General features: G+C 41.7%; 3 protein-coding genes across 6 annotated transcripts; 2 read left to right on the top strand and 1 right to left on the bottom strand.

Annotated features, from left to right (window-relative positions):
- The first annotated feature begins 5,058 nt into the window (after positions 1-5,058).
- On the top strand, positions 5,059-46,299 carry ASZ1 (ankyrin repeat, SAM and basic leucine zipper domain containing 1). Its single transcript, XM_009817201.2, has 13 exons — positions 5,059-5,169; positions 6,772-6,868; positions 12,175-12,297; positions 15,747-15,858; positions 25,267-25,378; positions 25,644-25,778; positions 28,214-28,326; positions 31,992-32,067; positions 32,433-32,489; positions 38,132-38,244; positions 43,781-43,886; positions 44,304-44,417; positions 46,153-46,299. Exons 1-13 carry the CDS (start codon positions 5,059-5,061, stop codon positions 46,297-46,299), a joined length of 1,416 nt encoding a protein of 471 aa, XP_009815503.2.
- Positions 46,300-54,637: 8,338 nt separating this feature from the next.
- On the top strand, positions 54,638-72,135 carry WNT2 (Wnt family member 2). Its single transcript, XM_059816292.1, has 5 exons — positions 54,638-54,762; positions 56,188-56,411; positions 59,509-59,786; positions 62,778-63,042; positions 71,906-72,135. Exons 1-5 carry the CDS (start codon positions 54,683-54,685, stop codon positions 72,133-72,135), a joined length of 1,077 nt encoding a protein of 358 aa, XP_059672275.1. The 5' UTR covers positions 54,638-54,682.
- Positions 72,136-79,361: 7,226 nt separating this feature from the next.
- Positions 79,362-236,029, bottom strand: ST7 (suppression of tumorigenicity 7). Of its 4 annotated transcripts, none has more exons than XM_059817023.1 (15): positions 235,879-236,029; positions 149,965-150,047; positions 140,341-140,500; positions 135,609-135,663; positions 134,931-135,046; positions 133,693-133,768; positions 131,186-131,340; positions 127,815-127,912; positions 112,796-112,910; positions 102,753-102,825; positions 101,109-101,211; positions 91,076-91,226; positions 86,433-86,525; positions 83,268-83,407; positions 79,362-79,647 (listed from the first exon to the last, which is right to left on the bottom strand). In XM_059817023.1, the coding sequence occupies exons 1-15, from the start codon at positions 236,027-236,029 to the stop codon at positions 79,552-79,554; spliced, it is 1,665 nt and encodes a 554-aa protein (XP_059673006.1). In that variant the 3' UTR covers positions 79,362-79,551. The 4 variants fall into 4 exon arrangements, with proteins under 4 accessions (XP_059673006.1, XP_059673009.1, XP_059673008.1 ...); XM_059817026.1 differs by lacking the exon at positions 235,879-236,029 and adding an exon at positions 199,580-199,607; XM_059817025.1 differs by lacking the exon at positions 235,879-236,029 and adding an exon at positions 191,376-191,719.
- Between the last annotated feature and the right edge of the window lie 11,490 nt (positions 236,030-247,519).

Consider the following 247,519-nt stretch of genomic DNA (forward strand, 5'->3'; position numbering starts at 1 on the left):
TGTCATATTAGTCCTTCTTTATACTTGAAATACCTTAAAAATAAGAGATGCTACAGGTATATGCAAGTCAGCTGAATTCATCCAGGACAACCTAAACTACTATGAAGTACTTAGCAATTTCACAGGTCACATTGAGGAAACAAACGGGAAACAATCACCTGTGTTACTTTATGGAACCTTTTGCAAATTATGCAAATTCCTGTATGATGTCCTGCGCTTAACCATGGAACTGGTACCTCACCATCCCCCAGCTGAAAATGTACTGGTAATTTGTCAATTCAGTAGACCCAGAGCTACTAAACCTCTCTGGGAATAAGAATCTCTTACAATTACTAACTCTCTTCTTTCTGGAGCACCCATTGCTTGCACAAGGACTTCTTTACTCCTCTGCACAAATAAATTAGGAGAACATGAAAGGAATGGGTTCAAGACCTTTTATCAGTTGTCCCACAGTTCAGTTAAGTTTTGTCAAAGTAATATCTAGCTAACATTAACATAAAGAATCACTGAGTTTTTACTCTAAGTAATGTTACCACAGATGAAAATTACGTAAGAATAATACCGAAAGGGCATAGACTGTTACTCAGACTAGGAGCTGTGATAGAGAACTATCTAGAATTCCACTAAAATGCTATTGCTGTTAAACCTCTAAAATATTAGCCACTGTGTTGTTAGTAAAATGTTGTTGCAGTAGTTAGGGTTTACAGAGTCTTTCTCTTTAAATATTTACCAATTCCGATTCTCCTCTCAAGAACATTACTTTCCCAAGGTCAAAGCCCTTAAATATTTGCTGATTCAGCCTTTTGGTCTGAAACAGCAGAAACTGAACCAGCTAAAATATTCTGGAATATTCTGGCAACCGTCTTCGAATAAAAATTTTTAGCTATACACATATCAGTCCCATACGAGACAAAACATGAGGTATAGATAAAAATACAGCAGGCATTCAGACAACTAATGAAATCTATTTAATATCAGAAGTAATGAGATAAGATTAAAAGTCAGCTAATGAATAAAAACAAGCTGAAGTCTGAATACAAGTATGGCCAGCAAAGAGGGTGGCTGACGACAGACGGAAAGTATATTAAGGAAGTTGTATTATTCAGAGCAAAAATAGATTCTTATAAGAATACTGTTATATACTGTATCCAGTGATTGTTATCCTTACTATTCACTGTATTTTTAACAGGTATGTTTAGTATAAGCTGACATGCAAGTACACAGAGCTAGGCTTCACACATATTAGGTGTTTATTTTAGAGCTGGCTTTTAGTGCTTGTTCTGATACCCCTTGTGATACAGGAAATTATTCTGAGATGTCTTCCCAGCTTGAGCCATTCTATAATTGCCTCCTGCATGTAAAATGAGTACTGCATAGCAATGAGGAAAAGATGTTGGGAACTGCTCCTACCAGAGTAAGTAAAAAGACATTGATATTTGGCAAATATGGATGACAGCCAGGACTTACCATACTGTCAACCCACATGAAGAGTCTGCTTAGCTGAAAAATGAAGACAGACTTCAAGGTCACAAATGAACTGGAGCAAGAATGTGAAAAAGAAGAGGGAGAGTCCACATCAACAATAACATCTGATTTAAAGTTCCAAGCAGACACACAAGGAGACATCACCTGCCATCAACTTCTACACAACCAGCATGTTCGCATTTGAAACAGCTATCAGGTACACTGGCTGCAAGGCTCTTCTATACTGCGAGGTTTCAAAAAGGTTTTTTTTGTAGTACTAGGGACTATCAGGCCTGTTACTGAAGGTGACCTTTTTAAAGAGAGTTGGCCTTTGAACAAAGCAGCAGCATGCAGGTTGCATTTGAAGTGTCCATTGTGACATTTTACATTATGCACAAGATGGTGCAGAGAAAAGGGAAGAAAAAAAAAACAATCAAGCAATGTCCAACTTTGAAACCTGAACCAGGACAAATAAATAACAGTTGTCAAATACTAAGTAATCAGTAGTGTATTAAAAGTAAGGAATCTATAGACAGTAGCATCACCAGTTAGAAACAACTCTCTTGCACTGCATCAGGTCAACTGTAAAAAGGCTGGACACCAGGTGCCCACCAAAGCCGCTCTACCACTCCCCTTCCTAGCTGCACAAGGGCACAAAAAATGTTATGAGAGGCTCATGGGTCGACATACAAACAGGGAAAAATGACTCATCAATTACCATCACGGGCAAAACAAACTCAACTTGCGGGAAAAAAAAATAATTTAATTTATTACCAATCAAATCAGAGTAGGATAATGAGAAATAAAACCAAATCTTAAAAACACCTTAACCCCATCCCTCCCTTCTTCCCAGGCTTAACTTCACTCGTGATTTTCTCTACCTCCTCCCCACCAGTAGCAGAGGGGGACAGCAAATGGGGGTTGCAGTCAGTTCATCACACGTTGTTTCTGCCACTCCTTCCTTCTCAGGGGGAGGACTCCTCACACTCTTCCCCTGATCCAGTGTGGGGTCCCTCCCACAGGAGACAGTTCTCCATGAATTTCTCCAGTGGGAGTCCTTCCCATGGGCTACATACAGTTCTTCATGAACTGCTCCAGCGTGGGTCCCTTCCACAGGGTGCAGTCCTTCAGGAACAGACTGCGCCAGCATGGGTCCCCCACGGAGTTACAAGTCCTGTCAGCAAACCTGCTCCAGCATGGGCTCCTCTCTCCGTGGGTCCACAGGTCCTGCCAGGAACTTGCTCCAGTGCAGGCTTCCTTCGGGATCACAGCCTCCTTCGGGCACATCCACCTGCTCCAGCGTGGGGTCCTCCACAGGCTGCAGGTGGATATCTGGTGCACCATGGACCTCCATGGGCTGCAGGGGGACAGCCTGTCTCACCATGGTCTTCACCACGGGCTGCAGGGGAATCTCTGCTCCAGCACCTCCCCCTCCTTCTTCACTGACCTTGGTGTCTACAGAGTTGTTTCCCTCACATGTTCTCACTCCTCTCTCCAGCTACAATTGCGCAGGGGTTTTTTTTTCCCCCTTCTTAAATATGTTATCACAGAGGTGCTACCACCATCACTGATGGGCTCAGCCTTGGCCAGCAGCGGGTCTGTCTTGGAGCCGGCTGGCATTGGCTCTATCGGACATAGGGGAAGCTTCTAGCAGCTTCTCACAGAAGCCAACCCTGTAGCCCCCCCACTACCAAAACCTTGCCATGCAAACCTAATACGCACGCTCAGTTGTCTTTAGAGTTCAGCAGCTAGGGATATAAACTCCACTAGCAAGCCTGCATTCTGTAACACGGCTGAGCCAAAAAAGCTTCCATTATGGAAGCTTGATCCTGGATATGGAGACTATGATGTTGAGAACTGGTAGACCCATATAGATATAAAGAAGTTAGATGACAATGCCATAAATTCTACTTTTCCTCTGCAGGCAGAAAGTGACATGAGAAATCTTCAGGTCAGTGATCAAAACTGAAAACTCTTGAGAATAAAAGCTACAATATTGTAAGAACTGACATGGCTACAAAAATATTTAATTACTACATTCAGTAAATGTTATATCTTCATCAAATTAAACAGACATTTAGCATGGGCAGGTAAAACCAAAATAAGCACATAGAGCTAAGCCTTTATATAGAGGTTTATATTACAGTTGACTCAATTTTAGCATCTTTTGTTCTAGGGAGGCTGTGTGAAAGGAAAGATTTTTGCATTCTATCAAGTTTCCAGAACTGGAAGTTTCTTTCATGGGAGTTCATTTTAAATGTTCAGCTAGCTCTATACCAGAGTTCCTCATTGTTAATAACCTGACTTTCATAATACTTTTATGCAAACAGGTTGTCATATTTTACAGACAAGCAACTAAAATCCAGAAAAAACAGCTGTTAAAAATGTCAGGAGTGCATAATTGAAATATGTAGACCATGTTTGTTTTTTTTTTAATAAGTGCAATTTTTATAGCACTTAATATTTTCTATGCACAGCTTTAGCTAACCTGCAAGTTCTCAATATGGTAAAAGTTGCCTCATGCATTGCATTGCACCAAAAGAAAGAAAGAAAAAGAAAGAAATGCTTCAATCACCTTCTGATTAAATGAGTGAATTTTTGTTAAAATGAACTTCCCAAAAATAACACTTTTATGCTGTCATGGGCGCAAGGACTACACTCACCATTCCGTACTAGCACCTGCCTCTTCTCCAAGACCAGACTTTTTCCCTTCTGTTCTCTTTCATTCAGTGGAAGACCAAATTCATTTCAGACTGGGGCAAAGTCTGCACTAAGCTCAAAGAGCAGTTTTGCCTGTGGATGAAAAATAGAATGTTGTTCCTCATCTATTCTTCAAAAAGTTTCATGCGAACCTTGTGATGGATGAGACATTATCCATGAAATCCAACCACAGTTCCAAAATTGAAAGTAATGCCTGTATATACCCAGGTGGGAGGGAGCAGGGTTAAAGTTTACCTCATTGTGGATGGCTTCTGTTCAACCTTCCCCACATAACTGCCACCACCATAGGCTTTGGCTATGTAACAGTGCATGTACATACACATAAGTAACGTGACTGCTATTAGATCAGGTGTGTTAATGATGACAGAAAACCTTATTTTTTAACCTTGGATTTAAACACATTTACCAGTCACGGATCTAGAGAAACAACTTCATACATAGCCCTGCTGCATTACCTAGCACCCCTACCAGCAGCTGAGCCACTAGTAAGCCGTGTTACACTCCCATATACTTATAAACAAAAGTTTCATCTGCTTCTTTTACCTGACGCTGTCACCTTATCACCAGCGCGGACTGGGCTACCCCCTTCACCTCACAGGCTACAGCTGCCTAGCCCAGAAACGGATACCCAAACACAGGTCACTTACAGCGCTGTGGGGAGCGCTGTGGGGAGCCCTGCCGCCCCCGCCGCCCCGCCGCTCCGAGGGGCACGGGCAGCGGGGCACCACACGCCCTTCACGCGACGGGCCGTTACAGCCCCCGCGAGAGCCGCGCGCGCAGCGCCGCCGGGCCCTCATACGCGGGAAAGCGGCACGGCCGCCGCGGGCCACGTGACCTGCCGGCGTCGAGGCTACGCGCGCGGAGCGGGGCGCCATGGCCGCCGTGCCGTGGGGATCCCGCGTCGTGGCGGGGGGCGACGAGGACGGCGACAGCGACAGCGACGAGGACGGCTGGGATATTGGCGTCGTGCGGCATGAGCCGCAGGTGGGGCTAAGCCCCTCGGCTTCCTCAAGCTGGGGCCTGCGGCCGGGCGTTCTCGGGGCGGGGTAACGTGAGGGAGGTGGCCTCGGCCTGAAACCACCATGAGGGGAGTGGGGCTCGGTGGGTCTCACTGAGGAGGGCGGCGGCCTTGGGAGGGGCTGCGGCTGGCGCCTGCTCTGTGGTTGTTTCCTAGCAGGGTAATGGTGGTGTACCCTCAATCCGGGAGTAAACAGCACTTAAATTTTGGGTGTTTGTCTTCTTACATAAAACCTTAACTTTTATTTAAAACATTTCTCTCCCCCTTAATAACAGGCCCTAGTTCTTATTTCAACATGAGAATAAATTTGAAAGTGACTGGAGGCCTATAAAGCTGTTTTAGATCTTAAATCTCTGAGACTGTTTCTTACTAACATGAAGATTTAAGTGATTTTATTGCATCTAATAGGTGTGAGGCATGTGGTAGTGTGAGGTAGAGGGAGATTCTGCAGGGCTTTTTAGCCGTTGGTTTGTCTCATGACTGGAATTGGAAAATGGAAGTAACTGAATACTTGCAGTACTCTTGCTAAAGGTTATAGTCAGTTTTTCAGGGGCCTTGATCTTTAAATTGAGGTTCCTATCCAAAGATATGCATTATTTGGAAATTGTTGGCTGAGTAAAACAAAAATAGGGCTAAATTAGTATATTGGCGGTTTCTCATCTTTGGTTTTCTAGACACTAAGCACTTACTAAAGATAGACTACAGCATGCTGGGGAAATTGTATAGTTATGAGTTCCCACATTATGACTTCAAAACTTATCATGAAATACGACTTCTCTTCTTTCCATACCCACTTCTGTCTGCAAAGAAACTAGCGATTAGTCCCCAACTTATTGGTGTATGTAAGTGTTTTGTATAATGGAGATAATGCCAGCAGCAATCTTCAGCTGGATCTGCAGCTTTAATAGAGAACAAATCTGTGATGCTTTTGAAAGGAACTTGAATCAGGCAACTGTCTGATGTATAAACTAGTCTTTTGATCAGGGCATTTTTCAGCCAAATCATTTATGATGCAGCAATACAAATACCTCTGCCACCACAGGAGTAGGAGGAAAGAGGAACGGTAACCCTTTCCAGCAGTGAATTCATGCTGTATTAAGCCAGACAGCTAGTCATTGAGCTACGTTGCCCCAAACTCTTAACTTTTATGTCTGATAGATATATTTTTTAATGCTGTGCTTCGCAACATGTGACAGAAAAAAAGGTACAGAAATGTGTTGCAACGTTTTTCTACTGCGAAAAGATGAAAAGGAATCTTAATTGAAATCAAATACCATTAAAAAAACCTGAGAGCAGCATAGAAGGATAGCAGATCTGTTGAGAAAGAAGATATTTACATTTTCAGAGAATGGAACCTTTCTGAAAAGTTAATTTAAAACTTATGTTTTACAGTAGACCCTAAGCAGGTCTACAGAGATGGAAGAAGGAAAGTCTTAGCTTGCTCCTTCCCCCACCTTCTCCACTTTGTTCTTACAGAGTTCATTAGTGCTTTCGTACTGAAATCAAGCTGTAGTTTTTACCTTGAAACAGTTACTAGGCTTTGACTTAACTTTTCTTTGCTTATCTAGCAGTTGGATCAAATTTTGCAGGCGGACAAGAATGAAACATTAAAGAAGGCTCTGTTTCGTGGTGATGTGTCATTAATTGAAGAACTCTTAAACTCCGGTGAGGAAAGTCGGTTATGAAGTTGAATGTTTTTAATTGAATGTGGCAAGAATTCTAAAGCTTCGAAGTTTCTCATTTCAAAATAATGTGTTGAGTGCATGTAGGAATATGTGAATGTTTCAAATACAGGATATAAACTCTTTATTTTAAAGATGAAATTACTTTTTCAGTGACTCAGCATGTGGTATTCCATCAAATTCCTTTTAATTTATATTTATTTTGTCATTCAGGAGCCCTGAAAATTGAGAAAACGATAATGTGTGAACTATGAAATAAGGTGTTTCTTTGTTTTCAGATGCATCTTTATCCTGAAAATATCAATTACAAATACTGAAGTTGAGGTGGTTTAAATTGAGAGTGAGAATTCAGTGGGTGGTCATACTTTGGTGTTGAAGGTTACTGGGGGTGGGGCAGGAAGGGGAGGCTGGCTTTTTTGTTTTAATGCTCCCCCAATTTGGAAATTCCATTTTTTTTTCCTCACTCACAGCACTGTTAAGTGTCTGGTATGTGCACTGTCTCATACTGCTGTCCTGGCAACATCAGCTGGACAAACATTTTGTGATTCTGAAAGGTCTAATAGGGTTTATGTGGCATTTGTCACTAAAAAGTAGTTTGTCTTAACACTAAAAACCTTTCTCCCTCTTCTGTTACTCAGTATTTGTCTGTAATGTGTTTCTGTTATTGAGTGTTAGGAGGATTGGATCACTTATTGAAGCATTCAGGGCAATCAAAAACTGCATAGCTGAGTTGACCTGCCTGGTGATAATTGTCAGGAAGTTCTGCTTCAGCAAGCAAGCAGAATATACTAGCCAAGAGCTTGTTCTCTGAGGAAAATCTATCTTAGGGCTGGAAGAAAGTAGTTTCCTAGTTAGCAATGGGTTTTTCTGAGTTTTAAAACAATGACATTACTTGCCCTTTTAGAAGACTGTTTCTCACCGCAGTGGGGGAATGGTTTGCTTTTTAAATTAAGTGAAAACTTGCACAGGCTGAAACACAGAGGAGTACTACTGAGTGAAATACATCTTCTGTCTTGCTTTGAGAAAATATGTTCTTATTTATAGGTAGAGTTTTTAGTGATGTCTGTGCATCAGGTTGCTTAATTGTTTTGTTATATCCATTCATTTTTATTGTATTTCTTGTATTTCAGTCAAACAGCAGTAGTTCACTTTCTGTGTTGATGCCTGCTACATAATGAGCACTTCTATGCAGTTGTAAGATGATGATAGGTATCTGTAAGAGCATAAGGTCAGGCCAAAGATTCCTGTAGTCTAGTGTCATGTCCCCTGAAATGCACAAGGCAGTATCACAAAAGAATCTACCATTTCCTGAAAATACAATTAATAGTAAATTTGGACCCATCCAGTACTGTCCGGCAGAGCAGTAGAACACAATGCCTTTCTAACAGGGACATGTTTCTGAAGAAAGGTAATGTTGTCCTTCAGAGGAATCATGCTCAGTCAGATTAAATCTTTGCCTCCAAAGTTGCCTTTAGTGTATGTTCAGTAGAGCTTGTAGGAGGCTCGCTAACAGTGCTCAACCAAACTCAAGGTTTGTGTTGGAAGTGGATTTCCTAGCAACAGTTGGGGCCATTCTTTCAGGTAGAGTGAGAACATATTGTCTTCTGGCTTGCTTAGCCATTGCTTTAAGAATCTTTGGTGCTGAGGCAGTTTTACAGAGCTCTTTGAGGAGATGGATAAGCACAATGTCTTCCCTTACCCCTCCTATAAAATGGCAACATACTAAGAACAAATTTCTGAAGTACGCGTCACAAAAAGTAATGCAAGCTTCAAAGATGACTTTGGCATTTTGGCCTGCTTTGGGAGTAAAATACTTAACACCACATAATTCATATGTTCATTTTCCTCAAACGGAATTAAAAGTTACGACCTCATGACAGTTTAGGCTGATCAAAGATACAGCTACAGTCAAATCCTCTTTCCTGTTTTCATTCAGCAGTCTGTTCCACTCCTATCTTTGCATGAGTGCTCGAGCTCATCTGATCTTTTGTGAGCCTGTGCAGGGAATTAAAGTAGTAGTAAACTATGGGAGTGTGGGGGGTGTGTGAATAATTTTTCAGCCAGTTTAGGACTCTGAACCCTCAGTCAGATGAGAACCGTAGCTGGCCCAGCAGTGGGAGACATCAGCAGCTCTGATTTAACTCAGCTTTAAGGTATTGTGGAACCACAGCACAAAGTGCTGACAGACTTAAAAGAAATCGATACTTCTATTAGAGAGGAGTCTTCTAGAATCAAGAATTTTAGAACTTTTTCCTCAGATAAATTTGGTCTGAATGTGAATGTGTTGTAATACTAAGAGCTGTTCTTAAACTAAATTAAAGTCTTTCAAGACCTCATTTTTTTGTGTCAAACATGGAATTATTTAGCATTAAAAGCTGTATGTAGCAGTTGATTGTAGCTCTTCAGGCATTACCTTGTTAACCTTTTTAACTTTGAGGTTACATTTTTCTGTAAAAAAACAGCCTTTCTACTGTAACTGTTAGTCCTAGTCAAGAAAATAGCTGAAAGAGGTACCAGAGAAACTATAGTAAACACAGAAAGAACATCATTCTTCTTTTGCTGTTATTTTGTTTTGCCATTATCCACATGCTTCATATAGTTTGTGCTGTAGAGCACGTCTGGGGCCAGAACGTATTTCTCCCTATTCCTGGTTAAAGAGGAGGATAGTTGTCTGTAACTCGGATTGTAAGAAAGAATGTTGTATCTGCTTTGCCTCCTAGACATAATTCGTGAGGTTATGTGACTGAAAAGCTCCTCTGCTTATGCCCACAAAGGAACACAGAGGGACAATGGCAGGTGGGGGACCCCAAAGAATACCATGGCCCAGCTCCTACCAGGCCTGTCATGGAAGCCATTAGCCCATCACAGGCCCACCTTCACAAGCGCAGAGGAGCAGAGAGGCCCAAGGGTGGGCCGGAACTCAAGTTACGGACTCAGAGGAAGGGACTCCCAGGGCTGTCATAGGGCCCTTGTGCCTGGGTGCCAGCGACTGTAGAGACTGGAGTGAGTGAAAGGATGTGCCAGCCACAGGAGTGGGACCAGGGTCAGAGGCCTGTGTGTCTGTGATGCCGGCAGCTGGAGGAGATATATCTACCGCAAAGGGGAGCAGGATGAGACTCTCTGTGTTCACGAGTGCTCTGTCTGTCTGCGTTGATTGGTGTGGCTGTTGGTGTATGTGTGTGCCTGCTGGGAATACACACTCAATATCAATACTGGTTGGACCTGGGGGCGTGGAGCTGCAGCAGCCTCCCCTCTCTCTGGCTGTTAGATGTGGCCTGATTTTTTACTAAAAATTTTTTTTGGGCTTCACTGTTGCCTTGTAGGACTTCTTAGTGCTAAACTAGTGCTGTTTACTTCAAGAACAGCTCATCTAATGAGAGAGTCTGAGTAGTAACAAAGGGGAGACATTTCTGGTTCAGTCAACAGCTCCTATAACCATGCAGTCAAGAAGCAACATGACTGTTACTGTTCAGTTGTCCTTTCTTTGCCTTCCTCTGAGATTCTAGCTGGTTTGCATTGTGACTTTCATGCAGCGTGGTACTTCAAGACAGTCACTTCAAGGATGGCAAGAGACCATGCAGGGCAAACAAGCTGTAATACAGCTTTGACATTCTGTTGCTAAAAAGACCATTCTACTTCTAGAACTTAGAAAAAGCACCATCAGCATGGCAGATACTGTCTGCTATATGTGTAAAGAAAGCAACGAGGAAAATACCTTCTCAAGAGTTTTAATAAGTCTCTATGTGCCTGCCAAGTAGCTCTTTTGTCACTATTACTCAGATATGTATTAAAATAAAAAGCTGTAGATGGGAGCTCTAGTTACGTGGACTGCTTTTCTTCTTAAGAGGAAAAGGGACTTAAGGCTGACAGAGTGCCAGCTTTCTGATATTCCTTTCCTGCTAATGTTACGTCAGTGGGCTGTTGGATATCAGACGTTCTAAATTCTTGAAGAGACTGTTCTACAAGGAAGTTCAGATATCACTGCTAAGGGATCCATAGTGGCTTCCTTTGTAGAACTTGGCTGTGGGCTTTGATGAAATGTTTTGTATGCTGCAGACAAACTGGCGTGCTGTGACATAAAGGACTGCAGATAGTATGTACACATTACTAAGAAGATCTGATGATAACTTCTGTGGCTTGCAGGTGTTAGAGGTGTTAGAGTGCTTCCAACACCTGGCTTTCATTGAATGTTACCTCTTTACTGATTGCATCTACAACTCCAGTGATCATACAGTTGAAAAATCAATCCCAGAGCAGTGACCTGTTACTCCCTCAGCCTTAATGACTTTATGTTGCTACGCTGAGCACATCTTTGACAGACTGTGAAGGCAGGGAAAATAAATACACATTTTGCATTAAAAGGTATGCATGTAGCTCATCTGTCAAAAATTTCTTAGGACAGTTTTGTTTTTTTCAGAGCTGTCTTTTGTAAAGAAGTATTTTTGATTATCCGTAATCACTGTTGGACTAATATGGAACCAGCTGATGGAAACTGTTATAGGGAAAGTAATATCTGAGGAGGGATTGAAGGAAAGATGATTCCTCTTACTGCAAAAATGTATAGAGATTTTTATTTGAAAGTTGTCAGTTGAGTATCTCGGTCTGGTACTTGGTTCTTGGTGAATTTGGGAGGGCTGTCTGGCAAGCTTACTTCTAGATACAAAGGAAGATATGGCTATTATAAAGAGTAACACACAGGTCTGGTGATTGTGACTGAATCTTGCGTAATCTATTTCTTCTTTCTATTGAGATAATATTTTGTTAGTACTGAATGCAAAACTGCTATCTGCTAGTTAACTGCCTTGCAAGACAGTGAATAAAAGGAGCTGTGAAGCAGGAAAACCTTGGTCAGTATGATCTTAATAGCCTGACAAGCAGGTTGCTGCCACAGCAGTCCGCTTGGCTTGGCAAGAATGGAAATTTTTCATTTTGATTGAGGAAAGCTATTGCGCATAAGTGGAGAAAGCAGAGATTCTGTGCACTTCTCTGAAATTATTTTTTGCAGCTAAATTTAATTACTTACATGTTTTTTTAAATGTAGTCTTTCTGTGGCACTTAACTTCTTTGATTGAGAACTGAGCTTCTTTGGTGTCAGTTCTAAAAGTTGTTTTCTGGTATTCTAGGTAAAGGTGTATTAAAAAAATGAAAATGGTATAGGAGACTTCTCTCCCTAGGACTAAAGGCAAACAGGGCATAACCTTTGTAACGATGCATATTGAGAGTAAGGTTTATAAAATGCATGTTTATTGTGGTTCAGTTTTATGATTTTAGTATCTTAAATTTTGACAGGTATAAGCATAGAGTCTAGCTTTCAGTTTGGATGGACTCCCCTGATGTGTGCTGCCAGTGTGGCTGATTTTGCAGTAGTGCGTCTTCTTCTGGACAGAGGTGCTAATGCATGTTTTGAAATAGGTAAGATGTGAATGAAAAATACTGGCCAGTAATGCTCAGTACCAGACATTGTCCTATCCTTATTCTCTTTTTACATATATAGGGAAAAAATCAAAGTTCACAGTGCAACTGGGACCTAGTCTAGCTTTCACAGTTTTGAAGTAACAGTAGTAAAAAGTTTTCACAGTTTTAAAGTAAACAGTAGTTTCACAGTTTTAAAGTAAAAATGGTGTTCTTGGAACTGATCTGGATTCAGCTGACGGGTTTTCTTGTTCTTTCACTCTCATTCTGTCTTTCCCTCCTACCTTGCAATCCCCAAGTACTCTTTTTAAAAGGGTGTTTGGAAATACTTATTCAAGAATTCTGGATAAAGTTGTAGAGTTAAAACTTCCTTTGATCCTGTTACAAAGTATGTACATGCAGCTAGAATCCCAAACAACAGGATTAGCTTTCCAGTTCATGGGAAACTAATGTGGATTTCTCTCAAACTAGAGCACAATTTTTCTATTAAGTGAAAACTGTTCTTCAGTGTGTTGCTAGATCACCTTTTCCTGCAAGAGTTCAGTGGAGCTTCTAAGTAATATCAGTTCCTCTGTCAATTTTTATGGCTTAATAGTAACTTTTTCCTACTGAAACCTTGGTTATTTTCCTTCTCTTTCATTGTGGTGGAAGATTTATCCAAGTTCAAGAAAACACATTGCAATACAGAAGAAACTGATGCGACATACAATACTGCCAAGTACATAAAACCAGTGATCTTATTTTCCAGTAACTTGCCGATATTTGTAATAGTAGTAGACTGAAATGCAGATGGTACAAATCTGGCTCTGAAAATTTTCTTGAACTTCTTAGCAGCTGATCAAATTATGAGATTAGCATAGATTGCCTGCACCAAAAGCAATCATGCCTTTGAATTATTGTCCTTGTAGCCAATTTCAGAGAACTTCCATGTGGCTGCCTACAACTGTGGCTGCCTACAACTCATACCTGTTCCTTGTTTATGGCTGTAGAGAGCTATAAATGGGGCAGAAACTGCTATGGGCAGCAGTTTCAGCTGATCAGTTAACCAACATGCATGGCATTTTTTCAGTGTGTGACCAACTGTGTTTGCCCTAAGTGGCACCTTGCTAGGATCAGGTTTCTCAGCTTGTTTCCCTGTTAGTCTGTGTAGGGAAACAGTAGCTAGGGCATATGCACAGGAGAGTACTGTCTAGCCAGGAACAGTCTTGCAAGTCATTGATTCACGTCAGGCCACATGTGTTCAGTAAAGATATGCCATCCTTAAAGTAGTACTAGATGTCAGCAGTCCTGCTGGGTTTTTTTGTATCAGCAGGCAATCACGTAAGTGATCCTATATGAATTATCCTATAATGCTTATAATCCTAATAATAGCTATACTGTTAATCACCTTTTGTCACGTTTCAGTCATTCTTTGTAAGTGGTTACTTAATTTTACCCTTTTTGGTAGCTGCAAAGAACAAGGAACTAATGTAGCATTCACTGTGTGATGGGATCAGAATGCAGCATCTTTGAGGAGTAAATTCACTGGCTTTTCTGGGTTTTTCAGTTAGGCTGAACATAAACTAACCTTTTTTGCAGTCTCTTACCAGTTTTTCTTTGCAAAAGAGAAACCTGAGAATTCTAAGGTGTTTCTTCCCCTTCTTCTCTTGCTCACATGTATGAACTACAGGTAGGATAACAGAAACGAATTTCTCACTCTTTATCACTACCTGAAATACTGAATACAAATATAACTACAGGTTCCTCCTAAATATCATTCCCAGATTAACGGTGCTTATCACAACCTTTGTTCAAAGTCCAGCCATCTTTCCATTCATCTTGTTACTGATAACCAGGTTAAACATTTTGAGTAAAAATCCGTCAGTGTGTCAAGTAATTTACTGAAATGTTACTTGCTTACTGTTCAGGAGTTTAAGTGACTCTTTGAAACTTGATTTTTCATTTAACATACTGATTTATGTGTGTTAGAACTTCTACATGAGGTAGGTGAAAATTAAAAGATTGTATATAATAAAAAACAAATTAATTTAAATGCAAAACTAAGGTCTGTGGTTGGAGGGGTGGGGGACAAGAATTGGTGAGAAATGAAGTAGAGCAGATGGGGTAAAGTATATAACAAACTTCTCATGTTTAAATATAATAAAATCTGACCTCAGTTGAAGAATAAAGGTGTTAATACATACATGGTCTTAAAATTTCTGCAAGAAAGTTAGAAAATATGTTGTAACACTTCATGGTATGGTCTGAAAGTGTGAAGTAGGTACAGCCAAAATTATACTTGTTAAAACAAATTGTTAAAGGCATGTTTGAACTTGTGAACAAGTTTGTGCAATAAGCAAAATGGGCAGTTATTCAAATGGCAATCTTCTATTTGACTCTAGGGCCAACTAGATCTCTGAGGTCCTTGAGGTGTGATGCTTCCCACGTGTCTGTAGGAGAACCATGGGGATGGAAATGTCCCCTGTTCTGTGGACAAACAGCAGTGCTGTACAATTCTGATTTGTGAGCATGTAACACCCAGCTGGCTTCAGAGCTGGAGCAAATACGCTGATTCTTCCTGATGAATCTTTATGGACTGTATAGATGTTCTTTAAATCCACATCTAAAAACATACGTTTAATCATCCTCCTGCCACTACTGTGCCATAGTAGTTTAGTTTAGTAAATTTACTTCCTTCTCCTTAAGCCCTATAAAAAAGCCTTGTTACTTCAACTGTCCTTTGTATGGGCCTCTTCTCCCTAAAATTGATGTTATTAGGTGTTTATAGTACATTTCATGCACTTTTTTTTAATCCATTGCAGTTAAATTCCTGTAAGCTGTTTGTTCCCTTGACTGTATTTTGGGGCGAAGTGGGGAGGAACAGGGAGTTAATCTACTGGTGTGGAACAAGATTTGAGAAACAAGCATCTATAGTTAAGCTCCTACTGTTTTTTTTGGGTACCCCAGTAGCATCCTAAACTTCAGTAGGAATAGATGCTTTACTACTGCCATTCACTCCCATCTTTCTGCGTATCTTTTTTTAGATGCCTTTATCTTTCCTGATAATTTTAGTGACTTTCACTGGAAGGAAAAAGCAAGTTTCTGACATTTTTCTAAATATCTTTAGATACAATGAGAGGAAATGGCCTCAAGTTGCACCAGGGGAGGTTTAGACTGGGTATTAGGAAAAATTTCATTACTGAGAGTGTGGGCAAACATTGGAACAGGCTGCCCAGGGAGGTGGTGGACGAGGCATTGCGGGACATGGTTTAGTGGGCATGGTGGTGTTGGGTTGATGGTTGGACTTAATGATCTTAAAGGTCTTTTCCAACCTTAGTGATTATGTGATCTTAGAGTATCAGAACCCTATTAACAACTTTAACAAACGTCAAGGCTTTTAAAGGAACTTCTGGATTAGCATGGTATTTACATTTACATATGTAATTTTCTAACTGTAAGTTTCAAAACAGATAAGTACACTGTGCTGATGGCAGCATGTACTGCGCATGCTTCAGAGGAAAACATCTTGAAGACTGTAGAACTGCTTCTGTCAAGGAATGCTGACCCTAACCTGACTTGCAGGTACCAAAAAACCCCATGTCTATGAATACAGCATAAAATTTAATATTAATATACAGACACATCTTTATAAACACAACTGTTGCTGGTTAAGATGACATGTACTTTGTTAGCTTTTTGTAACTTCACTATACAGACAAATTTTGTAAATTCGTCTCTATAAGGAGAGATTAGTGTCCAGATATTTATTTCTCCTGGTACAGTCATTCATCTGAGTAAATAACACTATGATCAGTTTTATCAAATTTAAGTATGTTCCTCAGCTGAACAACATATGAATTTAAAACAAAAACTTATCTTAATACATTTGTAGACTGCAGTGTAAAGGCAAGAAATATGTCCTCTGCCTTTCCCAAATCATATTGCCTCTTCTGTATAAGGATGTAAGTTAAATCAGTTAATTCTTTATTTGAATTCATGTCCTCCTTTTGAGCTTTTTGTGGGTATCTAGCTATATTCCTTTCACAGACATCCTTCTGTGGAAAAAGAAAACTTCTCTGTATATAAAATACATTTATTCCAATGCTATCGGGAATAATCCAGATTAAACGGAGATTTTATCTCCTTTTAAAAACAAATAACAGCTTGTTTCTTGAATTACCACTTTGTGTCTCAGCAGTCTGAAGCAGTGCATTGTGAGATGTCTGTAGTTGCATAGTCTGATGCAATGTTTCATTTTGCATCAAAAAGAAAGAAATTCTGGGCTGACCCAGGATAAACTGTCCTCCCTTTGCTGAAAAAAAAATATTGTTTGAAACTGCTTGTTTTTCAGCTAACTGAAATTAATTTTTTATACCACAGCTCTTTCACCCCATTACCTGAGATATGTGTAGCCCTCTAAAAAGAACAGAATTGGAGGCCTGTTGATTCTCATTAGTAGAATTCAATTACCCTGGGCCCTGAACCTCACTGTGAGCATAGTACTGATAGACAAGGAGGAAACATAGTTGCACTGAAGTGCCACTGATGTCTGGTACCAAATTTAAATGCCATTCATCTGTTCTTAACAGAGAGGCTAAAAATTCTTCATGAAAGAAGAGAAAGCTGCAGACTCTGAAATAATTACATATTGTTGCTGTCAGATAACTGGGTGTTAGGATAAACATCCTGCTTTAAAAAATGGGGGAAGTATTTGCATTATAAAATTTTGTCCTGGGTGTTTGAAAATGTAAGTCAGAGTGCAAAGCTGCAGGTTTACATTTGGAAAGGCCTTTGGCTAAACTTTGGAAAAAAAAAAAAAGTTTGGATTCTGACACAAGAGATGGGAATTTTAAGGCCAAAACTTTATTTATAAACTTAGAATATGTTATGCATAGTTGGCCTTTATATACAAATATTTATTTGCTATCTCTTTGTTTCCTAAGACCTTGTGCTAACATATGAGTTATGCTTGCACACATCAGATACAGTGTGCAGTTGTGTTTTTTTCACTTTTGCAATAATAGTCTTTCTCAAATGGAAAGATAAATTAAGTGACAATCAGAAATGTCATATTTGTACCAAACAAAAGTAGAAGTTAGATGACAAGGTCTGGATTTTTCAAAAATCTTTGTACTGCCTTTTTTCCTTTCCAGTATTTGACATCGGTGCATACCACTCCATTAGAACTGCGCGGGCAGCAGCTGCTGCTTCTCGTGGGCTTCTTCCACTGTGTTCTGAAACAGGGGGATGAAACACATCAAACCAGATTCTGTGAAGATAAGGGGTAAAACCAGACCCTCTATATGGCACTGCAGTCCCACTTCACCCATTTCATTAGAGCAAGCAGGATGTTCTGTGGGAGTACATCAGAACTCTCAGTGAGTTGAGATTATTGTGAGGGTACTTCCTGTGTGATCAGCTTATTACAGGTGTTAAGAACTAAGCTTCACATTATTTGGCTGTCTCAGCACTTAAGAACCGGAATGATTTTAGGAAGCTTCTCCTTTGTCTGCCAACAACTGGAATTTGTGTGAAGGCAAAGCAGAATACTTAATTCTGATGTAAGGTAGAGTTTGGTATTTATCCTTCCTCTGTTAGGCTGTTAGGGCAGCCATAGGCTTTTTTATTCCATGTCATCTGGAGGTGATACAAAGAAACCTGCAAATTTTTTTGGTCTTAATTCGTGAAGTGTGCATGGAGCAGGGAAGGACTAGTGAGAAATAAAAAGTCTAAGAAAGAAGACAGATTTAGGAGTGGTTTAGGAGTAGGTAGATGGTTTCTTTGCAATAGGATAGAGTATTGAGGAGAAAGGATTCACTAGAGTAACTGCCAATATTTTGGTAAATCAAAATTGGGAACTGAATACTGGTGGCTGTAAAAACAGTTTTGTTAATGAGAATGTAGCGTGTCAAAGCATAAGTGCTAACCGAAGAGTTTTGAAAGACGAACAAGAAGTAAGGTAATGGCTAGGTGAAACAAGAAGGCGTTGTAAGATCTGCTCCGTCTTTGTAGAGCTACTATAGCCTGAGTGCTTCATTTAAGTGAATGCTACCTTGAGAAATTTGTTCTGCTTATCTTGTATCATTCACCTCCCTTTTGTTGCAAAATGTAAATTATATACTTTATCCTTTTGTAAGGCCTGGAAATATTTAAGCAGTCTTTTTTTTAAAACCTCTTTTAACCTGCAGTACTTTCTTGAAGTTACACTGTTTTTATTAATGTTAAGCTGTGATTTCTTTATAGGCAGAAGGAAAAGGCATGACCAACTGATAACTAAATTACTGCTGCTAGGATTACATGTCATAGGTTGTTTAGTAAATATGGATTTTAGTGATGACATCCTCCAAGTTCTTGTTTACATAAAGTAGAGTAAAAAAAAAAAAAGGTAATGGCTTTGCCAGTAAGGAGAGTGTTTTGAGTTGATGTTTCATGCCAAAAGCTCTTTGTTAGAAGAAGGTACAAGTAGGTGAATGACTGAAATCTCCTTTATTTTGACATAAACTCTTTGTCTTTTGTTCTGTATGGGATATGTGTGGGTTTGATTTGTTTGTGTGGCTTTTTTTCCTTCACTCTTAAAATTTCTAGCACAGTTGAGTCCTGGTCAGTGACCAAGTCTTCAGTGTTTCTGCTCTAAAATGGTTATGAATTTTGTATATGTTTAAAGAAAAGTCTTCAGAAAGTATTTGATTTTTTTTTTTTTTTAGGGTGAGTATTATAAGAACTAGACCTTTGTCTGTCTTTTGTCATTGAGCAGATTAAAAGTTGAGATTGAAGCATACTGTTGTGTACATGAATGCATATACATGAAAATATGATCACTGCTCAAGTCTGCTATTAAGTTGCCTACATATGTTCACTTATGCTTACATTCAGAGCAGTTTTGAGGAATATCAAAAATGGTTTCATGATGAAAGTTTTGATCTATTTTGCCCTCTTGAGAAGATGATAGTGGAAGGGGAAATTTTCATCGCAGTGTTGCCCAGTTCACAAGGTAGGTCTCTCTTCAGGTTGCATAGTCAGAATAAAGCAATTGTGTAACACCTCAATTTTAGCAAGATATTTATTGCTACTGATAAGATAGTAAGTCTGCACTGCCACATAATAATTTCAAAGACCTTGACATTATCGTTGTGTGATAGTTAACCATGCCAAATGACAAACAGTACATTTCAATAAAGGTAAATAGCCTGGGAAAAGTTAATGCAGTACAGTGCATTTTATGGCTGGGGCAAGAAAATCAGGGAATTTAATACTGGATGAGTCAAGATCTTTGATCCACTTCAGAGCAAAAAATACCTTATGATGTTACACTGTATTATACTTCATGCCTATCAAAGAGGTTTTTTATTCTATTGCTGTGAACTCAGGACAGAAAGACTTATTTTATTATGTTGATCAAACATCAGAACAGTGGGACTACATATAAAAAATCAGATGCAAAATTACATTTACCAAAGTACTGTGTTCATTTGGGCTGTGTCCATATATCTCTTCCCTCCTCTTATCTGAGTTAGGGAGCATGGTAAATGTGTGAGTTTTTGAGTTTGGAAGAATGGCTTTTGAATGTAAGTGTTGAGGCTTGCTCATCGGATCTTTCGGTAGGGAGAAGGAGTCTAGACACTGAAGTAGACGATTGTACTTTTCCCAGCTAGTATTGACTGTACAGTTTCTGGGTAGAGGTATAAAATACTCAGGGACAGTAGCAACATCAGACGCTATTTTTAACAGAGGCATTCTGACAACATACCGTGGTGTCTTGGAATGTCACCTGAGCAGCCTTTGTGTAAAACAGAAACAAAACCTGCACTGAAATCCATTAGCATTATATCAGCAACATTCTATCACAAGTATATTAAACTTACTATCATTGCCACTAGCTTACCCTGATCATGGGTTATTTGCATAGAATTGGTTTGGTTTTTTTACATGACAGAGAATTGCCCCCTTCATTAGAAAGGCGGAGTAGATTCCACGTGTATGTACTGAATTTCTTGATTGGATACTTTAGCCCCACTTTGAAAGCAAAATTGAAAATGGTCTGAGAAGTTTCTGATTGTGTGGATAACTCATTTGTTTTTCTACATTAGGTCAAAGTGTGCATGTCTTCAGCTAAACCAGCTTGCTTGTAAAAATGTGATGGAGTGAGGATGAAGGAGGACAGGGCAGGATAATTGGGAATGTCACAGCATAGAGTTCTGCCATCACCATTGTTAATTTTTATGCTAATCCCTTTTATAATCACATCCTTTGTATTTTTCTAGCCATATGAAGATAACTTTGTAGGTGCCTACCTCCCCACCTCTGTGTGCTGTAGAACTTACACAGATGCCTTTTTTTTAATTTTAAAACAATCATGTAAACAGAGTTCAGAAGCAGAAAGGTACAAGAACTGGCAATCTGAAATGAAGCTTAAAATGAGGGAACCTGCAACTAAGCTGTCGCCTTTTCCAGCCCAACCTTCTTACTAGAGCTGTATGTTCCATTATCCTAACAAGTTCTGCTTCAGGAAGGTAGGGGGCTCTCCTACCTTGCTCCCGCAGGCAATGCCTGGAAGAAGTATCTTGCAGCTCACAGTACACTGAAGTATGTTCTTCCAATACTCCTTGTTGTATAGGATTTCCCACCCCAGTAAGCCAGAAAAGGGGCAAATAGCTTTCCTTGTGTTGCAGTGGTCACACTGTTACTGCTTTGTTTCTCAGTTGCAAGCTTAATGTACAGCACTGGAGTGGTGAAACTGGCTTCAAAAGCTTCTGAAGATTCTTCCTGGTTATCTGAAGCAGTGTTCACTTTGGAGATCAATAGACCAAAATATTAGTGTCTTGTAGCATCATTTCCTTGCTTTGGGATCTCAATAAGAAAAGATTGAGACTAAACTCCTAAGGTTAAATTGTTTTCTACCTGCTGTATTTTTTTCTAGTGTTAATGATACACTGGTCTAGTTAGTAAACATATATCCAGTTATGAGACTTTGCATACAGCTTATACTTCTCAAGATCACCAACCTGAAATACTGAATTTTCTATAGATATCTCTCCAATGCAAGGCAACCTGCTGCTAGATGGAAGACATCTTCTCTTCCTCTCCTCCCTTTCTGAAATTTTCCAGCAAGATGAACTTTGTCTTGCTTGAGAGCGTGATCTCAAACATAAGAATGTGTGTTTGTCGGGTGTGGTGAATTCTGCACCACAGATTCAGCTTAATGGTAATAGACAGGTACTTGGGATATTTTTCAGGGACATAGCTAGCTATCACTGTATCATCTGGTTTTATCGTGGCACATGGTTATCCAGGGTAGGAGGCTCCAAGTGGTAGCTTTTAGGGCTGTTCCACTCAGCTTGCTCTCTTATGATTATGCTTTGCCCCATTTTTTTTGACACGATGAAGTGCGCGTATAAGAACCTCCTGTTGTATCTTTGTGTAGATTACACATACAAAGTTTTGGATGGCCCTGAAAAGTGAAAAACCTTCTGGTTTTGTCTTTTTCTCCAGCCTTAACATAAAAGTAGGGAGACCTGAAGATAAAAACAAACAAAAACCACCTAATTTGCATCATACCAGTGAAGAATTCCTTGCTTTTTATTTAAGTGTTGCATAGCTGGAAGCAAACATAGTTGGAACAGACATTGTGCTTAATTGATAAATTGCTTATATGCCTTTTAAGATTTTTACTTATTTATTGACTATCACTTCAGTATCATGTTCAATATGGGCAGATGTCATGTGGCAAATTGTGCAATACAAAAGGACTTAACAGGTGTTTGGACAAGCAGGTCACCTGCAAGCCAGATACCTGAAACGCGAATGTCTGCACAGATCCTCAAAGTGACGAAAGGATTCTTCAGATCTTTTATCTGGATGGTTATCGCTATGCTTTCTATGTGCATTTTTAGATTGCAGTAGGATCACAGAATCACTACGGTTGGAAAAGACCTGTAAGATCATCAAGTCCAGCCATCAACCAACACCACCATGCCCATTAAACCATGTCCCACAATGCCTCGTCCACACGTTCCTTGAACACCTCCAGTGAGGGTGACTCCACCACTTCCCTGGTGTACCAATACATTTAATTTCTCTTCAACTAAAGCAAGAAACAGTGGATTTGGCATCTTAAAGCTTGCTGTTTGTTGTCTTTGCCGGGGTTCTTTGCAGGGTTAGGGAGACAAGATTTGTTTTCCCTAATGCTCTAGTCTCCCTCTTGTGGACCTACATGTAAATGGACCTTGCTTTCTGAGGTGTGGTGCCTATGCAGCATGTGTCTGAGACGTTAAACGGTACCCCCTCATATATAGTGGTGCATAAACGCAATTGCAAATTTATGCATCCCTGTATATGTTTCTACCCTGAAACAGCTTGTAGCCTTTGAAATTAAAACTCGAACATTAAAATTGAGTGCTTGAAGTACTAATGGCTATTCATGTTGGTGGATCTTTTAAATGTCATGTTTATTGGGTTTTACTTAAAAATGGAGAAACTTTTTCAGTGGCTTTGATGTCTTTGAGTTGTTGCCTTGATTTCAGATACCATGTCTGCAGTACTGTGCAGCTGTAACGACTACATGATGTTCTTTGGAGAAAAGACTGTACTGTAGCCTCTGGAATTTTGTTCAGTATTTTTCCTGTGAAAAAGCAGAAGGTAATTGCGAGGTAGCAGTACAAGTTCAAAGAAAAAAAAAAAGGAAAAAAAAAAAAGTGAGAGCAGAAAAAAATGAAAACAGGCATGAATGGACTGTTTTTGCAGTCAAAGTTGATAGCATGGGAAGTCTGTCAAAGGCTACCTGCCACTGAATAGAAATAAGTGTGGGAGTGAGTGTCCACATTAGGCAAGCAAGTTTGATTTCTGTTGCTACAAATGATTAGGTTGTAATCAACTTCTAGTCATTCTTCGAAATACAGATACCTATGTATGTCTATGTATAGACATTTATATCTCACTATCTCATCAGATAGTTGTTAAGTTACAGGGGCAGAGTCTTTTTCTCTGTTTTTATAGTAATCTTCATAGAATCACAGGGTAATTCAGGTCAGAAGGGACTTCAGAAGGTCTCTAGTCCAACTTCTTCCTTAAAGCCATGTCCACTATGACATTGGGTCTTGAAACCCACCAAAGATGGGAGACTACAAAACTTCTCTGAGCAATCAGTTCCACTGATTAACTGTGCCCCATGGCAAAAATATCTCCTTATATTCAGTCAAAACTTCTACTTTTGCAATGTTGATGGACTAAATCAAATTAGTTATAGACTGATGCAAGTCTTTTCATTTCATTACCAAGTTCCTTTCTTTTATTGACTGTATGTCTTGAAGGCCTGGTTACCTTTCATTTTGCTTATCTCCAAGTAATTGACTCTTTTTCCCTATCATAAGGCTCTTTCAAATTTGTAATATGAATGGATTTTTTTTCAGTGTACATTTAGCTGTGTTTGCATAAGACAAAATACTATCTTTTTGTGAATGAGCAACAACAAGGAAAGATGAGCAAAGCCTTAGTTCTAGCAATGCTCCGGAAGGAGGCAGACAGTTTGTATTTTAAGACAGCTGCTTTGGTTTACATATGCTTTTTGGCATCCCTCTAGTGGTCGGTATTGAACTTATCATTAAGAAACACAATACTGGAAAGAGCGATCTTCCCCTCAAGTATATTCTGACAAGATAGAATAATCTTTTGACAGCAGATTTTTGACACAGAGCTGTACGTTAAAAGCAATACGTGATAGTCTTTCAGGAAAAAATACTGCATTTTAAGATACAATAAATTTTAATTGAACGTCACTAGTAAAATATTTTAGCTTAAATCTGATTGCTTCATAGCAACCAGAAACTCTACATCTTTGTCCTCCAATACTCCATTTTTTTTTTTAATTCTGCAATCTTACTCCACCAAAGAATAAGTGTCAGTCATCTGGAAAGATACTTTTCTAACAGAAGCTTTTGAGCAATATTTTTTTCTTTCAAAACTTCAGAGCAATTCACAATGGCTTCATCTTATAAGGATCTCAGTAGAAGCATAAGATCAATAGACTGTTGTTATAGTAGTTTTGGGATATAAAAAAAAAGAAACAGAATAATGGGAAAGGTGATGTCTGTAAGTACTCACTTATTCAGCAATTGTAAGAAATGGTTATATATATAGGAGAGAAGGCATCAAGACATACACTTCTGGAAACAGAAAACAAAAAGGGGATAAAGGACAAATATTTTGATGTGCATTTAGTTTTAGTACTTGAAAAGTTAAGATTTTCGGTATGGCATTTGTCTGTAATTCTCTGAAGACTCCTCTCAGGCATATTTGGGGCGGGGTCTGAATGTTGATAACAGGTGTGCATCCTGCAATATTGCACTGCACACCGAGCAAGAGTTGTGTGACCTGTGATTCTTTTGCTTACATTTTTACCAGAGAGGGTTTTGCAAGTATGTACATAGTTGTTGTTCTTAATATTCTTCATCTTAAATACTCAGTTGTGATTTACAACTTGCCCTCCACAAAACTGCATATTTCTTTTCAGATCTTTAGATTTAAACTGTATATAGAATTCGTCACTTCAGCTGTGTCTTTTAAAAATAATTTTTGAAGTAAAAAATTAAAAGCTGACACTTTTTTTTCTTTTTTATTGAGAGGGAAAAATGGGTGATTTGCTGATATTCTCTGCTTTTAGTAGGGTGAAAACTGTGATCTACAGTTATGCCCATTCCCTTCTTATTAAGCTGGTTCATGTGCTAAATGAGAGACCTGCTGCTGGGTCTGTGGTAGCAGCAGGAGGGATGGTCTTTAAACACTGGTTTCGTGCAGCGAAACCAGAAACGGTTTAGTCACCAAGCTACTGTGTTTCATAGCTGGGATGTGTTAAGGTTATTTGTGTTTTAATGTGCTAATTGAATTTGGAGGTGATAAAAGATTGATATATTTTTTAACTTTTTCTCCCAGAAGTATTATAAGTCTATATTCTAAACTCCTGGAAGAGACATGTTTAGTTTCCTGCTTTTCTTTCAGGAGACGAATGACTCCACTGATGTATGCAGCTAGAAAAGGCTGTCCTCAGGTTGTTGCTCTTCTTGTCGCTCATGGATCACACATAAACGCCCAAGATGAAAATGGGTATTCAGTAAGTGATTTATTTCTCTGTGTTGTAATTAATGATAAAAATTTTAAAAAGCAAGAACCCACAAATTTGTTTCTAAGTACAACTTCCTCAGAAATACTCACTGGTATATTGGTGGCTTTAACACCCCTTTCAGATTGTTTTGCATTACTTGTCTTTGTCTCCAGATTCTGCCATGTAAGAATTTGTGAAGGTTGCGTTATTGATTGAACCTCTGTTCTTTTTTGCTCTATTTGTAAACTTGGTAAAACGAAGTTGTTCTTTGCAGGCATTAATATGGGCAGCACAGCATGGCCATAAAAGTGTAATTTTTAAGTTGCTTGAGCTGGGAGCTGACAAAAATCTACAGACTAAGGATGAGAAAACAGCAGCAGAGCTAGCAAAAATCAATAAACATTCAGAGGTATTTAATTTCATTTCTCTTTGAAATGCAAATTCTGTAGTTTGCCTCAAAAATCTGTTCATTAATTGTATAGTTTTCTGTAGGAGTGTTACTTTAATAATTAAATTATAGCAGCTAGTTGAATACTTGTGCCATTACATCTATATAGATGTATTTTCTGTTATATTCCAACTTTTCACAGGGCTTTAAACGCTATAATGTTTTGGGAACTTTTTTTTTCCCAGAATCCTTGACTTCAGATTTAGAATGCAGAACAAGGGATTATTCTTGTTAGTAATGTTGATATGAGAAGTAGAAAAATAATGTGTTGGTTTTTTTCCTGTCTGCCAAAGTGTGTGAGAGAATGCGGGTAGCAAACTAATTTGCAGTGTATAGTTTGTGATTGAATTTGGAACTGAAAAAGCAAAAGCTAAAATGGGGGGAAGTTGGTCCTGGCCATCTTCAAAATCCATTCTTGGGAGGAAATAAGGTGTAAAATAATGTGAATTGGTCATCAGACTATTGGAAGAGCAGCCACTAACTATCAATGTAAAGAGACAGCTGCTGAAGTCAACATATATTCTCCTAAAATAAATCTGTTTACTGCTGTTACCAAATGATGCATGGTGGATCAATCAGACCAGATTTCCCTGTATTTTGCTTTGAGTTGCTCTTACCAATGATGTGGCTTTTTGCAGTGGCTCTTCAAAAATACGTGTGGATTGTAATTCACTTTACAGCTTCTTTTTCTTTCTTTCTTTTTTTTTTCCTGCCAGACTCCAGGTCTAGGCAGGAGCAAAAATGATAACTATGCACAAAGCTGTCAGTGTAGGCTAGCAACATCAGTGTCTGAGGCTCAGTGATCTGTTAGCTCAGGTTACTGAAAGCGGCTACAAATGCTTTCTGCCTTTGATAAATGACTTGTTCAGCAGGCTACGGCCATATAATCTCATAACCCAACTGTCTGACATGGAGGGAATACAGGCTTCTCACACTTGAGAGGTGGGTCTTGCCTCTTGACCTGTGAAGCGCTAACTTTCACACAGTTACTGCAACGTCTTGCAGATGGCATTGAGATATTTAATGGTCATGAGCTGCTTCTAGCTTGGGGGTCTGCTCTTCAGGCACTTGACATCCCCTTGGGTTGTCATATAGACTTTGTCTGCAGAAACTATATCTGAGAGGGGAGATATTTTTCTTACATATTGTACTGGGTTTGTCTGGGATGGAGTTATTTTTCTTCCTAACACCATATATGGTGCTGTGGTTTAGGTCTGTGACCAAAACAGTGTTGATAACACACCAGTATTTTAGCTATTGATGAGCAGTGCTTGTGCAGCATCAAGGCCTTCTCTGTTTCTCACTCTGCCCCCGACCACCAGCAAATAGGTTGGGGGTGAGCAAGAGGTTGGGAGGGGACACAGCCAGGACAGCTGACCCCAACTGACCCAAGGGATACGCCATACCATATAACATCATGCTCAGCAATAAAATTGGGGGAGTTTTTCCAAAGTAGCCATTGCTTAGAGACTGGCTGAGCATTGGTCTGCTGGTGGGAAGTGGTGAGTGATTGCCTTTGCATCACTTAGGTTTTTTGGGGTTTTTTTCCCTTCATTTATTGAGCTGTATGTATCTCAACCCATTATTTTTTTCTTACTTTTACCCTTCTGATTCTCCCCCATCCTGCTGCTGGAGAGTGAGTGAGTGACTGGGCAAGGGCTTATTTGCCAGCCAGGATCAACCCACCACACATACATATACGTGTATGCGTATATGTATATAAAACTGGCTAAGTCACCTGAATTTCAGGGAAGTGGTTTCACCATTCCTTTAGGTTTATTGAGGTTCTACTTGTTTTGCTGAATTTTCTAGTAACTATCTCAAAACTCACACAGGGGCAATTCAGTTTCTGGAATCCATCACTGATGCATAGTGATGTCTGGCAGAAGGCTTGCTTCTTTAATCAGTTGAAAGAATCCCTGTCTGTCAGATATAGTTAACTTAGATTGTCAGCTGTAAATTGCTAAATGTTGGGTCCATGTATGCACTGGAAATGGAGACATTAAAATAGTCATATGCCTTGTGCTCTTTAGACAACTTATTCCCTTGAGTATGTAGAACCCTTGCCTACAAACCACAGAAATTAGTATGTTGGTGTATTGCTGCTTCTGTAGTGACAGATGCTAATTTTTTTAGACTACGTTATATGTACTGTTTTGCACTGTGACAGTACACCATTGTGCTGGAATTTGGTTAATTCAGAAATGCTCTTGATAAACTCTGTGGGCTTAGTCTTAAGTCCTTGTAGTTGTATGCTTTAGAGAAGAAGAGGAGACAGATGTTTCATGTTCCCTGTAAGTAGTAATGCATGCTAGAACTCTTTGTAGTCTTACTCCTGTGTATTTCTTTATGCATTCTGAGTTTGAATAATAATTAATTCAAATTGGCTCTTCCAGATTTATAGTTTACTCTCTTTGGCTGCAAATCACTTGCAAGGGAGATACCATGAAACGATTAAGCAAGAGGCTATCTACAAATTTCTGACAGCTGTCCCTGACCACAGAGTTGGGTAAATACAGTCATAGTGTAATTTGAGCTTATAAACATTCCTAAGAGATTGTATTTGTTCATATCAGTGATTAAGTTGTACTGATATATATTGTGTATCATTTGGAACACTACCAAGAGTCCACAGTAAGTATATTAATGTACTATTAATTTTTCAAGATTGCGAAGTTCCTTTGCATTATAAACAAAGAGCATGCTCTAGATCTTTCCTTCCTCTCGCTTGGCGTAAAGTATAGTAGAGCCAGGGTCCAGTGTCACTTCAGTTCATTTCAGCTCTGTTAAATTTGTATGCTCCCCTGTTGGATACTCCTTGTTGTGTGATTGCCTTCATTTGATGTTAAATTTTTGATGCTTTCACTGAATGCCTGTTTTCAGCTTCATGCCACCAGGAAGAACTATGCCCTTTTCTTTTTTTTCTGCATATATGAGAGTCAAAATTAAGTATGAACACAAGTTAAGCTCTAGAATTTTTTGCATAGCATGCCCCTGACCCTGAAGCTTGCGGTCATAGGAAGGTGTCCTGTGACTGAAATCAGCGCCTGCTTCAGCAACTTCAAAGATCTCTGATATGGTTTAGTCGCAGAACATGTTGGCTAACAAGTCCTCAACAAACCATCCACTTGCCTCCTTGAGCTTGAGCTGCATGGTCTTAAGAAGACATCTTCCAGTGCCCATAGTCTGTTCTGGTTGGTCAGATTGATTCTTTATGTCCCCGCTCAGACAGGTCATGCTGAATTTGAAATGCCCTAGTTTTTTATCATTAGGCTGATGGCTTTTCACTAGGTAGCAGTTCACACTGAGGTAGTCTCAGTCTCAGAGAGAGTACCTCAGCACGGACAAAGCCTCACCAAGTTCTGTTGCTAGATGAATGTATATGTCAATCAGATTTTTATTCTCTGGTACTTCAACTACAGTCATCTTAGAGGTACTTCTTGGAGCAGAGGAGTGAAGGCTTTGCATGGTAGAATCAGTTATCTATGCTGTCCTCTTTGTTCTTGCATCTTCCTACTCACAGATTCCTGAAGGTGTTCCCCATCTATGAACTAGGTCTCTGTGGGATCTGTCTGCTCCTTGGAGATCATCTTTTGAGTCCCTGTATACTTGCCATGAAGGTGACATTCTTTTAAATAGATTAGTCTTCCAGTACTCTTCACAAAGACTCGTACTTCTAGATAGAGTCTGTACTTAATGACCTCAGTGTTAGAACAGATCTCTCTCCTTTTTTAATAGGTTTAGGTTATTTAGGAAGTTTCCTAGGCTTTTTCTGGTATAAGGAAATAAACTAAGACTATGCAGCAGTTATCCAAATGGATTTAGTGCTGTTGAAACCTGACGGTGGCTAGAGGACATTCTACCAGTGTTTGGGTAATCTTGATAAGCTTTTAAAATAAGACATTGAAATCCTGAAGCCCACTTAAAATACTTTGTGGCAGCCAGATGTCTAGCTATGCTAATGTAATTCTGTATTTGGCAATTCTTAGATTTCCAGGATTTCACAATGTTTCAGTAGTCTTTTTCTAAGCTCTGCTGGTTTTCTCTGCATCAGATGACCAACTTGTTTGTATGAACAGACATTTCTGACAAGCTCAAGGATTTTTATATTAACAATAGCTAGTTCTGATGTTCCATAACTTTGAGCATTTCTGGTAATTAGTAAAACTCTTGGTTTCAGGAAACAGTCCCCTGGAGTATACCAGATGTCTGGCTGTTAAACGCCTGTTCTTACAAATAGAGCTTATCCGTTTCCACACACACATACCCACCCCCTAGTGAGTTGGGTTTTTTTCATCTGCTGATAGTTAAGAGGTACACTGATACCTGTGTTTACTTCATCATAGTTCCTTGAGCTGGATGTCTCCTTCCTGTCATTTGCCTGCATAATTTTCATCAGAGGTATTGCCAGTTGTCTTCTCAAGTCCCTATTCTCTCGGTTGCTCCTAGTGCATCATCTGGTACTGGATATCAATTGTGCCCCACCATGCAGGGTCAGTGAGTATAACTTGTCATCCTTGCTGTTGTCATCCTTTCGTCATCCTTAGGTAGTGAGTCGTTGTTGTCTGACATCCTAATTGGAATATTGTCCTGGCTCCAGAGCCCTGGACTACACAAGGAAATGCACATACCTGTCAGGAATTTGCTTTCTTCAGCTCCTGGATTAGGTCCTTTTCTGGTTCAGGGGCTTTCAAGTTATTGTCTGGATGCTGAATAGCCCTTTCTTTGATCCTGGGAAAAAATGTCCTTTCCTTGCACCTTTAGCAGAACCAAAAGTCTTGAGTTACCCAAGGACTCCCAAAACCTTTGCAAACTGGGCACTTTGGATACCTAAATAACAACATTTAATCACTGCAGGTCATTCATACACTGTCTCCTCTTGCCAGTTGAAGGGCATTGGCTGTACATACAATGTTTGGATGTATATGTGAATTGCTTACTTCAAAGCTGGTTGTTGCTGTCTGTATGTTCAGCGGGGAGGAATCAGGCAGAGGGTAGCACAGTTCTACACAACTTCATGGTAGCGGTGATGGCTTTAAAGTCTGTTAAAATTATTTTAAACTCTTTTTATATTTTGCCTGCTGACAGAAGGCATGCTCACAGAATTATTGACTTGTTACAGTGTGGAAGTTGCATTAACTCCTTCATATGTGATTTAGGGTGTCCGTCCTCATATACTTAAATACCAGAAATCCTGGAATGTAAGATTCTCAATGTGCAAACCTGAAATACTAAGTATTCAGAATAATTTTCAGAGAGGTTTGTTTGGGTTTTGGGGTATTTTTGGGAGGGGGGAGGCGTTGCTTGCTGGGGTTTTTTTTTTACACAAATTTTAATAGGAGCTGTTCAAGCCTTTTATGTGAAAAGGGGGCAAACCTTCATTTCAGGGCCTACAATAAGATGGCACAAACTGTCTCTTAACTTGGGGTTTTGGCAAAGGATTCATTGTAGCAATCGCAGTAGCACTTTCTGCATTTTGTATGATTTACTCTTTGGTTTAATTCTGTGCGTTACAGTTGCTCACCTGATTGTTAAAAGCTGTTTAGATATTTTTTTCCCTTACATTTTTGTATCTTTTGGTAGGGCAGGGAATCAAAACTGATATTTTACCTTTGTTTATAAATGTTAAACTCTGAACCTACAGTGGGTTATACTACTTCCTCAGTGTACCTTCTGAACAGTAGTCTTCTGAGAACAAATTTCTTACCGGACTAATTTCCACTATCTTTAATTATAGACATTACTGTTTTCTTCATAACCTTTCTTGGTTTAAATGGAACCAGAAGGGTAACAGTTGTGGGCTGAATCCAATTTATATGAATGTTATCTGATAAGAATACATAGTTATCTTCCTTAACCCCACTTGCAAATTTTTCAGGCTTTTGCAATCCAACTTTAAGGTTCAGTTGGAACATTTTACTACTTAAAATGATACTTATGAAAATCATTCCCTTTAGGCTTTATTTAACTTACTAGACAGAAAAGCCATTTATGGAATTTTGATGGATTAAATTGTACCCCTTGATGCTTATGAGATACTAATGTCATCAGTAGGTGTGTACAACTTTAGGTTGCTCCCCAGTGCTTTGTCTGGGGAACTTTTCTGTATTATTTTTGTATTATTTTTTTAATTTCCACTGTTTTAATGTCGAATCTTATTAATTATGTTTACAGTTCCTATTCAACTTTTGATGACATGGAAGTTTTTTTACATGGTCTTGGTCTAGAACACATAATAGGATTATTGAAGGTAAGTTTGTTGTATATCTGCTATCTGTAAAGTAATCCATGAAAGCAAAATGTACCTACAGCATAAAAAAACGTTCTATCACTATTAGTATATTAATTCAAATAAATTTATTAAACAGAAGTTTATATATAAGTGTTAAGTTAAACAACAGTGGACTGGATTGGATTGCTTAATTTTGGTTATGTGTGTTAGTCACAACATGTGATGTTTCTAAACAGAGGGAACTCTTTCATTACTTTGATAATGGTGTTGTAGCTGGGTTTTTTTCTGAAAACTGAAGTAAAATGTAAGTGAAAAAAAATTAAGTCAAAACTGTTTTCTTCTGAAATTCTTTTTGATGGCAGAAACCCCTTTGTTTTATACAGGAAAGAGATATAGCTTTAAGACAACTTCTAATCATGCAAAAAGATGAGTTAATACAGGTCAGTTTACTACTTTAGAACTTAATTTAGTTTTCTTTTCTTTCTTAAATGTTTTTAATGTCTTAACTTCTCTTTAAAATGTCTAACCTTGTAAGAATTCTTTTTTTAAGATCTGTTTTCAGAATCTTCTGCAACTTCTTGAATTTTAATGTGAATATAGACAGACCTTTTCTAAAGTATGTAATCCCACAGATAAGTCTTGAATTCTGTGAGTTGAATTCTTGCATCTTCTCTGCCTAGACCTGACTATGAAGTGCAAGTCCCCAGCATTTCTTTGCTGCAATGATGTGGGAGTTGGGGTGAGCAGGAAATAGTTCTATTTTAAATTTTAGTTGTTACTGTTTTTAGTATTTAAGTTTGTTTTCCCTGAAATGAAATCAGTGCTAGGATTAGCAGTAGATAATCCTAAACAACTAGTTTAATTGCAGTCCTTCTTTATGAGGTGGTAATTTCTGTTGGTAAAATGAGAGCTCTTTTACATGGTGGAATCTCATATACCACACAGGTTTGTAAAACCTTACCAAAAAAAAAAAAAGAAGGAGAGAAGATTCGGTTTCTTACAGTTTACTGCAGCTAGGCAGGTTGGTATTTCACTGTTATCCAAGACTAAGTGATGCATTATTACAAGGTTTCAGTTTCCAGTGAGATAGGGTGGTTGCTTTTCCTTAGTCTTTGCTGGAATTATTCCTGTGGGAAATGAAAGACTTCCTGTGCTTACAGGAGGATGCCATAATAAAATCCAATTACAGAAGTCTCCTTGGAACAACGTAAGTACTTCAGGCCGCAGGATCCTGAGCACTTTGTACCTGGTCTGGGATACCAAAGGCACCTCATTAAAATAGCTGCTTCAAGCCTGCTACTGATGCTAGCCATGTCCTCAGTGTCAGCTTTTTCCCCCCTCTATTCTGGTACCAAGGAGACATGTGTTCTATCAGTTGGAACCAGTGTTTGTGTACAGATGTTAATACTCTCAGAGTTGATGTCACAAGGATGTTTTGCATGAAGTTTTGTCTTGTAACTGAGTAGAGTTTCAGTGTTTTGACAGAGCTCAGAAGTAATTCTGTATCCTCAGAGGGTGCAGCTTTGTCGATGAAGAGATTTTTAAGAGTTCACTTAGACCTAAATACTATAAGACATGTCAGCGTGTTCTGATGTTACTGCTTTTCTGAAGCCTCAGGATGTGCCCATTGGACAGCATTCAGGTGCGGACTTTATATGAATCCTAAAGACCCCGTTGACAGGAATTCTGCTCTTAAAGGAGATTTTTGTGGCTTTCTTCTCATCACTGTGTGAGCTGCTGTCTTGGTCGTGATTGCATTAAACTGCAAATCTGACTGACTATATGTTCATATTGATTGACTGTTTTGATGTTGTATACGTTACTTGGGTTTGTCCAGGGGACACTGAGGGAAGGGGAGGGAATTCTGGGCTTTAGCGAATGGCTAAGCTTTACAGTTCCTTCACTGAAGAGGCATAATTTTACACAAGCTGATAACTTCTGTTTCAGTGTTCTAACATGTTTGAGGCTCCCTATTATAAAGATGGCTTTTTTGGACAAACTGAAATAAATACCTGGATCAGCTGCTCTTCCACAGGAAGATAATAGCTATAGGAACAGAATTGTTTTGCCTCTTAGCTCTGCAACAGCAGGAAACAGTTCCTGGTAAATAAGTTGTGCTTTGTGCATGAACATGAATTAATTGGTGAGTCTTCAACTGAGAATTTTAAAAAAATGACATAACACTCTTGGCTTATTAGAACTTTGTAAGTTATCCTAAATTCTTGATGCAGTCTAGTTTTAGAGCTCTGCTAACAGTTTCTCCCCACACTGCTGATAGAACAAATCTAATCTATTTCCTTGTAACTCCAGAGTTGAAAGTGTTTAGTGTGATGGCAGATCTTCAACTAACAGCCAGCTATTTTAAAGAGCCTGGATCTTATTACTACAAAGATTAATGATGACTTCTGATGGATGCCTCTGAACCAAGCTGCTTTGTATCCGGGGAACTGGGGAGAAATCCTGTCACTAACATGATACACTTTCCTCCATCAAACAATATCAGAAAGATATTTTCTCTGTAAATATCTTTATCTGTATTCTACAACAGAGCCTAAACAATGACTCTTTCAAGCTGAAATCCTTGCATTCCTTAAGCTTATAAACTGTTCCATACTGAGACAAGTCTGTTCAATATACTGAGACATGTCTATTCAACATTTGGAGGTTGTTGTCTGATTCTGTGCTACTCATAACACTCGGATATTTTTTGTCTGGTTTTTTTGAGCACAAGATAGCAACAGAAGTAATTTTACTTCTGGATGCATTTAGGAGTAAGAAGGTTCCTTTCTCACATGTTTATTAGTGTAGAGAAATTGGCATCCTGTTCTGGATTTGAGAATGCATAATGAAAGGCTGACACATCAAAATTCAAAATACAACCCAGAAGTTTAACTTCATCACTAGAGAATTATCTGGTCTGTGTGCTTCCGTATCATAGTTCCAGGACTTTCCTTCCTCTATCCCCCTCCCCACAAAAAAGCATTTAATATTTGGGAGAAATTTGTAAGATTATTAAAAATAGTGGCCACTTAGGCAAGATGGAAAGGATGTAAGAGTCATGCATAACTTCACAGGTTTTATCTGAGAAGTATGTCATCTTTGATATGTTGAGGCAATCTGTTATTTGTCTTTTCTTTCTTTTCCCTCTAAAGGATGACAGAAAAGTCATGTTGATGCTGGAGCATGAGTTTGGGGCATGGATTTTCAGGGGTTGGGGGGGGTATTTATTTGTTTGTTTAAGTAAAGAATAAAATAGATGTTGTTAGAGTGGTTGTGCCTAAAATCTAGACTGTGCATAGTCTGTTTTAAAGATCTAAGCAAGTTCTTGTACAGCACTTGTACATTCTTAAACAAACGGCCACTTCACAATAATATTTGCATTATTTGGACTGCAGAGTGTAATTGAACCAACACCAACTTAAAAGCTTTCTTAGCCATATGGAAGAAGGGCTTCTTGCACTGTGCTTGTTCCATGCATTCATCATTGCATAAATAGTCAGGTTCTGGGTAACCCCCATGTTCAGCAGAGATAGTCTAGAAAGGGAAAATATGTCTGCTTTGGGAAGTAGTTTGGACTGGTCTATTTACTTTCTATCTCTTAAGTTCTGCACCAACTACCTCTGAATTCAGAATTACTATGGTGGTGGAAGGTTTTATCTATGATTTACTTTTATCACACTCTTTACTTCCTAAACCATATCTTCAAGATGCAGTGGTGCTCAGCCACTGATCCATTTGCAGAAGGATAAAATTATGGTTTATTTATTGGGAAACAAAGTACAACGTCTTCTTGATACGCTGGTCAGAAAGTTGTATCCTGATTTGCTTGTTCCAGGAATGAGAAGATGGAGTCAAAAGCAAACCAAATCTTTACAGTAGTCCCTGCTTTTAAGCAAGATAGTTTTAATATTCAGGAATAACTGCCATTCCATCCTTGGAAGAGCTCATTTCATTTGTTAATTATAATTAAAAGTAAACTTGCTGCTCTTCTATAAATCAGCTTACTTCCGCATCATGAAATGACTGCTGTACTGCTTTGTAAGCATTAAGAAAACATTATTTCATACCAGATAGAGCTCCACAAGGCAAACCTGAGAACTAATAAATGGAGCAAACTTACAAAATTATTTCTAGGAAACCCAGGTCTTTCTCTTTTAAGGCTGCTAGTGATATTTACCAAAAAGACTTGAGTACAATTTGTTCAGGTACCCATGGCAACCTATTGGAAACTCAAAAGCTCTTGACACCTGTGGTTAAACTCCCAATTAATCTTGTTGGGATTTTACATTACTGATGAACTTATTTGTCTATGGACTTACATACAACATGGTTTTGAAATGTTCAAAGACATGCTTGTGAGCCCATAGTTCCCCTTTACCTGTGATTTCTGAACACCTCGTGTTGAACCTGGAGGACCGTTTTATGGAGCCACAATGAACACTGGCCATCAGAAATTATAGTCTCACGCAAAGCAAACATTTCTCTAGGCACCTTCTCTTCCCTAGAATTGCTGCTCAGCAGCATCCGAGGAAGTGAGACTGCCTGGCATTTTGATCTGATGTGTACTGTCAGCTGTTCACTCAAAATTCTTTCTGCAATAATAACAGAAATCTGGGAGACTGCAGACACTAACATCTTACAGATTTCTGAGGCTCCAGCAGGGAACTTCAGGTCCTCAGAACATCAGTGAGAGCCCCATATGTTCTAGCTTTGGATACTGTGGGATCCTTGCGGTCTCAGATTCCAGAGTGGTCCACTCCTGCTGAGTCCAGGTACTCAGCTGGAGAGTTAGGAACAAATTCTTACTTGGAGCTGGCATTACGAGGTTTTTCACTTGTGCAGAGAAGCATCCTTAGGGCTGCTAACATCAGAAGTCCTGTGTTGCACAGCAACCTGTCAGATGAGCAAGGAAAAGTATTGAATGTGCCACAGAAGCACTTCCCTTTTAACAAATGGACTATTTTTTTTTTCCTTATTTAAGTGTTCTACAAGAAAACTCTCAGCTTATGATTTAAATATGAGTTAAATTTTAATCTGAGATAGTTGATGCATAACACAGCTGACAATGTTTTCTGTCCCAGGCATCACTTGGAGAATCTTGGTTACATAGTGTGTATCTTCTGAAGAAAATTGTGCTTTTCTTCAACTAAAAAAGGCAAAAAGCCTTGAACACTTCAGAACTTTTCTGTTGTTTGCAGCATTAGCCAAGAGTATAGAAGATGAACTGATTTGAGCTTAGGGACTGTGTGAGCTAACGTCGGGTAGTATTTAGGCTTGGTCTTAATTTGAGGCAAGAGATCTCTTCTGAGTTTATAAGTATGCTGTCCTTCAGATATATAAAAAGGCTGCTTTTGCAGGCTATTTCATGGTAGAAACATCCAGCTGAATGTCTTTTTAACAGATCATATTATCTCTCTCTCTTGACTAGTTTCTGGTCATTTGAGTTTTTGGAGGTAGTGTGAACCAACTAGATTTCTTTGTAGACGTAACTTATTTTTTAAATGAAATTCTATAAAAAAAATAAGGTTTTAAAAGGAGGTATTGTATCTTATGAGACCAGTTTCTCTAACTGGAAGAAAATACACACCCAAAAGCTTGTAAAAGCCCTTCTTAAAATCTGGCCTCTTTCTGTAAAATTCTCCATTTGATGCTGATTGGATAGTTTCCATTCTTTCTTTCTGAGTTAATGCTGTATCACCATCATGATGATTGGTTATTTTGCTGTAAGAGATGACTGAGATGATTCTGAAGTAGATGAGCATAACATCCTAACAACACAGGGGTACTTATAAAAACTGCTATTTATTTTTTTAATAAACCTTAAAAAGATTTTCTGAGTATCCTGTGCAATTTCAGTTTGGCTCTTCCTCAGCTCTTGTAGTTTTGTTTTGCATAATTGAATAATTTCTGTGGTTTTATTTTTTCCTTTGGCAGTTACATACATTGTAGTTGGTTGCAATAACTTAAAAGCAACTTCTTTTGACCCTTGATAATTAGAAGCTCACACAATAAATGGTACTGTACTGTTACGTCTAATAAGTACTAAAATTAAATCATATTTGAAATTACTCTTTAAATTTAGATTGGCATTACAAATCCTGGAGATCAACAGAAACTCCTGGATGCTATTAACGAGCTACAAGTGGAAGAAATAAGAATTGGAGACCTCCCTGAAGTGATGAAGCTGGAATTGAGGTATTAACTATATATCTAAGGAAATGGATGTGAAATATGAACTATTTAAGGTGACTGCATTGTTTTCTGTAACTCAAAGTTAAAATTCTCTCACACCTTATCCCATGCATAACATTCATGAGAGTATGCCAGTTAGCAGATTATGAGGGCTGGTGGTAAGTGTGTTTTGTAAAAAGAAAGTTGGAAGCATAGATTCACAGAATCACTAAGGTTGGAAAAGACCTGTAAGATCATCAAGTCCAACCTAAAAAAAAAAAAAACAAAAACAAAAAAAAACACCACAAAAAACAAACCACAACACACCAAAAACCAACCCACCCAACACCACACAGCACCATGCCCATCAAGCCACATCCCACAATGCCACATCCACACGCTCCTTGAATACCTCCAGGGAGGGTGACTCTACCACCTCCCTGGGCAGCCTATTCCAATGTTTCACTACTCTCTCAGTAAAGAACTTCTTCCTAATATCTATCCTGAACCTCCCCTGGCGCAACTTGAGGCCATTTTCTCTAGTCCTGTCACTAGTCACTTGGGAGAAGAGACCAACACCCACCTCTCTGCAACCTCCTTTCAGGTAGTTGTAGAGAGCGATGAGGTCTCCTCTCAGCCTCCTCTTCTCCAGGCTAAACAACGCCAGCTCCCTCAGCCGCTCCTCATAAGACTTCTGCTCCAGACCCCTCACCAGCTTCGTCGCCCTTCTCTGGACACACTCCAGCACCTCAGTGTCTTTCTTGTACATTCCCGTTGTAGGAATCTGTTTACGGGTTATATTGCCATTATATGCCATTACTTTGGCCATCTTTTTAGGTGGTCAATTCTTTCTTTGTACCTCAGACAGGGTTTCGTGGCCTTGCTGTGCAGGGTTCTCACTACCTTGTGTTCATATCATAAACTCTGAAACTGGCTTCTTGGGCTCCAGTATTAACTCGTACTTTAATTTCTCTGATAGGCTTCAGGGAGCAGATTTTGATATTTCTCCGTGGAAATGGGGTCTTTCCTTCCTTGCTTCCCCATGCTTCAAGAGCATCAAGAACCCTTATAAACCCCACATGATGTGGTCTCTGTAATTGTCCATTGTGTCTGTAGACAAGGCAGGCTCTGTTAGCCTTGCAGTCAAATTTGTCTGATTGTAAGATGCAATAGGAAGATGTGTGGGAGGGAGAGACGCGTATAATTTCTGCATAGGGCTTTAATTTTCAACTGATAAATTAATTACTTGTCCATGTCTATCTTAAATCATAAATGTGACTTCTGTATAGATTTGGGATTTCTTCCTTGTTTTTCTCTTCCACTGGAAGCAGTTTTAATTGGCTTCTGAAAGACCTCATTTTTTTATATTACGAATTAAGAACTTCATAAGACATTTTCCTTATCATAGATTATATGTATCAGTATAAATAGGTTTGTAAGGAAACTGTTTTTTAAGAAAGTGTTACTCCTTCAATCTTCCATTCCAACTTGATATTTTTCCCATTATTGGCCCTTTCTTACAGCATTACACATCAGCTCTGCACTCCTCTCATACTTCTAGTATAGTCTTGTGCAGTCCCATGAAAGCCAGGCCTGAGCTGTGAGGAACATCCCTCAGCAACCTTATTAAACTTTGTCAGTCCCCTGAGCACTGGTAGAGCACTTCACACATCCCAGCACAAAAAGAAGAATGAAGGCTATAGTAAGTGCAAAGGTGTCTTAAGATTTTCTTAAACCTCTTATCCTCTATTTTGTTGTGCAAGTGTCATTTTTCCAGAAGAGACCTAGATTTGAATTTAGATTCTGTGCTCATATCTTTCCTCTTTTTACTTCCCACAACTATAGAAGAATTGCTCCTGAAAATAGGATTAGTTTGATATTTTAAATTGCAAAAGTTTTAGAAGGGGACTCGGGCAGAAAACTGTGGCTTGCCTTTCAGAGGATTTAGTCAGTTGTTTAACTTGGAGAAGACTGGTTTGGAGATGCTGCTCTTTCCTTGTACCGTAGCTGCATCACTAGTAAGTTAGGTTCTCTGTGCTTGTTTCTTTCTTCCCAGTCCCACCACCATTTGCATAGCATTGTGTTGCCTTATTTGCACTGGCCTGGCTGGAAAAAAACTCCTTGCATCCAGTCTACTCATTAAATAACTTTCTACTGTCTATAAAAGTAAGGGTTTAGTTCCTCTTTAAAGTGTGTACATCTCCCTCTTGACTAGTGACCTGACAGCTGTGCTGCTACTCTGTTAGATATTTCTTCCCTCTCCAAAACACTGAGAGAGCTGCCTGCATTATTTGGGTACTATAAGGCTAGACTCTTGGTTAGCCATGTTGTTCACTGGACTGAAGAATGTGCTTGGGTTCAAGTTCATTCTGTACGTCCTTTGGAGGCATCTGAATTACATTGACACTGTGTATTAGCAGTCATGTCATGATGTGGTCCTGCCACAGTGTTGTCTTTTGTGCCTTGGTTACGTGAGTCTGTCTAGTATGTACTCCACTCCTGTCTGGTCATTCTTACATACACTGATTGCTCCTGATGCTGGCACTGTGCCCATATCTGTATCCATTACTGTGTTTATACAAAAGAGTCTTTGGAGCCTGCTTGAGGTACGTTTTTTCAGCATGATGCCAAATTTGAGCTGTGGGATGTAGGAGGACATGCAAGGCATTTGGGGAAGCTGTAGAAAGACTGAGGTGGGCTGGGAGAGCAGAGTGTTTGTGTCCTAATACAGGACCTTGATGCAGCTTCTAGTCTGTGAGAAGATTTCTCCATCAAAGCAAGTACCTGTGTACTTCCAGAAGAGAGTCCAGGTGCAAACTAGTACGTGTGCTGTAAGACTGAAGAACTAAAGTTCCAGCATACGGTTAAAATAGAGGCTTTGCTGCTGATTTGAGGTAGGACAGCCATCTGGGTGTCTAGCTGTCCAAGTTAGGCACTTTTAGAAAAGGATGTTGACTCTTCAGTAAGGGATAATTAGCTGCAGTTTAAGAGGACTTTGCCCAGTTTAAGCTTCATGCAATTTTATGCTAGAAATATGTGCTTTTTTCAGATTGGTCCATGGTGGTGTTTAGTATATACATTCAAGCAAAAAGCTTAAAAATTTGAACAGGGGAATAAGTGGAGAAATACAAAAAGTTAACAGTTCACTGTACATATGGCCAAATACAATAAAAAACCCACATGATGTCTGGTAGTCTCACATGCCAGTGACATATGGAATTCCTAGTACAGTATTGTTTTAGATCATATGTAGTTCTGAAAACCAGAAAATGATTGATTGATAAAAGATTGAAGTACACAAAATATGACAGCATTTCAGTTATGGCAAGTGCTGCATAGTTTTCTAGAAAATGGCTTGACATGTATTCTAGGAATCTGACCTTGAGACTAAAATCGTAGGTTATGTTTACATGCTATTACATAAAGATTTTACTTCGCACTTGTTCAAAGTCATTCTGTGAGAAAGAAAATCAGTCATTAAGTCATGGAAAAACTAACATAGTAGAAAATGTTGAACTGATTGATTATAAACTTGCAGAGTGTCTAGCACCGTTTAGCCACTGGTGTTTTGACAGCCATTAATTCTTTTAAAAAGTGATTATTTTTTGAAAACATTATTTCCATTTGCAAATACAAGAACATGTCACTGCAACAGATATAAAATTATATGAAAATGGTTTTTAGAACTATTATTGGTATAATAAAGAAGTATGAGAAGTATAAATGTTTTGCTTTTCCTTTTTTTTCTACCCATTTCATGCCCATGACATACTTTATTTTTGCTGAGAATCCTTCCAGAATTCCTAAAAATAATTTCATTTATGACAAAACACAGAAGGTGCCATAACTGATCCTAGCCAGCTAAAAAATTATTTTTCTAAGTAGAAGGAAATTTTCACGAGCATGGCTTGACTGTAGTAACATGGGAGAAACTGTCAGACTATCTCCAGATGTGATTATTTTGTTTAGTGTTTGGTGTTTTACCCTAAATATTCAGTTCAGTTATACTGTTCTGAAACAAATAATAATTCATTTTATAAAAACAAGCTAATAAGCTTTCTTACTTCCCTGTCTTCATAAAACCCATGAACAGGCTTGGGTTTTAACCTCTGGCATCCCTACTGATGCTTTTATGTTTCTGGTTTAAGTGTTAAAGTCTTAACAGTTCAGTATTGTTGCATATCACAGATGTCCTGAGCAGTGGTGGAAACTTTGCTCATTAACGATCTTGTGCCAAAGTTGAAGGAAAACACTCTATGGGCTAAATTCAGTCTCTGTTTAGATACTTGCACCACACTGGCATGTGGCTTAGTTTAGCTGTTTGGCAAGTTTCATGTATACCTTTTTGCCACCAGAAGCAGCAGCAAGTGAGGTGACATGAGTATGTTGCATTTAGGTTTAGTAGCAGATTGCGCTAGTGGAAAGAAGAACGTTGGGGATTGAATTAATTTATTCAGATCCTTCTGTAAATACAGCGGGAGGTCCTGCAATAGGAACTTAAAATTGTCTTTGGCCCTGCTTGTTACTCACCTGAATGTCTTACAGCTAATGGAAACTTTTCTACTGGAGATACAGGCACTGCTCAGGAGTTTCAGGGTTTGAGAGCTCACTCTGTGAAAACAAAGGGATGATCTTCTTCCTTGCCCCCCTTTCCTCTGCCTGGTCAATGGCCAAGAACTTTCTGGCCAGCACCATGACTTATAACTAGCATTCTCGGAAGCTTACAGTAAAATAAGTCGACTGAGTGTCATGTGGAAGCTCTAGAAAATTAGCATTGAAATTAGTCTGTTAAATTTTTCTATCTTTTTCTCCAGTCCTTGGCAATACTGATCGAACTAATTTTCAGAGTTATCTTCCTGCTTGCATTTGACCAGTAAGTATAAAATTTCTTCAAAGTAGGTAACATCAGATATTTTAGGCTCTGAGGAGTGTAATTCTGGATCCAGGGGCCAAGTCAGTATTATTGGATTCTTCTTTCTTCCACTGTGCTGGAGACTAAATGACTCTAAACTAGTCATTTCAGTCCTAGCTCCAAAGTACAAACGAGATTTTTTTTTTTCCCCCACATCTTCCTCAAAAATGCAAGTTGCAGGTCAGGAATATTGATATGTCAGCATAAAATTGAGTATAAAAGAGAGTGTTGCAGTTGTTATGCATAGTGTGTTACAAAATTACTCATGCAGCAGGTAATGAAATGTTTTCATTGATAATACAGGATTGATGAGAGTTAGAAACAGAAGTGGAGGCTAACAGAAAGTTTCCGAAAAGCTTTTGGGTGACACTTTTTTAGCTTTCAGTGTGTCTTACTAGCTAAATATTCCAGATAACTTAATGATTTGTTGTCCTTCCAAAAGCAGGGGGGGACGACACCAAACTTGCTAAGATGTTAAATGTGATGTTTAACTACCCTGTGTTAAAATGGCACAATTTCTTTTTTTTATGCAATGAAACTGCATGTCTGATTTACTCACTAGCCAATGTTGGAAATGCATAGATAATATTTAGCTTGCAAAAAGTTACAGCCTTTAACAAATAACGGAATATCGTTTTATTTCTGTAGTGGAGATGAATTCCTCAAGTTTCTTCAGAAGTTGAATAAAGAGTGTAGTAAGCTGACCGTTGCTGTGCAGACTGTGAATAAGCATTTCCTCAAAAATTCTCACAAGGTATTCAACCAAAGAAAGAAAGATTGATTTAGAGTATATTATTCTTCCTTGTAAAATGAAAAATATGAATATTTATCAACCATCTTGATTATTGTATAGTTATATAGAGCTGTCCAATGTTCTCTCTCTAAAGGACACTTTTTTTTTTGTAACTTATTTCAAAGAGTTAAGCCACCCAATTAAAGGAGATAGATCTCTTTCTTCCTGTTTCTGCTGATAGGGGAGTTAAGGTGACAAAAGGTTCCCACAAAGGCTGATAGAGAGTAGTAGATCATGTTGTGCATAAATTGTACAATAAAAACTCAGCATAAATGCAGTTATAATTTTTTTCTGACGCTGTCTTTTATGATACATTAGCTAATGAATATTAAAGTATAATCTACAGTAATTCTGGCAAATAACTGTAACTACTAACAGATAGTACTGCAGTGGGCACCAACTGAGAGTTTCGTTGAAGTCTGCAAAGACTTGGTTTGCAGTGTTGAAAAGCTGGGAGAAGAAGTTACCAAACTGAAGGACCTGGTGGAGAAGGTATGTGCAAGTGAGGCTATTAAATACTGCGTACATGTTTCTGCGTGCAACCTCAAATGTGACATCCATCAGTGAAATGTTTTGTACCTTGATCTGGCACAGGCTCTTTAGCTGGAGCTTGGACATTGCATCTACCTCTCCCTCTTCTGCCTTTCCATGGTGGAATGAGAAATGACCTGGAGTATTCCACAGCAACGTGGACAGTCTCCAAAGGAATGTATCCTTGTGCTCTTGGACAACCATTGTGGCATAAATGCCACTCTGAATACTTACACTCTTACTTCTTAATTAAGGAATCTTTTGTTTGGAATTACTGACTCACAAGGAAGATACTAAAGTTTTATGGATTGAATGGGAGGCATCCCAGATAACTCTGCAGAGTGACAAAAGAAGAGGGTGGGAGAGGTCAAGGCTAGATGTTAGCACCACATCAGTCATTCTCAAACCAACACAATGACACGATCTTGTCAGATGGGGTTGTTTTAAGTAATAGGCTAGTAAAAGGAATGGCTGCTGGGATAGAGTAAATGGAGCATCAGTGTCAGAAAGGAATCTGTTGCTGAATGAAGCCATGTGGAACTCGGACCTTGAGTATAATGCTACTAATGCAATTTCCTGTAGTTTAAGTAAATTTAATGTATTATAACAGCCTTCTCCCAATAAATCACTTGACACCAAATATATTTAAGAGGTAGACTGAGGTTGTGGCAAAGAACTTTTTAGCTATTTTTGTTCCTTTCTTTGCATATGCAGAAATCAATTGTATGTATATATTTGCCTCCTGTATGTGCAGGCCAGTTATAAGGGCTTGGGGGGATCTGAGTGAGGTGCCACTGGACTTTGCTGTCATCTGTACTTAAGGTTTTATAGCTGTCAGGATGAAGCACGGTGGCTCTGTACCCAGTGTTAAACAGAGGTGTTAAACATTAGCCTTCTAATTACTTCAAAAATGTAATTCCTGATCTATTAAAATACTGTAGTGTTTTATGAATTTCACTGATGAAGACTTTATTAAAAAACATTTTTGTGCTACTTAATTTATGGTGGGGCTCTCTTGAATGAGTAGAGCACTGAAACATGTATTACAAAAAGTGCCAATTTAAGTGAAACAGTTAGACCTCTTAGATTATAAGTTTGTATAAATTCCCTTAAAATCTTCAGTACTGTTTGCTAAGCTTAGTCATTACAAGACTTTGCCAGCAGTACTTGTTATGTCTGTAGCATGTAATTTTTGAAAGCACGGTAAATGAGATGGCCTTCCAAACGTTACAAACTAAGGTAGGGAATTGGGACCTAGCACTGCTGCAGTTCATGACAAGGCTCCACTCAGCTTCAACATGTATTTGAGCAGGCACTTGTAAGGTACTTTCCATTCTCCTTTTAATTTCAAGGAAGTCTAATCTGTTACATATTTAACTTGCTGTTTTAATGTTTTGTAATTAGATTTTTGTAGCATCTATTAGCAGTGTGTTTTAATCCTGAGAAACTAAGTTTGTAAACAGACAGTTTGGTTTTCTAATATGTATTACAGAATGATTGAGTATCAGATAAGATAAAGGTTTGCATGCATTTATTTCAATTGAAGTAGGGCACAGACAGACAGTGAGAAAGAAGTAATATCGGTCCTAGATGCATGTACCCTAGGACTGGGTACTTTATCACATATTTCAGAAGCTTTCACACTAACTTTTTTTTCTTTGTTGCACTTTTTACATGAACTTAACATCTGCCTCAGCATGAACAGAAGAATGACCCCAGCCGAGTGAAACTTCCAGAAGAAGCACCCACCTTGGAAAAAAGATTAGTAAAAATGGGAGCAGTGACATTGCTTGGAGTTGGTTTTTTCTTCTTTATGACTAAGTTAGTGGTAAAGAAAACCTGACTTTAAGTTTAGTGCTATGAATAATTTTGGGGAACTCGGTCACATTATGCTTCTGTTCAGTATATGCAACTGAGCTGAAGTCGTGTGAAAATTTGTGTAGTTTCTCATCATATCTGTACTATTTGCATTCACTAAGTACTTTGATCTAGAAATAAAAGTTACTAAAAATTAAAACTGCTACTTAAATGTATCTTAAGGTTTTATTTTAAAAATTATTCTTGATATAGACTGTAGGTCTAAAATCTTGTCAAAGCTGCTTATTTTGGCATAAAGCTGTAATTACTGACTACTAATTACTAGTTTCATTTTTACCTTTAGCTGTTGTTCAGAGGTGAACGTAAGCAAATAATTCTGATTACATCACGTTTGCATGTTTGTATTTAAAATTATGATGCAGGTGTGTTTTGGGGGTTGGGAGAGTTTAAAATATTTTAAGTATCACATTAAATTTTATGTTGATAAAGATCTTTTCTCATGCAGTTTTTCATACAAATCTATTGAATGAAAAACTTCCTGGTGAGGTATACTTTTCTTTCTTTGTCACAATCACAGGACTGTGGAGATCTTGTTACACATTGCCTGAAAAGTCATTTCCCACTGAACTATGATATTCAAATTATGCCTGAATTCTGTTTCCTCAGGGATACTTACTTCTATTAAGAGTTTCATCACATCTATTAAAAGGATTATAGCAGTCTTTTGCCATAAGAATGCAAGCAACTTAGAAGGCATAGCGGCGTATTTTTTCTTGGTGTGGTTTTCCACTACAGCAGTGTCATCTTTAGAGTAATTTTTTTCTTAATATTTTCTCCACTTAAAAAGGTGTTTGTAATTCTGCAGTGAAACATTAATATCTGTTTTTTCATCTGGTTACCAAACCAGCTATGTTGGAAAAAAGGGAATTGGTATAAGTAATTCAAATCACAGTTATGTTTTGGCAGACTTCAATAAACATCTGTAAACATGTTGAATGTTTCTGAAAGGACATTCTTCTATCAAAATAAAACAGAAGCAGTCTAGAAAAACGTAAGCCTCAATGGGTGTGTCATGCTTTAGCTCTCCTCTGTTTTCAGAGACGTTGTGTGGAGTCTTAATCTTTGATGTTCCCTCCAGAGACTAGCAATGAGAAGATAAAAACATGAGTGCCACTCCAATTGCTGTCACAGTTGTTCTCTGCTTTTTGTTTTAGAAAACTGTTTTTTGTTTTAGAGAACTGCGTTAGGTGTTAGTATATTTCCTTGTTACTGCAATTTTTTTACCTCCTTTCCTCCCATGTTTCTCCTTCAATGCAGGGAACATCCTACAGAGTGATGAGGCCAGAGGCAAATACAACATAAGTTGGTTTTTTTTCTATTCTGTTCCCAACTTTGTGTCAGAGGGGATAAGTCCACCACCACCATTTACCAGCAGAAGTGTACATACTATCAGCGTGCTGACTTGAACCAGAAAAGTATAGAAAAGGACATATTTTAAAAATAGTTCTCTGTTTCTTGATATTACCTTATAATTAATCTTGAACTAACAAGACTCATATCATAAAAGGAAGAATCCATGGAAATACAAAAATCTGTAAAGTGCAGTTTTAACTGCTTATCATACACATGGAACCTTATGTATATGCCGAACTCCTCCTCTAATTAGCTCAAAATACAGTTCAAATGCAGTTCCGTGTGATGGGATGGCTCACCGGTATTACTAGAACTTTGACACATAACATCTTTCGGGTTTTTCTGTTGGATGAGGGGTGTTTTTTCCTTTTTTTTTTTTTTTTTTTCTTTTTTTGGGAGGAGTGGGAAGGTGAGCAGGCATTTTTTTCATACTATGTTTCCAACATGTACTTTCACTTCAGTTAAGTGGAATTATTTTAACTGCTAGTAAGATTTCTGTGATACTGCCCTTGAAAAGGTTCTGTTACTTAGCCTCACTATTCCTTACTTCTCCACTTCAGTGAGAATTTGCATTAATGAAGTGACTTCAAAGGACACTGAAAGTAGCTTCCATTTCAAGAGATGCGTTTCCTACCACTAGTAGATCTTGTCATTTGAGATAGTAACTAAAACTTAAATTATCTTTTTCCGCAAATTTGAAGAAAAAAAGATCCACTTGTGTGGAGGCCTTTTAAGCTAACCTTGAAGGTCTTGCCGTTGAATAGGAAATCTGCTCCAGAAAATAGTTTTATCAGTGTTTACCTAAATTATAGGTATAACAATGTGAATGATGCCATCAGTGTAAAATACCTACGAGGGAAAAAATAATGCATGATACTTGCTGATAAATGTTTTCTAGTTTGAGAGTTACAATAAAACATTCTTTGCAGAAATGAGTCAGAAGTCCAAACACTTGGAGCTGACCTCCAAAATGCATTTGGGAGAAGCTGGTCCTCTTAAGTTATCTTATGGATCACTTATTTCAGGTGCTTATAATTATGATTGCAAACAGACATGAACAGCATTTGGGTTAAACATAGGCTTTCTGCCAGCAGCATCCTTAGCATGGTGTTGAAGAATAGTGTTCAAAATGGCATAAACTACCCAGGAGAAGCAAGGGTCTTGGAATAACCATTTTGAGCTGTCCCATTAATCCATGTCATGAACTCTGTTGCGTGAGTAGGATATGTTAAGAACCAAATAAACAAAGATTTTTAACCTACCATATGATAAAAAAACGTGTATTTTCCTCTTCAGATTCCAAACTTGGGCTTAAACGATGAATTTCAAGGTCCTTTATTCACTTTCATGTTGTTCCAGTGCCTCTTTCAAATTCTGTTTGAGAAGGTATCACAATATGGTTGTGATAGGGCAGGAGGCAAAGAAAAGAGATTCCTTCAACATCTGTCCCCTGAGCTACCCTGCCAAAATTCTTACCCCCACCAGCACCTGGTAAGGGAGCCTTCAGATGAAAATGTCCCTGCTGAGAGGCCTCCTCTGTAAATCATCAAATTAAAGTCATTATTTCAGAACAGTAAGAATACAATGATTTGCACATCTATGAGGGGATTGGAGGAGAATGCTAAAGAGCTTTGCATGCATTAAGCAGGTAAGCTGCACAGCTCTGTGAGGTATTGTTCTGCTCTTACAGTAGTGCAAATGAAGATGCGGGAGGATTGAGTGGATTGGACCTGGGGCCAAATCCTGCAGATACATCGTTGCTTAAAGGTGCAGCGAGGTTCCTACTTGCAATACCATTGGATACCTAACTTCTCTTGATACGGATGAATATTCATGCAGTGGCCTTTTCTGAATCTTTAGACTGTTGCGTAAAATTACAACCTTGGGTCATCCTGTGGAGATCTGAAAGCACCTAGAGTTTTTAATTTGTCCTGCCTCAGATAGGGGCAGGTGGTATGTGTTGTGTCTCTCTTCCTGTGCTTTGGGATTTGCCCCACTCTTTAAAATTGTCTTGCAAAGTACCTGGTCTGTCATAACGCATTGCCCAGTTATTCCTGTTGAGTACCAGCTGCAAATAGTAGACAGTAATTTTGGGGTGTGTGCATTCTTAAATTGAGAAAGAGTGAGCTTTTTTATTACATTCGCCATCTACTTAGAGTAGTGCTGCGTTTGGTTTTTCTTCTTCATCCAACTGCTTTGTTGTGACCAAGACTTAAGCTTGAGCTGTGCAGTTTATTCTTTTTCCTCTTGCCATCTATGAACCCCTTCAAGTGTTCCCCAAAGCTGTAAGTTGCTCCTATGTGTAAATAGGTGTTTGCTTGCATTTGCCTTCTCTGTTCCAGTACTTCTGCAAAAGTCACAGGTCGTCTTTCCCAAATAAAGCTTCTGTGTTACTGGTAAAGTACTACAAATGTTGCTTTGGGCCTTACGTGGTGGAAGATTTTGAGTCTTCAGCCTTGTTAAACAAGTCTTTTTCAGAATAAATTGAATAAATCCACCTTACCCTGTGTCATGAAAGGGCAACTAAGTGATCCATAGCTTGTCTGTTAGTTGTCCACTTCCTGGAGGTCTGTTTTGGTATTCATACGGGAGGTAATCTTTCTGCATAGATAAAGAGCCTTGAAGGTCTAGCAGGCATCATAACAGCAGGTTTCTGCTTTTAAAGACTTTCACTGTCATTTCTTTGTTCTGGAGGCACGGGAGAAACGTATATTTCAAAATTTATATTTCCCTGTTCTAGAAATAGCAATTTCCAGGTAACGGGGCTCTGTATTTTACAGACCAGAAATGATAAGCGGTGAGGTATGAAATGGGGTATTAGCAGCATTAAATGAATAATGTGATGTGTATCCTTAACAGCTTTAATAGCTGTTAAATTACTTTTAGTTTTTATCCTGATTCAAATGGTGTAGTTTCATGTCATACAGAGCCATGGTCTCTCTAAGTGGGACTCTCAGGGGTCCCTCTGGGAAGGACTTTTGGTTCTTTCTTGTAAGCTGCGCTGCTGACTGTGATATATATGGGAAGATGCCTTATAGTTAAGGGTTTGGTGGGAGTTTTTTCTTACCAATTATTCTCAGATGAGCCTTCCATGCCTTCTGCTTTTCTGAAAACAGTCTTCATTTGAATGTAGAAATACAGGTTTAACTACATTATTTTCACTTTTGTATTGAAAAACCTCAACTCGATTTCATAAGGTAAGTATGCAAAGAATTGGGCTTTCAGTGTTCCTGGCTACTCTGCTGTCATCTGTATTGCACATGGCACGATTTCTTGACCGGATGAGAAACTGTGTGCATAATACTCGTTGAAGGCACATACAGCTTTGTAAGTCCAGTGTGCTTTTGAGGCAAGGGAGGCCAACAGCCTCTCCCAGGCTGCATCAGGAACGGCACTGCATCACCTGCAGGTCAAGGGTGTGATCCTTCCCCTCTTCTCAGCACTGGGGAGGCCACAGTGGACTGCTGGGTCCAGGCCTGGGCTCCCCAGTACCCGAGGGACATGGACATACTGGAGTGAGTCCAGTGAAGAGCCATGAAGATGCTGTGAAGGGCCTGGAGCGTGTGAGCTACGTGGAGAGGCTGAGAGAGCTGGCATTGTTCAGCCTGGAAAAGAGAAGGCTCTGGGGTGTTTTATCCATGTGTATAAATACCTGGGGGGAGAGTAAAGATGGAGCCAGGATCTTCTCAGTGGTGCCCGGGGCAGGCCAAGAGGCAATGGGCACAAACTGAAGTGCAGGAAATTCCATTTAAACATAAGGGAAAAAAATTCATCCCAGGTCGGACACTGGAGCAGGTTGCTCAGAGAGGCTGTGGTGTCTCCGTCCTTGGAGGTCCTCAAAACTGGACACATTCCTGAGCAACCTGCTGGCTGACCCTGCTCTGAGCAGGGGGTTGGACTGGAGGAGGTCCACAGGGCCCCTTCCAACCTCCTCTGTTCTGTCATTCTGTATAACAAGAGAGAGTGGTTAATAGAAATAATGTATCCAAGGTCAGCATAGAGTGTGGCGCTTGGAGAAGGAATCTGAACAGCAGTAAAGCTGGAATGCAGACGTGGTAAATGACTCTTCTGGAGGGGAAGGGGACAACATGCATGAGGTGCTGCTCCGGTTGCCACAGGTAAAGGACCTCCTGCTAACACAGAAGGGTATCTCAGAAAAACCAAACTGGTCAGCTTTTTACTGCACACCTGAGAAGGCTGGTAGCAGGGAGAACTGTAGCCTCTGCTCAGAGGGCTCTAAAATGTTGCTGGAATTTGCTGTCCTCTCCCTGGCATTTCTCTTTCTATCCCCTGCTAATTGATTCAGGGTGTATCTCTTAAACTTCAGAAACTGAAGTTGGCCAGCAGCTGAAAATTAAGAGTGTTATCACGCTTATAATACTTCATCAAATAGATGTTGAATAGATGTTGAATAGATGTTGAATGCTCATCTGTTGCTTTTAAGAGCTGCTGGAGTTAGTAACTGGAACTGTATGTAGTTCCTCCTGCACAAGTAGTACTGCAGGAGGAGCAGTACTGTGCTCCAAGCTTCCATGGCCCTTAACCCAAACTCTTTGCAGCCAAAAGCTTTTCTGATGTCGGGGGTGTGGTTGGGTTTTGGGGGTTTTTTAAAGTTAAATTGAGAAGTGGGTGAATGTTACCACCTCAAAAGTTGGTACAACTCTACCTTTTGCATTTTCTTTCTGAAACACTACATGCTTACATCTGGTTGTATGTCTGTGATCTCAAGAAGACATACTGAGCAACAGCCTGGAAGACTGATGTCTTCTCTGCACACAGTCAGGCTGCCATTTGCTGCCTGAAGAACACATCTCAACGGGTGCTTCCTAGCTCACTTTTCCAGGATTTTCACCTGGGGTTGACAACTGAAGGCATCTTTTAGGAACAAGAACTGTGCAGTCCCTAAGTTTTCAACAACCTTCAGGGTTAGTCTTTGTTATGGATGGCAAGGGCTGACTTTGAACTGGGGCATCTCCATCTTGTTAATGGTGGTTCATTGTTTGGAATATCTGTTATCCTGTATTTGCCCGATACAGATGACGCTGAGTAAAAAAGTTGCTGAATTCCTTGTTCTTGAATTTGCTTATTTGGCAACCATCGGCCACGGATTGCTTCACCTGGAAGCCAATGCCTCTGTGCACTCGGTGTGCGGGCTGGTGCTGGAATAGTGCCAACATGAAAGGACAAGACAAGTCCCCTTATGGCTTGTCGTTCAAGGACAGCTGCTCTCTTCTGTGGCACTAGCCTGACCGCATTTGTTGTGCGTGAGATGTGGCTGATAAAATTGACTTAATGGAGCTGTTCTGCTGGTGTGCTCTGGCCGTGTCTTGTGACGGTTAAAGAATCTGTCGTTAACAGCAGTGGGAAGAGCGGAGGGGGAGTTGAAGAGCAGAATGGTTCTTCAGTGGACTTCTTGGGGTCTCGAGGTGGAGAAGTTCTCATTGCACTGGGGGGACGGGGAGAAAGGAGACCTACGCCGTGAAGAGCTGGTTTAAGGTAAGGGCGAGATGAGGGGAGCGAATGCTGCATGGGTGAAGAAAGGATGGATTAAGAGCATGCAAGAAGGACAGGAGGGGAAAGAGGGGATGCGATGGGGTGAGGCCTGCCCCGCCGCGGGCCGGCAGGCAGCAGGGCGCTTCACCCGGGTGTTTGGCAGCGAGAGAGCGCGTTTTCCCCACGCGTGGGTACAAGGGCAGGGCATCGGGTCTGGGCGAGGGTCGGGGCCAAGGCCTGGCCCGCAAGCGGTGGGGCCGGGCAGGGCAGCTGCTGCCGCTCCGGTTGCGGCGGGGCCGGGAGCCGGCGTCGCCGCTTCTGCTACTCGCGCTTGGGGCGCCGGGCGGACGCGCTCCCGGGAAGGAGCCGGTCCCGCGGACGGGGGGTGGCGGGGCGGCAGCTACAGCCGTCCCCGGCGGTATCCGCAGCCCCGGAGGCATCGCCCCGCTCCCCGGCCCTGACCGGCCCGCCGCTCCCGGCCGCCTCCCCCCCCCCCCCCCCGCCGCTGCCCCGGGCGGGGGCCGCCGGGTCGCCGCTGGAGGCGGGGAGGCGGTCCGGCGGCAGCGGGTCCCCCCGCCCCGGGCTTTAAGCGCCGCGATGGGGCGCGTAGCCCGTCCCCGCCGCCGGAGCCCATCGGCCGGGGGGTCCCGGCGGTGCGCGGGTGGGCAGGGAGGCTCGGGGCAGAGCTGCTCCGGCGCTGGTGCCCGCGGAGGGGCCGCAGAGGGGGTGGATGTAGGGGGTGCCCGGGGCGAAGGGGGGCGGCAGGGCGGTGTCGCAGCGCTGCCCCGGGGCTGCCCTTGCTCTCGGCTTCTCCTCTCGACACCCAGTCGGCGTTTCGTTCAGTGCTCGGTGGTGGCGGGCGCGCATACGGAGTGACAGGGCGGCGGCGTGTCGAGCCCCGAGAGGTGCCAAGTGCTGCCGGCTGTTCGTAGTCGGGGTGGTCGCCGCTGGAGGCTCCGCAGCAGGTCGCGTAGCATCTGCTGGCGTGTTTGAACTGTCTGCTTGTAGGGTTATTGGAAAGCGACTGGCTCCTCGGGATCCCTTGCCTAATCAGAGGTGTTACCTCCTCCTCTTCCCCCAGTGTCTCTTGACATCATTTCATCCATCAGAGTTTCAGAGGAAAAAAAAAAAAAAAGCACCAAGCCAAAGCAGAACCCACCCAGTCTGTGAGCAGCCCACACCAGCCCCTCAGTTTTGCCGTGACTGCAGGGAAGAGCTGGATCAGGCCGAAGATGAAGGATGGGAGCGGGGCTGAGCTCCTTGTCCTGACGGATTTGTTGCGGGGCGAATCGAGAGGAATCCGGAGCGATGCACCGATCGGCACCCCCCGTACCCCGGGAGGGGATCAATAAACCCTGCGGCCGCGCGTGGGGACGCGGAGGGGCTTGACCCACGGAAGAAAGAAGCCCTCAAGGTGCGTTTGCTCCTGCCGGTCATTGTTGCTCCATGGGATTTCTTCTGCGCCCCGCGACTGACCTGATGTGGACCGAAGCGTTTCTAACATGACCTTTCTCTCTGGGATCTGGTGGTCTCTTCCCCTGGTCTTGGTCTGGGCGACCCCACCAGTCGCCTCCTCATGGTGGTAAGTTGTGCAATTCCAGGAATTTTTATTTGCTCTTGGGGAAGGTGGGGTTGGATTAATTGTAAATTAGGGAGGGGGGGAAGCCTCTCCCTCGCAGGCTCGCACAAGCGGAGCTCGCTGCTGCCAGCTGCTCCGGTCCAGAAAGCCCGGCCTTGAAGCAAGCGGGATTAGAGGGGCTCGGCATCTCCTTCCCCGCCCCGTCCCGGCTCCCCGGCCTCCTCCTTGGCTGAGCACGGAGCAGGGCTGAGCGGGGCTGGGGGCGCGGGGGGACCCGGCCCGGCCCGGCCCGGCGGGGGCAGCGGGGCACCTCCCGGCCGGCGCTGCCGGTCCTGGCCGCTGCCCCGGCGCAGCGGGGCCGCCGGCGGGAGTGGGAGGAGGGCAGGCTTGCCGGGAACACGCCCGAGGTGCGCGGATGAAGCGCTGCTGCTGGCAGCCAGCCCTCCGCGCCCCGGCGGCTCTGGGAATTGGCTGCAGCAGGGATTTTTTAAATATTATTAATTTTTTTTCCTTCTTCCTCGCCCTCCCCGTCCGCTCCCTCCTTCAGAGTTTCTCCTCGCTGAACTGCGCACTGCAAGTGCAAAGGGCGGAAAGCCCTGCGGGCAGCGCAGGACCCCACTCCAGCAGCGGTACCTGAGCTCAGTGCGGGGCGTCTAGGGGAGCTGCAGAACACGGCTCCGTGTAGCGGGTTAGAATGGAAACAGAAACCTGCCCCTCAGGCTGGGGACCCCAGCCAAGCCCGGACTGAAAAGTCTTGGGGTAGAAGAGGAGTTAGACCGCTTCTTGCAAACCCGGGGAACACATTTAACCGTGACACTGGCTGACGCGGGATCAAAGCCTGATTTATCAGACCGAGCGTATTTCAATAAAACGACTATCTGTGTCCATAGCTGTATAAACGTTATTTATTGCGATGGCTTTTTGTCATGGTGTCTTTTAACTGCCACTTAAATATATATTTTTTTGGAAGCCACGGCTTTAACGATTTTATGGTGGTATGAAGTAATGAAAATACAAGAAAAGGACATTCTCTTCCGCTTGATGCCTTCAAAAGACACCTATAGTAGTTTGGGCTCTATAAAAGGTACCTTTCGAAACATTTCGGGACTAATAGAGACCATCTGGATACAGATGATGATGTAATTTAATTTTTGTCAAGGCTTTTTTTTTTTTTTCTTTCAAGTACTGCACGGAGCTGTAATAGCGGGGCTTGGGGTTCTCCTAACTGTTTCACGTTACTCAAAAGCGCAGCATCGGAGACTAATTTTAAAGGCTTTCCTCCAAAAAGGCAGAGGCAGCTGCAGCTCCCGACCCGCCAGAGGAAGGCTCCTGCCCGCAGGCCGGGCGCTGAGGACCCTCTTCCCCCGGAGCCGGTGCCCGGGGCTGGCGGCGGGCCCCCGGCGCTGCCCTGCCCCTTCCCTCCCGCAGGTACATGGGGGCCGTGGGCTCGTCGCGGGTGATGTGCGACAACGTGCCGGGCCTGGTGAGCCGGCAGCGGCAGCTGTGCCGGCGGCACCCCGAGGCGATGCTCTCCATCGGCCGCGGCGTGGCCGCCTGGACGGCCGAGTGCCAGCACCAGTTCCGCCGGCACCGCTGGGACTGCAACGCCCTGGAGCGGGGGCAGCGCCTCCTCGGCCGCGTCCTGCTGCGCAGTGAGTCCCGCGGGGCGTGGCGGGGCGCGGCGCGGCGTGGGAGGGGCCTTCCCGGGGGCTCGGGCGGGGCGCGCGGCGGGGCGCGCAGCCTCCGCGCCCCCGCGCAGCTCCTGCCGCGGACCCGCCCCCCCGGCGCCTTCGGGCTGCGGGTGCGAGGGGTTGTACAGGGGCGGCGTAAGGGCTGAAGGGGTTTCGGGGACGGTCAGCGCCGGGGCAGCCGGCGGTGACACCGGAGAGCAACGGCGGGCGGCGGCCCTCCTCCTGCTCCCCCTGCTCCTAGCAAGGGTGAAGCTTCGTTTTACATTTCAGAGGAAGGGAAGGGGAAACGCAGAATTATCCTAGGGCCTCACAGTCAGCAGGACAGCACATGTGATAACGAGAAGTGCTGCTTTGCTTAAAAACCTGCATCACAGCAGAAAGACATGGGCAAGGTTTAGGAAGGGGGTGCGGGCGTATTAGGGGCTGGCCCTGCAGTTCCCAACTTTTCGTTTTTTCGCTGCATAATGGACCCCAAAATCACAACTTAAGGTCTACAGAGATACCAAGACGCCAGAATGCAGCAGTTGGGCAGAGGGCTTTCCAGCACAGCCCACCCCACCCCACCTAGGGACGCCGGTACTCTGGGGAGGCTGAAAGGGGCAGCCGGTGACCGAACAGGACCCCAGCACGTTGGGATGGCAGATGACAGCCCCTTCTGCAGGCCGGTTCCTCTGGACATTTTCTCCAGGATAGCACAGCAGCAGGGTGCAGTCCCACCATCTGCAAGGTGTGGGGCGAGCTGTGGGGTCTACGCCCGTGCCGGGCAGCGCTGCCCTCCAGGCCCTCCGACCTCTGTGGAAGGTGCGACAGCCGGTCTCAGATCAGGCTCCGGGCGAGAGATAGGGGTGAGCCAGGCTTGAGCAGACCCTGAGCAGCTGAGGGCTGCAATGTGCTTCCCACCCTGGGCAGAGGACAGTTAAGCAGGGTGTTGTTGCCATCTAAATGTTGGACTAAGGCATCTAGTGAGCGTTCAGACAGCTTATATGGTCCTTTTGACTCAAAGAAATGGCTGAGCTCTGTTACCATGCCAGGATGTCCCTATCCAAATGATAAATGGGCTGAGATTCCTCTAAACTGCAGCTCTTTTCACCAAATGCCACACCTGGGCGCACAGCCGAGGTGCACAGCTGGTGGGGCTGGCCCTGCCCGGACACTTGTGTCCCCGGGGATGTTCCGGGTACCATTCGAGACAGCCTCTCCAGGCTGTGAACAGTGGGGCATCTGCAAGGAGAGGAGGAGGAGAGGAAGAGGAAAGTACCCCAGCGCCGTTGTCCAGTGGTGGGGATGGGGAGGATGGGAGACACTGGGCACGCTGCCCTGAGCAGTGGGATTTCATCCTCAGAGCATCATTAGGAGCCAGGCTCTGCTGCTGGTAAGCGGTTCATTCCTGTAACCATCTTCATGTTCCCTTAGCAATTACTTGTGAGTAACCAGTAACGTCACCCATCAGCTGAAGTTTTCGATGAGGTTTGTCTGACATTCAGGAAAACACGTCTGGCAGAACATGGCCTGATTCTGATGAGGCTATTTCATAAAAAAAGTAAAAATGCAGTTTTTCCAAAAGTGAAGTTTTCACTGTTGGCTCATGGGAGGGAATGAAGGCATCAGGCTTCTGAGCTCTACACTGAGCCTGATCTGGCAGTGATTGCGATGGGAAATGTAGCTTGATATTGCTCTAATTGGAAATGAAGTGTTTTTGATTGGTTTAATAAACTCAAATGAAACATTTCTCTTCCAACGACATCAAGTGTTTCTTCATAATTAACGCTGTAAAAAGTTTTGCTGTTTCTGAATACATTTTCTCAGAAATCAGCCTTCAAAAGAGCATGATTTGCAACAAGCCACAATATCTCCCACCTGATTTTGAAGGCAGTGCAGGGAAGGCAGGGTTTGCCTGGTCCTTTTGCAAGCTTTTAGTTGCCATTTGCCAAAGGTTTGCGCAGCATATGGAAGTCTAGGGCCCATTTCTATTTGAAACATCTAGATGCTACTGGAATATAAACCCCAAATAATAAGTTATATGGTGTAACGCTGCCCCTACAATAAAATCACAGATAACATTCTCTCTTTAGGGTCCTACTTTACTGTGCTAACATTACTTAAGGCTTACAAGTCCTCTGAATGGGTCTCTCTCACTGCTAGTGGCCTTAGATACTGCACAAAAATCTACTTCTCACTCTTTCCATGATAAAAACTTTAAAAATATTTAAATATGCCATTAACATAAATAGAGTTGTGCCAATGTATGACAGCTCTGGATTGTAAATTACTACCTCTTAAAATAAACTTAAGCAATTACTGCATTGAAATACATAGCTGATAGCTTAAGAGTAGGCATAGTCTAGAAATGCGGAGAATCTTTGGTATAATACAGTATCTCTGTTAGGAGAAGGGAAAACTGCCTGCACAGCTGGCGTGTAGAAGTCACAGCTGCCAGGCCAAATCCTGCCTGAAGCATGACACAAGCAGTGCCATTGATTTAATGGAACTTATTTGTGTGAATTACTGTTACCGGGCTTGGTTCTAGGCAGAAAACCTAAATTTAACTTATTTTCAGAAAATAACACCCAAGATTTCTCCCTACTGCCTTTTAAGCAGGAAAGTTTATTCCGAGTGCTTCAGAAGAGGAAAAGCTAGTTTCTAGAGCTATTTGCAGTATTTTGCAATGTACATGTTGTTCCAGTGTCCCTATTTAATAATTTCTTAAACTTATCTCTGAGGTAGCACTTAATATATTTTCCTAAATTGATGAAACACGGTAGAAATACCAGCTGTCCTATTCACGTATCTGTACAGAACAACTGATCCGTGAAAGTATATTAATCAATATCAGAAGCACACGTTTAATGTTTTCCAACTCTAACACTATATTGATGAGCTTTTACCAGGGAGGGGTCCAAGTTTAAGCCATGACTAATTCTGGCTCCAGGGAATGTGTGATTTCAGCCCAGTTTTATCTTTCGCTCAGCAAAAAAGGTCCATGCTAACTGGCTGGAGTTAGGATAGCCACTCAAACTAACTACCCCCATGCCTTTTAAAGTGACTTTTTTTCTTTCAGGTAGTCGGGAATCTGCTTTTGTACATGCCATCTCCTCCGCTGGGGTTGTTTTTGCCATCACCAGGGCATGTAGCCAAGGGGAGCTGAAATCCTGCTCCTGCGATCCCAAGAAGAAAGGCTCTGCCAAGGACAGCAAGGGCCATTTTGACTGGGGTGGCTGCAGCGACAACATCGACTACGGCATCAAATTTGCTAGAGCCTTTGTAGATGCCAAAGAACGGAAAGGAAAAGACGCAAGAGCACTGATGAACCTTCACAACAACAGAGCTGGAAGGAAGGTGGGTGTCCATCCAACAGATGCCTGGGGATGCTCTCAGCGAGCTCTCACGGGTCTGGGGCAGGTAACGGTTGGCCCTTGCTGACTGGTCTCAGCAGTTAGGGAGAAGAATGGGGTGAGTGGGAGCCTGAGATGCTATTTCTGTCTCCCTTGGAGGTTCAGTGTGGCAGAGATCTCCAAACAGAACGAGTGCAACTGCTTGACAGTGCTCCGCTCTGAGGTGGTTCAGTGGCTCCTTGTGTGGGAAGTCAAGCCTGAGCCCAAGTCGTTGCAGGATCATTTTGGATGGAGGTGTTTGAAGCCTAATCCTTATATATGGAGGAGTTTTACTTTCGGTTAATATAGACTAGAAATTTCTAAGGGAGGCTGAAGACTACACTGAAGATATTAAAGAGGAAATTCAAAATAGCATTGGAGAAAAAAAAAATCTTGTCCCTTCCTGTATGTATACAGTAAACCTAAACACAAAATGAGCAGAGATAAAATACAATTACTTCACTTTTTAAGAAAATAAATCCGAAGTACATGTCCCTCCAAAAGGCGATGGCCTTGGGACATGCTTTGCTCTAAAAAACCCCCTTTTCTAAACATTGTATGCAAATACCATTACCGAATTTCAGCAGAAAGTGTCTTTACTTTTTTTTTGTGGGTGAGTAGAGGAGTCAGGCGTATTGCCCGCTGCTGGTGCAAGTGCTGAGGAATACACGCACTAACATTTTGTGGTGGTAGCTATAAATAGTAAGAATAGTGTATGAAACTGGAATACACTGTTTCATTATTCAAAACATACACAAAATTTTCTGCATCCATGACATCTGAAATAATACAGAAAAAATATTTTATAGTATTAGAACAAGCGCTTCTAAAATGATTCATAGAGACTTCTTGTTTCTTGTCTTTGGTTTTCCTTAACGTATATTCAGCAGGAAGTAAATTGTTCATATTCTGATCTTTTTGTATTAAAAAGTTCCCTTTATAAACTGTAAAATTGGTCTGTATTAACTAGCCCTTATTAGAAGAAAAGATCCAGTTTTAATGAATCTAATGAATTGTGCTGCAAGTAGATTATTTTTCTGATAAATATTTCCCCTTCAACATCTTTCCTCCATCTGTTTATCACTAGCAGGTGTAATTAATATGTAATATAGGCAGATGAGGCTATTCAGATCAGTGATATGCATATGCAATACTATGGCTGTATTTATGTTACCGTCCAAAAGAGACTTCAGTCTATAACACAAGCAAAGATACTATAGGAGTGAATTAGCTCCATGCTGGGAAGTACTTTCTGAAATAGTTGAGTATCTTAGTAAGTTTAAAAAACCATATATGCCAAATAATAAGACAGTATTGGTAAGCAGGTAGTTTGTTGTTGTTGGTTTGGTTTTTTTTTTTTTTAGAAAAAAGATAAAGATACTTTAATAAATGTATTTGTTTAAAAATAATCAACACATTCTCATATGCTTTAGGAGCTGCTTTATAGAACAGGATGCTGTTTTGTACCCACAGTGCAATAGTGTAGGTTTAGTTCTGCAGGGACCTCACTACCTCAGCCCACCCACAAGCCTGACATTTGGCTCTGGGTAAGACCAGCTGTGCCCTTGGCTTTTTATCACCCCCAAAAGGGGAAGCCTGTGTTGATAGGTTTCTTTTAAAACTAGACTATTAAGATTTTACTAATTTATAAGATACATTGAATAAATGTTTATAATAATCCCATATGAATCATACAAAATAATACGCTGCGTATCAGCATAGGAACATCACTGCAAAAAACCCAAAAATGTCCTGCATCCCTGTGCGCTGCTTCTGCTATTCCACGCCTCAGTCCAGCAAGTTGTTTCAAACATACAAGTAGTTTAATTTTTTTCTACTCAGATAATTAAAAGCAAGCATCCGCTTAAATCCCTTTCTGAGCAGAATCCCAGTTTTGCAATAGTACCATTGGCAAGGAAGTGGGGCCGTGGGAATGTCAGTGACTTCTTTGAAGTAGTCAAATCTTTTCCAAGTTGGAAAGAAAGAAAATGAGAAGTACTTTGGTTTTACAATACATTGTCACTTTATTACTAAAATTGCTTGACTGAAAAATGCGCCCTACTGTGCATCAGTCTCACTCCTAGTCATGGAGCTTTCCTCTCTCTTACCTTCCTTCCGTGATGCTGTTCCTCTTGCACAAACTCTAAAATGTTCATATTTCATGAATCCTTAAAGCATAATGTTTATAGATCAAATATCCGTATCTTCAGAATTAGGAATTAATTATTTATTGTATATGAACACATCTGTTGTTCTCCAACATCATACAGATAGCTTAAATGTCTGAGATGAAGCTGAAATGGCTTTAATGCTATCCAGACATTAAATTAATGATGAAGATGGTCTCTCCAGTGCAAGGTGATGAAGGTCTTATTCTAAAATGTTTGTTAAATGGTTTATAAATGTTTTAAAAATACCGTATTTTAAAATTTTGCATAGATCTGATGCGTAGCCCAGGTACGATGCTTTGCACAGTCTCTGCAAAATCAATTTAAAATGAAATGCCTGTGAATTTCTAGGCAATATTTGAAACAGTATTCGGGGCAAAGGGCAACTTCATGAAGGTGAGCTAGAGAAGATCAGCACGGCGATGCTGGAACGATGGCGAAACGGGGTACTTTGCGTGCCAAGGGGCTGAGTCATCCTGTCCATTTCCCAGATCGTTTCCTACTGTCCAGTTTGTGTCCTAGCGTTATGGACCATCTCGATCCTTGGGATGACTGGCAGGAGCAGGGAAGGTAAGCCCACCAGCCAGAGGATCGTGTGTACGGTTGAGTCAAGCAACCAGAGCAGACCAACCATGTGGGGATGACTTGATGCTACCAGTGGGTGTCACTGCAGACCGTGATTTGGAGACCCATTGCGAGCCTGGCATTGCAGGATGACTGGAAAAGGGCTGAGAAGCATAAATTACAGTTTGTTTTACCTGTGTATATTTTACTGCGTTTCTAAACAGGCCGTGAAGCGGTTTTTGAAACAGGAGTGCAAATGTCACGGTGTGAGTGGATCATGCACTCTAAGGACCTGTTGGCTGGCCATGGCAGACTTTAGGAAAACAGGAGATTATCTGTGGAAGAAATACAATGGAGCGATTCAGGTGGTCATGAATCAAGATGGCACGGGTTTCACTGTGGCTAATAAGAGATTTAAGAAGCCAACTAAGAATGACCTGGTATACTTTGAAAGCTCTCCAGACTACTGTATCAGGGACAGGGATGTAGGTAAGCCTCTATCATTACACATGAATGGTTTTATTTGAGACATTTGTACTTTGAAGGTCAAAAGTCGTCATTTTTATTGAGTGTGTGCATATATATACATATATATATATATAAAAATCCATGCATGTAAAACAGCAGGAAACAGGCAGGAAGATGTTTTGGAAGGACAGCTCTGTACAAGAACAATAGTTCCTTGATGTCCCTAGACGTTCTAAAATAATTCAGCAGTTTCTTCCAGATGTTATGGAGCCCTGGAGACTCTGCAAGGCAAAAGCTGCTTTTAGGACAAGTTTGAGTTTCGGTCTGGAGGCAGGTCCATACTGTACACTGCCACATACACACAGCTCACTCCACAGCTGACAGATGTAACTACAGCGGCCCCAAGACCCGTGATGTCCCTATGATAGCACCTCCTGTCGCATTGCTTCTCTTCCATATTGTTAAGCTACTGCTGCAGACTCCCAAGAGACCAGCGTCCTCCTTTATCTGCACATTCCCCACAGCTCACTGTGGACCGTGGACCCCCTAGTTGTAGACACACCCCTCCCCATCAGTAATGTATGAGGTACGGCAGCTTGGTGCAAACCGTGCCTGCGCCAGTCAATGCAGCTGTCTGTAACGTGGTGCAAGGCAGCTGGAGGACGTGCAGGTGGGTGAAAGAATAGAGGTCGGTGGGGCACAGCACACTGCATCGAGTGACACAGTTGTTTACTCCTCTTTGCGAGACAGTGTTGGCGCCGTCAGTGATAACCATCATATTTTCTGCAGAGTTGTGCCAGCCCCAGTGGGAAGAGGTAAAGTTTCAGGGCTGCTGTTAATACTGAATTTTTCTGCTTTCAGAGATTTCAATAGCAACACGGTTAACAGTGTTACAGGATTCAAGGCATTGCCAGGCAAGAGGAATCCTGCTAATGGTTCTTGACCCGTGTACAGTATTTCCTGATGTGGCAATTAAAAACTAGCAACTAGAAAAACAGAAATTTGGAAAAGAGGGCCAGACTGAGTAACATGTGAAAGATGTTGTGGAACTAATTAATAGGTTGTATAACGTACCAGATTGCACCCAGTATGACATATCCGTAAGAATCTGGATAGCAATGCAGCTCAACTCTTTTTGGCACTGCTGCATATTTACAATCCAAGTTTACTTGGAATAAGCATTGCAAAACAACTGTGCTTAAATAAGAACAATATGTGAAATCCTGGTCATGTACTATTGACTTCAGTGAACCCAGAATTTCATCCAGTATGCTTATATTGTATAGTGTTTCTGGTTAGTTGAGTAGTCAAGGTAATTTTAAATGTTATGTATGGCTTTTGCAGGTGATGCTTATGACCTGCACAAGTGCATATTGTTCCTTGAATAGTGACTGATACTATAAAGTGTAATATTTTACTCCAAGTGAATAAATGGGCATATTGTGGCATTGTGCAGAGACTGACTTTGCAGACTAGGTTTATTCAAAACTTTATTTCTTGAAGCTGCCTTGTTCATTGTAAAATCTGTGATTTCTTTCCCCCAAAAAAGAGCCCGTACGCGACTCACTTCTACATCAAAAAGCTGTTTAATAATCTCTTTGTACTAAGCCTAATCTCGTCTGTCAGTCTTGTTTCCGTGGAGGACAGTGGGCATTTTTCAGTGCAGTATATTGTGCGTGCTTGCCTGACGCTGTCAAGCCTGCCCAGAGATGGCAGAGTCTGACATGTGCTTTGGCTCAGCTCAAGATAAGGCTGCGGATGAGGCGGTGGTTTTCTGCTGCCCAGAATTCAGAGAATGTGGCTGTTTGGAAGAGCACATTTTTGGCAAGCTGCAGTAAACCTCTAACGGGATGCGGGATGCTCTGCTGCTTGCGTGAAGCAAAGAAAGAATCAGATGAACAAAAACTGATCTGGCTTTGAGAGAGGTGATTTCAGCAGTGTTATTTCTTTATTACCTTCGGTTTGCCCTGTTGAGCTGTCTAGAGTGTCAGCCCTGTTAAATGACTGGAAATGCAATGAGATTATGGAAGTCTGCGTTTGGAAATAGGTGGGGAGCATCTCTGCGTCAGCTAAATGTAATACCACAGCTCTTTAGTATGTCCTTGAATACAGTTCTGTCTTTCATTCTTTGGGGAATTCAAGCAATTTAGTGCTTCAGGGAAAAAAAAAAAAAGTATTATCTGGAGGTTGGTGAGTATTGGGACTGAATGAAGGGTTCTGAGAGCAAATCTTATGAAGCATCCTGACTTGACCAGGAGACAGCTTCACAAATGTAAAATGACCAAGCCAGTGTCCTCTGTGGCTTGGGTGTGCTAACACATATGAACGAGTAAACTAAAGGTGCTGAGGGGTTGCATCACCAGCGGCCTACCCAAAAAACCACATACCTGCCATCAGACCTTTTAGTGCTGGCTCTTCTCTCTGGAGGCGGGCAGCCACCCGAGGCTGCTGGGACTGAATATACCCCACTGGGTCTGGCAGTCTGTCTGGGAGAGGCAGCTGGACATATATACATGGATCACCCCTACAACGGGAAAAATGTAGTATTATTATTTCTTTTTGCTAGAAGGAAAAGAGGAGTAATTGCTTTTGGTAGAGATATAGTATGTGGAAATCACTAATAGCAAGTCAATAGCATGAGAACATAATAACCCGACCACCTCTTGTCTAGCATTAAGATTTCATGACTTTTAGAACAGGACCAAAGGAACATTTTCAGAAGCGTTCAGAATTCACTTAAATCTGCTCACATGCGTGCTGAAATAATTTTACTCACAATTTTGTACTCATAATTTGATAGAAACAGAGGTAGGACATCCCAGAGGGCTTTTGAAAATCTTGTCGTGAACTTACAAATTTTGCCACATTTTGCATGGTCTTCCCTTATATTACCATAAATTTCCAGCTCCCAAAACCAATGCAAGCATACCCAGGACTGCACAGGGAGAGACCTAATAGAAATTATAAAGCTGCGAAGGGAACTAAAGTGACGGCTACACAACTGGCGGTCCTGCTGTCGCACGTACTATCTTATCCTGAATGGGTAACTTCACCTCTGAAATGCTCTAAAAAACCCTCTTGCTTGTCTTCTTGTAAGCTTCTGTTAGAAGCATTTTAAGTTTTAAAAGATTGCTATTTGACCATGCATGCAGGCTAGGTTGATTGAAAGCTGTTGCAAGTTTATCGTGTTCTGAACGTACTGATGGAGAAGCAGAGACTGCTTTAGGAATAAACGTATGAGCAGCTGTAGCGTGGGCATCATTGTTGTTAATAGAGACTACTAAAGCAGTGCAACATCTTCCTGCAAAAGAAAACATTTTAGAGCAGATTTATTAAAAATTAGTTTTACAGCGCAACCAAGAAACTCTAGGCAGTGTTTGAGTGAAGCCCCCCACCAGTGTGTAGAGCAAGCTGAGCTCAGCTATGTGTGTTGAGGAGGTGCATATGAGTGGGGAGGTTACGTCCCCAGGTGTGGATACCAAGGCGGAGGTGGTGGGTGAGTGGCAGGATGGCGTTGGTGAGCGCGTGTTGACTGTTCACAGCTGTTCTGGTAGTAACGAGGCTTCAGCCATGTGGAGGTGGTGGTGGAGCAGAGGCAGGTCATGTCTACGTGTAGATGATCTTGAGCTGTTGCAGCAGTTCCCCAGGACCTGCTGCAAATCCATGTGCTTCAAGTCATCTGTACGTTTCTCCCGACACTCACATGGCCCCGGTTTGGGCACCGTCAGAGCCAGCGTTGCTGCCTCTGCCTGCACATAGGGTGTGGGTTGCATACCTGGATTGCGGTGGCCCTCTCTTGAGTCCCCAACAGGCAGACGGGGTGCTGCAGCTGTGTTTGAGGACCCTCCACACCTGGTGTCCTGGTGGAAAGCACTGCAGAAATGCACGTGCAGTGCTACAGGCAGCCCCATGGAGCTGCGCGTTGGGTGACAAACCACATGCCCAGGGTGACCTGCTTGGGGTCCTTCACGGGATTATTTTTGTGTTAATTTATTTCCCTTGCTGCCCCACATAAGCCATTTGCTGCATTTTTGAGATGAATGGGGCCAAGTCCGGAGTGAAAGAAAAACGTGAAGCTAAAGCATAGCCTGCGAAGTATTGGTGTTGGGTGAGCTGCGTTAGTACTTGAGGTATGTAACCCATGGAGGGAAACCAATCCTGATCTATGTCAAAAACTTCTCACTGAGGTTAGCTGCATACAGGCTGTCCCTGTGCAACTTCTTGGCCCGTATCTCCCAATTTACACATTGCAAACGTGTTGGGTGCAGTCCCAGCCCCATGCAAACTGACGGTGGAGCTTGCGATGACTTCCATCAGGGCAGCTCTCCTCCAAGCACCGGCCTGCAAGGGAACAGCGCAATCGCCCCGAGAGCCTCTGGGAGCTGAGAGGTTATGACAGCTGTCAGTGGTTATGGAAATTAGAGCAAGACACATGTTTGCTCTAAACTGAATCTGAATAAGCTGCTTTTATCAGCCTGTTGCTGTTTCTTCGTTGCTGGCCTGGGAAATCCCAGCCCCTCCAGACAAGGCTGCCTCCGGCGTGCGCTGCCTGTCCTCTCCAGCCCTGCTGTGCTCGGGTGTTGTACAAAGGTTCCACGTGAATCTTCCTTGGTTCAAAAAGTAGCTTCAGAGCTACTTTTACGTGAATATTTCTCCCCCCCCGCCCCCCCCGCCCCACAACACTTGTGTGGAAACTAGTTTATTGTTGTTGGGGATTTCATTGCTTTTTTTTTTTTAGGTGAAAGTCAAATAATGAACATTTTATTGCTTGAAGCCAGATTTTTAATTAATAGAAATAGACAGGGAATTCTCATGTTATAAAGGAATAAATTCATTTTAGTGCTTTAGGAATAGGAAAAAATATTTTTCAACTTACCATATGTTTGCTTAAAAAAAGCCCTGTGCAAACCAAGAAGAAAGGGTTTGATGTACAGGCCGTGAAGTTGGCGGTATTAAAAGCTGTGGATGTTTTGGCAGGTATAATGTTGTGTGTCGGCATGGCAATTCCAAAACTTGAACTAAAAACAAAGAGGTTGCACGAAAACTTGTTACAACATACTCCTGCCTCTTAAGTGATGAGGAGGTGCATTACAGGTAGCACGCAAAGATCAGAAAACTCTGCCATATTTTGTTTAGTGTCTTCTGTTGTCTTCGTCACCTGGGTCTGTGAGTGCTCGCCAAGGAGTGCAGTAACTTGCCTGGCTGCTCGCTGTCAGTTATTGCTCGTTTTCTTTCTCACGAGAGAAGCCGCAGAGATGCTGAAAATTCTGTTTGAAATTTTCAAAAACATTGATTTTGCTCAGAAACTAAGCCTTCATATGAGCCTGTTTTCTCTTTCGTCATGTTCTGTGGATAATTTAGTCTCCTCTCTAGTGGCATAGCAAATGCTGGTGTTGTATTGTGGGCAGTATCAGATGATACCAGCTTCTGACTAGCTGTTAGGGGATGAAATAATTTTGGTTTTGAAGTCAGTGGCAAAACTCCCATTGAAACGAGCGGGCGTATCCCGCTCAGGTTCTCCTTCGCTGCTGTGCGGTTTCCCCAAACATCTGGAAATGAGAACTTTGGAGTTGGAAACTAACCTGTGCCTTGGCTGAGGAATGTGGTCAGACCTTCCCGGGGCAGCTCCTGCACCTCATCACAGCTGAACGTAATGCCCTGCACCTGGCCTCATGTGGAGGGGGACGTGGGGTCTTCCTTCCACCCCAGGAGCCCCGCAGCACGGCCCCGCTCTGCTCCCGGTCAGGAGGCGTGCGGAGGTGGAGATGGCTTTGCTTTGCCTCCGCTGGAGAGTGACACCTGGCCGGCCACCACGCAACCGTGGCACAGCAAAGGCTATCGAGTGTCCAGCTCGTTTCACACAAACACAGAAAGCACGTAGAAAGCAAAGCACCAAGCGGTTTGAAATCTAACCCAAACCATGGCTGTTGGAGATTATTGACCTAGGCGTGCTGTGTTACACAGCCCAGGCACTCCGGGACTTTGGGGCTGGGCCCTGTCAGCGGGGTAGAGCAGCACACAGAGCAAGGGAGGTAAGCAGGAATTCACACCAAATTCCTAACACAGGACATATTAATCATACAAGTCACAAGTTTGGCCTTTGTACTTTTTTCTTCATCTGAGCAGAGAGGGCAGGACAAGCCCCTACAAACGTGGTTATTGAATTGTATTTTGCACAGTCTGGGATACAATGGATATTGCTGTGGGCTGACACAAGCACCAGCATTTACGTTCAGATGTCCCAGCTGTTTGCACAGCATTGTGGATGGAGGAGAACACGGTAGCCAGGGAAGCAGGTTTTGGTTTGCTTTCTGCCACAGGCTTCCTATGGGACCACAGGTAGATCACGCTCTGCATCCTCTTGACTCCTCAGCCCTGCCTAGATCAGGGGCACCAGGGGCCACTGGAAGTTTCTCTCCCTCAGTGTGGAGCAATTCCTGGAAAAAGGATCTGGGAAAGGCCTTTTGGCATCACTGCTTTGCCCATTGTGCAGGTTGCCCCGGTGCAGCTGGCCTTGCAGGGAGAGCTGTGTGGCAGAGCGCTTGCTAGGGGTGGTGTGTGCCCGTGTAGGTCATTGCTTGCAGTACCTCTCCTCCTCCTCCTCGGGACCCCTGCACGGGATTCAGGTGCCATCACTGGCTGCAGGGACAGGAGACCAGGAGCTGCCGCTGGTTCCTGGTGCAGGGCATGCCCGATGCACAGGTCACTGGTTTTTACATCAGTGTGAGGTGCTCTGCAAGTAGCAGAGACTTACTTTAAAGTGCTGTTCAGCTGCTTCCCCAAGGATGCTACAGGGAGTGCTTGTCCATGGGCAGTGGCGTGAGCAGGCTCAGACCCCTAGGAGATATGGGATTGATCAGGCTGCAGGAACCCGTCTCTGGCTCAGAGTCTTCTCCTTTCCTCTGCCTTTCCTCTCTCGGGTGGCTCAGCAGGTCTCCACCTGGTCGGCACTGCAGCACCTCTGAGGCTCAGGACCTCTGAGCCGGGGCCGGCATCTCTGCCGTCAGCAGGCAGCCAGGGCGGCTGTGGGCATCTGCTGAGCCTGGGGTGTAGGTGGCCACACAACACCCTTCTGCTCTGCCCACAGCAGATCAGAACTTGATATTGCAGCTTTCCAGGTGTATATTTCTACCCAATGAACATTTAAATATTTTAAGAAATACCGGAATATAGGCTATGGGAGAGAAGGCTGAGATGCCTTCTAGGGACAGAAACACTCCTCCGGGGCAGCAGTTGAAGCCTGTCCTGACTTAGATGCAAAAAGAGCAAAACATCCCCCACCGTGGCTAAGAGGCTAAATCACGTATTGGTCCCATGAAAAACCACAGTCTGAGAAGGTGACTTCACTCAAGTGCCTGAGGCCACTTGTTGCCTCAGTGTCTGGGCCCAGGCCTGAACAGACATGAAGTCTCCCTGGTGCTGGGGACAGTAGGGGATGGAGGAACAAGAACACTTGTACGTTGTGAAGTGCTTCAATACAGCAGTGGTGATATGTACGACTATATGCACACCATAGGGAAAAAAAAAAAGAAATTGGAATTTATGCAGCTTAGATGTTTTAATAATTACAGGCTAATACAGCTTAATTTTTATTAATTAATATTGGTTTGTTATCCTAGCTCATGCAAATTTGAATTAATGTCTACGTGTATTTTTTTTCTTTAAGAAGGTAAATTGTTCATGTTTGCTGTACAGCTGTGAATACACTTTGTAAAATGTTTCCAGTTACTTTCGTGACGGCAGTCAATATTTAAGGAATCCCATTTTGGCCAAGAACAGAAGAATAGAGCTATAATAGGGTCTAGGGAAAATGTCAGAACAATGTTCATCTCATGGATACACCTGAAATTGATTTATAATAGCAATATATAAGAAATCAGGTGAAGCAATGAGTATTCATAAGTTTTCAGATGGATAATAATAATCGGTCAACAGCTGTGGTATAGATCCTAAAGTGTACCCTGAGATAAGTTTGTATTAGACGAGCAGCAGCTCCTATATGGTACAGTAACTGTTTGGGCTAAGACATGCCTCAAAGAGCCATTTTGTGCCACATGGAGATGGGCAGAGGCACTTCAGCCATTCCAGAGAGGTTTTAGGAATGTGAAGAGGTGGGGTATGCTTCCTTACCCCTCCTTCCATCCACAGCAGGCTGTGATTTAGTTTCTTCTAATCTCTATCAAGAAAGAGGAGAAGAGCCCTTGGTGCTTACCCCGCAGAGATGAGAGGTGGCACAGAGCAGCTGCCACCTGAGCTGGTGGACATGGGGGCCGTGGGTGGACAACACAGTGGCGATGCCAAGTGGTTGGGGTGCTTCCGCGCTCCCTTCTGCAAAGACTTTAACCACCGGCGGCGTGGTTACTCTGCCCATTGTGTCCCTTGCAGCTACCAAATTTAGCGGTCTCCTCTTTCCCAGCCCTTCCCTGCCCACCCCGAGCTCCCCTGCAGAGCCCATGAACTCCTGAGCACCACGGGGGTGCTCCTCCGGGGCACCCCATTTCACACAGCTCTGGGGGACTGGACACAGGGGGAGGAGGGGGCTGCACGGCTGCCTCGGGGAGGGAATCTGCTCGCTGGGGAGGAAAGAGGTGCTACAGAAAGATGAAGCAAAGCACGATGACACTAACGGAATCGAGCACAGCCTTGAAGTATTTGGTCCATTTTACTTCTTCTCATCTCCAAAGCTGATTTCCAGGACAAATTTGAGAATTTGAGAGCAATTTTACCTTATTATAGGCATTTTTCTGGCTTGATATTGAATCCCAGGTGATGTAATGTTGAAGGATCAAATACACTGCAAATTATGTCTCATGTACTTATTTTCATACGCTTTCTGTCCTTCCTTAAAATCCATCTCCTGACCTCTCCTGCGTTTCCTTTGTAGGGTCCCTCGGGACAGCTGGTCGGGTTTGTAATCAAACCTCCCGCGGCATGGATAGCTGTGAAGTGATGTGCTGCGGGAGAGGCTACGACACCTCCCGCGTCAGCAGAATGACAAAATGCGAGTGCAAATTCCACTGGTGTTGTGCTGTGCGCTGCCAGGACTGCCTAGAAGTGGTAGATATTCACACCTGCAAAGCACCAAAGAGTGCTGGCTGGATCTCCCAGACATGATGCATAGGCTACTGATGCTTGAGGACCACAGCCTTTGCCCTTCCTGGTCCATGCAGGGAATGTATCCGAGGTCTCCTCTACTTTTACGCCAGTTTTGCCTTTGTCTTTCTTTGCACAGAAGCTGCTGAATAATTAATACAAACTCTGCAGCATTTACTTCCCATTTCTGCATGACAGTGTCACTGCAGAGTTGTCTGCATGTATTGTTTTCTTTAAGAAGGTAAACTGGTGCAGCTCTGGAAGGACATACTTCTGCCGGGACTCTTCCAACCAACACGCAACTCTCCTCCGGACTCCTTGTGGCAATTCATTCCTGCCGTCAGGAACGCAGCAAGACGCAAAGATGGGGCATTTCGTACAAGACCACCACCACCAACTGCATGGGCTGAGCTTGCTCAAGCATCTTCCAAAGGATCTTGTGCTGGCCACAGTCGTGCCCTGGATACTGAAGTGCTCGGGAGTTTGAGCACAGGTTGGTCATTCCTCCATGAGAGAAAATTTGGGGCCAGGCTGGGTGAAATGCTTTACCAGAGGGGCATTTGTCCGTCCCCGGTGGACTGGAGTTTGCGGTGAGGAGGCCACCTGAGGCCGCTCCGGCCACCATTAGCACGCTGTGTCTTCCCATGGGGCAGAAACTGGCCCACAGTGAAACGCAAAGGAAACTGCAGGAGATGTATTCAACCACAACATTTTCATAAACTATTAAGGAGTCAAAGCAAATGTCTTAGTTATATATTTGTGAAAACTTGCCTTGAAAGCTTTTAAAAGGTCATTCATATTAACTGCTGAGTTTTTTGTGTTCTGAAGGATTGAAGTGAAGAGATTTGTTTCTCAGCCTAGTCAGAGCTGGGTATAGGACACTCAACTACCTGAGGATAGGTTTCCTATTTTTCATTTACTGAATAAGCAGAAAAACATTTGCAGAAAGCTGATGGAGAAGGAAATACCTTGTCTCAGTAATGATTGGGTTTCTAAAGAATCTATCAACTTCTATGTTCTTTTATATTTAATAAATCTATTAAATGTGTTCAGAATGATACTTTCTATTCAGGTGGGGGCTTCCAAATGAGACTTTTCACTGAATACTTTCTGCAAAAACTTACGCCTATGATTAAGGGTGCATTGGCCTCTGATGGAGGCAGTTACGGGTTGTGCCGGGTCCATATCCTGGGCTGGGATCAGCACAAAACAACAATGTGCTGGGAGGATGTGGAGGCTCACGAGGCCCAGAAATCACAGCCTCACGGGTGAGGAGCTGGGTCAGAGAGGGACCAGCAGCCTCTTCTCCGAGCAGAGACCAGCAAACGAGCCAAGATGAAAGATGGGGCCTCTGCCGATAAGTCTAATAAGGCTCTGGAAAAGCACCCATGAAGTGCAGAGACAGGCAAGGTAATGAAAAAATAATGTAGGAAAAGGAGGTTGAACAGGTTATAGAACGTATTGTAGATGCGGGTAGAATTTTCATATGAGAATGAAAAAGACTGGAGGAACCTTAGCGGGTACAAACAGTGCATGAAAAAATAATATACAAGTAGCATACTGTGGCAATAAAGTGAGTACTCTGGTTATGTTTTTTTTTTAAAAAGAATATTTTAAAAGTTTTTTTTTTTTTGCGTTCAATGATCTTGAGAGAGCAGCCATTTACATCTGAAAGGCTTTGGAAAAAGTTTCTATCATTGAAATGGGCAAGTCATCTCCAGAAGGCACAGCTGGCATTAAAAGACTAGGAGGATCCAGAAAGATATTTATTTGGACAATAAGATAATGTTTCAGTTACTGTACATGACATTAATGTAATGTTCATGGCTAGAATTAAGAATAATCACGCTTCTGTGTATAAACCAACTGTTGGTGGGAATAGCCCTGTCAGCGTGTTAGTGTACAGTGTGCGCATTACACACACACGCACAGGCAGTCCGTATATATGTGTACACATTCAGTTCAGTGGTTATGCTGTTGGCCTCATTACTGCTGGCAATTCTGGCTCTGGGCTGGATAAGGAAAATTTCACACCTAATTGTACTTAAAGGTGAGCTCCAAGGAGAATTTTTATTAGGATTTCATTGTGAAATTAAATCCGCAGGTAGTTCACAGCCTGAGCAGCACCACATTTTAAGCCTTAAACTTGAAGAACTTCAAAGCAGTATAATACTTTTTAAAATTTTTTGTACCAGGTGTTTTGAAAGATTCAGGGACCCTTTGAATAGTCTACAAATTCACCATGTAATAATGCAGAAAATATTTCAATGATGTTCTGGAAAAAAGGAAGCCTCATTCTTATGAGGGAACTTGTTCTAGGAAGTTGAATAAAAGGTATTGAAATCAGATTGCTTCTTAACTCCATCATTTGGTTAATACATCAGAAAACAAACCCACCTGAATTCTGCAGTCCTAGGTAAAGTTTTTTGGGGTCATTGTCTTAAAGGTGGAACTTTTATTCCCCAACCTGGTCCTCCTCCACCAAGGTACATCATCTTGCTCCAGACTTCCCCCTGGTCTCAGGGACCTGTGGTTCCTGAAGGGTGGTCTTACCAGTACGACAAGGAAGATGGTGGCATTGAGTACCTCGGCCTTTTTCGTGTCCTTTGTCCCCAGATCCCCTGCCCCATTTAGCAGTGGGCCCACCAAAGGTGCAGAGCAGGCTGAATTTTATATTCCACATAAGTGCCACATCAATAAGGTGTAAGGCAAGTCCCCCACCAAACCTGCTTCACCAGAGGAAAACCAGAATATTTTGCAGCACAGCAAATGTGTTAACAGCTGAGCTGGCCAATTATCTGATTAATTTTTTTTTGCTGTATCTATGAATTTTTGAAAAGAAAAGAGCTCAAGGTAGGCTGCTTACAGCTGTAAGCATTTCTGCTGCCTCTTCCATGAAGAAAGGACTCCTGGGAGCTTTTGCTATTTATTAGTGGGAAAAGATGCTCAGAGATTTAAATATTGCTAGCAAAGGCACCTCCTTGACCTTCGGCTCATCAAATCAAGAAAAAATACGGGGGGGAAAAAAGAAGAAACAGAAATCAGGCAAGGCAAATGAAATAATCCTGTATTTTGTTCTATGGAATAAATTTATTCATGTATTTAGTCATGAAGAGGAAACAGCTGTCCCTAGGTAGACACTTTAGTGTCAGAATAATGTTAGCTGAGGCAAAAGGTTGTAGGATTTATTTTTTTTTAAATATGCAGTCCAATTTTTCTTGAGGGAGTTCCCTTTAGTTTTGCTGCATGAAATCAGAATCTAGCAGTGCTCTGAAATGCTGTTAGCCTGCCAAGCTTTTTGGGATTGCTCCCTCCCCACTATTTTCTTTTTTAACAAACTTAACCTTAAAAATTGTGTTGAGCTGTTTTCTCATGAAAAAAGTATAGTTTTCTTTTACCTCATGGAAAATGGGGAATGACTTTTAGGAATGGTGGTGTATGTTAGGGCATGTGGGCATTGTAGCCTGAAAGATTGTTGTAGCTGCTGCTTTTTTCACCTGCAAAACTATCTAAACCCTATTTGTGCATCTCACCCTCACCTACCACCACTGTGTAACCTTCTTTGCAGAGGTGAATTAGAAATAAAATACCACATTTCTGGTACTGTGCTGCACAGCTGCTGAACAGCATCCAGCCTGGATGCGCAAATCACAGCTGCATTCAGCAGGCAGGCAGGCAGCCAGCAGTCCCTGCCCGCAGGCTTCGTGCCAGCCTCTCCCAGGACTTGGTCTATGGTGGCAAAGGGGAAATGAGCGTTTTACTGGGGATTAGTGAAGGTGACGCAGCTTTTCGGCTGGGGAGGGTGCTTTCACCAGGAAAAAAATTAGCTCTTAACCCAGTGTGGCAGCACAAAGCGTACCGACACTTGCTCACCGCTGTGGGTTTTGCCCCACGCTCTTAGGAAGGGCTACAGCCGTCACGTGCAGGTGACGGCCACCTCTGAGGGCAAAGGCGGTTTTGTGGCCACAGGTAAGAGCCTGCAGGTTTCTCCTGCTCCTTCAAACAACACAAGTGAACTTGAATTATTATCTGAAAGACAGCAGCAGTTCATGGGCTGTGATCACAAACATGGGTGGGTTTTTTTGTATAACAGATCATTTGCTTGATTAAATGGATGCGACTTCATAATGTAACATCTTCTCCAGTGTGAAAGAAGCAAGCATATACGAATCAAGATATTGACTGCTCCTCCTTCATTGTTCCAGGGGTGCCTCTCTGCTCTCTCGGTGGTGGGAACCAGGCAGGAGCCTGGCTGGAAGCCAGATGGCACACAGGGCCGGGGGCTGCCTTGCATACTGTGCCTTAACTAGAGCCGCTGAGGTTTTCAAGCCCTCCATGCGGTGACAGCCACACCGAGTGTGAAGGGGACCATGCGGTGTGTGCGAGGGGTGCAGCTTCCTCTGGATGTTTACCTTCTGTAGGCTTCTGCAACACAGGAAAACTCCTGATGTTCTTCCTCCTTTCTACTAGGGTAAGGATGCTTATGCTATCCCGCTGAAAAAAATCGGAGTCTGTGTATTTGGCATTCACACCAAATCACAGCAAATGATTACCAACCAGAGAAAACAACAGCCTTCCCCTAGGTGCAGCACCCACCTCTCCGAGTGTGGCTCTTGCCTCGGAGCAGCTGTAAAGCTACCCGGTGGGAGGGCCAGAAGGTGGTCAGCTTGACTTACCTGACACTCCTGGGCTTCTCGCCTTTTTTGTTCTATGCAGGTTACAGTGTAAAGAGAGAGCGTGCATCCAAACTGTACTAGGTTATCTTTAAAGAAAAAAACAGGAACTATGAACATTTGGAGTTTAAAAGCGCCTCCCCTCCAATAAATCTGCAAATTGAAGATTTGGATGAGTTATTGTCTGAACCATATTTCCAGAAGTCTCATCTCTGCACTAAGCCAGAGGCTTTCCACCATTATAATTACGGGCTGTGTTCGCCTTTTGATCTAAGCTGTGCTGAACTTCACAGGAAACATGTCAGAGGCAGAAAAGCCTGAGGCGACAAACTCTGCCCGATGAAAACGAAAATGCTTTTGTCTGACTTGCCTCGTCTCCCAGATGCCTAGAATTATAATTAAAGCTAAAGAGATATTTTCTAGATAAAATCCATGGCTCCTTACTGCTAATAAGGCAGATGGCTACTAGAAATAGTAGAAATAGAACTGTATAAAGGTATTTTTGAGTTTCTAAAAGTTCCCCATAGTTCAAGGGAAGGATCTGATTCTTCCAGGAGTTAAGCACTCCTTTTTATCAGATTATTACAGATAGATAGTAATTCCCACACAGATCATAATTCACATCATTACCTCTTCTTCTAACAGAAGGCCAAACTAGTACCTTAGTTGCTGACAAACATGGACATTTGTATACAGCTAGATATACACTGATATGCAAACACATTTACGTATTAGGACTGTTAATCACAGCAATTTGTGCTTTTGAAATGTGGGGTATACATAAATGAACTTTGAAAGGTTTTTGAGGTGGCTGGGAATAAGTGACACAAAACAGCACAGGACAGCAAGAGCTGGCTATACCTGAACATTCTAATTTTCACCATCCTTAAATAATTCTGACAATGCCGTGGTGAGGCAAATGAATGAATGGAATGATCCCTAGTTTTACAGCTAGAGCTACACAGGAGTGCCTGCTGTAAAGGTGTTCACTGTGGCTGTTCTAGCAATTCAGATGCAAAGCTGAGAACACAAATATTGTCCCATTTCTCACTTCCACATGCTGTCCACTAGCAATCTGCTACCTCTAATCTTATGCCACATCCCACATTAAATGTAAGCCACACTAATTTCAACATTACAGTGAATTGTTTGGCAAGAATAATAGCCAGAGATGAAAAACCTGGATGGAAATCCCCAACAGTGACACACCTCACCAGTTTTAACACTTAGCCACAGGGCTCTCTGATCTTGTGTGTCCTCCCCCAGGTGTCATTCTTCTGGTGTGGGGGCTGGCTTTTTTTCTCGTAGCATACCAGTGTTCGCTTTAATGCAGTACCATTGCTCACCTGGACAAAAATCTTTCTTCTATGCAGACTAGCATATCTGTGATCAAGAGGGCAAAAAATAATGTAATGCATCTCCTGCGGTTAAGAAACACTTTTCTTTTATACCAACTCCAATAATGGGAGTTTTGTCTTTGCTCACTCCTTTCCTCATTGATAAACAAACTTATCTGCTGGCGATCACAGTCCTTCAAGCTGCTCAGCATTTTTAGAACGGCAAAGTTGAACTGGCAAAGTGGCATTTTTGATCTGCTGCATCAGGTTTAGGCTTCCTTATTTGGGAGAGGAGTTGAAAAACAAATCCTTGAGGCATCTCTAAGGATGCACTTTCAATTTTTGACAGACAGGACTATTTGCTTCAACCTCCAGATCAAATTCTTGATCTTAGAGCTGGCCTCGTACATTAACAGAGGTGTCTACGGGAAGTTTCCATCTACAGTGGCTAAGTTATAAATGAATACTTTGTCTAAACTTCTCACAGCACAAGGATAAGATTTCCTGAGGTAAGCACTAATGACGAAACATCAGCCTCTCTATTAATTGTGCATGAACTAGCACCAGTTTTGCAGATGAGATTCTGGTTTCAAGCAACAGTTTATAATGCTGATGTTTAATCTGTACAGGGAAAAGTACCTGCTTTTTCATACTTGAAAAGTACTAGTAATGCAATAAAAAGTCAGTGAGAAATACATAAGAGCACAAATGCAGTGATCACTCACCACAGGTAAATTTGTCTTCAATTCTCTGCCATTACTTACGCTTTGTTCTGTAGACAGAGAACGAAGCATGGAGCTTCTGGAGGTACTTGAATTAACGGTGTGAAGAAAAATCTGTGAAGTATGTGGACTTTTTGAAAATTCAAATGAGGATAAAACTGACCTCTGTGCAGGGATGGGAATCAGAAGCCCAATGTACCATCCAAACTGCCTGGAGAGCTAAAGCTGCTTTAAGCAAGAGCTTTAACTGTCTAGAAGCCGCATCTAGACAGTCTCTAGTCTAGTGGTAAGGGCTTCACCCTAATTGAACTCTGTAAGAAAAGGCAGTGACACCATTGTTTAATTGTAAATTTTTGGTGTTTTTTCATTAACTGAACGGAAAGCCAAGAGCGAGCTATGGTGAAGCAGATAGATACACACATGTTTAAGAACACAAAGTACAATCTGAGCTTTGAAGAAGAAGCCAAAAGACAGCAATGCTGCAATACACAAAAGTTTATTTTTTTTTTCTTTTCTGAAGGCAAAATATAATAGAACCTAACATCAATGTATTTTGTACAACAAAACAGTTTTTATATGAGAACAGACAATCCATAAAGAGTTTTTATGTCTTAGAACTGCTTCCCTTTTTTATCATGCTTTCTTGTGGTCAACAAAAAGTTGGCACAAAAGATGTCATGGCAGTCAGTCAGCGAGCGTGCTCCCTCAGATCCTCGTCAGCTGATGCCACAGACTGGAGGGCAGGATACTTTCTACTTTTTCCATCACAAAATTTAAAGGGGCAAAGAGGGTGCTGAGAAACTGCAAAGAAATCAGATATACATTCAGATCAAAATCCAGGAGATAATACACCTCAGGAGAAAGCTGTCCAACAAGACAAGAAACTCCTGCTGCATTCCTCTCTGAAATTCTCCAGTATGATAAAAATTAAATAATTCACACATGAAGCCTTTCTGCCATATTCTGAGCCTTGTATATATACAGATTTCTGGATTTTGCAGAAAAGGAAGAAAGAGCCCCATTTTTACAGAGAACAAAGTAATGAACTACAAAAGTTTTCACACATCTCATATCCTAGATTCAGGCTCGCACTGAAGCCACTAAAACTCAAACCAAAACATACTGAAGGGAAAGAGAGGCTTTTTCATAATGGCAGAATCTGTCAGACCACCTCTCAGGGAGAAAAAGCATGTCTTCAGTTTCAGGTTTAAAATGGTTCTGGGTTATCTACAGATCTGCTATATATACTGAAGCAGCATTAACTGGAATTTATCTTGACCTCCTCCCTCTATTACAGAACAGAGCCAGTAATGTTGTAAGAGGTTTCGATACATTAATGTTAGGACAGGTGTATGTGACATCATAATCAAGTGACTTTATGCATTTTATCACAGGAAAAAGGCACTGCCAGCCACACACCTCAGAACTGATACACTCAAAGCACTCCCAACATTTTTGGGCAATACATATTAATTGTGCTTTACATTAATTGTAATTCAACCATATATATTACATACAGCTGTGTTGAGGCCCTATATGTGTATGAGAGAGTACAATAATACGCAAAGCCACACACCTCGACACTGTGAACCCTGTTACTTCTAACCATTTAAGCTGATGTGACTTCACTAAAAATAAACAGTTCTGTTTGGAACTGATCAGCAGAGAAGTGCAAGAGGTTTGTGTTTCAGTTTACTGCTCTGCAGTCAGCACAAAGCATATGATCTCCACTTATTGCACTTAAGAGTATATGAAGTTCTGCTTGGTAGGTAGTATTAAAGCACATCTGGTGCTGGATGTGTTCTCTTTTTGCCCAAAAGAACTCTCTCTCCTCACAAAAGGGAGCATCAGACAATATATATAAACATGCTTGCATCCCTTTTCATGTTCTTAATTTGTCCCATGTATCTTTAGGCACTTAAAGGATGCAAACGTGGGGGTCTGGTGCCCCTGTAGTCACTGAAGAGAACTAAGCACTTCCAGAGAGTAATTCTATCCACCCCAGGACCAGAACAGCCCTTTGAAATCCTCTCCTCCCTCTCTGCCCCAAGCCGCAGAGGGAGCAGGGGTGGCTGGGCTTTGTCTTCACCCGTAAAGCAAGGAGGACTGCGTCCCAGTGCAGGGACACAGTCCTGAACCCGGCCACACTCCTGAACTGCTAGCACAGCTCCTGACACAGTTCTGGCCTGTGCCAGTTAGTCTCTCCCCAACAAAGTCCATGCAGAGTTTGGGGATAGCACTGGGCAGGGACAGTTCCCAGCAGCCAGTGAGGATGGGGCCATCCTGCCTTTGAAGGGATAAAACTGAAAGGGAAAAGCCAGGGCTGGCCAACCTCTTCTGTTCTGTTCCGATACAGCTGCATTTCAAAGAGATGTCTGCAATGATTTTCTTCAATCTCATACACCTGGGCTACTTTTCCCAGAGGAGACAACAAAATGAGCCTTCTGAATCAAAGCCTTTCTATGAGCTACTAAATGAATGTCACAGGCTTAAATTCTGCCCTGCCCATGTACAACGAAAACTCAGCTGCTGCATGGTGTGGTTTATGAAGATTAAGATACAGCTAAAACAAGTCACAATACATGTTAACTGACATACTAACTGCATCCATACAGGTTCAGAGATCTTGAGTAATCTTGCCAAGTTTATGCACATAATGCAGCCCACATTTCAATTCTATTTGTCTGTACTTATTTTACTAACTAGGAGCTTTACCTGCTCTGATATGCAGAACTTAACAACCACATACAGAGTCTTGCGGTATCTACTCTATTAACAACAATGGCAGCTGCGCTTACACATCAGGGAAATAGACCCTTCTGGTCTGACTCTACTGCCCAAATGGCTTTGGAACCTGCAAGCTCCAAACCATGGAGAAACAATTACTAACTCACCACCAACGTAACTTCTGATATCTCCATTTGATTGCACTCAGCAACCAAAGCCAGGTGAGTTAAACCTGTGCAAACATGCTACCAATTTTCTCCAATTCCAGTAGCTCACTGCCTGTAGAAGGAGCCCTAAGTACAAAATTTCATCATGCTGCCAGCTTGAGATATATTCTTTGTTCAGGACACAAGGCTGACAAGCACAGGAACAAGGCTAACAGGGACAGATTTGGGGTCATTAGCCGTTACAGAATGGGCAAACCGCAGATTACATTGAAGAGCCCGCAAACAAGGGTCATGCATTTCAACGACTTAAGGAAAAAAACACAAAAAAAGCTTTACAAAGAAGTTTAAGATCATATGCCCGAGTTACACACTTACTGTCCACCAAATGCCTACTACACACTCAAGAAACAAGGGAAAGTAATAATATTTCAGGTAAGTTTCAGCACTTTTTGCTGATAGAAGTGGTAACTTTTGCTACAGCTAATTTTATTTTCTGTCTTCCAGAGCTAATGAAAGAAAATTCTTGATGCAAGAACTGTTGCTATACCAGACCTCTGTCACGCACGAGCCTGGGTGGTAGAAGACCTGGTTCACCTGCAAAGAGAGTCTCTCGCCATTTGCAAAGGAGTTTGAGACAGTACTTACAATCTGGAATTTGCCAAAGCCTTTCAGCCTTGCCTCCTCCACCCCGCCCCCTATGCCCCCCCAAATCAAAAGCACCAAAGACATCAAAAACCAGGCTGGGAGGCTATTTTGGAAACACAAGACCTACAAGAGATACAAATATATTTGAGAAAATATATTACAACAAAGGATATTCAGTATTTCTTGGAGAAGGAGACAGCTTTTTTTATTATCCTAGAACTTCCCTGTAAGTGGATTTTTCATATCTTAGCACACTGGAGCAGTGATGTTCTTGGTTTTGCAAAGAAAAAAGCATGTTTTAGCATAATTCATGGCTCTTCCCCCTCATCCCCCAAAATTTATTAATCCTTGGTGGATTAAAAAAGCAGAATTAGCACATTACCCTGGATGTAGTTAAACAAGTTATGAGGGAAATACTGAGACTACTTCCTTCATGGCAGTTTTTTCGAAAAACCGCAGAAATTTGCCCTGGTACACTCTATTTCTGCTCATACTAATAGTTTCTATCGCACTAGAAAGCATGGCACAATCGTTATGGCTCCACACAAAATAGAGGGGTTCTGCAAACCGTTATTAGTTTATTTTATTGGATTATATATGAAAACACAGATATTCCCTTCTCCCACCAAGCCTTTTTTGGGAGAATCACAAGAGATCTAGCCTAACAAAAGAGCCATATAAACCAGAGAAGACAGTCAGTAGTGTGTTTTACTGATTAGCTCCCTTAACAGTTGTTCAAATGTCCCCCTGCTCAGACATCTCTTGATGTTTTATTTATACTACTGAATATGCAGATATTTAATACCCAGCAATATTTAGCTTAGCTCTTCCTGCATCTGTGTCTTTATTTACTGGAAGAGAGCAGCAGCAGAGAATACTCACAGCTTTTGCGAAGACCCCCATAAGCTCTGGGAACTGATGTGTCAGGAGGGCTAGCATGGCTGTGAAAGAACATAGTCCAGCAGTGAAGAGGATGAAGAAGGGAAGCTCTTTCTTGGGGTAAACTGAAACTTCATGAAATGCTGTAGAAAAAACAATGGGAAGGGGAATGCATTATACATGAAAAAAACCAAACCCCAACCAAAACCAAACCAACATTCTTACGTGGTTTAAACAGCCAGAGACACCTAAAGATGCTTTTGAAGGAAGAAACACATAGAAGGTCTGAAACATCTAAGGTCAACATTATTGTTGTGTCAGTCATCTCACTGCCAAGTAATTCTCATCTAAAGATGATACTTCTGGCTTACTCTGGTCCTATGTATATGTTACTTTTGCCTTCCTTGTGTCAGCACTAACTATAATGCAACTGTGCAAGAACTAACCCCATAAAACTAACCTACAAATAAAACATCAAATTTTTTTTATGCAGGTCACTGACTAGCCACATGGTTGCATGTGTGCTAATGTTGATACACAGAGAGTGCAGAAACATGCACCCAGGACCAGCAGTGAGACCAACCTTGCAGAAGCATGGTTGTAGACTGGTTTAAGAAGGCTGTAAAACTACAGCCTTTGTAAGAGTAAATTCTGAGGGTTTAATCTGCAGGACCAAGAAAAGTTATCCTAAAATACTTTAAATTCAGATTTTCATAATTCTCTGTATACTTGTAACAATACAACAACTTGTTAAAGTGTTAAAACCTGAAATTTAAATTAATAGTGAATTTTTAAGGTGATTGTTAGTATACACTAAAAGGAATGCAGAAATTTCCTCGACTGTGGTATGAAAAATTGCTCACTGGGCTTTGAAGAACGCAGCACTGAGAAGGCTAAAAGGGATTTTAGTGAAAGAATATATGCCTTAAACTTTTATGGTGACTCAGATTCAAGGTCAAAATTTGGCTGGGTTGGCAAGAGGTCCGGTGGACTCTTATCCCTCTGCTTCACTCATTCAGTCCATATAGTCATGATAAATGCAAACTTTGAAACATTTTTTTCTCACAGAAGACCAACCTCAAGGCTTCCCATATACTCAAATCCTATGACTATTTATACACACAAAACATTACTCTTCCATTTTGCCTACTTTCTTTGCTTCAGTGACCAGCTCTCATTTCATTGTACTTGCAGACAACATAAACACAGGGTAATCCAGCAACAAGACAGGACAATATCCTTGACTGCATTCATCCAGAGTGGAGCGGTTTCAAAAACCAACAGCAGGAATTCATAAGAGTTTAAATTAAAATATTATAAACTAAAAATATATATGACTTTTGGGTCTGCTAATTAATTCGGTTTAAAAAGAAAAACACAGATAATTTGCAACTTCTCTTTAATTTAAATTAAATTTAGAGATTGGGAAATACCAGATCATGGACTTCATAAGTCTAAGACTTCTTGTGCTCAGTTTTTTGCACTTGTTTTTGACACAGGCTCAAACCTGTTGTTTCGGTCAGTATCCAGTCATGGCAAAAGTTTTGTGATTGATATTTTTAATTCAGATAGCCTATCAGATCTTAGTGTTCCGATATAATTCCAGCTGACTCTCCTTTAAAACACACACAATTAAAGGGTGTGGACAGGTACACAAAACCCCTTTAACCGACCTGTGTCTGTCACGCTATGTTAAACCCTTCCCTACTCAAACCCAAGAGATTTTGCAGTGAAAGGCATTTCCCATAACTGCCAGAGCAGAACAGGACTGTCTGCATATGCTGTTAAAGAGTCCCTTGCTTCTAACATTTGACAGGAACGATTAGTTTTGCATCTAAAAAGAGAATGCTGAGCTATTCTCCATGACTTGGTCATTCCTAAATCTCCTGACACTCCACCCTCCCTAGCTCAGCATCCCTCTGAGTAAAGCAAGGAGAGCACTCTAAGAGGTGGTGTTATAATTAGGGTGATTATAATGGGGTGGGGAGATACTGTCATTTGCCAAGGATTTCTGTGTAACATCAGTGAGAATGTACTGTGAAGGAGAGACTCACAATGAGTGGATTTTCACTGTATTATTCTCACCTAATGTTTACTCACATAGGCTTATAAAAAGCGACAATGCATTTTTCAGCCCAAACCAGAGAGGTTCTGAATGAAAGACTACAAAGGGTGCAAATGCCCTGAAAACCAGCTTTCACAGCAGAAGCAGGCTATGTTTTACTTTTTCCAGAACAGATTTCTCTTTATTCCTTCTTCAGGATAGAGAAGGTGAGAGAGGAATCTCCTTCCTTGGATCAACTTATATTTGCCTCCCCTGCCCTGACCCTGCAAACTCCTCCGCGCTTGTGTGTGTTCCACTTGTGCTCACACAAAGTACCACTGACTTCAGTGAGAAAACATGTGTAAATGAAGCGTAACTGTTTGCAAGATTGGCTGCTTCGGCTCTTCCTCTGCATTCTTGTGCTTCACTGCAGGCACTGCAAGAAGTCCCATTAGCTTGGACTGTAACACTTCCAGAGGGCTGGACCTGTCTTTATATCTGTATCTTGCAGAGCACTGGGAACACTGTTGGCATTTTGCTAATACATGCCATAAACATATATAATAAATGACTGAGGTAATTTCACAGCAATCTCTCCATAATAGCACACACACCATTACATGAAGAAACCCCTTTCTTGATATTTAAGACTGCTTTTCAGAAAACGACAGCATAACCTGTCAGAATAACAGCTGTGTTAATGATCCAGCCACCCTCAAGCAGGTTTCATCTTGCCTTGGAATTTAAGTAGATAGTGTGTCTACAAAAGACTAAGGCTGTGCCACTGTGCTTTTGGTTTGATGGGGTGTTACCCTAGATGAAAGATCAGACACATTTTCCAGTGTCTTGGCAGAAGAGAATAGCAAGATCTAACTGATTTATATCTCTTCAGTAATCTCTCTCCCTGTCCCTACACTGTCAACAACAATACTGATAGCTAATCATAGGAACTATGGCTAGGAGCTGCCTCTTAAACCATCAAGGGAGCTCCAGAGACTCACTGTCAACCCAATTATTCTAATTCAGTGTATTCAATTTAAAAGGCATCAATGCAGAGAAGTGCTGCAAGGCTCAGGTAAATGATTCTTTGATGTCAATGGTAAGAAGACAAAAGTTGAACGTACATGGTAGTAGTTCTCTATCTGCAGTTTCTGTACAAATAGGGTAAGGGTAGAAAAGATGTCCTTTTTCCAGTGGATAGGGGATCATTCTGAAAGCTGAAAAGAAAACAACACCGTGCACAAGTTACTGTGAGTATGGCAGTCACTGGACATACTTAACTATATTTACAATTTTGAAAAACAAACATAGACAAAACATTACATTTATATTTGGTTGCAAATAGCATATAAATTGATTAATGAAATGCCAAAATATAAATCTACACTTAGCTTTTAATCCTGAAAAAAATTATGTTTATTTTTATTCTTGGGAGAAGGTTCATGAGCGTACACACAAGTACACACATAAATGCATGACCAGATCCCATTGTACTTACAATTCCATAGACATATTTACAAATTTTGTCTTAGGCTTTTAAGCTGCAGAATTTTTAAATTTCAGGGGAAAGAAGTGTATCTGGTATAACAGGTATAGCCTACAAAAATGACCAGCCAAGCTTGTGAATTCAGATCAATACTCACCATCTCTGTGCATTAAGCATAATAGAAGTTTTGCATGAAAAAAGTACACTACTTTTTTCCCTATCACACTCCAGCAAACCAGGTAACGCTGATGACTCAAGCCCAGAGAACCAGTTTTCCAACACAGTGATGTTTTCATTTTATATTTGGCAATCAAAGATTAATACTGAATTATTAAAACCAGGTTCCTCATACGCATTCTTTTTAAATGTAGCAGATCAAGTCAGGTTTCCAATATAAATCTTCAGGTCATGGATTAAATAATACTTAATCTTATGCATCTTTAAAATTGAAAATAGTAACAGAGAGGGAGGGAAATGGATTACTAAATCTGGACAGTGATGATGTCATAGGCCATCTGAGTGTGGTTTATGGAACATCAGAATACTTGACTGAATTATAGCTTTGCAATCAAGACATCCTTTTCCATTATCCGATATATTATTCTCACTGTTAAAATGTCATCAACTTGTTATTCTCACTACTCCTATGAACATCAGTCACTGAAGCAATATTTTCCTCAACAGATGTCCTAGAAGCACTGTGTATTTTAGATGTTAGGTACAGCCCACCACCATATGATAACACTCCATTATCTCTTGCTCACAAGGCAACTGAAGAATTTGTTTAAAATACACAATACCCCAATATTTTCAGTTGTGCACGCTGCATTTGAAATAATGTTAGCTGTGTTTTTTGTGCAATTATATGAGTGTATTTATTTTTGGTTACTATGTTTAAAGCACAGCAAAGAAGGCAGAAATCCTCAAACGTTGTAAACCAACCTGGGCTGTAATGCTCTTCCAACACTAAAACCCCCCTCTCCATAGCACCCCAAAAAGCCAAGTACAAATACAATAATCCAAGCCTTGTATGATCTTCACATGCAGCAAACTTGAGTGTCTGTACAAAAACATATATGGAGGGATGTTCAATGCTTATTACTTCAACATCACTAACACAAATTTTTCCTTCAGATTTGGCTTAATATTTAAAAAAAAAATCAAGCCTCTTCTGCCCTACCCTAAATCACGGTAGTATTAAGATTATGATCAAAATAAAAAGGGACAGTAAAGATTTTTTTTTTTACAAAACAAGCAAAAAGTGTCTGAATAGATTTCACTGAATTTGAACAGTCATCTTTGACATGAGACCAAATATGGAGTATTTACAGCAAAACAGTTTATTTAGCAATGTTATCAGCCATGGAAGAAAGTGCTTTGGTTCATCTGTATCAGTTTGTGCTTACGTAGGTACTTCTCTGCCTGACTCTCACAGTATTATCTGATCCTGTTTTACATTAATCAATTCAGGTAGCACAGAGGCAGTCTGCCATTCAACTGTGTGCTCGTTGTAAAAGCTACCGTAGCATTTGAGAACCCCTAGGTTTTTCTTCTTCATGCAAACAACAGGAAACGTGACACAAGTTTAGAAACTGACAGTGACAAAGAAGCACCTCAGACTCTTGAAATCTGGTTACACTTGAAATTACAGACCTTCTGCACAGAGCACCTGGACCAAACCCAGAGCAACGTTCCACGTGGTGTTACTTGGGCTTTTTTAGTTGTTCTATGAATAAAACTGTACTTCGACTGATCGAATGAAGGCAGAGCAGGAAACAACCAACGTTCCAGTTCGATGATGATCATTTTTATAACCTCACTTTTCTCAATTGTTGAATGCAATTTGGGAAAAACACTCTGTGAGAATTTCGGAGTTTAAAATATCACAAAGACACTTCTGCAGAAATTTTGTAAAAGGCTATCTTAATTAGGACTAACCTCATTCTCCTCAGAAGCACTCAAAATGTACCCCCCAAGTGACTGACTTAATGTACTTAATTCTGCCCAGTTCCCACAAGGTCAGAACTGAATAGTGTATATATATGGGCATTAAATTCCTACATACAAGCTACTAAAGTGAGACTTGTGGTTATTTAAGCACACTGATGGAAGAGTACACTTTAAAGACATGGCAAGTACATAAATACCTAGAAAGAAAGCAAGAGCAACTGACCATGTACTGTATGTAGACTGTTGGTTAGAACTAGTATTTAATTAAATATAATTTCTCTGTCACGTTTCCACTGGTTTTAACTTACAGTTGTGCAGAGATGCCAAGGAAACTTTTTGCAAGTAAAGGACGTAAGAGTGACGTACATAGTTCACTACATCCTTAAAGAACATTACCTAGACTAAGATGTGGACCAAAAGTTATGATTACTGGACTAGATGTTGGTGAAACCATTAAAACCCATGGGAGTCTTTATGTGTGAGCAAAATCAGAACAAAATTCTTGAGGATTGGTGCATCATTCATCTCCCTCTGAACTCACTGCACAAAATGAATTATGGATTTTTCTTTAGAGGCTATGCAACAATAAACATTTACATCTTTACAGGCTACTATATAAATATTAGCTAATAAAGTACACAAATTGCTGTGGAGGTGGTAAGGACAGGAATCAGTTGATACAGTTGGATAGGAATGCCCTACACTGCTTTCAGGCACAGATGACTAGATTCCCCACATGGTAGCAGGACTGCAGGGCAGCCAGCCTCCTGTGCCAAAAGCTGGTCCTTGTAAACAGCCCCTTAGGGACTCCCTAGCCTGACAAAGAAAAACAAGATCTATTCAGGATTCCCTGCAAAATACTGATCCACAATGATGGGATAATGAGCCTTGGGCTAGAAGGACTTCTGCAAGCATCTGGAAGAGAAGAAACACTATGTAAAAGCAAACCACCGAAAATAAGCCACTGGGAAGGAAGCTATGATAGAGAAAATAACAGACTGGGAGAAATGTCAGGAAAAGAGCAAGCAGGTAGGACAGAGAACAATGCAGCAGAGCAAACCTCAGGCAGCAATGGTATGGATTACTGAGCAAGGTGCTCTATACACCTAGAAATAAAGCCATTGCTTCCGCAGGGAGCCTACATTGCAAATTAGGCAAGTTCAGGCCATTTAATACAGTGACTGAGACAGTAAGTCACTTTTGCAATGGAGGTATTAGGTGCATTTCTGTAGGAATTATCATGCTGACAAACTGTATCTTTTATAACAAACCTAAATGAGAACAGCAAATGGAGGAAGGAAAAAAATGGTGGTATATTAACAAAAAGAGGTGCTAAAAGAGAACAGAAGAAAGCAGAGCAGAAAAGGGGAACTAGATTACAGAAAGAAAAATCTGCATTAAAAAAGCCCACAGAGGCTGATTCTAAATAGCAGTTTTTCATTCCCTGGAACCTGAAAAGAGCACATCTCAAAGTCAGGATAAGATAATTTAGGTTAGAAGGTTAGTATATGACTCCAACCTCCTACTCAAAGCAGGGTCATTTTCAAAGTTAGGTCTGGTTGCTCAGGGCCATGTCCAGTTGAGCTCTGAGTATCTCTGGGGATGAAGATCCCACAACCTACCAGCAACCTGTTCCAGGGCATCACCACTCTCACTCTGAAAATATTTTCCTTATGTCTAAATGAAATTTCCCTTGCTGCAGCTTGTGTCTATTGCCTCTTGTCTTTCTGCTGTGTCCTTCTGAGAAGGCTTTGACTCTGTCTTCCATATTATCTCTTCATTGGGTGGTGGAAGACAGCAACCGTATCTCTCCTTCACCTACAAGAAGTCTTTTCCAGGTTGAATAAAAACAGCTCGCTCAGCGTCTTTTCCTACTTCACATGTTCCAGACCCCCATACATCCTAGCGGTCCTCCACTGGACTCACTCCAATTTGTCAATTAAATATTAATGAATAGTATAAAACAAAACAGTATTTTTTTTTGTTGTTGTTGTTGTATTTTTTTCTGCTTATAAGGCACTTTTGTAATTTCCCAATATCAAAGCATTCAAATAATGACAAACAAACCTCTACAACTCTGGAATGAGGAAGGTAAATTATTATCCCTTTATCCATGAGTAAGAAAATATGTCACAAAGAAGATTGGAAATTTTGTTCAGTGGTACACAGAAAACACAATCCAAGAATCCAGAACCCTTTTTCTCATTTAAATGAAGTTTGTATTTTCAGTTTTAATTTCAAGTATTTCAATACTGGTGAAAGCTATTATTTTCTCATGACATGCAATAAAAATATTTTATTAGCTCCTTTGTAAGAAAGAGAATTACTTACTGCCTTCCCATGTACAGTGTAAGAGATTCAATGCCCCCTCTACTCTTTTCCAGTGTTGAAGATGAAAGAAAGCATATGCTATTGCTTCACTGTCCCCTCTCTTCAGAATATGTTCAGGGGGCAGAATTAAGCTTTTCATTTCTAGTAGATACTGCAATAAAAAAGCAGAGCAGAATTATTTCAGAGGTAATAAAAACCAGAAAAAGCTGCCTGCAATTCTACAATGCACACTGAAAGGTCTATTTCCCTAAAGTACTTTCCCTTGTAACTGTTTCATCAAATGTGTAACATCACCAACTGCTCTTGAAAATAATTATTTAATTATTCCCAAAGACACGTATTCTGACAGATGGTTAATGGCCTGCTCTTCAGCTGTAGTAGGGGGACTACAGAGAATTTCAAAATGAGATGTCTCTCTTATCAAAGGAGATGGAAAAAAGGGCTCAAAGCAGAGAAGAGAATATAATTACAAGAGCTTTTTCATTAAAATTGTTTATAATAAAATGAAGAAGACATTAAGCAGTTTGATTCACATAGTCTTTTGATAAGGAAACACACAGTACTCATAGTTTGTACACGGGTTGCTTTAGTGCATTGCCATCAACTAGTTGCTAGGCCTATGAATATGAAAGGTTGGCAGCAACCTAAGCAGCTACCAAGAAGTTACAAAGTAAAAAAAGTTACAAAATGTAACAAATACCCGATTTCCAGGAAAAAAGTATTGGCTGTTTAAGCTTGCTACTTGAAATAGTTATTGAAAATGGTATGAAAATGAAAAGCACCACTGACTAAACCCACAAGCAATTCTCCCTGTTACTGGATCCCCCTAACAGAAGCGGATGAAACACACAGAGGGTTCATGCCACAGGAGAGACAAAGGTCCTGGACGCTATTCAAGCAGGTGATTTTGCCTCCTTCCCCAGCACATGAACTAGACCACTACCAGTTCAGCAGACAGTATCTCATCACTGGTGTTACTACATTCCAGTTAGTGTAGGGGAGAGATACAGCAGAGGGGAAAGACACACCCCTTGTTGGCATGCTTTACAGTGAAAGGAGTAACAGAAATCACAGGCTGCCGAATCGACTCCTCTTTGTCAGTTCTCTGAGAAGTGTAACATTTCCCAGCTGTGCGCTGACTGCTCTTCAACATCATAAGGAAACTGTTGCTCTCTCCAAGGATGCCCAAGAGCAAATGTTCTCCCCACCAGACTATTTAAGTTCACACAAGAGGCAGCAGGTGAGTCAGGCAGTAGACTGTCAGGCCCTAACACAAGGTTTGGAAAGGAAAGTTATGGTTAATCACTGGCAAAAAGAGAGTGAGTGTGCAGCCCCTCCACTCCACTGAGGCCTCTGTGCCTCCACACTGTTCTCTGCTTTGGTCTGGAAGGAGGAGGACTGCAGGACCTAAGGACTGACAACAACCCAGTGCAGGCACCTTGACATCAGAGGTGAAACAGGCATGGGTGGTGTTAACCTTCCACAGCTCCTATTAAATGCAGACTTTTGTGAACAGGAGACTACAGGGCATGCTTACTCAGTGTGTGAGCTGGTGCAGAAAAGAGAAGAAAAGAGGGCAAAAGAAATAAATGAGAATTGAAAATCAGCCTTGGGGACAGGAAGAGGAAAGGCCAGAGGGAAATGAGCACCAATAGCATGATGTCATGGAGGGCACCCTAGAGCTAGTCATCCCTTTGCCTGAAGAAGCCTGGAAGGAGCTAGCAAACAGGTAAAGCATTGGAAAAGACCGTGATCAAAGCAGAGAACTGACAACCCTGGGAAATAGATAAATATTTCAAAGAGTAAAGAGGAATCATGCATGTTTCTGATGCAGGTAACAGTATTAAAGGAGAAGAAACCGAATTAGCAGTGGGAGTAATATGTGTGATACCTGGATTTTCTCTAAAGCCTTTCAGAAAAATTTGAGAGAGCTGCAGAGCAGGTGGATGAATGGAGGAAGCTGCAATTCAGTAGGGCAGGACAGAGGATTAAGAGTGGCAGAGAGAACAGAATAAAGAGCTGACAAGAGGGAGGGAGCTGCCAGGCTTACAGAGATACAGGATTCTTATTCACTGCCTTAATGAATTTGCCACCCTTTTAAAAACATGCATTATACCTGTTGAGCAGAACGGAAAATGGCTGTAAGAGCTGCAGGTTCCTATCTGTTTTGTTAGTTTAGACCGTAACTCTAATTTCCATATTTTTTTTGCAAAAGCAAATGAGAAAGTAAGTTCTCAATATTTAAATATTTCAATCAAAGGAAAAAAACCCACAAAAGCCATGTCCCTATTTGTAAGAAAAGAAAAACCAGGAAGAAACGTCCTATTCCTAGGAGTGTTGAGATGAAAACGTGTTACTTTGATTCTTATGTATGGCTTGTTATCAGCAATTAAAAACAAATCAAGTGGAAATACCAGATGGAAGCATATATCTTGACACTTGCAAATCATTCTTAGTCCTCACTCAGTTGTGTTGACTTTTCAGTCTGCATTTTTCTCAGTTTCAGAAAGAAAAAGCTATTTTTAAAAGTTCCTCAGATCAAAAATGTGAAACAGTCCTCCCTCATTACTCTATCACAGCTACTTGCCCAAACAAAAAGTCCATAATCTAGTTTGGTGATACTCAAGAAGACCCATACATAAAGTTGATGGATGGCTCAAGTCTCATTTGGGCCTCATAATAGTTTTTGTTTTATGCATAAAGGTCAGCCACACCTTTTGGGCAAACAAGCTGCCAATTAATTTATTCTGGAGGCATTTCCAGCAGGAATGCTAATTGTACACAGGCCCAGAGAGACCTCATCTGGAACACTCTGTACAGTTCTCATCAGGCATGTTGAGAAACGTAAAGATCAAATTCTACAAGTATAGAATAGAGCTAATCAAAGAAATGGCAAGTCTGCTTTGCGAGAGGGCACTTGAAGGCCTCCATCTGTTTAACTTCTTTAGATAGGAGTAACAGGTACCAAAAAGGTACCTAGCTGTAGGTAGGGCTTGATTATTATGGAAGGAGAGATATGACTGTCCATGAAAATTAGTATGGTCTTGATGTCCTAGAATATTATATCTCTTCTTGCATTGCTGTATTTTCAAGGAGAGTTCAAGAGCCTGGAGGGCATTAAGGTTCCTGGAGGTCTGGCAGCCCCCTTTTTTGGTAACTGCAGGCTCCTGGCACCCAGAAACTTGACAGGCAGGACTGAGTCCCAATAATCCGCTGGGTTGCTAGCAGATTGGCCATGAAATCAACACAGTCCTCCTGAAATATCCTGAACTGGACAAACAGACAAATTCCAGTGAAATGAAATTCAATGAAAAAAATCTTTCTTCAAAGACTATCCAATAAGCTACAGTCCTCATGCTGGCCATATAATGTGTGAAACACAGTCTTGATGGACTTCTGCATGCAATAAGTATCTCCAGCTCTTGGGAAAAATCAGCCAAAGACATCTGATTGTAGTTTCCAAGAGGCTGCTACTGCACTTAATCAAAGATACTCCACTAGACAGGTAGAGTCTTCTCTTCAGCCACCAGAGACTTCACGGTGGGAATCTGACTATTTATATCTCAACATTTCCAAAGGCCTCAGTCCAGAGCACAGCCGTTGCTGTTGCAGGACTAATATGGACACAAGATCCTACCATACCACTAAATTTCCTATCAGAATGAACTCCATCTGGCTTTACAAGAAAACAACCTACACCTCTTGACAGACTCCCTATTAACTCTAACTCCTGATACACTGGCATCCTCTCAGACTCAGCCACAACCTTTACAAGTTAAGTAATAAAACTTCACCACCTTTTCAATACTTTGAATACACAGGGAAGACAGGAGCCCTCTGTCATCCTGACAGGGCTCTGAAACCAAGCATGGTTCCACTTCAGAGGGGTAGTCAAGTAACAGGCTAAATAAGAAACTCAACAAAGAGCTAGCCATTATGGAGGAAATAGAGATGGCAAGCCCAGCACATCTCCAACTCCATTTGTTTTTCAATGACGAAAGAAGTTGTTTAACTAGAATGAGAAATAGCATGTCACCACCATCTGGGGTTATCATGTTCCTTTAAAAAAGGTATAATCTCAGAAAAGACAGTCTAGAAAATTTCAGCCAGAATGACCTGGTCTTAATCAAGTTATGAGTGCATACTAAAGTTGCGCAATGATTTCTGTCATCAACAGATGGCTCAAGCAGCCCTTCTCCACTGCATTGTTTTGGCTTGGATTTTTTTGGTTGTCTTTTTTGTTTTTCTGGTCTCTCTCTTCTCTCACCCCAAACTTTTTTCTGCCAAAAACCTATCTTTTAGGAATTACAAGGGTAACAGTATTTTTCATATGCTTCCACAGAGGGCTTCTGGGCCAGTTACACGACACTGTAATAGATATTGCTCAGCTATAGCCATTCTGTACACACATGGGAATATGCCTTTTAATGAGCATTTGGAGGATGACAATGGACCTTGTACACATGAAGTGCAACATGGTGGAGTTTATATTTCTCCTTCTTGAATTGACTGAATATACATTATTTATTGCATAATATTGACAGCACTCTGGCTACTAATTCTCCTCTGCTGGGAGTGCTTTTAATATTCCACATTAACAAGCTACTTCAGTGCCCTTTTATAAAATAAACCAATTTATCTCGGGCAGTTTTCCTTCTTTTCCTCAATTGTAGAATTTGCCTCCGAAATTACAGCTCAGGCCACAAATAGGCAATAGTCACTCCTGCACCTGTGATAGCATCCCTCCAGGCCAGAATATGAGAATTTAACATTTTTGAATAGGAACTCTCCTCCTCCCAGCAGGATGAATAGCATAAGCCTAAAACAGTTCCAAAATACTGGTTTCTACATGCCCAGAGAAACCACTTTTAGGTCACCTTACAAGTTCTCATTGGATTGATGGTAATTAAGAAGTTTGGCCTTTTTGCTGGAGATATACAAAACCAAATCACTGTCTCACTGAACAGTTAAAAACTCTCTTAAACATGTCTGGAATAGTTTCTCTGTAATATCATGGGGTGTGCGGAACAGATTTATTTCCCATCTGGTATACGAATTTGTTTGCATTATTTGTTTCTGTTAGCAACTAACTACAACTTACTAGAAACCACACAAGCATACAAACAGACACAGTTCTTATTGAAAAAAATTAAAATAAATAAGAAAGGAGAAGGGATGAAATGGAGAACAAATAAAGCTTTAAAATTGTTTATGTCAATGGTTTGTTAAATCCTTTTAAGAAACAGTTTACACATAAAATTGGCATTTTTTAAAGTAATAGAAAATATTTAAGTTGTCCGATTCAAATGCAGCAAACTTCAGCAGGTACTCTCTAATCAACTCAGCTCCTGGCTTACATAGCAAACCCATACAACTGTGTGCAGAGCACACTTTTGACTCACTTTTAACAATCAGATATATGGACCATCATCTGTTTCCTCTTTCCTTTGACTTTACTGGATAGCTTGTGTCTCATAGATCACAGAAAAGTTGGGGGGCTTTTCAGGAGGAGTTTGAATGCAGGGAGGGAGCCTTGCAAATCAGAAAGGGTGTTCCACAACTGAGGAATGCCCCAGAAACAGCTGTGGTACTTTATCAGCATTAGCTTGGGACAGTTGCATTACATTTAAGTGGGGAAGCTCCAAACACAACATATAAATAATACTGATGAAGTCGTGTGTGTGTATACACATATACTTTTTTCACCACTCACTCCACAGATTATGTACTGTCCATGACATAGGATGTACTACTCTCTTTTCCATACAAAACCCTCTGGAATTTCAGTGATACCCCAGCGTTTAACTCTTAAACAAAAGGATACTAGTCCATAGAATCTCATTTAAGACAAAGATGGTTGAAAAAAATTTCAGACAGATCTTCACAAACAAGTGATACAATTTGTTGTGATTCTTCTCATAGTGAAATTCACAGCTCTCTGCTTTGTTCTCTTTCCTGCTGTACTGCTGACTTCAATCTGCTACTGGTTATGTTTTTCTCCTAATAAAAAGAACCCTGAAAACACTGTCTGGTGAATTGCTTTATTTTTCAATAGGCAATCTCTGCCAAAGTATAAAGCTGCAATTTGCTGTAGCTGAGTTGTTTCAGTAGCAGAAACAAGACCAACTGGAGACAGATGTAATAACTTTTATCAGGTATTTTTCTAGTACAGCTTAAAAAATTAAGCCACTTTCAAGCACAGAAACCTTTTTACAGGTAAGATGTCTTCAGAATGAGAAGTCTTGATCAGTTTGACAATGGTTCCATTTTTGCTGCAGTCAAGAAGGAGATCATAGTTGACAAAACTGAGCTGGCCTTACCCTGCACAGCTCAACTTCCAGAAACAGCACAGCCAGGTCAACTGCCCAGTGTCCTGGAGATCTGGCAGGCTGCACTGAGCTCTGTATTGCCTTTGTTCACTTAAACCAAATTCTGGTACCTCCACGTGTCACATCTTGACTCTACTGTATTCCAAAAACAATGAGAATTTATAACCTATGGCTGAGACTTAGTGGACTGATCTCTGGGAATTAAATTGTCACTGAAATATACTCAAAAATTGAAGGAGACCTGTGTCAAAAGAAAGTTATTTGCTAGAAGGGTGGCTGCCTGAAGAAAGATTCTCAGCCCTATTAGGTCTCTATAAAAGGTATTTTTGTGCAGACAGAAAATAAAAACCAAGGTGATGCATAGTCATCTAGAATCAATGAAAGCGGGTGCCAATGTCTTCATGACATACATACTGAGAAGACTCCCCGAACCATGCATACACACTGGTTTCCATGTGGAAGGTGGGTGTTTTTGCAGGGTTTCTCACCTCTGTGTAAAGATGGAAATCTGGGACTTTTAAACTGCTTCTTCTTAAAGAGTTCTTACATCTTTAGATTGCATTCAAAAGAAAGGGTAAGAAGCGTATCTGACCTCTGCAACGTCACTGGACTGCAGTCTGGCCATAATCTCCTAGGGGAATGTCAGCACCACTGTAAGAATTCCATGTTTGTTTTACACAAACCTGCAACAGGTCACAATGGGAGACTCAGTCTCCCTTTCTTGCTAAATCCAGCTCAGCAGCATCTCTCAGTGTGTTCAGAGTGTGTTCCCTGCATTCCCTTGGTCTCAGAATCTCATTATCAAAAATCTGCTATTTCCAGTCAAATGTCTTGAAAATCCATATCCAGTAATAATCTTTTTATGTGCTAATTCTAAATTTTACTGATTTGCACTGAAATTGGTAACATTTCCTTTGAGACAAACCAGAAACATATCAAACCATTTTTTTTCTCTTTAATAGTGCAGTTCCCTGCTTTCAAGGCTTCTGCTGGGAACTTTGCAATTGCTTTAAATAATTTGCCACCTTCGTAATTTATTTCTTCCTCAGTCTGAACAAGAGACTCATTAGTGTTTAAATCCTAAAGAAGCTTTGAAGACATATTAGTTTTGTGGCACTGTTAGATTTCTTGTGATGCTGCTTACTAAAACTTATCTCCATTTCATTAAGAACAAATTGGATAGGACTTCAATCATAATTGAGTGGAAATTGAGGTGTAATATCCATACAGTGCATAAAATTACAACCAAAAATATATTTTTGCCACCTTAATATCCTTTAGCTAATAGCAGAAAGAATGAGTGTGAAATCAGCAGTGCTGCATATTAATCTGTATTAGGCTACACTTTTTTAATATTAAAATATGAACTAAAAAAACCTTAGTCTGCTCCCATTACTACCTTGTTATCCTGATAATTTATATGTTTCACAAAGGTTTTCAATTTCAAAATGACAGACTTTGAAAAACTGAGGGAATCAATTAACAATGCGAATTGACTGAAAAGCTCAGGAACTTAAGTGAGGAAGAGGACTGGAATTTCTTTAAATCAAAAGTACCGAAAGTAACACGCAATCTGCATTTCATACATGGGGATACTAGTCAGAAAGGAGGTTCAGCCTTGTATTGAACAGCCACCTATACAGAAGCTGGCTAGTGATAAGGAGGTCACAAGCCATGAATGAAAGTACTGATCTACAAGAAACGCAGGATCTTGGAGGTCTGGTAGTGCAGAGGTTATGGACCAAGTCCCACAACTTACAGTAAGGTAGATTTTGCAAAGGAAGTCAAACCAAAGAAGAGCAAGCTCTTAAGTATAAACAGAAAAAGAACAAGCAAAAAGGTAGTAAATGAAGACTTAGCCTCAGTTTCATGGTAGTGCAGAGCGTGGAGACAATAGCAGGATGGACATCATTAGGAGCATGTACAGAAGTGGAGGCCACTGCAGCCAATGATCGCTGTCCCTGAACAGTGAATGAACTAGACCCAGAAATGGCCAGACTAGCGTAACTGACTTAAAACAAAAAGACCCCCACTCAGAATCAAGTGATCCAGTGATGAGAGAAGTAAATGCAATGCCATTCATTTAAAGAGGAGGGAAACAATATGTGTTAATATGGAATCATTAGTATGCAAACTGTTAAAAAAGATTTTGATGGAAAGAATTACCAAAAGCATGGAGGTGAGGAAAACGGAACAGGGTCCCAAGGATTGCTCATGACAGGCTAAAGTGATACCTTTGCTTGGCAAGATAGCTATTATTTTAGACAGCAAGGATAGAATACACTAAACAGGCTTCAGTAAAACATTCAGAAAGGTTAACCCAGAACAAGACTGGAATAGAGAGTTAAACAGGCAACCAGGCAGAAGAGAAATATCAATGGTTGTGTTGGTTCAAGAACCATCGGGATGGAAGAAAGTAAACAGCATTCCACAGAAGCAGTCCTGGAACCAAACTTAATTTAATATTTTCATTTTATAGCTTGGCACAAAAATAGAAGATCAGCTAATAATACAAAGGGACTCATCTCACCTAAATCTTGTTGTCTAAAAATCAGGCTTTTACTGGAAAATAGTTGCTCCTTTCATAGTCAATGTAGAAACAGGCACCTCGGAGGGAAAGTGTGTCTAGAGATGTCTAAGATAGTTCCTTCTTTCCACTGCCTGTAGAAGAAGTCTAGATGATTTTATTAAACAAACAGCCTAACTTTCAGATAGCTAAACCATGCTATTTAGTGGTTGGCATAACAGATACAGCTCACAGAGAAAATATTTAATTCCTGCAATGCATGAGAATGAACTTTCTGCAATCCATGTGTACATATAGGAGAGGTTTTGGGTTTATCTTGACCAGACTTGGTGTTCAGCTGTACTTAATGAATAGGCTCCCTACATGAACACACACCAGTCTTCTGCTCTCCAGTGGAGGCTGCTTACTTTCAAAGGCGATACTGGTCCAAAGGTTTGTGGGGTGAGGTTCAGAGGCAGATCTCCAAGGGCCAAAAAGCATCTGCCTCTAGTTTGCCTTTACAATGAACTTACGGACTGCAATACTGAGTATCAGGTGATGAAATAATAAAATACATTGGCCTTTAGTAGCCCCTGGGCAAGATTCTTACTGCTGAGATACATATCTAGAGAGGGGATTAGGGAATTAGAACATAAATCCCTTTTCTTCCTTTGTAGTTCTCAGCAATTTTTCATCTCTGAGCTTTGTATTCTCAGAACTTAATGACAGGGTGCTGCATAAGGAATTATTAATGCAACTTATATGAAGCATACCATGAACTCCAAGCATGTTCCTTTGTATAGCATGCCAAAAACATATTCCTACATGTAATCATCAAAACAAATAAAACATGCTATTTTGAACTAGAAGATCTTTAATGGCTATTTTGTAAATAATAATCTGTCTTTATGTATGGTTCTGCCCTGCAGTGTAGCATTTGGTGGTGTCTCCTACCACAGTCCACCATGTAATTGCTGTTCACATAGATGACTCACTTCAGCTAAAATTTCAAGTTGCATGGTCCAGAGTAGAAAACACTGAATGTGAAATACCAAACGAAAAAACTGTACATACTATCAGCTTCTTTCCCTTCCCATTGTTTGCTCCCCTTTCCACATCACTCGTTAATCTAACACAGAAACCAGGAGTTAGGTCCTCAACAGTGTTAAAGCTACAACAATGCTTTCTCTGTACTCACTTTTGGCACATGTGGATTAAATTCTACTGCTCTGTGAATAGCTTCTACTGCATTCATCTCTGCAGTACTCAGCCCTCGCCTTGAGGCAGCCTCTGGAGAAAATCTACAAAAGCAAAGAAACAAACACATTAGGTCAGAAATGCTAGTAAGAAAAAGCCAGAAAAGGAATCTAGAACATGGGCCCATGTAACCAAACTGAGTCAATTTCCCATGCTCTCCAAACTTCCATACCAAGCGGAAACTCTGAGTGATCTATCACATCAAGGCCAATGAAAATCCCAGCAGAAGTGGAAAGCATGTTTGCATCTAATCATGGCAGAAAGTCAGTTCAAACAGTCCTTTCTCTGTCACTAATCTAAATTTGCCCTAGGTACCTTGCTACGGGGCATATTCAAGGCTGAAGTTGCAGAAAAAAGAAAAGCAAAAAAAAAAAAACAAACCCTGCCAAATTATTGTTGGAGGGTTTCTATTAAAAACAGGTTTGGGGAGGTTCTAGGGAGGTTCCCAACCCAATGCCCCTGGGTCAGGTTGGGATGGAACCACGATGCAGCAGCAGTAGCGGGTGGTCTACTGGCCGCAGCACCATTGAGGGTAGCATGCCCAAACTGTGGGCAAATCATCTGCCCCAGTGAATGAAAAACCAGACCATGCAATCTCTTTCTCACCTCACACCCCACGGCTAACTCCAGAGCTGTACTTGGCAGGCAGACACCACAGGGAAAGCTGTGACAACCTTAGCCCTGCCCTCCCAAGCTGGAGTCGCTGTGTAGGGAGGAAAGATGTTGCAGTAGGTACTGGCGATCTACAGGATAAAAAGAATGAAAGAAAATTACTTAGATCTTGATGTGTACATACACTTTAAAAGCAAAAACTGTCAGGATGTCAGTCAAGAAAATGGCTTTCCACTACTTGCTTTCCAACTTTAGGGAGGCATTCGACCCTCAGGTGCACAGACACAACTCTGCCTGGGATTTGTGTGAAGGCATCTGAGAGCAGAATCGGGATTTTTGAGCTCCATCTCACAAGGACCTGAGCACCCTTTCAGAGCGAGCCAGTGCTCTCAAGTCCACAGGCATCAAGTAGGTGTCCTCAGCACCTTGGAAGGTTGAGACCCAAGAGAAAACCATAACAGGAATGAGCAGATATTTGTGTCTCTAAAAATATGAACGTCATCTACCTCTCCGAATCCCTGACATAGTAATGCTAAATCCACCTGCCGCTATTTAAGTAGGTGAGCAGTCTTCTGACAGCACTTATAAAATGACATTGCTATTAATGCATCCACATTTATTTATTACCTTTTTGTGGTCAGGTTTATACAAAGTTGAAGATGTTCAGCCACACAACACCTTTTAGTTGCATCTTCATTATACTATCTAGGAAGCTAAAGCTCACCCAGACAGTATGCATAAAACTGAAACAAGAATTGAATTTACGCTATTTCTCTTCTTTTCTTCTTCTGTAATATTTGAAGTGCAATGTTTGATCACTGCAAATTTTTCTTATGTATAAAGTCATTTTATGAATTTACTGCAGGACTGAATTCTCCTGCTAACCCAGCAGATTGTTAGGGTGTGGGCTCAGCTAAGAGAAATCTCGAGTTAAATCAGGAATTTTGCTTGACAGTGGTTCTTATGCACTTACTTGTCAGAGACAGCTCTGGCTTTGAGCAATGCAGCTGTGTAACATATTGTTGCTGATTTTGGTAAGCTTATATCTGTTGAAAAGAAAGAAAAAAGTAAACATCTGAAAATTTAAAAGTCTGCAGAAAGAAAAGTGTTTGATTGATACTTCAGAGTATGCATGGCATACGCAAAATTATTACGTGAATTCAGAATACTTTCTGATCCTGGGACTCCCATGCAACATGGATTTTTAAATTTCCACCCAATATACAGGCTTTAAAACCCGTGTTAATGACCACTAGAACTGCTATTTAAGCAGCAGCTGAGTTCATTAGAGAACTAATTCAAAGACTGACGTGACAGAGACATAATAAAAGAATTCATTACTCCTTAAATAAATGTATAGGTAACCTGGAATACATGAATTTTTCTACAGTTCACAAAACATCTAAGTAATAGCTGAGGTCTATCTTATTCACTTCTCTTGTTTTCACTCAGAAGCAGTTGTCTAATATGAGTATGTGGCAGCTATACAAGTTAAGACAGCTACTTAAGTAATAATGGATTTGACTTGCAAGCAAACAACCATTAGATTCATTGCAGTTGAAGAGCAACAGTAAAATAAGGTGTTTTGCCTCTTAAGGAAATCTTGGACCAAAATGTTCAGCAGATAGTCTCTGGCTATTTTATGCTGTTTCAGAGCACACAGGAGCCATAAACCTGACTTAACCCATTAGTTCAACTTAATTTATACCTGTTCTCTACCAGTAGATTGGCACAAAGCATCCAAAAGGTAGAGAGAAATGCTGCTTAGGAGACTTGAGTTATAGATTTGTTCCCATTGCTACAGAGAAGAATTGACTTCCACACTAGTAATCTACCCAGCAGACACATATTACCTAGTGACTGAAATATTCCAGCATTAAAAAGTTAAAGAGTACAGCTAAATGAAAAAAAACCCAACCAACAACCCCCACTAAAGGCTGGATTCTGCAAACACTTCTGCACACTGCAATATTATAGCTTCCTATAGTAAACAGCAAATACACAGTGTAGTAAACACAAGGCACTAGAGTAAGCCCACTGTAAAAGTGAAGAGCAGCTAATCTGACTATTGTTCTAAGAAACTACCTATCCCTCAATTTGTCATGGAAGTTGACTAGAAAGACAAAATTACTATAGAGCTTGGTAACTTCTGGGTTAAGAAAAACTTGTGATTTCCTGAACCCCAGTGCCTTGCAAGACAGGGTTCCAGAAAAGAGTTAAAGAGGACAAGCAAGTCATGTCTCAGCAGCCACCATCCTTCACTTATTAACAACCAAGCAACCAAGCAGAACATTGTTCTGTTAAACAGAAAACGTTGCCAGAATGACTGAGGCACTTTGAAAATGCTACTTGTTAAATTTTCTCTATTGTCTTTTTAAGCACTTGCACTTCAAGTATGAGATGTAAAGATCTTGTTGGAGACTCCCCTATAATATAGTCCAACTACAGTTTCACTGGAGTATGTAATTGTAGTGACTAAAGTAATTAAAATCAACAGCATGCAAAGCAGTCTGGGTGATAGATGTGTTAATTACTCCACTAATAGAAGCTAGCTACAGACACAGATGTGAGCACATCTTCAATGACAGGAGGAGAAAATATTAATAAGCACCTTCAATAACCCTGCTTATACCAGGTTTCCCTTAACATCAGGAGTTAAAAGTTATTTCCAGTAAAAGGAAATGACCTTTTTCAGAACATACTGGTCTCTCTCTTTCAGTATGAACCTTATTCATCAAATCATAAATACAGTGAAAGGTAGAGGAATGGAAAAGAAAAAAAAACAAACAAGAAAACCAACGATGTGCTGTCGTTTATAAAGTAAGCTCTCACTTGGTCAACAGAATACCTTATCTTCCCCTTACCTGTAAGTATTTCTCTGGGCCATCAAGCCACCATTACCTCACAGGAAATATTTTCCCCTGCATCAGTTCAAACCTAGTAACACTGATTCAGGATCTGACCTTTACAAAATTTTGCATGAATGACACAGAACAAGAGGTCTACCTAGAAGTCCCTGGCAATACATTTTCCCAGGCAAGAGGCAAACTCCACATAGAAAAAAAAGGACCAAGAAGAGAATGTTTGCCCAGACTTCTTCAAATAATGCAGCAAGAGCACAGCTTCACTTTTCTATCTGTTTGAAGGAGCTGAAAACTAGGAGGAATCAAGAGGTCTGGAGTATATAACTGACAGCAAAAGGAAGACAGTTGTTATGCCAATGAAAGCTGCTGGCTCAATTTCATCAAACAAAGCAGGTATGCCAGCAAAAGCCAGAATGACAGCAAAAAAATGGCAATTCAGCCATTAATACACAATCCATGAGGTTAAACACTGTGACCACTCAACACACAAAAAACCTCTAACCACATGTATAAAGGCTAGTTTCTGCATCAGATCATTGATAATTGAATGGAGAATGTTCAGTGGAAGTTGCATGGACCAAGTTGTGAGAATTATTACAATTCTTGACTAAGAGATTAAGATATCATACAGTAGGAACGAAGCTTGATAATGGGTTAAATGTACTAAAACAAAACACCATATCACAAAACAATATCTCCTAGTAGGTAGTAAGTGCTCCTGAATTGGAAACATCTGTGCATATAGATTGCAGGATGATCCACAATGAACTGAGTCATCCCTGTAAAAGAAATGGGATTTCTCAAGGAATGCTGTGCTCAAATCTGATCACCCATGGTCAAGAACAACAAAATCAAACAGAAAGACTGGATTGTTTTTGTAACAATCCAAAAGAAATAAAGTCTGAGAGAAGATACAACTGTTTCCTAAGCATACCCACAAGGAACACCAGGAAAGAAGGTACAGAATGCTGTTGGCACACGAATAACCAGTTCAGAATGAAATTTAGGCTGGAGATTAAATGAAGGTTTCTGGGAAGTTAATTTTTGAGGCAGATTTCCAGATAGAATAGGGGGGTCAAACAAAATAGCTAATTCTAGGATGGAGCTTGCTCATCTCATGGAAGGGGTAATATCATGTGGTGAATGCAACAGCAGGGGACGTGGCTCACCCAGGAGACCTCTTCCAGTACTATGCTCCTAATGAGCAAGCAGCACTTATTTGAGGATAATACCTACAGTCCCCTGGCAATGGAATAAATACATATAAATGTTCGTGTTTACGTTGCTGTGGAGATAGCCCTCAGTAGGTCCATGCCTGCTTCCCTCCAAAAGCATTTTGCTTTTTGTTTGCTCCATATTAAACCGTAAGTATTTGGTTTTGCTATATTCTGGTCTGATCACTACAATACTTCAAAATCCTCATATAATTTAGACTTCATCTCCAAAACTGGACCCTTGTATTTTAGAGAAATGCATAAAACAACTATGTCTGCTTACAACTTGATTTTAGCAAGGGAATCAAGTACAAACTAGCCCTAGGAGATACGTCATCTGTCAGGAACCAATGTGAAGTTTTTCATGACTGTGTCCAGCTCTGTGAGCCATCTGGCAAAATATCCTCACATATACTGTTTCCCACCCTCCTGTGATTACTTGTGGAGATCCCACAATGTGTCGAAAGATGTGACTGCTATTCTGTTGTCAAAACCATCAGGACATTTTTGCCTTATAAGAACCGATGTGTCAATCTAAAAAAGGCTCTCCTTCTTCCTTATTGCTTGTATCTTTAAACAGAATACAAAATAGTCTAGACTTTATTTATGAGCATTTTCTTCCGATTAGCCCCAGTCAGCTATGGGGAGGGTTGGGAAAGTAAATTCTTACTGGTCATTTGCTTCATAAGCAGTTGTTTGTGAGAGTGAACTAATGGAAAGATGCTACGGATAGAGACTTGCAACCATAGTATCACTACTTCTCTGATTCAAGGTATCCAGCATATGCTATATATAATCTAAATAGGTCATGGGATCTATTGTTTTTATAAAATAGCAAATAAACCAAGAAATTATGAACCTGGATACGGACTGGTGCAACATTCCCTATCCAAGTCATCAGAAGACCTTAAATGTGAAGAGACAGGCATGCTGCAATTGCTTTAGTCATTAATAAATGTAAAATCTAAGTCACTAATCAGAAATTATTCCCTATTTTGACTCCAAAGCATATGTTATTCCCAAGTCAACAACACAGATTCCTGGGGGTTTAATTTCAGATAGTTGAATAGTCTTATCAACACTAATGGGACTTAAATATTTGCTGAAATAAGCTGTAGATCTGGGGCCATAATTTGCACAGTAAGATCCTTCCAGTCAAACTGCTAGTTCTTCTTCATATAGCACTGGAGAGAGACTACATTAAGTTGCTGGAATCATTCACATATTTCCAAATATGTAATTGAAAGTCTATCACAAACTGGTAGAAGTTATACGAAGAGGTAAAATAAAAAATGGTGGAATACAGGACATGTATTGTGCTATGGCTTGGGGGTGAACCCCAGCTCTGATTTTCTGTCCCTCAGCCTGTCTGTAGACTCTAGTGTTTAAGTGATAGGCCAACACTTGCCCTGTCAGCAGGCTAGATTGTCAGCTCTTACACAGGTGGTAGGAAAAATTGCTAATGGGAAAAATTGAGAGTGCTCTAGCAAATAAATATGTGCAGGCTGGATCAGTGATGACAGAAGAGAGATGCAGTCATCTATAAAGACACAAACATTAAGGAAGAAAGTGAATTAAGCTGATACAAATGGTTAAAAGCAAGACCAATGGGATGGAATTCAATAAAGGAAAGTACACACTGAACATCAGGGGAAAAATAGTTTCTCAAAAAGATCTAATATCCTGTAGTATTATCTCCTATGAGAATAGTTACTGCATTTTTCCACAAAACGTGGTAGAAAACATGCTGGAGGGAGCAAAACTATGAATACAATGATCTAACGCTTACTTTGTGTTTGCAAAACAAAGCAGTTCCGATTCTCTGTAGTTTTGATATTCTTCCTCAGTGGTGGGAAACACCCCAGTCAAACACACACGCATAGCCACTGTGTGTGTTAAGGCCTGGGTTTTGGTCCCCTGATAGGATAGGAAAAACATTTCAGCACAAACAAAAGGTGTTTATTTTGGCATGACCACCACTAAAACTTAAACTGTTCAGTTATGGAAAGTTTTTGAGGGTCACTGCTGGTTGTAACCACTTCATATGCAACTCTTGCTGAGATGAGTCTCTCAGTGACCAGGCAGGTGTCAGCCCCTCTGATTTGACCAAGTTCAATCCTAAATGCATGTAGAGGGGAAGGAATAATTTCTCCTATAGGAGATCAGAAAGAGCAAGATTAGTATAATTAGTTTAGATTTTTTGTGCTTTTGCATAAGCAGGAGAAACAAAAAAACCCCACAGAATCATATGGCAAAAAGAGACCAGATGGTATGAACAGATACAAAACTGATGCAGAGACCTAGCTGAAGTGACAAGTGATTTTGACATGGAGGAAAGAAACTAGTTCTTAGAAGCAGAAGCTGAAAAAAATGTAATGGGAAAAAAGACAAACTATTCTCTTGATACTGCTGTTATGCAAACTGGACGTCTCACCTGATTCACATCTCTCGGAGAAGGTAGACGAGGCTTTGGTATGACCTTAACTAAAAGGAACTTTCTCTTAAGGTCTCTCTTTCAAAGAAACAAAAGGATTATAAAATAGCGAGCATGAGGTAATGGTTGCTTTCATACTACCACTTGCTACATCTTTTAACTCAGAAGAAACCCCTTTCTAGAACATCTACCCAGTTAGCTCCACCAGGGAGAACATCATCTCAAAAACACCAAACATAATCATGACAAGTAATGAAACTGATGGAATGGAGCTGTGATCTCATATATATACATATACACAAAAACCCTGGAGACCATAGCTAATTTAACTGAAGACTCCATGCAATTGGTTCATCAATCTGCAACTCTCTACAGAAGGAATGCCTTCAAATTCAACGTAAATACAATTTACCCATTTCGTAATTCTGTAAGGACAAGAAGAAATTGGACAGAGGGGGACTGGAGAAAGGAGAGTAGCCCGGAATAGGCTACATTTTAGACAACTAATTTCTCTGCATTAACTATTTGGATTTCACTAAGTTGAAAGTATTCCAGGACAAAGAAGACTCTGTTTCTTGAAGTGTTTCTTCAAAGGCCTGCATTTTCATTTGACACTAATTTAAAGTAGGATTCTTCGAAGTAAGCCATTACCAAATAAAAAAGTGTCATAGCCTAGAGCAGAATGAGACTTTTTGTATTTAAAAATCACTTTCTTCCTATATATCCTTTGGTCTAAATTATCTTCTCAAGTGAACTCTGAATTTGGGACTCTGTCTACAGTGTGACACGGTCTTTCTCCTTCTTTGCAAGGGGGTAAGTGAAAAGGGAATCTGTATAAGGTGTTCCTCCTGCAAACCAGAAGGCTTATAGTCTCACTGGAAAACATTGTCATTTAAAAACAGGAAAGCAAGGACAGGTTTAGGGAGGAACCACTGCATCACTATTACTAAATACATAGGCATCCATTCTTTTTAAATCTGACTTTTGATTGCCAGAAAGGTCTGAGTTTTCATACAATGCCCAGGTTACCAGACAATAACAAACAAAGCAACTGGCTGCCCAGGGAAGTTAGTAAGTCATTTGCTCTAAGCATCACAACAAACAGACCTACTCCACTGGAAAACATTCTGTTTAAAAAGCAAGGAAAGAGGAGCAGAGAAACATTATCTACTATGAATACCAGAAGCTTATTCCTTCAAGAACAGTCTCTTTAGAAGCCATAACTATTTCTGCTGCAAATAACATGGATATGTGTTAAATCAGAGCCAAAAATCCTTTCAGAATTCAACAGTGTTTAGGTCATCTGCACTCTATTGACAGGCACTGAACTCTGAAACCGTAATGATGTAGCTCAGCAACAGCGCATGCCTTCCCACTAATGAGGCCCTTTTTCCATGAATAATGAGTACGGACATCAGCTCTGTTGCCAGGTACATAACATAAACACAATTTAACACATGGCTTTTGGTAAAGCAGTGTATCTGCTTGCAGAGGCTGAGGTTTCGCATAATCTGATCCAACTTTTTAGCCCAGGGTGGGGGCAGACTGCTCAAGGAAATAATTTGTTCATATGTTATCAAAATACAATAAATCAGGTTTGGTCTTCGTCAAAAAAAGGCAATGGAGTGGGACCAACAGAAACTGCAGATAGGAAAGTATATATGAGTTCATTGTTTCATATTCCAATAAATCTTACAACACATGAAGCTGATGAGTTCTAAAATGAGCTGAGACTCCCTCAGATGGGCCTTCTGAGACTCATGAACTGTAAGGGTTATACTGGTTAAGCCTGTGTTTGCTGAGTCCTTGTACATACCTAGTGTATACACACACCTTTGTTTATATATGGCAAAGTATGAGTTGAAACTGCATGGGTTTAAACAGACAAAGTAAGAAGAGATTTATTTTGAAAAACCTCATTTGTTACAACCTCAGTTTTGACTCTATCAGATGCTTTTGAGAAAACAAAATGCAACTTCAAGTTTTATCACCTTCCATGACACAAAGTGCCACCATGGTATTGTTTAAAACTAGGGATTGGTGCTTTAGTATGCAAAAGTAGAGCTGGCACAGGAGCTGAGGCTTAGATTTGGGAGGGCATGGCTTAATTCCCTGTTCTGTCGCAGTTCTGCTATCTCCCAGGGCTATTATCTCCTAACTACATTAAAGACTAGAAGGTGCCAACGTCCTGTGGTGCCTGGAGCATAAAAATGGGCACTTCTATTTACTTGCTTCTTCATGTGCCAAAATAAAGTCCATGGGAATCTACACCTGTGTCACAGGAATTACTGAAATACAAGGAGCTGCAAGAAAGACTCTGATGTTATTACTTTAACTGCAGATTTCTTCAACCAGATTAAGCACAACCAAGATCTCTCCCAGAGTCATTACTGCTACTGGATGGCAGTACCCAAGGGCCTGGGTGACATTTTGATCTCTGCTTAGAATGATTTGACTCCAGAAAGAGCTGAAAACATTCCAGGCTGGACTGGTAGCAGTAACTATCACTAACGTTGTCTGTACTCAGCTGCTTATTTATCTTCCGTTAAATAACCTCAGCTCTGCCACAGTCTACTGCAGGGGTCTGAAATTTGGCAGGGTGATTGTGTTAGTATCAAGCCAATGGTCTATTGCTAGCCTCATTAAAATTTATCTTAATTTCCTAAGTTGTAAGATGTTAGAAAAAAGCAGTTAGCACATATTCAGTGGAAGCTTCTGCAATTTTATTGGTCATACCCTCCAAAGATTCTTTGCTCATCAAGTACACACATCTCAGTACTTCAATAAACTTATGCATTATCCTGTTGCCACTGTTCCATGTGATGATATGGGGCCAAGTACTGGGGCTGACAGCAAGAAGCCTCTGTCTGTGTGAGCTCTTACTGTTTTGCTTTTTGGCATCCAGGCAATGCAGCAGAGAATGTCAAATGAAGAGGAGGCAGAAGCCACAGAGAAAAGGGTAGATGGAAAAGATGTCTGGAAAGACAGGAGTTGGAAAGTGGTTGAGGAGATGTATCATGACCACCACTGCCCTGAAGAGAAGATTGGGATAGGTAGTTAGGAGAGGCAGAAGAATGGAATTGGGAATGAATGGTACTGGCAGAACAAGGAGCCTCTGGTAGGAATTGGGACCAATAGAAAGCTCAAACTGACCATGCAAAAGAGAAGTAGAAGACAATTCAGTATACAAATGGTACAGGAGATCAACTAAGGGCAGGCTGGAAAAGATGCTAATTCCTTCAAAGAATCAAACAGAAAGAGTGGCCAAAGGACTGTGGATATAGGCTCCAGAGCCTGTACTGGTATCCGTTTATACAACAGTATCTCAAATGATGTTCATCTTCCTTTTCAAAAACTTTGGAAGTTACAAGCCTTAAAATCTCTGTTTAAATAACACTCGAAAGGCTGTAAGAGCTAGTAATTGAGAATATTTTAAAGGTTATAAGATCAACCTAGAGAGTTAAGAAACATCAAAATTAAGGCTACCTCTTCCATATAATTCAGGTATTTGATTAATTCATGTTATCATTTCACTTCTAGTTATATGATTACATAATATTCCTTTCATAAACTCCCTTGCCATACTCTGGTGCATAGAATGAGACTGTTCTGAGGATGGCTGAGGACTGTGTAGTAACACAACAGGAAACTGATGGCTGTAGGATTTCTGACTCACTTGTTGCAGGACTTGGAATGTGGATACTGAGTAAGCCAGGGACTGCAGGAAGAGGATGAAGAGTGGCACTGTGAAGGTTGATGAATGCTGCTCAAGAGAACTGGACTGTATTCGTTTCTGTCACAAAGTTTCTACACAATACAAGGAAAACCCATTTAAATTAAACTAACAAAGTATGCCAGTTGGTGCTTCTTATTCTGTTCTTTTTCTGTTTGAGACCCTGGAGCCTGAATTCAAGTTCAAAGGGCTAGAGCTGAAGTCAGCAGGAGCTGTGATTTGAACATAAAAAGTGATGTAATGCTCCATAAACCAATGCTTACTGAAAAATACTGAAAATTAATGCCAAAAGTTCACCTAGTCTTCTGAGCTTTCCAAGTTTTCCTCATAAGACATGAAGTCTGCTACTCACTAGATTGCTGTGAAGTTAAATCAATTAATGTTTGTAAAGCACTTGTATGCTACTAAGTCAACATTCATAGAAAAGTCCACAAGGGAACTGATAATCCTTTCTTCAGACAAGGTTTGAATAGCATGCAATAAAAAGTCTGCAGAACCTAAACAGTCGTTCTTTAAACACCAACAGAAAGCAAAGAAAGCACTGAAGAGCTGCTAGTAAGTGAGTTCCATTACCCTGTACAATGAATTAAGCATGAGTTGGCAGAAAAAATGCACAATGTTTAATCTTTGGATTAAGGACTGTGTAAGGGGATCTATGAAGCTTGTGCCAATCACCTTAATTACAGTGTTTCCTAAATTTTAAGACTTTGACTTAGAAACATTGCTTCTGTGTCTATCATACAGAGAAAATATAAATATGTATGAACTTACCATCATACTTTGCTAAGACTGCCTGGACATCTGCATACGCTTGCAGTTCCAACAAAGCCTCTAGCAGGTTTTCATGGATGTTGAACATGCTGAGCAGAGGAAACTCCTTCATCAACTGAAATCAACAGCATATGAAAGGGTTAGATTATTAACACAGAAAAGGGTTTCTTGTTCAAAATATATTGAAATAACAAACAGCGAGTTAAAACCCCTCAGTTCCCCTTGCTCTTGGCTCTTTCCCAGGGTTCACTATTATCTCAGAAACTTCTGAGCTCTTAATGGACACTGGGTCAGGTTTCTTGACAAGACATGCTTTGCATAGGATGTAATTAGTCAAATCCAAGAACACAGCTGCCTGAATACATAACTCTCCTTCAATTCACAGTCTTCTTCAAAGTGAAGAAGAGTTATCTTATTGTACTGGAAAAGAACCTCCAACAATGTAGTTCCTGTGTATCAGTAGTAAGTAATCCAGCACCTGTCTGGTATATTAGTAGAAAAAGCAGAAAATACATTGAAAAAAATCAGAATAAAATAAAATGAGAGAAGCTTACATACATGCAACTATATTATCAAGTATGTGATACTAGGATTTGTAATCATGGATGCTTTAGAACACAACTGCAATTGTGGCCAATATTTAAAAAAAAAAAAGAAAGAAAAGGCAGCAACAATAGAAAAGGTAAAGTTTATACAAATCTAACACTATAACTAAAGAATCAATCTTGTATGACAAACTGAATGAAATGTGCAGTTAAAAATAATCTAATAATTGTACGTGTAAGTGCCTTTACTTTATGATTTAACCCTTTTGGAGATACCAGGAATTTGTTCTAAGACATCCTCAGTTTCAGTGTCTGCATAGATTCAAATGACTGAAGCTGATATTCTATTGCATCTCCTTTTTGAAGTCACACTTACTAGAAGCATCCATGTTTTTTACTGCAGAATTGATTAAATAATATTTTTTATTGTCCGAGTGATTCTCTAAAGAACTGAAGTGTTAAAAGATCCTTGCTTCCTTGTGTCCTCTTTATGGCTGTTACACCTTAACTGCCTACACAATGTACATTCAGCACAAAAAAGTCCCACAGTGTAGAACTAGGAGAGCTGATATTACTGCTGCTCTTCAGGAACTTGCAGGGGAACACTATCATTTACAATCTCTCTGAGATGTTTTATGAGAACAGAAATACTATAACAAGCCAAGTAAAGAAAATGATTCAACGTCAGCCTTGCTCAATTTGAAAATAGTAAGCTGGACCTGAAACCTCTGCCACTTAATAAACCTAGCTTTGAAGATATAAATAGAGAAACTGATGAGAACCAGCAAATCTTAATCTCACAAACAGGTAACATAAACAAAAATAAGCCAGGATTGAAACAAGAGGGGTGGAGATTTACCAAGAACTTTAGAAAAAGAGAAACAGGTAATGCACTAGAGTTTCTTCACCCTGTTAAGGAAGAGACCTAACAGGTAAACAGAGATGTAAAGTGCAGAGAATTTCCTCTTTGTGTTAATGGTCTGGCATAAGCTAATGTAAGAACTATTCTGACCTTAATGGATAAGTCTGTCTAAATTTAGCTATCTGGATAGTACTGACTTTGCTGCAGTTTGAGGATTACTAAAATATGAAAGGCAAGGACAGCAGTGTTTTGTTTAACTGATTATATAAATTTCTGGTGAGAATCATGATCACTGAGACAGCAGCTGAAAGAGCTCACTGAATTTTTGATGCTAGTGGCATGGGGATGGCCATAAAGCTCCTAGTTTCAATGGTAGGAGCTGAATCTCTGAAAAAGAACACAAACAAAACTGCATAGTTTGTAGGCTTCTCTCCTTCTCCAGTTTTCCAAAAAATGGACCACACGCCTTGGTGCTCATCTACGTAAGGGGAAGGATTTGACAATAAAATAAAAATTTTAAGTCATTGCTCATGAAGAAAAATAACTGCACGTGAAAATTCACATAGCTGGATTCATCAGTTAAGGATCCAGCATAAAGCCTACTTCTCTTCATTCTTGTCTTTACTTGCTATTGCGTTTTTAACAGAGGAAGCTACTATTTGGCAGGAAAAAGCATGACAGAATCTGGCCCTATGTAAATAGTGATTTAAAGTTCAGAATGAACATATTGCAAAGAAACCCCTCCAAGGGATTAAGAAAGATTATCCCTGCTCATTGAGAATGAATAATGGCTGGCAGAATAACATTCCCTCCATCAGTGAAGAAAAGGGAAGAGCTGCAGCTAGTTATAGAGGTACTGTGGCCAGTAAAAGCTCTTACTCTGGTTCTCTGTTTCTCACTGACATCACTCACTGACTATTTTTTTCTGTTTTAATTTGGTTCTGTCAGAGTGATAAACCCTGCCTAAGACAGCAGCAGAATAAAGGTCACTGTCTGGACTGCCAGGCCTCCAAACTGACAAGTGTTAATAAAGGTTTCATCTGGGAAAGGTCGAACGTTAAGAAGTCCAACCCAGTTATAATGAACTCAGTTGATACTGTAGCTACAAAAATAAAACACCTCTAAGTAGCCACTCAGCTATTCAAACATTGTGAACAAATGACAGCACATTTGCTATTAAAGAAAGAAAAGAAAAAGAAGAGAGGACATGAACTCATTTCTCTGTCATCCCAGGATATATCTCATTTTCATTGCAAATAATTTTCAGTCACAGTAAAAATTTGGTTTTTGAGAAACTTCCCAGAAAGCAAAGCCACTTAGATGGAAGAATATTATGGCAGGTCATCTTTTAGGCCTCACAGTGAAAGCAAACACAGGGGAAGAATAAAAACGCCACAAAGATTGCAATATAGGCCTGCTGGATGGTCAGGGCAGGCACAATACTGCATCATGCTGAGGAGCAATGGAGAGAGCGGATCGTGAGCCTGCTCCTCTCCCCTCCCTAGCAGATGGAGAGAGAGGTTGGCTCATACTCCACACAGGGATGTAAAGATAGGCACGTTATCCCTGAACACAAGATGAAGAATGCACCCCCAAGTTCCCCAGACCTGTACAGCATCGAGCTCTAATCTGGATTCTAGTTTAAGAGACACAGACCTCCCTTTGCACCCAAAGATTTATTTTCTGTGAAGCTACAGACTAGTATTTGCCAAATTGTTTGGCTTATCAATTTTAATTCTCTTTACCTCTTTACTGTAACCTGACAAATGCTTCCATTTGAGTGGCAAGCACTGCACTTAAATAAAGGCTCTGTTTTCGTCTTTCTCCACACGGTAAGATCTCAAGTGACAGTCATCAAATTCAGCACTCAAGATTTCTCACCAAAGCCAGTACAGCTCTTTACATAAACACTAGTTAGGCCTAACAGTTTAATTGTAAAATTCCATTTAGTTGGCTTCTCAGCTAGTGTGAAAGAGCTGTGCTCCACTGAGCAATCCTTATTTTCATAGCATATGAAAACAGACACCACACAGCTATGAATGTATTCCCTTACAATATAAGGATGTTCAAACAGCTATTGAACATATTATACCAAATCTATATTCACAAGGATTTTACTTTGAACTTGGCATTGGTCAAAATACTTCCTAGTGATGAAATTCAGACCTGGGGCTGGGTTAGCTCAAATTCTGTTCCAATTGCTCTACACGTTTGGGAGGAAATAGAAACATGTAGAAAGTGGAATTGCTTTTTGTTGAAAGATTCATTAGGTATACTGCAAATATACAGAAGTGGTAGCTTTTGCAGATAATGAATAATTTTTAATTTTTTAGATAAATATTTTGGAAGTGTAAGTTTGCAGAAAAATTCTGGAAATAAGTCTGACACAACTGGATCTCTTATCACTAGTCTTGGGAGGGCCATACTTCCAGGAACACCCCAATCCATATTGCAGGGTGTAGGTTCAATGATTTTGTGATGGATATGAAAACGTGATGATCACAAAAAACGCTTTATGGTACAAGGAAATCCATATCTGATTTATTGGATGAGGAACAAGTTTTATCTCCCCGAACAGTTTAATGAAGAGGACTCCCTTCCCTGAGAATATTTCAGTCATCAGCATTTTCTCATTTAGATCTAATTTTTGAAACATTTTCAAGGAATGTAGCTTTAACTGTTGCATCCATTATTGTCCCTGTGATGACATTAATGTCATGCATCAATTGGCAATGATACATTATTTGTGTAGAAAACAGCTTTAAGTTACAGTTGATGCCTAAAACTAGACCATGGGACTCAAGGGAATACAGAGGTGGATAAAGGAATGATCTTATATATAACCTGGTGTTGACACATTCATTCTCCATTTGCGTTATGGCTGTATGCATGGTCACACATTTTACAGGCAGTGCATGCAACCATACATTGCTGCTTATACTCATATCTTCTCAACAAACAAATAAAAACATTTTTAGATCAATGTATTCAACTCAATGCATTCATAAATATGAAACCTGAATTCATCTTAAAATGAAGAAACAACAACAACAAGCAAACAAGTGAAATTCAATGCAAACAGTGAAACTGTTACAATCTTAATTCCTAGTGTATCTGTTCCTGCAGTGGATATCTGAAATGGTAAAATCTGTCTCCTAAAAGAGGAATGACTGAGGCTGCCATCTTCCAGGTGCAACTGTCCACCATCATTGAAGAATCAAGCACACAGTATGGGTAACACTGTTATTTTCACAAGCACTTTGCATAAGCTGCTTTCTGTTATATGACTTGTAATTGGTAAGAACTGTTAACTGAACAAGGTATAAAAGGCAGAACTCCAAGCCCTTTCTGAGTAGAAAAACAGAAACCTCCATTTCTGTGGGCTTCATTGCCTACAGCTGAGCTTTCAGATGTCTGTGCTCTGACTGAAGCTTACACTGGGCTTGAGGCATTTGCAACGCATCACTCCACACTGACTTTCTGATGTCTAATAAGATACACTAATGCTTAAGTTTTTCTTCTGGCCAGCTCACCTGTCAAGGATAGAAGGGAAGAAACATTGTCAGCAGAACAAGGCTAGCACATAAAAAGGCTGTTAACAATGTCAGATGCTTAAAAATTAGGGTAACTCCTGGTCCTAAAAGTGCAACTCATTCCAGCGCGATCTCATTGTGAGTGGGATTCGTGTCATGTAAACAGACACTCTCATAGCTTTCGGAGTTGGAAAATGATCTGAAATACACTGGACCTACCTGAATTAAAGTTCTGCTTAATTACAGCAAAAGAAGGATTCTGTCATTTAATGCACTTCTCTAGGTGCTGCATTCCTTTTGGCAAATAATCACTGTTTTGTTTGGAAGCAACTCCGCAGTTACTCTTTCACAGCTCAGAGAGGATAGAAGCTAAGAAGCCAAATCTGCCAGATCCTGTTCTTTTGGAGCTTGGAAATGACTAGCAGTAGGATCAGAATCACAGAATCACAGAATCACTAAGGTTGGAAAAGACCTGTAAGATCATCAGTTCCAACCATTAACAAAAAAAACCCAAAACAAACCCCAACAAAAAAAAAAACACAAACAAAAAACCACACCACACACCACCATGCCCATCAAGCCACGTCCCACAATGCCACGTCCACATGTTCGTTGAATACCTCCAGGGAGGGTGACTCCATCACTTCCCTGGGCCGTCTATTCCAGTGTGTAACCACTCTCTCAGTAAAGAAATTTTTCCTAATATCCAGTCTGAATCTCCCCTGGCGAAACTTGAGGCCATTTCCAATTGTCCTGTCACTCGTCACTTGGGAGAAGAGGCCAACACCCATCTCTCTGCAACCCCCTTTCAGGTAATTATAGAGAGTGATAAGGTCTCCCCTCAGCCTCCTCTTCTCCAGACTGAACAACCCCAGTTCCCTCAGCAGCTCCTCATAAGACTTGTGCTCCAGACCCCTCACCAGCTTCGTCGCCCTTCTCTGGACACACTCCAGCACCTCAATGTCCTTCTTGGAGTGAGGGGCCCAAAACTGAACACAGTATTTGAGGTGCGGCCTCACCACTTTAGAGTGTCAGAAAAGAGACCCAGATCCAGTTTACACTAACTGTGGGATGGCACAGGTATAAAATTTGCTGACATTCCATTTTTAATTTGGCAAATGTGAGTTTAGTTCTAGTGCTCCATAATATTCACAGATAATATGACTTCTCTTCAATGTAGGATTAACAATGAGTCAGTAAAGTGAAAAATATCTTATTGAATATGTAAACTCTAAGGAAATACGCTACAACATGCAGCCTTTATGTTCTTTCTTAATCAGAAGATTAAAGCCTTCAGAGTATGACTTGAGTTCTTTAAGGAACATAATTATGAAAATGCTGTTATTTGGACTGTGTTGTAAAAATGCACAAATTTCAGGAATAAAGAGAATTTTAAAGGCAGATGTGGCATGAAACCAGAAGAGTGCAAGTTGTTCCAGATGTACATTTACTACTAAATAATCACAACACATAAAAGTAGTAACAGTGATAAACTATAATAATGTTTGTTACATCAAAGATTAGTAACTTTTTTTTCATAAAACATGAAAATAAAACCATTACTCATAGCCCTCTTCAAAAGCATTCCTTTATTTACATCATCCCAAAGTACGTTTTGCAGAAACTTTGCCATATTTTTAGAAGTAGATTTTAAAATGAAAATACAGCAAAGAAATGATGTAGTAGCTCAAAAATGGGCTAGGAGATTCCAGAGAGATGGGAGAGCATAACTGAAGGACAATACAAAGCCCCTGAACATGGAGTGATGCAAGAGGGCAGACAAAAAGGAGTCCAAGTTAGCAGGGCTCCTACCAAGGCTATGTGACTATGTTCTAAGACTGCATTCTATCTTAATAGAATCACAGTGCTGGAAACCCATAATTTATATGAGAAACATTATTATCAGGTTTGGGTAGTGGTCACCAAATTCTTAGTTTTTGAGAGTTTTGCACAGGATCACAGTCATGACAAAAAGTGAGGGGTCTGAGTCATGTGCAGGTAAAGGGAAGGGATAAACACCACCAGGGGAATCACAGGAGTCTCCATTAAAACTTAAACTCCAATGGGTTTAAGAGCCCATTCAAATGAGCGATGTTTCAACCCGCCCCTCCCACTTACTCGTAACATGTGAATCTGTGACAAAACAAACCGCATTTGAATATACAGACATATTGAAATGTTAAAATCAGCATTTATCACTTGCTATTATTGCAGTGCTTGTGTGTCAGAACAAAAATTAGCTGAAAATACTACTCTGTGGTGGAGACTGGCAAATGTCACCGTTTACGAAGAGTAGCACTCTTCTAAAATTTATGAGGTAAGTCTTTGTCTCGTTTAACTAAGAACTACTTTTCCTTCAAATTTTAATAAATGGTACTTTAAATAACTGCTACAGATGTTAATAAAACTAGAATCCCACTCAAGGCAGAGTAGCCTGCTTAACCTGACCTATGTAACACAAGCCAAAGAATGTGACTCACTAATCCTTGCCTCAAGCACAGAAGTATTTGGGAGAGACAGTAGCTGCTGATGCAAGTAGCTGCAGAAGTTGTGTTAAGTTGCTAGGGATCATAACATCTTTATTAGCAATTAGTACTCTCTTTCTTTCCCACAGCTTGATAATTCAAGGTGCAGAACACTGTCCCAGCTATGTACTCCCATTACCCAAGAGCAAATCAGCAAGGCATACAAGAATACAGAATTCAAGAGAATATTGAACAGAAAACCTAATTCAAAGCCCAGTAAAAGAGGTTGCCAGGAAAGGACGCTAGATTTGCAGAACCATCATACCAGCAAAAAATCACTAATAGAAAGATTAAAACCCAACCTACCCCTATCACTAAAATTTATTTTGTATGGTTGAGTACCCTTATGAAGCCTTCAAGTGACGTAACCTCTTAAATAATTTTAAATGCTCAGGGTAGCCTGAGTGCTTAAAGAACTTATCATGCAGCCCACTGATAAGCATGCAGTACTCTAACAATACCAGCTGCTTAGGTACTGATAATTCCTTAGTGTCTCCTTGACATAAAATACGCATTTAGAGACTGCAGGTGGGCACCGAGATGAACACATAAACACATCCCACTGAAAAATCTTCAGCAATGTTCTCAGAGCTAGGTACATAGAAGTAGACTTCTAGGTCCTTTACTGTGATCTGAAGAGTAATTTCTCAGCAGATATGACTGATCCCAGAAATAAAATGTACTTCTGACCCTTAAAAAGTGTTTTGGTTTCCATCCTTCTCCAGAGCTGAGGAAAGACCTGGAGAGCCTCTTTTCTCCCTAAACCTCACTCGTTTCTAAACAAAGCTGCAAAGCATGGGGCAAGTTGCAATTCAACCATGTCTCAGAAACATATACTTGTTAAGACTACAAAGCAGTCTTCAGGGGAGTGCAGTGCCATGAGGTAGGAGATCAAGACACTTTAGAATGAGTTTCTTTCATCTTCTCTCTGAAAAAGGAAGCGATTAAGAACTTCTGTTCACTTTGTCCACTAGCACGCCTTCTGCCTACCACCCTTTTCCTTCCTAAACATACATCACCCTTCAATTAAAGCTTGCTCCACACTCCAAATGTTCTCCAGAACAATCCCAAGAAGCTTGAATTAATTTGAAAATTCAACTTCTTGCATGGTACATTTTCACCTGGATACTCCAGTGACCCAGTCAAGGGAAATACTGTGTCAGACTGCTCCCGAATTCAGTAGCACAGTCACTGATCCAGTCGCCCGCAAAGTACAGAGGGAAGTGCCTTTGCATACCTTCCACATCCTCTCCATTTTTAATCAATGAAAAACATGAAACACAAACCCAGCACAAACACACAAAACACAAACCCAGTTTTCTTCCATTGTAATGGTGAGGGAATCAGCGAAGAGCCAACAGTGAGCAGCTGGTACAAAAGGCTACTCTAGCTCATCAGCATGTAGCTACCCAGCTTGCAACATTGTCCACAATAAAGATTCAACATGAAGGGATACTGAAGATTTCCCACAGCCACTATTAAGGCCTTTCACCTCTGCACAGACCAAATTTTCCAATATAATTTAGAACACCCTAGTCTAAATACTCCTAACATAATCAGCACAACAAATAAAACAACCAGCACTGTAGACTTTCTCCTCAGGGACAGTAAAAGAGATCTAGTTCCCTCACACACCATATCATGCTCTGTATAAACAGGAATAAAACTGGAATAACTCTGTTGACTAGACTGGAATTATTCCAACAATACACTAATCAAAATGAGATCATAAGTTAACTCAATATGTATAGATAGCGATAGCTGCTGGTTTCTATAGCAAAATATAGTAAATAATTATAATCAGAAACACAAGCAAAAGCAACAGCTATGTATGATTTAAATACATGCTTCCATGAAAATTACAGGTTCATAATTCTCATTAATTCAGCTGAGCTAAATGAATGACACACAAGCAGCAAATCCAGAAACAAAATACTATCTCAAAATCAATCACAGAAGAAAAAGAAATTCCTACACAGTTTTTTAAAACTAAAAAAAAAGTTTTCAAAGTTTTTTAAACAGTTTTAAAAAAAGCTGGTTTGAAATATCTTCAATGTAATATTAAACAATATGATTTTCCTATCAGCAGTGTATATAACCATAAAATCAAAATCTTATTTAAGTCACCAACAGCTCATTTTCTTCCCATTAAGGTGTTTTAAGCAGGATCTCCGTCTTTTCTTACATAAAATTCTAGTAAGGCGATCTAATCCATCAGTAATGTCCTCAAGATGGCCTCATATATGCAATGAATTAAACACTCTCAAATATTTCATTTTTTCAAAGTGGAAAAGACTCACTACATCCCAACCATATTTCCCAGATGGTGTCATGAACCTCTTAACACTTCATTTCCATCATGTTCCATGTCTTGAGAAATCTGTTTTCAATCTTCCAAACACAAACAGGGCCTCCGCCCTCTGTCCCCTGATGCTAGCTTCAGCAGTCCCCAGCCAACATATTCTTCATATTCTTTTTAGGGTGAATAAATTCATCCCCTCCCTCATCAATCACATCGAAACCTTCAATGACACATTCGTGTTCTTCAAACTTCTTCGTAAGTATATTATTTATGCCTTCTATGAAGAAATGGAGGATATACATTCATGAGAAATAAGTAGCTTCAAGTCAGTCAAGAAAAGCATCTGCAAAGTTGACTTGACCCTACTTTTGCTCCCAGTGTGCTGGAGTTGTGACCCACAGACACTGCTGCTTTTATATTTCATCTAGGGACCTGCTAATTCTCAACTCTGCTCACTCACAACAAAGAGCTCTAGATGCATCTAAATTCAGTTCTGAGGATTTGGCTCAGTGTCTGTGGAAAAATACAGAATGCGTTGATCTGAGTTGAAGCTCTAGAAGCTGAAATTCTATCTTTATACCTCCTTTATCTTGCATCTAGTCCTTTCATTTTAGCAAAATGATCCTATTCAGGAGAGTGTTTTCCATCCTTCAAGTGTCTGACGAACGATGACTTTGGGTCTCCCTGTCATTGTTGCCTTTTGAGATCCACATTGTACTTAACTTCAACAACACACAATTTTCTCTCTACTGACAGAATAAGCCATTCGTTATAATCAAAGCATTCTGGGTCTCACTTTGCATTAGAAACCTAGAACTAGATGGACCACCCAAGTCCCTGAATCCAGTGCTCTGCATACACAATTAACCATACATACTGACATCAGAGAAGGTGGCTTCACAGAGTATCTGTTCCACATAGCCCTATCTACAAATCACAAAACATATTCAGCAGGCTACAGTAAGCTCCAGAAGTTGTCATAATTATGATGTGTGACATTAGAATGTGAAAGTAAAAATTTTACCTTTCTTGTACATTAATGCCATAAATTAGAATTCCAATGTTTGTCCCCAAACATTTCAGTATTTGTCCCAGAGTGCCTGCATTACAAATTTCATGAAGAATCAGTGGAGCTGACTGGACTGAAAACAACGTTTTTGAAATCAACACTCTCCCAGCTGACTACAAGACTGCAAAACCAGGTCTTTCTTCCTCGTCCCTCTTTCTCACACTCCCAGCTGTACAATGGCTGGGGTTTTGACAAGTTCTCTTTCAACACCTCTGTCTGGAAGTCTAGTGATTCTGTGGAGTGAGAGTTCTGTGTCTGAAAAAACCCAGCTACAGACAGGAAGCAAAGTTACTCACCACTTGCCATGTGGTAAATTATTTAGGACGAGGACCTGCATTGAACTCCTCTCAATGTTTTCAAAAAATATCCATGAGTGCCCCAGTTCCAGGAGAAAAGGCTGGGTGCTGGATTCCAAGCTGGCAGACATACTTGCCCTACTGCCATTGATGCAAGTGCCTAAGCTCCAGAGAAAGTCACTTGCCGTTTTACATTAGAATTCCCACTGACTTGTAGCGAGAATTTCCCTTTTCCTAGGCAGATTTTGGGACCATTCATCTGAGCTGCCTAAAGCACACTTTAAAGGTGCTTCATTCTGGTCTGGGATTCCATTCTGCACATTTAAAATTTAGGTCTTTCAGCTCAACTTGCAGAAATCTCTATCTTGCCGGATTCATGTCTACCTTACCCTTGTGGGAGCTGGAAAATGAAGTGTTAGAAAGGACAACACAGGAAAACAGTAAGCAGTTTTACAATCATCCGCCCACAGCTCTAGAGCTCCATTCCTCCTCCTGTCACAGACTTGCTACCTCACGTGAGGCAAGTCACCTCCTCAAAGAATTGTGTTCCTAATCTGCATCCAGGGGATGCCACTTAAAGAAATGCTGGGCATTTGCAGCTATCTCTAAACTTGAGCATTTCACATATGTGCTGGTTTTGTCTGGGATAGAGTTAATTTTCTTCATAGTAGCTAGTATGGGTCTGTGTTTTGGATTTGTGCTGGAAACAGTGTTGGTAATACAGGGATGCTTTAGCTACTGCTGAGCAGTGTTCACACAGAGTCAAGGCCTTTTCTGCTTCTCACACGACCCCACCAGCAAGTAGGCTGGGGGTGCACAAAAAGCTGGGAGGGGACACAGCTGGGACAGCTGACCCCAACTGACCAAAGGGATATTCCATACCATATGACATCATGCTCAGCATATAAAGTTGAGGGAAGAAGAAGGAAGGGGGAACATTTGGAGTAATGGCATTTGTCTTCCCAAGTAACTGTCACGCGTGATGGAGCCCTGCTTTCCTGGAGATGGCTGAACACCTGCCTGCCGATGCGAAGTAGTGAATGAATTCCTTGTTTTGCTTTGCTTGCATGTGCGGCTTTTGCTTTACCTATTAAACTGTCTTTATCTCAACCCACGAGTTTTCTCACTTCTACTCTTCCGATTCTCTCCCCCATCCCACCTGGGGGGAAGTGAGCGATCGGCTCTGTGGTGCTTAGTTGCCAGCTGGGACTAAACCACGACAGTCCTTTTTGGCACCCAACGTGGGGCTCTAAGGGTTCAAGATAATGACAGGTTTGATTGGAATGTGCTAGATCAAATTTATAGCTGTTATTGCTGTTTAGCTATTAATCATCAGGCTCCTGTACTTGCCATGGGGCTTGCTTGCCTTACTGTATATTAAAGTGTAGTGCTCGTTAGTGCGTGCTTTTTGCTTTCGCTGCTTGCTGTACTGCTGTACTGCTTATTATCTGACTCTGCTGTGCCTGGGAACATTTTGATAACAGCAAGGGCCATGTGCCTGGGCTGGCAGATGGCCAGGGTATCACTGCTGTTTCTGTGCTGCTGTACTGGACAGGCTGGAACTCCAGTGTGAACTCGAGTCAAAGGGACTGTGACCTGTGGAGAAGTCACCGCGGGAGCAGGACACCCCAAAGCATCTGTGGCCATGAATAAGTCCACATCAGAGCAGGTACATCTCGAAGCATCTGTGGCCATGGTGATGTCTGTGCCGCAGCAGGTGTATCTCTGAAGGGATTGTGGCCCAAGGATAAGCCCACACAGGAGAAGGTACACCTCGAAGCATCTGTGGCTGTAGATAAGTCCATGCTGCAGCAGGTACACCTGGAAGCATCAGCGGCTGTGCATGAGGTCATGCTGGAGCACCTCAAAGCATGTGGCCATGGATAAGCCCACGACAGAGCAGGTACACCCCTGGAGAGACTGCAGCCGTGGGAAAGGCCATGTCGGAGCAGGTTTACTTCTGAAGGGACTGTGGCTGTGGGTAAGGCCACGCTGGAGCAGGTATATCTCAGAAGGCATTGTGACCCATGGATAAGGCCACGCTGGAAAGGGTGGACCTCAAAGCGATTGTGGCTGTGGATAACTCTATGCCGCAGCAGGTATACCCCTGAAGAGACTGTGGCACACAGATAAGGCTCCACTTGGAGCAGGTACAACCCTAAGGGACTGCAGTCTGTGGACAAGTCCAAGCCGGAGCAGGGGCAAGGGGAGGAGTACATTGCAATGTTAAACCCTACGGTCTGGTCCAAAGGGACCGGGGGTGGAGGTTGTAATGGAAACACCTTTAAATGGTTGTAACCCAGGATTTGAGTTGCATGTTATGGGAATTACTATAGCAAGAACCTCTTATTGCTAGCCAGGCTAGGAGCAAGGGGAGGAGTTCATTGCAATGTTAAACCCTATAACATGGCCCAAAGGGACCAGGGGAGGAGATTGTAATGGAAATACCTTTAAATTGTTGTAACCCATGATTGGAGTTGCATGTTACAGGAATTACTATAGGAGAAACTGCCTGAACCAATGGAAGACAAGCCTTACAAGAAGCAGTGCAAATGCAGCAGTGACCCGACCTGAGCTGGCTGTGGTGCCCAATAACTCCATGCAATACACCACCTCTCCTGTCCTGAGTGACCACCATAACAGATGGAGCCCAAAGTCATGGACTAAATGAACTTAGTGGACATTTTGTGGACATTTATGGTCATTTTAGAGACATTTCACAGGTGTGGCCCATAGACTAAGGGAATGGTATCTGTGTACTATATCAAAGGATGGGAAGGGTGATGGTAGGTAATGAGAATGTATTGGATAGTGTGAGACCTGAGCATGACGTAAATGGTATGGAATAAGGGGTGGAGAATGTGCTGGTTTTGTCTGGGATAGAGTTAATTTTCTTCATAGTAGCTAGTATGGGGCTGTGGTTTGGATTTGTGTTGGAAACAGTGTTGATAATACAGGGATGTTTTAGTTACTGCTGAGCAGGGCTTCCACAGAGTCAAGGCTTTTTCTGCTTCTCACACCACCCCACCAGCGAGTAGGCTGGGGGTGCACAAAAAGTTGGGAGGGGACACAGCCGGGACAGCTGACCCCAACTGACCAAAGGGATATTCCATACCATATGATGTCATGCTCAGCATATAAAGCTGGGGGAAGAAGAAGGAAGGGGGAACATTTGGAGTAATGGCGTTTGTCTCCGCAAGTACCCGTTACGTGTGATGGAGCCCTGCTTTCCTGGAGATGGCCTTATGTGAACAGCTGCCCCTCCTGCCATCCCCAAAATAGCTACTGTTTGGTGTTTCAAATTTGTAGCTTTGTAGCTTACTGACTTATGACTACCATTGGTAGCTCCCCTGCCTACAAAACAGGGATATAATCATCCCCCATCTCAGAGGGAAATCAGTTCATTATAGATTAATTACTTGGTTTTGACTTCTCAGTAATAGGTTTTGCATGAATAAGTAACACTGTCTTCAGGTCTGAATAGTGTGATGTAAACAATGGACAAAGTCAAACTGCAGCTTTGCAAGGAGGAAACAGAATACTTGAGACCTGTTTACTAAGTTAGTGGCATTCATTACATGCTTCAGAAAAAATGTTATATAACTTTATGATCAAATAATTAAAGACTGCACTCCATTGCACATGTACCAGGATGGGAAATTCAGTCTGTATGGGCAACCGTCCATCTGGTATTTTATGACTTCATAGCATGGCTTTTGCAACCTTGTAAATGATCTTTTAACTTAGTCATTTTGTATGTGTAATGTACATAAAGGTTATCAGCAGTGCTGTATGCAGCAGGAATGGATGCTAATTTGTAAGCAATTGTGTATCATTTGTATGCTACTATTATCTAAGTATCACATGCGAAACAAATCCAAACTCACATCTCTCATCATTTTCACTGCTTCCCTGGTCCTTCCCAGCTTTCTTGCACACATTGCCAGCCTCCTCTTAATATAAACTAACACATTGGTGTCCCTTCCTGTATAAGAGGAAAAAGAAACAGCATTAAGATAAAAAAGATAAAACAAAGGTTCATTTAATAATCCAACACAAAAGGAAACATAGTTTTCTTGCCACTTTTTGTTTTTCGTTATCATCAATGCTTTCACAATAATTTTAATAGAAAACCACCAAATTCTGCTGGTTTACATACGGCATAACATCACTGAAATCAGTGGAATTACTCCAGATACACAGTGGTATAAATAAGGACCCATGGGCTGGCCTTACACCTATGAAATATAAGCAGATCTGAAGGTACAGAGAACACTATAGGGTATAGACCATCAAGTAATCAAGTGAGGCAAGGAGAACCCCTATGAAGTTAACATTGGCACAAAACTCTGTGGTCACACACACAGCATTAAATTATTTACCAATTCACATACGTGATCAATACATGAGCATCCATGACAATGCACATCATATCCAGCTTTTTTTTCTGACATCCATGCTTGTTAATAGGAGATGTAGCAAAACAAATCCTCATCCTCTAATAGTCTTTTTCCTTAATGATTAGAAGAAAATAAGTATACCCTGAACTTTCAGTTTACAGAGGGCCTTTACTTGTTACCCAGTTATCATCTTCAAATTCCTCACACTGCTAATTATGGATGGCAAAGTAACATGTGCTGGAAGATGCCCTAACAGCAAAAATGACAGAAACTAAATAACAGAAAATAAACAGCTGCAATAATTGTTCTCTTGGAGAATTCTTACTCATTTCATTTCTCATTCTCTTCCCTATAATTCCAAAGTGAACTCTTAACATGTTTCTGGACCAACAGGAAATGAGCGGACAGCTAATCATCTATAAAATTACCATATCGTGAAAATATAAGACACCTGCTACAAATTAACTTTGTGTACAGTATGCAAGCTGTAAAGATTTTAGTCTGTTCCTAACATTTTCAAGTCTTGCATAATAAGAACAAGATGTGCACTGAAAAAATTCCAGGTACCTACAAATTGTTTTAAAGCTGTGATTACAATTTTCAGATAGGTTAAGCAGCAGGTTGAAAGGTCTGACTTTAGAAGAAGAAATAAATAAGGGAGGGAAAGAATTTCTTTAGCTGTATTTTATATTATGTAATTCCTTATCTCTGTATTGATTCCTATATATTTCATAAACAATTTATTAGTTACACCTGTTTCAACACGTTTATTTATGTAGTGTAACTAAGAGGTATACATTTCAGGCCAAGCTTCTTTTTAGAAGGAATGGTCAAAAAGCATTTACTTACTATGAAATCAAGATAACCTTTCAGGCCAAAATTTTCTGAGGTGACTAATGATTTGGGGTGACTAACATGACCCACCTTAAAAAGAAGATTGTCCATGCTTTCTATAAGCCAGCACCTTTTGAAAGAGGATAAGTTGGGTACTCAAAGTCATTATTTACTTTAAAAATTCATGGTCTAACATAAAACACAGTATGAAGGAAATGGAACACATGAATAAACAGAAATATAGAGCAATAAGCTGTTGTTCAAGAAATTACATAGTGTTTTTCACCTGTAGAAGATGAAATGCCCATTTTTCATCCTGAAGTCAACTTCAAGGACCAGAAATGGAATGACAGACATCTCAGAACCATGAAGTAACTGCAACACATCTGTCCATGGTCCTTCCTCTCTAAAGAGATCTGAGCTCTCCACCTTTGTGAACCATGCAGAAGTCCAGTATATAATGAAGAGAATCCTACTTGGAGCCCCTGTGTCCAAGGCACCGTCTGAGGCTGCAACTTCTCTAACTTCTGTGGGTGCACACTGACATTATCAAGGGCAGGCTGGGTAGTATAGAGCAGTGAGATGATCTAGCCCCTCCTGAAGACACAGTCAGAGCCGGCAGTCGCTTTTCAGCCCCTCCTGCTCTGTGGCAATGCACTCAATTTTGTGATTCAACTGGCTGTTTCCTCTACTGTAATACTAAAGGTTCAGGGTGACAAATTTGATGATGACAGTAGCCATCTAGCACACACAGGTTACAAAAATACCATACTTATATTTGCTTGCACAAACTTAACCAGGTTGTCTTGGACATAATCATCGTGACAGTGTTTAATTACGCTTATTGTGTATTTTTCATAAAATCGCTGTAATTTTCTGTGCTCAGGATGGATTGAGTGCACAAATTAAGGTTTCACAGACAACCATAAGCCTGCTAGAGCCTGAAAATTGCTTCAAGGGCTCAGCTGCTCTATATTTTTATTTTCTCCAAAAATAAGTAAACCATCCTAAATATCATTTTATAACCAACAAATATTTAAAATACTACCCCCTAGCTTTATAAAACCTCAGATTTTCAGGTATGGACTTGTGTACACTTTTGAAACTGGAGATCACAGACAATTTCACTATGTACAATTTTTATCAGCAATCTTCAAATTATGTGAGATAGCCAGAGGCTGTGAATTCAGGGCCTGATAAACCCAAAGATGCCCAAAGTATGTTAGTGCATGTACTTACGTAATTAATTTGTATTATTTTTGCCTGAGGTATCCATTGTAGACTAGAAATAACCTAGACTGTTTGCTTTATTTATCTTTTTGTTCATTCACTGGCAGTGAACCCTCATGTATTTTATTAGGTTTAAGAAGCATCTAATAAATATCAGCACAGCAGCTAAATCTGCTTATTCAAAATTAAAAAAAAATATAAAAAATCTAGACTTTCAATTAGAGCACTGTATTATTCCAGTTGTTAATTTTTATGTTTCTGTGACCTTTCTTAACGTATGCAACTAACTTTTCAAATGTCACATTGGTTAATGGGTCTCATTAACTTTTACACAGAACAATGTACATATTTACCCTCACAGCTGATGGAAAAAAGCTGGCAAAGCATCACTTCACTCCTGTTTCCATCATTCTTTGCTGCCTTTTCACAACATGAGCTGATGTTATCAAAATGGCTAAAGGCACTTCAGTGCAGCTTCCTAAAACAGTGTCCAGCATTTTCTGAATATCAGATCTCTTTTGGCTCTGCTACCTTTCCTTTTCTGTTAAGTACATGCTACAATATTTTCTGCCATGACAAAGAAAAGGTGCACCTGTAATCTGAGCATTTCTAGCTCACAAACAGAATCAAGCAAAAACACTGAAACAGAATAGTCCAGCTCTAGGGCCACATTCCAGCCAAAGTTAAATACTGAGTACATAGTTCTGAGAGGGAAAAAAAAACCCACAAAAACCAAGGAACTCCCCCGAACTTCTCTCACTTTAAAAACGGCTATTCCCTCCAAAGAAACTTACTGTGTTGGGCTTCATACTGGGCACCATGGTGCTGTAACTGCTGACTGCGCCTGTAACAGCCCTCTCCAGCTTTCAGAGCTTGCTTGAACAGCTTCTCTGCTTCTACAATTGTTGTCGCTTCCTCTTCGGCCAAGAGAATATAGGCAGTAGCACACCTGCAAAAATATCAGAGGAAAAACCATCAGAAAGTTGCATGAAATAAAAGCTATACAAAGACACACAGACTGGCAAGGATATACCAAATACAGAGGCAATGGAGTTTTGCTCATATGCCTTTCTGATGAACTATTCTGATGAATAAATATTCTGGCAACCAGATCATGACTCTCATTTGTAGGTACTGTATCACTCAGCCACTTGAGCAAACCTACTGACAACTGCCCCAGAAAGTAAAGCACTGTCTCACTAAGCAGTCATGGCCTACATCACTAAAACTCCTTCTGGAAACCGAGCCTAGTTTTATGCATTATTGTTTTAACACAAAACGTCTCCCTTACTGTAATGGTATGAAAAGAATCAATAGACCTATAACACTTGCCATATGCGAAGAAAAGATTATGAATGTAATTGTAGAGATCAAAAAACAAACAAAAAAAACTCCAAAAAGACTCAAAACAGGAGAGCCGCTTTAGGAATACACAGAAAGGTGAAATGCATGGTGGGAGTCACCTCACTCAGCTTTTAGCTGTCTAATTTAGACCTCTTAACTATCTGTGTCCCTCTGCCTCCATCAAGGAGCATCTTCATAAAGCCATTCATTTCACATGTTTAAACATCTGTCTAAGAACAGTGTGAATTGCTGAATGGAGGGCCCTCTCTCATTGACTATAGGAGCCCGGGAACTACTTTAAACTCAACGGCCACATTTTTAGCAGCTAAAGTTAGCTGGGACACAGCCTGTTGACTTCTTTCTGATACAAAGCACACTGCTAAGATTCTTCTTTATACAGAAATAGAATTGGGCTGCACATGTCTATAGTTGCATTTCACGAAGAGTCATCCATCAGCTGAGGAACAGGAAACAACAGGTCCCGGTGAAAACAAGGTTCCAGGCACCAGCACTCGCTGTGGGCCACCCAGGTGGAAAGCAGCTTGGCAGAAAAGGACTTGGGGGTCCTGGTGGACACCAAGTTCAACATGACCCAGCAATGTGCCCTTGCAGCAAAGGTGGTGAATGGCATCCTGAGCTCCATTAGGAGCGTTGCCAGCAGGTCAAGGGAGGTGATCCTTCCCCTCTACTCAGCAGTGGTGAGGCCACACCTGGAGTGCTGGGCTCCCCGGTACAAGAGGGACATGGACATACTGGAGAGAGTCCAGCGAAGGGCCATGAAGATGATTAAGGGACTGGAGCATCTTACATATGAGGAAAGGCTGAGAGAGCTGGGACTGTTCAGCTTGGAGAACAGAAAGCTCAGGGTGGATCTCATCAATGTTTTTGTAAATACCTGAAGGGAGGGCGCAAAGAGGATGGAACCAGGCTCTTTTTAGTGGTGCCCAGGGACAAGACCAGAGGCAACAGGCACAAACTAAAACATGGGAGGCTCCATTTGAACATCAGGAAACACTTTTTTACTGTGCGGGTGATGGAGCACTGGCACAGGTTGTCCAGGGAGGTTGTGGAGTCTCCCTCCTTGGAGATACTGAAAAGCCATCTGGACATGGTCCTGTGCAACATGCTGTAGGTGGCCCTGCTTGAGCAGGGGGGTTGAACCAGATGACCTCCAGAGTCCCTGCCAACCTCAGCCATTCTGTGATTCTGTGACATGGATAGAACAGGATAGGCTTATAGCTCACTCCAAAAGCCTTTTATGCTACATGCTCTCTCAGTTAAACTGCCGTCCAGGAAAAAACAATTCTTTTTCTCCTTCTGATGAAACATGTAAAGGACAATCAATAAGACACCAGTTTATGGAATTCTAGAATGCAGTAATCTCTGACAGCAACCTAAGGGACTCTCTCCACTTTATGCACTTTGGCAATATTTATACAGTTTGCCATGCCAGTAAAGCATCACAGCACTAAGTTTATTGTGGGATCTCAGTATACTACAACTCTCACTGAGAAAATAAATAATGGACTCAAAGACTGAAAGTCCCAGAAAATTACATCATATTCTCTCACACTATGAAATGACTATTTCAGAAGTTGTTTATGAATCCCTTCTTTCTTGCCTCTGTTCAGGACGACTGAGAAATCCAAAAGGGAACTCTCCATCCCATAAACACGTATTTCATATGCTCATCAGGAGGCAACTTAATTAACACTTCGCTATGCTGATCCAAAGCCCACTGACATCAATGGTAAGACTCCCATTATCATCACTGCCCTAAGGATCTTCTGGGTGGCTAGCACAACATGCAGCTGTGATTTTTCCTCCCACTGTAGGCCTTCCTGTGACAGGCCTGTAATCATGGTTAAAAATAACTGTAGCAAACCCCCTGCCTTAAGCTATCATCAAATGGATTTTTAAATGACAAGAAATAAATGTTAATGTTGTTGTCACTCACTCATTCAATTCCAAAGCCTCATGTGCTGCAGAAATTCGGGCTTGGGGATTTCTCTCTCTCCAGGCTTTTTGCATTACTATTCAATAAAAAAAGCAGAACAGGGGCATATCAGTCATTACAGTGTTAACAAGGGGACTCTACTGCATTATAACAACAGAATTTATTGCTCTCAGCCTGACTCACTCCAGAGCGTTTCAAAGAGCTCGGTGATCACTCAAAAGATACATAATCAACAGAAGCTTTTTTCCCAAATACTCAGCTTTATTCTTTCATTTAATTAAACTTTTTTCCATGGGAAAATCTGTCTGAGAGATCATGCCTTCTGCACTGTCACATACAGAGATGATAAGCAGCTTTTTCCTCTTGGGGAAGTAGATTGCACAGGGCACAAAAGAATAGAAGGATAGTTGGGATTCTTATTCTAGTTCCTTGCTGTGCTGTTGCTTTAGGTGAATGTTAAATGGAAACAACATCCAGGCTAATCAGACCACCTCATAATTAGCCCACTGAGTTCAGAAAATACGATTCATGTTTATTGCATGTCAAAAAAGCCACAGTATGTTCTCCTTTGTAATCATGCCCTCAGAATGGAACGCCCAACTGTCAGTATCTCTCCTTTCCCAAGAAACAAAGAAGATTTGTCTTTTCAGAGGCAAATTCTGATGATCAAAATCATTGTTGTACATTTTTAGCAGAACCAAAGTCTGCACGTGGACTTAACTGTAAAGGCTTAATACAACTAAAGCTGCTTACATCAAATTCATTTGTAAATGTGTTGTTCCCATTTTTTTACAGAGCTTCTAACTACATCAGGGTATGAAACAGAGGACTCAAGTTTTACATAAGTTCTCTCTCTTCTGTTAGTGTAGACTAAATGGGACCTGAACAATGTAATTAACATACTACACTGCAGCTGGAGGGAAACTAAGCTATACATATTTGAAGCCACTGCAAGAAAAAGGAGGAAAAAACAAGTCTCGACACTTGCAAATGGTACCTTGAGTGACTTCAGTAAGAAAGTAGAACAAAATAGTGACACAAATTAGATAGTTTATACCTATATAGATACTTGTTCAGATCTAGAACACTACAAATCCAACAGCAACAGCTTTCCAGGCATGATCAAACTTTTGCCTTTCCTTACCTACCCAAGGTGATGTCTGACCGCATTTTTCTTGCATCAGTTTAAAACAATCATTAACCTATTAGCAAAAACAGTTGTTCACAAGGTCTCTTACTAGCGTCTGCAGGCCGTAAATGATCCGTGTCACATGTAAAGAATGTCTGATGGTCCTGTGCTGAAAGATTCATATCATAGTAAGTCAAAGGTTCTCTCCCTGTTACCCATGTATACCTGCAAACATGCCAACAGAGAGACATTTTAGTTAATGAGGTCACATTTGGCAAAAAATAATCTAGAAAAGAATGTTAGAGATGGGCATAGCCTACTAAGCTCACCCATCCAATCTCCTAACCAATATACACCGCATTTCACTGTACTGTGATGGAGCGACAATAATTGAACCTAAGTAATGAGGATGTTGGAAAGTACACACTGGAAATCAGTTAACACACATATTCCAACATTAAGACTACGTGAAAGCTAGATATAATTCATTAGGTTGTTTGCTACAACTGATTTGAACAGAATTATTGTATTAACAGCACCAGGTACAGTGCACTTAGATTTTCCATTTTTTATAGGAACACCAAAAATTGCAGAAATAACAAGTGCATGAGCATGAATTTAAATTCCTTTTCATTCAGAAACATTTTACAAATGACAGAAAAACCTAGCATGAGCACATGTGTCCACAGTTGTTTTTGGTTTTCCATCTCCGAGTTAGATTAATGGAAAAGTACAATTAAGGTCCTTAACCCAGTACTATGCCCAAAACTAACATCGTAGCACTTACCGATTATATTCAGCTCCTCTGAACAGATTTAAAGGATTTCGCCAGACCTTGCATTCTGTCATAAACAGAAACACACAATAATGAATCTCTCCCAAATTACAATGGTACTTGAGGTTTATCAGAAACATCAGTTACCTAATAAGCCTTATCAAATAACTTTTATTTTTTATAGGTGCGAATGGAAAGAAACCCCAAGAGCATAGAGATGCAGGTAACCAGACTTTTCTTCCCTTTTTAAATAATAATTTCATTATAAATTAGTGTCAACAAATGTTATTATTCCAGACAAATAACCACTAACAGAGCTCGAAATGCCAGATGAAAAGATAACAGTGATTAGTGCCAGGACTCACATTTACCATAATGCAGAATTGAAGAGGGATCACACTGTGTTATTGCGCTGAAAAACAGCAATTAACTCAGTCCCTATGGACTTGTTATTTCTACAGAAAAACTTCACTGTCTAGTTAATGCTGTAAATCACTGAGAATCTCAGTTAGAGTTGCCAAATTTAATTCCTCCTTAGCTTGTGAAGTAAAAAATCCATGGCAACATCTGTTGACCTTACTTCATTACAGGCATCCCAGGGTTGACAAAGGATGCTGAAGTTGATTGGCAGAGAAAAGTTCATTGCATTGCAAAGGTTTGGGAACACTAAAGGCATTTCATACATTTCTCTCAGCAGGGAAAGAAATTCAAATTCTTCACACTACAGGTAGTAAGAGATAAGAAAATCCACAACAATGTAATTTAGAACGGAGCTCAAAAAAAAAAAAACCAACCCCCAAATCAATTTCTATAGCTTTTGAAAATTCTGGGTTTTCTTCCTTTAATTTAACACCAGATTTGTTCTCTTCGTTTCAACAAAGACAATTCAGTCCAGTGAAGGTGAGACCAGAATCAAACCCAGTATTTGCAACAAAGACCCACTGAGAGGCACCACAAGTCTGCTACTGAATGACCCCTCACATAGTGCTCTGCAAAAACTCATCAGTAGCATTTCACCAGCTGCTTTCCACCACTAAAAGTCAACCAGCACATTTTTCCTTATGAAATTCTGTGACATCGTTTCTAAAGAGATCACAGCAACAGTTTTCTGGTGGGATATTGAGTCAGTAGGGTATCTACCCTACTTTATACAACACCAGTAAGTATATGCCTGTTCCCTTTATGCCTGTTCCATTAAAGAAAGAGACAGAAATACAGAATGGCAAGTCAAGCCCTTCTCTTTTCCCATGGACCTAGTTCCCACTTCTGAGTATGAGGCTAAAGGGGCATGGAGAGAAAGCATTTTACATAAATGTGCAATAAATATGCATTTTACATAAATACGCAATATCATAATGGCAGCTGCAGCTACACAAAAACTAGTCAAATGGCATAGGAGGTGGGCCCTCAGTTTGATGCCTACATCACCTAACACCTGCATGAAACAGAAACACAGGAAAGGGAAGATGTTTGGGAAGAGAGAATTGATAATACATCTGCATCTTCCAACTAACCACCTCAGCAGGTACCTAATATTAGAAAGCTCCACTGGTTTACTCAGCAGAAGTACTTGATGGACATTCAGCCATTCTGTTGAGCAGCCAGAGGGTATGGCTGTTTGACAAGCTTCAATCTGACAGTTTTTACATGATATGACTTTCAAACCATAGTAAATATTAAATAAACATCAGCCTTCTCAGTTCCAGAGGTACAATTCAATGGCTTACTCTATTTGCAACCAACAAGATTAGGCAACAACTATTTGATCACAGTAACACAATTCTTTTTGCTCATCGTATTTAAATTTAAGTGGTTATACTTTATCCAAAGTATGCAGTACTTCAGCACTGTAGCAGGGAAAAGGGGAATTGGGGAACAAAAAGAGGGGATGAAGAAGGGATTTTATTACCACCTCCTGTCCTGGGGTAGTTTGGCATCTGTCTGTCTAGTTAAACATGATGTGCCCTTTGTTGCTTTTGTCTTGGTATCTGCTGATACTGTGGCCTCAGTATAACAACCATTCTTCTGCCCTTTCTGAAGACAAAGATATCTACTGCAATCTTCTACCACAGTCAAGCATCTACATAGGAAAACATGGTGAGCCAAATGAAAAAGCCATCTTCACCTGGTTGGTTAGTGAAAGAAATACTCCAGTGTTTATGCATGGTAAACTGAGAAGGTTGCCTTTTCTGTTACATTACAAACTAATAATATAACTATGTCCGTATTTTATATAAGCAATTAGGATTTATTGGAGGTTAATCTTCCAGCTCTTTGTTCAATTATCAAGTTTTGAGCACCGGCATCTTTCTGAAGGCACGAATAACAGGCTATCCGTCCAGGCACACTATCCAGAGACACTGTGAGAGTCCCAGCTCATACTCGAGTGCCAATGCACTGAAAGCAAACACCCTCCTTGACTATTTCTTTATATCAGAAAATTCAAGATGCTTGGGTGAACTTCATTAGTCAAAATAGTGTGCCTTCAGCTTTAAAATGATAGGAGTTATTTCAGAGTTGCTGAAGTGTGACTGAGTGCACACTGATGGGTGCACACAGGTGTTTCCAAGCCATCCAATGCTTTCTGCCAGTTCACCCAAACCTGTCCTGGACCACGCAATACTGCTATTCACAGCCTCTCCTCAGTTGGGAATGATAACAGCTGAATTTGCTGTGCCAGATGGAGGCTTCCCTAACTAGAAATATTCAGTAGAGAGCAAGGTTTTTTTGAGGCCAGCTATTTTATTTAACTTGTGAGTACAAAGCTAATTTTTCTTTGCTTCTTTTCATGAACACTGAAGAGCAGAAATAAAATTTACCACGTACAGACATAGGCACTTCCGCTGCTCAACAATAATATTTTCTCCATAACTGAATTTGGTTTTTTTCCATTCACTTTTCCTCATTTGTTAATTCTGATATATTTTAAAAGCCTGTAGAGGAAATAAATTTAATGAAACCGTCATTGATTCTAGGGGCACATCCCTAATGAAAGCTAAATCAATGTCAATATTAAGATTATGGCCTGTATGCAACCTAGGGATGAAACAGGTAAGCTTCGTTTTACAGATGAGGAACACAAGCCGAGATGCTCCTGCCCTGACTTTCTTTAACAGTGAGTGTCTCCAACTCAAGCCAGAAGCAACAGTATTTCAGCATCTTCATCACTCATGGGCTAAGTTTTCAATTCATCCCCCCAGGTAGCTGAGTCACCCAAGCAGGGAGACAAGTTTCCCTGGGACTCCTCTTCAGTCTGCAAAGACCAGTGCTTGGGGGGCTGATTCATTTTAGGCAGTCTGGCCTGTCTCTCAGAGGAAGCATCCCTGGGCAACCAGGCACCCGACTCAAAGTGCCTCAGCAGAATCCCAAACCCTGTGATGTGAATGAAGTGACCTGCACGGATAGTCCTCCTGCAGCAGAGCTATAACAGGAGTTATAGTTATATACAACAGGTGCTTCAGTTCAAAACTGACATCCTCCCCTGCATTACGTAAGAGCTGATTTCTTCTAAGTTAACATTGTCTTTTTCACCAGAACAAATAAATGTGGATTCATTATAGTAATATATAAATGCATAACAAAACGTACAAGCCATACCTTTATACCACTCATGTAAGGCTCTCAAAACACCTCCTCAATCATATATTTGTTCAGAATAATCATATGCATTAGAGAAGAAGCCCCAGAGTATCAAGGTCAACTTTAAAGGCTTGAATGACTTAGAGTCAGACACCTTCAGTCTGATTTGCAGCACCCACTCCTTGCATTGAAACTCATAGGAGCTGTGAATGCCTCATAGCTCACAAAAATTGAGCCCCAAATGCCTGAAATCAGGCCCCCTAAACCGCAGGCCTCTTTTTGAAACCTGACCATGTTATGACTTGCCTAAAGTCACAAATTAAATTGGTAGCAGAGTCAGGAACAGAACAAGCCCTTAAGCTATTAAAAGCCACTGTGCTTCCACTTACTAAAGTGAAATCCAAATGTTGTTTACATACTACTTACATTATCTAAAAAATAAAGCAATGCAAAAGCTGATGGGCCTTCCCGACATCTTTTTCTGAATTTTTTTTTTTTTGCAATGTTGTTATTATTCAAAAGAATTTAAATAAAAATAACTGCCTGCCTTTAGAAGCGGTACTGCAGAAAGAGCACATGCAATTTAGCAGGGCTACAAAAACAAGGGGGAAATAGATACGTTGGCAACATACCCTGAGCAATAAGCACTGCATGAATTTGGAAAGATATAATTAGCCAAAGCAATTAATGAAGCAGCTCTGCCTTTTATTTGACAAAAAAAGAAGTTTAAAGGAAGCCTTATCCGGTCTCACGGCTCAGCATGGGATGGTACTTGTACGGCGGGCTGCCCGAGGCCTGCCTAGCTTCCGCTGCCGCGACAGGCCTGGGCGAAACTCGAGCGTGGCACCCTTGGGTGAGGTAAATGAGGGGTGTTTCTGGGCGGGAGGGCTGACTGCCCACAGTGGCCGTGCCAGGCAGCTGAGGGGCAGCCACCACCCAGCAGCATCGTCCTGTGCCCAGTTCCATGACTGACCAACCGCCCGGCAGCGGCAACAGCCCCTTGTGTCCCCCCTCAGGCATATAAAGGGCATTTTCCCCCGCGCTGAGCGACCCCGGGCACGGGGACCTTAAGAAGCGAAGTTTCAGCTTTAAACCGCCTCGAAAGCCGGCGGAGAGGCGGGAGCTCCCGCCGGCGAAGCGGGGAGCACCGCCCGCCGCCCCTCACCTGAGACGCTCTGGCGGCTGGAGTCCGCGTCCCCGTTGGCGGCGCTGGCGGTGCTGGGCGCGCTGTTGTCCACCCCGCCCAGCAGAGGGCGCAAGTGGCTCACCGAGACCTGCTCGATGAAGGACGTCCCGTACTTGCGGAAGTACCACCACTCGAAGATCTGCAACGAACAGGGAGAGCGCGCTGCGTCAGTGCGCGGCCCGGCCCGGCCCGGCCCCGCCCCGCGCGGCCGTTAGCGGCTGCCCCGTCTCCTCAGCCCGCACTCCCGTCCCTCAGCGCTGCGCCGGAACCGTAAAAGGGCAGAGGCGCAGGCAGGCAAACTCCCGCCTCCCCACGGATCCGCGCCTCCCGCCCCTCGCAGTCTGAGGGAGGCACCTGCCAGCGCCTTCCCTGCCCGAGCAGCACCGAGGCCCGCTCGCCGCTGCGCCCGGCTTCCCTCTGCCGTATTGGCACTTTAAATCTGATCCAAGTTCGTGCTGAATCCGGCCGATCGCTTTAAAAACCTGGTTTACAGGAGGTGAAAAGCCTCAATCTTGTCAGCAAAACAATTTGGTGGGTGGTTGGTTTTTTTTTTAAGCCAAAGAATCTTCTGTCAAATTATTTCTTTTAAAGGCTTTTAAAATTGTTAGGAGCATTCCTTTAAATTGACTTCTGGAAAAAAACCACGAGCCCAGCTCCATCCTGTCTGACACCAGCTACATAAATGGGATGCTGCAGTCGGGAGCATACTCTTGATTAATCTTTCCCCAGCTCCCTCTGCAGTCCAAGGGAGTGAGGAAAAACAGGTTTGCTTGTTTTCCCAGTAATGCCTCCAAAGGAATTTACCGAGTTTAATTTTTAAAAAGTTAAACATGCCAAACAAACTCCAGGAAGCTGAATCCTATTCCTTTTAGGATTTTTTTCCCCCAACTGAACTGTGTTTTGTTTGGCTGGCTTGGGCTGATGCCGAATTAATTTTATTTTCAGCCTTTTGGTTCAGCTAGCAAATCAGAAAAAACATTTACAGAGCTCTACTCGGAAAATCATTCCACAGCCTAAAAGAATCCCTTATTATTGAAATTATAGACATATATGTGTGGTATTTTCACCGAGAAATTATATTCTTGGGTAAGAATACACATATTTTAGGAAACCACATAAACCTGGAAATGAAGACTGTTTCATATAAATAGGGAAAAGGTTTTGACTGTAAAAATTGTAAAGGCACACATGCTTATAATGAGCATGTACAATGACTGTATTTTGCAGTTGCACTTTGAATCATCACCCAAACATCTATATACCAACTGAAACAAAAGCAAATCAAAGGGGTACTTTGTAATACTGATGACACTAGAAATTGTGAATGAACGATCTTTGCCCTTTCTATATTACTCGGTGTCTCCACGTTTTTAGGCCAGTGCTGAAAGCTTTTACAAGATCTCTACAAAAAAAAGGTTATTTATTAATTCTTACTACAACTAGGTACAATCGGCAAGAAGTGGAAGGATTGCGTTCGCATCTTTGACACCATCAGCGCGCTGCCGAGCAGGATCTGGTGGGCCAGCCAGGAGCCAGTAGGCTCTGGAAGGCCTCTTAGGAGTCTACCTGCTGCGGAGAGGTTCAGGTTGGGCTTCACACCCTCCCACAATCCTTTTTCATTTTTAAGTTCTCTTGAGCTCTTTACATAATTGAACTGACTTCTGTCTCCATGAGATTGTCTGTAGACAAGACATACTTATTTTTTTCCCTTTTAAACCATTCCATAGGGGAAAAACAGAAGATAAACCTTCTGGCACAGTAAGAAAACATTCCTTCCCAAAGGATACTCCAATGCATTCTGCATTGGGGCTTTCCCTAAGTTCCGCTGTGTTGTTAAAGCACCTAGAGCATTCACACGGAGGAAGCTGACCCTAGCTGCACCAGAAGGGAGTGGGAATGTAGCTGGTGGCCACTTGAGGCAGGTTCACACAAAAGTCTGTGGCAGCCGTGGAGACCAGTCAGTCCCCAAAACAATCTAATGGCTCTTCTAGGAGACATCAGCAAGGAAGAATGGAGCAGTGTGAAGAGGAGAAGACAGAAGGGCTATATGAACACATAAGGGTCACAAGCACTTCGGAAGATAAACACATGGTCACAGAGAAACCAGAACATAAACACACCCAGATCTTCTTGAATTCTACATCCCAGGAAAATCACTGAAAAACCCACACAGCCTGGACAGTTCCTCCTTACATAGGCTCCACAGTGTGTTTGTCACTGTATTCGTTCCCTCGGCACGTGCTTGCAGCGGGGCTCAGGTGGGAATCCTGGGAGCCAGGGACAGAACACTGAGGAGTATCACTGAACACTTGCTCCACACTGATACACTTCCCCTGGCATGGACCCCTTCCTCTGAATGCTGGAGATGGTGGACAGGCAGCTGGCACAGGTGAGCCAGCTTTGGTTTTAGATGTTCTCATGCTCTTAGGCATGTAACACTTTCTAAAGGGTTTAAAATTTAAATCTTATGATCTAAGAGAGCATCATAACCTAAGCAGGATGTGTGTGGCCAACCATGAGAGAAAGGCTGTGCCGTAAGCTACAGTCACAGATCTGTGTGAGCATCTGTTTCTGTTTTATCTTCGTAAACTTTGAAGCTTGAACAAATCAAGGCACACAAGCCACAGTCGTACCTGTCCAGGGCCTCAGATGGAGTGGTTGTTAGGAATCAAAGATTATAGTTTTGTACTGAGGCAAGGGACACTCAGTGAAAGTATCACTGTAACGTAAGTCAGGGACTGAAGTACAGCTGCCAGACTAGCTGCTCAAAACTCTTGGCAGCTATAGACCATACCTAACAAGCTTCGTACTTTCTTTACGAGAAGAAAAAAAAATAGATTTTTCAAAATGTGGTAATAAATTCCTGCTCATTACTTCAATCATAATCAGCTTTTAGATAAAAAGTCAGTAAAACCCAGAGAGGGAGAGTGAAAAGCACAAGAGCATGCTTGAGCCCGCTTGCCCTGCACAAATGTATACCAGCTGGAAAACTGTCACACTGAATTTCAATGAAACTGAGGGTACAAGCAGAAAGAATGTGTATGTATGTGGTCACTACTACAGTTCAGCTGAGTGACAGGAACTTGCTGTAAGTCTGCCTCCCTAGACTTACAAATACATTAATTACTTTCAAAAATGGCATTAAAGCTCGTAAGTTGTTTAAGGTAACTTTGAAAAATATTTGCTATGTTGAGTGAATTCAGTGCCAGGAAACATCAGCCAGATCTCAATGCATACAGTCTCTTAGAAATTAAAGCCATAAATCATCATCATAATAAGCCTTTGCTTGGAGTGATTTGTTCAGGGTGTATGAGAAGGTAATCTGTAATCTGGCACTGAAGTCAAAACAATACATTCTCTTCACAGAATTTTTGCACCTTTCTCAGACAGTGTCAGCTGTTTTGAAACCTGATTTCTATAAATCAAATTTGATTTCTAACTGCACCAACTAGTTTGAAAGCAATGTGAAGTCAACAAGCTTTTGACAGTTCAGCAGATGAGAGATCATCTGGCAGAATAATAGCTGACTATAAGGATTAGTTACGCATTGAAAGAGATCTGGATCAGAGAGAAAGTTACGGCAAAAGATCATTTTTGCACCACTTCTGAAAGAAAAGGCCACCTCAGTTCTGTCATACACATACAGTGGGAGGGGAGCTCATCTTCACAGACCTTGTCCCCTTCACAGCAGTGTCAAACTTCTCTGGGCTCTTTCTAGTTGGTGCCTGTGCTTTCAAATTGGAACAGGGTCAAACATCTCCAAACACTCAAGGGATCTTTGAAAGCATTATGTTCACAAAGGACAAGTTAAAACCCTGTTCTGAACATTTCCAGCTTTGTGTGTTTAGAAATCCAAATCTAGAATTTTTATTTTTTAATCTGATATGAGTAATGCTTAATGTAAGAGTGTTTGATTTTAGAAAACCCTTATTGATGATTTCTAGAAATGCATGGCTATGAAAAAACAACTTGTAGGTGACAATATATTTGGGTTAAGTAAGAGCTGATTAATCACTCGTAAGTCTTCTTCATGCATTTCAGATATTTGCTTTAGACTATTTTTGCTTTTGCTTCTCTGTGCAGGTACTTCTCTTCTCCTGTGCAATGAAAACATTACAGTCATCCTCTTCCTTATCTCTGCTGTCACATACAGACAATCCCGAATCGTTTTATTTCTCTGTATAGCAACAAATCTATTCTGCATCACTTGGATATCTGACCTTCCTGCCTGGTTTTCCAGAACAGATATTCCATCACAAATGCATCAGTTCACAAGGGATGGTTTTGATGGTGGTTCTCAATGGACCAAATAGCGATGTCTATCAGTGATTTGAATTATGCTTTCCTGTTTATCATATCCAAGACAGGCATCCTCTCTTACAGCCAACACTCTCTGTAGTCCTCTCCTAGTGTATGTGTACTGAGCCTTCAACAGAAGCAGTAGAGGATTTTGTTTGCTGGCAACATTCAGCCTTGTAATGAGGCTTTCAGGTCTCGGAGGAGTAAGATTTGGAGTACTCTTCTAATATGAGGGGTGGTAACAACCAATCTAATGGATTTAAATTAAACTTACTCTCTTGAGGAACAGGATAACGATAGCAGAACTGTATTCCATGGGTAAGCCTATTTGATAAATAAAATGGGACCACAGCACAGGTTTGGTTGGCTCTGTCATCCATGATGTTCATTTGCTAGCACGCTGCCTGGTCTGTGCCAACTCTCCCAGGCAATGACTGGACATGTTCTGGGGATATCACAGCCAAGGGGCTGTTTCGAGTAGACAATATGGAAAAGATCCTCCTGTTTCGGGAGGATGTGACTATGCTATGCCACTTGCCTTTGGACAAAACAAGCCCCCGGTCTCTTTTATTTAGCTGTTAGGGGTAGCCAGTGACTCAAGCAGATCCTCCAGTCCTGCCCAGCTTGGTTCTAGGAAACAGTACACCTCTGACCATGCTCTCAGTGTATCAGTCTTCAAGGCTATGCAGCCCCATTCCTTCTGGGTAAAATACCCCTGTTTAGCATCCTCTTAGACTCTGCTCCTGGTTACCAAACCCCCATATCTCAAGGAGTCACCATGAAAAGACATGTGGTGCTAACAAGCAGCTCATTCAAAATAAATAGCTATTTACTTATGCTTCATCTATCTCTGGAAACACAGAAATGGGAAAGAAAATAATATATTGCCTGGACTAACTATAGTACTTCTTCCAGCACTGGGTAGGCCCCAGCTGCTTATGATACCTTTCTTTTGTCTGTGGACTGTGTTATAGCCCGCCTTCCTACAGATCCTTCCTCTCTCATCTGCTCCTTGGCAAGTGTTTCCAGTTTCTTAGGAACTCCCTACAAGGATTCTGCCCTCCCTGACCTGTCAGCCTCCACTGAGCAGAGCAGAAACTTTGAACAATTACTACATATCGCTTTTCAGTTGCCAAAGATTGTCCCTGCACAACTGTCAGACTTTCCTGGAGTTTGTGGCAACACCCAGAACTCAATCACCTTTCTGCCCCTCTGCAGCAGACTACACAAAGGTAATGAAACAAGCAGAAGAACAATATCTACAGAAAATAAGACAGATCCCTTCTGTGTTATTCAGGTCCTCTCTCAGACTTCCTGTACTAGCACCATTAGCTACAAAAGGCTGGGAGTCTCACATACTATACACATACTCGGGTAGTAGCAGACAGCCCACCTGCTCAACACTAGCCAGAGTGTAGACTCAGCACTCATGCTCTACCTCTGTAGACTGGCTTTCTAATTCTTATCTTTGAAAGACCTGATATTTGTTCATTGCAGAATGTTTCTCATTGTGTAGCAGAAAACTCTTATTGTCCCAAGCTCTGAAGTACAATAACGAGGCATCTCCTGGTGGAGATGCAAGACTGGGGTTCACTTCTGCATGTGCTTTGTTAGAACTGAGAATCCATCAGTTTGCAGTGCAAATGCCACCCACATTTGCTAACCAACTTTCACTCTGGTGATAACTGTATGTTAAATACATGGCCTTATTTAGAAATCTCAGTGGCATTTACATAGTTCCAGTTCATTGCATTTACTAGACGTCAGTTGTGTTTCATGACAGTTTTATTACCCTACCTGTGGAAAACCTCAGTCTCTCAGACACCGAATACAATACAGCTCATTGTATTCTGTGAGACAGAACCCTGTTTTTTACTGGATTAAAAGTAACTGTAGTGGAACCAAGTTTCCAATACAATATTTCTAATGCAGCTTGGGACTTAATTTGGTTCCTACTTTTGATGCCTAAAATAGTGCAGGGATTAATTAAATATACGCTAAACTGTTCATTTTAAACTATGTGTTGTAGTCAAGTAATTATTAAGGACAATGCTTGAGATAGAAAAGTCTTTTCTGTATGGTTCTGAGCTATCCAGAAAAGAAAAAAGGTCTGAAATCCTTGCTTCGTTTAAGTCACATTGCCTACAGCAAGGCCAGAATTTTACCTAAAGAATGAAAACAAAGTAAGAGACAAAATAAGACGGGAGAGTAGTGTTTTGCAAAGGAGTTATGTAGCATGCAATTGCCCAAAGCTCAGCTCTGCAGAGTCATTGTTTCGTGACCCAAACATGAAATAGGAAAAGCATTCACTTTCCCACTGGTTACCACAGTTCTGAAATGATAGAATTTTCCATCATTTCATAACCTGCAGTGCTGTGATTTCTCCTTCTGATTAGGAATTGCAGCCAACTGATAATGGAAAGAAATCTGCCAGACCATATGGTGGAAAATTCCAAGGAATATTAGTACATATAGTCTGAAAAATAGCCGAGCGATGTAGATTTGACAAGAGAATGTTTACTTTATAAAAGAGTTTCACTTAATACCATTAGCAGGACTAAATCCTTTAGAACTGCAGATGCTGTGTAGTGTGACAGGTAAGTGGGTGGTACTGCATGCAATTCAGCATGTTACAGGGCCATTGGTAAACAGCAAGATTATTAAGAAATAATTAATCTGAAGCATAATTGGGCTAGTGACTGGTTAGCACTACCTCACTAGAACTTACTCAGCTGTCTTTCCTGATGCGTGGTCTGTTCAACTTCCAGTTTCTTCTTTCCATGACCATGTCTGCTGAGTTCCTTTTCCATCATCCAATTTACAGACCACATGTTTCTCTCAGCACAGACAGTGGCCCCTACAGTCTAGGCTTCCTGGCTGTTACCTGCCTGGCCTATATATCTTCTGCACATTTAGGATGGTGGCATATGAACAGCAGACAACAACTGACAGCAGTAGTGAAAGTCCACAAAAAAGGCTTTCAATCTGCTTTCAGTCTCTGTCTACACCTCCATCACCTCACTGTTCCTTCAACTTGTTCATAATGGGCTTTGTCATAGAGCATTTAGTGAATTTCTTCGGTTAAGGCTCACTCAGTCTAATGTCTTCTTGGAAGGCTCCTATTGGTGCCCTTTTGCTCCTTCTTCATATCACAGTCTTGAATACTCCTTGCCACTTCCTTCTTGTAATTTCCATCGAAGTACAGCACTTAGAAATTTCTTGCTGACAAGTCTCCTACTGAGCTCATTCCTCAGAAATTGCCTTCATGACTACAGTACAAAATGTACCTACATTTGCAATCACGCTATACACACAATTTAGTTACAGATAATTTAGTCTCTCTTTAGGGTTTTTGTTCCTGTTTGATTCTGTAAGGTATTTCCATAGGGCACACACTGTGTTTTTCTTGCCACCTCCTCCTGCTGCCTTCACTCTCCAACAACAAATACGGAATTGTGCCTGTGGAACCCATGTTATTTCTCTCACTCCTTTTCATTCTGGTAGTGGAGCTTGGCCTTTTGAATGTTTCTTCTTTCTGAGTGAGAGTACTGAATGTAACATTCAGTATTTTCCTCCCATGCATTTGAGTGAGTTGCTCTGAACTGAATTCAAGTCTTAACAGGTCTGGCTCCTGTTCATATTCTAAAAGATCTGCTGTTGTCTCTGGAGCTCTGTCCTGTGCTTTGGTGCTCAACCCATACAAGGATGATGAATGCCCAAGGTGCAGGTACTAAGTAATTGCCTTCTGCTGCAAAGAAACCCCAGAGCAAGGCACAGCAGCACTGCACCTGATACTTTATCTAAGTGATGAGTCTCACAGGCATTCAGGAGTCAAGGATGCCATTTCTTTGTCTACATCAGCTACAGGCAACATGGAAGTGAGAGGTGTGGATTTCCCAGATCAAACTGATACAGTTCAGTTAGGATCCTAGTTGCTTTCAGGTTTCTCTGAGGTCAGTAGATGCGAGGTGATGTGAACCAGCCCCTAACCGTGTCTGTCTCTTTCCACTTACCACTACGGAAAATACACTCCTAAAACTGGTCTCACTGGTCTCCCAATTGCATGCCTAGTTTGGTATGGTGAGGGTCTGCAGCTTGTATCCAGCAGATTTTAAAAGCATACAACTTGGTTTTAGACAAAGGACCTAAGACTGATTGAACAAACAAGACTAAAACAAAGACAACCTTCCCCTGAGGAGGGCAAGTGGAGAGGGAGGTGCTGATCTCTTCTCCCTGGTATCCAGTGATAGGATGTATGGGAATGCTTCAAAGCTGCACCAGGGGAGGTTTTGACGGGACATTAGGAAGCATTTCTTTACCGCGAAGGTGGTCAAACACTGGAACAGGCTTCCTAGAGAGGTGGTCGATGCCCCAAGCCTGTCAGTGTTTAAGAGGCATTTGGACAATGCCCTTAATAACATGCTTTAGCTTTTGGTCAGCCCTGAAGTGGTCAGGCAGTTGGACTAGATGATCATTGTAGGTCCCTTCCAACTGAAATGCTTCTATTCTATTCTATTCTATTGAGTTTGTGTAAGTAGAAAGCCAGCTCTCAGTAGTAAGAAAACAGAACAGCCCAGTATAAGCACAATACCCGAAATGCACCATGCAGATTCTTAGATTTTTTTACCTCCATTTATTTCTATGAAGACACTGAATAAAATCCAGAGCAAATGCTCTGCCTTAGACTCCTGCACTGTGAAGGCATTATGATTCACTCCACTGAATCAATTTGCACAACGAAGTCCGCAGGGATTACACTCGGGAGGAGGGGTTTTTAAATGGTTTAAAAATACTCTTCAGACCTTTAAGCAAATAGGCAGATATGTATTGAGAAAGATTTTAAAAGTGAAAATCTGAAATAATTATCCCTTGGAATCTTGGCTTATTGCTAATATTCTGCTCGCCATTTCTCTAAGTCCTGCCGTAACTTTCTAAAAGGACCATGCTAAGCCGAGATAGTTGGTACCTCTCCTCATCTTCTTTTTGCCGGCCTTTTTATTTCTGTAGTACTTGTTGATGGAAACAATGTGCAAACACTTGTTATGATTTACTATAGGCTTGTTAGTGGGGCGCATTGTCCTTCAAGGCTTTTTTCCTTCAAAGACACATAGCACTGAAACATTTTCTCTCTTTTTTTTTTTATTCCCACAGAAAAAGAAGTACAAATAAAGAAATACAAAATGTACTGCAGAAGTGTAAGTTTAAGGAAAAAAAAAGACACCTATTAATCTGGATAAAGCCTGAAATCCCATTCTGGATAACAAAATAAATTTGTAAAGTGATATTAATATATCTAGTACTTACCAAAATAAGTCCCGAGATTAATGAGGAAGTGCCTGTCAGGGCAACATAGAACTTGGGGGTTAATGTGTTCAAAAACATACTCACTGAAAAAGAAAAGAGAGGAAACCATGAGTACAAGAGCAGGACATGTTCTCCACATGTGTCCCCTTTTCCTCCCAACTGCTTTTCAACTTTAGGCAAGTTATTACTTTAATTCTGATAAAAAAGGCAGCTTAAAGAACACCCTGTTCCATCTGCCTAACATGTGATAAAGCAGAGCATTAGGCTGCCACAACGCAGAATTTTGTTTTCACAACAGAGTCAATCACAAGGCATTGGAAAACAGTTGCACACACATTTGGGTCTTTCCTATTCCAGTCAGCGCTGCACTGACACCAAGTTCAGGATTCCCCATGATATATGAAAGACATTTTATTATCTGCCTTTGTTACTCCATTGCAGTTAGAAATCTTAGGGGTCGATCTCAATGTCCTGCATTCAAATTTGTCTCAACGTCCTGGTGATTCTGGTGAAACTGTCTCGACAAATTTTTAAAAGCCTTTTACTTCTCATTACCTTGGTTCCTCACTTAACAAAGTAGGAGATAATAGCATTTCCCTAACTCATTCCACTGCATTAAAATTGGTGAACCACTCAGTATGACAACAGTGAATATATGCATAAAACAGATTAGGAAAAGACCTAACTGGCTTTCTGATAATTAGGGGTGAAAATCATGATAGCTGTCCAGATTATCTGGAATCTAGGGCAGAAGCAAAGCCAGACAAGCCACAAGGAATGGCAATTCCATCTGTATGGGCTTCTGGAAATTCAAAGGGCTTTTCTAGTCATACCACATTTTGGAAGCTGCTGAGGGAATCACAAGGTAGTAATGTTCAGCCCCCATAGAAAATCCCTATAGACTTAAGAGAATATAATAATCTTTTTATAGGTTTTTGGATCACTCTACAGAAGCTACTAGAGAAAACCAGAGCTCTTCCACTAAAATCTAAATATTTAAAGAAAACTCTCAACTTCCCATCATGTCCATCTTCCACAAATGAAAACATTCTCTATTAAACTACATGGAGGGTTAGAATATCTTGCGTAAAATAACCTACTGGTCTCATCCTTAACCAATGCCAAAGTATTTCTCCTACATATATACACAAATGTATATACACTCATATATATTTGTATATATACATGCATCCATGTCTGAAGAGGGAACTGACAATAGCAGGGGAATTTAAAAGGCTTGTAGCAGACTACCAAACAGTTATTAAAAAATGCTGATAAAAGTCCTGGATACATAGGTGGGAGGCCCTCAGTTCATTCTGTTCCCTTTAGAAATGACACTTACTGAAATTAAATAATATGGAGCCAAAAAATGAAGAGAAGACAACAGCAGCGGCATACAAATCATCAAACATATGATTAATTTTCCATAACCAGTAAAACAGAAAATTGTTTTCCAGAAACGCATCCCTAAAATAGATTGAAACCCTGCAATTCAGCTGCTTTGTTTGGGTTTTGGCTGCATATTTTCTGTATTTTTTTTCTTGAAATAGCCATAAACTGTTAAAATGGAAGTGTCATTTTCTGCTTCTCTGGAGTGGCATGAAGCAGCAAGCTGATACAATAAAGAACTAGTTTGTTGGTTTTTAAATCCATCGTACATTTTCTTTCAGAAATTAGTTGGATGCCAGGTTCTCAGCTAGTATTAATCAACATAACATCCCCAATTTTACTGTGTGCAACACAGCTATACTGATTTATGCCAGCTCTGGCTCAACAGTTGGGATTTTCCCACATCTTATTTCTTTTTTTCCTGTTCCCATTCTTTCTTTTTTTTAATGTCTAATACAAACTGACTTTGAAATGGTAGCCCCTGCTTTCTCCAGCCCCAGTACCTGCTAAGAAGGAGAGGAATGGATAGACTGAAATAGCTTTGGCTTCTACAAACCACCCATGAGTCCTTTAGAAGAAACATTCCTCATTCTGGAATGCAAACGCAAGCCAGAGACATAATCAAACTGTGTCACTGGGGAAATTTCAGACTGCCAGTGAAATTACTTCCTCTGCTTAGGTCAGAATATTCCTGAGAGAGAATATGCTATGATTGGATATAGATGTCCATGTCCCCCATGCAGCACAGTGCTGCTGCAGTGCCAACAATAACACGAAAACCCAGGCAGCAGGGAGAGAGACTTTACAGGGGTACTTTCTCTTCTGTTCCTCCGCCATAGCTTCACAGATCATGGAATGCTGGAATTTTTCCTACTAAACTGGAAAAATTTTCCCATTACCCTGGAGGAAATTTGATTTCCAAAGTTGTGAAGCCACTTGAGCCTCCTGTGTTTTAAAAGATTCCACACGAGGATATCCATTTAATGAGGCTATCCATTGAATAAGGATAGAGTCAATTTGCTTTAAATTCCTATTGCCTGTTTCACTAAGAAATGCTGCAAAGAGAACAAAGTTTCTTAAGCAGTGTTGAGATACTCAGTCACCATTACTGAATGCCATCAATAAAACTCGCTTTGGGAAATGCATCCCCATTTGGAAGAACCCTCTCAACAAATTAGCTCCATGGAGCTCATCAACGGAGTAGAAAGAATGAGGCTCTTAAGAAATGCTGTTAACTTTTCTCTGTCTCCAGTCTTTTACTAGCAATGTAAGCTGATTTATAGACAAACCCTCAGATCTGAATGGAGATAGGGTTTTATTTATCTGTCATTTGCGCCAGTGTTACTGCTTTCTTCTTTGCTTGTATGTATACTGGTGTTCCTTTATGCTCTTTACTATAGGCTACTACAATTCTTCACTTTTACGGCTTAGTCATGGGAACTGGCAAGGTGAACAGGTACGACGCTGGATGCTTTTAGATTGTATGGGCCAGGCTCCCAGCTAACTGGAGTAGCTCAGGAGATTTGCTACAGTTGCACTCAACTACCAGAGCTGCTTATTGGGACTGTATCTCCCCAATCCTTTTGCCATTCTTCTTCTCACTCATTAAATATAAGAATCTTCTGTTCCATTATTAAAGCTATCAACTTCTGCCAATTATTAACCACCCTCCCAGTCCCTTTGTCTCCATAAATACTATTAACAAAAGCAAACATTTTCTAATAAGGAACATATCTCCAAAACAGTAAAACTAAGCACTGGAGGATCTGTGGTCAGACTATTTTTATTCTGAAGTTAATGAGAATTCAGTCATTGTTTCAGTGGCAACTACATCAAGGCCCAGTTCTCATAATATTAATCCCCAAAGTAAAAATCGGCCCACTTGGGTTATCTGATATGTATCATTATCCAAAAAGGACTGTTTCTTTACAGTCAGCATTCTGACACTGGAGAAATCACTATCATATCCTATGTCTACATCCTGTAGTGTACGCAGGCTTCCTTCAGGGTGTTGCAGTAAACTAGAGCCATTAAGATAATGCTAAATGTCCATCTGCTGAAATTTGGATAGCAGTATTTTTCTCCTCTGTTTCAATTTGATGAAACAGCAGGATTGATGAGCAGCGAGAGATTTCTGAGAAATGAGAGTTGAAGATACTGGCAGAACATGACTGCGGAATAAAGAAGCCAAGTAGAATCACCAGTGAAAGGTGGTACTATGTGTCCTTTCTTCTGAATTCATAATATGCCAGTGTATGCCTAATTATTTCTGTCCACAAAGGAAAGATGGTGTAGTTATTCAGCTTGGAGTATCATCTCTTGTCTGTAACTTGGTAGGACTTAAAAAGGTCATCTAATGAGTATCTAGAGAAAGAAACTTGCCTGATGTTCCTACAGTGCCTACTCATTTCAATTACTGTTAAATCCCAATTATTTCCACAGGCTTTTGATGATGAATGATTTATTTTAGGTGTGTTAGTAGAGATGATGGAATACAGTACAGCCTGGGTTTTTTTAATAGAAAACCAGCACGACCTATAAATGCTGTCTAAACAAGCCAAGCATGTCTGCTTATGAGAGGCTCCTGGCCTTACAAATACTCACCCCCATCTTTCTTCCCTTCTCTTTATTGCTTTCTTTTTAATCATGCTTGAGCCATCCAGAATAAAGTACTACTTACATTTCCAAAGGTGCCTATGTTACATTGGTAAATCATTCCATCCTATCGTGTAATATCTAGGGAAGGACTATTATTTCATTGCTAACTGTGCATGCTCACAGAGATGAATTTACATCCAATTCAATTCATGGCAGACAAGCTAAAAAAGCACAGCAGTCATATCTAATATTCCCTGTTGAGTCTAATCAAAAGAGGCAATTGAAATGTTCTTGAAAGCTGATGCTGTTTCATTCCTGTTATATATGTTATTCATTGCCAATACTCGTGATTCATTCTGAACATGGGAATAAACAAGAGAGGAATATCCAGATATTTTTCAAGTGACAAAATCCTTGAATCATGTAAAATACATCACTCAAGGTGATAAAGCACTACGTTGCTTTACAAATTTCTTCAAGGACTTGAGGTATTCAGATTTCAAATGTGAGGAACCACAGTAGGAGGGAAATACTGGGGTTAAACTGCTCAAAGTATCATCATGCTGCTGTATCGGTTAATTACATTAGAAGATCATTAGGGGAGGGAGCATTGCAAACTACCTACTATTCCCACATGTGGATCTACTGAAATTACAGCCCCATTACCTACTTCTGAATATGAGGCTATGTAGCTTGCACAGTAAGGTGCAAACAAAAATTTAATAGCAGTGTTACATAAATCATATACACAAACAGATTAAGCAAAGACAGGACTGCATTATTTATGGCGCTTCTAAGAGGAAAAATAATTCCCCCAACAGAATGTTATCTTAAAATACAGATAAACTTAAATATATACCAATAACTTAGCATAAATAAAAAGATGCATTACAGACCCAGAATTAAAAATCAAACATAAACAATCCAAATATACTGAAATACACATGAAGGCACAGCTCTTTTTGAGCCAGTATCTCTGTGCTCCTAAGTGAGACAAAGTTTCTGGGTACAGTAGTAACTTTTAGGAGAACAAACAGCCAGAAAATACAGAAAAGCTTATAGTCACGGAGCCCTTCTTGCGCATTACTGGTCCTTAAGTCATCATGGTTATAATATCTGTGTCACCAAGGAATTTTGCTGCACTTTCTGTCTTCACCCTCCATAATATTTGCTTGGTATGCAGAATTCTTAAACCACCAGTGCCAAGAGCCCAAATCCTTCGGACAGGAGACAAGCTAAGAAACCTATCGTTGAGGACCTTTGACATAGCAATTCAGCTTCTTTTCACTGCAACCATCCATTCAAGCTGGTGTTCAAACATACTACAAAGGATGGGGCAGCGACTAGCTTATTTCACAGCAGCCTCAGCATGGTTTAATGCAGCCCCCGATTCAAAGTTATTGCAGCAGTGAAGAACTCTTCTACCAAACTGTCAGCAAAGAGGGCAAAACAATGTTCAATAAACTTCTTTTAATAAATGTATAACATTCCCCTCTCTGAGCACGAAGTGCTGCATACTCTTGACTTTAATTGAACTATTTATACATAACCTTTTTGAACCCTCAACCCATTCCTCGTATGAATGTTAACAATACACTTTTTGGAAAACAGGCTGAATTATGCATTATATACTATGATGGCCTCCAGCTCAATATAAATACAACCCCCACCAGATTGTCTCAGAAAAAAATATCTTTTACCATTTACCAGGGTTTTCCCTGGGAAGCTACCAAGATTTTTTTTAACTTCTTCAGACTTCTTGAAGAAATTACTGAAGGAGAAGTAAGCATTCAAAAGTTTAAGAATGCTGCACCGTGAGTTTTATTTTCACTTGTTGCAAATGCTATGGAACTTCCTTCTGTAAGGCCTTTGTGTAGATCTGTTTTCAAAATTTGAAAAAAAATGTTACTCAGAAACAAACACATGGCCATTCCAGGCAGAAACAGCTAGTGTCTCTGGGCTGTCCACAAGGAAATCCAGATGACCACTCACTTTGTTCAACTACCTACTCTTGTCCTAAAGGCATGAGGCTGAATGAGAGTCACATTCAGATGTCTGGAGCCTGAGCTAATGGCCAGTGAAGTCGTCTGCTGCTCTCAGCAAATGCTGGATCAGAGCCCAGGCAAGAGAAAATGGTGATGTGCAAAAAGCTACCTATTACTTCAGATAAATAATGAACTCCGATTAACTACATAGTTGCGCATAATCAAAGTTCTGCCCTTACAGATATTTCTAATTAGTGAAATAAAACTTTCCGGACTGAAGACCACCACACTCTCTTCCATGTTTCCACTTCTTAAATGTAGGTTTTCCCTTTCAACAGAATACCTTTACCACAACAAAAAGGAAGAGTGAGTAGGGATGGTCTATTCTGGAGAGAAGTTGGGTATCATGAGAGAGGCTTTTCAGCCACAAAGCACAGCCCAAAGAGAAGAAAGAGCGGAAGGCAATAGTACAGTACCAGTTCCAGGTCAAGTTCTTTTACTCATAACTGAAAAATAAAGGATTTTTAAGGTTGCAGATGATGGCAATAACATTCTCTCCACTTTGTGACTCAGTGGCCCACTGAGCAAATTATGTCCAGCACAGAAAACTGAAACAAATCTTAGCAAATTCAGTCCATCTTTTCCCAAACAACCCTGCTAACAAATTTAATTTAATCATTCTCCTCAACATTTTAACACATTAAATATCTGAAAACCAAAGTGACACAATGATCAGCGCTGGCCTGCTTTTCAACACCAGTCTATATTCATGTTATAATGTCCAAAAGTTACCAGATCGGTCAAAATTCTGGCTCAGTCCTAGCAGGAATTAGTCTGTGGTTGTTCTGGAGCTTTTGGGACTTAGATGAATATTCTGTGTCCTTTAGAGTGCATTAACCATTCAGCCTGTTAGACATTAAGATTGCTCATCCCCACTGAGAATAATATACAGGGAAACATAACTGATAAGAGACAAGAGCCATCACAGAACTGAGGGCAGAAGGACATACAGGTGAATCAAGGAAACCAGATCTAGAAGACAAAAAACCACTTAGACACTACTGTGACTTGGGAAAGGGAAAAGAAATAAAAACCAGATTAGAGATAGACAAGTATAATACAGAGATGAATTAAAAGAAAATTCAAAAATGGAATGGCAATAAAAAGTAACGTGTAGAAAGAAGAAGATAGAGACAAGAATAGCAAAAGCAAAAAAGACACACAAAAAATGACACAAGCAACATGATTGTAAATACAGGCTATTTTTACTTTAGCAAAAGATGGTTTGAGATTCAGAAGTATCTTTTCACTGGGAGAAATAAGACTGCCAACACTAACAGCTTTGGTCATTTAGGAAGAGATACTATCAACATGTTACTCCTTGGTATCAAATACACCCTAGAGCCTTGTCTTACAAACTAAGGCACTTACACAAGATGCTACTAAAGACTCCCATTCCCAACTATATTTTCCCAGAATGTCCTGCTAAGGTCAGCTGCTACACTTTCCCCCAGGAACAGACAGGCTGGACATACAGGCACAGGATGCACTATACCCACCCCAAGAAAAACATTGTCTCTTGTGAATTTAAATACTAAAACCAACTTAGGGTAGCTAGACTCACGCACAGTATTTTGCTATTCCATTTGCCTGAGATCATGAACTCCCTTCCTTGTGGATTTGGGGAGAATAAAAGTATGGAGAAAAAAAGATCAACTTTCCCCCATGAAAGCAGCTATTGTAATGCAAATTTGCTGCCATATAGTTGCCCCTGCCAAAGGACAGGGACGTTTCCTCTTGCTTTCACAATGCAGTGGTGATATGAGTTAATTACATAGCTTCTGTTAATTGAAGAGCATGCTGCATGAACACCAAGATTTGCTAATATATTAGCAGCAAAAACCCCATTTAAAAAAAAACCCAAAACCGAAAAAACACCTCACAGCATTTCCATTTAAAGAAAAAGAAAACGAGGGAGAAACCATTTCCTGGGACCTTACAGCCCTTAGCTGTCAGGGACTGAACTACTGTGCATTTCTTTATGACCATACCAGTGTCCTGATGCTAAAAGCAGACTCCAAGTATTAATAATGTACAAGCGGAAGGGAGGAACAGGGCCAAATAAGAATGAGGCACGAAGGATGAGCAATGATGTACTGAGATATTAATATTTGGATTTTTAGAGATGTGGATATAAAATCAGGTTGTTGCTTGGTTTTTAGTCAAATTCTCTTGCAACACTTTTCAACCTCAGTTCTTCTAAAAACAGGTTGCTTGCAAATTGGTTTGAAACACTGCCATTATACACGTCTCCCCTGCAGTTTTTAAAGCTTCAAGAGACATATGAATCCTTGTCTTTATTTTTACTTCAGTGTTGCACTGTATGAGGAAAATGCTTTCTCAGATTTGTGATGGGGGATTTCCTTCACTGTGCAATACTATAAGGTGTCTTCGTAAGCAGAACCAATCCAGATATTGGAGAAGGCACCTTCAGTTAGCTTGTGGTTTCCTTTTCTAATAACACGTATATCAGCATGTCTGTGTATCAGCAAATTCCCCAACACAAAAGCAGGGGAAATCCTGATGTGATGCTACAGTCAAATGAGGATGCATTCCCTGATCGTCTCTCATGTGACAGCAGAGTATCACCGTGTATAGACATCTTCTACCTTCTTTTAGATACACACTTGTAAGAGAAAGCAGGAGTATACTGAGCTCTTCAGAGTACAGCTGTTGCACAGTTTATCAGGTAGATGATTTTAAAACTTTAAACTCTTCAATTTAAGGCACACAGCAATTGGGTTCTACTGAAAATCAATAGTAATATATTTCATTGCAAAAATGTACCTAAGCACTGCAACACAATAACCTTATTTTCCACTCTGCACCCCGAAGTGTTCAAACAAATCCATGCTTTAAAATTCTTCTTAACATCAACCAATCATTCATGTAACTGAACTGATACAGCTTTATCCAGTTTGGACAAGCACTGTTTGAGAAGTCAAACCTACCTGTTACCTTAACTATCACTTATTCTGAGGCATTACACAGATTTATGTGGTTTAGCCTTTCAAAGCTGTATTAAAACAAAAGCCAATTACTAAACCTCATTATCTGGAGTCATTTAAGACAATTAATGGCTTTTGTTCCAAGTGCCAGATCAGCACAGTTCTCTCAAAGGAACAGGGTAAGTTTTGCACTCGTCTTTCATACAACACTCAGGGAGGTAACAGCTCCATTAAACTTTTTGATTTTGGTTCATTAGCTGTCTAAAGAACACCCTAAACTAAAAGTTTGCCACAGTGATTAATTCCAATGCCACAGATAACAAAGGATAATCTACTCTAGAGAGACAACTCATGCAAAGAGTTTTCACCATCAACTCCTGGCATTCCACAGAAGAGAAAATATCCCATGGGTTCCCATTATCCGTGAATCTCTCTCAGAGGAGCTATTCCCATGCTAAGACAAAAAAGAGGCACATAGACAAAGCATCCTCAGCTGCCCTGCAGCCTCCTTTTGTGCCTCCTTTTGTTCCAGGCAGGATTTGATATGAGCACTAAATCCTACAGATATGAGCAGTGCTACATCTTCCATCCTTGCTTGTTTGTTGCATTCATAGGCATACAAAGATGAGGATCATCATGTTTTGTGCATCCAAAAAGATTGTCTCAGTAATGAAAACAATTTGGAAAATAGGGCTGAAATTTGCATCTTAACTAAAATTTTGACTTTTTTTCATATACAATTTTTTAAAAAATTCTGGAGAAATATTCTATTCCAGACATTTCTGTTTTAACCTTGATAGCCGCACTCTATATAGCACATCTATTTTGAGAGTCTCTAAGATGCCGATCTCTTCGCATACAAGAAATTGCAAGGTGCTTTGTGGAATAGAGGTGACTGGAAAACATTTTCATAATTAGAGCCAGCAACCTCATGAAAACTCCCTGGAGATCTAAAATAGCTATTATCATTATCCTGTCATTGAAAACTCATCTATGCTTCCTACTTCCAAAATCAATAGGATGTTCATGCTGTTTTTCTCCTGTGAGAAATTTCTACCTATGACAAATTTCTATATGCAGCAGGGATTGTTTTCCAATAATTGATGGTAATGTGGCACAAAAAGAAGGGAAAAACAAATTTTCCATTGAGTGTGATTCATTATTCTTATGTATCTAATAATCAACTTTCCCCTTCAAAGCATTCTTAAAGCTGAGTGACTCACACAGTAATTGTACCAAATGGAAAAGAAGACAAGTTCAGCAGAAAACTTTTACCTCTTTCCCTCCATTTTGGGGTATTTCAAAGAAAGCATAGCAGCAGGTTTAAGTGCTGTATAATTTCCATTGTCTACCAGTCTCTCGGGACACCCAAAACTTATTAAAATGGAAAAGGCACTGTGGTAACTCCGCAGACAGAACTGCAATCTGCATTCAGGACCTGACTGGTGAGGAGACAAACTTTGGGGGAGAATTTTGCATAATAAAGATTTTCAATAGAGTGAGCTCCAGAGAAAGCATTTCAACCAAATGCACGGCAAATGGCGCAGCGGAGGCTGAGGGAGCACCCCTCTCACACGGCTTTACAGAAGTATAGCATGAAGTTAGACTTTTAAAACATGATCATCTTGCGGTCAGGGTGGTCTTCCAGTCCCTACAGGCAGTGAGTCTCTCTCCAGTGCAATTTCCTCCAAAGGTCTCGTGTGCCCGCTAGACAGAACTGAACTGTCCATAGTTTTAAAGCTTGTTTTGTTGCATGAGAAGACAAATAAAATGCCACTTAGACTACATCATTAACATTAACAATAATGATGTTATTTGATTTAGCCTTTGATGAAGTCCCAGGAGAAAAGGCAGCGCAAGACACCCACTATTTTTCTTCCTGATTTTTGATGGTTTTAATCCCAAACATGAGCTGTGGCTGAAAACAACTGTGAAATAGCATTCTGCCCAATAGTGTCTTCTTTAATTTTCCTTTCTTCTGTTTAAAATGACTGCATCTTTTCAGAGGCAGGTCTCCTCATGAAGGTAGGAGGAACCACAGAAGGAGTGGGGCAGGACTTGCAGGCAGAATTTGGCAGGGCTGCATTAGCACCGTGCAGAACGACCTGCCGCAGCAGTCAGGCTGTTCAGAAACACCACACAAATACACTAACCCCAGGACCCTGTGTTACCCTGTGTTACCCACCCTGTGTTACCCACCAGCTACCGTCAGATCTCTTTTCTTCTAAAGCCAAACAGCATAGAGAGAGAAGTGAAAAATGCAAGACTAAATCAGCTAAATGTTGCACACCTGACAGATGAGAATCTTGCATGAGAAACAACACCTGAGCAGGACTTACTATAACCTGTGTTCTCACTCCTGTTGTTGACTCAGTCAGATACTGTACTGGCTCTAACTTGAAAATTCAAAACTGTGTTTGGAAGTTCCCACATTTACGTTCAGCCTGGAACCTGTGAAAGTAAATGCCCATTTACCTGTCTGAATTCTCCAGACGGACGTCAAGGAGCTGAAGCGTGCACTCCCACATTTTAGTAAATAACTCTAGGGAAATATTCTGCATGTCACACCATATCAAACTATAGCTGGATTGCAGATATGATACAGAAAGCAGCTTAAAAAAAATAAAAATTTCTCTTTGTGAGTAACAGGCCACGTCTTGGTTTTTGCACTGGTTTTTGCACACTGCCCTGTGAGAAAGACGCTTAGCTAAAAGGAAGGCATGCCAGAAGCACAGCCGGTCAGCAACGCTGCCCTTCCCTTCCACTGCATCATGCAGATCAGGGTCTCAAAACAGGCAGGTAATGGCTGAAGATCCTCTTTGCAAGTTCCCCCCTTGACTCTGACTTGAGCTATGGGAAATCTGAGTTCCTCAAAAATTGGGCCAAGATGGCTCAAATCGAACGTCTGCAATTAGAAACTGGTTTTGAAGTTTGGTCAGGCAGGCAGTGACTCACCGAGGTGCCACTAACCTCAGGAGCTCGGCTTTCCATTCTCGAAGCGTTGGTAAGACCCAAGCACTGAGCAAACCCGGTGACCCTTGCCAGTACTCACTTCTGAACATGACAGAACGCTACTTCACCACTGCACCCAGTGACCAGAGAAGGCCGTGCTGCAAAAACAGCCTGTCAAAATGCTGTGGCTTTCTTGCATCTGTTTGTTCCTCTTCTGTTCACATTAGTATATCTAGGAGTAGTAACCATGGCTATGCTAATCCTCAGATACTGGTGGTTAATTATGATAATCACTGCATTGGGATTTTTTTCTACTGTTCTTTAACTTGACCTACTCAGACCACCCTGGAAACATTGTATTTGAAGCTAAAACTTGCCACGGTTTCTTTTAATGAAGTAGCAGAAGTTTCTGGAATTTTTTCAGGGGGGCGGGAAACAACAGGAAAAAGATTCAACAACCGGGGGACCTCACATCCACTCCCAGGTTTCCCTACACATGTGGTTAGGAACTAGCTTCCCATCTGCCCCTTGAGGAATAGCAATAGGAAAGTGATCTCCAAGTGTGCGGCACGTGGAGCTGATTCCCCTCTGGACACACACATCTGAATGAGCAACTGCTTCAGCAGAAAAATCCAGAAGAAAACTTTCAGAATGGCAGAATACCAAAATCAATACAGCAATACATTCAAAGCGCGCTCTGGTACAGAAAGCTTAAAGAGGGAGTGCAAAATTATTGTGGGGGACTACTTAACTTAATGCTTTTCAAAATGCCACTTGGCTCAGAAACAGAGATTTGGAACCTGCTAAATGTGTTTAAGTGCTTGGAATTGTGGCGTTTAAATGACCAACAAAACCCTTATTGCTCATTATTCAAAGCACGAAATACCACCAAGAGAACAGGAGCTGACTTTCTGGCTAGAAGTGCCCATTAGAGAGATGCACTTAGGGATATATAATACAGGAGCAACACAGAATTTGCAATAGAGTTTGGCTTCTGCTCTTAGCTTCATGGCTGGCTTGCCTGCGAGTCTTTCAATGCAGTGTTTTGGGGCTTGGGTTCCCTGCCTGTGCTTTGGGAAGAGACCTAAGTAACATTTTGTGTGCAGAAGCAGCAGAGATCTTTGCGCTCATTTATAGCCCCCCTGTTGGTTTCTTCACTTACGTGTAGCACCTTCCCAAGACACCACCAAAGTGAATTGTTCTGGTCTTCTCCAAGAGCTGTTTCTGGTACTATCATCCTCCCAACCAAAAAGGCATTACAGAAAATAGCTGATTATATCCAAAGAAAGGTATTTCATTTAGTGCTTTCCAGCAGACCTGATCTCGGTCCAGCCTCTCCCAGAACAGCACGGTAGTCTAAGCTATGGTGGTCCATAAAGGAGACCTGCCTGCTCTCATTATATAAAGGGGCTGGAAGATGAAGTAGAGCATGAGAGGGTATGTAAAGGTAATTAGAACAAAAAACTAACAGCCTCGCAGCCTTAAAAACTCCCTACAGCAGAAAAAGTGAAGACTACATATCACCTACTGTGCTGGGTTTGAGTCTCACTGTATTTGGCTACCATCTCCCTATTTTCTTTGTTACTTTAAGAAAAATAGCTCCCCAACGGAGGTTCCTCTGCGCTCCAGCAGCATTAGCGCTATTAAGGAATGGGTTCCTTGAAGAGCTCTTTTTATGAGCTCTCATATTATGCCATTAATATTTCACATCATGAAGAGCTGCCACTGAGCAGAAAAGTCCCAAATTTTGAAAACAGGAAACATCATCAGTGAGGGGAATTAAGGAAAACCATCTGAGCTTGTTAAGGCATTGCTGCCTGAAGGCAACTGCACGATGCCCCAATACATGCTCGCCAGCAAAGCCAAGCCCAGAGCTGATACTGGCAGCAGAAGCCAAAGGCAGGAGATGCCAACAGGTCTGCAAGTTTGAAATGGTATCAAAAAATGTTACCATTTTGTAGCCATATTCAAAAATGTATTTGGCTGACATGCAGCAGGGCAAGATTTGTTTATTTCTGCATGAATGCATCAATAAAGAACTATTGCATTAACCCTTTCCAAAAAGCATTCACAGTTTTCTCAGTGAAGCATAACACTAAAAAAATATTTAATTGTTTTTCAAAACCAGAAATTTTTTTTTCCCATTAACAAGTCCTTTGCCCTGAAGACATTTAATTTTTAGATTAAATAAAGAAATCCAGTCTTCTTTTACCTGGGAGTTATGAACATGCCTTTGTGAGAAAAATGCACCTCTTGAATTGGAAATAATAAGTTTTTAGACTTCTCCAAAGTGGTGGTTTCCTTTTGCTGAGGAGTCAGACTCCTGGGGAAACTATTCCAGGTTCGTTGCTCATGAAGTACACTCGTAATTTGGATAATTAACTAAATGCCACAGAGTCATTACCTTTTCCCTAAAGCTGTTTTTTTTCTGCAGGAGTTTTCCCAAGTTAATTTAATATTGTCGGTTTTCCCAAGTTAATTTGATACAGCCAAATAGGTAAATCCTTCAGAGATCAGGTAGTCTCAAACCAGAGCTAGAAATCGGCGAGGCGGACGACTTGTAGTGGTTCTAGCTGCGATTTTAAGTATGTTGCTCTTCCTGGTTTTCAAAAACAAGGAAACGTTTTTAATCCTATGCTTGATTGCTCTTATGAGACAAAGCAAAAAAGGAAGGCAAGAGGACACTGTTTAGAAAAACAAAACTCTCTGCCCCACTGGCCCCACTGCTGTCAATGCTGCAAGAAAATGCCGACTGCATCGATATACGTCAAGAGAACTGAAGTGCCACAAAATGCCGCAGACATTTTTCCCATACTGAAGTTTTGGGAAATGCAGGCGCATACTACAGAGGCAGCAACGCTAGATGAGCATCACTGAGGCAATATTACAAGTCAACACGTAGCACAGAAATTCAAATGAGTAATTAAAGAGCACACCCTTCTGAATTCCAGTGCACTGCCTGGGTGTTTGAAAACAAGCCCCTTAGGAGTGGTTAAGGAGAGGCCTCTTCACTGAAGTGGCCCAGGATGTTCTCAGGGGCTGGAGAATCTCTCAGACACGCAGAGCCAAGCTTGCCTTCAGCTGGCATGCAAAGGGGAAACAGAATTTTTATCCTGCAGTTTCGCACTTATTTCATACGGAACCAAGCAATTTCTGCCAAATCCTGACCGATGAGATCAAATAAGCAGAAAAAAGAAAGCAAAACCAAGAAATAAAATGAAACAAGCCTGGGATTCTTTGTTGACAGTCATTAACCATTTCATCTTCGTTCTGTGTGGACCACTGTTTCTTTCTCTGAAAGAATTTTTGTCTGAGCAGACAGAAGTTTTTTCACCATGGTTATACTCCCTTTCTTTGAAATGTTTATCACCAGGAGCACTCCACAGAGCTGACAGGGAAAGCACAGAGCCACAGACAGGCTCAATAAGATTTTTTGCTCGAGGCCAGCATCAGTGGAAACCAAAGTGCTCTCCATACACCAGATTAGCTGAGGTGGTCGCATGGCTCCAAAGGACTGAATTATTTGTGCCTCCATCTCTTCAGGACACACCTGCAGTTTGTAAGTTCATTTCCCTAGCACACCAGCTTCCAGCTCACAAGGCCATTTTTACTTTCTTTCATGCTGCAGTAGTTTTAAAGCCTCTTCTTGCCTTCATTTCTGTGATGTGCATCCCCTTGCTTGCCTCCATTGCAGCTCCTTCCTCTTTGACTTGTAAATTATTAATTCTGGCCATCATCTAGCTCAATTTAGTTTCAATATGCAATGTCATATTGAAAAAAGCAGAGTAGATCTATCCTCCTGTCCCATCCTATCCTATCCTATCCTATCCTATCCTATCCTATCCTATCCTATCCTATCCTATCCTATCCTATCCTATCCTATCCTATCCCATCCCATCCCATCCCATCCCATCCCATCCCATCCCATCCCATCTGCATGCATTGGGAATGGCCTCAGGAATGAGAAGGAACCAGGGTGCAAAACTTCTGTTTATGTCTTTTCTGCCAGGAATAGATAAGAGCACCCATTTCTGAAGAGTTCAGCAGAAGTTGCCACTTTTCCTTAGACAATCTAATCGTATGGTAAACAACAATGGGCCAAATACGTAACGCATGTTGATGGGCAAAAACTCTATAGTCAAAGTCCCCACTGACACAGAACAATTTTTTTTTTCTCAGTAAATCATTTTGCAAAGCTTTCCCTAAAATCAGATCTCTCTGTAGTTGAGCTGAAAAGGCAGGGAAGAAATTCCATGAAAGTGGTTGATGAACATACAGATTTGAAGGAGAAAGGGGAATGATTAGGAAATACAGCCACTTATTTTATTTAAAGGAAGAATGAAAAGCTCCTTTAACCTTGAAGGAAAATAGCCCTATTAAAGAAAAGGAAACTGCATCACTGCCACAGCTCTACTGCAAGAATAAAGTCCGCAGTTGATTCCTGTACCGCAGGGGCTCACGGAGGGCTGCCCATCCATGAGGGAAACCCGGGGAGGCGGCAGCGGCTGCCCCTTTCACTTCGTTTTGAAAAGGAGCCCCCAGAAGCTGAAATCAGTAATTGAAGAAGTTGCCACGTGCTGTTGGCCAAGCCCCGGCGAGGGACAATGCAGGCTCTCCCCGCACAAGGTCCTTTAACAGGAGTGATGGTGCCCGGGCGGCACAGCTGGCAGGAGGACCAGTGTAGGGAGGCCCGGCCTCGTGGCAACGGGTTACGGTGCACCGGCCCCCAAAGCCCACACATGCAGAAATCTGAGTTTACCTTCTGTTTACATCTGCTTCTCTCCATATGTTTTAAAAGGCACATGCCTTATTTTTGCCTACTCTTCCTAGATTTTCCAAATGTGTGTTAAATTCCTATGGGTTCTGCCATTTCCTACCCCATCCTGACAGACGCAGCTCCTCCAGTACACTACCAGGGAATCAGAGAGCCATGGCGCTCCTTCTTCCATGAGAAAGAAGAACTATGAAAGAGGTTAAAACCAGTTCAGTGCTGAAGGGCTCAAGGTCTAAGTCTGCTTCCTTATCCTACACCGCGCAGTATCTTGCCCCAGGCACAGCACCTTTCATTCCGGGGGGTCTGCCGGGGATGGAGGTGCTCTGTGCCAGAGCTGCAGGTATCAGTATTCACTGCTCCTAGCAAACACAACAGAAGGCACAGCAAGAGATCATGTCATCGATCACAAGTGCTGCACCTTATGTAACTTTATTTCTGACTCACGATTCAAAGAGTAAAACAGCAGGATTTATTATAACCCACCTTCTAATGCCAGAAAAGAGTACCTGCTAGAATATATATTAGAAAAAACAAAATTCATTTGTATTTTTTTCTTCTTCCTCCAGCTCTCCTTCCCCTTCCCCCACTTCTCACTTTCATGTGATGCTGAGCCACAGACTCTCCAGGCAGCTTCCCAACTAACCTATGCTAAACATGGACTCCAAGGAGTAGATTTCCAGCCCAGGGATTTAGCTTTCCATCTCCAGTTAACGGTACTGGCAGCTCAGCAGCTAAGCCTTTGTGCGTAGCATCAAGCACTCACCTGCACTATTATTTAAGCTGAGGGGTTTCATTAGATTTTGGTTCTTTGATTCAGCTCAAGAACTGCTCCAAAGCTGTTTGCTCAGTGGCAAAACCTTCAGGACAGCTCTACACCCAGTAATACATGCAAGTTACTGACTGCAGTTGCTCAATGGTTTTTAGGCTCATGTCTTTGGACAGCATTTTCCCCCTCTTTTTCTGAACCACAAAAATGGGATAATTTACTGTCCTCTTTCAAAGTAAAGGGACATTGTCAGCCTAAAATAATTTCTTAACAGGCACTTTTTTTTTCTCCCGGTGAACGGAAAAAGATTATCTCAAGAACTTCTGATGTTAAATGAAGAAGATGATAACTTATTCTACTGACGCTATTTTTTCCCCCAGTCTGTTTGCCTGGAATCTCTTCTGAATGAATGTTTTCAGCCAGACACTGTCTCTGTTTTGGCCCTTCACACAGCAATAAAAGAAAAAAGTCTTCCAATAAACTAGACTTCTACTATCCATTTTCACATAGATACTGTTTTCAATTTGTAGGTTACAACATTGTGAAAACCTGAAGCAAATGAGGATAGTCAGCATTTTGATGAGGATTTTATAAAATGCTAATAAACATCATCTTTTGCACTTGCATCTTTTGTCTCAATGCTCAAAGCATTTAGCAAATAGAAATCAAGACTCTTCCTAATCCTGCAAAAATAGCCTAATATGCCAATTTTCAAACCAACATGATCAGAGCTAAAGGGACTGAGAGGTGTATCCCAAAACTCTGGTTCTCCTTTCGTTGCATTCATCCTGATGTTCTATTTTTAGATTTCTACTCTGGACTGAAGCCACTTTCTAAAGTGACATTAATTGCAGCTGCTAGAGTGTAGCATAATAGTGGTGCTTTCTAATATAAAACTAATAGAAGAATAACTTCCGGACATCTAATAGAAGGGACTTTATTAATGAAGTCACATGTGCAGAAACATGTCCCTTGCAAGAAAATCTGGGACTCCAGGGAATGGCCAGAGCACTCCAGTTGTTTTTTTGGTCACTTCACAATACAACATGAAATACTGATAAAAAACAGCATGCAGGGTACGTTGCCTACATCTGCAGTACATGGATTGTGCATGTCTATCATGAGACAGGACTAAAAGTAGGTATAGAAAGAAATGAATAGAACTCACCAGCTCTTGCCAGCCAAAATCTCCCAGTCTTTGCCTAATTACTCATTTTGCCTAATAACTCATTTTGCTCATACTAAGCACGTTTATAACCCTTTGCAATTTGCCACCATACTTCCATATTTGGTATGTTATTTTGCCCAAATAAAAAGGACAAATCCAGGAAAAATCTAAACAGATCTCCGTATCTGAATGGACTGAATGTCATTTGGTAAAGAATTAGCGATGTGACTGTAATCTCTTCCAAGGGGCTTTTTCCAATTAAGTTCGGGTCTCTTACTGTATTTTCCACCATCCTTCCAGAAGATTTCTAATTCTTCCAGACCTCAACGTCATTGCTGTCTTCAGGCCATCACAACCATAAAAGCTCTGCTACCACAATCATGGAATATACCAAAATTGGATGTCCAAAAGAAAGCCTCTATAACTCAAAGGAAAAAGGAGCCAGAATAAACAATATGACTTCTGCTTCAGAAAGCTTGCGTGCCTGGAAGCTTATTTGTTTTTTCCAACTGTAACAACTGGTGTGAGGACATTATCCCTTCTAACAAATTAGTTAGCACTTCAGTGTCCTTTCCATTGTAGATCTCAAGCTGCATTGCTGAACAAAGTGTGCACCAAATTCACATTTTAGAAGGGGAAACTTAGATACAGAAAAGCACTTGTAAACACCGAGTCAGTGCTTGATCTCAGAAGAGAATCACAGGGGAAATCAATCTACCCACCTTGAAGCCAGGGGAAGTTTTGCTACTGACATTACCAGAACCAGGATTTCACCCTAGCAATCTGATGCCTCTGCCATTTCCCTGGTAGGGTTAACACCTCCACAAAAAACTCACCCAGGCAAAGCCATTTGGCTAATTTTGTCTCCAGAAGGCTGTCATCATTATAGCAGTAAGCTATGCAGGGGGATAATTAAGTGGTTGTGGCAAAATGCACAGTTCTTCAGTGACACCTTTTCCCTTGCACACAGGTTATGATTAACAGTCACACACAGAATCACACACAGAATCGTTAAGGTTGGAAAAGACCTGTAAGATCATCAAGTCCAACCATTAACCCAACACCACCATGCCCACTAAACCATGTCCCGAAGTGCCACCTCTACATGGTTTTTGAACACCTCCAGTGAGGGTGACTCCACCACCTCCCTGGGCAGGCTGTTCCAGTGCTTCACCACTCTCTCAGTAAAGAAATTTTTCCTAATATCCAGCCTGAACCTCCCCTGGCACAACTTACATGGGAGAAGAGACCAACACCCACATATACATCAAACAGAAGAAAGCATCATCTAGGCCATATTTCCAGGCAATAATGATCTTAGAGCATCCAGAAAGATAGACCTGATAGACAAAACCCATCTGTTTCTGAGCCAATTTCATTATTTTGTAGATCTGCTCAGTTCATTTCATTTGGTGTTAATACACTCTGCTTCACAAGAATATTTAGTTAATGAAATAGTTGTTAAAGAATAATAATTTGCTTGATTGACTGCTGTTCTCTGTATTGCTGCCTCTTCTGGATATCTGTCACGTTGCGGATACTGGGAACAAGCCAGTCACTGCAGGGACTTTTCCAAAGAACCTTACGGAGATACGAGAGCTCCTTGCTTAAAGAAAGTCTTCTCGTGCCACCATGGGAAGACCATTCTTCTGCTACCTTCTGGGCACTCTTTTTTTCCTATACAATCGTTATGCAAGTTTTATATAGATTTTTATTATATGATTAATGTGTGAATGTAAGCATGTGCATGCCTCAGTGGAGGGAATGACAAAGACAAAATGGGACAGCCACAGGTTCCTTCTTTGATTGTTTGGGTGTGTTTTGGGGTTGGTTTGTTTTTTGATTTACAGCTTTGATGGTCATTTTCACTTTGTCTTCCACTTTCATCATCTACCTTCTTGACATTGTCCAGCCTAGTGGGGACAAGGCTCCCTTGATATTGACTGTCTACAGTAATGCTCTAGTGAAAGGAGGGCTGCTTAGCTTCCCTTCTTATCCTCAGGGGATGAAACCTTCATCCTCTTCGACTCTGACATTTGCTGCTGGCTAAGGATGGTTGGTAAGAAATGAGCCAAGGTATCCGGTACAGTCATGTACCTTCTCTGTAATATATTAGGAAAGCACCACATATTGATTACTGTGATTGTATGCTAGTAAGAAGCTACAAGTGATTCACAACAATTAACAAAAAGCTCCCTGCTTCACTACATATCCTGGAGCCTCATACCTGATACTACCTAAAGCCTTGTTGATTCACTTTCCTCTAAGAGCAATACAGAATATGAAGCCAAAGGTGTGTGTTACGATTGCTTCAAGCCTTCCCAGTTCTGCTGAAAAGACAGGCATTTCCCACTTCCCCAGTGCAATTTGGATAGCTGTATAGGTCCAAATCCAGCATCCTGCAGGGATGTCTCGGGGCTCACAGGGCAGCCCAGAAGCTTTGCTTTGTGATGAAGCTCCCATGGAAGTGCCCCTCTCCACCCTAGTTAGGGTGTCAGAAAGAGTCCTTGGGAGACACTCAGACTGCTGTCTTCTGCATGTTTACAGACAGGCTTTTAAGATCACTTAGACATCTTTTACCTGAGCAAAGAAACTAGGAAAAGTGGTCCTCCGATATGTGATCTTTAATGGGCATGCAGGAGAGAGATGCCTTTATTTATAGCACAGAAAGCTTGAGATGTGTTTATTTCTGTGTTTAGCTGTTGTTTTATGTAGCACATGCTGGAAAACAATGTATCAAGATGCCTTTGCAAAAAAGCTTAGAAAGCCAACCTATTTTACCGAGACCTGCAACTGTAGCACTGTAACCACAGCTGATAGGTTTATCTCCCAGTATTTGCCTTCCGTCTTCCCCTTACTGCAAGCTAGAATCTTCCTGCCAATCTCTGTGTGGGATGTTAGCACTATAAATAGATTGGAGATATATATTTTATTTTCCCAGACTGTTTTTCACCTTCGGAACTCAATTTCATGTCTTCTTGCATCTTCCAGGAGAACAGCCTGGGTGACCAGAGCACAAACACCCTCGCACCGTCTTCAGAAGAGACGCTTGAGAAATGCAACGATGCTTCTCCAGGCTGATCAGAGCTTCTGGTTTTGGTAAAGCCTATTTTCCTTTATGGAAATTTCCTCCTATTAAGAATGGCCTGGTTTTCCACCTGTTTTGTAGAGGGGCTCTGAGAGATACAGTTTAAATAATCTGGAGACTTTCTTGGCTGAACTAGTTAAAAATAATCATAGAATCATAGAATAATAGAATAGTTTGGGTTGGAGGGGACCTTTAAAGGTCATCTAGTCCACTCCCCCTGCAATGAGCAGGGACATCTTCAATTAGATCAGGTTGCTCATAGCCCCATCCAACCTGACCTTGACCTATTCCATCCTTTCCAGGGATGGATGGGGCATCTACCACCTCTCTGGGCAACCTGTTCCAGTGTTTCACCACCCTGATCATAAATAATTTCTTCCTTGTATCTAGTCTATGTCTACCCTCTTTGAGTTTAAAACCATTACCCCTTGTTCTATCGCTACAGGCCCTACTAAAAAGTCTGTCCCCAAATAATGGCTCTGTCTATATACTACTGAGAAGTCTACTGATTTTAGGTGAACTACAAGTGTGAGCAATAAGAGCAACCAAAAATATGAAATGTTAGATTAAGACCAATTGCTGATTCCTTGCATAGTGTACTGATATAAGCAGAATTTTTTTCCATGGGAGGAACAATAAAATGCAGGTTTGTCCAATATTTTCATTATAAATTCCATTTATAACTGTGTGGCAATCTAAACTTATGCAAATTAGATGAAAACCAACTAGTTAAATAAGCAAATTATGAGCACATTTTGACGATAAAATGTTTCTCAGAAGGACAGTAAGAAGCAAACATAGAACAAGATTTTTGAAAATAGCTTATAATTTTAGAGGTTTAAATTAAGGCACTTTAAAAACTTCTAATTTGAGGAACAGAGCACATCTTCAGTAGGATCCTTTGAAAGGTCTTAGATAAAGTGCCCAATAAAACGGGATTTTAAAAATATCACTGAGAGCTGGTTTAGAGGAAAGGCAGGGGGTTTTGTTCGTGGTAGAACATTTACTGGTAGAAAAGGAAAAGCCAAAAACCAACTATCATCACACAATCTCTCTAACAATAACAACAAAATCCTTCAACGTAAATTTAGCATGGATCAGAACAAACCTGACACTGGAAAAGTTGGAGAGAACATCTAAATGCTACAGCAAGGTGTGTTACAGAGTGCCCTGAACGACTGCTTACTGCTTCAGAAAGCCGGTGTGGTGCCACAGGACAATGCCATGTGAAGATGCTCATTTTCACCCAAGACAGCAGTAAAACCCTATTAAACAGCCTGACAGACTAATTAGCTGGAGTACAGTGCTGAAGAACACTATTGCTTTGGTTTTACTCCACCAGCTCACTTGAAGCTCTCTCCACTGTACAGCATAGACATGTTCTTCATAGAAAAAACTTAGCTCCATTTACTCAGTGACAAAGTCCCCTGCTTGACTCAGTTTGTCCCTCAACCTTTATATTAAATTCCTATGTCAGCTTTTTGGAGCTAAATATACTGCTGTACGCTGAATGCTGTAAGCAGCAGCTGAATCTAATGAGGCCTGTATCCAAAATCATAAAAAACCTCAGATAAAATGTCACGTCCATATTTATTTGAAATGTTAAAAACTTTCAGTCTTCTCAGGCATAATTAAAATCTGTGTTCTGTATATGCTTTTCCCTTCTGGAAAAATAATGATCTGTCATTTATTTTAAAGGCATCAAAGCATGTTTGTATGATTGACATCTGACAGATTTCATTAAAGTTGGGTTTCTTTGAAAAGTGATATCGAAAATTCTGTTTAATGTAGGACTTCCTCTGTGCATTTTATATGTGTAGACAGTGAGCGTGCCTATATTTTCCCTCTTTTCTGACAGTAAATCTGTTTCTGGTATTAAAGAGCAATACATTGAAGCAAGCAGAAATGACACTAATTTTGTATGTAAATATAATGTATGCAATACATATTATACAAGATATGCGTGTGTGTGAATCTTATGGATTTTGTATTTAATGGACTTAATTACTGTCTATCTGGTTTCACAGAACTGGCTTAATACCTGAAAAGGTGCTTTACTGTTCAGAACGCCCACCCTGATCTACACCTTCAAGACTCTTCAGCTTCCTGTCCTAAAGTGCAACCACAGCAGCCTGCTCCCACACACCACTGGCCCAGAACATCAGCCTACAGACGGCCTGGGTTTCTGTGCGTACTCATCAGCCCGCTGAGTACCAAAGAATGACGAGTTGGGTTTTTTCCCCACTACTACGAGAGAGATTCAAGATGTGCCCCCACTCAAATTTGCATGTCTTGCTTACCAAGTGTATTGCAGTCATTAGCTAACCACAGTTCTACTAATTCCCATATTTGAATGCTCTTTCATTTAGTACTTCCTGCGGTGACTGTAATTACATTTCAGGCTTCATTCGCTGGGAAAGTCAAATGACATGATATGAAAAGAATAAGATTAAAGCAAGTTTTCCACTCTAAATGTCAAATATACAAGAATGTACTGTGAATTGGCATCAAATGAGACTGTCATTCTGTATCCTGCAGTTAGCTACGTATAGAAATTGTCCTTTCCATTCTATTCCTTTTCCTTATAGCTATTGCCTAAATTATTATGCTTTGGTCACTTACTATATTGAACAGTAGGAAAAGGCCATATGAAGTGTATCAGAACCTGAAGTAATTTCTACAAACATAAACGCAGTTTTTCAAAAGAGCTTTCTTCCAATGGCCCTGAGGCAAACCTGGCTCACAATCTAGAATCTTTTATTTGTATGTATTAGTATTACTCAGAAATATTATTAGTAGCAATATCTATTAATAATTATTAATAATTACCATTAATATTTTGATCACAGGAAGTACAGCTATCTACTTGGGATCAAAAATATACTTGCATCCTTCAGGGAGTTGCCAGGGTTTTGCATGTGGATGACGCTACTTCAATCACAGGATAGCCACATAAATAAATGTAACTGAGTATACAAAATTTAAAATAAATATATTTATATTTATATGCTATATAAATATAGCCCAATATGGAAACTGATATTTTTTCCTGACAGTTGCTGGCTCTGTTTTTCCCCACCAAGGCAGGAGGCAGAGTTATGGTTTAGTCCATACAGGGTTGATAGTTCATACAGGTTTGTTTTGGATCAGGGGGAAATAAATGATGAAGGAATCTAGAAGTGTCAGTATATGAATACATGACTTTGCATACCTACAGGGAAAGCATAGGCAATTGCAGTACTCAATGTCTCCCCTTCTCCCAGTACCAAGTGTAATTACAGATAGCAGCAACAGATGTTGCCAATAAGCTTAAAAGGAGAAAGGGAAGTGGTATGAATAGAAGTGCAGTGTCATATAGAAAAAACCAACAGGAGGAACACCTGAAAACACAGTGACTTTCTCTTCCCCAAAGACAGATCCGTGGCAGCAGTGCGTATCTCCCACTGCAGTTAAGCAGACGGTTGCAAAGGCTGGAACGGTACAAAGAGCACAGAATATCCCGCAAAGCCATAGAAGGAAGGAAACCAGTAGCATTGCTTAATAGTCTGCTTATTTTACAGTCAAGTGGATTGCCAAGCAACTAAGCTATAACAAGCCCCATATTTAGGGGAAGAAATGTTTGTCTTCTGTCTGTCCCTGCTTGCAAATGGCAAGTGGAGGGCATTTCTAAGCCAGATAATTCGAGTACAGCATGTTCCCTGATCCCCGAGCCCGTGCTGCTGAGCAGCGGGTGTTAATCACTGCAACAGTTGACACACGCGCCTTGCCAGAGTCCAAGTTTATCATCATCATTGTGACTTTTACTCTCTACTGATCAAAAGAAAACAAAAAAACCCCCGAAAAACTCTGCAGTTATTCAGGAATCTGAGATTCCCACATTACTTAACACAGCCAGATCTCTTTAGGATTACATAAACGACAATCCCTGATGACAAAAAGCTTGATTTGGTTGTCTAAGCACGTGCATCCAAAGCTGTTTGAGATGCATAGGGTAGCTGATACACTGACACAAGGCACAGACAGAATACCCCCAGGGACCAACAGCTGGAGGCCAGGTGAAATAACTCCTGGGGCATCTGAAATGGCTTTGGATGCCTCATTTAGGCAACTGACCTGAGTCCAAAATGACGCCTTCATGTCTTGCATTCTTCAGCTGCATCAACCCCCAATAACAATGGGTTAGTATTGCTATTAAAAAGCACCTATATAAAAGTACAAACATATACAGTGTATACATTTGGGAGCACATCTTAAATCACTCACAAAGACTAAAGATACAGTATTCCTTCTGTATACAAGCAGATACTGAAGACTCTTACCCAATAGAATCATCTTGTAAACACAATGCTCAAGCCTGAAAAAAGATGTGGCTAGGGCAAACGACAGAAGACGCTAAAGGATAACACTTCAAGACTCCATGTAGTCAGGTCCCTACCCCAGAGCATCCTGCTGCTGGAGAAGGACAACGCAGCAACAAAACAAGACTATAGGTCAAATAGGTAAGTGAGGCAAAATGACCGCAGCCTGGGCCATCAACACCCGTGACATTATTTCAAGGATAAATCTTGTTGGTCAACCTCAGCACTGCTGCCCCACAGGACAAGATGTAATTATCTGAATGCTTTGATAGATGTTTGTTATCTCATTAGTGGCTTTTCAGGAGGCACCGGACTACCTTTATGCAGAAGACAAGTCTTTTTCCCTAGCTCAACTCTTTGACATTGATGTTTTCCAGGATTCTGCCTAATGGTAATAGAATAAAATTTAAGGTGTGAAGAAAAACTGTAAGTGTACAAGCAGTACCTCAACCTAGACTGATTTCACATTAATACCCAGCTGAAACATTGAGGAATTAAAAAGAATTGTTAAAAAGTAATTATTTAAAACAATCAGCCAATTTTGAAACTGATTCTTTTTTTAATCCACTGTTTTCCTTCAAAGAATAGGATCAAATTAATGACAAAACCACTGTTTTCCTTCAATCTGAAATGATACTGAGAATCAAAGTAGAATTCAGCAATGGAAACATCCACTGGCTGATAAGCGCTAAAATTTTATTGGAATATTGCTAAAATGTCTTTGCTTGGGAAATTACTACATTTAAGGTCACTGTTTTCATTTCCAAATTTACTACGTTTCATAGCCTTGACTCAGTTCCTCTCTTTATATCCCAACACTAAAGTTGACAACAGAAACCCCCATATCCACAACTGTGAGCCAGCCTTCTCCCTGAAGCACTGTGTGTGTTGTAAGGTGGATGTAACGTGAAAAGCTAACGTATAGCTTGTTTATTACATAAACATACACGTGCTTTTATTCTTTCACCCAATAACTGCCACAAACGCAACCAGAGAACAGAAAAGTAGGGGTATAAATAAATACAACACAAAATTCTGCCATTGCTTCAAACAAGTGCAGCTACCTTCCACTCACCACAGGCACTTGCTGCTAAACAGCTTTTAAATCTGGCTCGAAGCAGATGGAATTAGTGACTAGAATTGGAAGAAACATTGCGTTGTGCAGAGATGTATTGGAGTGAAAGTGCTTCCAGCAGTGAAGCTGTAGCTGAAGAGACAAATTCTCTTCCTTACCTGTTGAAGACAACTCTTGTCAGTCCACTCAGAGACCAGAAAGTCCCACTGAGCAGAAAACTTAACTACCTAACAAGACTTGATGAAAAGTCTCCTCTCAAAACTAGGTGCTTAACAAAATAATATACCAAACAATTTCCAAGAAAATGTCATGTACTATACTACACAAACCACAGAGTGGCCATAGCAAGGGCTGGAGCCTGAAGACCAGCCAGATGCGTTTGTAGGGGACAAAATGAGTAACTCTGGTGTCTGAGATGCACTGTGCATCACATTGAGCCTGAGCAGCCAAACCTGATGCAGTACTGGGAGTCAGTCACTAGCAACAAATAAAAAAGTGACAGGTTCAAGATAAAAATACGAGAGACCACTCCAAGCCAAATAACTGAAGGCCATGTCATAGATAACAATAACTACTTTAGCTTGATGTCTGTTTGCTTCCCTTCTCCAGGAGGACAGGCTTGTTTTTGTCTTACTTCTCTTACAGTTTCAGGGATTCTATCAAAAAAGAATAAGTCTTTTAACTTCAGAACAGGTTTATATCCACTTTCAAAATACCCAATGCCTATCTGTTAATTGAAAATACATACGTATCTTTTGACTACCTATACTTGGGAAACTTTGACTCATTCATGCCAGAGACCTATCTAAGACCTCTCTGTAGCAGACCAAGCTCTCTAAACCTTGTCTGGCCACCACAGACTGAGAAACGGCCTTTTTTAGATTTACTGAATTAATTCAGTGCACCTTTTTATGCTCAGGCAACCTATCTGGCATACTGTACAGGCTGTAACAGAAAGGAGAGCATCGTGCTTTTTACAGCTGAGGACTGTAAAGACTATGCTTCCAGGGAGAACCTGAAACACCGACTGTTGGAAGTGATCATACAGCACATGAAACAGTGGCATGTTCAGTGATTTTCTCCACTGTCATCTTTAGAGTTCTGAAAAATAGCGAGGAAAATCGAGGTAGCTCTTCCAGTAAGTTCCCAATACATATTCTGAAAATATGAGATTTTTCAGAGTAAAGGGAAAACTATCCAGCAGGAAAATCTCCGTGGGGCCATACTGGTGATGCTGAATGGGTGAATAGGCCTACACTCAGATATCTGAGTTCTGAACAAAAGTGCCCGCGGAGCAGCTGGAAGCTGCAGGAGATCTCATCAATAAGCAGAGACTTTCAATTATTTTCTCTGAACTACAAGATGCTAGATCTAAAGCAAGTAATGGATTGAAAGGGATCTTACAGTAGATGCAGCTGAAAGGAGGAGAGGCATCACTAAAGAGGGCATAAATGCATTTGCTGTACTCACTTGTTCATTAGAGAAAGAGAAGGGGAAAAAAGATGCAAATTAAATGGAAATGCCTCATTTTCACAGAGCTGAAAATAACACGACAGCCCATGGGAAGGCACAGCTGGTACTCAGGCTTATTGCTACCATCAAGGCTGAATGGCTAGCAGGATTAGGAACAAGCCAGGCTCAAACAAAACAGCACCAGGCAGTTTTTCCTCTCCCCCACTCCCACCCCGCCCCGGTTCTGCTCTTTCCTGCTCACTATACCGTTAACGCGCATCCCACTGTTAATTCAGTTTCAAATGGCAGGCTGCACCGATCTGTGTACAAGATTACAGCTTGGGCTCCTGCCCATTTTGTTACAGCACAGATTGCTTCCCGTATTGAAGAGGGAACCATCTGGGAGGAAGAGCAAATGCTCGGCTACTTAATTGGTGCTTTCAGTAAAACAGGGTACAGTCGGGATTGACAGACCTAGAGAAAATCACAAAAGCAGCCATTGGAAAGTGAGGGAAGGAAAAAGGAGCCTGCCTCCACTCCAAACTCTGAAAAGATTTGGAAATAAAGTAGCGTTTGTGTCAACCCACTCAACCCTAGATCACCTTGGTTGTTGCAGCTTCGCCACCCCAGTCCTAGAGACACTGCCCTATAGAGACTCCCACTCCATACAGGAGCAGGGGGACTGGCTCTAGGACGCGATAAACTCTTGTGCACACAGCAGTCAAGGACTGCATGATAACATTTAGTATGGCAAATTATCTACTATCCACCTTCTCATCTAGATATTGGAGTAAAGGGAGACTGATATCTTGATTTTCATTTCTAAAATGATCTCATTTACTAAAACCACTTCAATAGCATTTCCAGCATTTTCCACCAGTTCCATTTTACATCTTAAGGATGTATCTTGATTTCTTTATGGGAATGGCAGTAGGGCTTCATGAAGGAAGGATGGGCAGGATTAAGCATTCCACCATCAAACCTGTGCTGCCTCTCCTACTGCTTCTCTCAACCTTTCCCCTCTCTTACCCATACATACTCTGACTGCCTATTCGGCATATGAGATTTTAACTCTCACACTTTCTAAATCCCCCACAATTCGAGAATTTACTATTCCAGGATCTTCCATGTTGCAGACTTCCTTCTCTCTTCTAGCTCATCACACCTTCTCAATTTTCTTGTTCCTCAAGAATGAAGATGATCTGACCTTCTCTTCTCCTTCAGGTTTCCAACTGTTCTTATTCTTCAGTTTGTTTCAGTCTCCCCAGATCAGCCATCTAGCTAATGCCTGATTTTGCAACAACTTGCAAAATATATTTTGTGCTCGATTCCTGTTTTTGTCAGAATCTCAGAAGTTTTCAAACCAGCTCAAGTTTAGTATTTAAATCAAGAACCGAGCATAAACAGTAGGCTGTTCGGTGCAAAGACTAACTTTTATACCACCTTGGACAATGGCTTAAGTGCTGGACTATTACAGATAACGCCCTCATAAATTTAAGAAGGCCCTTCTCACCTCGTGCTCTCTGACTTGTTGATGCTCTGCCACTGTGGATCGATAGAAATGTCTCTAGGCCTTCCTACAAGCAAACATCTCAGGGAAGCATGGCCGTATCTATGGGTAGGGCAATTAACACTACCTAGTATCTATTTTCTTGGTGTCCTCCAAATATATACCATAATCTTTGCAGAAACATCACCAAAGGGCCGACTGCACGGCAGCAAGATCAAAGAAAACAAAGTTATTCATTTGTTATGCTTAGAAACTGTAATTCATCTTCGGCAGATGGGAACTTCAAACCCTTTATCAAAGGTCATTCATGCTTGTTAAGAAATCTGAGAGCAGAACAAACAAGCAGATATTTCATTTTCAGTTTCTGAAAACTACAAGTGTTATGAAAGACATTAGAAACAGAAACAATAAAGCATGTCGACATTTTTACATGAATATCACTTTAAAGTACTTTGACCTGCCTGCACCCACATTTTGACGCAGTATAGTTCATGGACATTCTTATTTCAGCTAAGAAAGTTTATTTCAATTAATCTTAAACCTCGTTAACTCAATACAGTCCTAATTGAGAATCAGTGTAGGTTTTTTTGTGCCAGCTTAATTAACTTTGTTAAAAAAAAATCACACTTTTATTTAAACCTAAGTAAGAACACATACAGACAAACCTTGTAAGAGATCATGTACTATTTCTGAGAACAGTAATCACAGAAAAGACTGAGCTCATCAATCAGCCTAAGCTCTTAGGAACCCAACACAAAGGTTTCAGCACCTGTTTAGGACAAGTCTTTCATGTTGCTCGAAACCATCTTGACACCTGTTCCCAAAGAAAAGGTGACCAGCTGCAAATGGCCAATACTCAAACTCTACTGCAGTGACCCCTACCATAAGTCAACTGCTGTTGTTGGCTTATTTTTGGATATTAGCATCCTTCAGGTGGCTGGTGTGAAATCACTTGCACAGAGTCAATCAGAGACACCTCGAGTCCATGAAGACCATGTTTTGCCTGGGGCTCATGTAAGAGGCCCTGGAAAAAGCAACTTTTTATAAAGAGAAAAGGAAGTTACCTTCACTTTTGCTCACAGCTAGTGCTCCATTCTTCTTTTAAAGAATGAAAGCAAATGAAATGTTGGAAAACAAGGTGATTTTTTGAAATGTTCTAAAATATTTCTTGTCATATCATGATCATTATCTCATTCACCAATTATTTTATAGTTTAGTGTTTCAGATTGCTGATCACAAGTTTATTTTGATTCGATTTCATTCTGACTATATCCACTGACAACTTTTGCTACTATTTGACCGGCCGTCCTCATTTTCTTCTTCAAAATTATTTAATCAGCCTAGTTCTGTGAGTTTGTATGCCAGAAAGCAGAAGCACAGCCCAATGACTGCGATTCAAGTTTAGGACTTAATAGTTGCACATCTTTTCCTTTGAAAGGTGTTTCTAGACTGAAGTTCTAAAATAAAGACAGGACAAATAGCCAGATTTTAGCCTATCAAAAAAAAAAAAAAAAAAAAACAAAAAACCCAAAGTAATCAATAAACTCCAGGAGCTGATTTTCAGAGATGAAATTCCAGTTTCTGGAAGCCAACTTGGCAGCATAATCCTCCCTTGCCTACACGTAAGGCAGCACATGAGTCAGCTGCAATGCACGCTTGCCCATGCCGCCTGCAATATACCTCCAACCTCTTCTGTCAGCATGTCTGCAATGCTTCTAGAGATGAGAGGGTACTTCGATTTCCAGATTTTGGGCTCCCCACACAGGGGAACAACAAGAGTTACTAGCTGCCATGGTATTGAATTCCCAGTTCGTGGAGAGAAGCAGTAAGACCATAGCTTCACACCAGCATCTCCACTGTATGGGAGACAGCTTCAGGCTCTTCCTTCACTAGGAAAAAACTGCTTTAACTTTGGTCAACCAGTCTGTTTTACAATCCTAGTAAAAACAAGGCAGTTATAGTTTTAACTCAGAACAGCTGTCAAAGTAAAAAAAAAAATAAAAAAATTTAAAAAATATATACACACATACTACACACATAAATAAAAACTGGGAGGTTTTTTTAACTCCTTCATCCATGGTTAGATTGTTTAATGACATAAAGACACCTCTTTCCTTCTAGTGTAAACCAAAACACACTTGGAGTACATACAAATCAGTGAACTAAAGGAGAATAACTGAAAATGCAGACACCGCATATTTAGTGCCAGACTGCAGGCAGCAGCTGCTGCCCACAGCCCCTCGCTCTACAGTGACAGTGGCTGCGCCAACCCGACGTTCCGGATTAGAGAGTCACATCGCCTTGTTCCCTCAGGGAAGCCCTGAGGCAAGTCCAAACATGAACCTATTCTTCTTGTCTTTTTGCATAATTTATGTGAGCATTTATCTATACTTTATTTTATGGAAGAATTAAGTGAATGTCACTATAGACACACAAACAAGACATAACCTAATTAAATGCCAGGCACATAATTCACTGAACTCCTGCAGTACAGGGCACTGGCTTTCAATCTACAGCTTCATTCCCCTCTGACACGCAGCCAAGACTTGCAGAGACTCTAAGTCATTAGCATACACGCAATGCTCCAGAGCGACCAAGCTAATGTCTCTTTGCATCCAGACGGTCACTGCAGGCTGTCATGCGCAACACCCACAGCGATGCCACCTTCCGTGGCATGGAGGTGTATCCTGGCATAGTGAGAACCCTAGTCCTGAAAATATCTATACCTATGAAGATAACTCTAGAAAAGGTCCGGTGTAAAGGCCTTGAATGCCCATTCTTTGTGCGACCACTCTCTGCCATGACAGACCACCAGCGCTTTATCCTGGCCAGGCAACTTAACCTCTTGGTCATCATAGCTGTTGTATCTCTATGGGCTGGGGCAACACCCAGTAGTCCCACTATAGCATTAAAGAGGATATACTATGTCTTATGTAATACCCTTGAGAAATCCTTCATCCCAGTGCCATCTCCTTGTCCTATCATAACGTTCCAGCTGAAGCCTCAGGAAGACATCATTAGCAGGTCGGCAGTCGTAAAGGAATCTGCTCCTGCTTGTACTGCCACAGACCCTCTCTCCTGTGACAAAGGACACCGTATCCTCCTGTACAACCTGCATTAGGCCTCTCGCACTTGGGTGGTTTCTTGGAGGACCTTCCACTCTTGAATGCGATGCTTACAGCTCAGATCTTGCTGCTTTTTATCTGGCTGCTCTTTTTCACCATTCGGAGCTTTTCTCCATCCATCTACACAGGCAGCCGGATCATCACCCTCTTCACTCTGTACATAATAGTAACAGCTTATCTGGAGTTATCACCGTGGACCACGCAAACAGCAGAGGACACAGAGAATAACCAGGCTGATATATGTTGTTGAGTTACAGGAACAGTTCCCCCGGCTTAGTTAACCCTCTAGCAGACCTTTGCCTCCACTCACTGCCTATAAAACTTCCAGGGCTTTTTAGCTGGACTGTTTGGGCTCATATCCTTGTGGATGACAAAGCACTGCATGGGATCTTGACACAAAACTCGACAAATTTCTTTACTAGCTAATTTGACATTTCTGATCTAGTGTATTCTCCTTGATAATCTAAATCAAAGCTTGAGAGTATTTTATCAGCAGATGGATGGTTTGAGTGACTGGTTATTACCTCTATGCAAATACAGTGGCACAATTCACTACCACTGAGACACTCTTAGATAGCTTACTAATGCCAGTAATGAACGCAGCTGACAGGAAAAAAGGTTAGTGGTGCTAATGTTTTCCACATTCAGCTCTTTTTCTGAACGTTAAATATACTTTTTTAGCATCTTTCAGTATTGCTAATTATGATGCTTTTCTTTTTGCTTTTTTTTTTTTTATATTTGTGACCAGCAGTATTTTCCTTGTGCTAAGTCAGTTCAGAGTCAGTATGACTTGTAAGTATCGATAAGCCAGTGATTTATGCAGTTCAGGTTCTGCTTGGGATGCTATCTTCTTACAGCAGTTTTTCCTTTTCTTGTAGCAGAGCTCTTACAAGCAGAGTTGGCTGCCGTTTTCTGAGCTCCATGGAGCTGTAACATATGCCCTTCCCCTCCAAATTTGCTTTCTAGGGGCGTCCTCATCATACAATCCCTTACTACATTTTAAAAATGCAGCAAACACATAAAGTGAAAAATACCTGATCTCCTTTTTCTACTCCCATCCAGGAACTTTTAAAATATGTAATTGAGTATATTTTGCTTTTGCTGCACCTGCTGAGCCACAACTCATCAACGTCAAGGCTATATCCTCTTAAAACTCCTTGATGCACCACAAGATGGGTACTTCCACACTCAGGCGAGTACAGCAGGAAATCCAAATCCACAACAGCTTTCCAAAACATTCCTAGAGGCAAAATGTAAGTCAGCATTTGCTGGAGTGATGACATGTATGAAATGGTATCGTCACTGTAGATTGCAAAATCACTGGGCTAATGAGTGGCACGTTTAACATGAGAGGCCAAGGGAGATGGATAATCTTTCCACTGGCATCTTCAAAACCTCCTCATGGCTGCTTAGGCTACAGACCTTTTGAGCACAAGGCACATTCTTCCAGAGCTCATTCCCACCACTCTCTCATCCTTCTCCCTGTTCAGTCAAACTTTTACAAAAGCTATGTAAGGGCTATAGAAATGTGGAAGGTACCCACTACAGCTATATACTTTCTCCGAAAAGTTCACCAACTTTGTACTGTTTTCACCTTAGGCTCCTGCTTTAGGCTGAAACACTGTCTAGCACGCTTTGAGGATCACTTCAGCATCCTTCGTTTCACTGCACCGAGGAAAGCTCTTCGCAGCCACTGGATTTCTCAATAGCAGTCAAACATATCAGACTTTAGTTTTATATCGCTGCCTTGTAGTGTCAGAAGAATTTCCCTTCTAATTCCCATGTACTAATCAAAACACTTCATATCAATGCCATTTCCAAATGAAATCCACAGAGAGCCCTAGGAACTCCTAGAAGACTTTCCATCTAATGCTGGGAAGCAATGGTCTAGGTAGAATACGGGTTCACTTGCACTCCTGGTTTCTGAGCATCTTAAGTTGATCTCTCAGCATAAGCTTCACCTTGATCAAACACAGCAAAGCCAGCCATTTTTCCATGGAGCTACACCGGATTCTGGGTACCAAGTGTTTTTCTCTGTAGTTGTACAGCTTATTTTCCTATTACAGAGCCCCAGGATCCTATCCTTTACAATAGGGAACATAATGGCATTTCTAACATTCTGTAATCTCTCATTATAGATAGTGACCCTCACATGAAGGGGGCTAAACAGTGGTGCTGTATCAGTATTTTCACCAAACAGGAAAGATACCCATTAACCTTGAAACCTGGAATACTCTTTCTCCCTGAATCCCACATGCTCTTTTCATAGCATTTTACAGACCTTTTCCTGGTGGTTCAGGGATCAAGCAGGGTATTGTAGCTAAGACGAAAAGAAGTGACTTAGATTGTTCTGTGAATAAGTTTTTTGCTGGGCATACCCATTAATTACCCCCAAATTTCATGAGACTCTACTGCTTCTACCCCAGCTCAAATAATATGACACAGTCCTCACTGCATGTACTGCACTTCCTATATGGGTCACACGGCCCAAAGGGACTCCAATAATCTTTCAGTCGTCCTTGGGCATAAAGATTTATCCCTATTTCTGGTTCTGTAAATTAAACAGGTCAAAGTTGAAGCTTGTTTTGATCTCACACCATTTTGCAAACATGCAGATGGATTGAGATGGTATCTTTCACCGGCTCTAACATGGAGATCGGTTCTGTTTTGAGGGAGCGGCTGGTCCCTTCAGCCTAAATTATTCTATGATTTTTGTCTTAAATCTGCAAGATCTTTTGTCACCTTTGACCAATCACAGACCCCTCCACTAATTATAGCTCATGCTTTTAGCTATGGCAAGGACCAACCAATTCAACAACCTGAAAAAAAAGGTTACCCTATTCACTGCACGCACCTTGAGATTTCTTCCCTATTCCAGGAGCTTGTGTGTGGACTCAGCTACACCGGAGACTAGCACTGTATTCAGTAACTTTGCATCAGATCCTTGCAACCTCTAAACCAGTGAGATAGCAAAGGTGATCCAGGGTTGCAAGAGCCAAATTGTCTAAGACTGTCAAAAGCATGAGTCAAATCTAGCCTGTGAGATGTCTCCGTTCCCTTTTTCTCTGTGAAGGAAGAAAGGGCAAGGTGCACTTGAATTTTCCCAACAGCTGCCTGCTTGTTAAGAGCTCAACAGAGCAAATTCAACCTGCCCTTGGTGCTGTCTGAGAAGGAGGGCTGAGCTTCAGCCCCTGTCCTCCTGAGCACGCATACAGGCAAGCCCTTGGAGACATCACCTCAGGCATCTAACAAAGCAATACAGCCAAAGGAGTTTACAGAACCTGCAGAACCCTCTCTTATCTCATGTTTGTGTTTTTAAAGAATACATTTATTTTAAAAATAACAATAATAGCACTCAGTAAATCCTCAAAATCTACTGTAAAGTAGGAGCTGCGACTACATTTTCCCTCCAATTATTTTGAAGTTTCACTGCTGAATTTGTCAAGTTTATTACAGCTCCTGCAATCTCAATCCCTTTCATAATCCAGGTTTACTCTGGCATTTGACGCTGCTGTAGCCAAGCCTCTCTTTGACCTTGTTCTGCAATTTGTTGAACAATCCTGACTCTATGGGGAACAGCGGGAACCTCAGCAGCCAAATATATTGGTTTAAAGTTACAGCTTCTGGTCCGTTCCTGTAACCTCTCTTCAACGTACAGTTGCCTGAGAAACCAGTGTAACATCATTGTGAAATTGTGGCTGCCATGTGATGCCAGGTACCTGTACTTACTGTTATTACTGGTCTTGGCAATTCAGGACAGCAGTGGGCTATTTATGCTCAAAAAAGGAGCATTTTGGTCGTCTGCTGGTTCAGTGGAGCCCACTCTCGCCAAGGCTGCCATCTCACCAGAGTTTCAACAGCTGTGTCTCACCCTCCCTTGTGCCACTGCTCATTAATCATCCCATGAACCAGCCTGGGGAGCCAACATGCTCAAAACTGACTACCTGCAGAAGTGGTCAGGTTTTGGCTGGCTCTCCCACAGGTGGGGGTGAGTACTGGTGCTGGGGAAAGGAGGAGACAGGCACACCAGCCCAGGACAGCAGCACCCGTGCCGACTGGATCATCCTTGCTCTTAATATCTGATGCTGAGATCTCTCGTTTCTCCATTGTTGGCTGCTGCTGTTTTGCAGGGGTTTATAAGACTACTTTTCTGATGCCATAAGATTAATTATCTTGGTGCAAGCTTTCCTATTTATTGCATTCTGGCTGGAAGAGAGTTTGGGGAAAAAAATGCCTAGGAACAAAAGCACTTTCTGAACAGACAGAGCAGAAGGCAGTTCAGTGAGCCTGGGACAAGCATAGCAGCTTTCCCTGGCCCACTTAAGCGGGCAAGGTTTCCCTTTCTCCACAGCATTGCCCAGCCTTCCAGCATTAGCCTTGCAACAGAGGAAAGCTCCACTTGCCCTTTGGTTTTGCATTTCTCATGCCCTTTGGTCAGCTCTCCTTTGATCCAGAGTCTCTCCGCTTTCCAGAATGCAGCTGCTGATCTACCAGATAGGGACCACCAGGAGCATCTCCCTGAACAGCCCAGGCTGGAAGAGCACCTCCCAGACAACCTCCCCTCACAGTTTAGCGTTGCTGCTAGGTTAAAATACCCTGGCATGTACAAATGCAGCAGTACTGAGAACGTCCCCTCAGACTTTCACAGCATGCACCTGGGTCCTTTCAACAGCACTGGGGTGAGCAGCATACACCTGTGTGTGCGCAATTCCCTCCTCGCAGCTTCCTACTGAATCACTCTGTCTGGGGTATCTGAAGCACACATGGCACACATTCTCAGACATGCATGAAATGGCTCTCTGAGCACCTCTTTGCTTGCTTTACAGACTCTAAACCGCACCTGGCCCACTTCTTCCCATTATACAGATAGATTTGGTGGAGCCGTGTTGCCCTGACCTCCCCCAGCACTGGTGAGCCCCACCAGCTGTGGCTGCTCTCACATTGCGGTTTCATTTGTGCCTGTGTTGTCTCTCCTGTAGGCCTGCAACTGCCAGTATCACAAGCTAGACAAGGGATGTTTGCTGGTTATTTCCCCTAGGCTTGGGGTTATCTCTTCTCCCTGAACCAAGGGTGTCCTCATGGGGACCAGCTCATCACTTGTTCAGAGCCCCACCGCTTCCCTGCTTCGGTGCAGTGCTGCAACATCATTTCACCTTCAAAAAGACTTCATTCTCAAACCAATGCTTTATCAAACCAGGTTTTATTTACCCCCTACAGAATGTGAAATAATTACGGCGAGCAGATAAATCTGTCAGGTCAGCTGGAGAGATGGTGTGGGATGGCGAGCTGCCCCCCACCCCCATATATACAGCCCCCCAACACCACCCCGGTGGGGCGGCAAGTGGATCGGCACAAAGGCACCAAAGATGAAGGGTCTCCGGCGCATACATTTCCCGTGGGGATTATAAAGCGGACACGTGACTGATGGAAAATACTGAGCATGACTGTAAGACAACTACCCTGCCACAGCGCAACCCTTCCCACGGACACTTCACGAGGTTTTTGCTTTGCATGCTCCTTCCTCGCTCATCACACACTGGAGCGTTAGCAGCTGTTTGTGCATCGCCTGCTGCCTTATCCCCCTTTACAGGCTGGCATTGCCTGCTGTTTGTCTTTCCCTGCATCCAGGAGGCAATAAGCAGATGCCTGAGTTTCTACAATGGCCCTTGGACTATCTTTTATTGCCCTTCTGACTGCTGTTAAAAGCAAAAAGAAAAACCAGGATTGCTGAATGAGAGTTGATTTGGCATTTAAAATATTTTGATACTGAGTGACAGAATAAAGGTTCTAAACCAGGATTTGCTTCTGACCATTTTTCTTGGGTTTTTAATCAGAGAAAAGAGAAAAAATACCCTAAATACTAAGTGTAAACAGCAGGATTAAAAAAAATGTAATCTGCTCATTTCATGCTTTTTGTTTAGCAGCAGAAATGGCTTCTGTCGTGTTTTCAAGGACCAGATGATGCTGAATCTTATTATTTTATTTCATTTCATTTGATTTGCGTTCTAGCCGGACAGAAAGATTAACAATTAGTCGCACTGCTGTCATTTGACAGTTTGGAAATAAGAAGAAGACAGGAGGAGAGGGAAGAATAAAAACCCCTAGCTGTGACTGCATTTTGATTAGATTAATGTTGATACGATTTTCTTTCTTTGAAAGCCAACCCGCCATTCCTCCAGCAGCAGTGCGGGCAGGGCTGGTTACGCAAGGGCTGCCCTGCGCAGGCAGGCGTGCAGGGGGCATCGCCGGTAACCCCGCTCTGCTCCCGTGTGCCAGCACCCGGTGGCAGTAGGCAACAGGACAGCCCGTCCAACCCAAAGGGGAACTCCAGGGTCCCAGTTGGCCCCTTGGGTATGAGGGCCAGGCCTGAGCAGAGGCGCAGGGGAGGGGGTCTGGACAAAGGCGAGGCCATCACGCTGCCTTCATCTCTGTCTGGCCAGGGAGTACAGGCAGGGACTGGCCACAGACTCTGCTTGGATGGATGGCGACCAGCTATGTTGCGTTTAACCCCTTTTTTAAAGGCAAATAATGCCGCTAGACCCTGCTGGGAAACAGGTAGTGGCTGTTACAGAAGCTCCTGTCGCCCTTTTCTAAATTGTGGGAACCATGGAAACAAAAGCAGCCACAGCTGCTGGTGGTACAACCCAGTGACTTTAGCTAAAAGCCCGATGTGACAAGCAAGCCCTTTATTAATGCACCTCATAAAACAAGAAAGGACCACGAAGATGAACAAGGCTGACTAATTTGACTTTCTGAGTATGCAGTACGCGCTTTCTGCAAGAGGGCATGGACGCCACTGATTTTCTCTCAAAGCACGTTAATATGCATTTTGCAGAGGCAGACCCCATAGACACACAGCCTGGGGCTTACAGATCTGGCAGGTTATAAACAGAGGCAGCTACAGCGTTCGGCATCTCTGCTCACGCGCCACTGACCCAGAGCTGCAAACATGTTTACAATCAGGCATGAAAAATGGGTCCCCAAACAAAAGAAATCTAGTGGCAAATTTTGTTTTTATGCCACCTGACCTTGACCAGGTGTTGTGGCAGAGGAGGTGGGGAGCTGCCAGAGCCAGGCAACAGGACCGATTAACCCTTTGGGCACGTGGGGGTTTGGCAGCCAGGAGGACGTGATTACAAGCTATCCTGATGCTCTTACCACTTCTCGGGAAGAGCTGAGCCACAGAACTGGTCCCAGCCTAACAGCACAGAGACATTACACCGCGCTGCACGTTATAACGCTGTAAAAAAGCCACCGCTTCATATTCAAATGAGACATGTTCTCAACATGCAGTACTATTTGTCCACAAAATACAGTGTAAACCGACTGTTTTCTATTTTTCAGTCACTCGAAAATCACTGGATCAGACTGGTCTCCACACAGCTGCACTGTCACCACCAACATTATTTATACATAAACCCCCAGCCTTCCTCCGCAGCCAGATTGCCAGGTAGGTAATTGTTGTTCCCGCTGAAGCAAAACTGGCTTGCTTTCGATGACATGCGTCTGCACTGGTATTATAGAGCAGACTGCCTCAGCTAAGATTTTCCAGCACAAAGATTAGGAAGAAACAAATAAATGATCCTATTATTTTGCATTTTTCACCTCATATTTAGAATTCCACCTAACTTAATTTTGGATTCTCCAGTTACAGGAGGGATCCCACACAAGCCTCCTTTTTCCCAGAAACAAAAATGAAGCAAATGAGATGATAGATAGATAGATAGATAGTATTTTCCTGCTGATTAAATCATTCTCCCCCAGCTCTCGCCCATCTAATGCTGCAGCATTGCCAGTCCCCAAACACATCATCCAAGTAGTGCATTCATTAGAGCGTTTGCAACTCCCGATCATTGACAGATGTGATCTTATCAATTAACACATTCAAGCAAAACTGCCTTTTTTCTCCCCATCTTTCAGTGGCCTGAATTCAGCAGCACTGACAACCCTATGCTGCCTTGCTGCCGGCACCGACGATGCACCCACAGCTAGGAGGTAGATGCATCCCCTCCGGTATCTTTTGTCCCTTCATAAACAGGAGAGGACTGCAGCTTTTAGCTGACGACCTACAGCAAAGGGAATGCAAGCACAGTGGGTACAATGAGGACAAAACAAGCCCTATCCTCAACAGAAAAAGGATGTAAGTGGGATGCGTTTACTTACATGAAGATTCAGTGCCAAACATGGCTGGCCCCAGATGCTGCTATTTTAAAAAGGAAAGAATTAAAAATAGTGGAAGACAGAGGGAGTGTATGAGAGCAGGGATGAGACTGCTACACAGCAGGGGTCATGAAGCCAGACAATGCAGTCCAGGCTATCCAAGCTGCCAGATTCTCCTCTCTCCTCTCTCCTCCTCTCCCCTCCTCTGCTCCACACCGCAGACAGCTCTTCCTTGCAACCGCAGCAAAGGTCCTTCTTCAGGAAGCAAAAAGCAGAAGCTTCTGTTTTAAATCCAAGAGATAAGGGCAGGCCAGCGTCCCTTATTGATACCGGCAGGCACAAATAGGTAGCAGCCACCAGATACTGCAATCCCCAGCCCCTGCTCTCCGTAAGACAATAGCAGGGCTTATGCATACACTGGATGACGTCAGGACACTGCAAAGACTGACTGCTGCTAACCCAGAGGCTCGGAGGGGGCTTGAACAGAGCAGAGCAGTTCAAATGGGAATTCCTTTGTCACAAAAAGCAGAAGACAAAGAACCAGACATGTATTTCCCTCCGTGATGATAAAACCCCCACCCGGGGCTGTAACGCTAGCAGGAAAATATCTGCGTTGTATTCACACTCCTTTTCTCGGCTGCACGAGATGCAAAGTGTTTCTGTGCAAACACATCACACACAATAAATTTCAGGGACAAACGTCCAAGTAAATGCCACTTACGGCATTTTCAATAAAGAATAACCATGACTTTCTATCACTACTCTCTTCGTTATTTTTCCTTCAAAGAAAAATTAAAATCTTGGGCCAATCTACACTTCAAACCTAATTTTCACATCAAAGTGCTAGCCAACTGTCTCATTTACTTAAATCTATTGTCAGAATACACTGTAGCAATGCTCTAACCATAATAAGTAAGTCACACATCTAAATAAAAACCGCAAACCACACTGATCTCAGTGATAAAAAGGCATCCTAGCAACCAAAGAAATATTTTCCTTATTTCTTTTTTATTCTTCTAAACCATCTAGATCTAGTGTTTCTTAGCCACTGTGAGTGCATTTTCGAGTGCAAGGAGCGTATTTTTTTCTGACACTCAGTAATTTAAAAATGTTCAAATGTCAAAACAAAGCCCTAAGCTGGTTTCTTCCGATCCTCCCACAGACAAAAGGAATGTGCCTGGCTTGTGCTGGTGAGAGCAACCAAGCAGTAAGCTGATGGTCAGAAGCTACCAGACATTGGGGGCCATCCATAGGAATGGCTGTCCGGAGGGGGCAAAACCGAGAACCTTTCTGATAAGTCTCACTGAACAAGTATATGCTGCTCCAAAGACGGCAAAGACTGAAAAGTGCTGCTGGTGGATGAGGAGAAGGAGGTAGATGCAAGTCCATTAAGCGATGCACTTAGATAAAAACAACCACCACCCCTGCCATTTCTGAGCTTTTGTGGGTTAACTGTTCCCAAACGCTCCTGCTGCTCTATGTACTAAGGGGGTTTGTGCTGTTTGCAGAATACACGATGCCACCTCGAGCAGCAGGCTGGAAAAACAAGTAACACTGAAGGATAGCAGAACCTGCCACCGGAGGTTCTCAGCATGCTTAAATCATGAGGGAACCAAGCAGGTGTTGGCTGGGGCCACCACTGCCCTAAGAGCAGACTGGAAAGAAACGTACAGGTCGGAGCCACAGCCATCCACTGCCACTCCAACCCCTCCGCTCCTGGGGAGGGGGAGTGCGGTCCCAAGCTCATACAGTGTGCGTGCCCACCAGCGTCTGTACAGACCCTCAACAACCCTGGCCCACAGGTGCTGCAAGGAAGGAGAGAGATCAAGAGCCTGTACAGAGCCCGACCTCCTTGTCCTCCCTGTCCTGGTGCAGAGGGTGGGAGGCACCCACAACGCTCACCGAGCTCCTCTCCTGGTAACCTCTGCTGGCACAAACCGCTCAACTGTTTCCCTGCTTTCCACCCCATACGTTGAATAGTCTCTTTGTATTCTGCACACACCACGTGAATACTTGGGACCAGCAGGCTTTTGGGAGCATTTAACTGTGTTTCATCCTGGAAGAAAGCCATGGGAGAGGCCACACCCTGGGGTGAGACATCGCAACACACACTCTCTAGCAGGCAACTTTCAGTCTCCCCATTGGCAGGCAGGACATGGGTGTATGGTGACTAAAATCAACCCTTAGGCAATGACTAACCAGATGTCCTCAAGTCTGTAATTAAGCACCTGAATTAATGGCCTGGCTGTTCAATCGTAATGAATATTTGCAGTCATGTGCATGGATGCTGAGCACCAGGAAGACACGTCCAAATTGGTTTTGACCGTAACGCTATAATGACAGTGGCACAAACACTCTGACAAGGACCATAGTTTTGCTGTTCCCAGAACTGAACTAGTTATTTTGACTATTTAGAGCTGGTAACACCTCCTTCAGTCATAACAGCTTGACAAGAAGCTGCGGTGCGGCGTGCAAAGCAAGCATTCTGAGGCAAGTTCACGTAAGAAATGTGTCTATTACGTACCAGTTGGTCTCATGGCATCTTTAAACACAAACCTCTGCAACAAAAACCCTAGTGTTCATGTGCAATGGCTGAAGAATAAGTTTTGTTCTGATGAGCAGATCTGGACTTCCCACAGCACTGTTTCCAAGGAAGGTGCAAAACCTCAGGGCTTTCCAATGACATCCTTGAAGGTGTCACGGAGCCCAGGCCCTCTGCCAAGTTCTCTTTACACTGACGCACAGACGCAGTCGAACAGCCTAAACAACCCACGCAGTATCTGTGGAAGGATTTCATAATATTCTATTTCATTAGTGTTAGGCTTGCCAGGTCAGTGCTTTGCCTTGTGGGGAAGGTGACTCTTGACAGGCCACTGAAAGACTTTCTCTGAAATTCTTTCAAGCCTACCTAAAACACTTTGTAAAATGACTTAGAGAAAGTGTTACAACAGCAAGAAGCACATTTTAAGACCATAACCTTATAGTTAGGCTAGCCGGCTAGCAGAATTACAAATTTCTGTTTCCTACCCTGAGTTTTGCTGTCGGTTTATTCTGCAAAGAAGGGTCAACAAATTTAATCTCTTCCTACAAGAAAGTTTCTCTCTCTTATACAGCAGTGAAGATAATGTAAATTAGTGTACAGAGAACGTCAAATTAAATCTCCTGCAAGCATTAGCATTGCTGTGATTTGCTTACAATGGGCACAAGACACTGTTCAAATGTACATTTACAATGTAACTTCCATACATTTCTCCACAAGCCAGCATGAAATATTTAAAGCAGCAAATATATTTGCTATTCAAAGCTCTCTGCTATACATTCACATTTTCTGGAGAAAGGGATGTGGTCCTCAACCACTGCCAATCTTGAGCAGATATTCTTTATTCCTCAATTTATTACCACAGAAAAATAATACAGGTATTTTACTTTGTTTTGTAAGGACATGTGTGTCTAAAGCCTAAAGCACAGTTTGAGTTTTAATAAAGAAGCTAGATAATGAAATGTTAAATTTTTATACAGATGCAAATTTCCATTCTTGAGTAATTTCTTTGAAGAAAAAGAGTGCAAGCAGGAAATTGTGAGCTACCAACAGAGGTAGACTTGTACATGTGCCTTATGCTGATCCACTAAACTAGAAATCTTTATTCTCTCTTGTCACTAGAGAAACATTTCATTTCACAGAATCACAGAATCTGTGAGGTTCTCCTGTCCTACTGCCCTGAGCAGCTCCCCTCAACAGGGGAGGTCCCACCTGTCTCCCTCTGGAGAAAGGGAACAGGTCCCCTCTACAGGGAAAGTACAGGATAATCTTCATTGTCCTCAAAGACAAGTAAGGATTTTTATTAAGTTAGTTAAACTTTACTTTCCAAGTTCCCTGTTCTGTAAGGGCACCAGAAGTTTTTTAAGGCATTAAAAATTTTAATGCATTTAAGGTGCTACTGGAAATCTCTGAGCAACTGTGTCGTTAGTCCACACTATTCAGTAACCCCCAAAAGGAATTTATTTTGCATCTAGGAACGCTAGCTCCCTCCCAAAACCCCAGCAAGACCCCCAGTCACCCACGCTCTGACAACCTCCAGCTTCTGTCGTTTTTGTTGGCTCTGCCAACAGCTGCCACACCAATTACTGATCTACATGACACCAAGAAAAAGGTGTTTTTTCAGGCTCTAAAGAAAAATGAAGCCAAATAGCAGCACGTATTACTGAGCTACAGCTCCTTGGCTTTACGCTTTCTCTGGACTTGTTGTGCTCAACTTCACTGACCCTTAATTAACTTTAACAAATGTTTCTGGTGAAAAAACCTGACATCACAATTACACCAGGGAGAACCTACCGTGATGGTACAACTTCAGCTTCTCATCTCACAGGATCATGTAATTAAGGTACAAACAACCCCCCAAGCAACCAAACTCAACGGCTGAGTCCCCGACACAGAGGTGTAAACGATTACCCATCTGTGGGGTATTTTTCCAAACAGGCTCCCACCTCCCTCACTAAATGGTGCTGCTGTCTCGGAAACGGCACCTTTGGAGCCGTGGCTGTGGGAAGAGGGAGTGCAGCGGCTGGGAGGGAGGACAGCCCTGACAAGTGCTTCCCGGCAGGAAAGCAGGCAGCAGTCCCACAGGGAGGGTCCCCTGGGGTCTGTGGCTAGGATTACATGCCGGTCAGAGCCAAGAAGAGAAAATAAAGGCATGTCCCACTGGAAGGAAATGTCTGAAGTGCTTCATTTGTGGAAACGCCAGCACGTTCCCACCGGGAGCCAGGCTGGGCGCTGGGGAGAGGAGCAGCCCGGAGTGCGAGGCAGGTGGCAGAGCCAGGGTCACGCCAGGCAGCCCAGGCACGGAGGCAAGGGGACTGGCCACCCGGATGGTGGAAAATATCCCTGAACATCTGAGCTGTCTGGAAGTCCTCATTGTTTTCCTCACTGCCTGCTCTTATCACCTTTTGTTCGGGGCTTTCCACCCGCATTCCCTCTTTGCAACTCACTGTTCCCTTACTGCATTGGCACAGAAAGGAAGGAGTCTGCCAGCAGAAAAAAAGTCAAGGTCTTCGTCCTGTTCAACATACAAAGAGGATTTTAGGCCAGACTGATTTACTGATTGGAGGAATGTTTTTTCTTTCTATTTTCAAATATTTCTGCATAGTCCATATTGCATTTATGCAACCCCATTTCATGTAAAAATTCTTTTTCTGCAGCATTTTTAGCCAATTAATGCCTAGAACAACTAAGTTTTTTGAGTAAACATATGCATGCACACACATACACAACTGTCAAGAAAGACTGAAGAACAAGTACTTAATTTTGCCACCAAAAAATCTTTTTGTGTCTCTGTTGGTCCTTATCTGAGAGATGAAGTTCAAAAGACAAAGAGATACCATGAACCATAATAGCCAATCATTACATTACTGAAATGTCTTTCAACCTCAGTTTTAACAAAGATCTTAGCTTCAGCACTGCTCTGTAGATGATTACTGCAAGCCATTCACTATGGGCAGCAAGAGGCAGCTCCGAGAAGATGCTCAGCAATTAACAGAGGAAGTTCTATGTATTCTGCCTCTCCCAGGCCACCCTTCTGGGACACATCGAATGGACATGAAGCATCAGCAGTTATGAAATGGTAGACTATTACACACAGAAAGCTATACGTAACGAACATTGCGTACAAGAAAGAAAATAAGAAAGGATTAGCCCGGCTTAAGCACTTAATTCCAGGGTAAGGCTGAGATTGTAGATTCCAGGCAGGTGTCTAACTCTCTCCAGAGGGCTGGGTGTTTGCTCCTCATTAGCCTCATGATCTTGAACAAAACCCCAAATCTTGGGCTCCTGTCTTCTCATAGGAACCAGGAACTTCTGTAGGTGACAGAGCCTTGAGATACTAAGCAATACAGTATCTACTTATCTGGTAGCAGCCCCTGGACTCTACTTGAATACCTGGGGTCTACTAACAGGGAGCAACAGAACAGAAAGATATTCCCATTCCCTACAACAGATAATACAGAATAAGTCTTCCATTTTCAACAATGAGAGACTGGAAAATAAGGCAATATTATTTTGTAAGTGGCACAGTAGAGCTCACCTTCTGTATAGTACTGTTAAAAGATTAGGATGATGATTTACCTCTTGTTTATTTCGATCCTATTGGTTTGGTTTTCAGTTTGGTTGGCTTCCTTTTAAACATAAAACTGTTTATCCGCAAGTATCTAAGACAGTTACCAACACAGTGTGACAATCTACTCACTGTGTGCAAATGACATATCAAATCAAAATTAAATGCATTATTTTTCCAATAACATCAAGCCCCATGGCTCAACAGAGCATGTGTAATGGCTTCGTTAAATTCTGAGAGCAGTTTTTGTCCCAAAAGCATGCAACTGAGTGGTGAAATGGGGCCACGACCGTATCTGAAAAATGTACCAGAACACACTATCTGTTGATATGATCCAAGGAGAACTTAAAAACAAAGAAAGCAACCAATCAGCACAGTGGTTACATGAAATACATTTAAATAACCACCTATTTAAATGCATTTTTAAAAGAATAAAATATTAGAAGAAGAAAAAAAGTGTGCCTTTTCTACACTGAGGGAAATACCTGAAATATTTTGCTTTGGGTTTTTTGTATCCTAATATCAGGGTCATTTCCAAGGATCTATGCCACAGGACTGCACATAAAGGTACAAATGAAAGGTACACATGAAAGCCTCAAATGTCAGAGTGAACAGAGGTGGACAACAAATTAAAAACCAGATTATAAACTAACTATCACCATTTTTACGCAACTCTGAGGGACCACAGATTAGGATTAAGGCCGACTCATAATAAACCACGTACAAACTGGCATCAGATGGAACATGTGTGCCCCACAAAAAACACAAATATCCAATTTATATGCATAAAAAATAAGTTGGAGAGATTTAGAACAGTACTAAACATTGCCAATATTGCATTACAATCCACATTAATAATGTCTGATCTAATGCCAAAACTTCACAGTTAGGACTAAGTTTGATTGTTGAGAGAGGAAGATCAAATTTAAATTACTTCTCAGTCTGAGTAAACATAGTAAGAACGTTAAATCTGACATTATAAATAGCAATTATTTCATTGTACATATGGGAAAAATTAAGAATGACTTCTAAGCCAACGAGGGAATACCCACAAAACAGTGTAAGAAGGTATCCAAGGAATTTGGCTGTTCACATGAACATGCTCCGTGTGTCCCTGCTTAGTAACTCAGGGACCGGGCAGCCATTTCAACCTAACTTAGCGAAGGGATAGGAGAAACAAAGTCATCCCGCGTGCCATGTGACATCAAGGAATTACATAGGGAAGAGATAACTTATGAAGGTCCCTGCTGGAAGAGTGAGTGCTGTGTGGAGCACACTCCCTAGGAGACATAAAAGAATCCATAATATAACCATGGGAAAAACATCAAACAAGAGTTTTATTTTTATTTTCCTATATGGATACTAGTGTGCATAACAGTGGATGAGCTGACATTGCAGCCATAAATGTAATACAGTTGTGGAGTCAGTGGGGAAACCAAGTCCACTGGAAGCTGTTTCACTAGTTCCACTGGACAAAACTGTAGTCATTTAAGGATTTCAGTTTTGCCAAGACACAGCGTTTTGGTGGTGTCCCAGCCCCTCTTTCTATGGGTTCCACCCAGCTTCCACGCAGTGCCAGCCCAACAGACTAGAGATGTAAAATTTCTCTCTCAGAATAAAAAAAATTACGCACAAAATTTAGTAAATGCTTGGATAATTAGATTATCATAGCTCTTCTTGAGAAAGAAGAGCTGCTGAGAATTGAGAAAACAATCCAAGCAAGAGGCCCTCCTGAACCTGCAGCTTGATAGGTGTTAGGTTGCTGCAGGCACAGATGTCCATCGATGAGGCTCAGACTGCAGGCTCCAGGCAGCAATCCTGGACACAGCAGTCTCATTTGCTGAACACTCAACAGCAGAAGAGTGAAACCTCTTCTGGGAATGCAACATTCTCCAAATTCAAAAAAGGGCTTATCTGGGTAAGGGCCAGCCCGAGGAACAAATGTAAGGTGAAGAGGAAGCCTCCACCAATGCACTTAAGCATATTCCCCCTGGCTTTCAGGAGAAGTAGGCTCTTAAACTTGACAGACACCTTGGAAATGTTCTCCTAAACAAAGCACTAGAGAAAACGTCAGGCATTTACTCGTAACAGAAGGCTTACCTATACAGGCAGAAGAAAATAAGATTGGAAAGGGTGGTGGCATCTGCCCTCCTCACAGCAGATTCAACTGCACCAACAGCCTTCCTGCCAGGTGTGAGTCACAAAGGAAAACTGGAGACTCCCATGTCCAACTCCATGTGGGAACTCAACTTAGGACGTACAGCAGACCTTTACTAGGAGCTCACGGCACTTACTGGTTCACAGGGTTCCTCTCACAGCAAACCACCATGCTGCCAAAACACAAAGAAACCTCAGTAACTACGGCTTATGCCTTCTGCCTGGTGATGGTCAACGTATGAACACCGTGGTAGAAGGATGATTCCAGATAGGCATGATAACAAGTGGCACAGCAACTCAGTGGCAATTAAACGATCAGACATTAACACTCTTCAAGCATCTCAGAAACTTGATACTAGCTGTGTGCCTCCCTCTGAGCAGACCACGCTGCCCGCAGCCAGGGTGCTTGTATCCCCCCTTCCTGGCCTCTCCCCTGGAGAGGTGGGTGGTGGTACCCACAGAGCTGCTGGATTCCAGCAGCGCAATGAGAGGATGGAGACATGCAGGTTGCAGCTCCCAACCTCCATAGCACCCATCCCAGGTAGGTCCTCGCCGGCGTAATCAGAGAGCACTGATTTTCTGAATATTTTTGTTGTCAGTTCAGCAGTTGCCAACCCCAGCAGTGCCTACTTCTCTCCGCTGACTACAGAGAGAGTACACACAGAGTCAGGCTTGAGCAGCTCAGATGCAGACACCTACATATGCGTAGAAGTGCCTCCTGTGTGTCTGTGAGTTTTAGGCAAAGCATAAGAAAAGGAGAAGGCTGTGCTGGGGTCAGGGGCCGATGTTTAGCTGAGAGAGACACCCTTTTCCCCCCTGCAGCTGCATAAATCTCCATTACACCAGTGCTTTAACAGTATCTCGATACTTGGAAGCACTGTGCCACTTCTCTGGATTCAGTATCATGAAAGATTCAAGGTCTTGTGTCCAGTACTAGATGGCGCACAGAGTTCACCAACTTCATCAGCCCAGGCGGGAGGGTCATGCTGAGCACAGTGTTTGCAGATACGCAAAGCAGATAAAATCAGCAGGCGTCACTTCACTGGTGAGCAAGTCTCCCCTGCCATCAGAGACATTTCTCCTAACAAATTTAAGCATGGAGATGCATTCCCTTCAAGTTGAAGGGTTTGTGGCCCTTTGACATATCCGATTTGTTTACTTAACGCCACCTAATCAGTTGTCAAACCAGACTGAAGAGCTTCAGCTTGTAGTAGAGCACTGCAGGGTAGGCAGAACGCCTCCGAGTGTCCCTTGTTGGCGCTTCATGAAACCCATCAGCCTTCAGACGGCTACGGGCTCTGCTTAGCTTTATTTGTTGTCAGTCAATGTTATTTACCCACTTTAGCCTCCAGCCCTGTTTACACTACAGGCAAGTAGTGTTTGACACCACTTATCCTTCGCGGAAGATGGTTTGGTGGTTGGCCAAAACACAACCTCAAGCACAAGGAGCAACTCGCCTCCTGCGTTCGGTTGATTAAGGCTGGCTCTGCACCACTGCGGCCATGCCGCAGGACCCCTGCGGGCACCCTGAGGACAGAGGCTCACAGGTCCTTTAAACTCCAGTCAAACAGCATGAGAAATATAACCTGTGCAAATAGTTCAATCTTTTTTTATTAAAATTCTCAAGAACATGTATTCCAAAATAAATGACACAGACTATTGTGCCTTTCTGCAGCTCAAACCAAACATCGCTGGAAACAGTGCACTGGATGAACGCGGTCCAGTATGGCACCTTCCCTGATCTCAACCCTTGCATCTCTTTATAAACTGGTAAAAGCAGACTTTCAGGCTTCATTACTTTTCTTGTTGCTAATTGCGCGTTTGACTGAAATTGGTACAACACATTACAGGTAGGGGAAAGCAAAGGGTTAAGTACTTTAATAAGAAAAGGGTATGTGATATCAAGTATCCAACTATGAACATACATACAATCTCCCCTGGTATGCAGTGTCAGGTCCCAGGGAAAAGACCTCAGTGAAAAGTCCCACTATGTCTTAATCATGTGCTCAGCATGCCCCTTATTCCACGTATCTTTCTTGTGTCTGTGCAGACAAAGTGAAGACTCTTCTAGAACATCGCTTTCATTGTACACAATAATTGCTTCTTACCGGAGCAATTATTTTTACAGAATATATTCCACAAAAAAAATAGTTCACTCGGTTCAACTTCAGCCCTGCATTACAGATAGATACAAATGAAAGCGACACATAGGTGAATTTGTGTTTCATGAGCAAACTAACCCTTCACCGACTTTTCATTGTCATTTACTAGCTTGAATTAACATCAATTTAAATGCACGTAGTTAGATCTAACAGTCGCTTAAAGAAATGCCAATAACTTTTCTTTTGGTCTGAAATAACATAAAGGATTTAAAAAAATACACTCATTGAAATGTGCCCTACGTGTCCTTTGATAAGCGCCCGTGCTGACACAGGCAGTGGACAGACACACGCTGCATGCTCACTGTCGAAGCCAAAAGGGAACTGGAATATTTACTTGCAATAGCCACAGTCATAGTTCAGCTCTGCCACAAAGTGCAGTAGATTTGCATGCACTAAGCTACAGAGCCAGGAGATGTCTCCAGGGCAGGAGATTTCTGAAGGGGTAATTTCCTAGTTAGCAAGCTGCAGTTAAAGCATTTATTTTCTTTAAAATCTGTCTTTTTAATTGTTCTTGTTTTCTGTTGTTATTAATGTTGCCTATTTAAAACAGAGTGCTTCACTAGTTTATAACAGACAAGCACTACTAAGTTTCCAGCAGTAAACACGACTCAAAACCAAACCAAATAAAAACCTACAGGACCAAGTGATGGATAGAGTGGACAGACCCCTTGCAAAAAGTCATGGTGAAGTGGTAAATCGTTCTTGGAGGATGGCTGAAATGGAGCAAGACAGTCATGTCCATAGATCTTCATTCAAGCCAAAATCCAAGTTAGATGAAATGGGTATAGCAAGGTGGCTACTTGTTCCACCTACCTGGCCACAGCCAAGTTCAGGTCCCATCCCTCCTCTTCCCAGACCTACCCCACATCTGCCCTGCACTTCCTAACCCAGAACTCTGCTGTACCAGTGTTCATCCCTTGGGGAGCACCCAGCCCTTCCCAATGCACAGACAAGTCCCTCCTCTTCTTCAGCCCATGGAAAAACCTTCCTTGCTACTCTCTTCTGCCTTGCTCCATATCCTCTGCTTTAAGCCCCTCCTAAATCACCGCACAGAAGCACAGGTTGGAAGGGACCTTGGAGGATCACCTAGTCCGAGCCCCCTGCTCAAGCAGGGCCAGCTGCAGCAGGTTGCTCATGGTCACATCCACCCGGGTTTTGAATGTCTTCAAGGATGGAGACGCCATGGCCTCTCTGGGCAACCTGCTCCAGTGTCTGATCACCCACAGAGTAAGGAAGGGTTTTCTTTTGTTCGGACAAAATTTCCTGTGTTTCAGTGTGTGCCCGTTGCTTCTTGTCCTGCCAATAGGCCCCACTGGGAATCCAATCTGTGCATCCAGTCCACCTCAAAGGCTGCAGCCCCTCCTGGCCCAGACTCCACCATTCCTTGCAATCGTGCAATCAAAATACCCTTCCATCTCAGCCAGAGGTCCCTTGGATAAAAATAATGAGACAACAACAGGCACAGTTTATTTAAATAATGTCGCTTAAAGCAGGTGTCCATACAACTTTTTTTCCTTCCTTTTCCTAAAATCAAAAAACCTACCTTTTGTTGCACATGCCTTTGGGATTAACCTCAAATTGAAACTCAGCCTTAACAGCTGAATATTTTACAGACTACTGTAATCTGCTCAAGTCTATTCATGCAAGAAATGTATTCTGTACATCCCTGCATTTGAGGTAAACAGACATACAATAAAGTCAGCAAGTTTTAAGGAGCAGGAAGCCTGAATCCGAAAGCACAACATCATGCCTTCTCCTAATGCAGAGCAACTGAAGCATAAACATAGATGTCTGTGAGGAATATTTTATTGTGAAAACTTTAACAAACAATCTATGACTTTTGCCAAATTAAGTCCCCTGTAATGCTGATGATTAGATTGAGCTATGCTTAAAAGTGTATAATAAATAGATTTTAGTACATTAATAAATACTAGTTACAAGGCACAAAAGTGTCTTTGCTTTCCCCCTTTCAGCATCTTTAAAAAAAACAGAAATTGCAATATTAACAGGACTGTTTTGCAGACCTAATAGTACAGAAGTAACTCCTTCAATTGCAGCCTAAGTGAAAAAGCATGCTGTGAAGACATGACTAAACATTTCCATGTCATCAAGCCCGATGAAACAGACTGTGTCAGGCAGTTCTGAAGTTTCTGCAGATACAGAAAGTTAATTAGAGCCTTTGATTTGGTATCCTCCCAAATCAAGGACCTGTCCGTAATGTACTTTGGGATATTGCACAGTACATAGGCTAGACAGTAGTTCAGAAACAAATAATGGTTTATATTTTTTGAAAGTTACAATGCTTTTTATTGTTTCTTGAAAATAATCACACAACTGATTTACTTACTTGCCTTTGTTGCGAAACAATTGAGAGTTTCTGAATTTCCTTGATTTGAGGCATCACTGACCTCAAAGAAAAACATGAACTTCTCAATCAAGCCTTTAATTTTTTCTTCCAATTGATAGATGAATTATACTGTTGGCAATGAACAAAACTTTTCATCCTCTTAAGATGCATCATTTTAGCTCAGGGTGAACACTGGAAACTGGGTTGTTTAATTTTCTTTCACAATCAAAGAAATCCATACTTCTTCTGGCAATACCGCGGCATAATTTCATCACTTCTGCAGCAGCCAGCTACAGATTTCTGTATCTCTCAGCACCAAAAGTTCACAAACCCATGCCTTTAGAAGCTCTACTAGAGCTGTTTCATATCCCTTTCAGTTGCACGCAGTTGCAGCCCAGCACCCCTACCCCGCTTTTAGCAGCCATGTGCTCACTGAACCTGTGTGAGCTGAGCTCCTTAAATCCACCTTTTGGTACTCACTCTCTTGAGCGGCGTGCAGGGAACCAGGTCTGGGAAGGGACCTGGCTGAGCAGCACATGGGGAAGGGCATGCAGCGACACCGACTGCCCACCCACAGAAAGCTACTCAAGGGAGCACCGTCACCACTGACTCCCGTTCACTGCTGACACCTATACTGATCTGTGGGATCAGTGGGTTCCCACTACCTGGGATGCTATTAACGCAGCAAATGTACTGGTCATGATCAAGCTAACTAAAACCACAGCCTTTGGTCACCTTTGTACGCCTACATACCAGACCAACCGATCTAACATACTGAACATACTGTTCTCCAAATAGGCAGAACTCAGCCATTGGGTATAATAGCCTTTAGCTACCAACAGACTGCATGTATAAGCTATTCTTTTAAAAAGAGTACAGTTCTTATGGGAAATACAAACCATCCTTTTTTATTTCAATGATGGTTGAAGTAATTTCTGAATAAAGTTTGAAAAAAAATGTAAGGTTCTCTAGATTTAGAGGTGCTGCTTACATGGGACCGGAGTACTCCATCTCAGATGACAAGAGTTGGTCTCAAAGCACAAGGTAGTTCAGGGAAATGAAGCATAGTCCCACAAAGGTGGAACTAGTGCAGTCTCTGAATTCCCACTGAGGAAGGAGAGCTCACCAGGCATCTTTCACTCATCCTAACTCTTTTGCCCTTTTATCTATTTATTTATTTATTTCATAGAGTTTGCCATCTTCAAGCTGTTAGCAGGACCTTAGGAAGGCTTTTGCCCTTTCAAAGTCTCACCTAATTACTCCTATACTCAAAGAGAAACCATTTCTCTTTCCTCTTCCATCCCACAACTGTCATGACTTCTTTCTACAACCTGCACAACTGATAGGAAAACTTTTAGAGCAGAGTGCAGTGAGCCTCCTGGTGCCTCCCCTACCTCCAGATGTTGAGCCTGGGTAACAGCTTCCCAGGAGCTCCAGTACAGTTTCTATTTAAAAGCTTCAGACCCTGCCAGAAGGAGCTGGGTTGTCAAATTTCACATCTGTGCTCTCTACACAGTACTCAGAGGCGTTTCTGCAGTAATAAATATTAGCCCTCCTGTGTGGCAAGCACTTGGCCTTTACACAGACATGACTGAAGCCTTGCAGAGAAGTCTTCCTCCTTGTGCTCTTATTCTTCACTCATTTCTAGTCCAGACACAGCCTTCCTCTGGCTGAGAAAAGGAACTAGTGACCACTCAAGGAATGGGGGACAAGCGCCCACCCTGCCAGGGTCCAGAGATTCCCCATCAACCACCATCGCTCACCCTACCCCCAAAAAAATCACTCACGTCGTGAGTCTCCTCACATGTCTTGGAGCCCACCTCCACTGCCCCGGAGCAGACCTGACTATCCCAGTTTTTCCAAATCCCTGATTTTGCTTTGGCAGGGAGCTAAAAAAAAGATCCTTAAGTTGTTCTTATCAAAACCCACCTTCACAGGACTCAAAGGACAGCAAAAGCCATGTCTGAGAAATAAGAGGCTAATGAAAGCACTATGCAAGAGACTATCTAGTGTGGCCACAGCAGTGCAATAGAGCTTCTTCCAGCAAATAGTGAAGGACCCAAGCTAAATGTCGCTGGATTGCTGCGTGGCAGCGATCCGCACAACAGACCAGGGTTATTTTACAGGTCAGCCAAGGCTTTCGCTGCTACAGGGATGCACTTGCATTTGCAACACTGTTTTATCTAAAATCCTTATGGGGTTGCAGTGGGCAGCTGTGCTTCAAGGACCAGGCTCTGCTGAAAAGCCAGAGCAATCAAAACAGACCGCAGAGAAGTGACAGACAGTCAGGAGAGACTGAGGTGCGAGCACAAGAGAAGACAAACGGCAGGAGATGGGAGAAAGTTTACAGACTAACGTGGCAGGGAACATCATCCGTCCCTCTCTGTGCGATCAGGGCTGCAAGAGCCACATCCTGTGACTGAGGAGAGCGTCAACAACAAACCTCCTCTGAACCAGCACGGCTGTCAGAGGAATTTTCCCACAGTAAGGATCACATTCATTGCTCCGTGCCAGGAATAATATTGCATTGTGATGTCCCCAGGATTCCAGCAGGCAGAAGAAAAAACATCCAACCTCAGCCATGAGCAAACTCTGAGAAGTGGCTGAAGCGATGAGGAGCAATGCTCTTTTGGCTGCACTACAGCATGAAGGTATTTCACATGTTGACCTCATGGCCAAGCACGGTGACATGAACTCAAGTGAAGAACGGAGACTAGATCTTAACAAACCTTAAAAGGCTAATGATCAAACACCCAAGCTTGACCTTACCTGTGAATTCAAGGGAAAGCTGAAAAAGGCCAGAAACCCCCCAGGCATTAGCTAAAAGCAAGTGTCTGAACCTTACAGATGTAAATGACCAAAAAGAAAAAAAAAAGTAAAAAAATTTAAGAAAAAAAGAATAAAAAAGAAACAGAAACACTGAGGAACTTGAAAGTGTTTTCTCTACCTGTACAATCTCACAGACCTGCCAGTGGGAAGAGAACATGGTGATGGCCACAGAGACAACACTGCAGGCTTCACTGTTGAAAAAAACTCCTAATATTTCCAACGATTTTTTCAGGGCTCTTTTTTTAAGTTTCCCTAACATGTGGCAAAGCTTATGTCCTCTTAAGAGTTTGACTTTTCTTCTTATCTGTAATGGCCACTGTTATTTTTCTTCCTACACATTTTTCAAGTAATCTTTCTCAGCCTTCGTATGAGAACAGGATTTCACAGCCACTCTGTTTTTCTTTCGGTCTGGGACCAGTCTATGGTTTCTCACAATCATTACAGCAGGAAAGCTGTAGCCTACACAGAGAGGAAAGCATAAATTATGCTATGACAGGTTTATAAGACTAATTCTAATAAATATCTCTCAGTAGTCTCCTATTCACTGTCTCCCTAGAAGAGCAAGGAGGGATTTTTCTGCTGGTAGCATTTTCAGCTATATCAACATATCTTATGGAAGTGCATGAATTTCAACAACACTTTGTCAGGGAAGCCCAGACAGACTTGCAGGCCAGGAATAACAAGGAGGACCTCTCAGAGGCCCTTGGTCAGAGCACTGGCCTGGGGTAAGACATACCAGACTTGACCCCATTTGATGAGCAGAAACATTTGATCTACTTTTTTTCACCTCAGATCACTGTAAGTCAGGCTTCGAGCAAAGCTTCTTCCTTCAGAAGACCCTGCTCTGGCCAATTTAACTGACCCGGGGCCAGGCAAGGCAGAGATGTGAAGCGGGGCGCCCGTGTCCCGAGATGCAGCCACCAGCACCCGCAGCCCAGCCCAGCCCAACCCACCTCCCAAAGGTGTCTTGTGTTTTCTTGCATTGTTTTGTGGTGTTTTGTTTGGGTGTGCAGAAGCCCAAAACACCACTCAAAGCTCGTTTCATTTCAGTATGTCCTTTATACATATCTTAGTTTCATCCTATCTACTGCCACTGGATTTTTATCATGGGGGGAAAAAAAAAGCAGCCCATATTGCAGACAGAAAGAAATTATGGCCCTGAAAGCAGCAATGTTCAATGCTATCAAAATCACTATACCGTGTGCTCTGCATGTGGTAGACGTATTTTTCTGTCATTCATCCTTTCATGATTGTTTATTGACCTGTTTTTCTGTCATTCATCCTTTCATGATTGTTTATTGACCTGTTCTTGTTGTTTCAAAAAACATTTCATGCCTTACCTATATGTATTTATTTAAATATTGGTTCAGGTATGTCATTGAAACTCTTAGAAACCCAAGTGCCTTTTTCAAAAGTTAATTAGGAACATCTTTATTCAAGTACCATTGGCTTTCCTAGAAAGTCATGTCACTTTTTAAAACAGGATTTAGATGTCTGACAATGTGGAAGGAAATTCAGAACAACTTCATTTTGGAGACATTAACCAGTCCAGTAGCTCACCTGCACCACTGACCCATACCCATATAATTTGCTACCAAAGTCTGTTGTCACTGATATTCAAGTGAATGCTGCAGAGGCCAGGTCTGTGTGTTCATGTCTGTTCAAATCATACAAACTATGAAGATCTAGGATGAAAACCAGAGGCTGAAGGATGATGTCCAAAAGCTAGAAGCACTTAGTACTAAAGCATCTTCTGCAACACTCGCAGAAGAGTTTCATCCTATGGTACACTTGACATGGAACATATCAAATTATGGCTTTCTACCCTCAGACTAACCCCATTCTCTGTATCACGACTTCAGTAGACAAAATAACTAAGACTCAAAAGATCAACATTAAAAAAAAAGTTAAAAGAAAAGTAGAATTAATCTGGTGATAGAGTTCTTGCCACCTTAATCTATTGACTCTCCTTTTCCGATTATATATAGAGAGTTGCACCAACTTTCAGAAATATTGAGAAAGTCTTTTAAGTTTTTCCCTTATGCAAGATGTGCAGCTGGACTTCTTTGGCTCTCCATGAAATGCCTTTTACCCAATCTCTCTGCACTTCTCCTTTTCAGCCGAAGCACAGAGTATCTGACCCCACCCCCACTTTTTCTTGTGAAACTGGAACATGCCCAACATTTTTTCCTCAGTAGACAATTTATTTTTAAATCCATGGCTAAGAATGCAGCATAATATATCTTAAAACAAACGTTCTTAGTCATCATTTCCATAATATTTCAACCCCTTCACAGGAAATATGATTCAGAACAGCAACAAAATAAAAAACAACGGTTTTCTATTAGCAAGTGTCCACAGCTCTTCATTTCAAATATCTCAGCAATAATATAAAACTGCAGTAATAAAAACTTGGATAAAGACTGACTCTTTGCAATAGCACTAATCAACAACTGGAGATCTGTCTGAAAGGTACACTGTATTTCAGCGGCACATAGTTGGTCAGCTACTGAAACAAACGCTAAAATTATGTTGTCTGTATTAGGAGCATGACAGACCTTCTAAGTCTTCAAATAAGTAAAGTTTAATATTTAATAGGAGATAATATAGGTCTAAAACTAGAACGCCTTCCTAAAACAAATTCTCATTGATCCCAACTGGCCTGTTCTCCTAAGGAAGGTTTTAGAGAGAAGGTCTCCTATACCATAATTCCCTGTTACTTCTTAAAAGCACGTCATACATGCACAGAAAGTGAGATTAAATGCCTGGTACTTCTAACAAACTAATCATTCCTCCTTCTTTTTCCCCCATAGCACTAATAAATAAAGATGTGTGTTTTGTGTCAGTGATGAGGAAGGGTAGATGTCAGGTCTGAAGTGTCAGTTTCAAATTTTAAGGTTGTGTAAATTAAGCTTTTATAAATGCCAAGGCCATGGAGCTACCCCATGAGTCTGGGCAGGCAATTTCAGTCACAACCAGGAATTATTCCTTGCTTTCCTGTTTACTGCATTACACTTTGGTACAAAAGTGCTCCTGCCATATAATGTGAAAGCAGATGAATCTCTCCACTGCACTTAGGGACCTTGTAGGCAATAAGATACTGTATTGACTAAATGTATCTTACTGCGTGCAGCTAGGGGGAAAAATAGGAAATACAACTGCAAATGAATTTCCCTTAAATTGCTACATTTCTTCTTTCCTTTAGTTGAATTATTACTTTGGCTTTGCTCACTGTCATCATTTTTTATTTTAAGTTCTTTCTCCTAAAGCAAGTCGGAATAGGCTGTATGTGAAATAATAAAAGTTATGCTGCTATTTTTCATACGAAATTGTTCAAAAACACACTTAGGTTCAAACCACAAATTCATGACCAAACATGAAAAAATACTTTTACTCATGTTGCCATGAACTTTTACCTATAGATGCCAATGAGAAATCAGCTATTGACACCACTATGAGCATGTCAGATAATTCAGAAAAAAATGTAACAGGATAATGTCACCCTGGAATTAAGTAAGTTGTGTAAAAAAGCACGTGGTAATCAAAACATACAATGGTCCGATTTCTATTAAGCATTTTCTCTCAAATCCATTCAAAGGTTAAAGACAGTTATAAATACACTGTTTTCTAAAATTGGTTTAACAGAGGCAACATGGGCAGAATCATGGACTGTGTCTGCTGTTCAAAAGCTACAGCATTTGCTGCCCCACTGACACCATGGTTTGCTGAGTGCAAAGGACAGGATTTCTCTTAGAGAATACACTGCACCTGACAGAAAGTATTTGCAGAAAACAGTATCCATGCCTTTGTCTAGACCTTACACATCCACAGACTGGACTCTGAGTACCTGCCATATTGTGAGGAGGAGAGGACATTCATCTCCATGGCCATGGAGCTCCCAAGGATATCTACCTTCCATGGCAGTATTACAGGATATTAAATAAGAAAAGCAATTGCACCTTCACAGCTAGTTTTGCAATTAAATTCCCTCAGAAAACCTATTTGTCATCACTAATGAACAGCCTCTCATCTCATAGTCCTGGCAGAGTCCAGTGGCCTCAGACCCAGGGCTCAAGACACAGCTTCCTGGAGCCCCCGGGTGTTTAAGGCAGACGGCTCCCAGAGAAGGGGTATGGACATGCCACTGCCCTGCCTGTACTTAAATGGGACAATCTATACAAAGAAACTGGCTAAACAAAACAAGATTTCTAGTCACAAATGTCTTACCTTGAAAAACAACATAAATCCACCACACCCTACCAGTTGGACCTTATCCCATCCTAAAGCCCTGGGGTTACCCAAAACCCCAAATCCCAACAGTCCTTCTTGCCTCTTCTGATTTTTGTCCATTAGGGTAAAAGGCCTCTATTCCTACGGGTTCTCCTCTTTTTCAAAGACATTTCTCTTGCTGTCCATGCAGTTCACAGAGCAGAAATCCATCTCGGCTCACCAGTGTGGTTGGTTTCTGCCTAACTGCACAGGGAGACCTTCTAAAGTCGCAAGCCTCGCTGGCAGAAAATGACTGCCGCAGTTGTATGGAAAAGCTGTTCAGTTCAGACCGTACCTTGCTGTGCCAAAAAATTCTCCTCTGGCCCTGACTGTTCTTGAAGTATCACATCTGTGCTGACATAGAAATGCTGTGAACCAGAACACAAGTTACAGCTATCAATGGTTTTCATACACCAGAATGGAATTCATAACTTTATATGGCGATATTTCACACATGGTTACAAACACGCCTAAAAGCTCCTGAGCTTCTCACTTACTACTAAATAAAGAAAACAGTAACAGTGATTCCTTAAGTTTCTGTTTCTGGTTAATGCTGAAGATGAAAAACTGTTAAGAAACCAACAGCAGAAAGACGACAAATATCTGGTAACCTAAAATAGAGCCCTACATGCTGATAGAGAAGCAGGATTTTTCAAACAAACCTACTGTTTGGAAATCTTTTCCAAGATTATGGACTCTTGGAAGTCCATAAAAGAAGTAGCAAGTACTGCATAAAAGGTCTTTAATCTTGGCTTTAGAGAAAATTAATAATGGAAAAATTCATCAAATGTCTACGTCATACAAATTAAACAGTCAAAACCACAAGACACAGTCAAGAACTTGTTATGGGTGAAACATTCCTGTGTATGACTTTACAACGTCAAACTTTTAACATCCACAATTATCTATAATTTCCCAACACTGTAAAACACTTTGGCACCTTGTTGTACAGATTTTCCAAAGAGGCCTATTTCAGGATCATAGAACCATGGAACGGTTTGGGTTGGAAGGGACCTTTAAAGATCATCTAGTCCAACCTCCCTGACATGGGCAGAGACAACCTTCACTAGATCAGGTTGCTCAAAGCCCTGCCCAACCTGACCTTGAACACTTCCAATGATGGCACATCCACAACTTCTCAGGCAACCTGTTCCAGAGCCTCACCACCCTCACTGTAAAAAATGTCTTCCTTATGTCCAATCTAAACGTATCCTCTTTCAATTTAAAACCACTGCCCCTTGTCCTGTCACTACAGGCCTTCGTAAAAAGTCTCTCTCTGTCTTTCTTATAAGCCCCCTTTATATACTGAAAGGCTGCAATAAAGTCTCCCCGGAGTCCTCTCTTCTCCAGGCTGAACAACCCCAACTCTCTCAGCCTTTCTTCATAGGAGAGGTGTTCTGGCCCCAGGATGAGAGATCAGAAGTGACACCCCAACACATACATCATGTTTAACGATCAGGCACAGGAAGGAAGTTCATTTCCATCTCCCAGGCGTTAGACTCACATAACATGCACACAGAGAGAGATGCCACATGGCACACAGAGGAGAGCAAACAGTGAGTCTCTTGGAGGGCAAAGATACGGCCCAGAGCATCAAACCACCTCTTTGCTCACGTTCAGCTACATCAGTAACTTCATCTCAATGCATTACCTTCCTGTCTGTCACTTGCTATCCTCTCCTCAATTCATAAATCTTGAAAAAACTACATAAAAAGAAGGATGATTCTCAAGCAGTGTAAATAAACTGTACAGCCAATTTAGTCCATGGAAGTAAATGGCTTCAGGACAGCTACAGAAGCAATGACCAGACTTGGGTTTTTTTCCTGGCAAGCTCTCCTTCAGCTCAACTAACCACCCTGCTACTTTGCAGCCTTTTCCTAGCAATTTGGACAAGGAAGACGTTGAATTCCTCAGACTTTGCTTTCAATGACTTGAAATTGGCTTCGCAACAACCTGTGGTTATTCTCAAGCGTCTGCCAGCTTGGCCTTACTTTCCCAGTAACAGTGACACTGGGTTACCTCTTTCGCTCGCACCAGAGGACACCTAACACCTATTCACATCCAGCTTTCAGCACTCCCCAGGTTGCCCAAGGAGCATCAGACGGAAGGGTTTGCCTGGGGCTTCAACCACCTACAGAGCTCCAGAGGAACCTCTGAAGCATGACAAACTGAATCTGACAGCATTTTTAGTAAATAATGTTTTCCATTAGCTACAAGAGCTATAAAATTAAAGCTTCTGGTCAGTCAATGCCCTTCTGTTTCCATTTACGGTTAAGAATGCAAAAACTTGACCGTAATTTCTTTCCCAAACTCTCCTCAGCCTGTTCCAATTTTGGGACAGAAATCAGTCTAGTCAAAAATATTTTTAAACAATGTGGTTTATTTATAATCAGAAAAGTGATCTTAGTAATCATCAAAATTACTAGAAGTTACTAAATTTAAAACACAATGACTTCATTTTCTTCTCTCCCCATACCGAGCAACAGATTGAGCAGAAAATCTGAGTGCTGCTATACACAGCTAAACAGAATCCCCTCCCTCCACGAACAGCTGCAGCCAGACCCAGAAAAAAAAACCCAGTAAGCAAAAAAACCCAAACCAGCCAAACAAACAACATGTTAGGAATGGCAAAGAATATGAAATACATATAAGCTCTATTCTGTATTCGTTCACTTATACTTTATGAGTACTACCACTCTATCCAGAAGAGATGAAGCAGTGAAAATAAAAATTGTAAGATTAAAAAAAACCAGTATTGTTTAGGTCATGTAAGAGTTAAAGGAGGAGAGATACTGTACATCTATGTAGAATAAAGAAGCAGAATGGCAAAAAAGCAGCCATTCCGTAAAATAAGGGACAAATTGAGAACTGTACAAGAAAACAGGCTTTCACTAAACACGTAATTTACTCGCAACGGTCACTATGAAAAGATGATGCTGAAGTCAAGAAGTAGCAAAACTCAAAGTTGGAATTATAATAAGACTACCCAGAAGCGCAACAAAAGGAAAGCCAAATGGCAAACTTGCATGTGAAAGTAAATTACAGATGAAGGAGAGGCAGATTACGATCAGCACCTGCTCATTAAGAGTTATTTTACATTGTCGGCTGCATCTCGTATTACTTATTCTCAGAAAAAAAAAATACACCAACCTCCTACCTCCTCCAAAACAACACTAGAAATACCCTGAGTGACTCTACCATAGCAGTTTACATGTTCTGCGTAGTTTCTGGAGCACAGCCTGCTGGCACACACAAAAACCCCTATGCTGCTCAAAAATACCAAGACCACATTAAAACCCCTGCTTTACAGGTAACAGGAAACTGTTTGATGATTTCCAGACTAACCTGAAGAAGCTTTCAACACACATTATATTATGTTTGAACAGGAGACTGTCTTTTCTTCCCAAGTTAGTACCGTAATCCATCGTGCTTACTCCATCTATGTGACACACTGCAGAAGCAAAAGCAAGACTGAGGCTGTGGTCTGACAGGTATTTCTGGCTGCAGGTCAGGCGTTAAGTGACTTTTCACTGCAAATGGCTGTCGTCACCGCTCTCCCTACCTGGGGTAATCCCCAAAGGTCTGCTGGCGTAACAGCACAGCAGTCAACCCTCGCGCCAGACCTGCCTGAGGGATGGAGGTCACAACCAGAACCAAGCAAAACCACTGTATGGAAAAAGCTAACTGAGATCATTTCATCTTGCCACATCTGTCCAGATGTATACCTGCTTTTGCAGCCCAAGTCAGGTGGGCAACAGCAATGAGGTGTTTCCCACAGGAGGCTTCAAGTGCATTGGCCTTCACGCCGAGTGAAATCTAACCATGAGTCAGTTGGTTTTTACTCTCTCTATTCCCAGATGTGGTCAGGGCTACATAACAGCGAGGCATTCATTTGCCTTTGGAGTAAAAATGTTAAGATTTTGCCTCCACTAAGATTTTACACCAGTATTGCAAATGGATGTTAATTACGTCGCATGAGGGAGAAAGAGAAAAATCACTGTTTTGGTAATGAAGATGCTGCTTCTTGGTAATCTCTGGATGCCAGTCTCCAGCTTATTAAGCACCATTTCCCATTCTCCCGTACAACACACTGAACACATGCGTCTGATCACTGGAAATGAACTTTCATGATAATTAAACCCCATCTTTCCTATTTATTTTCAATCAAAGGACCTTTCCCAGGAAAGCAGACAGCCTAGTTCCAAGCATGAGTAGAAGACATTAAAATATATGCTGGCAAAAATGCAATACTTTTTACAATATCTGCAATGGCTCCTCGAGGGTTTCACAAAGGATGCAAGTATGGAAACGAAGCTTTATGTTCTCACTCTCCCCACAGAGCTAGATGTTAAAAGCTTTTCATGTAAATTTATTTTTTAAATTGTAAAAAGTAAGCGACACATGGATTTTGAATCCTTTCCGTATCATTTTCTGTGTTCCTTCATGTGCCACACAATTTGGGAAGGGGCCACGGTGACGTGGCTGAAGGAAGAGAAAAGTAAATTCAAACACAAGTGGAGTGGGAGTGGGAGACAAAGTTATCCCTCATTTAAGATCTGTAGAGCAAATGAGAACTGGACACTCAAATGATATTGAATAACACTTGAGAAATAAATAAACAAATCAGGCGTTATTTGGTTTTTTCTTTAAATATGAAGAATTGTTTTTCATGCAAAATATGCAGTAAGCCCCACTAATATTTCATGTTCACTTAGATGTTCTGAGCTTCAGATGTTAACACCACCATTGGATAAATTTAGCTGTTAAAAGTACTTCCATAGGAAGCTACTTAACATGTAAATTTCTTTTAATTCTTCTGACCTTGCCACTGTTGTACGGCATTAGAAGATGTAGTAAGCTAAGGAAGGGCCAAGGGCTTGTCTACCAAGGCAAGTATTTTTTAAAAGTCACTGTCTTTCCAATTAACATGCTATTTTATACCATGTTAAATGCAAGAGAGGACAAGGCTGAAATATATATCATGCAAAGAGATGTAGGAGATAACTCACCAGAAGAGAACACCTAGCCCTACGCCCTTGATTTTCAATGTGAGTTGCTGGTAGCCATACAAATTTATTTTCTCATATTCTCTTTTGGAAATCTCTCTAAAATGTTAATTAAGCTGCTGCCTTGATAGACACTAACAAATACTTTTGTTCCATTTATGAGTATCTGCCATAAAAACACACCACAGCTGAGACTGCTCTGACTAAAATACTTCACAGACAAAAATTTTAAGTATTTAAATTTATTCTACCTAGTATGCCTCATTATAAGCCTCCTTAGCTGAGGCAGTCCTTCACTTACAACAAGCCACCCACACACAAATCAATTTAATAACCACAAAGCAGGTGGGGACCTGGCATTACAAAACATTGAGACCTGCTCAGCACTTTGCAACCTATTCTAAACCATACCTGCCATACTATTTTTCATCTTTTATCGCTAACATTATCTTTGGTCTGTCTGGATAGATCACATAAAGCTAGCATTTCATACACAGCCGTGTAAAGACTAGTCACCTGAGCCCCAGTCTAGTTGAAACTCCCCAAATAAGCTCATGGACCAAACCCCAATGAAGCAGACGGGAGGTATTCCAGAGGCATCTGATGTTGAAGAGCCCATTTTAACTGTCTCAGCAGCTGCAAACACCTACATACTCGTATTCTTAAATGATGCTATTGTGCATGCACAACATACCAATGGCAGTCCAGAGAAAGAACATAAGCAGTTAGAGAAGAAACTGAATGAACAGAACTAGAGCTCAGTCAGTTCGATTTATAAACGAACAATCTGCTATATGAATATTTCAGCGAGGCAGACATAAGGATCAAAGGAAAGAGATGACTCCTTTCCTGACAAATCTCTGAAAAAAAAATGTCAAATACTAAAAATGAGCAACATACATCTTCTTTTATAAAGATCCATAGTTACAGGTGCCTGAATGGATCAGCTGTAGGGCGGGGTGTATAAAAACAACCCACTACCTTTAATTTACTTGTACATATACAGAACGAACAACAAAAAATATTTCTGAGGATATACACAAATGCTCAGACAGGTGATACATGAAATCCATCTAATAACAACTGGTGAGGAGATGAACCTTCAGGAAAGGAAGATAATTTTGCAGTTTGTATGGAATAAGCCAGCCAGAGTCGGGCACACGTTACACTGGGCCTATACTGGGCTCCACAAGAAAGCACCCCAAGTCGTGAGACGGGAAAGGACTGTACGTGCAGAGATGTTCCACATTAGCCTTCAGAGACGGCCTTCTGCTGCGGGTTAGGCTGTGCCGCAGGAGGGCAGCCGGCGGCTCTGGCAGGGGACTGCTCACCTCCCGCGGCCCGACCCGCTCCTGCCACACAGCACAGGGGGTACCCGGTATTTGGGGGGCAGTTCCTCAACCACTGCAGGCTGCTGCCCCATGGTGCAGGATAAACTAGCGTGAGCTTTCCAGAGCCTTAAAAATGACAGGCAGAGAACTTTAAACCTCTAAAAATGCTTTGTGGCCTTAACAGTTGAGGCAGCGGGTTGAGCAAAGGCAGGCAGGCCGGCAGCAGTTACCTCCTCCTCGGCGCTTCCATGTAAATTGTCCTCACTGTCTTAAAGTCCGCAGCATTGGCACACAGATGCAGCACCCATCACCACAACTGTTTCAAACTCACAGTCTAGCTTATTTTGTGGTAATCGCTTCAGGAAGACAGATATGAGACAACTTCAGTCAACAATCAGTCTTCTAGTCTGGCATTTTCCATTTTTTGTCCTACTTGAAATAATCTGGCTTTTTGGCAGTCACCATTGTTCCTTCAATTTACTGTAGCGCAGGACCTGGGTCTCATGAACCTCATCTTTCATCTGACCTTGTAAAAGCAATCTAGAGGACCATTTCACAAGCAGACTTCTGAAGGTCAAGGGTGGGACTTGACTTTGCTTTACAACTACATCAGTTGTAGGATGGCCTTACAACTATACTTCTTACCTATCACGTGACTGTGTTCAGCTTAAGACTTCCCCTCTGCGGATAACTTGATGCAATATAACGACAGTCGAGGCTCTCCGCTTGCGTATGAAGGGGCTCCATCACGTTCACAAGTTTGCTGCATGGGGCTGTGTCTGTCTGTGCGTGCGTCCGCTATCACAAACTGATGACGACCCTTCGTTAGGTCTCTGACACAAGATCAAACTCAGTTTTTGTCAGACTACAGTTTCCCACAGGCCGCAGCCGTCTCTCCTTGTCCCTGGATGCCTCCTGCATCTTTAACAGGATGCCCTCTAGTGCATAAACAGTACATGGACTTTTACACTTCTGCCCACATTATTGCTTATCAAATCCACAACGCATTTAAGCAGCCTAGGCAAGGCACGCTGCTCAAGCGCTAAGGAAAGGACTAGAAGGGAAGTAGCAAAGACAAGGGGAAAAAAAAATTCCTACAAACCAACAGTGTAGAACAAAATCCTAATCTTACTGTTACCATCTGAACAGCAACCTCTAGGAAATGGAAGTGACTCAAATGCAAGTGCATTGGCTTCTAGTTAGTTTTCTGCATGATAAACATCTGCTGAATCAAAAGTATAATTTTATCCTCTTCATAAACAAATTCAGTGAATCCTTTCTAATAAATTTATCTGCAACATGCCAAATGGTAATGTTAACGGTCCCTGTAAATAAAAATGCAGTTTATTTTGTTCACTATAAATTAAGAACAGAAGTCAAACTTCAGACTGTTCCCATCTACTGCCATGCCGTGTCGCAGTCCCCCGACCAGAGGGACCCATATTTGAATAACAATGTTGAGGACCCCAGTCAGCCAACATTCCTCTTGCTGAACTACAGCATTCACAGAAAGCAAACACACTGTAACCAAATTTGTTTGAACTGGCATGTGGTTTTGGTTTATTATTATTTTATGGTGTTCTCATATCTCTCATTAATATTAACTTTTACTCCAAACTGACAGCATAACGTCCTGCAAAAGCAACGGCTACGACACACAGTACAGAATTACACTAGCGTATAAGTAAAAGGATATTGTGCCATTGTAGACGCACATATTATGTTGTAGATCAGATATTTAATGATTTTCTTACAGTCAGCAAAGCACTTTCTGGTTTATTACTAAGCTTATTATAAAGAGTATATAAATAAGTACATGTTAATAAGTAAACTAATGGCTGAATAAAGCATCTAGGTGATGAAATACCATGGGTGCTTCTGAAAACATTGCCCTGTAGATACAAGTCCAGTCTGCGTGTTTAAAATACATACCCCAAATAAACTAACACTATAAACTGGAACAGAGAAGATACTTTTAATACCAACTTATTTTCACCTTAAAGACCAAAGGTAGATAAAGATCTAAGGAGGGAGGGGGAAAGAAAGAAGACAAAACCCTTAGTTAAAGGGCAGGTGCAGGTACAGCTGGTGAGGGCACAGCTATATGGTACTGCTTCCATATACAAGGAAAAATACATCCAGAAAGCTGCAGAGCCCGTCCTGCACAAGACATATCGCTAGCTACTCTGTCAACATAATGGGTTTCTGATCCTTATGCAAGGAGAAAGTTTCTGAAGGGCTAAGCCCAGGAGCTCTGCTGCCGCAGCCTGCAATGCCTGTCGTGCAAGGCCTGCAAGGGGATGTCACCTCCCCCCGACACCACCAGCCCCTTTGCTCCTAAAACAAAGGCATTTGTGAGGAAAGGCTTCATAAAATTTCATTGCTCCCGGCGTTCTCCTCCCTTAAATGCTCCTCTGTCACATTAGATTAGAAAAGGAAAAGAAACGTGAAATTAAACAAGAGAGATTTTGGTTGGCAGGCCTTAAGTTATTCATTTACTGTTTATTATTGATTTTTGTGCCTGTGCAGAAGGGTCATGTGCATGTGCGTTGGAGAGAGGACGACTGCAATTTACAGAGGGCTGTGTATGTAAGGGAGCTCAATGGCCAGAAAAGCTCTCTGTGGATTCTCTCTGTGCCTGTTTTTTTAGGCTGGTTGTTTTTAAACTAAGAAAGTCTCCAGTGCTGACCCTGGGCTGATCCAACAACCCATCCTCTGTAGCTCTAAGGGTCCAAACTCTAAGGGTCCACTGCAAAGATGCAAAGGGATTGCAATCTGGATAGCACGATCTGAGATCCCACCATCTTGGGTGCTCCCCAGGGCGGCTGCTGCCCTCTTGATGAATCAAGCTGGGTCAGCATTTACAGCTACTGAGCCACCTTACGATAACTGACCGGCAGCTGGTCTCATTTGCACCAACAAATAAAATGGCCCCTAATAGCCCTGCAGTAAAGTGGAGAGTATAGAGGTGTACAAACCCATGCATTTCTTCTATCCAGTAAGAGGAACTCCACTGCATCTAGGGAAGAACAGATTTTTAATGAAGATATTATAAGATATTTATTTCAAGCCTGGATTACTAGCTCACTTAAGGAAAGCAGCAAACAATGCTGACTAGTCCTGCACATCACTGACTCTGCATCCCAACTGACAGAGCATTTGTAGAACTGTGTATTTATAGATCTAGACACTCAAATTCAAATGGCATAGTACTATATAATTATTCAGAAACCTAAATAAAACCAATTGCTTAATGAGGATGTTGTTCCATAATCAGTCATTGCCAGCTTGAATGTGGCCTGCAGAAAAATGGGGAATTTTAGACCTACCTGAGCTCTAGAAGACAGCAGAGTAGTACTTGAAGCACCCAAAATCTTCAGCTGAGTGATATACTAATTACTGGATTTGGTTTATATTGTGTAAAACTCATCATATTGTCAGAAAGCTCACAATACGTTGTAAAACTGAAAATTATCTTGCAACCTCAGGAATTCAAAAAAGTGTGTGAGAAGACAACTGATTAAAACTCTTAAAACATAAAAGCACATGAGAAACTTCACAGTTTAAGTTTAGACAAGTCAGCTTTTTCTAACATGTAATCCTTACTAAATATCTTTATTTCATGCTGTCTAACCTGCACTGCTACCAGTTCTCAGTTTCTTGATACCTGCCATGTTCCAAACACAGGGAGGCAGCGAACGTGCAGACTTATTTCAGATTGCTGGGAGGCGTTTGGGACTCATTCATGCTAAATACCCTCTTCTACCAGGACCTAATGTCGAAAAACTCTCGGGGCAACACAGTCATTTCATTAGAGTCAGTAGGAGCTTTGCCGACTGCTTCAAGGAGGCAACACAGACTTTCTCAAAATAATTGTGGACAGTTAAATTCCATTTCTATCTCATAGACACCAATCTATCAGCCAAGGCTTTAAAATAAAGCAACATCAGCCCCGTACAAGTAACACCTACAAGACCTGGGATGTTCAAAGACTCCCCCCTGCTTTGGTGGAAGACAAAAGGCACAGAAATAAAATTATATTTGCTAAAAGTCAGACTGATTTGTACCTAAAGAGTTGTATAAAAACACTTAATATATATCAAAATAAACCCCGCAAACCAGTAAGATTACTTCAACAAAATAAATAATGAGACAGCAAGGTAAGAAATAGGACACAGTAGTCCCCAAAACAAAGTGAATACTTATTTCACTTTTGAATGGGAACAAAACTGTTGAATATGGAGGAAAAAAATAATGAAAAAGTAAGTGCAAGAAAAGAGATATTGTGTCCAGAGAAACAGAGATATAATTCAAAGAGCTTAACATGTTCAAGACATGGCTGAGTGTGAAATGAAGGGACTATACATAAATCATCTTACTGAAAGAGGCAGCATTTGAAAAAACAAGCCCAGCATCAACACAGTTTTAATAAACTGATGAAACTCCCCAAACTATGCCAGAATACCTCATATTTCTGTATTTAATACAGAGACCCAAGCTACTACACTGCTGACAAAGCAGTGCTATGTGAAACTTCAGGATTTTAAAGATAACAATAAATTAAGCAATGGAGCTAATTGAAAAATTGGGTAAAACGCAAAATAAATAAATCATGCCAGACCAACCAGATGTCTCTTTATTAAAAATAGCTAGTTTTCTAGCCAAGAAAAATTAGTAGCTCTAAACCGTCTGAATTTCAGTAAAGTATTTGACAGTGCCATAGGAAGTTAGTTACAACAGGAGACATGGGGAGTAGGGAGGAACTGGCAGAGATGGAGAAACCTGCAGCTTGCCTGGGAGCACTGGGCCATGAGGAGAGCCCATGGAGCTATCAACTGAACCTTATTGGATATTTTCATTACCAAAACCAGAAGGGTGCAGAAGAAGGCTGGAATGAGCTGCCAGAGAAGCCAGATCAAAGTTAATAGTGCAAAGAGCAAGGGACCAGCAAGGGTTTCTGCTCACAGCTGGTCAGCTGGCATGACAGGTCCACACCTACTGTATGACCAGATACTGCTACAGTCCACCAAGGAGATACCGACACAAAAAGAGGCAATTTTAACTGTATGACTACATGGCAAAATATTTCCAGTGGAAGGTGAGAAAGATTAATTACACTATATAAGGCAGTTAATGAAGCCTTACCTTGGCGTGCAATGTACAACACTGGTTACCCAATTATGAAACAGATATAAAACTGAAAGAGTAGAGTATGACTAGTACAAACAAGGCCATCCAGCCATTTTAGGAGAGCAGGCTAGGACAGCCTAACTGACTCAACCTCACAAGGGGAGGACGAGGAGGGAAAACCCCATGTGAGTGCATTGGGAACTGGTCCTCACGGCGGTGGTGCAGTTTCTGAAGGTAAAGGAGAGAGCTGTCACGAGCGCAAATGTGTGCAAGCCAGCCACGAATACATCTGGGCTGGAGTAAGAGCTATCAAGTTCCCGAAAAATCTTTCAGTGCAGTGGTTTATGGGAAGATAATGTAAAATATGACTGAGGACTGGAGTCAGGGACCCAGAGAGCCCCGTCCACCTTTCTAGTCCCACACAGCACAGCTCCTACCTACTCCTCACAGGAGGCAGGGGAGCTATGCTAGGACATCAAGGGTGAAATCCCTGGCTCCCACAGAGCCACTGACAAAACACCTTCGACTGTAACACAGGCCAAATCCTCCCTTGCCAGGTCCAGGCAAATCCTGCAGTCTGAGCATCTTCAGAAGTCCTGGAGCTAGTGAGAGCTCCTCATGGCTTGTGCACCCTGCAAGACTACACGGCTTTTAGGACTGCTGCTAATACAGCTGTGATCAGTACTTTAAAACCATAGATTCTTGACAAGGATTTCTGGAGGGAAATTCAAGTTAGGTGTATGTAGGGTAAAATTTACTGCTAAGGAGATTCTCCTGTGCTTGTATCACTCCTCCTTTGTCCTGGCCCAAAGAGCTGAACAGATGGACATAAGGACCAGAAGGCACTTCTATACCACCCAACGCAGCACAGTACAGGAGCCTACTCTGAGCAGGCAGATAAATCCATAAAGTCAAGCGCTACTGAGGAGAAACTTCTGGCTCCTAAAAGTGGTAGGTCTGCATCAGTGCAGCCCTGCACGAGACCTCCTCAGCTCCTTCTCTCAGCAGGGAGGGCTCGCCAGCTCAGCTGCAGCATCAGGGGACGTTTAGATTGGATATTAGGAAAAATTTCTTCACTGAAAGGGTTGTCAGGCATTGGCACAGGCTGCCCAGGGAGGTGGTGGAGTCACCATCTCTGGAGGTATTCAAAAGACGTGTGGATGAGGCGCTTAGGAACATGGTTTAGTGGTGGACTTAGCAGGGCTAGGTTAATGGTTGGACTTGATGATCTTAAAGGTCTTTTCCAACCTAAACGATTCCACGGTCCTGCTGCTGTGTGCAAAGCCGGCTTCTGCTCGACAAGAGGCTTGAGTCACAGTTGGGGACTCTCTGTCGCCTTGTCCCCTGTGCAGGGTATGACAGGCCAGCTGCACGCCCTCTCCTAACAGTGTCTGGTTTAACCTTCTCTCCGAAAACCAAGGAAATGACTAGTCTGGGACTCCAAGCTGAGATTTGTGTAAAACATACCAGCTGGGTATGCTGCTATCAAGTTCATTTTGGAATTAAAAATAGCAAGAGAAATTTCACATGGAAGATTAAGTGCGTTAGTAGATCATATAACCCTGCTCCAGACCAAGCTGCGCCATAAACAATTTTCAGTCCTCAGCATGAAACATACAGGCAGTGCATCAAAACATTTAGTTATGTGAAGATCAACATTTACGGCACTCTCAGGTTACAAGCACATTTTCTTGAGAAATGAATGGCAGCCTTACAAAATAAAACAATGACGATGATAATATTTCTTCTGCTTTAAATCTGATCTCTGAGTCTCTTGCCACTGAGCACAAGACCTAACATACCAACCTAACAGGCTTGACATTTAATAAGCCAAGTTTATTTCTAGAAAGGGAGCTGGAAATTAAATCTCATGGTTGCAGTTGGCACACTGTGCCGAAGAGGAATCTTATGATGACTGCATTTGATTTTTGCCCTATAGTTTTCATCCTTCTAATTGGTATATTTAAGTGCACTTAATCACTTAAGCATTGAATCTACTGCAGTGATAAATCTCCAGTTTAGACTCCACAATAATAAATCTTTGTCTTCTCAGAGCAGCTGACAAGTTTTGATTTGGACTTTGAATTTAGGTCCTTTCCTCATGCTTAATAGTAACAACTTGTTTGTTCTGTCTGCTGAAAGCACAACATTAACTCTTGTCTTTAAATGCATTATCGCTGCTTAAGCTTAGTGTTCTCGGTGTTAAAATTGGTTGCCCTTCTGCAGTGCCCAACTAAGAAATACAAAAAAAATCCAATTAGCCTGTGCCGGGAGTTTACAAAGCAATTTTCACTCATTAGTATTTACACAGCATCACTGGTCCACATGACACTTCACAGACACGAGGATGAGCTGGAGCTTATAATACAATCTTTCAGTAGATGCCTCCAGTGTCACAAAGAGCTAATTTAAAAACAGGTGGAAGGGGCCTTCAGAAAACCCCTTTAACAGCCAACGGAAGAGCAAGATCCCTGCAAGTACCTCACAGTCTGACCACAGGACCAAGCTAGGTTTTATCTTATCTTTGTCTTATCTTTGACAAATGCCCTAAATACGTCCCTGAAGTAGCTCTGGTAAAAAAGGTAAAACTTAGATGTGACCAACAAATTACAAGAGGGAAAACTGTCTTTGGACTGAAGAGACTGGGGACTCTATCCCCAGTTTTGCTACAGGCTTTCTGCAGTACCTTGGTAAACTATTTATAGAATCATAGAGTCATTATGCCTCAGTCGTTAAGAATTCATGCCCATTAATTACCTTTGCAGTAATACCCTGGACCTATGCTTGCAGAACAAGTCATGCCATTGAAGATTTGCAGGATCGGGGCCTCATTCCCCTGTGCCTTGGTTCTTCCCATGCAGCTTAACATAACTCTCAGTTGTATTAAACATACCAACAGACATCTGGAGCAGGGGCTTATTTTGTTAAATATAAAATATCTTCTTAAACAACTAGCCTTGTTATAAAAAAAGCTGAATCCTGACTTGTGACTGCTGCACAAAAGACACTATGTTCATCATTTTCTGATGGTGATGTTCGTTTCTGTAGATTTAAGTCCAGAAGAAACTGCTCTGTAATACAACACAAGTCGCCACTTAGGTCGTTTTATTTGCTTTACCACTTGCCAACAAGACAAGTAACTCTCCCTTAAGCACAGAGCTAGTCAGCTGACTGAGCTATGCACAGAAAGCCTGGACTCCGTGGGGACGGTGGTCTGGCACATGCACAGAAGTCCTGGCACATCCAGGGACTATCAGAGCCTCCGTGCTTGCACAACGTACCTGCACAGCGTCAGCAATCGCTTTCCAGGTGAGTGTTGGGTTTTTTTAATCTCAACATGATAGCATTTTTACTAGTCAGGTCTCGTGTTTATCATGGGCCATTAGATTTCACTCCCATTCCCCCCCTGTTGAGTTTAAGCAATCATCATCACACTGTCTTAATACCACGATAGCCAAGCTGCAAAGCCATAGAGCTTCACTTGCCATAACAAGTACCTTACTGGATGCAGGGGGAAACATAGTGACAAAGGATGAGGAAAAGGCTGAGGTACTTAATGCCTTCTTTGCCTCAGTCTTTAATAGTAAGACCCGTTGTTCTGTGGGCACCCAGCCCCCTGAGCTGGAAGGCAGGGATGGGGAGCAGAATGAAGCCCCCACAATCCAAGGGGAAATGGTTAGTGACCTGCCACACCACTTAGACACCCACAAGTCTATGGGACTGAATGGGATCCACCCAAGGGTACTAAGAGAGCTGGTGGGAGTGCTCACCAAGCCACTTTCCATCATCTACCAGCAGTCCTGGCTAACCGGGGAGGTCCCAGTTGACTGGAGGTTTGCAAATGTGACACCCATCTTCAAGAAGGGCTGGAAGGAGGATCCAGGGAACTACAGGCCTGTCAGCCTGACCTCGGTGCCGGGGAAGATTATGGAGCAGATCATCTTGAGTGCCATCACACAGCATGTATGGGACAACCAGGCGATCAGGCCCAGTCAGCATGGGTTTATGAAAGGCAGGTCCTGCCTGACTAACCTGATCTCCTTCTATGACAAGGTGACCCGCTTAGTGGACGAGGGAAAGGCTGTGGATATAGTCTATCTGGACTTTAGCAAAGCCTTCAACACCGTTTCCCACAGCATTCTCCTGGAGAAACTGGCTGCTCATGGCTTGGACAGGCACAGTCTTCACTGGGTAAAAAACTGGCTGGATGGCCGGGCCCAAAGGGTTGTGGTGAACGGAGTTAAATCCAGTTGGTGGCTGATCACAAGTGGTGTTCCCCAGGGCTCAGTATTGGGGCCGGTCTTGTTTAATATCTTTATCAATGATCTGGACGAGGGGGTCGTGTGCACCCTCAGCAAGTTTGCAGGCGACACCAAGTTGGGTGGGAGTGTTGATCTGCTGGAGAGTCGGAAGGCTCTGCAGAGGGATCTGGACAGGCTGGATGGATGGGCCGAGGCCAACTGTATGAGGTTCAACAAGGCCAAGTGCCGGGTCCTGCACTTGGGTCACAACAACCCCATGCAACGCTACAGGCTTGGGGATGAGTGGCTGGAAAACTGCCCTGCAGAAAAGGACCTGGGGGTGCTGGTTGACAGCTGGCTGAATATGAGCCAGCAGTGTGCCCAGGTGGCCAAGAAGGCCAATGGCATCCTGGCCTGTATCAGAAACAGTGTGGCCAGCAGGAGTAGGGAGGTGATCATGCCTCTGTACTCGGCGCTGGTGAGGCCGCACCTCGAATACTGTGTTCAGTTTTGGGCCCCTCACTACAAGAAAGACATTGAGGTGCTGGAGCGTGTCCAGAGAAGGGCGACGAAGCTGGTGAGGGGTCTGGAGCACAAGTCTTCTGAGGAGCGGCTGAGGGAACTGGGGTTGTTCAGTCTGGAGAAGAGGAGGCTGAGGGGAGACCTCATCGCTCTCTACAATTACCTGAAAGGGGGTTGCAGAGAGGTGGGTGTTGGTCTCTTCTCCCAAGTGACTAGCGACAGGACAAGAAATGGCCACAAGTTGCGCCAGGGGAGGTTTAGATTGGATATTGGGAAAAACTTCTTCACTGAGGGCGTTGTCAAACATTGGAACAGGCTGCCCAGGGAGGTGGTGGAGTCACCATCCCTGGAGGTATTTAAAAGACGTGTGGATGAGGCGTTTAGGGACATGGTTTAGTGGTGCACGTAGCAGTGTTAGGTTAACGGTTGGACTTGATGATCTTTAAGATCTTTTCCAACCTAAATGATTCTATTATTCTAAGTGGGTCCAAACACACGCATCTTCAAAAATCTCCACTTAAAACATACTTTGCTTGTGAATTCCTCTGGACTCACCTTGCAGCCACCCATTTGTGTAAAATTTATCTCCCCTATAGCAAAGGCTACTTTAGTATCTGCTATTTTTTCTCACAATATCATTTACAGTATCATCAATCACCTCTCAATTCTTTGTTTCCCTTAAAATGAGGACATTACACGCAGCATGTCTCACAGCCAGGCTGCTTCTTCAGACTGCAGATGATTTGGCCCCAATTCTGCCAAGCGTAACACATGCATTTTAACTCCAAATATTTAGGAAGCTCACTGTAAGTTTGTCAACTAGATTAAAGCTCTTACTCCTCCTTAGCTACTGTGAAGTTGCTTCTGTAGCTTCTCTGTGATTAGATAAACAGTTTGAGCTTCCTTACGCTAACAATGTGTTTTTGCTACTCTGCGTAGTTCCTCTCAAGAGATCTGCAGTTTTCAGAATTCATTTTAAAACACAGGCATACCATTCCCCCCAAAATCCCTGTTTTAGCCAACATTATCTTCCCAATTCCTTCTAGGTGTTGCTTTCCAGGCAGGCATCATGCTCTTCTCTCTTTCACTTAATGCAGAGCTTTGGCAGAGAATTATGTATTTCTCTCTCTTTTCAGTCCTTTAGGCACTGACTCCACTTAGCACTTCTTGTATCTTTCACAAATGCAAATTTACCATCTAGATTTCTGCATTTGCTTTGTTTACAAAATAACTACAGGAAAAAAAAAATCTATTTTAAATTTTTCCTTTAATTTAGAATCCTAGTATTTTCATGGCTACCCAGACAATTAGGACCTACAACCTTTGTGAACAACGGGGCTTATGTTCTTTCGGGCTAAATTTATCTGGGCACTCAGCGGATGCTTTGAGAAAATCCCACTACGTAGACGCAGTTTTAGGAGAACTTCTGAAGATTTTCATCAGCACACGGAGGACATTAGAGTTCAGTTAGAAGCTGGCAGTACAATTCTGTGGTTGCATATCTGCAGTGTTACAGTAAGCTCACTCAATATTTTATCAAATATTATTTTGAAGGCTCTGGCTTGCATCTTTCCCCTGAAATACTGGCTGCAAATCTTCTAGAGCTTTTGTCGTATGAAAGTCAGTTTCTTAAAGTAGTATTTTCTGAAAACCTTGCATTTGTTACAAACTTCACTCAGTTCCCTGCATTCAATGGCGATTGAAAAATTAAGCTCAATCAAAAAATCAAACTCATGAAGAAATGCCAAAACTTGTAGAAAACACATGTCCTCCTGTATCGCTGTACACTGTGTTCACTGGGAAATGATCTAACAAGTTTTGTTAGGGGTTTTTCCACCATTTTGCCGCAAGAATCCCAAGTTTAATTTATAAAGACTTTTGTCAAAATCAATACAGTACTTTCATGCACATTATATCATCTTCCATAAAAATTAAAGGGAGAATTTCTAAGCATACCATGCTGAAAATACACGTGCTTAAAATGGTTAAAATCCGCTGTACAATAACATCTGAATATAGGCTGATACTCAAGAAGCAACTAATTTTTTGCAAAACCCAAAAAAGCAGACCAAAGAAACCTCTAACATCCAAACCCCAGCTGGAGGCTCAGCACAACTACAAATGCTTCACAGTGCTGTAACTGATACAGCTGAGGACAGAGGTTAACAGTAAACCAAACACTACTTACTTTAATTCCATTAGGACTGCAGAAAATAAGATCAGTATTTAGGAAAGACTTCATTTACATTCTGAGAAACGCAAAAATTAAGACAAGTGATTTGGGGCCAGTGGGCAAACCATCTATATATAACTGATATGGTTTATTCTGTGAAATCCATATGCAGAATTAATGCTGACCTTGCCAGAACTGGTCATGTATTTAAAATTTTACTTTCAACAGTCCAGTTCATATCAATAAACAACAAAAAAAAAAATCAACACTGCATTTGCAGAGAGTTGAGAGTTTTTCCATGTCCTTTTGGTGGCATCAGAGTTTTGCTCCAGGTTTTCCACGGTCACATCACCACACTCACTTCTGTAGTTCACACAGCAAACACTCACAGGGAAACCCACCACAATGATGGCAGCTGACTTTGGAAGGAGGCCAAGCCACTACCAGCAAGTCTCTGAATGTAAAAATAACTGTCCTTCAGTTCTTCTCGAAAGAAAGAAGTTGTTCACTCATTTTTACTCCATTTGAAACTCCCTGGCCTTCATCAGGTTAATGTTTTCCAACCCTCATGATTAACTTCCTGGGCTTAAATTTATGAAGGGGAACAACACCTCCTGATCACGCTGCCAAGATGCTATCGCAGCAAACACACCATGACACGTACGGTGGCTACGGTGACCGAGCACACTGCGCAAGCGCCGGCAGCTCCAGCACCAGTGCTCGCAGCCATGGTCCCTGGCCCAGGGAGGACAACCCCCCAGGCATCCAGTCCCCCAAAAAATCTCCTGCCCTAAGGGTGGTTTATCATCATAGCTCTGTGTACACACAGGTCCAGATGGCCAAATATCACCAGCAGGAAAAAAAGTGATCATTAGTTAAATTTTAATAACAGGTGAATGTTTTCTGCTGCTACTTGAATTTGAGACGATGGGAATGAAAAGTTACTTATTTCTCACACTGCAACCTATTGGAGCACTTTGCACCGGTGCCCAGTATAGATCTGCAAGGTCAGGAAGCCCAGAAAGGGAAGATCAGAAAGATGAGATGAGCTTCACCGACAGCAACCACCACCCTAAGAGAGCAGCCACCACCTTAAGACATCATAGCCTAAACCTGAGAGGCATGCTCCATCTCTTCATCTCCTGCAGTATTTCTGCTTATAGAATCACACCCAGCTTTCTTGCGTGGCTAAATACTGGATAGTTTTCATAAAATGAGGGTTCGATGAAAGAGGAGTGGTCCAAGTGCTTTATTTAGTGAAGCCTGGGCAATGCACACGTCAGTGAATGCATCTGAGGTGGACCAGATCACCTTAGCATCTGGCTGCCTAAAAATCTCTCCATTTTTGTGCCTTCAGACTGACTCTTGGATGAAGAGAAAGTGTTGTTATCCTAATTTTATAGGGAACAGAGGAGACAATTCGAGCATGTCTGCTCTGTCCTCCTGCCCATGCACGCACAAACCGTGACTGTGAGTGAGTGAGTAATCTGGTGTTGGCCAGTGCTGCAAGCGTTGTTGCACATCAGCCTCTTTCTTCCCTGCTCCAGATGGCTGGCACTGTGCGCGGTGTTTCAGGCTCTGCGCTCTAAAAGAAGCCTGTGACATGGTCACAAATCCCACATTAATTAAAATCCTAGGTAATCATTTCAGTAGGAACGTCAGAATAATAAAAAAAAAAATCATAATGAAGAAAACCACCGCGCTCCCCAGAACACAACTTTGTCACAACCTCCAGCTCCTCACCGAGGTGATGTGGTCTTCCTCCTCCAGCTGCGGCTCTCCCGGGCTCACTGACCTCAGGGGCCTGGCAGGACAACGTTACTTACTGTCCTTCACGCTGGAGGTTTCTAACCCTCCTTTCCCTAGATGTTCAGCTGGTAACAGTATGGGGCCTTGCTCCAGTACAGCTGAAGTGGGATGTCCTGCAGAAAGCTAATAATACTCCACAGACACCAACAGAGCTAGATTCAACCCTGAGCTCATACCCGTATATTTATTATTCACACTTTTAGGACGTCAGGCTTTCTGATTTCTCTACCGTCAGCAACCCAAAGGTTTCCTCCTGTCAGCCTCATCACAAGCTAGCTGCACTTAATGCTCTGGTTATTAAATCCATCTTTCTGTTGCACTTTGAAAGGATAAATAAAATCATCAGAAACTTTTTAATTTCTGGGACTCTCTCCTTCTTAGGATATAAATACAAAGCCAAACTGTTATGTCAGGAAAAACAAGCAGGGTTGCACATTTTTAGAAGAGGTGTGTCACAGTTCAGATTAATGTGGCATTCAGAAATTGTGCAAGTGCCAACATGGGAGGAAAATGCAGCATGTTATATAAAATAATCACGTTTATTTTAATTATTTTGGAATAAGATGATAACATCCACTTCCTCAACTACTTGTTCTGTATTTAGTATTTTAGCCTGGCATATTAAGTCTCCTCTCTTGCTTCCCGGCTAATGGTATGGTACAGTTATAATAGTTCAAACGCTCCTATTCATGAAAGATTTTATGACTTGATTTGTACATCAAGCTTCAATAAAATGCAAAAAACCGTGAAACACCACAATCAGATTTAACTTTAATATTTTTATATGACAGACTAGATTTCCCTTTAGTTACACCACAGTAATCTACTCCACTGAGGATACTGAAATCACGCTTGCCCCAAACTGCGAGGACGTTCAAGCCTGGAAGCCCAATGAAACACACAGGAGGACTGACTTGTACTACCAGAGCTACCAAATGCTCAGGGCGTGCACATCTGTACGACATCAAAAGAGGGGGAAAAAAGGCTCCACACTTCATCTTAATAAAACTTACAGCTAGAAGGGACCACTGGACTATTTGGTGAAACCATCTGTAATTACTCAGACCGCCGCCGTTGCACAGCCCACCGCCCAAGTCCTCGCTGAGAACTGATTTAAGGTTGTATGAACACTAGTGACTCGTATTTTGCCATCTGAGTTGAAGACTTTCAGACCCAAAGGTTCCTTTAGCAGCTGATCCATGGGTTGTTAAAAATTAATGCCTGATTATGACTAAATTGAGTTTGCTCTCTATTTCCAGTCATCAATTCTTATTATTCTTTTTGTGATTAAAAGGCCATTTATTTCTCCCTGATAACAATACCTCCTTGCTGTAATCTAGTCACCTCCCAAGCAAAATCTCTTACTCTGATGCTTCTCTCTAGCCCTTAAATAATTTTTCCACTATCTTCTCTAGCTTTTCAACTTCCTTTTAAAAATACTGACATCAGGCATGGAAAAACAAAATCACACAGCAGTACGAAGTAGCAGTCCCTCTGGTAGGTACTCTCCCTTACATGCCACACTAGCCCCTCATATCACAGCAGCCCACTGTAGACTCGGGTTAAGATGTTTGATCTAAATATCTAAAACCTTTTTAAATCACTATTTTGTGAGGTACAAATCATACCTGCAGAACTGCAATTCTCTTACCGGCTGTCTAAGCCTGCGTCTGGTGGTACTGAAAACCAGTTGGTTTGACCTCAACTCACCAACAGATCCAGCTTGTTCTGGGAAAACGCCCAGTCATTGTTTTTAATCACCTTATTATTTCTTTACGTCATGCAGAAGTTTTAGTAGCAACATTGATACTTTTATTTTCACGTCACTGAGATCCATTTGATTAGTGTCACATCTGGGGCTGGTTGCTGTGGTACTTTATGAGCAACCTGAACCCACTGACAGTATCCTATTGTGGTCACTTGGAGGAAAAAAAACCCCACAATAAATCTGATCGGTTTTAATCCATTCACAAAAGCATTGCAAAACAAAACAAAACAAAACAAACCCTCATGTTATTGCCAGTGCTGATTTTTTAATAAACCCCATTTAGGAACAGATGATGCATAAAGGCCATATCGTGCCTATTGTTCTTCCCTGGTAACTCATTTTCAGCATGCACTTTGGGACTTACTGGTAATTTCTTCAGTCTTTTTAACCCCCTCAATGCTTTAAAACACACAGGTGTGAAAATCTCTCCAATTTGCAGGTTTCATACTGTCATTTTACTTGCATTTTGGGACATTTCAATGAAAACCAAGATGACTCAGCTGAAGACGGCTGGAATAACATTTCAGATGAGAAAGTGCATCAAGAATTAGTTCGTTCAAACTCGGGAAAAAAATCAGAGGGGTTTGATTACGTCTCAGATGGATGCCTGCAATTTTTTTCCAAGAGATCATAAAAAGCATTCTGACATTGTTGCTTGACAGCCACGGCCTGCAATGTTTACATGAGACTTGTGTATTACACAAATTGTTAAGAATCAAGCAAGGAGAATTACAACCTGTTCTAATCCATGTGCAGCAATGTCAAAAGAAACAGGATATTTGTTCGAAGACATATTGAGAAAGTTTGACCGAAACTGTATTTAAAAGCTGGGTTTAACTGCGTTTACTGTCTACGCTTAAAGTGAAAATTGCAGTATGATGAAACTTTTTTTTTCTAATTCTTCTTTGATGCTGGATTTGCCAAAGGCTTATCAAATGAGAACAGGCCAGAAAGACTGGTGAAGAGTGCTCGGATAACATTCGGCTTCCCAGCAGCAGGGATGCCACACGGCTTACATCTCATCCGCCCCCAAAACAAATAGCCTTCTCCAGTGTGGGGGGAAAAAAATTAAATGATCACGGTAGATAGGAAGGAAAAACAAGCAATTTCAAGATAAAGATGTAACTGCCCAATTTGGACTGGCTAACACTATGTAAGTTACTGCTGATTCAGTAGAGTAAGTGAGTCTTAACAGTCAAAGCAAAGTCCATTGCAACAGTGATAATCTTCCAGCAAACTAGCATGCGTACTACTTATTATCATTCAGAAGAATAAGCTGATATCTAATTTTTATCAGAAACATAATAAAAGTTTTAATCCTGCTAAAAAATGCTTGACTATAATATAAATTGTACAGGAAAAGGTATTAATTCCACTCCATATACTGTCCCAATCCAAGCGTATTCCCCATAACAACCAGTCCTTTTTTATCCTCCAAAGAAACCAAGAATTTTCCACAAATTCCACAAACATAATTTTCCTTTGGAATCCTTCGAACATGCATATGCCACCTGCTCTTAAGAAAGCCCCCAGAAAGAATAAACTGCCCTGCAACTGAAGATGGGTCTGTATTTACAGACTTACCCAGTCTACATCAAAGATAAGCCTGTTATGGAAATGAATTGAGACCAGGTGCATACGAGATGTAAATTACTTTTGGTTGTTCCTGACTTAGGCTTGTGAATGGAACAAGCTGCACGTTTTTGCTCAGGCCCCTGAAATTCTCAGTTATTCTCAAAAGTACAGAAAAAGCATGACACGGGGGCGAGGGGGGGGGGGGAACAGCAGTTCCATTTATCATTTATGTGGTAAAACCAGTAGAAATAGCTCAAGCCACTACTTGAAAATCAAAGATGTATTTTTTTTTTCTCAGAGCCTGCTAGTCAAAAATCAGTATGTTGGCTCCTTCCGTGAAAGTCCAGTGTGAAATACAACTCCAGAAAACAGCAGGCTTCAGCTAGGGCACGGCCACAGTTTGCCCTATGCTCCTGAAGTCATCTCGACTTCTTTACCTCTACTCACAGCACCAAAGAGGAGACAGGGAAGCTCCTCCAGCGCTACTACAGCCCTTACCCCCCGGCAGGCAGAAGTAGGTAGGCTGGCACAAGGCGCAAGCATCCCTCAGGTTGCTCACTCCAGCAGGCACAGCAAGCAGGAGAGAGGGATAAACCACCGGCGGATGACCTCTCTCCACACCACAAAGCACCCTCCGGGCGACGCTGGGATTCTACAGCCTGTCCCTGCTGCAGCACACGCCACTTCAAGGCTCCCAGCTCCAGGAGGAAACTCTCAGCTGACCTCTCCGCATACCTTCAAGCCCTCCCCGGGCTAGCTGGACCAAGCCAAGAGCCAGTCACAGGCTAACAGTGCCCACCCCAGCCCCTGACAAAATCCCACCCCTACCAGCAAGCAACGGGCTGCGGGGAAGGGGGAAAAGCCCAGGGGACTCCGGCCACCCCCCGCCACCCCGGGCACCCCCCAGGCGGCAGCGTCTCGGGGAAGGGAAAGCCCCCACCCCCCGGCCGGAACGGGACGGGACGGGACGGGACGGGACACCCGAGCGCCTCCGCGCCCCTCCGCCTGCCCGGGGGAAAGGGAAGGGGACGGCGAGGTGCCCGCGGGGGGAAGAGCACCGCGGGGCCGATGGCACCCTACCTGTGGTTAAATTGTCATTGATCTTCAGGGGCACCCTTAAGATGTAGACCAGGAAGAGCATGATGAAGAACCACAGCGTCCAGAGGTAAGTCCAGGACCAGACGATGCAAGACTTCAGCTGTTCCAAAAAGCCCGTCCCAGCTTCAGCCATGTTTTTGGAGCAGAAAAAAAAAAGGGGGGGGGGAACCCCCAAAACCCCACCAAACCCAAGCCCAGCTCTCTGCTGCCACAACCTCTCAGCGTGTCTTTCTGGGATGATTCACGCCTCCCCGCCTGGGCTCTCCCCCTCCCGGCGCACGCACCGCCCGCCGCGGGGCGCGGCCCGGCCTCGGGGCTCGGCGGGTCCCCGCGGGGCGCTGCCGGTTCTCCCCCCGCCACCCGCGCCGTCTCCGCAGCGCGCCCAGGCGGCCCACGGCGAGGGCTGGCCCGCTAAAATGGACTCCTCCGAGCTTCCCCTCGCAGCTCCGGCTGAGCGGGTGGGCTTTCAGGCGAAGCCACCTCCGTCGCAACTCGGGCCCCGCCGCCTCCTGCCTTCGGGGGGCGGGGAAGGGAGAGCGGAGCCCAGAAGCCTCGTCCGGCGGTCCCCCAGCCCGGGGCGGGGGGGCACGACGTGCTGCGGTGGCAGCTCCGGACCTGCCCCCAGGCGGGCTGGGCCGCGCCCCGCGGCTCGGCACCCGGCCGTTCGCCGCTCCCGGCGCCGGCGGCAGCTGCATGATGAAATGCGGGGAAACAGGGAGAGGCTGCGGAGAAGGGGGGGGGGGGGGGAGAAAAAAAAAGGCCGTGCAACTTTTCCCACGTCTTTACGATGTCGAACAAGAGTTCCAGGCGGCGTTTGCACCATGCAACAAGACTTCAAGCCGAAGAAGGGCTCGTGTAGGATGTTTTTTTGCAGTTTACTTGCCTCAGCGTCTTGCTAGGATAGATAGTATCGCAGGCGTAAAACTACAATTTCGCTCGTGTGTATTTGTGTGTACAATGCCCAGCAGAGCCCTGAACTGGAAGACTCCCCCCCTTGGACGATAATATATGGCACAAGAAATGCATGTGTCTCATTAAAACAGTGTCGATAAAACATAATCTCCGGGTCATGAAACTGTACTTTTGTGAAACACGTTTTTCTTCCTCCGTGACTCTTGATGAGGCGTTTCTTCATGAAACAAGATTTGTCAACAAAATGTAACAAAAATTCAGAGGCCAGTTAACACAACTGATCCCTACTTTTTTCATGTTACAAAGGCTAGAAACATTTAAGTAGATACGTGCCATATATTGCAATTTGTTTGGATCTCTCTCCTGTGTTTCCACAATCTGTATCGAGTGGGATAATACTTCCCAGCATTTTAAGAAATGGGTCATATTTCTTAAGCAGTACCAAAAGAACAAAAAATCCTGGAGAATTTTTCCAGCTGGTAACAGCCACTCTGTCCTGGAATTTTCTAGTCTGCCAATGAAAAAATCATCATGGAGAAAAACATAGGAGCTTTTCCAGAATGTTTACAATACCTAAAGACATTAAACCAAACTAAATCTATCGTTGTACAAACTGATACCTTCTCATGGTAGCAAAGGCACCAAATCTGTTCTTCCAGACTATGCAATGGGACTAGAAGCTGGGATGGGGAACACTGGCTGTGTCTTGTGCATTTGACGGTGACAGGATCTTCTGATTAAGGAACCGCAGTCCCCATATCGGAATATCGGTCCAAGACAGGCAGAGGATTTTCCTGCTAATACATCACAAAACTTTTAAAATTATAATATACAGATTAACTACAAAAAAGGTCATTACCAAAGAAAACCACACTTCAAATATTTCAGCTTCCCCTTCCAGTTATAAAGGCAAGACATACTTAAGTCATATCTGAAAAAGTCAACATTTTTCCAGCATGCAGGTATTTATAAATCAAAATATTAATCTCATGCTCTCTTAAGTATTAGTAAAAAAAAACACTAAGCAATTTTTTCACTTCTATAAATTTTCCTCTACATATTTTAATTTTCAGATTGTTATTGTTTGTATTATAAAACTAACTGTGATCAATTCTTTTTATGTATGAAAGACAGAGGTGGTTTATGGGGCTTTTTAAAAATTTATTTTTATAAACAATTTTTTCTTTTCATTCTCTTAAATTGTCTTTTACTGAAAGACTGGAGTGGACTGTGTTGGTTTCTTCAGTTGTGCTTCCTTTACATCCCCTGTATTACTAGAAGATCAAAACACTGTGAACTGTGCTCACTTAAAGCACAGTTACTAATTTTATGCCTTTCTTCCTTTAAGCACCACTGTTTCTTCTTCCCCTGGAATTACAGCCGTTATTAATATTTTGCAGTAATTTTATGCATTTCACTCCTGGATCTCCAGTGTTTTTACAGTGAGCATAAAGTATTTAAAAAACAAGCTGACAATGGAGTCCAGCTCTTCAGGCTGCCAGTAGCACACTCCAATGGATTTCCCATTGGGTGCTACACACAAAAGTTAGGAAGAATAAGAAGGAGAAGGAGAAGGAGGAGAAGAAGAAAGAAGCAGCATGTGCTCAAACCCAAATGTTTGCATGCAGTTACCTGTTAGGGTATCTTGACTTGTGGCTAGCTTGGTGCACTCATATGACAAATTACATTTCTGTTGTCCCTATTAAAGAAGCACCTAAGCTGACATTCAAGACAAGTTCACAGTTCAGGCTCTGTTTAAGACAAATTATCTCTCCTCTTTCAATTCTGTTTGAAAGGAGTACCAAGTATTAATACAAAGCCTTAAAACATGCATTTCACAAGTCAAAGAAGCAAACTGTTCAGTACTATGAAGAGACCTGATTTTATTAAGTGTCATCTGGCTCCAGGTGCTCATTTGCCACGTCAAGACATAACAGAGTACAGCTGAAGTGATCATTGGACAAAAATAATTTTGAAAAGAGTCTTTTACCTTTCTGCTAAGATTTTCCACTCAATTATCTCACTCGTTTAAGTGTTTTTTCACACAACCCCTCAGGTACCCCAGCTCCTGCCTCAAAATAATACCTGTAAGTGCGAACACTACTAATCTGTTTGCCATAAACCGAGTTCAGGGTTCCTAGTTTCTCATACGACTGTTGGTGACTTTGCTAAATGAAATCAGGAAGCAGAAGTGATGACAGTTATTAAACATGAGGTACAGTGAAGTTCTTGGTTTTTTTCAGAGGAAAGAAATGCTCTTGAACTTGGGTCCTGGCAAGTAGGAAGGGATAGATGGGACCACTGTGCAGCAAAAGTGTAGTTTGAAAATTCTGCCCACCCAGTCTTTTTATGGGTCAAGATCCAAAGTGGGGTTTTAATTTTTTTTTTTTTAATGAACCTTAAAATATCTTCTGTCTGAACATTTCAGAGATCAGTAACTTTCCTCCAGGTCCACAATGTACAATCCCCTTGGAGCCCGGCTATAAAATAAGATTGCATCAGGTTTCTTGGCAGCCAAGAGATGGCCAGGCACATTTGTCAAGGACGTTCAGAAAGGGCACAAACAAGACTCACATCGGCCTCAGACATCTGTGAGCACTGGGAAACGTTGTCAGCTTGATTCAAAGGAGCCAGACATGCCCCTGACCTTCAGCTGATGCCTGGTTAGCAATTGAATCCAGCTAAGCAGTGTTAATGCCCAACACCTTTTAATCTAGATACGTATTAAACAACAATAGATACACGTATGCATGCATGCATTATCTACACATGTGTCTATATACACATAAATACATATGCATGTAGTGCACCTATTAAACGTATCAGATGCATATTAAACAATATCATGGATGAACTGGAGATGGCAGTCTAAACTGAAATCAGTGATGGTGAGAAACAGCATGCCAAAGCAAGTGAAAGCACTGGAGGAGAGTTCGTGGGATCCCATACCCAGCACATTTCAGACATACCAAAGGCTGAATAAAATGGCTTAAACACATATGAAAAATCTGTTTTCAGCTAAAGTATATGGTCCTTAGTCACAGCCCGGAGAATTGAAAATATGCTAAGAAAGACTGAAATAAAAATTCATGCTTCATTTATAATTTAATCAATGTATTTTCATTAAAACAAAGATATTTCAAAAGTATGCAACTACAGACTTCTGAACAGTGTGCCCAGGCTGAAGTTTCTGTTCCCCATCTTAGAAGTGAGATATTACGGTATTACAGAAATATTCTTCAGCTTAAAGGAAGACAGTAATATTTAAAAATAGGCCACCATTACTAATGAGGAAAAGTCAAATAAGCATTCACAAGCCTCGAGCATGACTTGTCAAAAAGCTTAAAAAAAATTGTCTTCCTTATTACTTCCAAAGCACTATGAAGGTGGGAACAGGGGGATGAAGCTCTGCCTGTTTTATCAGTTCAGAAAGCAGGGGAGCTGAGGTTGAGGGAGCTGAATCTTCAGACCCCAGAGATCTGCTTAAACTGAAGGGGGATGGAGAAAACAACAAGGAGACAAACTCCCCTAAACCCACGGGGTTGTCCATGGCCATGGGGACTCTGCCAGAAAACAGGGTGACGTAGAATGCGTCTGGGCAGTTGTAGGGGAGGGAGGAAAGACTGCTTGAAAGTCGTTTTAAGATCTTTACTGACAAGAAAATCAACCAACAAGCTGCCTTAATTGCAAGACAAGTCACAAAAACTGTTAGAACTGGCTTAGTTAAGAATCAGATGTCAATGCAAAGACGGGGCAAAAAAAGGTGTTACCAAATAGTTGGTGCAACTCAGAGCAGTGTTTCAGTATTTTCAAGTAGTGTTCGAAATAAATCTTAACCAGGCAAAAAAACCAAACCCCAGAACAAAAAAAAAAAAACCCCAACCCTGTTTTCTTCTTTTGCTTTTTTGCCTAACAAATTACTTTTCTCCTTAAAAAAGGAGATGGGAATTCCACCCTGACCATCAGCACACTTAGGCATCAGTGCGGGGCAGAGTGCCCCATCCCAAACACACACATTTGCTAAAACACATTGAAATTTATTTTTTTTTAAATCCACGGAAATATCCCCCAGTAGCACTTACATGTTTTTATGAAGTAGGTGGACACACAAATTCATTGAGGCATTTTATGAAGATCCTTTATAAAAATCAGGTGGTGAACCAAGACACGTCAGTATTTGTACAAGATGGTACGTGCTTAGGATTCATAAAGCAATCATGCGAGCTGCGAGGTTGGCCCCTGGTCAAAAAAGAGCTCTTGGCAAGTCAGGGTCTGGCATCTGCATCCACACATGTTCTGCACGTCACGGGAGGCAAACGGCTGTGGGAGAAACGGGGAGGCAGAGACAGATGGTGAAAAGCCTAGAGGGAACCGGCGCTGGTTTCTCCCTCCCCAGTTTAGGTCGAGGAAAAGGACAAGAGCTCAGCTCCCCACATCCATGCCTTGGACTGAAGCCAAACAGTAAATCTGCTTGGTTTTTTTTTTAAGGAGATGTATTTGTGGGTGCAGGAAACAGAGAAAACATGGAATTTTTTCACTGTTTGGCATTTTGTCCTTTTCTTTCTTTAGAAAAAAGATGTTGAGGATGGTCTTTAAGTTGCTGAGCATTGATACTATATTTATTAAACAAACCTTTTGAAGGAAGAAAAAGGTCTCAACTCCTCTCCTCTGAAATATGCAATTAGCAGACCATAGTTTATTTTTCTCCTGTCATTTGTCAATGCAGCATCTTTACCAGCTACATATTGGTAGGAACGCAGAAATCCGCTGTCAGTTACATTTTACTTAATCTCCAGAAATTCAGATGAAGGAAATCGAGCAGTCACAGTGCTGGGTCACATACAGATAATTATTGCTGCTCGAGGCTGGCAACTATTACAGAGGATAAGAACAGCTCTGACTGTAGGCAGACGGGGATGGAGCAAGCAGCACATCCTCTGCCATGGAAGCAGGCAGCATCCAAATGGAACACAATTTCCTTATATCACAGATAGATAAACCTTTGTTAAACCTTTGCAAAAGCAAGTACCAAAATATCCTTTTGGCTTGCCTGATGCAATTCTTTCCTCCTTGGCCTGCTTTTCTCACCACTTGAAGTCCATCCAGTACATCACTGCTGAGAAAACCTCTCTCTGCAGACCATGGAGCCTCCATCTTCTTTTCCTCTCCATAGATGAAGGTCTCCATGAGCTCTTGTCTTTAAATTCAGCTACAGAACAATTGTCTGTCTTACATGTTTGCTTTATCATACCCTGCTTTCTTCCCTCCTTTGCTCTTCAGTCTGTTTTGCTTGATCTCTATTCTTGCTGGTTCACGGTATTCTCTCTTCTGCACCCAGCGGTCGTTCTTCACATCCAAATTCCTTTCTCACAGCATCCTTTCATTCAGTCTATCCTGCCTCTCCTTTTAGTAATGATGCAATCACTATCCCAAATCACATTTACCTCACTATTTTTAGGTTATAATATTGTGGGAAAAGGAGGAACGTATTTTGCTGATGTGTAGAGAGAAAACGCACCCAATAATCTCTGCCTGAACAGAAAGCCTCGTTGATAACCCTGATGTAGTCTGTTAAGGAGAGAGAGAGTTCTGGAAAGGAAAAACCACGATGGCCATTCCTTGAGTAAAAGTGGCCTGGCTGCAAAAGCGACATTTCAGAGTGAGCCAGGCCTAAGACTTAAGCTAATCCACTCTCCAAATGCTCCTGAAGCAGCAGAATAACCCCACGGGCAGTGTTTCTCACTTCCAAGGTGGCTGGGGAATGCAGCCCTTGCCTATAAAGCATTCCTCGTTGAGTCAGCAGGAGCTGACAGACCCTACAGCCTGTCTCAGGCCCTGCGCGGGCAGGTGGGTGGGTGCAGGAACGAGAGAATGAAGCTTGCCGCTGCTACAGACACCTGGGTTGCCCAACATCCTAAAACACTGCTCAGTGTTAATTGTCGATGCCGACTTCATACCTCGCATTGAAGTGGGATGCTCACATTTGTCATGTGACCCATGTTTCAAGAAGAAATTTCATTGATTTCACAGTAGGCCTTCCTTCCCCTCTTAGTATTAATCTGAATAGTTCGTATCTGTTCTCTTCTACATCACTCAAATAGATTGTGTGCTCTTTAGCCAAACTCAGATCTAGGTGATATATAGATATGCTCTTATATAACGCTTTTGTATTTCAGCCTCCTTCCAATTGCGAAGAACACAGAAGAGTAAGGCTATGGAGTCCCACCTGGTCTGAGAAGATTTTCTTCCTTCTCACGCCTGCTAGCGTTGGTAAGCCCAAAGTAAAATGACTTTCCCTGTCATGAATTACTACTAGCTTATATCCCACTTATTATCTCTTATCGTACAGCTCTGAATTTACTGCACAGCTGAGCATAACTGGACAGCCTTAGCCAAGACCATTATACATGTAGGGCGAGGTGGGTGCCTGCAGCCCCAGGAACCACTGTGCATTTCTCACATACCCCACCAGCTTGTTGAGAACAAGGTACTCAAGCGCCAGTTAATACCTGCAGTCCCATTATTCAGTACGTATCCCTGGCCCCATTTACTACCTATTATTGAAATCCTGCTATAGATACAGTATTAGTCATTCCCTGATGGCTTCTTTCATGATGCTTGCCACTACAGTACCAAGCGCTTCATAGACTTCATATGGACTTTTTCCATAATCTGTTCTGCAAACAGAAAGCTGTGATGGAGAAGGAGTAACACTAAATATAGTCACTAATACGGGATCTTGTGTGTCACTGAATACTCATGGCATCATACTTGTTGAACTCCAGCCTGACATCAGTTTGAAACAGCAAGTGCTTCTGCAAATCGGGCTTCTCTGGCCTTGCACGCCCCGAGGTGAGAAACACAAGCAGACCCATAGCAAAGGAGGATTGTAAGGAGCATTAAATGGAGACAAAATTCTCCTAAATCCCAACAGCTGCTGCTGCATGGGGAAAAGGGTGGTGGCTCTACCACTGTAGGGTGAGCAGAGTGCTGCAGCAGCTGGGAGAAGGCACCAAGGGCAGGGCAGCAGGCTCAGCTCTGGCACCAAAATGCTCTGCCATGGCTCTGAATATATAAACGGAGCATAGCAGTACTTACACCAGAGCTTCATACACATACAGTCTTGTGAGAGGTCAGTATTTCTATAAAGCTCTTTCTCTCAGACTCGTTCTTCTTGCCAAACGGTGATCACGCAAGGGCAGCTTGTGCTGCCCTCCCACAACAGGTGCGACAGAGGTGACTTGAGCAGCAGTGCTCTGCACACCGGTGAGAGCAATGCATGCAGGTGATAGTTATCTGAGTGGCTTTCAATTCCTTCCCTTCTGAATATACTCTGCCCTTTCCACACATTGTCCCTTAGAAACAGGACTCCTTTTAATCCCTGCTTCTGCTATTTAGCCATTTTCAGAAAGGAAGAAAATACTTTTTTCTGCTTCTCCATTGCTTTTACTAGAGATATTTGTGTATTTTTCTTGCACTCCCACACCCCAGAAAATTAGCTGTTAGGACTTTTCCATCCTGAGACACAGTATTCAGCTGAAAGAGCTAAGGAGAGGTACACAAGTTCTTAAATGGAAGATGATGGCTCACTTAGTCATGAACTGGGACAGGACACATACTCGTTACTGACTTTAAGAGATTCTTTTGCACCCAGAGAATCAGTTATGTGACAACCTCCGCCTTTGCCTTGCATCAAAGCCCTGGAACAGGAGCAGCACTTCAGTTCTTCATAAGCATATGGCATTTACTTTCTTAGCAGCACTTCTCAGGTCTAGTCTTCTGCAATTGAGCTGGCTCCTGGCATCTGCGATAGCTAAAGGACTCTTTCATACCCAGTGTGTGCCTACAGGACCTTTAAACAGGCTCTTGAATGACACAGGCTTTTCTGATACTCTGTGAGAAGTTCTGGCTAGTTTGGTGGAGGATGCTACATATCCCTATACACAGGACTGTTGGGAAATACGGAAAATGCTTGCATGGATGTTACACCAGCTACCATCCAGTCTTCACCAGTGCATGGCAGAAGAGGTGAGATGCACTTCGCTGTTTCTGAAAACAGGACAAGTTCTCCTCCTGGACCCCTAGCTTAGGCTGCCTTGTCAACTCTGACTGATTACTGATTCCTTTTCTTTCCCTCCACATAGAAAAAAGGTAGGAAAAAAGCGTATTATGTGCTTCCTAGCACAAGAGAGGGTGGCACCTTTCACCTCCTCAGTTTTGGCTGACATCAATGCCTACAAGGTACTGCTAAACAATCTGCCTGCTGTTGGCACAAATATCCAGATAACAAGGATCCAGTTCATCACCCTGGACAAGTTCACAGCAGCCCTTGACTCTTCATTCCAGGATGCTCTTAGCTCAGAATCCATTTGCTGGCTGGTCCACATCATCAGGACACAGAACAGTCTCATTTTTGTACACTCCCAGTGCCTACTTTGTCAGTACAGAAGGATAACATCAGGCACACATACCTAGCAGTGGTTGGTTCAGGTTTTTTCTCTCCTTAATTTAGCATGGGCTTTAAAATTATAATAGAAACCTTCTAATTGCTGATGAAGACAATGCTAGAGAATATTACAGCATTCAAGGCCAGGTTCCAGCAAAAGGAAATCCAAGTACTATGTTAATATCATGATAGCCTGCAATATCATGAGGACCGAAGTGAACACTATGCAGAGAAAAACAAGCTTCTCAAAACGAACAGAAACCAAAAAGCAAGATGTAGAGAAATTACTTAAAGTATTGGGTTTCATGTAGAAATTAGAGTTGCTGGATTCAGACATTAGCCTAAAAGCTACACAGTCTGGAGACACTCTTCAAATACATAAAATGTGTTGCAATGAAAATGGGAACAAGCTGTTCTATATGCCCACAGCTAACAGAAAAAGAGGTTAAGATCCAGCAAGGAATACTTAACTTTTCGTAATATCTACATTAATACTAATAATACCAAAGCCCTACAAGAACTTGGAGAGGAAGGATAACCTTTATCATTAACAATTTCTTGCAGAGCAGACAAGTCTCTGTCCTGCCATGTACGGTCGAGATGCAGCTGATCCTGCCACACCGTGGAATAAAAAAGATGAGCTTTTGCTTTCCATTCAAGGATCTCAAGATTTCTAACTCTGCTATTGTTCAGAAATCTTCCAATTGAGTATCTGAACTTTGGAGTCTTTAACAACAACCGTTTTTTGGCCAATCATGTTTTTGCTACCTCATGTTCCTATTCTTACAATTAAGTGAAAGACTCGCAAAGCTTACCAGTTTTACAGCATCTGAAAGCTGGTTTAACAATGCAGCGTCACATAAAAAGAAAGAAGGAAGCAGATTTTTCTTCCTGCTACTTGTTTTAAAACTGCTAATGGCTCTTGAAAGCTCAGATTTCTACTCCAGTTGCTTGTGCAGGTATTAACCTTTAGTGTCACAGCAAAGTTGAACAGATTTTTTTAATACATTTTCAACTTTTGAATACTGATTTATTTTGTCATTAACTTACTCCTTTTCCAAGCCTCTTTCCCTAATTTCCATATTATGTGGAAGTTATTACTGCGCTGTTAGACCAACAGACAGGAGAAAGAGGTGCTAGGTCACATAGCAGGTTACTAACAGGAGGGCCACAGAGGCATTTGGGGGAGCGTCCTCAGAAGTTCTGACTGGGTTAAGACAGATTGTGCTGGGACAGAAGAACAGCTCGAGCAATACTTGAAGCACGTTGCTGCCATTTGCAAGGCAACAGGTTCAGGAACAGCACGTGTACCCAGACAGGTAGGCAGCAGAGGCTGTAGCTCACAGGCACTGCGTACCCAAGATTTCTGTTGCGAGTGCTCCAACAGCCTCCAGCAGACCTGCGCTCCTGAAGTGCAACTTTAACAGAGCCTTTCCTCAGAGCTGCAGCATCAGGCTCCCACTCTTCAGGCTGAACAGGAGACTTGGTTGAGTGGAAACACATGGCACCTTTCCTCCTTAAGGAAAATCGTAATAGATCACCTAATAATAGATCTTGTACCTCTTACAATCTTGCTGACCCATCTTGCGTTATAACTGGATGTACTGCCTTACCTGGGAAAAGGCAGCATGACGGCATCCCAGATCCCAGGGCTGATATTTGGGCCCCTTGCTGCCTGATTGGCCTTTCTGGTACCTTGACAGCACAGCAAGAATTTGAATGTTTCTGCCTTTGGGCACCTAACTTGTAGTACCCATTTTCTGCAACAGATGCCCAGTCCAAGACAATACACACCACCATCCAGTACCCAAGAAAGCCAGCACACTGGGCTAGGAAGCAGCTCAAGCAGGCACAAGGAAAACATTTTAAATGCACTGCAGCCCAAAAGAATGGAAGATAAGTATTTTTCCCCGCACTCAAGAGCTTCTGGCTGTGATTTTTCAGTTAGGTTCATAAACACTTTATTTGCAAGAGAGGAGATATAACTGGCTAAAAGAAAACTAGGCTAAGAACATTTGCTCTAGGGAGAGTGAGTCCCTTTTTTACCTCATGGGACCAAAACTCTCTTCTTTCCCTCTGAGAAAAGTAGCCTCAGTTCCAGATGTACCAGGAGAGGTAACTTTTGCCTTAGCCAGCTCTTGCTTGCTAAACACAGTAATCGGCAGTCCCTTTGAGGACATTTTTACTTGCTAAGAATAGGTTGTGAGCATGTTTTTCTGAACCCTCCTCATAATGCTGCTTGCCTTGCATTCATAGTGTTGCGCC

Source organism: Gavia stellata, chromosome 4 (assembly GCF_030936135.1).
Source record: "Gavia stellata isolate bGavSte3 chromosome 4, bGavSte3.hap2, whole genome shotgun sequence".
NCBI classification, from domain to species: domain Eukaryota; kingdom Metazoa; phylum Chordata; class Aves; order Gaviiformes; family Gaviidae; genus Gavia; species Gavia stellata.

Excerpts from the sequence above, each read along its gene's own strand:
- WNT2 (XM_059816292.1), top strand. The coding sequence starts at position 54,683 with ATGACCTTTCTCTCTGGGATCTGGTGGTCTCTTCCCCTGGTCTTGGTC. Across the intron at positions 54,763-56,187 it reads CCAGTCGCCTCCTCATGGTG|GTACATGGGGGCCGTGGGCT; the intron begins GTAAGTTGTGCA and ends TCCCTCCCGCAG. Across the intron at positions 56,412-59,508 it reads CGGCCGCGTCCTGCTGCGCA|GTAGTCGGGAATCTGCTTTT; the intron begins GTGAGTCCCGCG and ends TTTTTCTTTCAG.
- ST7 (XM_059817023.1), bottom strand. The coding sequence starts at position 236,029 with ATGGCTGAAGCTGGGACGGGCTTTTTGGAACAGCTGAAGTCTTGCATC. Across the intron at positions 135,664-140,340 it reads CAGCCGCCAGAGCGTCTCAG|AATGCAAGGTCTGGCGAAAT; the intron begins GTGAGGGGCGGC and ends TGTTTATGACAG. Across the intron at positions 91,227-101,108 it reads TTAATCCACATGTGCCAAAA|TATCTACTAGAAATGAAAAG; the intron begins GTGAGTACAGAG and ends TTTTTATTGCAG.
- ASZ1 (XM_009817201.2), top strand. The coding sequence starts at position 5,059 with ATGGCCGCCGTGCCGTGGGGATCCCGCGTCGTGGCGGGGGGCGACGAG. Across the intron at positions 5,170-6,771 it reads TCGTGCGGCATGAGCCGCAG|CAGTTGGATCAAATTTTGCA; the intron begins GTGGGGCTAAGC and ends TTGCTTATCTAG. Across the intron at positions 43,887-44,303 it reads TCCTCAAAAATTCTCACAAG|ATAGTACTGCAGTGGGCACC; the intron begins GTATTCAACCAA and ends AACTACTAACAG.